Here is a 288,358-nt window from a genome sequence, read left to right on the forward strand (position 1 = left end):
AGATTGATTTTCTCAGACTGAATATGTTCTGACAGGTCAATGGTGCTTGAATGTAATCATTGGGCTTTAATGCATAAGCCCAATAGTGAAAAATAATTAACCTGCCAAAGGTTTTACTACCAAAAACAATATACATGTTCCAGAGAACCAGGCCATTAGTGGGTTTTTTTTCCCCCAGTATCATTGTTTGTGCTGAAATTAATTAATCAAAATTAATTGATCAAAGAGGCAGGTAATTATTGTATGCTAAGTTATTGTGTTCTATTGTTAGTGCATCTAGATTTAACTAGGTTCACAAGGTTAATAAATATGACTATTACTATAAGCAGATCAGTGAAGTGTACTCGTTTGGCAAAGAACTGGTGGTGAAAAGTGTTGAAGTACAATTTGTTTGGGTAAAAAAATTCAGCAATAACCATTGATGGAAATGTGTACTGAGACTGTGTACATAACACACATTTTGCTGAGAACTAGTGTTTTTATTTTTATGTTTCTTTGTAACTTGTTCAGGTCATGATTCTACCAACAATTGGTTGTGTTCAGTGTTGTTGAAATTGAGGCTGACATGTAAATATTTTGGTAATGACTCTTCCATTTATAGCTGTTCTCAAACACAGTCAAGGCTGTGCATGTAAGGCACATTTAGCTGATAATAGTGTTTTTTGTTGACAGAATGATACTTTAACCACAGGAAGAGACTGTGACAGTGATATTCCTTAAGGTGTGTGTACCTTATAGCAATGTTTTAATTCCACATTCCTCTTTCTTGATTTTATTTAAAACAGTAATGTTTATGCTTTTAAAGATTGCTTATTTAACTGTGTTGCTCTCTTTTCCAACTATTTTATTTATTTTAGGTTTTTTTTGTTTGGTGGTGTTTTGTTTTGAACAACTTTAGTTTTTGTGTCAGCTGTGGGAGGATATTCATTGCTGTTTGTTATCAGACAAAATAAATGTTTACATGTAAATGTTTTGGTAGTGATTCTTGCATTTATAGCTGTTCTTAAAAAATGTTTTTGTTTTAAGTGTTTGATTTGAGTTAATGCAACTTAAATTATTTAAGGCAATCGGTTTCCTTAAATGAAATGAATTGCTACTGTTTGATAGGAAGTTCGTACAACTGTAGCCTAGTTTTTTAACCTTAATAGTTGAAAATGAGTTAGTTCAACTTGATTTTATGGAGTTGTGTAAAAACAATGAATTTAAGTTAGTGTAGTGCAAGTCTGTTAAGTCAGACATACTTAATTTGAATGAGGTAGTACAACTGTTAAACGAGTCCAGAATACTTAAATAAAGTGACGTTAAAACTGTGAACAGAGTTAGTACAAGTCACTTAATTTACTCAATTCTATATTACAATGATTATGTCCGTTGTTCCCACTCATGTTAGAAATTTTTTTAGGCTCAAATAGTTTGAGTTATTAAACTTAAATGGTTTAAGGCAATCAGTTTCCTCAAACCATTTGAGTTTACTTAACTCATCAGGTTTTACAGTGCACTGTGAAGCCTGTTAAAAGCACTCTGGTCATAGGAGACTCGATTGTCCGACACGTGAAATAAGCTACTCAGTTAGGGGCGCCAGCAGTTACAGTTAGATGTTTAGCGGGAGCCAGAGCCCTGGACAATAGTGGCAACCTTAGATTAGCGGATAAGAGATATTCAAGGATAGTTATTCATGTAGGGGCCAATGATATTCGTCTGCCTCAGTCTGAGGTAACTAAGGATAATATTAAAGAGGTGATTAAACAGGCCCAGACGATGTTCGATGCCGTAATCTGCTCTGGCCCCATCCCAATGCGGCGTGGCGCTGAAGCCTACAGCAGGCTTACGGCATTAAACTGCTGGATGTCCAAGTGGAGTTCCGAAAATCAAGTGGGCTTTATAGACAATTGGTTACGTTTTGAGGGCTAGCCTGGTCTTATAGGTAGGGATGGTGTCCACCCCACGCGGGAGGGTGCTGCCTTACTTTCGTGCAGCATAGCACCTTTTAGTTAGTCGGCAGAGTAGTGTAAACTGCTGCTGACAGTCCAGAGCCGGTACCAGGCCGCAGACAGACAGGCTAAACCGACCGTCTGCAATCCGCCTTGAGGCGTCACCCAAGATTAACCTTATTGAGACTGTGTCTTTGCCCCGAATTAAAACTAAATTTAATCACAGAAAACCTCAAATCAGTCCGCTTAAATAACCTTATCAACATATATCCATGTTCTGATGATACACTAACACCTTAGATCTAAAACTTGGACTACTTAATATAAGATCATTAAACTCTAAAGCAGTCGTCGTAAATGAAATTATAAGTGACCATAAATTTGACTTTTTTTGTCTTACTGAAACATGGGTTAGACCAGATGAATATTTAGCTTTAAATGAAGCCACGCCTGTAGGCTATAATTATGCACATAGGCCGAGACTATCAGGCAAGGGAGGTGGTGTATAATATAATATACCAAAATACTCTCGATATTAGTCAGAAACAATGCAACACTTTTAATTCCTTTGAGGTTCTTTCTATTCACGTTACAAATCTGGTCACAAAAAAGGCGTTCTCATTATTTAACATTTACAGGCCACCAGGGCCATACTCTGAATTTATAAAAGAATTTAGTGACTTCGCTGCAAACCTGGCTGTGTGCAACGATAAAGTAATAATTGTAGGGGATTTTAATATTCACTTTGAGAATGTAGATGACCCATTAAAAAGGGCATTTACCTCAATCCTAGACTCTTTGGTTTTACCCAAAATGTAGCAGGGCCTACACACTACTGTAGTCATACGTTAGATTTAGTTTTGATGCTAGGTCTTAACATAGACAAGCTTAATATCCTACCGCAAACCACAGCGATCTCCGACCATTACTTAATTTCATATGAGCTACGATTTAGCCATAATATATATACGTCCCCTCGTTATTCAACAAAGCGCATAATAAAACCTTCTACCGCCCTACAATTTATAGAAAATCTCCCAGAGTTATCAACCCCAGTCTCCACTCCATCAGATCCAATGGAACTAGATTTACTAACCGATTATTTAGAAAATACCTTACGATCCACTTTAGAAAATGTGGCCCCACTTAAAATAAAAAGAATAAGGCAGAAAAAGCTCGTCCCGTGGTACAACGATAAAACCCGGACCTTAAAACAAACAGCTCGGAAATTAGAGCGGAAATGGCGTCATACCAAACTAGAAGTGTTCCACACTGCCTGGAAGGACAGCCTTATAGAGTATAGAAACGCTCTCACAGAAGCTCGCTCAGCATATCTGGCCTCGCTGATCGAGAATAATAAGTATAATCCTAGAATACTGTTTAATGTGATTTCCCAAATCACACAAAATCAGGCAGGTACTGAACCAGAAATTCCAGCAACTCTCACTAGTGAAGTTTTTATGGACTTCTTTAATAATAAAATTGATAATATTAGACAATAAATTCAACCCACAGTATCAAATTCAAATCCAGCTTGGCTGTCATCTGACTTGGCTGATATAGAACAAAACTCAGCTGTAGAAAAGTGCCTGGAGCTCGATGCAATTCCATCAAAATTACTCAAAGAAGTACTGCCAGTCATTATAAACCCTACCTCAACTATTGTAAACTCGTCCCTTAGTCTGGGCAATGTTCCCAAAGCTTTTAAACTAGCAGTTATCAAACCCCTGATCAAGAAACCAAATCTTGATGTCACCGTTTTGTCTAATTACAGGCCTGTTTCTAACTTACGGTTTATATCAAAGATCTTAGAAAAAGCTGTGGCCCAACAACTTAGTTCATATCTACATAAGAACCATATATATGAAAAATTCCAATCTGGATTCAGGCCACACCACAGCACTGAGACGGCTCTAGTTAAAATAACTAATGATCTTCTTGCCTCTGATAAAGGCTACATATCTCTCTTAGTGCTACTTGACCTTAGCACGGCTTTTGACACAATAGACCACAATATTCTCTTAGAAAGGTTAGAAAACATGGTTGGAGTCACAGGGACGGCCCTATCATGGTTCAGATCTTACCTATCAGAACGTTATCAGTTTGTTAGGGTAAACAATTTATCTTCCAATTATTCAAAAGTGAGATTTGGAATTCCGCAGGGGTCTATATTAGGACCATTACTATTTACACTATACATGTTACCGTTAGGCACAGTTATAAGTAACCATGGCGTAAACTTTCATTGTTATGCAGACAATACTCAACTGTACATATCAGCCAAACCTGATGACCAATACAGGTTATAGAAAATGGACTGTGTAAAAGACGTGAAAGGCTGGATGTCACGCAACTTCTTCCTATTAAACAGTAACAAAACAGAGGTTCTCCTTCTGGGTCCAAAATTAGCAAGAAGTAAATTACCAGATTTAATCTTAAATCTCACCGACTTTCCAGCCACACCTGGATCAGCAGCAAAAAATCTTGGCGTTATAATAGATTCAGATTTATCATTCAATCAACACATAGGCAGCATCACTAGGACAGCTTTTCTACATCTTCGCAACATTACCAAGTTCAGAAATGCCCTGTCCCTGCGTGATGCAGAAACACTAGTACACGCCTTTATTACTTCTAGGCTAGACTACTGTAACGCACTACTGTCAGGATGCACGAGCAGGAGTTTAAACAAACTATAAACTCCAACTATTACAAATCACCGCAGCCAGGGTCCTCACTAAAGCTAGATAATTTGAGCATATTAGTCCAGTGCTATCATCACTTCATTGGCTACCTATTAAATTCCGTATTGATTATAATATCCTTTTATTGACTTATAAAGCCCTACATGGTCTTGCTCCTGAGTACCTGCAAGACCTTATTTCTCATTATGAGCCATCACGACTACTCAGATCACAGAGTGCTGGCTTATTAATAGTCCCCAGAATTCAGAAGGTTTCAGCTGGGGGAAGAGCTTTTTCTTATAAAGCCCCCAAACTCTGGAATTATCTTCCAGAAACTGTTCGGGACTCACACACACAGTCTCAATCTTTAAGACTAGGCTGAAAACTCACTTGTTCAGTTCAGCTTTTGGTAGCTAATGTTCCCCCTTAGATAAAGGCAGCAGATCCAGGGGTCCATGGACACAGGGAATTATAGTAAACTGAGACGCTGGTGCTGTCGTCCTGCTGCGGTCACTCAAGTTTGTGGACGGTGGAGCGGAGGGATGCCAAACTGTTTCAGAGTGCTGCCGTGTCTGTGTTTCCTTCTGGTTCTCTCCTTTTAGTTAAGCGGTCATAGTCAGATCTGCCGGAGTCATTAGCCACACTCTGTAAAGGTTTACATTCCCTGTTTATGTACAAACAGATAGAATAAAACTAATTCCATGTCCCTGCTTTTCTTTCTTTCTTTCCTCACATGCAGCAAACCTAACGGTGATAACTGAGCATTGTGAGTTGAGCAAGTAAAACTTAGAAAACGTCTTGGTGAGTACCAGTTTTTTGATCAACATGGCTGAATACGGTAGAAAAAGATTTAGAGAAGGAATTGGATAACAAATTTGGAGTAGAGACTTTCCCTACCATGAGGGAAGACAGTAAATCAGTCTGTACAATGTTGATCAATCACTGGATTCCCCAACACGGGTTTCCCAAAAGAATTCACTCAGATAATGGTAGTAACGCTTTGGCATGGGTAGAACAAGTACTAGGCCTATAGCTTCTTAACGGTAAGATATGTGTACATTAGTCACTGCGTGGAAATTGGCTTTGAGAAAGTCGGATTTGGCTTGATAAAATTTGGCGGACACCCTGGGCCCAGGGAATTTGGTAGATAAAGTTAATAAAGAAAAGTGAATGGCTGCAAAAGCATGCTATAGTAATGTATGAATGAGTCGACTTTAAGGAAAATGCTGAGCTCGTTTTGTGTGTTTTGTAAAGTTTTCGTTCTTTGAGAAAAAAAAGAAAAGAGAAAGGGGGGTTGGTCTCCCTCTCTCTCTCCCTCTCTGTGCGTTGTGTGTGTCTCAGCTCATTGTGTGTGTATGTGTGTGTGTACACGAAGCTGGACTTCGTCTGTGTGTCAGCCCCTCCTTTTCTGAGTAAGACGTGTGTGCGCAGATTTGGGTCTGTGTGTGTGTCTGAGCGCCACCCCTCCCTCTTCTCTTTCTGTGGGTGAAGCGCTTATGTTCTCTGACCTGCTGTGCGTCTATAGAGTAACTTTATGAGAGTTGGGGATGGACAAGGAATGACATTTCCTTTATATAGTTAAAACTTAAGGAGCCTTTGTAGGGGACTTTGCTGAAAAGAAAAAAAAATTTATGAGCCTCTTTTATGGAGGACAATTAAAGGTAAACCCACAAACCCACAAGACCCACAAAGGACTTTGCTACTTTAAGGGAAACATGTTATACTGAAGATAGTAAATAATGTATATTAAAATTTGAATACTATTAATGTGAGGAGGAAAAGTCATATGGATGAGGAGTTCTATGTTTTGTTTCACCTTTATATGGTTATAAACAACAATGAGTCTTCTCTGGGAGACAAAAGAGGACTTTTGATTATATAGTGGACATCTAAGAGTTAAGTAAAATCTATGAACCTCTTTTCAGAGACGTTGATAAATATATATATATATATAAATATAAACCTCTCCATGGATCACCACCTTATCGTGGTGGAGAGGTTTGTGTGCTTGAAGGACCCTAGGAGCTATGTTGTCTGGAGCAAAGCTCCTGGTAGGGTCTCCCATGGCAAACTGGTCCTAGGTGACAGGCCAGACAAAGTGTGATCCATAACCACCCCTATGAGGACAACAAAGCAGGACTTGTGTACCCTGCCCGGATCAGGGTTACCGGGGCCCCACCCTGGAGCCAGGCCTGGGGGAGGGGCTCGCTAGCGAGCGTCTGGTGGCCGGGCATTCACTCATGGTGCCCGGCCGGGCCCAGCCCGAAGGAGCTACATGAGTCCCCCCTCCCATCGACCCACCACCGATGGGAGGGGCAGTAGTAGGGGTGCGGTGCATTGTGGATCGGGCAGTGTCCGAAGGCGTGGGCCTTGGTGTTCTGATCCTCGGTTGCTGAAACTGGCTTTTGGAACTTGGAACGTTACCTCACTGGCGGGGAAGGAGCCTGAGTTGGTGCGCGAGGTCGAGAGATACCGGCTAGATATAGTCGGGCTCACCTCAACACACAGCTTGGGCTCTGGGTCCAATCTCCTTGAGAGGGGCTGGACTTTTTTCTTTTCTGGAGTTGCCCATGGTGAGAGGCGGCGGGCAGGTGTGGGCTTTCTCATAGCCCCTCGACTCGGCGCCTGTATGTTGGGGTTTTCCCCGGTGGACGAGAGGGTAGCTTCCCTACGCCTTCGGGTTGGGGAACGGGTCCTGACTGTTGTCTGTGCTTATGCACCGAACAGCAGTTCAGAATACCCAGCCTTCATAGAGTCCTTGGAAGGGGTGCTTGAAAGTGCTCCTCCTGGAGACTCGATTGTCCTACTGGGGGACTTCAACGCTCACGTGGGCAACGACAGTAAGACCTGGAGGGGTGTGATTGGGAGGAATGGCCTCTCTGATCTGAACCCGAGTGGTGTTCAGTTTTTGGACTTCTGTGCAAACCACAGTTTGTCCATAACGAACACCATGTTTGAACACAAGGATGTCCATAAGTGCACATGGCACCAGGACACCCTAGGCCGCAGTTCAATGATTGACTTTGTAGTCGTGTCAGCGGACTTGCGGCCATGTGTACTGGACACTCGGGTAAAGAGAGGAGCTGAGCTGTCAACTGATCACCACCTGGTGGTGAGTTGGATCAGGTGGTGGGGGAAGATGCCAGTCAGACCAGGCAAACCCAAACGTATAGTGAGGGTTTGCTGGGAACGTCTGGCAGAAGAACCTGTCAGATTGATCTTCAACTCACACCTCTGTCAGAACTTTGACCAGATATCGGGGGAGGTGGGGGACATTGACTCAGAATGGGCCATGTTCCGCTCCTCCATTGTTGAAGCGGCTGACTGTAGCTGTGGTCGCAAGGTAGTTGGTGCCTGTCGGGGCGGTAATCCTCGAACCCGGTGGTGGACACCCCAGGTGAGAGATGCCATCAAGCTGAAGAAGGAGTCCTACCAGACATGGTTGGCCTGTAGGACACCAGAGGCAGCTGGCAGGTATCGACAGGCCAAGCGATCTGCGGCTTCAGTCGTTGCCAAGGCAAAAACCCGGGTGTGGGAAGAGTTCGGTGAGGCCTTGGAAAGTGACTTTAAGTCGGCTCCGAAAAGATTCTGGCAAACCGTCAGGTGACTCAGAAAGGGAAAGCAGTGTGCCACTAGCACTGTATATAGTGGAGATGGTGTGCTGCTGACTTCGACTGAAGACGTCATTGGGCGGTGGAAGGAATACTTTGAGGACCTTCTCAATCCCACCAACACGTTCTCCAGTGAGGAGGCAGAGTCTGGGGACACGGGAATAGGCTTGTCCATTACTGAGGCCTAAGTCGCTAAGGTAGTTAAAAAGCTCCTTGGCGGCAGGGCTGCAGGGGTGGATGAGATCCGTCCCGAGTTCCTCAAGGCTCTGGATGTTGTGGGGCTGTCTTGGCTGACACGCCTTTTCAACATTGCGTGGACATCAGGGGTGGTGCCACTTGATTGGCAGACTGGGGTGGTGGTGCCTCTTTTTAAAAAGGGGGACCGGAGGGTGTGTTCCAACTACAGGGGAATCACACTCCTCAGCCTCCCTGGTAATGTCTATGCAAGGGTACTGGAGAAGAGAGTCCGGCTTATAGTCGAACCTCGGATTCAGGAGGAGCAGTGCGGGTTCCGCCCTGGTCGTGGAACACTGGACCAACTCTTTACCCTCTCCAGGATTCTTGAGGGTTCATGGGAGTTTGCCCAACCAGTCCACATGTGCTTTGTGGATTTGGAGAAGGCATTCGACTGTGTTCCCCGGGGTATTCTGTGGGAGGTGCTTCGGGAGTACGGGGTACATGGCTCTTTGCTACGAGCCATTCAGGCCCTGTACAAACAAAGCAGGAGCTTGGTTCGCATGGCCGGCAGTAAGTCAGACTTTTTCCCAGTGAGAGTTGGACTCCGTCAGGGCTGCCCTTTGTCACCGATTCTATTCATAATTTTTATGGATAGAATTTCTAGGCGCAGTCAGGGGATGGAGGGTGTCCGGTTTGGTGACCTCAGGGTCACATCGCTGCTGTTTGCAGATATGGTTTTTTTTTCGGATTTGGTACCTCCAAATCCGAGGCCATGGTTCTCACGCGGGAAAGGGTGGAGAGCCCTCTCTGGGTCGGGGATGAGCTCTTGCCTCAAGTGGAGGAGTTTAAGTATCTCGGGGTCTTGTTCACGAGTGATGGTACAAGGGAGCGGGAGATTGACAGGCGGATTGGTGCTGGGTCAGCAGTGATGCGGGCTCTTTACCGGTCTGTTGTGGTAAAGAAAGAGCTGAGCCATAAGGCAAGGCTCTCGATTCACTGGTCGATCTACGTTCCCACCCTCACCTATGGTCATGAGCTTTGGGTAATGACCGAAAGAACGAGATCGCGAATACAAGCGGCTGAAATGAGTTTCCTCCGCAGGGTGGCTGGACTCTCCCTTAGAGATAGGGTGAGAAGTTCGGTCATCCGGGAGGGACTCGGAGTAGAGCCGCTGCTTCTTCACATCGAGAGGAGCCAGTTGAGGTGGTTCGGGCATCTTGTTAGGATGCCTCCTGGACGCCTCCCTCGGGAGGTGTCACAGGCAAGTCCACCGGGGAGGAGACCCCGGGGAAGACCCAGGACACGCTGGCATGACTATATCGCCCAGCTGGCCTGGGAGCGCCTCGGAATCCCTCCCAGGGAGCTAGTGGAAGTGGCTGGGGAAAGGGAGGTCTGGGCTTCATTGCTCAGGATGCTGCCCCCGCGACCCGAACCCCGGAGAAGCGGAAGATGATGGATGGATGGATGGATGGATGGATATAAATATAAATATAAATGAGATGAGCTCCCAAGAAAGGACAGAATAGTTGGGGAAGTAAATAACCAGTGTGCTGACAGATAAGTGTATACATTTGTGCATTGTTAAAAGAATGGATTGGGATTAACACTTTTGTTTGAGTGAGCAGGAGAGAGCCAGATGACTGTGGGCAGAGAACCAGTGCATTACATAACCTGAGCTCGATTGAAGACATCTGTGGGTGACTAAGAGGCTACTGTTTTCTGCAGTTTGAGGTCGAATGTAGAGAACATTGAGAGATATATTTCCAACAAATGCACATCCTGATAATATTCTGATTGAGCCACTGGGACTGGAAGAAAACCCAAGAGCTTATGTGTCAAGAGCCCTTCAAGTGTGGACAGATTATATAGCCCACTAGGTGGGGCTTTACAGGAAAAAGGAGCAAGACCAGAAAGAACAGTCAGGTTCAGCTCTACCTATCTCAGCTATCATTGATACCTCCAGATGTTGCATGCTATGATGAAGCACATGGGTTAGCTCATGTTCCAAGAGGGGAAGTTAGAAGTAAAATCACAAAGGCGTGATCTCATAGGCAGGTGCACAATCTGTTGGAAAAATAATGTTCAGAAGGGTATGATAGTTCCTCCTGGTCACATTCCGACTCCAAGGGGTCCTTTGCATGAGTTGTTGTGGATTTTTGTTGACATGATAAAACCAGTTGAAGGGAAAAGATATTTATTAGTGGTAGTAGACAGATTTTCGCATTGATCTGAGGCAAGTCTGACTAAGTGTAAAGACGCTTTATCGGTACCTAAATTTTTGTGTAAAGAAGTCATAGGTAGATGGGGACTTCCAGATTGGATCTCCTCAGATAATGGGAGTTTGTGGATAAGACAGTAAGACTGATTTTGCAAAAATTGGGGATTAGACAACGTCTTGGAGCAGTTTACCATCCATAAAGTCAAGGGATTTGTGAAAAAATGAATGCTAGTTTGAAAAATCGCATTGCCAAAATTTGTCAGCAGACAGGTTTAAATTGGGTAGCAGCACTCTCATTAACATTAATGATGAAGACGAGCATGAGGTGGAAGAAGGTGAACTGGTGGAGGAATATTCTTTTTGAATATTTAACCATTTTATATTCATTCTTAGTGGATCTCGCATTCTCTTATGGAGTTGTGATTCGCATATGATGTGTCTGTTGTTTTTGCCAAAGATACTCGCTATTGTTTTCTTTCCCTTTTAGAAAGAAAGGGGGGGAGTTTGAGTGTTTGGAAATCGGGATGTGTTGAAGGGGTGCACACCTTCTCGTATGGACGATAAACATGGACAGAGAAACTCTGAACAAGAAGGTCTACACTCAACACCATCAACACAACTTGGGGAGTCGACATATGGAAGAGTTTCAGTCTGATACATTGATGTGTTTATATGTCTTTGCTTAGTATGTGAATTAATGTTGAGTGAGTACGTTGGGACCTCAGATGTGTTTTTTCTTTTCACGAATTAGGGAAATGGGTTTTTAGGTTTGTTATCGGGTCCGATAGGTCGACTAGCCCGCTAACGAACATTATTTTAATTTGTTTATTTTTTGGGTTCCATATGTATTTGCTTAAGTCAATTTCATACATGTTAAATTTTTTCTTTTAACGTTGGACTGGAGTTCCATAAAGGAGGTTGCTTGCGGCAGGAGAACCGTGAGAGAATTTTTCCTGTCTAAATTGTTTGATGGAAATTTCAGGAAGGTTGGCTGCCTGACAGGTTTTTTCGCTCTCACACTCCAGACAATGTGCAGTTGTTAAGAAAATGTAATGTGTTATATGTGTAAACGCACTTATGTTCATCTTTTGTTTTTCTAGGCTCTGTATAGCCGCGAAGGGGGAATATGAGGTGTATAGACGATCAACTATGAACAAAGACCATTGTATTAGTAGATATGGGGGAATAGAATTAGACTACACCCTAGGCAGCTCCACAGCATGGACATTTGATTTGTGTGACATCAACTGCGCAGGTCAGAATTCCTCATACGAAGGTTACGACGAGTATAAGTTAGCTGATCAAATAGCCGCAAGATTCGAAAATATTCCTATTATCTCGGCCCTCTTCCCCGTCACCCCCAACAAAAATGTAGACCGCATCAATTACGTTAATTACCAGGTCATGCGCCTCGCCAATTTAACTAAGGTAGCCGTTGAGGGCCTCAGCGCACAGCTCTCAGCCACGTCTCTGATGAGTATACAAAACAGAACGGCCCTAGACACGCTTTTGGTGGAAAAAGGGGGTGTCTGTCACGTTTGGCGATATGTGTTGTACATTCATCCCCAATAACACCGCCCTGGATGGATCAGTCACTAAAGCCTTAGAAGGCCTCAAGGCTCTCTCCAAAGAAATGCATGACAACTTCATCACGTGATGGTTAGATAAGGTGTTTGGCAAATGGAAAGCTGTGTTTATTTTGCTATGCACGTCGATCGAAGTATTTTTGGCCTTCCTCATTACATGCGGCTGTTGTTGTGTTCCCTGCATTAGGACGTTGGCAGAGAGATTCATCACCTCAATGTTTCACAAACAGGAACTAAAGGGGGCTATTATAATGCCTCTACTGGGAAAAGGACACGATAGTGAGGACGAAGGCGACGACAACGAGCAGCAGATATTACGCTTAACCTGGGGGGCACGGAATACGTGTGAGGATTGACCATTCAGGGGAAAGGTCAAAAGGGGGAATTGTGGATTTTTACATCTTTAGTAGAATACTTTTGAGCATTAATATTTGTAGTAGTATACATTTAAGCATTAATGTTTGTAGTAGCATACTTTTAAGCATTAATATCAGAATGCATTAACTCACACTTAGCATTAAAGAGTTATGACATTCGCATGGCAGGGCAGGCTACAACAGGCAGTATGTGACAAACATGCAGAGATGTACGCAACAGGAAACCGGCCAAGGCCACAAACTGAAGTAGGTCTGCGCTTAACCGTTAAAATGTGAGGTTTTCGTTAGAACATGAGGTTTTCACATCCATATATGGTAAACCATATGTCCATTGCACCCATTAAACAGGAACATGTACACATTTAGGTTTAGCTTATACGCGCACACATATTCAGCTTCAGGGTATAAAAGGAGTCAGAACACATTGGGAGGTCAGAGCTTACTTGGGAGATACATGATGCATGTTCTCTGTTTGTAACCTCTCCAGAATTCTGTAATAAAACTTCGTTTGTTTCACTTCAGTCTGATGTACTTGTCTCATTTTTTTTTGCATCAACGAACACGCAGGACTGGTTTCGTCCACACTTTCCAAGTACACAATCACCCATATGCCCGGCTGGACACTGAAGGATAGCTTACTGCTGAGCCCTCCTGCTACCAACTTCAGACCAGCTGCCCATGCCCCAGCTGCCACCACCTGCCTTGGATGAGCTGCCCACCCTACGCTGATGTTCTCATAGACTGCTAGCTATTCCTACTACCAATACTACTGCTATTAATATTAGTAATATAATCACTTGTAGGTAGTTTGACCAGAGGAGGATGGGTCCCCCCTGGTGAGCCTGGTTCCTCCCAAGGTTTCTTCCTCAGTTCTGAGGGAGTTTTTCCTTGCCACTGTTGCCCCTGGCTTGACCACCAGGGGGTTTCTGTACATTCTTACAGTCCTGTTGAAATGCTGTCTTTTCCGAAATTCTGTAAAGCTGCTTTGTGACAACATCCATTGTAAAAAGCGCTACACAAATAAATTTGATTTGATTTGATGAGTGGAGGAGCAGTGTACTGGTCCCCATTTTTAAGAACAAGGGTGATGTGCAGAGCTGCAGTAACTACAGAGGTATAAAGTTGATGAGCCACACCATGAAGGTATGGGAAAGAGCTGTTGAAGCAAGGCTAAGGCGAGAGGTTCAGATCAGTGAGCAGCAGTTTGGTTTCATGCCCAAAAATAGTACCACAGATGCAATTTTTGCATTGAGAGTGTTGGTAGAGAAGTACAGAGAAGGTCAGAAGGACCTACATTGTGTCCTAGTGGATCTAGAGAAGGCATATGATAGGGTGCCAAGAGAGGAACTGTGGTACTGTATGAGGAAATCAGGTGTAGCTGAAAAGTATGTTAGGGTGGTGCAGGACATGTATGAGGATAGTGAGACAGTGGTGAGGTGTGCAGTTGGAGTGAAAAATGGTTTCAAGTTGAAGGTAAGGTTACATCAGGGATCAGCTTTGAGCCCCTTCTTCTTTGCAATGGTGATGGAAAGGTTGACCGATAAGTTAAGGCAGGAGGCTCCATGGAACATGATGTTTGCAGATGACATTGTAATCTGTGTTGAGAGTAGAGAGCAGGTAAAAGAGAATCTGGAGAGGTGGAGATTTGCACTGGAGAGGAGAGGAATGAAGGTTAGTAGAGACAAGACGGAATACATGTTTGTGAATGAGAGGGAGGCAGGTGGAAAGGTGAAGATGCAAGGAGTAGAGGTCGTAAAGGTGGATGACTTCAAATATCTTGGGTCAACCATCCAGAGCAATGGACAGTGTAGAAAAGAGGTGAGGAAGAGGGTGCAGGAGGCTCAGCTGGAGGTGGCGAAGATGAAGATGCTGAGATTTTCGTTGGGAGTGACAAGGATGGACAAGATTAGAAATGAGCAGATCAGATGGACAGTGAAGGTGGAGCAGTTTGGAGATAAAGCCAGAGAGGCCAGGTTGAGATGGTTTGGACATGTGTTGAGGAGGAATAGTGGATATATTGGGCAAATAATGTTGGAGATGGAGCTGCCGGGCAGAAGGAGAAGAGGTAGACCTCAGAGAAGGTTTATGGATGTAGTGAAGGTGGACATGGAGATGGTTGGTGTAAAAGTAGAGGAGGCAGTGGATAGGGCAAGATGGAGGCAGATGATCCGCTGTCACGACCCCTAAAGGGAGCACCCGAAAGAAGAAGTAGACAGGCTAAACATTAAATTTAAAAATAATCTGGTATCATGTTTAGTTGTTGAGGCTTCTGTGTAAATTTCTGATTTTAAAAATATTGTAGCGTATTCAAAATGTTCTGCATGTTATTTTTAAAGTGTTGTGCTGCATTTATTTGGTTATTTTATGAGGACTTTTATTGTGAAGGCAGGGCTGGCTCGTTGGTTGTGTTCTGTTAGAACTGCGTTGATCTAATGCTGATGGCAGCTGAAGCAAGATATAGAGGCTTAGAGTAAAATTATAAAAAAAAAAAAAATTTTAAAAAAACTGTACGGCACGGCCGTGGCCGACTACAGACAAATATGCACAATTTGATGCTTTGATTTTCTGAATTTGTAGAGTCATCCTTTGCATTCCACCTTTTCACAAAATCATATGTGATTCAAATCCAGAGTTATGAGGTTATGAAGAGGGGTTGAGACACACATCATCTGCCTCCCACCGTGTGGAACTGGTGGATACCTGTGTCCGTCCACATGCTGTGTGAAACTGACTAATGGCTGACCAAGACTGTTCTTAGTCTTATCCATATAAAGCATGCGTTCAGATGACTCTGATTAATTTGAACTGCTAATCAGAGGCATTTGCACAGACCTATGGAGTGCATGCAGACAAAGTTGACACTGTCTTTACAGCAAAAGGACAGCATGTCACAAAATGTTAAAAGTCTAAAATTTTCAGAGATTTTCGAATCTAATCTGATATTGGTGGTGTGTGTGTATATATATATATATATATATGTGTGTGTGTGTGTATGTGTGTATGTGTGTGTGTGTGTGTGTGTGTTTACCCAACTCTTCAACCATTGCACTCAACTCCCTAACTACGTTGCCAGAATTTCTATCATTTTGGTCAAGCTTAGGCGTAGAGGAGCACTGAGGTTGCCCATCAGCGATGTATGTGTCTGCCATTTCAATAACAACCGAATTTTGTGCTGAACAACCCTTTGTGTCCACAAAGTGTACTGCACCCTTGGTTCTCCCCCCAACCAAAATAGAGCTCTCCCAACAATACTCCATCATAGCTACCAAAAAACTAATGAAACATGCAAAACATTCAAAATGCTGTTTGCTACGCATGAAAATAATAACTAAGGCATATTTGAAGTAAAAAATGCCAAAAACAAAAGAAAAAAACTTCTGATTATATATGTAAAGTTTCAAACATAAAATAACAATGATGCATAATTCACGAAAAACCAGTCCAAAACTACTACGTCAGACAAAAATGAAAAACTGAAGAGAGGTTACTGAGTCCTGATTACTGCAAACTTGAATGGGTTACTTGAAATAAAATCCTACGGCGCTGTGACGTCAACGATCCAGAAGAGATTCACGGCAGAACTGATCGAAACGATGAAGTTGAAGGAAGGAGTCACGGCACCATTGTAACTTCCTAATTTGTGGCCCCCTTGTAACCTTCGGGACACAAACCCCTTGTAACCCCCTGGTTGCAGGTCCTTTAGTAAATCACGCTCCACGACAAGTTGGTTCTGGGCTTTTACTGGAGTTCATCTGCTGGAGCCTGTTTGAGTATAGTCAGAGGGAATTCAGCAGCTAGTCAGTATCGTACTTCTCCAATCTTACAGCACATCCCTTCAGTGGCAGAACCGAACTGAACTTACAGCAACTGCAATATACATCTTTACAACATTGACTCAGCTTTTCAGTATCAAACAGCTCAGCTCATTTGATTGTACAACAAAAACATTAAAAACAAAAGAATACAATTTGAAATATTACATGAAACAAAAGAAAATAAAATGTGTATACCTGTTTGAGTATAGTCAGAGGGAATTCAGCAGCTAGTCAGTATCGTACTTCTCCAATCTTACAGCTATAAGGCACCAAAGAAATCGCATCAGTTCGCTATAGCATTCAGACCACATGGTGTACAGAGCTAGCATAACTAGCTGCGACTGAAAACCGGTTACAACTCGTGCTTAGCGACTTTCTCCTACGATGCAACAAAGCAACACTGACAGAAACTAAAATGTACATACTGTGTTAATTCAACGCACCAATTCTTTTCCTGAAAGTACAACAGTAAAACTCATAGTACTTAAACAGAGAGGAGAAGACGTCTGAACCTACCACATCCCTTCAGTGGCAGAACCGAACTGAACCGGATACGGTAGGGCGCTGCTTTATAAGGTATGCAATACTCCCTCCAACCAGCCAGTGTCGCTGTTTACTCATAGAACCATATATTCTGTTGTATTTCCTTTTTAGAACAAATTTTGGCGAATTCTACTAAAATAAGTCTACTTAAAATAAAGTTATTTATTATTCTGTTATATATATATCAGAATCAGACTCCCTCCCATCGACCCACCACCGATTACATTTTACTTTTTTACTTTCTGTAGAGAGACACCTGAGCCTCACTACAAGCATTTCAATGCATAAATGTCCTGACATGTTGTGCAAATGACAAATAAACTTGAAACTTCTGTGAATTGTGGGGGCATTATAAAGCTGTCCATTAATTACCTGGAGACTTAACTAAACTACTATTAACCAAACCCTAACACTAACCTTAACTTTAGCTCAACCATAAAACATACCTTCATTTTAATATTTAATAATTTACATTGTCAAGACCAGCTTGTGGCATAAACCTGGTATACATACAAACACACAAGTACACGCACACATTACACAGAAAAATAAAACAAATCAAGCATGATATACTGGTAAAACTGCGGCTAACAAAAGTATGGTAGTCAAAATCTGTCTCAAAACTCCACAAAATGCTCTTAACCTTGAATGGAAGCTACTGGATCAAGATTTTGCTGTTCTTTGTACTTTTGGGGCATTTCTATTGATCCATTTATCATTTACATTTATTGCAGTCATTATTTCACTGAACTAACAAAACAGCGAACAATTTTTGAATGTACATGCTTTGAAAGTGTTTAAAAATAAATAATATTCTTGCTGTAACAAGTAATGAAACAGAAAGCAATGGTGCTGATGCAGCATTCCTTTATGTGCAACCACTTGGTGCATTTGAATCATAATCATTTTTAGTTTTACTTCCTTTTGGCTTTATTACACTCTGGCCTTTAACAGCGACAGCAGACCTGAGGAATCTGTTTGGCCTCAGCAGGTCAGTGATTGAACACGGATTCCTCAGAAGATAAGCTGTTGTTTTCTAAACCTCTTCCAGCGAATTGAAGGTCACAATAGTCCAGTTTTCCAGGGAACCAACCAAACCTGTTTTACTGCTCCTTCATTCTCATCTTCACTTTCTGTGGAAAGAATAGGGAAATGTTTTGCTTAGAAACTTTACAGAAAAGTAGGCGTGCTTGAAGTCTTTATTACTTTACTACCTTACAATTAAAATTGTGAATGAAGAAATCATACACAGCTCAAAGGCTTGAGCCACTGATTTCATTTTATAAAACCAATTTCCTTAAAAATACGTGTATGAAATGATTCTATGTCGCAGTTTTAAACAGGTTGTATGAAGCTGTAAAAATGAAGGTGTGCTGGAAGATAAATGGAGCTGCAACAAAAAAAATGAATCAGCAAAACATTTCATTTAACCAGAGGTGCTCAAACTTTTGTGTATGACTGCACAGCTGCACTGCAAATCATTATTTCATGTGGTAACTTGTAAATGAACTACTTTTATGCAACCTAAATAAATACTTTAAAGGAATAATTCTTTTAATCAATGTAGTTTTAAGTTGAATGAACTAGTTTAATTGCTTGTTACTACATGAAGTTATTTTTAGGTCAATATGACGAGCGATTTATTTACAGTGTGACAATTTTCAGTCTTACTAGACAACAAAACAGTAAACCTACCCTTTTCTGAGAGGTGTGAATGATTTCCGTTTTCAATGTGCAAAAACAGTCTCAGCATTTATTCACATTAATGCATGTTGTACATATATTTTCCAGTGTAAGTAAAGCCAAAAACCACTGACACCCTGATTTTAACCTTAATCTCTGAGAGATACATGAAAGAACTCTACGATGTGTGATATGAAAGATACGGAAACTGAATCCTGTTTGTACCTCCCACTGTAGCATTATGCCAACTGAAAGTATTTGTTCTGCTGGAATTCAAAGGGCAATCAAACTGTTCCTCCCCCTCAATCCATAAATGCCGTGTGCCTCTGCCTTCATACCCAGACTCAGCAGACTGAGGGGAACACACACAGACTCTCCACTCCAACATGAGGACCTTCATCCTGACTACCATCATCTTCTTTATCATAACTGTGAGTAAACAAGGTGTTTAAATCATAGTCATCTGTAAATAAAGAAGTATTTTATTTTGATCTGCTAAATGACTTCAGACGAGTTTGATAACAGGATACTAACACAGGTCGTTTTGTTTCCTGAGCTGATTAAGACTACAAACAAAGTGTTTTCCATTTAGTAGTCATTAATAATAACAATGAATATGGCATTAATCTCGAACTGTTGTTTTGTTATGGTTTTAATGAAGGCATACTGCAAAAAAGAGTGAAGTCACCAAATCTACATTCTAATGGCTTTTAAGGATTCTTTAGCAAAGATAATGGCTCTACATAGAACCATGAACACTCAAAGAAGCATAGTGAATACTGATATACTGATGGATACTGATGGATAATGTGATGTATATGGGTCTATATAGAACCTCTTTGACCAAGAAGACTGCAGACAAGTGCTATAATGGATGTCTTATTAAACTGTACTACATATAATAATATCAAACTATTTATAATACAATAATACAGTACAAAACACTTTATTCAGTACCTTCATTCAAATATTATATTTATTTAGTCATATACAGAATGTGTGTTATGTACTGATGTTTTTTTTGCAGGAGGTGTGGACAGCAGATGCTTCCTCCTCAGTGGAGAGACCCCGTAAAAAACGAGCCTGGATAGTTGATTTTGGACCTATGAGCTTTAACCTGGAGGAGGAGCATGATGGGGTGTTCCCGCACACACTGGGACAGGTAGGGGACCTTTATCTAATCACAGTTGAGACTTTTTCAGTCTAATAATAAGTGATTTTGAAGTTAACCCCTTTAAATCTCAGGCTTATTACATACTAAGGCTTATTATTCAGTAACTACAAGGACATCAGTGCAAACTGACTGAGCCGTTCTTGGATTATAGAAGTGTGTAATAAAACATCTAGTAAGAATAAAATGCAAGGAGCTCATTCATAGGGATGCAAAAAGAGGCCTTGGATCTAAGGGACCTAGAAACTTTAAAAAGATGGCTCTGTAGTAAAGAAAATGGTTCTGTATAGAGCAAAGAATGATGGTATCTTTGCATGATGGTGAAATGGTTCTTCACGTCAATGAAGTATGTGTTGTATAAGGTTCTATATACACTCACCAGACACTTCAAATTCTTGTTAACACAAAAAGCTAATGAGCCAATCACATGGCCACAACGCATTTAGGCATGTAGAGGTGGTCAAGAAAACTTGTTGAAGTGCAAACCGAGCATCAGAATGGGGATGAAAGATGATTTAAGGGACTTTGAACGTGACATGGTTGTTGGTGCCAGACGGGCTGGTCTGAGTATTTCAGAAACTGCTGATCTACTGGGATTTTACATCTCTAGGGTTTATAGAGAATGGTCAGAAAAAGAGAAAATATCCAATGAGTGGCAGTTGTGTGGACGAAAATGCCTTGTTGATGTGAGAGGTCAGAGGAGAATGGTCAGACTGGTTCGAGATGATAGAAAGGCAACAGTAACTCAAATAACCAACCAAAATTTCTGAGGAATGTTTCCAACACCTTGTTGAAAGTTAGCCCTGAAAAATTAAGGCAGTTCTGAAGGCAAAAAGGGATCCAACCTTTTACTAGCATAGTGTACCTAATAAAGTGGCCGGTGAGTGTAGAGCCTTTTTAAAAAAGTGTTCTCAATAGTTCTAAAAAGGTTCCTCTACAGGGAGATTCACTTGAAAGAGGCCCTGAATATTCTGCTGTAACTCCCGTTAGGATGAAGCAATCTGAACCAAAAAAATACGCTACATACCTTGACAAAGGTGTATTTGCATTACATGCAATGCTGGAAGTGATCTCTGTTTCCTGCCAGACTCATATCAACATGACATGTTCATATGTTGCTGAATGTATCAGCAAACATTAGACAGTTTAAACATAGTGACAGCTGTCTGGCACCTACCTCAATGTTTTTTTTAAGCACAGGCCTTATTAAGGTGAGCGTCTTAAATTTAAGCTTAAGAAATAATGCAGAATCCAAAATATTTATTTTTTACTTGTCATAGTGCTTTGATTTAAACTCTAAATAAAAATAAAATAAATATGTGATACATTTAAGATATTTAGAACTGTTGGCTGAGGACATTTAGCTTTTTCATTTGCCAGCGATTACACTGAAACTCTGCATCACTTGAGGGTTAAAAGTATTTCATTAAATGAAACCTGTGATTATTTATAGGTGTGAGGCCCATGTGTTCTGCAGTTAGCGTGTTGTGTAGTTATTGTTGTTGTTATTTTAAGTCAGTTTGCCTCAGTGGAGAATCACCTTCCTGTGCAGTCAAGAAATTTACTACAGCTAGCATCACTTTTCTTCCATACTCTTGTTTTCATCAGCTAAGTGTGGAGAAGGATTTACTTGCTGGATGCTTCCTCTCCGGACCCGGCGTTGATGAGGAGCCAATGGACCTTTTTCAACTTGACCAGAACCGTGCAGTTATTGAGGTCAATGAAAAAGTGGACTATGAGAAAAACAAGAATTTCACGGTAATTTTTTAAAGTTAAGTTAAATATGATTCATAGCTCTGGAAGATCTTGCTTTGTTGACAGAGATAATTGGCTATGAATGAGATGAGTAGTCAGATAATTTGTATTTTTAAAGCATTATTATTATTATTATTATTATTTTAAATCTCAAATTACACTATGATAAATGCAAGTTGGTATTGAAAAGTATTTTTTAAACTTGTTTATACATTTATAAACAATGTACAAAAATCAGCATTGTTGTTGAAACAAATAAAAGTATTCTTCATTATTGCAATTTTAATTTTTTTTACATAATTAAAAAAATGTGTGGATGTTTCATGGGAAAATGCCTGGTAAATCTGTAAAATGTTTAAGAGACAAGATTGACAATACAATATAACATTTAAAATTGTCAAAAGTTCAGAAAAATCAGAATTTATCATTTTTGTTAAGCAAATCTCTACCATTACATCAGACAAATTATAACCTGCTGTGTCTGTTTGCAGCTCAGACTGGGATGCATTAGCTCTGAAAATGTGCACACAAGATTAGAAGTGGAAGTCCAGGTTCTGGATGTTAACGACAATGCCCCTGTTTTTGATAAAGCGAGCTACGAAACCAACGTCAAAGAATCAACACCACAAGGTCAGACATGCAGCTTTAGCTTTGGCCTAAGAAACTTTCCTATATGTTTATATCTTCGATCTGAGAGGTCACTGTCATAATTAGACCTTGAAATGAAACCTGGATAAAAGAAGTAAAAAATGTTTTTTATTGTTACTGTAATTTAAATTAACTGCTGTCACAAAATGTGCACATTTTATGTATATTATGTATATTAAAACTCTTTGGATATGATATCAGCTGTATATTTGCACGTTTACAGGCACAGATTTGGTGAAGGTGCAAGCGCTGGATCTGGACGACAGCAGTACAGGAAATGGACTCTTCACTTTCACAATCCTTTCTGTTTCTCCAGAAACCACAAATCTTGAATTCTTCATTAAACAACAGAGCCAAACTGGATGGATCTCATTCAGAGGATGTCTGGACTACGAGGTAGCTGATTTCAGTTTTACATTGTCTTTCTACAGCAGCAGCTCCTTACATTCTTTATTCCCAGATGCTGACTACAGTACTTGTGTCTGCATATTTGCTGTATTACAATGTTGAGAATCATTTGAATGAAAATGTTAGAAAATCAAGAAAACTAGCAAAATCAGACAAACATGTAAGAATGTAAGTTAGACTAAAATTGTGCTGAGTTTGTTTGTCTGTTACTTTGGTGGTAGCTTTGGATTTCAAATTTTTAGATTTCAGATTTTGATTTTATGGAGAATTAATTTAACTTCTTGTATTATTTCAATGAAGGAGGCCCAGAAGTATACAATAGTAGTGGAAGCAAAGGATCATGGAGAACCTGTGCAGCAGTCCAGCACGGCAACAGTTACAGTCAACATAATCGACAGCAACGACCACAAACCGGAACTGTCTGTCAAAATGGTGAGTAGACTACAAACTTATTATAACCTTTTTGTGTCTGTTGGGCATCATTTATTTAATTGTCTTTACATTTTGCTACGACTGTTTTATTACTGTGATGGACTTTGAGCTGCATTTGCACGCATGGCCTTTATTTTGATCTGCTGAATTGTTTTGCGATGATGGATGGCAGGGCAGTGGAATGGTGAAGGAAAGAGAGACCGGAGTGGTCGTTTACATGCTGGAGGTAAAAGATGGAGACCACCAAGGGTCTGCAGGCTGGAGAGCTAAATACACTCTTCATGGAGAAAAAGCAAAGAACTTTAAGATCGAGACTGATCTGAAAACTAATGATGGGATCGTATCTGTAGTAGCAGTAAGAGCACATTTATTCTAAGTTTTGTTGAATTTCTAAGTGAAAATAAGTTTCATACAAAGTGTGAAGGTTCTATACCTACTGAATGTTTTTCATAGAGCCATAATCTAAACTGAGAACTACATTTACTCCACCTACATACATTCACTGGCCACTTTATTAGTAAAAGATTGGACCCCCTTTTGCCTTCAGAACTGCCTTAATTATTCATGGCTTACTTTCAACAAGGTGTTGGAAACATTCCTCAGAGATTTTGGTTGGTTATTTGAGTCTCACATCAACAAGGCATTTTCGTCCACACAACTGCCCCTCACTGGATATTTTCTCTTTTTCGGACCATTCTCTATAAACCCTAGAGTTGGTTGTGCGTGAAAATCCTATTAGATCATCAGTTTCTGAAATATTCAGACCAGCCCGTCTGGCACCAACAACCATGCCACCGTACCTAATAAAGTGGCTGGTGAGTGTATGTTAAATAAGAAGTACATTGAAGGTAACCTTACAATATTGATGAGCCAATGAGTCAATATAGAAATCATCGATTTAAAAAATTTGATTGCAAAAACATATCAAACGCTCAAAATGAAAATTCATTCATTTATCATCTAACCCACTTATCCTTCTGGGTCATGATGGTTAATACATGTATATATACAGTGGGTTGCAAAAGTATTCATACCCCTTGAACTTTTCCATATTTTGTCACATTACAACCACAAACATAAATATATTTCACTGGAATTTAATGTGAAAGACCAACACAAAGTGGTATACAATTGTGAAGTGGAAAGAAAATTATACATGAATCAAAACATTTTTTACAAATAAAAAACTAATAAGTGCGACGTGCAAAAGTATTCAGCCCCCCTGAGTCAATACTTTGTGGAGCCACCTTTTGCTGCAATTACAGCTGCAAGTCTTTTAGGGTATGTCTCCACCAGCTTTGCACATCTAGTGACTGAAATTCTTGCCCATTCCTCCTTGCAAAACAGCTCAAGCTCAGTCAGATTGGATGGAGAGCGTTTGTGAACAGCAGTTTTGAGATCTTGCCACAAATTCTCAATTGGGTTTAGGTCTGGACTCTGACTGGGCCATTCTAACACATGAATATTCTTTTTTTTAAACCACTCCATTGTAGCTCTGGCTTTATGTTTAGGGTCGTTGTCCTGCTGGAAGGTGAACCTCCGCCCCAGTCTCAAATCTTTTGCTGACTCCAACAGGTTTTCTTCCAAGATTGCCCTGTATTTGGCTCCATCCATCTTCCCATCAACTTTGACCAACTTCCCGGTCCCTGCTGAAGAGAAGCACCCCCAGAGCATGATGCTGCCACCACCATATTTGACAGTGGGGATGGTGTTTTCAGAGTGATGTGCAGTGTTATTTCTCCGCCACGCATAGCGTTTTGCATTGTGGCCAAAAAGTTCTATTTTGGTCTCGTCTGACCAAAGCACCTTCTTCCACATGTTTGCTGTGTCCTCAACATGGCTTCTGGCAAACTGCAAACGGGACTTCTTATGGTTTTCTTTTAACAATGGCTTTCTCCTTGCCACTCTTCCATAAAGACCACATTTGTGTAGTGCACGACTAATTGTTGTCCTGTGGACAGTTTCCCCCACCTGAGCTGTGGCTCTCTGCATTTCATCCAGAGTCACCATGGGCCTCTTGGCTGCCTCTCTGATCAGTGATCTCCTTGTTCGGCCTGTAAGTTTAGGTGGACGGCCTTGTCTTGGCAGGTTTACTGTGGTGCCATACTCTTTCCATTTCCGGATGATGGATTGAACAGTGCTCCGTGAGATGTTCAAAGCTTGGGAAATCTTTTTATAACCTAAGCCTGCTTTAAACTTCTCCAAAACCATATTCCTAACCTGTCTGGTGTGTTCTTTGGACTTCATGATGCTGTTTGCTCCCCAATATTCTCTTAACCAACATCTGAGGCCGTCACGGAGCAGCTGTATTTGTACTGAGATTAGATTACACACAGGTGGACCCTTTTGAGTCATTAGCAGTCATCAGGCAACTTCTGAATGCAATTGGTTGCACTCAGGGAAAAGGGGGCTGAATACTTTTGCACGTCGCACTTATTAGTTTTTTATTTGTAAAAAATGTTTTGATTCATGTATAATTTTCTTTCCACTTCACAATTGTATACCACTTTGTGTTGGTCTTTCACATTAAATTCCAGTGAAATATATTTATGTTTGTGGTTGTAATGTGACAAAATATGGAAAAGTTCAAGGGGTATGAATACTTTTGCAACCCACTGTAACTCACTACACTTAATTGTACATTTATGTGCCCATATTTTATTCCAAGTAATTGTGGCTCATTTGTTTTGGTTCATTCTTCAAAAAGTATCCCCAGTGTACAGCACCTCTAATTCCAAATTATGTAAAAAAGAAAAATTGGAAAAAATGAAATTATCTTTTGATATAAGAGTAATGTTATGCCGAATGTAATGGCTACTCTTTCTTCTGTAGCCATTGGACTTTGAGGAGAGCCCTGAGCTGACACTGTCTGTCAGTGTAGAGAATGAGGAGCCACTCTTCTCCTGTAAAGTAAAGCATCGGCAGAGTAGCGGCCTGTGGGATGTGGATTATTTCAGAGACGTCTCCAGCTCTGCTCCGCTGAGCTTTCCCATCACTATCACAGTGGAGGACACTAATGACCCTCCAGAGCTGACACACGCTGTAGAACATGTGACCATCATGGAGAACACCACAGCTGGACAGATCCTGTGGACATTTACAGCAATGGACCAGGATAGCAGCTCACCTGCAGACTTCAGGTAAAAGATCAAAAATGAAAAAAAAAATCAAATGTATTTGTATAGCACTTTTTACAACGGCTGTTGTCACAAAGCAGCTTTATAGAATTTCGGAAAAGACAAAGTTTTAACAGGACTGTAAGAATGTACAGAAACCCCCCCTGTGGGCAAGCCAGGGGCAACAGTGGCAAGGAAAAACTCCCTCAGATCTGAGGAAGAAACCTTGGGAGGAACCAGGCTCACCAGGGGGGACCCATCCTCCTCTGGTCAAACTACCTACAAGTGATTATACTACCAATATTAATAGCAGTAATATTGGTATTAGGAATAACTAGGAGTCTATGAGAACATCAATGTAGGATGGGCAGCTAGTCCAAGGCAGGTGGTGGCAGCTGGGGCATGGGCAGCTGGTCTGAAGTGGGTAGCTGGAGGGCTCGGCAGTCGGTCGTCCTTCAGTGTCCAGCCGGATATATGGGTGATTGTATACTCGGAAAGAAAGCAGGGAGATGGAATTAGTTTTATTCTATCCGTTTGTACATAAACAGGGGATGTAAACATTTACAGAGTGTGGCTAACGACTCCGGCAGATCTGACTATGACCGCTTAACTAAAAGGAGAGAACCAGAAGGACACACAGACACGGCAGCACTCTGAATCAGTTTGGCATCCCTCCACACCATCGTCCACAAACTTGAGTGACCGCAGCGGGACAACAGCACCAGCGTCTCAGTTTACTATAATTCCCTGTGTCCATGGACCCCTGGATCTGCTGCCTTTATATAAGGGGGAACATTAGCTACCAAAAGCTAAAGTGAACAAGTGAGTTTTCAGCCTAGTCTTATAGATTGAGACTGTGTCTGAGACCCGAACAGTTTCTGGAAGATCATTCCAGAGTTTGGGGGCTTTATAAGAAAAAGCTCTTCCCCCAGCTGAAACCTTCTGAATTCTGGGGACTATTAATAAGCCAGCACTCTGTGATCTGAGTGGTCGTGATGGCTCATAATGAGAAATAAGGTCTTGCAGGTATTCAGGAGGAAGATCATGTAGGGCTTTATACGTCAATAAAAGGATTTTATAATCAATACAGAATTTAATAGGCAGCCAATGAAGTGATGATAGCACTGGACTAATATGATCAGATTTTCTAGTTTTAGTGAGGACCCTGGCTGCAGCATTTTGGACTAGTTGGAGTTTGTTTAAACTCCTGCTCGTGCATCCTGACAGTAGCGCGTTACAGTAGTCTAGCCTAGACGTAATAAAGGCGTGTACTAGTGTTCCCGCATCACGCAGGGATAGGGCATTTCTTATCTTGGCAATGTTGCGAAGATGTAGAAAAGCTGTCATAGTGATGCTGCCTATGTGTTGATCTAATAAATCTGAATCTATTATAACGCCAAGATTTTTTGCTGCTGAGCCAGGTGTGGCTGGAAAGTCGGCGAGATTTAAGATTAAATCTGATAATTTACTTCTTGCTAATTTTGGACCCAGAAGGAGAACCTCTGTTTTGTTACTGTTTAATAGGAGGAAGTTGCGTGACATCCAGCCTTTCACGTCTTTTACACAGTCCTCCATTTTCTATAACTTGTATTGGTCATCAGGTTTGGCTGATATGTACAGTTGAGTATCGTCTGCATAACAATGAAAGTTTACGCCATGGTTACTTATAACTGTGCCTAACGGTAACATGTATAGTGTAAATAGTAATGGTCCTAATATAGACCCCTGCGGAATTCCAAATCTCACTTTTGAATAATTGGAAGATAAATTGTTTACCCTAACAAACTGATAACGTTCTGATAGGTAAGATCTGAACCATGATAGGGCCGTCCCTGTGACTCCAATCATGTTTTCTAACATTTCTAAGAGAATATTGTGGTCTATTGTATTGAAAGCCACGCTAAGGTCAAGCAGCACTAAGAGAGATACATAGCCTTGATCAGAGGCAAGAAGAAGATCATTAGTTATCTTAACTAGAGCCGTCTCAGTGCTGTGGTGTGGCCTGAATCTAGATTGGAATTTTTCATTTTTATAGTTCTTGTGTAGATATGAACTAAGTTGTTGGTCCACAGCTTTTTCTAAGATCTTTGATATAAACGGTAAGTTAGAAACAGGCCTGTAATTAGACAAAACGGCGACATCAAGATTTGGTTTCTTGATCAGGGGTTTGATAACTGCTAGTTTAAAAGCTTTGGGTACATGGCCCAGACCAAGGGACGAGTTTACAATAGTTAAAATAGGGTTTATAATGACTGGCAGTACTTCTTTGAGTAATTTTGATGGAATTGCATTGAGTGTGCAGGTTGAGCAATTTGCAGAAGAGATAATCTTCTCTAGCTCTAGCTGTGGGAGTGGGTAAAAGGTTTCCAGGCTCTTTTCTACAGCTGTGTTTTGTTCTATATCGGCCAAGTCAGATAACAGCCAAGCTGGATTTGAATTTGATACTGTGGGTTGAATTTGTTGTCTAATATTTTCAATTTTATTATTAAAGAAGTCCATAAAAACTTCATTAGTAAGAGTTACTTGAATTTCTGGTTCAGTACCTGCCTGATTTTTTTTTTTTGTGATTTGGGAAATCACACTAAACAGTATTCTAGGATTATACTTATTTCTCTCTATCAGCGAGGCCAGATATGCTGAGCGAGCTTCTGTGAGAGCATTTCTATACTCTATAAGGCTGTCCTTCCAGGCAGTGTGGAACACTTCCAGTTTGGTTTGACGCCATTTCTACTCTAATTTCCGTGCTGTTTGTTTTAAGGTCCGGGTTTTATTGTTGTACCACGGGCGAGCTTTTTCTGCCTTATTCTTTTTATTTAAAGTGGGGCCACATTTTTTTTAAAGTGGATCGTAAGGTATTTTCTAAATAATCGGTTAGTAAATCTAGTTCCATTGAGTCTGATGGAGTGGGGACTGGGGTTAATATCTCTGGAAGATTTTCTATAAATTGTACGGCAGTAGAAGGTTTTATTGTGCGCTTTGTTGAATAACGAGGGGACGTATATATATTATGGCTAAGGGACTGCTGAGGTTTGCGGTAGGATATTAAGCTTGTCTATGTTAAGACCTAGCGTCTATGACTACAGTAGTGTGTAGGCCCTGTTACATTTACATTTAAAACCAACAGAGTCTAGGACTGAGGTAAACGCCCTTTTTAATGGGTCATCTACATTCTCAAAGTGAATATTAAAATCCCCTACAATTATTACTTTATTGTTGCACACAGCCAGGTTTGCAGCGAAGTCACTAAATTCTTTTATAAATTCAGAGTATGGCCCTGGTGGTCTGTAAATGTTAAATAATGAAAACGTCTTCTTTTTTGTGACTGGATTTGTAACATGAATAGAGAGGACCTCAAAGGAAGTAAAAGTGTCGCATTGTTTCTGACTAATATCGAGAGTATTTTGGTATATTATACAGACTCCACCTCCCTTGCCTGATAATCTTGGCCTATGTGCATAATTATAGCCTACAGGCGTGGCTTCATTTAAAGCTAAATATTCATCTGGTCTACGTTGCAGTAAGACAAAAAAAGTCAAATTTATGATTGCTTGTAATTTCATTTACGACGACTGCTTTAGAGTTTAATGATCTTATATTAAGTAGTCCAAGTTTTAGATCTAAGGTGTTAGTGCTATCATCAGAACATGGATATATGTTGATTAGGTTATTTAAACGGACTGATTGAGTTTTCCTATGATTAAATTTAGTTTTAATTCGGGGCAAAGATACAGTCTCAATAAAGCTGATCTTGGGTGACGCCTCAAGGCGGATCGCAGACGATCGGTTTAGCCTGTCTGTCTGTGGCCTGGTACCGGCTCTGGACTGTCAGCAGCGGTTTACACTACTCTGCCGACTAACTAAGAGACTATGTGCTATGCTGCACGAAAGTAAGGCAGCACCCTCCCGTGTGGGGTGGACACCATCCCTACCTATAAGACCAGGCCTGCCCTCAAAACATAACCAATTGTCTATAAAGCCCACTTGATTTATAAAACTGTCTATAAAACACCACTTGGACATCCAGCAGTTTAACGCCGTGAGCCTGCTGTAGGCTTCAGCGCCACGCTGCATTGGGATGGGGCCAGAGCAGATTCCGGCATCGGACATCGTCTGGGCCTGTTTAATTACCTCTCTAATATTAGCCTTAGTTACCTCAGACTGCCGCAGACGGATATCATTGGCCCCTACATGAATGACTATCCTTGAATATCTCTTATCAGCTAATCTAAGATTGCCACTAATGCCCGGCACTCTGGCTCCCAATAAGCATCTAACTGTAACCACTGGCGCCCCTAAAGGAGTAGCTAACTTCACGTGTCGAACAATCGAGTCTCCTATGACCAGAGTGCTTTTAACAGGCTTCAAAGTGGGTGCTTCACTGAGCGGGGCAAACCTGTTTGACACATGAATCGGAGGAACGTGATGTTCCGGTGAGCTAGCTTTGGCCTCAGCGTTAGCATTAGCCTTAGCTTTCCGGCTAGACCACCGAGTCGTCACCCATTCGCCCCACTGTGAGGTTATCTGACGCCGGAGTCGAGGGGGTGCTAACTCTCCCTAGGGTACCCGGAGCTGCTAACGCTGCCTCTGGCTGCCTATCCCTTAATAATCCCCAGATACGCACTTCTAACTGGTCGACCTTCTCCACCAAACAGCTAACTAACTGGCACAAACACTATCGCTATCGCTAGAGGCGGAAAAGGGCATTAAGCTAAACATGCCACACTCTGCGCAGACGACGCAACCAGCAGAAGCCATGATATTTCAGCCACTTACCGCTTTTTGTCGATTTACAAGCTGATAGCACAAAAAACTTTACTCAGTCGCTCGCAGTGACGCGCTGAAAAGATAAATTCTCAAAAGTGATAGTTCAGCAAAGCATCAAGTTTATACAGTTCTCAAACAGCCAGAACGTAGTTGACATCTGGAGTTTGCCACTTTAGTTTCAGGCCTAGAGCTAAAAGCTTATTACCTAATTATAGCTAACCACAAATTAGCATGGTGTTAACTGCAGGCCTAAATCATCACAAACCAGCCTCAAACCATGTGATGTTCAGTATCTCTATTAGACTTGATAACATGGTTTCTGACAGTGTGTGACTCACTATTATATATAAACATGAACTAAAGTACATTAGCATAAAGCTAAAAACAGTAGCTTCCATAGTGAAGCCTGAATTTTGTCCATGTTAATAATTAATAATTTTTTGGCTTCAGTCTGATGATTAACCAAAATGTGTTCTTCTAGGCACACAGATTACACACTATATATTATTATTGTCATTATATTAATATTGTCATATGGAGTCGGTCCCCCTTTGCAGCTATAACAGCTTCCACTCTTCTAGGAAGCTTTCTGTAAGATTTTGGAGTGTGTCTGTGGGAATGTTTTCCCATTAACCAGAAGAGCATTTGTGAAGTCAGAGACTGATGGCCTCACTCACAATCTCTGTTCTAGTTCATCCCAAAGGTGTTTGATTGGGTTGAGGTCAGGGCTCTGTGAGGGCCAGTCAAACTCATCCAGTCATGCCTTTATGAAGCCTGCTTTTTGCACTGGGGCTCAGTCATGCTGGAACAAAAAAGGTTCTTTTGTTCTATAAACTATTCCCACAAAGTTGGAAGCATAAACTTGTCCAGCATATCTTGGTCTCCTGAAGCATCAAGTTTTCCCTTCACTGGGCCTAAAAAGCGTAGACCAGCCCCTGAAAAACAACTCCATAGCATTATCCCAACTCCATCAAACTGCAACAACGCAGTCAGACCAAACCCAAGCTCATCCATCAGAGTGCCAGTGTGATCGGTCAATCCACAGAATACATTTCCACTGCCACAGAGCCTAGTGGCGGCAGGATTACACGACTCCGTCCAATGCTTGGCATTGTGCTTGACTTTGTGGCTGAGTTGCTGTGGTTCCGAAATGCTTCCACATTTCAGTAATGCAACTCACAGTTGGTTGTGGAATATCTAGGAGGGAAAAAAATTTCACAAACTGACTTGGCATCCTATTATAGTCCAATGTTCATATTCTGTAAGTTCTTTAGAGCAACCCATTCTTTCACAAATGTGTGTAAAGACAGACTGCATGGCTAGGGGCTTGATTTTATACACATGTGCAATGAGACTGAATGAAACACCTGAATTCAGTGATTAAAAGATGTGTCCCAGTACATTTATTGTCCACATATTATATGTCTAAAACAAGAGCTTCGGTGTGGTTATCTAAGTTTCAAGCAAGAGGTGAGGCTTTGTTTGGCCAGGAATCCATTTTTTTGTTTTCTTTGCCTCTAAGTTACCCTCAATAGTCTCTGAAGGCTTTCCTTTAGTAAGTGAAGCACGAATTGACTTCCGTCTCGGATTTCTTGGCCTTTTCAGTTCAGCATAAATCAGCAATGTACACTACACTACATATTACACACCTGCTAAAACAATTTTTACAAGGAAGTGATTTAATCTCTCTCTCTCTCTCTCTCTCTCTCTCTCTCTCTCTCTCTCTCTCTCTCTCTCTCTCGCTCTAGATTCCTTAAAGGAGAAGATGTAGATAACTGGGTGACTGTGGACTCAGAGACCGGCCAAGTGTCTACAGTAAAAGTTCTGGATAGAGAATCACCTTTTGTCAAAGACAGCGTTTACAGTGTCACTATGTATGTGGTCGACAAAGGTAAGACGTTCCATAGCTCTAATGTTTTCAGTATTCATGTTTCAATACAGGATTTCTTGTTTTTATATAAGAATTGCCTTTTAGATTTGAGTTTTATTGACTTTACTCTGTACACTCTCCTTATGGCCACAAAAAGCATTTTAAATAAAGCATATTATTGTTTTTTATTACCAAACTTAATCTACTGTTCAAAAGTTAGAAATCACATTTTTGTATATTCAATAATGATTTAAAAATGCAGTTTTAAGTAGTGTAAACAAACCATCACCTGGTATTCTTATTTTTCATTCAAATTTTTAAAGAGGTTTTTAAGTACTAAACAATAAATTGTAATTGCTTAATTCTGGGTTTATTAGAACCTCATTCTGAACATTGTTTATTAAAACCTCAATATTGATGATCTTTTTCACAGAAGAGTCTTCTACAGCTCTGTTCATCATTGTACAAGTTCTTAATCTAAATTTATTTTAGTTTTTACACCCTCCTACTAATGTTTTAAAACATGTAAAGTTGGAACACAGGCTGAAGTTTCCATTACTAAACAAGCCAATCACATTTCACTCCTGTTCACTGATCTCCAGGTGAACCTCCAATGACGGGCACAGGAACACTGGTTATCCACCTGCTTGACCAGAATGATAATCTGCCTGTACTGGAGATGAACACGCTCAGTATGTGTTTATCTGACACGATCACGGACATCACCGCTGTGGATCTAGACTTGCCTCCATTCAGCAGCCCCTTCAATTACGAACTCCTTGGGGATGTGAAGGAGAAATGGAGGATTGAACCCAGCTTTGGTAAATATTGCAGAAACACAGGCTTTATTTCTTCCAGATGTAAAAATGACTGTGTGTATTGTTACCCCCATTGGCCACATTATTAGAAACACCTATCTTGTGCTTCCATTCACTAGCCACTTTATTAGAAATATCCGCTTTGTACTCTTCCACACACTGGCCACCTTATTAGAAACACCTACGCTGTTCTTCCACTTTGAGGCCACTTTATTAGAAATACCTACCTCATAGATCCACTGTACAGGTGTACAGTTGCTGACTGTAGTCTGTCTGTTTCTCTGTACAGGTACGACTGTGTCTCTGGTGAAAGACAGCAGTGTGCATTCAGGTCATTATGAGCTCCGTGTGAAGATTGCAGATTCTCAGGGGAAATTCTCAGTCCAGGATCTGACCGTCAGTGTTAATAACTGCTCTATAGCATACAGTGGCCGAACTGGAAAAGGACCTACAGTGCGTCTTGGTGCCCCCGCCATCGCAATCATCCTGATCTCTGTGTTGCTGGGTAAGAGAATGCACTATCATTCAGGCATCTATCTATCTGTCTGTCTATCTGTCTGTCTGTCTGTCTAGCTGTCTGTCTACCTGTCTAGCCGTCTATCTATCTACTATTGCATTTAGCTGTATATGATTTGTGTAGTTCTTTATGTTGCTGTGGTAACTGTGCAATTTCTTTATCTAACTGACTGTATCTCTCCTCAGATCAGTACAGTGTCATCTTGCGAATACTGAAGCTGTTCTTAAATATTGAAGCTTTTTAAGATTTTTAATGCATTCATGTGTAATAAGTTCCTGCTGAGATGTTTGAAGACTAAGTGCCCCCTCCCCTATGTGTGTGTTTGAATAACAGGCATCCTGCTAGTGATGTTCTCATTGTTCTTCTGCGCACATAAGAAAGACAAACTCCTGATGATGGAAATACAGGATGTTGAAAGTTCTCTGATTCCTTATAATATTGAAGCTCCAGGAACCGATGCTAGCGACTCACTGCAAAAATGGGTATGAAGCCATGTTTTTAATTTATATTATTAGTATTCAGTACCTGAATTACTTATATAAGTAATTTAAATGTTTGTTATTAATCATAATCATATTTTTGTTCATTTCTATGCCATAGTATTACACATTGTATTGCAAACTCAATTTTTTCTCACATTATTTCCAAGATCTGGACTCAAACTCTTGAACTGAAACTACAAAAATATCTCCAAACTCAAACTTTGGAATGTCTCCCGTCTTGGCACTGACATTCCATTTCCATGTAACATATCCAGTGTCTGCAGTCCATCTTCAAACTATCCCCAGAATTTGGATTCAAAGTCCAAAACAGCTCTAATATCTGGACTCAAACTCCAAAACAGCTCTAGCATCTGAACTCAAGATCACAAATAGCTCCAGCTTATGACCTCAAGCTCTAAAACAGCTCTGGCATCTGGACTCAAACTCCTAAACATCTCCAGAACCTGCAACCAAACTCCAAAACAGCTTCACCATCTGGACTCCAAAATATCTCAAGGATCTGGATTCTATTTTCAGGACTAGTCAGTATCTAGACCTAATAATAATCTAGATCTAATAAAGTGACTAACCTGCAAAACAAGTGAAGGTCAAAACACATTGACTATGAAGACTAACAGCAACAACTGTGAAAGACAAAAACAGTGATGAGATGATCTTATTAGGTCGCAGCCATGGTTGCAAGCCTGAGATCTCTCACCACTCAACTGAAGAAGAATTTATATGTAGTAAATTACTTCACACACACACACACACACACACACACACACACACACACGTGTATATATATATATATATATATATATATATATATATATAAAATAGAAGTAAATTAATTTAAAGTCTTATGTGTTGCCTTGTGTTTTTGTAAATATGTCTAGTGGATGTAATTGCTTGTAATTTATTATATACATACTGTCCAGTGTTTTTACCCAAATATCTTCTCATGGCTTAATAAAGTACATCGATCTATATCTATATGCCTGTGTTTATGACTGTAGGTACAATCTAACATATTTATTTTTTTGCTAAATAACTATAAAATTATTTGAGCATGAATAGTTTTTATACAGTTCAACACATCTTTTCTTTGTTTTTCAGTTTTGACATATTTTGAAAATGCCTGTTGTTCTTTACTTCATGTTTAAATTTCATGATGAATGGACTAAAAGAAATGGAACAAAGTTATTTGGAAACATTCTGGTTACTTACATTAAGAGTAAAGTTTTTTTTCCTTCTCCTATAAAGTTACCGTTTTGGAGATATGAGGTTTTGTTCCTACATCAACTAATTCTATGCTGTTTGAACCATGCAAGCTACATCAAAATATACTGATTTAAATACATATGATGAGTGAAAAAAATATTTTACTACAAACTACAAAGTTGAGAACCTTTTTGTAAATGGTTCTATATAGCACCAAAAGTGTTCTTCTATTGTTGCACGCTCCGCATTGTCACAATAGCAGAACCCTTTTGGGTGCTATATAGAACCTTTTTACAAAACCTTTTACAAAACCCAAAATCATCTACAGCACATTCTTAAGAGCCCTTTCATGATGCAAAGAGCCTCTAATGATGTAAATGGTGTTTTGAGTGTTCATGGTGCTACATGGAACCATTTCCTTTACTAAAGAACACTTGAAGCACCATCTTGTTCAAGAGTGTACACTTTTTGTATGTTGTTTTTTTTTTTTTTAGTATGGTGAAAGTGTTCTTCAGATTGATGGAGAATGTGTTTTATATGTTTATGTAGAACATTTTAAACTGGTTGTTTGCAGCACAGAAAAGGGTTCTTTATCATTACAAGCTTAAAAGAACCCCTTTTGGTGCTTTATAGAACCATATAGAACACATTCTACATTAACCTGAAGAACCATTTCACCAAGCAAAGAATCACTTAAGCATAAAATGGTTTTATATAGAACTCATGGTTCTAAATAGAAAATGTATAAAAAAATTGTTGGAAGAACCAACTTTTTAAAAAGTTTTTTAAAGCTTAAATATTTGGAGGTTCTGTTAAAGCTGCAATATGTTCATTTTACTAAAACTAAAAGAAGTAGTGTCACCGAGTTTTTCACATTTGTGAACTCACAAATACTTATTAATGTCACACACATAGGCTCAAAAAGAAGGTTTGAATACTTTTCAATCATCAGATTCATCCGCTTGAGAAAGAGACAGAAACAGACAACCCACATTACAAAATGTTCTTCTGTACATTGTGCGCAATTACACATTTCCACCAGAGAGGTCTCCAAATCCCTCCAAATCTTACACAGTGCAGCTTTAACACACTTCTCAATGGAATGAGTGTAGAGTTGTGGGTTGACTTGATTTGGACTTGAGCCACGAATTCAATTGATTTGATTTGACGAAGTAAAAAAAGATATGCAACTTGAATTTGACTTGACCACCAAAGACTCAGACAAGATGGCTTTAGATGAAATGCAAAACGCGACAATGATGACCTTCATACTGTTGAGTGCTTTAAAACTTTTTTGCAGAAAGAATGGGAGAAATACACGTCATCACTTGGTGTCCCGAAACAGTCCCTAAACATCATTTACGTTTTGTGAAAAGGGTTTAAAAAGTGATAAATGCTTTACTGCCCCAACTGTTTTTGAAATATGTTGCAAGAAATAAACTTGAAATGTGTTTATTTTAAATACACAAATAAATTAATGAGGTAAAACATCATATAATGTGCTCTTGTATTGCTTTCAATATAATACAGGTCACATTACACATTACTTTTTTGGATTTTGGGGTTATAGTTGACAAATTAAAAGTGTGAAATCTTAGAGCTATAAAGGGTGAGGTTGTGGGGTGCTTCTACTTGTTTTAACACACCTGAACTCATTCAGCTCATGCAGTTTGCTTGAATCAAAGCTGCAAAGATGAATAAGGAAGTGATAGCATGGATAACAAAACCCACAGCATTAACAGACACACACTGTTACTACTTTATGAACTTTATGTCTGCACTTTAGCTTGAGTGGTTGCGTTGAGTCACTGAGGGCTGAATCCAGCGTGCAAGAGCCAGTAGTAGGCCTTCAAAACTTCTGGAGGAATTTCCTGCTTCACCTGAAAACCTTTGTTGGGGTAATCCCGGATCCGCTCAACAGCACCTACACAACACATAAGAAAAGTGCAATCACATCATTTAAATTACTAAATGAATAATTATAGTGTTATTTGTCATTTAATAGCTTAAATCAAGCAGAATTACACAACTGCCAAATGGATATGGATCCTTAGGCTGCTTCATAGCATCTACTTCTGAAATCAAAACTACAATCTAGTAACTATGTATTAAATCATGCAGTACCTAGCATATTGCTGATTAGCTGCTTCATGGTGCCCACAGCAGGGTTGGGATATGAACTCATGTCTATAAGTGGTGAGGTGATGATGCAGTGTGTGTCCTCCAAGGGTCCGGGCCACTGCTGAAGGAAAGTGGCCTCAACTCTCCTCTCCATAAAGGGCTGCTGCACCAGGATCAGCCTCTTCACTGCAGATCATAATACAAACAAGATCAACAACAAAAGTGCATACCTTTCAATTCTGGACATAAAACATTTTCCCAAGAACATTTTGAACAGCACAAAAATAAATTCTGATCCTTCACCACCCTCTAGTGGAGGAATAATACATGAGCATCTTAAAACTGGAGAGATCTGAAGGAGCGTTAGGTTGGTCTGATTGGAGATCACTGTTGGTGGAGTTTGGGTTTGTGTGACTGGAGATCAGGATTTGTGGAAGATTTGGTTGCTCTGCTTGGAGGTAAGTACTGGTAGAGGTCTGGGTTTGTCTGATAGGAAATATTGACAAGTATTGTATTGACAAGGGTTGAGGTGGTTTAGTTATACTGGAGATCAGTATTGGTGGAAGGTTGGTTGGTCTGATTTGAGATCAGTATTGGTGGAATGCATGGTTGGTATGATCGTAAGTCAGTAACATTGGAAGTTGTCTTGGTATGTCTGTTGATGGCGGGTTAAGTATTGATGAAGGCTGGTCTGACTGGAGATCTGTACTGGGTTGGGTTGGTCTAACTGCAGATCAGCACTGGTGTTTGGGTTGGAATGGACATCAGTATTGGGATGGCTACTTCTGAATGGAGGTTAGTGTTGGGTTGGGTTGGTCTGAATGGAGATCAGTATTGGTGGAGGTTGGGTTGGTCTGAATGGAGATCAGTATTGGTGGAGGTTAGATTGGTCTGAACGGAGATCAGTATTAGTGGAGGTTGGGTTGGTCTGACTGGAGATCAGTATTGTTGGAGGTTGAGTTGGTCTGAATGGAGATCAGTATTGGTGGAGGTTGGATTGGTCTGACTAGAGATCAGTATTGGTGGAGGTTGGGTTGGTCTGACTGGAGATCAGTATTAGTGGAGGTAAGGTTGGTCTGACTGGAGATCAGTATTAGTGGAGGTTAGGTTGGTCTGACTGGAGATCAGTATTAGTGGAGGTTAGGTTGGTCTGACTGGAGATCAGTATTGTTGGAGGTTAGATTGGTCTGAACGGAGATCAGTATTAGTGGAGGTTGGGTTGGTCTGACTAGAGATCAGTATTGGTGGAGGTTGGGTTGGTCTGACTGGAGATCAGTATTAGTGGAGGTTAGGTTGGTCTGACTGGAGATCCGTATTGTTGGAGGTTGAGTTGGTCTGAACGGAGACCAGTATTGGCGGAGGTTAGATTGGTCTGAACGGAGATCAGTATTAGTGGAGGTTGGGTTGGTCTGAATGGAGACCAGTATTGGCGGAGGTTAGATTGGTCTGAACGGAGATCAGTATTAGTGGAGGTTGGGTTGGTCTGACTAGAGATCAGTATTGGTGGAGGTTGGGTTGGTCTGACTGGAGATCAGTATTAGTGGAGGTTAGGTTGGTCTGACTGGAGATCCGTATTGTTGGAGGTTGAGTTGGTCTGAACGGAGACCAGTATTGGCGGAGGTTAGATTGGTCTGAACGGAGATCAGTATTAGTGGAGGTTGGGTTGGTCTGACTAGAGATCAGTATTGGTGGAGGTTGGGTTGGTCTGACTGGAGATTGGTATTGGTGGCGGTTGGGTTGGTCTGAATGGAGATCAGCGTTGGTGGAGGTTGGATTGGTCTGACTGGAGATCAGTATTGTTGGAGGTTGAGTTGGTCTGAATGGAGATCAGTATTGGTGGAGGTTGGATTGGTCTGACTAGAGATCAGTATTGGTGGAGGTTGGGTTGGTCTGACTGGAGATCAGTATTAGTGGAGGTTAGGTTGGTCTGACTGGAGATCAGTATTGTTGGAGGTAAGGTTGGTCTGACTAGAGATCAGTATTGGCGGAGGTCAGATTGGTCTGAATGGAGATCAGCGTTGGTGGAGGTTGGATTGGTCTGAATGGAGATCAGTATTGGTGGGTTTCATTACTGTGGATATACCTGGTATTCCGTTTTCTCTGAGAGTTTGATAGGAAAAGTGTATGTTTTCCCCCGTGTTCGTAGCTGCTGTCTCTAGCAGGATCCTGTCCTCAGGGACCCCCATGGCCAAAGCTACATCCCGAAACACCTCAGCCTCTGGGCGGGTCCACACACCTAAAACAAGTCAGAATCAGTATTAAAGTAGCACTTTGTTTGAAACAGTGTTTAAGTTGGTTTTCATCAAGTCTTTTACACAGGACTCATCCTCTGCTTTCTACAATAACATTGCTGGAAAATGTTTTGTAGATTTTTTCTAGATTGTAGATTTAATAGATCATTTCTAGATTTATGACCTGGAGGTGAGCTGGATTTTAGTCTTCAAAGGTGAGCAAGCACATCAGCATTTCTAAAAAATGTTATTGTGCATAGATGCTGTGTGTTCAGTGTGTACTGTATTGTTTGAGATGAAGGAAGCTGCAGTTATCCATTTTATCTCAACCCTTTAAAGTAAAATTAGTCTGAACCTTTAAAGTGAAGTTTTATACACATTTCTGACTTTATGAATGTCTTGGAAAGTGAATTCATAAGTGCTTGTATGGCAGTTGAGAGATCAAGATCCTTTAGTGATCTGTTTAATTTGAACTGTATTACAAGCCAATAAAAGAGAAAATCAGTGAATGTAAGAACTCAACCTGTTTTCTGTTCTTTCCTATTAACTACTGCACTCCACTAAAGCTACTTTCATTGACTGGGACTGACCTGTGGTTTGTTTTCCCAGGTAACCAGTGAAGAGCAGGTAAGGGGCCCACCCATCCAGGAAAAGCTGAGCTGACCTCTCTGCCACCCGCAGGTCATGGCAGCCCAAACCGATGATCACATCACTCTGCAAACATTCAGAGTCTGCTCAGAAAACAAAAAGCAAGATTTTGCCAAAAAAAAAAAATCATAAAACATTAACTTGTTAGCTACCTAATGTAGCTAACAATTAGGTAGGTACATTTTGCCCCACCAATTGGTAGCTTGGAATAATCCCAAATTGGTAAGTAATCTATAATACACTTGATTGTTATGTATTAGACATATTATGATTATAGCTATTAATAGTTATACATAAACATGGACAAAGACATGGCCAAAATTCAGTTACCATTCATCCAAAATTAGTTTGGTGTGAAATGCCACTTTCTAGAGAAATTTACCAAATCAAAATTGTTCACGATTGTAGTAGCAGAAACCAGATGTTTTTATGTCTGCACTACAAATTTCACCATTTGATCTACCATCCAAAATGACCAATGAACTTACATGTCTTATACGTTTTTGTATGTCATGTTAATAATAGTAAAATAGTCCTAAATTTGGGGAAAAAAATATGTTTTGGGGGTGTTATTTTTTCCTTACAATGTCATGGATATACCTCTCTGTCCTGCACACCTTTTGTTGTTTGGGTCGGTGGTGTTGCATTGCACAGTGCCAATAAAACTTAGAGCTTATGTGAGTAATGTTTTTCAGGAGCTGTGATCAATCACAGTTGCACCTGGCCAGGTAATTATACAGAATGGTGGTGTGGTTCTATGGCACTTTGGAACCAGGCCTTATAGAAGTCCACCACATACTCTGCCATCTTCAAAAACAGGCAAAAACTGTGAAAGATGAAACTGTAAAAAATAAACTGTAAAAAAGCTGCTGCTGGCATTAGCCATTTAAACAGCTGCAGCTACAGGCTAGTAACAACAAAAGCACATTAGCTAGCTTGATCTCTTTAACAGTTCAAAAGTTTATACTACAAATATGTTTTACGCTAAAACTTTATAACAAAACTCACAAAACAATGTCTCAGGCAGCAAGCAACACACTGATAACCATTTGGTGTAATAATGGAACACAGCTTTAAGAGCCATTAAATGCTTCACATAGATGCATTTCACACTGAACCACTCTGAATGATTTTGTTCACATCTAAACCACTGAATGATTAAGCCATTTTGCAAAATCAGTGCAGTTTCCCTTTAAGCTAAGCAGCATAATTTTGTCCACACTATAACTGGTGGAGTATTACCTCCCATCTTTTTTTAGCCTTGTAGCTCCAGTGTAAAACTGAAGAAGCAGACCCCAGAAACCAAACATTCTGTGGATGCTACACCCTGTTAAGTCAGCTCATAAAGAGCTCAGTAACTGCCCGATAAGTACAAAACAGGGTTCGTCATGAGACCTACAGCCTGAAAGAGATGATCTGGCGCTGTAAAGAGAAATGAAATCACTACTTTTTCTAACGGCCGCCGGAGACACAGGTAATCCCACAGAACTCGGGCTCTCTTTTCAGTCTCATCGTCCATTGCTTTCACATGATGGCCTGTGCCCCAGAAGAAAAAATAAGGCTGAACTGTAGAACAGAAACAATTATTCAACATTATCCATAATGTCCACAACAAAAAAAACAATATTCCATAACATTATAAAATATTTCCATTGACAATTCTTTGTTTACATTTGCAAAGTGTCGTCCAACAACCTAACCTGAAGAGGTCAGCAGTTCTTTTACACAGGGCATATTTTATGTTTTCTATTTTTCTAAAATACATCAAATTTATCAAATAAGTGTCTCTGTAGAGGACATTAACTTATTTACACTAAAAAAAATCAACATAATTAGACTGGGGTGCCAAAACTTTAGCATATGACTGTATATTAGCCGGCTAACCACATACAACTGGTTAATTAGGCTTAAAATATGTTATTGATAATGTTGACAGTAAAAAAAAAATATTGTGAATTATTTTTTGTTTATATATTCAAACTGAAAACTCTTTACTGTCTGAATTACCTTCAAATTTCACAATGAGTGGACCAACAGAAACACTTCACAATTAACTGGGAAAAAAAAATCAACTCACATTACAAATTAGGAATGTTATTTTTTTTTCTTCTCCTGTAAATTCTTTCCACTCACTCTGTATATACACTGCTCAAAAAAACAAAGGGAACACTTAAAAAACACAATATAACTCCAAGTAAATCAAACTGTCCACTTAGGAAGCAACACTGATTGACAATCAATTTCACAGCTGTTGTGCAAATGGAATAGACAACAGGGGGAAATTATTGGCAATTAGCAAGACACACTCAATAAAGGAGTGGTTCTGCAGGTGGGCACCACAGATCACTTCTCAGTACCTTTCTGCTTTCTGGCTGATGTTTTGGTCACTTTTGAATGTTGGTAGTGCTTTCACACTCATGGTAGCATGAGACGGACTCTACAACCCACACAAGTGGCTCAGGTAGTGCAGCTCATCCAGGATGGCACATCAATGAGAGCTGTGGCAAGAAGGTTTGCTGTGTCTGTCAGCGTAGTGTCCAGAGGCTGGAGGCGCTACCAGGAGACAGGCCAGTACACCAGGAGATGTGGAGGAGGCCGTAGGAGGGCAACAACCCAGCAGCAGGACCGCTACCTCCACCTTTGTGCAAGGAGGAACAGGAGGAGCACTGCCAGAGCCCTGCAAAATGACCTCCAGCAGGCCACAAATTTGCATGTGTCTGCACAAATGGTTAGAAACCGACTCCATGAGGATGGTATGAGGGCCCAACATCCACAGATGGGGGTTGTGCTCACAGCCCAACACCGTGCAGGATGCTTGGCATTTGCCAGAGAACACCAGGATTGACAAATTCACCACTGGCGCCCTGTGCTCTTCACAGATGAAAGCAGGTTCACACTGAGCACATGTGACAGACGTGACAGAGTCTGGAGATGCTGTGGAGAGCGATCTGCTGCCTGCAACATCCTTCAGCATGACCGGTTTGGCAGTGGGTCAGTAACAGTATGGGGTGGCATTTCTTTGGAGGGCCGCACAGCCCTCCATGTGCTCGCCAGAGGTAGCCTGACTGCCATTAGGTACCGAGATGAGATCCTCAGACCCCTTGTGAGACCATATGCTGGTGCGGTTGGCTCTGGATTCCTCCTAATGCAGGACAATGCTAGACCTCATGTGGCTGGAGTGTGTCAGCAGTTCCTGCAAGATGAAAGCATAGAAGCTATGGACTGGCCCGCCCGTTCCCCAGCGGGACATCATGTCTCGCTCCATCCACCAACGCCACGTTGCACCACAGACTGTCCAGGAGTTGGCGGATGCTTTAGTCCAGGTCTGGGAGGAGATCTCTCAGACCATCCGCCACCTCATCAGGAGCATGCCCAGGCGTTTAGGGAGGTCATACAGGTACATGGAGGCCACACACACAATACTGAGCCTCATTCTGACTTGTTTTAAGGACATTACATCAAAGTTGAATCAGCCTGTAGTGTGTTTTTCCACTTTAATTTTGTGTGACTCCAAATCCAGGCCTCCATTGGTTAATAAATTTGATTTCCATTGATGATTTTTTTCTGTGATTTTGTTGTCAGCACATTTAACTTTGTACAGAACAAAGTATTCAATGAGAATATTTCATTCATTCAGATCTAGGATGTGTTATTTGAGTGTTCCCTTTATTTTTTTGAGCAGGGTATTATATTTATATTTGCAATATCTATATTTTGTTTACCATGCTACCTATTGTAACTGTCAATTGTTGGTTACTTTCTTGCACACATTGCATTTCATTGACTCTGTACCTGAACTCTGCACAATGGCAATAAATTTAAACTTAATCTACACTCTTCTAATCTAATCTAAACCCAATTAGCATGAAGACTTGGCCCGAGCTTGGCTGAGACTCATCAATGGGCGGAGAATAGGTGACAGCAACAGAAGAGCTCACAAATGGGCCGATCCCCATATGTACTGATGCGGCCAAGGTGTGCATTCTTAGGCTTGGCACAGTTGTGGGTTACATTGAGCAGCTGGCAAAAGGAGCTCAGGCTGATTCCATGTGTGCTGATATGGCCCCAGTGTTACTTTTAGATTAGGGCTGAATCTGGAGAGTCATCAAAAAGAGCTTGGGACAATTCCCATATGTGCTCATATGGCCCAGGCATCCACTATAAGTTCATGCAAACCATGGACAAATCTTAAATGTCGTTCTGCTGCCTGAGTAGCACTCTGTGTAGGTCTTGAAACAACAGCTCCTGAAACAAAACAGGACATAACATGTCTGACAAAGAGCCAGTATTTTACCAGTTTGGAGATACAAGGCTTTGTTCCTGCAGTGAGGATACTGAAGTCTGACTCAACCTTCCAGGGATTACCCTTGAACAGCAGCAAAAAAAACATGAGACTGGTCAGACAGTAGCTTTCCCTCCAGGCTAGTGTTCTGACAAACGAAGCTCCTCCCTGAGGACGTGGTTTGCACTGTAAGTGATTTGTCAGAAAAAAAAAAAACATTGTTCCCCTTGCAAACATCCCAAAGCTCATGATGTCACACTACTTATATTTATCAACTGAATATTTTACAACCCCAATTCCAATGAGGTTGTGTAAAACATAAATAAAAACAGAATACGATGATTTGCAAATCCTTTTCAACCTGTATTCAATGGAATACACTACAATCACAAGATATTTAATGTTCAAATGGATAAACTTATTGTTTTTTGCAAATATTCACACATTTTGAATTTGATGCCTGCAACACGTTCCAAAGAAGTTGGGACAGTGGCAACAAAAGACTGAGCAAGTTGAGGAATGCTCAGAAAACACCTGTTTGGAACATTCCACAGGTGAAAAGGTTAATTGGAAACAGGTGAGAGTCATGATTGGGTATAAAGGGAGCATCCCTGAAAGGCTCAGTCAATCACAAGCAAGGATTGGCTCAGGAACACTTCAGAAAACCATTGTCAGCGAACACAGTTCGTCTCTCCATCTACAAGTGGTCCGAGCTCATCTGAGATGGACTGACGCAAAGTGGAAAAGTGTCCTGTGGTCTGATGAGTCCACATTTCAAATTGTTTTTGGAAATCATGGACGTTGTGTCCATGGCTGAACCCCGTTCCCCAGAAGAACATCGTCCAGAGCATCCCACCACCAGCTTGCCTTCTTCCTACAGAGCATCCTGGTTCCATTTCTTCCCCAGGAAAACGACACACACGTTCCCAGCTGTCCACATGATGGAAAAGGTATTTGATGGACTAAGTGGGTGATTGGGCTCAGATCTTCACAGCAGCCCTTTCTAAAACATCAAGTGTAGGTAAACAGTTGGTTCTATATCCCAGACCCAGACATGTCCAGACATGTGTGGTAGACCATTGTCTGCGCAAAATGACACTGACGTGGTAGTGGGATTTTTAAACACTGTGTACACTTCCTGGCCACTTTACCAGAAACCCTTTCCTGGCAGCTCCACCACACTGGTGTACAGACACTCTGCAGATGCAAATCTTGTCTTAGCCTTTACTGACTTATAAAGCCCTACATGGTCTTGCTCCTGAATACCTGCAAGACCTTATTTCTCATTATGAGCCATCACGACCACTCAGATCCCAGAGCGCTGGCTTATTAATAGTTCCTAGAATTCAGAAGGTTTCAGCTGGGGGAAGAGCTTTTTCTTATAAAGCCCCCAAACTCTGGAATGATCTTCCAGAAACTGTTCGGGACTCAGACACAGTCTCAATCTTTAAGACTAGGCTGAAAACACACTTGTTCAGTTTAGCTTTTGGTAGGTAATGTTCCCCCCTAGATAAAGGCAGCAGATCCAGGGGTCCATGGACACAGGGAATTATAGTAAACTGAGACGCTGGTGCTGTCGTCCCGCTGCTCGCACGCGGTCACTCAAGTTTGTGGACGGTGGAGTGGAGGGATGCCGAACTGTTTCAGAGTGCTGCCGTGTCTGTGTGTCCTTCCGGTTCTCTCCTTTTAGTTAAGCTGTCATAGTCAGATCTGCCGGAGTCGTTAGCCACACTCTGTAAATGTTTACATCCCCTGTTTATGTACAAACGGATAGAACAAAACTAATCCCATTTACCTGCTTTTTTTCCGAGTATACAACTGCCCACATGTCCGGCTGGACACTGAAGGACGACTGACTGCCGAGCCCCCCTGCTACCCACTTCAGACCAGCTGCCCACGCCTACCACCAACCACCTTGGATGAGCTGCCCACCCTACCCTGATGTTCTCATAGACTCCTAGATATTCCTAATATCAATATTACTGCTGTTAATATTAGTAGTATAATCACTTGTAGGTAGTTTGACCAGAGGAGGATGGGTCCCCCCTGGTGAGCCTGGTTCCTCCCAAGGTTTCTTCCTCAGTTCTGAGGGAGTTTTTCCTTGCCACTGTTGCCCCTGGCTTGCCCACTGGGGGGTTTCTGTACATTCTGTACATTCTTTCAGTCCTGTGGAAACTTTGTCTTTTCTGAAATCCTGTAAAGCTGCTTTGTGACAACATCCGTTGTAAAAAGCGCTATACAAATAAATTTGATTTGATTTGATTTGACTCCAGTCCTTCATCACTGGTCAGTTTCTGACCACATAGCTGCTCCTGGTTGGCTATTTGTAAACAGTGGAGAATGGTACAACTACAATCATGTGAACACAAACTGACCCATGATGAGTGAAGCTTTATGGGTGGGCTGATAAACCACAGCAGGTGAGCTACAGTCTGTAAACGTACCGTACATAGTGATGTTTTCAATATACTGGCCAAGGAATGTACTTACAAGACAGATGGACAATACAGTGTAGAAAATCACCACAAAACCGAATGACTCCCAACTTCCTTTGAGGAGCAGAGGCTAAAACCCAGCACAGTTTCTTTCTTATTTATCATCTTCAGCTACAATCGCAGGATGCAGCCTTCAGAAAACAGCTCCCAAAAGCTCTTACAGACCACAAGCAGCTCACATACTGAAGAGGTCCCATTTAGCTCTGGAATTAAAGTGATGCACCAGCTGATCATTAAATCTGTTTCTACACCCTTCTTTTCTGCTTCACTCTCTGTGTTTATGTGTATGAAATATCAGTTTATGGTCACTCACCGCTCATCTGACCTGCTGACCCCTCCCCTGCGCAAATCTGGAAATCCAGTCAGCAAACAACACAGTAAACACTCATTCAGCATTACAGCAGGGACTAAGCCACAGCAAAGCCACACAGTGCCCCCTGCTGGACCATTATAAACAAGCATGACACTGCAAGTGTTTTCATTTGAATGCATGTTGTCAGTCCATTGCAATGAAAATGCATTTAGTACATTACCAGTAGCCGTTTAGGGGGAGAAATGAGAAACAAACAAAAAACTCCATAAGGTCACTGTGAAGCAGTTATTTTTCTGCATCATCCCAAAAATGTGCTTACACTTTTGCATGCATGGACTGCATGCGCTTATTTGGCACCAAATTTGGCACCAAAATGCAAATTTGGCACCAAATGCAAAAATGCACTGCTTTCAAAAGCGTTGATAACTAGTAGTAGTTTGGCGATGGGGAACAAGAAAAGCAAAATCAAATGCTTTTATAGCATCATATAGGCACTGTGAAGCCACTCTTTTTAAAAATATCTGGTAAAAATGTTGCATTGATGCAACTTTTGTATGCACAGCCTAAAAACATAACTAACAAATTAAACTGCATTCAAATGCATTGAACAATTATTACAATTAAGCAATGACAAAATTACAAATATCCCAATAAATTCAAAATATGGCTTCATGAGGGTTCTGTGAGCCAATCATGGATTTCCAAAAATCTGTATATTGCAAACCATTTTCACCATTTCAATGCTAAACTATGTCAAATTAAGCAAATAAACACTAACTGTGCATTAAAATGCACAGAAGTATGTTCTCTGTAAAGAAAGTGTTAACTTGTCATTTGACTAGGGGTGCCTAAACTTTTGCATTCAACTGTATATTCACATATTATTCCCCAGCAGAGCTGTTAGCAAGAACACTTCAGTTTAAAGTGAGCCTGACTGATATCAGTTACCTGGTAATATCGGCCGATACTGCGGCCGAAAGCCACCGTGTTAGTGATATCTGCAAAATACTGCAGAGAATGCACATAAATATCAACTTGTCACTGCATATTTTAATAAAAAAAGACAAGTCATTTTGCTATGTTTATATATAAATAAATTTAATAAATATACTGAATAAATAATAGCAATTAATAGTTGCAGAAATATCAAGTCAAGAATTTACAGTCCTGCTCAATACATTTCCACCTCCAAAATATTGGAGGCCATTAGTCCATTAGAGAAACAGATATTCTGTCAATAAACCAGCAGCATGTGATCACAGGGTGTTTGTTTTATTCCAAGTAGGATGTTTTTGGACAAGCAAGCAGCTTCTCTGATTGACTGACACTTGAGAGACTGAAGACTTTTTTTTTTTTTAATCAAGTCTGTTTGAGGCAAGTGTTGTCATAATAGTATCACTCAATTCTCCATATGTCCTTAAGCAGTTACCACCTCAAAAGCTTCTCTCCAGACTCGGCATTGCTCTCCAGATGGCCGTCGTACAGCTCTCGAAGATGCAGTATCAGTTCCTCCGTGTTGTTGCCTGTAAGGGCAGATACAGGAATGACCCGTTGACTCACATGACCTCTGAGGGCCTCCAGGTTCTCTTGGGTTCCAGTCAAGTCCATCTTATTGGCCACAATAACTCTGGGTCTCTGGGACAGTCCTGGTTCGTACTGGTCCAGCTCGTACTGCAGGTGCTGAAGCTGTTCCCACGGCGATGGAGAGGACATGTCCAACACGAACAGGAGAAAACGACAGCGTTCGATGTGGCGGAGGAAAGAGATGCCAAGGCCGCGGTTCAGGTGAGCGCCTCGGATCAACCCAGGGATATCAGCCACTGCAGAAGAGATAAAAAAAAAATAGAAAATGGTCAACAGGATTCAAGGCTCCACCAAATCAACCAAAAAAACATGTGGGTCTGCAATTAATAAATAAATAAATAAAATTAATGAATAACATTAGTGCAGTCAATGCCTGTTGCTTTTTATTACATTTTTGGGTATTATTAAATAGGGAATTCTATTTTCTTTTGTTTAAAATTTCTGAATAAGGTCTATTTGACAAAAATAGTTTAAAAAGCAGTATTCCGAATACAAAGAAGCATTCAGAGCTTAGATATTTACAAAGACAATGGTATGATCTGTTTAAACCCAAAACATTAATACAGATACTTATAAACTAAATTTAAACAAAATCATAATCTTAATCATCACTTATAGGGTACTTTCTAATGGGAGGAGTCTGTCTCAAAGCCTAATCCCTAAAATTACACTTGTGAAAACTTTCATTTTTGTATTTTTTCATTTTTTAAGTATCTTTTTGATTTATTTTACAGTGAAGTTGACAGATTTTAATTTATCATTTGTTAAATCCTTAAGTAAAAATGTGTCTGCATTTTAGAGCAGGAAGTGAAACTCCATCCCTGCCCCTCTTGGCCACATGGTGAGCAGTTAGTCCCACTGTGCTGTGTCTCAAAGTCTGAAAATCAGTGTGGAACATTAAGAACTGTCACTCCCGAAACACTTTTTTGTAATAAGTAAACTTTTTTTTGTCTTTTCATGAAAAATATGATGATTTTATGTGCGAACAGCTGTTCAAAGCTGTGTTTGGTTGTCATGTACTGGCAGAGTTTTTGAGTCTGAGTAGCGTTATGACTGCTGCGATAGCATCAAAATGGAATGTTCAGTCATTAGTTTTAATAAGATAAACATAATTAAGGTAAAGAGTCACAAAAGGATTTTAGTCTAAAGTCCAAGCGAGTTTAAAGTCCCAAATGTGTTTCAGCTCTAACTTTGACCTAGTTCAGTTGAGTCATCCACATGCTTTTTTGATTCCATACCTGCTAGCTGCTCATGGTCCCTGTACTTAATGATGCCGATGTGCGGATTCAGGGTGGTGAAAGGATACGCTGCCACAGCAGGCTTGGCGTTAGAGATCGCCCTTAGCAACGATGACTTCCCTGCATTGGGAAAACCAACCTGGAAACACACGGTGAGAAATATATTTGAAATGGAGACAAAAATCAAGCTTTAAATGCTGCTTCTGTTTTAAGTTATGTGTTGCATTTAGTCCATGTTTACTGGTAACAGTATGTCTAGTTAGCACCATGCTAATGGGTAGATTACATTGGAGAATCCTCAGGACCTTCTAGATCTTCAGAGAAGGCCTAATGATTTCTAGAAACATGTTGGCAACTTTCAATTCATTTTTATTTAATAGAATGATCAGGCTTGTTTGGTTGGAAACAAGAGGGTTAAAATCGTCAAACCACCAGATAATTATCCAGCGAGGATTCTTTTCTCTGTGGTATCTAGGGAAATACAGCTAAGCGAGTTCTCCCATAGGTTAAAACTTCAGGAGTTGGGCTGAAGGTCTTAAACTACCAATGTAACATGAAAATGGTGAAGGAATCAATGAGTCATGCTTTAGATTTAAAATGAGACCAAGTAGGTGAGAAATAACATCACTCTAGGCCTTTTGGAGGTTCTAGACACATGCGTGACTGTACAGACAATCTGTAGCCTAAGCAGGTTTGGGTTAGTTGTTTGAAATGGAAAACAGCAGCAGAAGCTCTCTGCCAGGATTCTTTACTAAAAGAGTGACTTTAAACTGATACATACAAGCTCAGATATATAGTAATGTCTGTTAAAACATCAGATAAAACATATGGAATGTCCTCAAATGCCTGTTTAGTCTACAACAGCAAACAAAGGTCTATGTGCAGCAGCATTAACATACTACTAGAAATCTCATAAAAAAAGCTAGCAGAAATTAGTTTTATCATTTTTCCTCGATTTCTCACATTCAAGTTGACAATTATGGCCCAAAGTGAAGGCAAACGTTCAAACGTAAGCTAGTTGTAACGTAAGTGTTTACTAAAGTCAGGTTTATGCATTACTAAATCAGAACAAGCTGCAAAACCAATGTAATTTTAACATTAAGCTTAGAAGTTACTAAATATTTAGACCCCCTCAGCAGGTGTAAGTGCTGGGGAAACCATCAGAAACCACATAGAAAACACAAAGTTAAAAACTTTAAAAATGTGCCTTTTTTTGGTCAACTAATCTAAAAACTCTAAACACTGTATGCTTTGATTGTGGGAGCTAAACACCCACAGCTCCAGCTCAGTGAGACTCAGCAGCTGCACAAACATCTAAACTGAGGCTGCTGTTGTGTCAGTCAGCCAGAAATGGCATTTAAAAAGCTGCATATTGGGTTTTCTCAGGGAAATATAACAGAATAAACAGACAGCAGCTATAAATAATTTTTTTTATTCAGTTTAACACACATCGTTCTCTTCTATGCTGGATTTTTTTTTTCTTCCACTGAAGTCATGTTTTCATGACAGATTTACTGACTGGTGGTGAACATGTAATCTTCATGTTAAGGCAACATATGCATTAGTTGTTACTAGTTAATACATGACTTGCTGATGTATAGTGCAACCAAATCTGAGATAGTTTCAAAGTAACTAGTGTAACTGAGAACTCGGTAAAGACTTTATGCCCAAACTTAAGTCTAAACAAACCTGGTGCAACCCAGTCAAGGTTTTTTGTTCCAGTACAAAACTTAAAAGCCAATCTAAATATGTCTTGGCTGATCAGTGATACTTAGGATAAAGATGGGGTGGCTGGGCAAATCACATTTTTCACTCAACTCTTCCATTAAGAATATATTAGCCTAAGACAGCAACCACTGCAACAGGCAAGTACCACCAAATACAAGGCCTTGTGAGCACAAAGGCAGATCATTTGTGCATTTGCATATTTTCTGTTAGTCATAAAACCCAGACACTAATGTTCTGAATTGTGATTTTTGATTTGCTTGCTCACCAGTCCAGCGTGTGCCATGGTCCTCAGCTCTAGCTGCAGAACTCTCTCCTCTCCTTTCTCTCCTGGAGTGGCCATCATTGGGGCTCTGTTTTCATTGGACAGAAAAAATCGGTTTCCTTTTCCTCCTCCGCCACCGTGCACAGCCACATACTCCTGACCATGCAGTGCCAGGTCAGCCAGTATCCGTCCCAGCTCCTTTACCACAGTGCCCACAGGCACCTATACACACATACAGGCCCATTAAACACACTGAGACATAAATATTTAACAATATAATAAAGAGAGCTGGCAAACAAACAGACAGACAGACAGATTAACAGATAGTAAATCCACAGTTTATATTAGTGTAAAGGTACACAGACAAGTGAAGTTCTTAGATATAAATCTACTGTATAGGCTGTACTTCTTATCTAACAATATGAATGTGAAAAAAACTCTATATTTACTGTGATAAAGCTCTGTATTCCTTACGGTGATAAAGCTCTGTATACCGTACTGTGATAAAGCTCTGTATACCGTACTGTGATAAAGCTTTGTATACCTTACTTTGATAAAGCTTTGTATTCCTTACTGTGATAAAGCTCTGTATTCTCTAATGTGATAAAGCTCTGTATTCTCTAATGTGATAAAGCTCTGTATTCTCTAATGTGATAAAGCTCTGTATTCCTTACTGTGATAAAGTCTGTATTCTAAAATTAACTCACTGATAAGTACGTGGGGCTGGCATTGCGTCCGTAGCAGTTCTTACTCCTCCCCGACTCGCCATTCTGTCCACGATACGAGGCTGAGACATGCGAGAGTGATTTCACCTGCCGGTCCACTGCAGATGGAAACATTCATTTACAGCTCAACTCCGAATCAGTGCAATTCCTGCACAAGTCTTCTGTGGTTTTATTGAAGGTGCATTAAGGGGCTTATTTTTGATTCACTGATAAGGCGCATGTTATTGGCTCAGTGACAGTCACATGACTCACTACAACTCCGCAACTCAACGATAACTTTTTACTCTACATTTTCAGAAACACAAGTCTGTAGCCTGCTGGCCAGACACTCCAAAAAAAAAAAAAGGCTCACGTAGGGCTGCTGTGATTCAGCATTTTGGATATTCATAGTCAATTCTGATGTCCAGTTTTATGCACCAAGATAAGCAAGCAACTTTGGTTTACCAATGTCATGTCATGCACAATGTATTCATATTTTTACATAATGTAATGCATATTATACAATTTCATGCAAACGTTAGGTAACCCTAGGACATTTTCATGTTTTGTTGACTTTCTAAGAGAAAACGTTAACATATCCTCTAGAGCAATGGTCACCAACCCTGGTCCTGCAGAGCCTGGTTCCAACCACAATCTGCCACACTTGCTCCAGCTAACTGACTTCTTCAGAAGTTCTTGATTTGCTGGATCAGAAACATTAAAGGGGAATTCCACCAATGTTCTAAATATCTAAATAATTCAGTCTGTGAGATATAAATAGTCATTCCGAGTGGTTTGACATGGTTTGTAGAGAAATTTACAGATTCTGATTTCTTTACAGTGGTGGTGAAAGGAATCAGGGGTCGGCATGACTAATACTGACACATAATTAATACCATGAAATGACTAACACAAATACAGCAATTTTATTTACTATTCAGAACCTACATGCCTTTTCTGAGTTTTGTGTGTAATGGTGAAAATGGTAAAACAGTCATAAATCTGAAAAACTAAGTTTTATTTGGGAACTATTTTGCCTTATAACACCCTACATATACCCCTTCATTATGAATTCAAACAAATGGCTGAAAATAAGATTTTGCGTTGAAACTTTATCACAAAACCATCGTAGAATGTCTCAGACATCAGGAGCACATACCTAACCATTTCACGTAATAACTTTCTGTGACAGAGCTTTTAGAGGTGGACGTCTGGTTCCAATCACCACCCCTTGAAAAGTTCTAACTCAGTACGTTTCTTGAAAATGGGGCATTTCACACCAAACCACTCTGAATAACTTTACATCTCAGCCCATCTCAGTAGAGTTTTTAAAAAATCAGCAGAGTTCCTGTTTAAGGTTACATAATGTGTCGTGTTAGATGCAGGCTGGAACTGAACTTTGCAGGAAAGGAGATTTTCAAGAGGAAGGTTGGTGTCCACTGCTCTACAAGGAACATACTTCTGCACATTTTAATGCATAATTACTGAGTATTTGCTGAATTTCATGATTACATAAGAAAAGTGGCCAATGCAAAAATGATGTTAGCATAACACTGTACCTTTAATGTTGCATTACACAATAAAAGATAAGACATCGATTAATCGCTTTGCATTGTTCTAATGGGTACTAAGCACAGTGTTTACACTGAAGTGGTATGAGCTCTACCTTTAATGATGATGTCACCTCCGTTCCCGCCATTCCCCCCATCCGGACCACCCCACTCTTTCCGTGGCTCACTGTGGAAGCTGCAGGCTCCATCACCACCTGAACCCGCCTCTAACTTCACCCTACGATGGTCTACAAAGTAGCGCGTCTAAAGGGGAGAAGAAACAAGAAAAAGTTACAGAAGAGCAATCATTACAACACGTTATGAGCGATCTGATAAGATTTCCCAGTATTAACATTTCCTATGATTTGCATAACTGTTAGGAGTACAATAAGATGTATACAATACAGCCTTACTGAAAAATCTGTCAGAAGAATAACCTTGTGGCTCATATGAACATTATAAATCATTATGGAGTGCTTTTTAAATGAAACAATTGAAGTCATATTGCCCCCTACACTTCCTGTAGGGTATTACAATCTGTGAGAATAGTTGTCTAACATTGCATAGTTGTCATCAAGCTAAGCTGGTTTTTATATGGCAAAAATTAACGGTATTTTTCAAAAACTGCCCATCACACCCAGTGGTAAGCAAAAGTTTAACTGCTATATCTTTTTGTCTGGACAACTAAAGGCTCAAGTAGTCTGTGGGCCACTTACCAGCTTCTTCTCTGAGAGCTCTTTCTTCTTTGGACTTCCTCTCTGTTTTCCACACACCTTGCAGCTTACAGAGAAGTCTCTAAGGATGTCTCTGCCTCTTCCATACCTGTCCAGGTGTCTCACATTTATAAGTGCTCTAACTGGCCAAAAGGTGAGAGACCGAGTGAACGTCAGAACCTTCACTGCAGCCGTCATCCCCCCAACAGAATCTGAGTGTAGACAGACATCTTATGTTTCACTGTGGCATACCATAACTAATATGGGTCTGAAATATATAGTTCCCATCGGAAAGGGTTTCTTTTACTGGAGAACACGTGTTTGGTTCCTGTGCTCCAGAAAGAGAGAAAGCAGACACACAGCACTTAACACACCTACAGTACATGTTGGCAGCTATTAATATTTTCATTATACCCACATATGATGTCATTATTCCAAATTAACGGTGCAAATAAGAAAATGTGCCGTGCACTAGTTTCCTGTAGGACATTCCATTTGGAAACCATCAAATGCATCTTGGCTCAGTCTCAGAACGCCTGTTAGACCATTAGAATCCTTTACACTGTGATATCTACGATGGCGTTTTAGGGCCACTGTTAGCAAACAGGAAAACAGTAGACTCTGAGAATTAAATCGTAACATATTTTGAGAATAAAGTCATAATCTTTCGAGAATAAAGCCGAACGGTATTATATTTCGAGAATGAACGACATTAAAGTGGCATTAATACCAGGAAAGGTCGCAATATTGTTACCCAAGGCTTTGCGAAGAGAAGGCAGCACCTCCTCAGGCTAAATGAGGTGTTGAGTTGGTGGAGGTACACTTTCACACTTTCACCCATAAATAAACACTCCGTCTCCCTGTCACTCCTGCACATCAGCACCAGCCTGTGATTAGTGTAAGACACAGCTGAAACGGCTGAGCAGGAAAATGTTTATCTAGAATAAAGAGCCAAACGGACTCGGACGAAACTGTCTGCACGCCTATCGGGGGCTACATCTCCGCACCATTCAAAGACGACATGAAGTTTCACAGACAGTGAGAATGATAATCAGAATGATCGATCTACAGAGACACAGGATAGTGTGCAACTCCGGCGCCAATACAGATCCCAGCGCGTTATGGAAGCCCCCTACAGTTAGCCCACACAATCCTGCAAATATTACGACTTTATTCTCGAACTCTCCTTTTTATTTTTATCAACAGTGGCCGTAAAACGCCCCCGTAGATATCGTCCCATCAGGAAATACGTAAAATACCATTACTGACTGCTGGACACCACCAGCAACCAAAAGAAACGTGCAAAGGCTTCTGTGGCTTTTTTTCCAGCAGAGAGGAAGTTTTAAAATACTCCTAAATATTTTAACCTACTTACTTTACTGTTTTATTTTCGTGAGCAAAGCTCTATATTACAGTCACAAGGCTAAAGCTGGATTCTTGTTCGCCAAATGTTTTTTTTTCCAACTGTCAGTTCCACCTTAAATGTGGAAAGTTGCATTCTGGCTATTTTGAAGGCTTTAAGTGCAGCAACTGCGGCACCATTTAAGGTGGAACGGAAAAACGCTTCGTGAGACAAACAGCTCAACCAGAAAGCTAATGCTACCTCTAATTAGCAAAATAACAGCCGGTTTCTCAGTGATGATTTCCTTATATCACAGCGGATACTGGGGGTAAGTGTGCTTATTTAGCAAATCGACCTAATTAAACACATTTCTGATAGATTAATATTAAATACAATCAGAATAATCACCTTCCAAGCAGTAGCAGAGAAAGTCAGCGTGGAGGATGTTAACATCTACGGCAGCCGCAGAGGCTCAGTCTGTGTATCTCTATGAGACCCACTCTACTGTGTGTGTGTGTGTGTGTGTGTGTGTGTGTGTGTGTGTGTGTTTGCTTTTGTATTGCTATATTTGTGAGGACTTTATAAGCCCATGTCCTCAGATGATAGGAGTACATTAAATTTTTGTGAGGACATTTTGCTGGTTTTTCACCACAAATCCTTTTTTTATTTGAGAGCTGAGAGAGCAGGAAATGCTTTGGATACTGAGGTTAAGGTTAGGGTCATGTGTGAGTGTGTGTGTGTGTGTGTGTGTGTGTGTGTGTGTGTGTGTGATCACCATCAGATACTGCTGTTGCTGTTTGTTTGTATGTGTGCTTCCAGGAAACCCAAGGCAATGTGTGGGGAACTCATGTTGTTACAATGGGTTGAACAAGGGATGCTGCTGAGTTCAACAAAGACCCATTTAACCAGACAAGACATGATCAAGAAGAAGTGATGAACACCTGGATGTCCTTTGTTGGAGCATTCGTACATGTTGTCACCAAGATATAAAGGACTAAAATGTTGTAAAAAGCAGTTAAGATGATAGATCTAACTCGTGTCTGCTGACAGAGCATGGAGAGGACAAGCAATTTCTCAAGATACATGCCTGAGAAAGATCATCTGCTACACAATGGTTCTACAGTGAATGTTAGCACATATGCAGTTCGGGACATCGGGGTACCAGTGTATAACCAGACATCACCATTATTAGGGGGAACATCCTAAAACACTGTGAGAATTTTTATCAGTACAATTAATAGCAATTCCCAAAAAAGAAACATCTCTATAGAAGAAGCAAAAAGAGACTATATGTATGACACAAGTCACACAGAGTTATAACACTGTGAAACAAGGCTGGTTTGGATTACAGACAATAGCAAGAGTTAATAGTAAGAGACTTAATTTGGTCAAATACTTATAGTGGCCCATAAAGTTTGTATATGCTGTTGTTGTATTCGTGCCCCCAAAAGCATTACCCAAGTTACTCCAGAGAGCATTATGTTCTGTAGAAATGCTGAACCCATATTTTATGTTTTATATTTTATATATCGCTGTTGTCGGAAGAAAAGCTCGTATCTCCGAAATGAAAACTTTTTTAATGGAAGTCAATTGAACCAGAGTTTTTTTCAAATCATTTTGGGCTGTTTATTTTGGTCCTTTCTTCATGAAATTTACATACAATATAAAGGTCAAGAGGCTTTTTCAAATTGAGGTCTGTGGATCTGTCAAGTACAGCAACACATCATCAACAAATAAAGATATATCTTCCATCACAAAAGTCACACCTGATATATCAATATTTGTTGTAACAGATTCAGCTGAAGGTTCTATTACTAATGTATATAATAACGGCTAAAGTGGGCAGCTTTGATGACAACCTCTGCCAACTGAGAACCTGACAGACAAAACCCTTTGCATTAATAGAGGCCATGATTAGAATATAAAACCTTAATGAATTTGATAAAACTGGGGCCTAAATTTTGTTTCTCCAAAATCACAAATACAAACTTCCACTCCACTCTGTCAAATGCCTTTTTTTTGGCGTCTAATGATAAAATAACTGCTGGAACTTTAGTCCTATTTAAATGATCACTAATGTTTAAAATATGCTGTATATTGTCAAATCTTTTAACAAATCCAATCTGGTGTGACTTAATTATACAAGGAAGTGCAGATACCAAAATCAGCACTAAGTAAGCTAATTGGACGGTATGATAAACATTCTAATGGGTCTTTACCTTTCTATTAAAACTAAATGATGCCAATTTTCATGACTACAGGATTGTGTTATATTCCAAATTTCACATCATTCTATGTTGAAGCACCAAAGAAGACCAGTAGCACAATGAGCTGCTTCTTGTTTTGGTGTTGCCGGCAGTCCGACTCTGACACAGAAAGTAGGGCAAATGAAGAACAACTGAGGAGAGATGGAGGCAAAATCAAGAGGAAGAAAAAGTGGATAGTAAGAAAAAGGAAGGGACAACAGAAAAAAGAAAAGACAGTGGAATGTAGAAAAAGCAGAAGAAAGTCAAACAGTCCAACAGCCAGCAGTGGGAGAGGAGGACAGTGATGTTCCACACCTCCCAGCAGATCTTGTGTCTGGCAACTTGGAGAAAATCTCTGCTGTGATACCGGAGAAGATGGGAACTCCTCTACATGAGGACTTCCAATCCACTGAAGACATTCCTGAAAACAGCAATGATCTAAGGAAAAATGTTCTGGATCAGATTGAGGCTGAAGCAGAGGCCGAAGCCATTAAGCCAGTAAAGTGCCCTGACTTGGATGAGGAGGAGGCAGATAACAACCAACCTCTGGGTAAGTAATGGAAGTTAATATCTGCCAAAATTAAAAAAAAACAAACCTACTGATAATAATGTTAAGATGAATTAGTCCAGCACTGACCACCAAACGTCCACATGAACGTTCAATTTTCATTATCAATAAAAATAATTTCACAACTAGTAACAATACATTTCATTAATCAACTCTTGAAAGTGTAAAATATTAATCAAATGTTACTGAAAACTTTGTTCTTATTACAGAAAAAATGGAAAATCAGATGATGAGCACTAAGGCAGAAGTCCAGTTGAAGAACTGATGGAAGCTTTACTGCAGGATGTTGTTTCACACAGCACACCTCTGAGTGAGTAAAGAACATTAATAACTGCCATGATGAAAATGACACAGCTGGAGAACTGACAGTATCTATTTATGTGGAAACAGAGAATGAAGAACTGAAGAGCGTGGCTGCTGAAGCCGAGGCCGAGGTCATCCTGGAGCTGATGTACATTTACCTGGATGAAACAGAGGAAATGGTGGAGAAACATCTGGGTAAGTACAGGAACTGAACAGATGGAATGATGATAACACAGCTGAAGAACTGCTGATGAAAATGCAGAGTGATTGTGCTGCTTAAGGAATTTGTGGTTCCTAAAGAGTTGCCAGGAGGTTGCGATAGTATTTTATATGGTTGCTAGGGTGCTGATAGGTAGTTGTTGTGGAATTCCAGGTGGTTGCTCAGGTGTTGCTAAAAGATTGCTATGGTACCACAGGTGGTTGATATGGATTGCTAGGCATTTTGTATGGTATCCCAGTAGATTGCTAAGCAGTTCCTATGATATCCTAAGTTGTTGCTAGAGTGTTGCTAGGTGGTTGCTATGGCATTACAGGTGTTTGCAAGTGTGTTCCTAGAAGGTTGCTATGGCATTACAGGTGGGTGCTAAGCTGTTGGAAAGTGGTTGCTGTGATATCTAAGGTGGTGTCTATGGTATCCCATGTGATTGCTATGTTGTTGCTAGGTGGCTGCTATAGTATCCCAGGTGGTTGCTAGAGTGTTGGTAAGAGGTTTCTATGGTGTTACAGGTGGTTGCTAGGGTGTTCCTAGGAGGTTGCTATTGCATTACAGGTGGTTGCTAAGCTGTTGCAAGGTGGTTGTTCCGGAATCACAGGTGGTGTCTATGTTATCCCATGTGATTGCTAGAGTGTTGCAATGTGTTTGTTATGGTATCCCAGTTGGTTGCTAAGCAGCTGCTATGGTATCACAGGTAGTTGCTAATATGTTGCTAGGCAGTGGCCATGATGTCTGAGTTGCTTGGAAACGTGTTCTTAGGTGGTTGCTATAGTATTGCAGATGGTTGCTTGGGTGTTCCTAGGAGGTCGGTATGGTGTCATAGGTGGTTGCTAAGCACTGTGCAATCATTAAAAAGTATTCTACACACATTTAAATGGAAAACAATACAAGATAACATCATGATAACACTGATAGAGCAGATGCTACTATTAATGTTACTGAAAGATGTTGCAGCAAACAGCACAGCTCTGAATGAGTTTGGAATATTAATAACTGATATCATGAAAATGACGGCAGGTAAACTAATGGCACTGATTCATGTGAAAACAGAAAATGAGAAACTGAAGATGATGGCTGCTAAGGCCGAAGCAACTGATCAGCTCATGAACATTTACCTGGATAACACTGAGGACACCATGGAGAAACATCTGGGTACGTACAGGAACTGAGCTGATGGCATGATGATAATACGGCGGAAGAACTGCTGATATTCTATTAATCTAAAGGCAGGGATTCAACTTAATAAGAAAACCAGAGGTCATTAAAGAGCTAATGCACACTGACCTTCAGGAGACAGAGACCAAAAATCTGGGTGAAAAACATAATAATACATTAAGAAGCAAAAACCCACACAGGCTGCAGTTCACTTTGTTTCTTCACTGCTACTGTTGGGTGAGCTAATCTTCATTCTTGACATTTCAGAAATTCTCAACATATCAACACTTGATCGGCTGTAACACTGGTGAAAAAAAGCATTAAATAATACACAATTAACAAAATGACTATTACAGATTAATACAGAAAAATACACTGAATAATAAATGCATCATACAACCCCAATTCCAATGAAGTTGGGACGTTGAGTAAAACATAAATAAAAACAGAATACGATGATTTGCAAACCCTTTTCAGCCTATATTCAATTGAATACACAACAAAGACAAGATATTTAATGTTCAAACGGATAAACTTTATTGTTTTTTGCAAATATCCACTCATTTTGAATTTGATGCCTGCAACATGTTCCAAAGAAGTTGGGGCAGGGGCAACAAAAGACTGGGAAAGTTTAGTAATGCTCAAAAAACACCTGATTGGGACATTCCACAGGTGAACAGGTTAATTGGAAACAGGTGAGAGTCATGATTGGGTATAAAGGGAGCATCCCTGAAAGGCTCAGTCGTTCACAAGCAAGGATGGAGTGAGGTTCACCACTTTGTGAACAACTGCATTAGCAAATAGTCCAACAGTTTAAGAACAACGTTTCTCAATGCTCAGTTGCAAGGAATTTAAGGATTTCATCATCTACAGTCCATAATATCATCAAAAGATACAGAGAATATGAAGAAATCTCTGCAAGTAAGCGGCAAGGCAGAAAACCAACATTGAATGCCTGTGAAAAGGATTTGCAAATCATCGTATTCTGTTTTTATTTATGTTTTACACAACGTTGCAACTTCATTCGAATTGGGGTTGTAAAACTATTCACATGAAGTTCAAGAATTGTCTATTATAGAACATCATCTGCTCATTCACAGATTCGTTCACTTTACCTGTACTGTTGACAGGTAATAACAGCTTTTGCTAAAGTTTAATTAAGAATTCATAGAAAAATATGTTCCTGTTTCTTTGGATCAGATTGTGAAGTAATGAGCACTGCAGATACTGAGGCTGAAGCCTCTAGACTCAACATGCAGACTGATTTGGATGAAACAGGCACACCTACTGACCAACCTCTGGGTGAGTAGTGCAAATGAACAGGAAGAAAATAACAGTTTTCATGAAGAAAATAACAGTTAAACTGTTTAAAAATATAAAAACAGGATTTATTATAATAATTTCAGCGCTGCTCCTCCTGCCATCTTCAGCCTTCACCAGATAATACTACATAATATTTCATACATAATACCAGTTATCAAATGACAAAACGACATTGTTCCATTTTTGGAAGTGCAAATGCTGAAACTATTTAATGTTAAAACAAAAGCCGTGTCATAAAGGTGGATGCTGAACCTCTGACTGAAGGTCCAACACAAATAACCAACTTTAGAACCACTAGCTTTGAGCCACTGGGTGAGTCAGAATCAAAGAAATAGAAATCCCTACTGTGGTAAAATGTTGTTGATTTCTATAATTGTTCGTATTTATTCATGTTAAAGCAGGAGATGAGATGTTTGAGGTGGTGGCCACAGAAGCTGAAGCAGAGGTCATTAAAGATCTAGTGCACAGTGACCTTCAGGACACAGAGATTGAAAATCTGGATGAGAAACGTTTACTGTGACAAGCTAACAATCATAGAGATATCACTTTAACGTGATGAATTCTTTTAATTAACCTTTTTTAGATAGGGCTGTTCATATGTTTGGCCTGATGAAAAAACATCAAAGAAAGAAAGGCCTGTTCTCTCTTCACAACCTGTAGATTCATTCACTCCTTCATTACTTACTTCATTAATACTCATGACTACAGAACTAATGAATCATCTGTAATGTTAAATCAAATGTTTACAGAACTTTCTTTTACTTTAACTTTAAATCAATGAACTCTGTAGATACAGAGGCTGAAGCCTTCAAACAACAACTGCAGATTCATGGAGACAAGGCAGACATCACTGAGCAGCCTCTGGGTAAGTAATGGAAAAGACCACTAGATATCACGAAGAAATATTCGAGTATCAGCACTCCTCCCCAGAACATCACCTTCAAATTTCACCAACAAAAAGTACATACATAATGCCAAATATCTCCTCGTTTGTTTATTTTTACAAATCAAAATGACTAATTCATGATTTAATGAAAATTATGATTATACTATTGGAAATGAATGTAATAGTATTGAGAAGTAATACAACCCCAATTCCAATGAAGTTGGGACGTTGTGTAAAACATAAATAAAAACAGAATACGATGATTTGCAAATCCTTTTATATATAAAAATAATTAATATAGAAAATTGTGCTCCTGTGTCTTTGAAGTGAGATGTGATGAGATGAGCACTGCAGATACTGAGGCTGAAGCCTCTAGACTCAACATGCAGACTCACTTGGACGAAACAGGCAAACCTACAGACCAATCTCTGGGTGAGTAGTGAAAATGAACAGTAGCTTTCATGAAGAAAATAACAGTTAAATTGTTTAAAAATATAAAAACAGCATTTATTATAATAATCTCAGCGCTGCGCCTCCAACCACCATCTTCAGGCTTCATCAGATAATACTACAAAATATTGCAAAAATACTACCAGATATCAAAGAATTGTAATGAATGCTCCTTTCTTCTGCGTGAAAAGATGTGGAAAAGAAGTCTGATGCTGAAAGAGAGTGGATGTTTGATTATCAACTCATTAAAAGTTGGGCAGATTTCATGGAGGAGACTGAACAAACCATCAACCAGGCTGGTGAGTAAAATGTAGCAATGACACTGATCTGATACTGAATATCTGTAATTGTAATTAAACAAACATTTTAACAACTTTAATCATCTCAATATTATTACAAAGTCTTTGCTCCAAGTAAGATTATTGGAGTTTTGTTGCTGATTCCTGTGATTTTTTTTCTACTAGCTGAAATAGAAGCATTGAAGGACAACTGTGGACACAACAAGTATATGGAAAGACAAGAACACAGTCAGAGAATTTAGGAACCTGTGAAAGAGCACCTGAAACTGATCCTCATCAGCAGAGGAGGGCACAGAGAAAGGAGAATAGGAGAGATACTCGCCATTGGACAGTAGAGCATCTTCAGAAGATGCTACAAGCTCCTCTTGAGGGAAAGAGTGCTCCACAGAAAGACAGCAGAAAGAACAGAGAACAACCCTATGGAAGGAGAACACAGTCAGGAAACGCAGGAACCTGTGCAAGAGCACCTGAAATTGATCCTCATCAGCAGAGGAGGCCACAGAGAAAGGAGAATAGGAGAGAGACATGCCATTGGAGAGTAGAACACCTTCAGAAGTCTCTACAAGCCCCTTGAGGAGAAGAGTGCTCCACAGAGAGACAGCACAAAGAACAGAGAGTGTCTCAGATTAGGAACAGCAGATATCAGGCAGAAGAACCATCCTAGACCAGCAGACGATCATAGAGACAGAGGAACCCATTCAGTCGGATGCAGAAATGGTGAGTATGACTGGAGAGGAGCTGCCCAGTGCTGGCAGAAAGAGTCCAGATCCAGAGGAGGGACACTCCACAAACTCCTTCACACAATGGAGGTTGTGTGAGTGGAAGAAGAATGAGAGGATATCCCGCTCAGTCTGCTCCTGCACGCACTGAGAGAAACGAACAGACCATGAGAATACCACACTGGTGGCAGCATGATGACCGCTCTGGAGAACCTGATGAAAGAGAGACTGGAGCAAGACACTGGAATAAGAAATTGCGAAATGCAAACAGACAGTGGAAGAGTGAGAGAAGAACCAATGCTGACCAGTTGACCAGTGAAGAAAATCTTTAGAGCAGCCTGAGAAACATCGCCAAAAACACAAACCATTAAAAACAGCACATCCTAAAGTCACGAAACATTCACTGCTGGAGGAGACATTAATTATAAGTCTACAGAGCTGATACACACTACTAACTCTACTTTTATGCTACAGCTAATCAAATATATCTCTTAAGCAGCTGTCCCACCAGAGAGAAATAAGCACACCACCATTTTTAAACCCTAAAACCAATAAAAGACTTGCCTCTTTCATTAGTCAGGGCTTTGTTTTTCTAATACAGTTTTAAGCCAAAATAGTGCATACAAACCACAGTTACAATACACAGAGTACGTAATGGATGAGGAAAAGCAGGTGGAAACTATGAGAACTACTTTCCCACTCTGAGCTTCACTCTGGGATCCTCTACATTCCTGTGTTTGCTGATTAAGTAGGGTAATATGACAATGTTGTCATAGTAAATTAAGCCACATTATGTTGTGGTTGCTATTATGTAGTGGGTAACACCTCTGCTTTCTACACTGTAGACTGGGTTCAATTCCTGCCCCGGTGAGCACCCTACACTGCAACAATAAGAGTCATTGGGAAGGATCACTGTTGGTCTGGTGGTAGAACAAGCAGGGGGCAATTTATTTTAGTAATGTAGTGAATAATGATATGAACATTTACAACATCTCACCTAGCCTCTATTTCCAAATTGTTGGACTTTTGAAGTTATGCAATAATACATATGAGCTAAGATGAATGATGTAGACTAACTGGGGTAGTAGGTTCTTTTAATTTGTCTGTATAATTTAATTTTAATTCAAGAGTTTTGAGAATCATCATGAAGGGAGAATATTGGGTCTGGTAAAACAGAAATTGAAATATAATTATGCATCAGGCCAGTCAAGAATTACATATAAGATTTATATATAGTCCTACAAGGGTCAGTAACTTAAGAATAATTACCTTTACAATAGGGACATGGGTAAATCTAAGAGAAGAGCTTCAAGCAGAACTGTTGAGATCAGGTCACAGGGGTCAAACTCAAAGTGAAGACTCCCATTACCCCTTTATACAACTAGCGTCCATCACTACTCTTAGAGTTGCAGGACCCTAATTGGGAAGGGACAGATGTAGCCGTTTACAGTTTATGAAGAAAATGTTCACTATGATTATTTAACTCATTTGTATGACCGCCTGTCTTGCAATGGATGTGCAAACTCTCCAGGGACTGTGCAAACTGTCCGCCCAAAGACTGCTGGCTTAGGCCCCAGAACCCCCCTGCAACCCAGAAGGGTAAGGGGTTTAGAAAATGTGTGTGTCAATAAAGGAGTGGTTCTCCAAAGGTGGGGACCACAGACCACTTCTCAGTACCGATGCTTTCTGGCTGATGTTTTGGTCACTTTTGAATGTTGGTGGTGCTTTCACACTCGTGGTAGCATGAGACGGACTCTACAACCCACACAAGTGGCTCAGGTAGTGCAGCTCATCCAGGATGGCACATCAATGCGAGCTGTGGCTAGAAGGTTTGCTGTGTCTGTCAGCATAGTGTCCAGAGGCTGGAGGCGCTACCAGGGGACAGGCCAGTACACCAGGAGACGTGGAGGAGGCCGTAGGAGGGCAACAACCCAGCAGCAGGACCGCTACCTTCGCCTTTGTCCAAGGAGGAACAGGAGGAGCACTGCCAGAGCCCTGCAAAATGACCTCCAGCAGGCCACAAATGTGCATGTGTCTGCACAAACAGTTAGAAACCGACTCCATGAGGATGGTATGAAGGCCCGACGTCCACAGATGGGGGTTGTGCTCACAGCCCAACACTGTGCAGGATGCTTGGCATTTGCCAGAAAACACCAGGATTGGCAAATTTGCCACTGGCACCCTGTGCTCTTCGCAGATGAAAGCAGGTTGCCTGCAACATCCTTCAGCATGACCGGTTTGGCAGTGGGTCAGTAATGGTGTGGGGTGGCATTTCTTTGGAGGACCGCACAGCCCTCCATGTGCTCGCCAGGGGTAGCCTGACTGCCATTAGGTACTGAGATGAGATCCTCAGACCCCTTGTGAGGCCATATGCTGGTGCGGTTGGCCCTGGGTTCCTCCTAATGCAGGACAATGCTAGACCTCATGTGGCTGGAGTGTGTCAGCAGTTCCTGCAAGATGAAGGCATTGAAGCTATGGACTGGCCCGCCCGTTCCCCAGAACTGAATCCAATTGAGCACATCTGGGACATCCTGTCTCGCTCCATCCACCAACGCCATGTTGCACCACAGACTGTCCAGGAGTTGGTGGATGCTTTAGTCCAGGTCTGGGAGGAGATCCCTCAGGAGACCATCTGCCACCTCATCAGGAGCATGCCCAGGCATTGTAGGGAGGTCATACAGGCACATGGAGGCCACACACAATACTGAGCCTCATTTTGACTTGTTTAAGGACATTACATCAAAGTTGGATCAGCCTGGATCGTGTGTTTTTTCCACTTTAATTTTGTGTGTGACTCCAAAATCCAGGCCTCCATTGGTTAATAAATTTGATTTCCATTGATGATTTTTGTGTGATTTTGTTGTCAGCACATTCAACTTCATACAGAACAAAGTATTCAATGAGAATATTTCATATCCTCCAGCTCATTAGCACACATATGCACACATTTGCACTTTACATACACATATACTTGTTTGTGTATTATTTTCTTATAGTTTTATATTTTATATTCTTACATTTTTCTATTGCATATCCATTTACTATGGTATTAGCATTTCACTGCAGGTTATACTGTGTATGACTGTGTGTGTGTGTGTGACCAATAATACTTCTGATCTGATTTGCTTAAAATGTTGTGTTTTTTCCTAATATGTTAAACTTAGCAAAGTTTAGCAAAAGTGTGTTCAAATACCTGCAGGAAAATGCAATATATATTTTTGTTCCATGTCGAGAATGTGTGTTTTTTTGCTTAGAAAATTAACAAAAAACACACACACACACACACACACACACACACACACACACACACACACACACACACATATATATATATATATATATATACACATTTCTTTTAGTCCATTCATAATTAAATTTACAAACAATGTAACAGAAATGGCAAATGTCAAAAACTGAAAAATGACAAATATGGAGATCCAAGGTTTTGTTCTGAAAACAGTGATTTATAAATGAAACATAAAGCAGGACTCTAACACCAATCTAATTCACCTTCAGGTTGTATTTTTATTATTATTATTATTATTATTATTATTATTATTATTTTTCCTATTAAACATTAACAAAAAAGGGACCATATATTACAACCAATGGAGAACATTTCAGTCACAAAAGTAACATTCAATTCAATTTGATCTGATAATCAAAATTGTCATTAGGCCATAAAAACAGTGATAACTATGTTATGTTCTATTGAGTGTAGAGACAAATCAAAGTAAAGAAATATTTGAACTCTAAACTGGACCCACATCAAAGAAATGAGCAGTTAGTGGGGCAATAGCTGATTGATATGATTTAGCTGTCTGACAGCCAGATATAGTAATGCTCTTTCAACACCGTATTTAATAATAAGTGGTTTGTGTAGTTTATCCCCTTAGGGGTGAATCTACGGTTAAGATTCTGCTTTAAAAATGGCAAAATTGAAATTGTTATTACAGGCTATAGAAATAACAAAAAAGCTACAGCACTAACGCTACTCCTAATATTATTCTGATTGACTTAAATAAAAAGGACCACATACAGATAATAAACGAAAAGGGCCAGAACTTATAGAAACAACCTAAAATCTGACCTTTTCATCTCCGTCCACCTGTCCACCCTCAAAATGAGACAAAAACAGTAAAACGTATCACAGCACACTGACGACACCCTGACTGTTAGAAAAGCCTACATTCATAAAGGCAAATTAAAAGCGTTACACTGGAAAAGGACATTTTTCATTCAAAATATTTACACATTATGAAAGGTACAGATTGTATGCTTTGGCTATCATCAGATCTGGATCCAAAATGTAATCTTATATGTGGCTCAAATTTTGCAAGCAAGTAAAACAAAAACAAAAAAACAAACAAACATAAAATCGATAAAATAAATGTATTTCAAGTGGTCAGTCACATACTCTGACATGCAATAAAAAGCATGTCATATGAGGTCATGCTAGATAATATGACATAATATCATTTGTCACATAATCATTCATCCATTCATTCAAAAAAGGCTAATAAAGTGCAAAATAAATCAAAACTGCTCGTTCTCAAATGATGACAGTAACAAAAGTATAACAAAATTTGACATACAAACAGAGAGAATACCTCTCACTCGTTCTGTTGTAGGCTACGCTAACACACCGAGTGGATATTTTCATATAAAATATGAATAATGCAGAACAGCATCAGTGCAGACACGCAAGTACATACAAAGCACATATACATGACTGTGATATGCAGTAATTAAAGCAGTATGTTAATGTATATTAGCTTCCACAGTTCTTCACAGTTTGTGCACAGGCAGACAGTAACATAAAGATACAGCGCATTAATGCAACTAAATTCAGCTTTGGGTGGGGCAGGAAAAATATAGGCGATATTAATGCAGGCTGATAGATCGTCTGTATCTGTATAACACTATTAATGCACACAAAAATATATTGATTTGTGTTTAGTTTTTTGTAGTATTGATAAATAACTGCTGTGTATATAATTTGCTGAGTGCAGTAAAACACCATTCATACATAAAAATGCAAACTAAAAAGCATTTTCTGTCTGTAAATGTAGCTTCTGTATTGGTTCTAATATTCTGTAAGGTGTTAAGTGATAATCCGAAATGGTCCACACTCTGTCAGGACTGTAAGACATTCTTTTAACATCGTGGAAGCCTGGATTCACTCATTAACCTCATAAATGCTAACTTATTAACTTCATGAAGTTAATAAACTTTCTGCATAATTAGATGGTTAAGATGTAAACAAAGGCATTGAGAGTGGTTTGGTGTGAAACACTCCGTTTTGGAGAAAGTCAGAAATGTTCACAGTGGTAGGAACCAGACGTCCACCTCTAAAAGCTCCCTTACAGACAGTTATTACATGAAACGGTTATGAATACACTGCCTGGTGACTGAGGCATTATTTTATGATAGTTTAAAAATGATTTTGGCCTTAGATTCCATTGATGGTAGATGGATCCATAATATGTAGGGCATTGTGAGGCAAAATAGACCCCAAAGAAAATGTATTTAGATTTTCCACTATTTTACCATCATCAACATTCCATATAAAACACAGAAGACAAGTGTAGGTTCACTGGTGGTTTTACTGTATTTGTGTTGTAGTCATGGCGACCCCTTGTTCCTATCACCACCACTGTCAAGAAATCTGAACCATTTCACACCAAACCACTCTGAATCACTCTGTTTACATCTGAAACATTAAGCAGAAAATTTTGGAAAGGCAGTGGAATTCCTCCTGGAGGCAAGGGATAGCTTTATTAATGCTAATTTCGTAACCTTATTAATGTATGATTTCATTAACTCCATAAATATTAACATAAACATTACTTGATACTGTGATATATTTGGGAAACATTGTAATATTTAATTTCATCAACACCATCCAGCACTAACAGGAATAAAGCATAACAGACAGGTTGAAAAATAAAATAAAATAAAAAAACAGCTAATATGAATGCTTCCTTAACCCCTTTACATATAAAACAAACAAAAACAAAACAAAAATATATATGTATATATCTATAAAACTCCTGGCTCAAGCTGAATTACACCAGGTAGGTTAATCCGCTCGTCTTTTTCTCTCCACTAAAAGGAAAATCACAGTTGACGCACTAAATATGAAAATATGAACAGGATTATATTTCTGTTTGTTTTGTTTCTGTTAAGTCAGCATATCTAATTTTGTTTCTGTACAGAGATACCAGTTCTAAAGTCCTCTGAGAAATGAAAAGGAGGTAGGTGAAATAAAGTAGTGAGAATATTAACAGTTAAAGAGACAGGAAAGTGGATTCCAATATCATTCTGCAGCAGACAGAGCTGAGCTCCTTTAAGCTGACTGCAGCAGGTCTAGCTCTACTCTTCAGCATCACTACGTTGGGATGTACACAGTGTAATCCTGCTTGATCAACAGCACTGCCATCCCCAGAGCTGCATGTCCTTATTGCTGGTAATTCCCATACTGACCCTGCAGGGAAAATAGTTCAAAGAAAAGAAGATAATGAGTACAAAAATCTTTGTACATCACGCTGTTGCCAAGATACAACACCTCATTGCTAGCTGTTAGCACTAGCATCTTTCTTACAGTCTTTTAATGAGACAAAAGTGCATATACACTGCCTTAAAAAAGTGAATCTCAGGCAGCATTTTACATTAACATCAATTCGGGCCAGATGGTGAAATTTCTGCTCTGCTAGATCTGCCCCAGCCAACTGTAAGTGAACTTAAAAAACGTATCTTTCCTCGCTTTTTTGAAAAACAGGAGTTTGAAATGATTTGTAAATATTGGAAACTTTTCACACTCTAGTCCATACAGTCTATACACAGAAACTAAACTGCTAAAACAGCCTGTTTTGAATTCATTGTTCATGCAGCAACTAATTCACATGTATACTGAAAAACGTTATCACCTGTCTGTAAAGTATTTTGAGCTCCCACCAGTATCAAACCACTCTTTAAATAAAGATATTACTATATCCATTAAGGATATAAAGACAGCATAGCTCTGAGTTCTTTTTGAATAAGTCCAGCCAATCAGAACACAGCTTGTTTACATATTTCAGTTTTAAAGTCACAGTAACAAAGTAGCCTGTTTAATTCTACGTGATAAACAGGCTGGGTCATATAGAAATGAATTATGACTGTGTTTGGTACATGAGTGGACACTCATGGGAAAAACTAAAATCTAAGAAAAATGTCGGATATGAGGATGTGATGTTTGCAGCAGAGGATCTTTGAGAGTTCAGTAGTGTGTGTTGCATGTGTGGTGTACCTGTTCGTAGGTGTAGGGTCTCTGTGGCTGACCCCCAGGTGCTGACTGTGCGGAGCGATATGAAGAATACTGCTGACCTTGACCCTGCTGGTACTGAGAGTACTGAGAGGGGCCACCTTGACCTGGACCTAATTACACAAACGGACTGGTCATCAGGGACGTAGCATGGCTTTTTAAATTGTGAGTGACTCACATCTCAAATTTTATTTGTATTTGGGTCCATATGCAAGCTCAAATCAGATTTTTAAAAACATAAGGCTAAAAAGGATTTTTGACCAATTCATCATTAAATGTAGTCGGATTTTTGAACAAAACGATAGAAATCTAAGATTAGGAGTAAACGTATTATGTAGTCATTCATTCACAGTATAAGTATATGCAATTTCACTACCTTAGCTCAATCAGAAGTTATGTGACATTTTTCTCAACATATTAGATTTTTTGTCGGTGGACATGAATGAGTTTAGCACATCAAATCAATATTTGTGTTATTTTATATAAAACATAATAAAACATTATACAATAAAGATTGCACAGAAATATAAAAAAAAGCAATACACTTGAATGTGTACATCATTACCATAACCCTGTGGCTGTCCGCTATAGCCCGGTTGTGAGGGATACTGTTGTTGGCTGAAGGTTTGCTGTTGTCCTGAACTCTGCTGATACTGTGGCTGCTGCTGGCTGTACTGAGGGTTTCCTACAACACAACAACACAATTAAACACATCAACAATCCTTCTTGGACATATCTGCTGGTCCTGATACATAAACATGTACATGTATTGTAGAATTTGGGACTAGGTTTAACTGAATTATCATTAAAGAGGGATGTGATATTTATATCTGTATAGTTCTGCAGTCATGGGTCTCATCACAATACCTTGCAGCATGGGATTAATTTTCAGTGGCAGGCATGGGAGAGGCCGGGTACCCAGGCCACTGCAGGAGGGAGCGGGACTAAACACCCATAGAGGGAAATTCCCCAAATGTATACAATACAAAATAACAGTAAAACGGTTTAAATGAATGAAGTCATTCTAAAGAGCTGTGAAGCATGTAAACAAGCCCCAGATACCAAAAATAACTGCATTGTGGTTTAATTTCTGCTTTGTGTTTACTAGGAAAAAATGGACTTTGGTCAAGTTACTTCACAGTGAGTCTGATGACCATAATTGCTGTTATTTCAGCAGAGAATAATGTATATCTGTGTCAGATATTGGATATCAGTTCGTCCTGACAGGACTGCTTGGGCGAGAGCAGGACAAAACGTTTCGGTTGTGGGTGGAATAGGACAAATGATTCTGATTTTCTGTGGGAGTGGGATGAAATCATGAGGAAGTGGGTGGGCACAGGACTGAAAAAACAGCGTAGAGTTACACATGCAGTGAAATTAATAAGCCACAGATTTTTTTAGTCACCTAAATATTATATCATTGATCAATATTATTGTTCATCCCTGATATAATCATTATAGTAAGCATTATCTTACATAGTGGCTTAGTTCAAACAGGATGGTTGTAATCAAACTGATTTTTATCAAGATAACAGATGCAGGAGTTTTTCAAGGGTTCTTTATTAAACACAGTGGTTCTGTACAGAACCATGAACTCAATAAAATTATAAAATGATCAAATGATTCTGTGCATGGTTAAATCTTCAGATTGATAGAGAATGTGTTGTATATGGTTCTGTACGGCACCAAAAAGAGTTCTGCTGTGAGAAACTGTACTAACGGTTTCTCATGTCAGCGAGTATGCAGGTTTCCTTAATAGAAACTGTTCATCAAAATAATAATAAGCATTATAACTGTAATAACTCACAGTATTTTTACTTTTGATACTAAAGTACATTTAAAGTGCAAGTGATTATGTACTGACATACTCAAGTAGAAAAAGAGATCTTTCATATACACTTTATATATTATATACTTCATATACACTTTGTATATTAAGCGGACGTCTTCCTTTGAAGTATAGTACTCATCAAGTACTCCTTTAAAAATACATTATTCATTTCTCGTGCATGTGTTCTAAAGAAATTGAGAGTTAAAAGGGCCTTTATGTCAGTACCATGGAATTTACTTTATAAAACATTGTTATGTTACCTTGAAATTGCTGACATTGGCTATTTATGAAGACTCAAGTACTGCTATATAAATACATCATTCAAAGTTTACAAAGGCCCAATCTGGGCAGCGTTTAAATAAAGAGTTACTCTTTAGTTGAACTGCCTTTATGTCAATACATGTCATGACTTTATTAAACATCTTGTGTTGTCTTGCAATTAATGGCATAAGTCTTTTATAAATAATTAAGCATTGTGTTATAGATACATTACTCAGTGCCTTATGCATGTCTCTATGTAGAGTTACCCTTTAGTTTAAGGCCCTTATGTCAATGTTATTTACTTTATAAAAGATCTTACACTGCCTTGAAATTACTGGTACAGCTTGCTTAAGTATTGCTTTGTAAAGACATTCAGTGCTTACGCATGTGTCATGATGTCTCTTTATAGGTAGCCTTTAAATAAGTTGCATTCTCTATTCATTTACATTTTCCCTTGCATAAATTTTGTGATATAAGCAATTCTTAAATACTGAAGAACTGTTTCTTAAGCTGCATTATGTAAGATTTGGATGCCTGGTCGAAATGTGTAAGTACATGCAACATGTGGAAGAACACTTTGTAGTGTGGGTTGTGCTTCTTCCCTGAGTGGATGAATCTGTTGATTGAAAGAAAATTCAAGGAGAAATCGGCCAAAACTTGGTGAAGGATGTGCCTTCTGAGGATGTGAGTAAATTATTTACTATTGTCATCATATCCTCATCAGTATATTGTTGATTTTGAGACTATTTGACAGCTAAACATCAACCTTTTTTCTGCCTGCTTGCATAAATACAGATGGTGTGGTCTGAGAATCTTTTACAGTGCAGCTTCAATGCTTATGTTATGAAGTCCTTATGTAGATTTGTGTATTTTGGTACCCACCACCTTCATAATAGTGCTGTGAGGATTCTTCAAATGATCTCTCGTAGCCCTGCTCTCCGTAGGATGACTGCTGATAGGAGTACTCTCCATGACCTACAGGGGGCACAATATCAGCTCAAACACAAACAAAACACTGTGCACATACCCTCCGCCAGGGCACAACACAATCCAGACCCCAACACTGAATGGCAAAGACCAGGCAATGCTCCCCCCACACCCACACCAACACGCCTCAACCTACCACACCTAACTCCATACCAAAGAAAGATGGCAAAAAACGGAAAAGGAAAGATAGATCTGAAATTTCGGCACACCAAAAAAGGGTTCACAATCAAAGAGGAGGAAGAGCTGTTCTGAGATCAGCCTCAGTGCCTTCACGAGAAGAGGTAGAGGGGGTAGATAAGGAAAAATAGATAGTGACAGATGTAACAAGGGAGGAAAGTACAGGTTGAAAGCGTCTTCGCGAAAGAGGAGAGGCTTGGAATTGGACTTTAGTCGCTGAGGTGCAAAATGTAAAAGAGAAGCACATGAAAAGCAGGAGGGGAGAGGAACAGAAAGGGGTTCTCCCAGCGACTCCGGACAAAACTGAGGCAGAGGAAGAAGGGGGAGGAGATGTTCCAGGGTTGGAGGAGGTGGATGAGTGTGTACTTTGGTGCGTGTGGGTGTGTGTGTGAGGGTTGAGCGTCCGTGTGATTACCATCGGGGTAATACTGCTGGTTTATGGGCTCGCTGGAGCTGGCAGTGTGTCCGTACTGCTCTCCGTAGAACTCCTCTTGGCCCATGTACTGCGGGGCAGATCCTGAAAGACAGGGTGACACCAGGGTTGGTTAACCCTTAAATTTATACCTCGGGCCACTCGTGACCCTTAACCTCACCCCCCTTTACCTCTTTACCTCTTTACCCTGTCCATTTTTTTTTTGGTCCCCACCTCCCTAATATTCCTCAACCTACACTGCTGTGCAAAAGTCAGAGACTTTGACTTTATTTTAATTTCTTTTCCAGTCAAAAAGGCCCTGAAGTCCAAGATATTCACTTTTCAATGCTGGGAAAAAGGCAGAAAACACTCTTTTTTACTTTTATTACAGCTTCCATTCTTTTCAGAAGACTCACTTTCAGCTTCTCATAGAAATCTGCAGACACACCTCCAAAGTCTTAGAAGTTGGTTGATCATTTTCTGAAGTAATCAAACACATTCAGTTATGTTGAGGTCTGGACTCTGGGGTGGTCAGTCCATTGTCCAGCTTCTTTGTTTGATGTGTCCGTCTCCTTTTCTCAGTTAAGCTTCTTGACAGCTACACATCCTTTCAGATCCATAGCGCTGAGTTTTCTTCTCACAGTGGAAGGATTAACAAAAATACATCTTAAGGAATTAATAACTTGTGCTTAAAGGCCGTTTTGACAGGAAATTCAATAAATGAAGGGTGGTCTCTGATTTTTGCAGAGAGCTGCATTTATGTCAAACTATTTACCAATGTATAATTATGTTTTTCTTTATTATGTGCACATATTATCAGTGGTTCTTCTGCTACAGCACCCTTAGCAATCAATAAAATATATGGGTAAATCCACCTCAAAGTACCAGATTTTGGAAAACACATTGAATATTTTCAGGAAATAATGCCAATGTTTCCAACTGATATCATGCAAAAATAATGGCTTGTGTCCATATTGTTGCCTGAGATATAGCTTTACACAGTGGCCAAGGCTAAATTGATGCTAAATGCATGAAATCTTCAGATTCTTTGATTTAAAGTATGTTTAATCTTAGCAAAAAAGAAGATCCTATGGCATGCTTTACATTTTATGACCTACTGAAAATCTGGAAAAAAATGGCCCTCAATATCTCTAAATCTCTGATGTTTCGGTATTTCTTATTTATGTAACATTACTCTTTTTCCAATTAGGTGTGTTATATTTAGTCAAACTATACTTATAGTCAAATACACTGACAGTAGATATGAAAGTATTTAATATCTAAATAATCCATTAACCCATTTTCAAGTAAATTCTGTAATGCCCTGTTCTACTATTAGTTCAACATACTACTGTTGGAAATATCTACACTATATTTGGTAAAATTATTAACTGCAATACTCTTTTCAATTATATAAAGTATTACTTTAAGTTTAATATCTAACTGGCAAAATAGTATCATGATATGAGTAATAATAGCAGTATCAAATATCTGATGTACTTCAGTGCGTAGATCTGATACAATGCACGAAAACAATTAGATTAACTTCAAACATCCATCTCTACGTCTTCTGTTTTAGTACATTTAAATATACCATAAACCAAAGAACAATCCCTGAAAATCTGGAATAAATAGTTCAAAAGTTGAATTTTGTTTCCATAGAATTACATTTTCAGGCAAAAATTCACTTTTTTACCGGTTTTATAATGTAATTAAGGCACAAGCCTACAATTTTGTTCAATGTGACATTATTTCCTGAAATTTTCAAAAAAAAAATTTCTCCTGAAATGCTGTTGTTTGAAACATCAAAAAAATCACAAAAGAATTTTTGTAAGATTTTTTTTCCTGTAAAAAAAAAATGTACAGGTTTGCTAATTGTTTAATATAAACTAGTGCCTGACACAGTCAAGCTGTTATGAATGCCGTTTTGTTATTTGAAAATGCTAGATAAATAACAAATATAACTAAATTAAAATATAACAAATATTGTCATTTCTGATATGATAATTTATTAATGAAATATTCTGAGTTTTACGCTATCATGACAAAGTGTCTGTCTGTTTGTGTTAAACATAAATGCCACATCACTAAAAAACCCAAAATTTTAACACTGTGTTGCAGATATACCCGTGAATTTAAGGGTTAATCAGCCAATCAGCCAAGAGGCTGATTATAGGGCTCTGGAGGGGGTCATAAAGGGGACTTGGCAATGTTTGGACTACTTAGGAGAGAGAGGAGAAAGGAGAGAGGGGATCTGTAAGATGGAATAAAATCTACAGCTTTTTGAGGGTTTAGCATGACTAATGCCATCATGAGGGAATAATGCACGATCAATAAAAAGATGGTCAGGTCTGCTCATAATTAGTAAGATCTGTGACAAATAAAATGGTCCCTCACATGGAATCTGCAAAGCAAATCATTAAAAACCCTAAATTTTAAAAAATAAGAGGGTCAAAAAAAAAAGGAAATTCCATGGGGATGATGTGGAAAAAGGGAATTTGCAGAATAAACTGAGTGCAAGTGGGAAGGGGATACAAATGAATTAAGGAGAATTCCAACATGGCCAAAAAAGGGAAAGGACATTTTTAGTGCTGGTGTGCAGAAACTCCAGATATCACAACTTCCTTCAAAAACTTAGCAAAACTCAATAAAAACACCAAACGTAATTAAACCAAAACACAACATCGCAATACTCCAAAAGTGATGTAATATCGAAATGTAATCTCATGATATTTATTTTTTTCAACATCTGAAAAGTACAACTGATTCTTTTAACCTTTTTATGTCACACTAAATCCAGTCAAACAGGATTACTCGATGCTCTCTTCGCACTAAAACATGCAGTTGGTCATCATTCTAAAAGTACTAGAAAATACACTTTTGACATAATTGGATTTTGACAATTTATCACAACACCTTTTAATATCGTCATATTGGCTACTGTCAATGATCAAAACTAGTTTAGGTGCAGCCTATCAGAGTAATGTGGGCGGGGCTTACGCTATGCACACCCCCACACTCAATTTCTCCCAAATTTAGTCATATCTAATTCCACCCACTAGTTAGGACTCCCCATTGCACGATACTACCAGTGCTAGGAGGGTGAAGGCTAGCACAGGCTTCCTCACAGGAGTCCGTAACACCATTGGACAGCTGAACGTGTTTGGAGGATAGCGTTAACCACCAGTTCTGTTATGTCAGCTAACAGACACCTGTGCTGGCTAGCATTATGCTGGGTGATGGGGAAGACAGGGGTGCTATCTTACCCCCACAGGGAGACCAAGGTATCACCAGGGATCGAACTCGTGATTTCCAGATGCTTGGAAAATTAGTAACTGCTTGTGGAAGTGTACAAGCAACAAATAAGCTGCAAATGTGCCACAGAGAAACATGTCATACAGTCTTAATTAAAAAATGTACGCACACAATCTAACTGCATTTTTCCAAGGCAATTGTTTGGGCTTTTCAGTCTGGATCACAGCCACAGCATTTCAGCTTCAGTTTTATTTTGGCTTTGACTTGTAGACACTCTGTAGCACAAGGAGCTATCCATCCATCCATCCATCCATCCATTATCTTCCGCTTGTCCGGGGTTCGGGTCGCGGGGGCAGCATCCTGAGCAATGAAGCCCAGACCTCCCTTTCCCCAGCCGCTTCCACCAGCTCTCCAAGGGGGATTCCGAGGCGCTCCCAGGCCAGCTGGGCGATATAGTCGCGCCAGCGTGTCCTGGGTCTTCCCCGGGGTCTCCTCCCAGGTGGACTCGCCTGTGACACCTCCCGAGGGAGGCGTCCAGGAGGCATCCTAACCAGATGCCCGAACCACCTCAGCTGGCTCCTCTCGACGTGAAGAAGCAGCGGCTCTACTCCGAGTCCCCCCCGGATGACTGAACTTCTCACCCTATCTCTAAGGGAGAGTCCAGACACCCTGCGGAGGAAACTCATTTCGGCCGCTTGTATTCGCGATCTTATTCTTTCGGTCATTACCCAAAGCTCATGACCATAGGTGAGGGTGGGAACGTAGATCGACCGGTAAATCGAGAGCCTTGCCTTATGGCTCAGCTCTTTCTTTACCACAACAGACTGGTAAAGAGCCCGCATCACTGCTGACCCAGCACCAATCCGCCTGTCAATCTCGCGCTCCCTTGTACCATCACTCGTGAACAAGACCCCGAGATACTTGAACTCCTCCACTTGAGGCAAGAGCCTATCCCCAACCCAGAGAGGGCTCTCCACCCTTTTCCGCCTGAGAACCATGGTCTCGGATTTAGAGGTACTGATTCTCATCCCAGCCGCTTCACACTCGGCTGCAAACCGATCCAGCGAAAGCTAAAGTTCGCGGCCTGATGTCCCCAATAGGACCACATCATCTGCAAACAGCAGTGATGTGACCCTGAGGTCACCAAACCGGACACCCTCCATCCCTTGACTGCGCCTAGAAATTCTATCCATAAAAATTATGAATAGAATCGGTGACAAAGGGCAGCCCTGACGGAGTCCAACTCTCACTGGGAACGAGTCTGACTTACTGCCGGCTATGCGAACCAAACTCCAGCTTTGTTTGTACAGGGCCTGAATGGCTCGTAGCAAAGAGCCATGTACCCCGTACTCCCGAAGCACCTCCCACAGAATACCCCGGGGAACACAGTCGAATGCCTTCTCCAGATCCACAAAGCACATGTGGACTGGTTGGGCAAACTCCCATGAACCCTCCAGAATCCTGGAGAGGGTGAAGAGTTGGTCCAGTGTTCCACGACCAGGGCGGAACCCGCACTGTTCCTCCTGGATCCGAGGTTCGACTATAAGCCGGACTCTCTTCTCCAGTACCCCTGCATAGACCTTGCCAGAGAGGCTGAGGAGTGTGATTCCCCTGTAGTTGGAACACACCCTCCGGTCCCCTTTTTTAAAAAGAGGCACCACCACCCCAGTCTGCCAATCCAGTGGCACCGCCCCCGATGCCCACGCAATGTTGAAAAGGCGTGTCAGCCAAGACAGCCCCACAACATCCAGAGCCTTGAGGAACTCAGGGCGGATCTCATCCACCCCTGGAGCCTTGCCACCAAGGAGCTTCTTAACTACCTTAGCGACTTCGGCCTCAGTAATGGACAAGCCTATTCCCATGTCCCCAGACTCAGCCTCCTCACTGGAGAACGTGTCGGTGGGATTGAGAAGGTCCTCAAAGTATTCCTTCCACCGCCCAATGACGTCTTCAGTCGAAGTCAGCAGCACACCATCTCCACTATATACAGTGCTAGTGGCACACTGCTTTCCCCTTCTGAGTCGCCTGACGGTTTGCCAGAATCTTTTCGGAGCCAACTTAAAGTCAGTTTCCAAGGCCTCACCAAACTCCTCCCATACACGGGTTTTTGCCTTGGCAACAACTGAAGCCGCAGATCGCTTGGCCTGTCGATACCTGCCAGCTGCCTCTGGTGTCCCACAGGCCAACCATGCCCGGTAGGACTCCTTCTTCAGCTTGACGGCATCTCTCACCTGGGGTGTCCACCATCGGGTTCGAGGATTACCGCCCCGACAGGCACCAACTACCTTACGGCCACAGCTACAGTCAGCCGCTTCAGCAATGGAGGAAAGGAACATGGCCCATTCTGAGTCAATGTCCCCCACCTCCCCCGATATCTGGTCAAAGTTCTGACGGAGGTGTGAGTTGAAGATCAATCTGACAGGTTCTTCTGCTAGACGTTCCCAGCAAACCCTCACTATGCGTTTGGGCTTGCCTGGTCTGACCGGCATCTTCCCCCACCACCTGATCCAACTCACCACCAGGTGGTGATCAGTTGACAGCTCAGCTCCTCTCTTTACCCGAGTGTCCAAAACACATGGCCGCAAGTCCGATGACACGACTACAAAGTCAATCATTGAACTGCGGCCTAGGGTGTCCTGGTGCCATGTGCACTTATGGACATCCTTGTGTTCAAACATGGTGTTCGTGATGGACAAACTGTGGTTTGCGCAGAAGTCCAAAAACTGAACACCACTCGGGTTCAGATCAGAGAGGCCATTCCTCCCAATCACACCCCTCCAGGTCTCACTGTCATTGCCCACGTGAGCGTTGAAGTCCCCCAGTAGGACAATAGAGTCTCCAGGAGGAGCACTTTCAAGCACCCTTCCCAAGGACTCTAAGAAGGCTGGGTACTCTGAACTGCTGTTCGGTGCATAAGCACAGACAACAGTCAGGACCCGTTCCCCAACCCGAAGGCGTAGGGAAGCTACCCTCTCGTCCACCGGAGAAAACCCCAACATACAGGCACCGAGTCGAGGGGCTATGAGAAAGCCCACACCTGCCCGCCGCCTCTCACCATGGGCAACTCCAGAAAAGAATAAAGTCCAGCCCCTCTCAAGGAGATTGGACTCAGAGCCCAAGCTGTGTGTTGAGGTGAGCCCGACTATATCTAGCCGGTATCTCTCAACCTCGCGCACCAACTCAGGCTCCTTCCCCGCCAGTGAGGTAACGTTCCAAGTTCCAAAAGCCAGTTTCAGCAATCGAGGATCAGAACGCCAAGGCCCACGCCTTCGGACACTGCCCGATCCACAACGCACCGAACCCCTACTACTGCCCCTCCCATTGGTGGTGGGTCGATGGGAGGGGGGACTCATGTAACTCCTTCGGGCTGGGCCCGGCCGGGCACCATGAGTAAATGCCTGGCCACCAGACGCTCGCTGGCGAGCCCCTCCCCCAGGCCTGGCTCCAGGGTGGGGCCCCGGTAACCTTGTTCCGGGCAGGGTACACAAGTCCTGTTTTTGTGTCTTCATAGGGGTTATTATGGATCACACTTTGTCTGACATGTCACCTAGGACCAGTTTGCCATGGGAGACCCTACCAGGAGCTTTTGCTCCAGACAACATAGCTCCTAAGATCATTCAAGCACGCAAACCCCTCCACCACAAGGAGCTAATGATATAATATTGTCAAATATTGATTTCTGTTTTCTCAACATTCAAGTGTTTACTTTTGGCCAGTTTCTGGTTTCTGTGATGGGTCTGTAAGTTGTTCTGCTGTGTTATGGGGTTGTGAGGGTTGTGGGGTTTCTCTACTGCAGTGTTGCAGATTATGAAGGCTAAACCTGAGCAGGTGCAGAAGGAGACCACAGCTCAACATAGACAGGAGAGGACAAGAATGGCTTATAAATTGTAATAGTGACATTTTTGGGTTGTTTATTTTGTTACAGGGTGGCACAGCAGACACTAAAAGAGATCTACTGGAAAACTCTTATCCAAACCAAGCAGAATTAAATTTCAGTAGAATCGATTTTTAACTTCAGAATCAGAAATGGTGGTACTGTATATTTATCATTACACCCCCACAAACAGGATCTACTTCATTTGCTTCTGTTGCACCAGAAGAACAAAGAGTCTGTCACACCAGAGGGTTAGAAGACTAAAACACAATGCTTTAATGTCACTGTCTGTTCGTTGTTTACCAAGCTATCCTCTGCCTTCTGAGCACAGTTTAGACCTGCAGTAGAAAACTGATCATGGAGATATTCACAGACAACTGCACAAAAGCCTCCACCATCCACCAACACAGAGTGCTCTCCCAAACCCTGTATTCAGTCATGTGCTGACACAGCGAGAACGCAGAGATTTATGAGCTCCTGGACGAGCAGCGACAGCCGTGATTAATTTCTCCGCTCGTCTCCTTCAAGCAACCAGCAGTCAGTCACGTGACTATCTCGTCCTAGAACACTGTCACACTCCACTAATAGCATACGGTCACGTGACCGTCTGGTCCAACAACAACCTGCTAGATGACAGTTCAGCAGGATTTCTCAGTTAACCAGAAAACCTAAGCCTAAAGTCAAGCCTGTCTAAAAGGAGCAGAGGTCAAGAATAGGCCTGGATGATAGGGCAAGGTATTACCAAATGTTGTTGTTGATGTTACATATCAAAATGCTGAGAACAATCTCAGCTCTCTCTGTAATGAGGTCAGTTTGACCTGTAGCACTAAGTACAGAGATAACTGGGCCCAAAACCTGAAAAAGTAAAAGCGGAAATTCTTAATATTGCTTGTGAAAACAGCTTTGCTCATGCGGACGAATAGTTTTGGTGCTTGTAATGTGTTTAGTCCTAGATTTAGTCCTAGATTCATGCAATTAGTGGAATGTATGAATAATACAGCAGACAAATGTTTGGAATTCCTGGAATTCTTGCTCCTTTAAAAAGAGTGTGGTGCTTTTCAATAGTCAAGAGAGAGAAGTAAAGAAGCTGCCTGTTAGTTTTGTCTGCTATACACTGTATTGCTAAGTTTAACAGCTCTACAGCTTCTACTCATTTTGCTTTACATTAAGTGCATTTTGAACAAAATAAATGCTGAGATGCTTTGGAACATCAACTTGCTTCAGTGTGACTCGCTGCAGTAAAACAACCGAGCTAAAGTGACTGGATATTAAGGCTGTGTGATATTGACATAAAATGTGATGTTTGATAAAGCTGTTGGATATCACGATGACGATATGACAGGCACTGCATTACTATTCATATAGAGCATCTCTGACTGTATGTGACAACTAAGCAATAGAAGACAAGAGGGAATGTGTTATTGCAAAATAACATCATGGCCGTACAACATATACAACAGTTAAATAAAGTAAGAAATTAATTAATTAATATGTTTTAATGTCAGCAGTTCCTTCCGCCAAATTATAGTTCCTTAATAAGCAGCTTGTTGGGACGTCACAGGACAGTTCCCAAAACTGTCATCACCGCTGAGCAAGCTTTTTTATTTTTTATTGCGTCAGTTTTATGGCTCAGTCCAATTGGGTCAGACTCTGAAGATGAGACTACGTGTTTGGCAAATGGTATTCAGTTCATTTCTGGCTGATTCCAGGTTGTTTAGGTTTTCTTTTATCACAGCTGCTGACTGAAAAGCTGCTCAGTGGTGATGACAGTTTGGGAATTTAGTGTAGTCTCATCTTCAGAGTCTGACCAAATCGGCTGTCGGTCAAATGTGATCTGAAAAGTATCCATTTTCTGTTTGTACACAAAGTAAGAAGTAAAAAACTTTTACAAGGCTTGAGTGTGTCCTACAGTTATCAAACCCATTGAAATAACAGCCCGGTTAGCCAATCTGCTTGCGTGGCCAAAACTTATTGTTGTATAAAAACACACATTACCATAACAGCTTTCGATAATGGCTATAGAAACATCACATATTTATATTTATTTATAGAAACAATATATATTTCATTCAATTTTTCGAATATAGCCATACTGAACATATTATCCTACAGCACCTAGCTCTAGACATGGAACCTTCAGAAGTAAGGAAAAGTCCTCTGACCTCTGTCTATGGCAAGGAAACAGGATATGAAAAAGGTAATAAAAATGCAGTATTTTCCATACAGCTTAAGCGTCCTGGTGAGTAAAATTATGAAAATTCTAAAAATATGTTGGTAACACTTTTTTGAATGGTCCTTTGTAGATCATTAATAAACTCTTAACAGATTATCAGTACCACATCAACAACATATCAGTGAAGTTGCAGTAGTGAAGCCTCTGAATACACTGAAGTAAATATCTTGTAGATGTTTTGAAACATTACCTAATCCTGGCCCTAATCCAAACGTCATCCTTAAACCTAATCCTAACCCTCTCCCTGGACCAATTAAGTTACAATTAAGTTAAGTGACCCTTATTAGTCCCACAACAAGGAAACTTCACCTCTGCAATCTAACCCATCCATGTAGTGAAACGCCACATACACACTAGTGAACACACACACTAGGGGGCAGTGAGCACACTTGCACGGAGCGGCACCCAGGGAGTCAGGGGTTAGATGCCTTGCTCAAGGGCACTTGTACTGTTGGCTCAGGGGATCGAACCAGTGACCTTCCGGTTGCAAGGCTCGTTTCCTAACCTCCAGCCCACGACTGCCCCTAAGCCAAGCCCTAACCTTAACCTCAACCCAGAACCTAATCCTAACCCTCATACATTTTTGCTATGTTACTGAGAGTGTTGAGTGTTTGTTTCTAAAGGACCACTCAGAATAAAGTGTCACAAATATCTTTTCTAAAGACATCTATAGCTCAAATCCAGAGTGACTCTGCTGATACAACAGAATATAAACCACGTGGGCATGACTTCAGTAACGACTTGCAAGTGGCCAGTAGGGATGAATCTACACCAGAAGGAGCTCATGAATACAGTAACCTCTGCTAAAACAACAGGTGAAGTACTTTTTAAATGATGTTGGGTTACTCAGTATTATATTATTTTAATGTAAAAAACATATGCACTTAAAATATAAAGAACTATGTCTATGAAACTAGGTCTATGAAACATATGTACTTGGGTGATGTAACCAATAAGAAAATATCATGCTAGTCATTTTTAGATATCGTCCAGGCCTAGTCAGGAACACTGCTACTGGACAAAGCTCACTGTGTTCTGAACTATTATACAGTTTATCCAAAGTAGACTGGCCCTCCTCTTAATAAACTGGGCTGAGATATCCACACCAACAAGCTTTACATTAAAATACTGCTCTATATAGGACCTCACCATTGTGTCCATAGTCTATACAAAATGCCACTTTTGATCAAGTTTACACAATTTCCCTCAGTCAATAAGCCAAACACTGCTCCTTTCTTTACACACTGATCAAGTATATTCAACAAAATGTAGATATTTGTAGATAATAACATGCCAATAGTTCTTTACAGAGCAGAGTTTAGTTCACAAAAACAACCACTTTTAAACAATTCTCATGAAACATAACACGCTCACACATAATTTTGAGGTAGCCCACCACATTTGGCCCATCAGCTACAATTTGGGTAATTTTGGGAAAATTGTAAATGACCATGTATTTCTCAGCGCGATACAGAACCACCTGCTCCAGCACTAACACATCCAGCAGCCAGCACCAAACCACACCAAACAGAACGAGAGGAAGGACGCTCCACTTACCTTGCTGAGAGGGACGATAGCTTCCAATGGGCCTCTGTGGCATCATGCTGTTGCCTTGGTTTCCCTGACCCATCATGCCCATGGACTGCTGGCCTTGGTAGTGCTGACCCCCAGCCTGGGACGAAGAATAGTGGGGTCCTGCACCTTGCTGATGCATCATAGAGACTGAGAAGAACCAGGAGGGGGTGACACCACATATATTACCATAAGAACAACAACTTTATCACAAAGAAATGAGAAAAAATCCTCCAGGAAAGATTGTGAAGGTCAAGGAGAAGCCGTTCAGAAGCTGCATCAGGAAAGCTGGGAGGGGGTCTGTCAGGGAAACGGAAAAACTTGTTGTGGAAAAAAGAGCAAAAGCCAAGCTTGGGTAAGTGCTCGCACAACGAGGAAACGCTCACAGTTGGGGGAACAAAAGGGGCAGCATATCAGGGAGGAAGGTTAAAGGTCAGGGAAGCCTGTTAGAAGAGGAGGGTAAATAATTAAACAGCGGAGGAAAAGGCGGACTCCCAGTGATGAACTGAATGTGTTTGTTTTTAGCTGCCTTATTTTCAAGGACAATTGCTATAAAGCAACACTCAAAAAATCTGTATTCTGCACACACTAAGGACAAAAACACTGAGAACATTACTTCAGTTCTTGTGCACGTTCTGGGTCACACTGATGTTCTACTTGCATCATTCAACGTGGAAGCATATCTTCACACTGTTCACTTCCATAACATTCAGTCTAATGAGGATTAAAGCAACCAAACACTGGAAGATTTCTTTTTTCACACTTTTACACTCCTAAGCAATGCACACAAGTACTGTCTGCAACACTGTTTGTTTCAGTGTATCATCACTGTAGTGAAGAACAAACTAAACACTGTAGTAACAAAAGTTTGGAATGGGAATGGAATGGAACAGGGACAGGAATAGAATAGGAAAGGGAATGTGAATGTGAATATAAATGGTATGAAATAGGGATGGGCATGGAATAGGAATGATATGGGGATGAATTGGAATGGAATGGGAACAGAATTAAATGAATCTAAACAGAATAGAATGAGAATGGGAACGGAACAGTAACAGGAATAGGAAAGTAAAGGAGCAGAACAGAATGGATCGCAATAGGAATGGAAAAGCAATGGGAACAGGAACTTGAATGGAAATGAAAAGGAAAATAGAATGGAACAGCGATGGGCATGGAATAAGAATCACATTGGAATGAAATGAAATGGAACGGAATGGGAACAAAATGAAATGAAATGAAATGGTACAGAATGGCAATGGAATGAAATGAAATAGAATGGGAACAAAATTAAATGAAATGAAATGGTACAGAATGGGAATGGAATTAAATGAAATGGAATGGAATGGGAACAAAATGAAATTAAATTAAATGGTACAGAATGGGAATGGAATGAAATGAAATAGAATGGGAACAAAATGAAATGAAATTAAATGGTACAGAATGGGAATGGAAAGAAATAAAAATGTAATTAGAATGGGCTTTGAACGGCAACAGGAATGATATGAGAATGGAATGGAAATGAATGGAAAGAAATTAAATGGAATGGAATTCTATGATACATAGCTGCCCATTAGTACCAATGTATGCAAAATTTTCACACAGCAAGGAAAAAAAAATGGAAAAGTTTTCCTGTTTCCTGGTCATCTGGGGACAAGAAAGAGGTCAGTGACCTTTAGAATCCTGACATCCTTGAAACACCAAAGAAAAATGGTCTTTACCCCTTTTTAGCAACTGAGCTACTTTAGCCCTGTAGGTTGTATCTAAATGAGTCCTTTATTTACTATGAAAAAAAATAGTAAAAATGAAATATGAGCCATACTAAAAGAAAAACACTCGTGTAACAACGATATCTTTATTTATTTTACCAATGATGCTAGGCGCTAGCTAGGCAAGTCTAGCTAACCGTTAATGGGTAAGATAGTCAGAATGTGCCCACTACTAATCCATTAGGGATTATGTTTTAAGGTAAAACTGCACTCTGAATGTAATGAATGAGTTCATTATACTCATAAATGTAATTAACGTCTTTAATTATGTCGGTATGTTCTAGTAAGGCCAGTCTTGCTAATCATAATCAGATAAGCTAGTCACAGTAATCTACAGTATGCATTCAGGATCCCTGAGCCTAATTCAGACCACGAATGTGATCAATGGGTTAAATTATGTAGCTAACTAGGCTAGTTTTGCTATCTTAGATTTGGGTCAGCTAATTATACTATGCCCACTACAATGTACATTCAAGATTCAACATACCACATGAATGTGAACTTAATGGGTTAAAAGTACATTGCTATCTTAAACAATCTTACCAAAATGGTTCTTCAAAGGTTCTTTAGTAAAGGGACTGGTTCTATTTAGAACCATGAGTTCTATATGGAACCTCTTCATGCTTAAATAGTTTTTTTGCACTGTGAAATGGTTCTTTAGACTGATGGAGAACATATTGTTCCGCCATATATGGTTATACACAGAACCTATTTAAAAACTGCTCTATACAGCAGTAATAAGGGTTCTTATATTGTTACAATGTCAAGCTTGTATACCATAGAAAAGCCTCTTTTGGTGTTATATGGAACCACATTCAACACATTCTCCATCAATCTGAAGAACCATTTCACCATGCAAAGAATCGTTTAAGCATGCAAGTGGTTTTATATAGAACTTATGGTTCTAAATAGAACCTTTCCTTTTTACAAAAGGAAAAAAACCCTTGAAGAAACATCTTTTTGAAGAGGGTAGCTAGGCTAGTTTTGCTAGCCAAAATTGGGTCATCTAGCCTAGTCATAGTACAGGAACTACATTGTACATTCAGGTTTAACTATATATAAATGTATGTAACATTCATAGTTCTAGATATTTCTGTTTCTAGCTTAGTGTTCTAGGTACATTACTATGTGTTGGTTATGCTATTCCTGCTAACCATGATCAGGTCAAACAGTCAGTACCCCCACTACTTCAGAATAAATTAAACCACTGGTCTCATTTCACCCAATTCCTACGTCTCTGTTAGATTAGACTGGAGGGCGAGCGCTCTGGAGGGCTCACCTTGGTTTGACTGCATGTTGAGGTTGGCGCGGGAGGAGGACGGGTAGCCCCCCTGCCCCTGGAGAGGCGTGGTGCCCTGAGAGGAGGGCACAGAGTGGCTGTAGCCAGGCCCAGAGCCATGGCTGCTGGAGGGCAGGCTCATGGAGGCGGAGGGCCCGGGGCCGGACTGCTGCTGCATGGGGGCGTGGCTGGGGCCTGACAACACACACTCACAGTCAAACTGCATAGTCAAGATAAAAAAGGCACGACGTGTGCACACAACGCCACACATTCAGTTCATCAGTAGACCATAACGTTAAAGAAACAAAGACACGGGATGGGTGGAGAGCTTAGTGTGGCCAAAAATCTCATTTATACAGTTTTCCCATTATGGCCAATGTCACTGACCAGCCAGAACTTGATTTTGCGTCATTGGTTAATCACTGGCACTACAAGGATAATGTAGCTAACAAGTAGAGAAAGTAAACGGAAGCTTATATCTTAACAATTAGCATCATGTTAGCTGCAACCCTACACCTTCACATATTTACCTCAAACTGTGTTGAGTTGTTAAGACATCTCAAACAGACTTGCTTATTTATATTGCTGTGCGCTAGCTAGGGTAGTTCTGCTAGCCTGAATTTGGATCAGCTATAGTCTATATCTTTATATTGTGCTTCATTTAGGATTACATTTGAAGTGAAATTACATTAAATGTAAAGTTAATGGGTTAAAAGTACACTCAAAAGTGAAGGTTCTTCAAGGGTTCTGTAGGAAGAAAAAATATTCTATAAAGAGCCATGGACATTCAAAGAACCAGCTGCACAATTACAAGGTTATTTACATCATCAAGGGGTTCTTCAGATTGATGGGAAATGTGTTGGTTCTAAGCAAAACCTTTTTGTAAAGGGTTCTGTACCGCACCAAAAAGGGTTTTTCTATTGTTATAGGCTTGACATCAGACTTGTTACAACTGAAGAACTCTTTTTGGTGCTATATAGAACTCTCTTCAAAAAGATTCCATTAAGAACCATATACAGCACATTCTCCATCAATCTCAAGAACCATTTCACCACGCAAAGACCCTTTTAAATCAAGCAATGGTTTTTTTGAGGGTTCACAGCTCTGCACAGAATCATTTTCTTCACTAAAGAACCCTTGACAAACCATCATTTTAGGCATGTATTTATAAAGCTAGTTAAGTGTTTTTAATGACCACTCTATGTTCTAGGTAGGTTTTCTATGTCAAGCTGATTATGGTAAAATTGGGGCAAATTCCATCCATCCATTTTCTAAGCCGCTTCTCCGTCAGGGTCGCGGGGGTGCTGGAGCCCATCCTAGCGGTCATCGGGCGGAAGGCGGGATACACCCTGGACAGGTCGCCAGTCCATCGCAGGATTGGGGCAAATTTGAAAACTAAATAATCCCTGTTTCTGTTCCAGCATGACTGAGCCTGACTGCACAAAGCAAGCTCCATAAAGGCATGACTGGGTGAGTTTGGTGTGGAAGAACTTGACTGGACCTCACAGAGTCCTGACCTCAACCCTATCAAACACCTTTGGGATGAACTAGAATTGACATTGTGAGCTAGGCCCTCTAGTCCAACATCAGTGTCTGATCATACAAATGCTCTTCTAGTTGAACGGACAAAAATTCCCATAGACAAACTCCAACATCTTGTAGAAAGCTTCCCAGAAGACTGGAAGCTGTTAGAGCTGCAAAGAGGGACCAACTATATATTAATGCCTGTTAAGAATTGGACCCACAAAAACTCCTGTAGGTGTAATGTGAAGGTGTCTCAACACTTTTGTCTATATAGTGTATATCACTATATAGAGAATTAAAACAACTGTGTTTAGCTATGCTAATGAACTTCATTCCACCTTTATAGGTAACAGTGAGTCATACAATGTCAGGAACAATATAATAAAGTCTATCAGAGATCATTTAATATCCTGATGCCATGATTTACGCAACCAGTTAGCAATATGCACTGGTGTGGGAATTATGGGCTGATGCTAATAGCCGCTATTTTTCATGTACACATCTGCAGATGCTGACATATAAACATTTAGAAAATGTAGAAATCAAGGTTCAACTTCAATTAGAATTACAGAGAAATGCTGCATTTATTACTGCATGGCTATGAATGCAGTAAATTAATGAAATGCAGATATTTTAGTACAGTAACCTAAACATTTTTTCTTCCAGAGTTCACAAAGACACCAGTCAACTGAATATCAGTTAAACCTAACTGGTTGGGTATAAGCTTGATAGCTACATTAGCCTCGTAGTTTCAGTGCTAAAAATAAAGAAGTAAACTTCAGACACCAAACATGTCTGGCCTGACTGACTACACCTGGAGGGGAAACTGTGTAAATTAGATTTTTTTGCCAAGCTTTTCTTTTAAGATGGACAGTAAGTGAGCTGACAGTGACCATGGCGAGAGATGGAGAGTTCTGAGGGACGTACAGGCAGGCAACGGAAAAGAGTGGCAGTCGAACAGGCAGGCAGTTAGACAGAAAGACAGACAGATAGATAAGACAGACAGACAGACAGACAGACTCATGCAGGGCTGTAGAGGCTGACCATTGCTGAGCTGGCTCTGCATCAGTGAGGTAGGGGGCAGACCTGAGCCCATGCTGTCATTCAGATTACTCTGAGAGTGAAGAGACTGACCACCACTCGGAACGATCCCACCCGGACCCATACTCATACTGGCGTTAGGAGGCTGAGAGAGAGAGAGAGAGAGAGGGAGAGAGAGGGAGAGAGAGATAGAGAAGAGAGACAAAACAGAGTCAGAAAAATTACATTTAAAATTAATTAAAATGATTTGAATACTTTTTACGTTCACAGCTGAGCCAAATGTTAGACCAAGAGGTACAAAAATAAATCAAAAAAGGAAAAGAAAGACAGAAGGAGGAATTAAAACAAACAAAGAAAAGAAAGAAAAAACAAAGCAGAAAGGAAGGAAGAGCAAAAAAAGAAAGGAACAAAAAAGAACAAATGCAAAAAAAAGGAATGGATCATAACAGACAGACAAAAAACAAACCAAGAAAATAGAAAAAAAAGAAAGAATAATAAATAACAAGACAGAAAAGAGTAAAATAAAAATATAAAATAATAAATACCACAATAACAAGGAAACAATGAACATAGTAACAGACAAAGATCTAAGTAAATAACAAAGAAACTACATTAAAAGACTGAAAAAAGAAGGGAAAAAATAGTCAAAAGAAAAAATGAATAAGCTAAAATAACCGAATATGAAAGAAAGAAGAGAAAGTTAGAAAAGCAGAAAGTAAAAAACAAAAACAATAACAATAAATGATAAAAGCAATAAACAAAAAAGAACAAACAAAAGAAAGAACGGAAGAAACAAATGACAAAATGTACAAAAAAGGGAAACAAAACAAGCAAAAAAAATTCAAAGAAAGCCGCGTGTCTTCAGCAGCCTGTGCTGCCTCAGGTGAGCAGTGGGCGGAGCTTACGGCAGGTAGAAGGGACTGCATGTTCTGATTGGAGTCCGCTATCGTAGCCAGATACACCAGGTTTCTGTGTAAGATCTGCTGATACCTGAACAAACACAGCAGAACACAATAAACCCACAGCACTGGTTTACATACTGACAGTGTTTCTGCTCTGTGACATCACCGTGACGTACTGTGTGCACTCGGCCGTCTTCCCTTTACTCTGATAGTCCATAATGCACTGGATCAGGTGGTGGTTCTCATCCAGCATCTAGTACAGGAACACAGACTTGATTAGCAGGACAGTCTCTTTCAGCTAAACCTTTAACTTCTGTCAGCTGTACATGCTTAAAAAAGGTGGTTCTTCAAGGGTTCTTTAGTAAAGAAAATGGTTCTATAGAGAGCTATGAACACTCAAAGAACCCTTTGCATGGTGAAAGGGTTCATTACATGGATGGAGAGTGTGTTGTATATGGTGCTAGATAGTTCTTCTATTGTTACAGGCTTACAGCTCACATTAGAACAACACTTTTGGGTGCTAAACAGAACCTGTTTCGAAAAGGTTATATACAGAACCATCCATAGCAAATAAACCACACAAATAAACAAATGGAAAAAAATTAAAACATACAGAAAGAAAGAATGAACTAACTACACGAACCAAATAAGAGAGAAAGAAAGAAAGAAAGAAAGAAAGAAAGAAAGAAAGAAAGAAAGAAAGAAAGAAAGAAAGAAAGACAAACAACAAGACAGAAAAGAAGAAAATAAAAAAAGGAATAATAAACACCAAAACAATGGCAGAAATGGAGGAAAGAAAGGGTTCTTCAAGGACTCTTTGGTAAAGAAAATGGTTCTATATAGAACCATGAACAATCAAATAACCCTCTGCATGATTAAAAAGTTCTTTGCATGGTGGAAGTGTTCTTCAGATGGATGAAGTGTGTGTTGTATATGGTTCTAGATAGTCCTTTTATTGATACAGGCTTGACATTGTCACATCCTTTTGGGTGCTATATAGAACGCTTTTCAAAAAGGTTCTACATAGAACCATCTATAGCAGTTCTCCATACATCTGAAAAACCCTTCTATCATGCCAAGAACGCTTTAATCATCCAAAGGGTCCTTTGAGTGTTCATGGTTGTATATGGAACCATTTTCTTTTCTAAAGAACCCTTGAAGAACCATCTTTTTTTAGGACTACAGTGCTTCTGCACTCAAAGCCTTGAGCGGGACTTTCTTCTGGGTTCTATTTTCATCAGAAATCACTCTGTGATAAAAATAGATCACTCCCAGCTCAGCTGACCTGTAGTGACGTTCCACTAGTTTGTGTTTCAGTGAAGTGGGTTTTTTTACTCAGAGTAAACATCGTGCTTTACAGTCAGCAGTTAAAGAGGCCGCAACCCTTAAACAGCTGCTAACAATGACTGGACACCAGTAGCCACCAGTCAGTATGAAGTCTGTTAGTTAACGCTAACTGGTGACTATTCACTTCCATTCATTGTCAGCAGCAGCATTAGCATTACTGACTCATGCCTTTAAGTTAGACAAGAACAAACAGTGTAAACACCATCAACCACCAGCGAACCTACACATGTTTATATGGAATGCTGATGATGGGAAAATAGTGGAAAATCTGAAATAATACATTTTCTTCTGGGACTATTTTTGCCTGACAGCGCCCTGCCTATTATGTATCCCTCCACCATGAATGGATCATAAGACTAAAATGGTCTCAAAACTATCATAAAACAATGTCTCAGACATCAGGCAGTGTATTTATAACCATTTCACTTAATTACTTTCTGTGAGGGAGCTTTTAGAGGTGGATGTCTGGTTCCTATCACCACCACTGTGTGCGATTCTGACTCTAGAACAGAGCATTTCACACCAAACCACTCTGAATGACTCTGTTCACATTTTAGCCACTAAAAATGGGAGGAAAATCCCTTTAAACTTCACAGCAATGTTACTGTGTTCCTTCTAATAATGTTTAATATCATAACTACAACTGCATTTATTTATGGAAATCATGGGCTGCCCCGTGTCTTACTCTACGCACACGATACACTACCTACAGTGCTGTGAACAAGTATTTGCCCCTCACCCGATTTCTTCTACTTTTGCTAATTTATCACATTTAAATGTTTCAGATCATCCAACTAATTTTAATAGAAGATAAAGACAACACAAGGAAGCATAAAATGCATCTTTTAAATGATCATTTCATTTATTGATGAAAAAGATTTATTCAAAAACTATACCATCCATGTGAAAAAGTAATTGCCCCCCCCCCCAAACCATCATTAAATTATTACATTTCACACTTAAATAAATCATATAAATCATATATCTGGTCAGTCAAATACTGTATCCCGTTACTGTTGTTCGGATTGCTACCTTAGTCACTGCTAAGCTCAAATACGCTAAACTATCTGCTATATTTGTCATAGTATGTTAAATCCTGCTTTGCACAATCTACATATCCTCAGTACCGTGTACGGCCTGTGTTTTTGTACTTATTGTCAGTCTTTCATATTTATTGCACTGAATTGTCTGCTCTGTGTACATTGTATTGTTTTGCACTTGTGTTCCCATGTTGCATCATGGCCCTGGAGGACTGGTGTTCTGTTTCACTGTGTACTTATATATACCTGAAACGACAATAAAGCCTCTTGAACTTGAACCTGAAGACCTCATACCTGGTTGTGCCACCTTTGTCAGTAACAACTGCAGTCAAATGTTTGCTATAACTTGAGTCTTGAGTCTCTGGGTGTGGCCACTGAATCTTAACCAAATAGTCAATTAAATTCGGTTAACTGGTTGATTTATTAGCTAAGGGGGCAATTATTTTTTCACACATGCCCAAGTAGGGCTGAACAGAAATGATTTCCTTCAATAAATGCAATAAAAGCAATTTTTATTTGCTTATGTTATTATTATTATTATTACTATTATTATTATTATTATTATTAGTCTAATATTAGAAGTAGGTTGATGATCTGAACACACACACACACATAAATATATCACCAACATCACATCAAAAATTTGCTAAAGCACACAAAAAGCCTTTTTGGCATAATCTTAGCTAATCCCTCAATCAGCATTTCAATAAGTATGCATTTAAATACATCAACAATCAAAGAGTGCAGTGACAAATGGCTTCACAACTGCAGTAACGCATGAAGCACATGACAGCTCGATCAGCACACGCAGAAAGGCCACTGATTAATACAAAATCAATGGCTAGACCACTGAGGATGGACACACTGCAAAAAAGTGCCCCTGTTTTGTTTGCATCAGTGTGGATGGAACAGTTGCCACCATCATCATCATCACCATCATCATCATCATCATCATCACCATCACCATCACCATCACCATCATCATCTCACTCCTGCACTTTCCCACCATCAGCACCAGCATCCCTCCTCCAGCACCTCCAAGCCTACCTTCTGGATGGTTTGCTGGGTCACCTCCCCTTTCCCCCTCGGCCGTGTGGACGAAAATGTGACCGACATCTCCTTTTATACCGCAGAAATATAAATATACATGCACGAGAATGAATTTATTCCCGATATATATTATCTTTTCACGCTCTTGTCACACAGTAGACTGCTCGGGACTCTCCTTGTGCTAAACGGAAAAAATAGGGGGAGGCACTGTGTGTTTTTTACAATAAATACACAACGACAAGAAACACTACATGTTCAAAAAGCGCGGGAGACAGTAAAAGAGATCGATACATGACTTTAGGAACAGGTGGTGTTTGTGCCAGGTGAGTGGGTGCTGAATTTGCCCCCGGGGTAAATAAAACAAACACCTGCTTTTGGTACAGTCCACTCAACGCGTATTCACTGCACTCTGCGCATGCGCCAAAGGCAAGCCAGCCGGGCTGCGTCCCAAATATCAGTCACGTTTTCCCTACTTTTGGAAAAATGCCGACACTTAATCACTACTTAGGGCGAATAATTCTCGTATATGTCCGTCTTCTGGAGAAGTAATGACACTTATTCATTACTTAGGGCGAATAGTTCTCATATATTACCTACTTTTGGAGAAATAACGACACTTAATCACTACTTAGGGCGAATAATTCTCGTATATGCCCTTCTTCTGGAGAAGTAACGACACTTATTCACTACTTAGGGTGATAGTTCTCATATATTCCCTACTTTTGGAGAAATAACGACACTTATTGACTAATTTGGACAAATACTTGTCACATATTCTCTACTTTTAGAGAAATAATGTTATTTATTTCCTACTTAGGATGAATAATTCTCATGTATTCCCTAAATTGGAGCAATAATTCTGCCTATTTTACTTCAGAAACGTCTATTGTGTTCCCTACGCTCTTAGAATATGACTCTTTAAAGGTTCTTTGGTCCATAACATGGTTCCATACAGAATCATGAACATTCAAAGAACTCATGATTAAGGGTTCTTTCTGTCATAAAATAGTTCTTCAGTCTGATGAAGAAAGTGCTGTAGATGGTTCTATATAGAACCTTTTTGAAAAGCTTGTAATATAACGATAGCCTTTTAAAAAAGGTTCTACATAGAACCGTAACCAACATATTTCCCTATCAGTCTGAATAACGATTTTACCATTTAAATAACCATTTAAGCATGAAATGGTTCTATATAGAACTCATGGTTCTAAACAGAACCGTTTCTTTTACTGATGAACCCCTGAAGGGCCATATTTTTAAGTGTGTTATACTATTTACACCGTAGATAAACTACGTTTGGTCAACGACGCTCACTTTAGAGATCCAATGTTCACTTGTTCCCTATTCCCTTGTTAGGAAAAGAGAAAATAAATAGGGACTAGCCAACTAGCCAAAACGTTTATTTGGACATTAAACTGAAAGAAGTAATATTAATCTATTAATATAATGTCACATAATTTATATATGCTATTAATTTATCCTCACTTTTAAATAAGAAACAGGTATTTGTCACTATTTTTTGTGAGTTTATATAAGTTACCAGTGTACAGACATCTTGTAAGCATAAGCAGTTGACCCTCGTTTTGACGAGTGTTTCATCCAATCACAGCGCAAGAGGTGGGGTTTGCCTGCAGTTGCGTCTAGGTGCCGGAGGGGGGCGCTGAAAAATTTGCTGTTTCATTCAGTCAAATCAGTTTCACTTTTGCTTCTTGCAGTGGACAGTAAACGGTCCTCAGCACTTAAACAGCAACAGCAAATAAACAAAATACATCCTAAAGTCAACAAATCAGAGGAACCAGAGGACAGCAGCAGAGCGGAGAATGAGCTACGACAGAGCCATCACCGTCTTCTCTCCGGACGGACACCTGTTCCAGGTGGAATATGCGCAGGAGGCTGTGAAGAAAGGCTCCACTGCAGTGAGTAGCAAAGAGCCAACAAAGCCGTTTTCCCCCAAAACACGCAGTGATATTACAGCTCCAGTGTTCAGTAAGGATGTGAAAAAATGAATCAGTCTGAAGGTGGAGATTCAGCTGAACTGCAGCTGAATCGATTCTTATTGATGATTGATTGCATCCACCATAACAGTCAGGTTTTGTTTGTGTGGTGAACTGCTTTTCCTGCTTTTAACTTATTTTTATTCCGAATTGTACCAAAATAACCAAATCGAATCATTGCAGTTTGACACACTGAATCATCTCTTCAAGAATCGTCCAATATGATATCTGCTCATATGAAAAATATATGTGGTGTTTTAAAATATATGTGCTTATTACATTTAACTGTGCCATGTTTTCAATATTTAAATGTGTGCCAATACGTGCACATACACTGTATGGTCAAAAGTATATGGACACCCCTCCTATTTATTGAGTTCAGGTGTTTCAGCTACACCCATTGCTAACAGGTGTGTAAAATCAAGCACATAGCCATGCAGTCTCCATAGACAAACACTGGCAATAGAATTGGTTATACTGAAGAGCTCAGTGACTTTAAACATGACACTATCATGGGATGCCACCTTTACTACAAGTAAACTTTTTGCCCAGCTAGAGCTGCCCCAGTCAACTGTAAATGCTATGATTGTGGAGTGGAAGCAACTAGGAGCAACAACTACTTAGCCATGAAGAGCTAGACCACGCAAACTCACAGAGCAGGGCTACCAAGTGCTGAAGCACTTACACGTAGGATGTAAAAATCCTCTTTTGCATCACTCAGTACAGAGTTTTAAACTGTCTCTGGAAGCAACGTTAGCAAACTGCATTTGGGAGCTTCATGAAATGAGTTTCCATGGTTGAGTAGCTGCACACAAGCCTAGGTGCAGTGCCAGCTGGAGTGGTGTGAAGCCTGCTGCCACTGGACTCTGGAACAGTGGAAACATCTTCGCTGCAGTGATGAATCACGCTTCACTACTTGGCTGTCTGATGGATTAATCTGGGTTTGGTAAATACCAGAAGAACACTACCTACAGGAATCCATAGTACAGTAAAGTTTGGTGGAGAAGGGATAATGAGCTGGAGCTATTTTTCAGGGTTTGTGTCCCTTAGTTCCAGCAAAGGGTGATCTTAATGTTACCACGCACAAAGACATTTTAGACAATGAAATACATTCAGCTTTGTGTCAGTTTGAGGAAGAGCCTTTCCGGTTCCAGGATGAATGAGCCCCTCTGCACAAAGTGAACCCCATAAAGACATGGATTGATAAGTTTGGTGTGGAGGAAATCCAGTGGCCTGCACAGAGCCCTGGCCACAACCCCACTGAACACCTTTGGGATGATCTACAATGGAGATTGTGACCCAGTCCCTCTCGTCTAACATCAGTGCCTGACCTCACAAATGCTCTTTTAACTGAATGGACGCAAATTCCCACAGACACACTCCAAAAACTTGTGGAAAACCTCCCAGAAGAGTGGAAGCTGTTACAGCTTCAACTCCACATTAATGCATGTGGTTTTGGAATGGGATGTTCATCAAGCTCATATAGGTATGATGGTCATTTGTCCACATACTTTTGGCTATAAGGTGTATTTACAGAAATATATGGAAATATATTTTCTTTGCCGATGGGTAATCCAGTGGAGTCATGAGTTCAGAGTTTTATGCTTAGTAAATGCTTAGAAGCTGATTGGTTCTCTGACTGACCTACAGGTTGGAGTCAGAGGCAAAAACATTGTTGTCCTCGGGGTTGAGAAGAAATCTGCAGCCATGCTTCAAGATGACAGGACTGTGAGGAAGATCTGCTCTCTGGATGATAATGTTTTCATGGCATTTGCAGGTAGGCAGTCTATTTTGAACCTCCTCTTACAGATAATGGCATACAGTAGAATAGATCAGGCCTCTATAACTGACCTTCAGGGACACTTCATATAGCTTATATTGTTCTGTCCACATGTTACTGCCATATACCATCACTGGCCACTTTATTAGAAACACCTACCTTGCACTTCCACTCACAGGCCACTTTATTAGGAACACCTTCGTCATAGGTCGACTGTATGTTTAGAAGATGCTGGTATAAAGAGTTGTTTTTCTGATGAACAGGTTTGACCGCAGATGCAAGGATACTTATAAACAGAGCGAGGGTGGAGTGTCAGAGCCACAGGCTGACAGTGGAGGATCCTGTAACAATTGAATACATCACACGCTATATAGCAAGCATGAAACAGGTAACATCATCATTAAGGCAGGTACATACCATGGTAATTGTATGGCAGATTGAATATTCAATTTTTTAAAAATTCGGTTGAAAGTTAAAGTGATTCGTACATCATTTTTAAATTTAGTAATAAGTTTTATTTCCCTTCTTGTGCTTGTATATCTTTTCTGCTTGTTTTGTCTGTGTTCTTTCATAGTGAAGTACTTTGAGTTGCATTTTATCCCACTGTGGTTGCCGAACGCGTTGGTACATCAAATTAGGTGTCTCTTTTTACATTACATTACATTACATTTAGCAGACGCTTTTATCAAAAGCGACTTACAAATAATGAGGTACATAGAACAAACATAGTCAGGCCTTAAAGGAGGCCAAGGGGTAATAGCGGGGTAGAGAAGGGAAGGAGGGCAAGTAGGAGATGAGGTTGGTAGTGTTTAGATTGCAAGAGGCGATTAGAGTAAGTGTTCCCTGAAGAGCTCTGTCTTCAGGAGTTTCTTAAAAATAGCGAGGACGCCCCTGCTCTGACAGTGGAAGGTAGCTTGTTCCACCATTGGGGAATCAAGTATGAGAACAGTCTCGATTGCTTTGTGTGAATGTTTGGCAAAACTAAGCGACGTTCATTGGAGGATCGCAGCGGCCGGGCGGTGCTGTAAGCCTTTAGGAGCGAGTGCAGGTAGGAAGGAGCCTGCTCTGTTAACACCTTGTAGGCAATCGTAAGAGTTTTAAATTTGATACAAGCAGCAACCGGTATTAGTATCTTGCTGAATATGAATATGAATATGCTGAATCTGTGGAGTTACCCTTTCTATTCCATCTCATCACGAGATCATCAGTGACTCACATCTAGAGTTAAGAGGCTATAAAGAGGGGCTGAGATCGTCTGCCTCTCACCGTGTGGAACTGGTAGATTTGTGTGTCTGTCAATATTTTGTGTGAAACTGACCAATGGACACTCAAGAAATCACTAAGGACTGACCTTCACGCTGGAAACCCTTCATTCTTCATTCAGTCCAAATAGGAAACACATGTGAAATGGCGTGCAGAGAATTTACAGCTGCTGAAGTTGCTGCAGATGTTTTGGAAAGTAGTGATGAAGATAACATTTATCTACTATTTTATTCATACATTCCACAACATTTGTAGTCCTAAGACATTATAAACCCATTTGAAGCACCAAAACAATTTGTTCATATGAGTAAAGTTAATTTCACAGGCGATAATAAGCCTTTTAAAACTGGATTACTTCAGCTCTAGAGTTAAATTATCTCTTTACTTTTCTGAACATTTTGATGGAAAACTGCGTTTTTTTGAATGGTCTGTTTTGCCTCACAGTGCCCTGCATATTATGCATCCCTCCACCATGAATGGATTTTAAGGTCAACATCTCAAAACTATCATAAAACAGAGTCTCAGACATCAGGCAGTGAATTCATAACCATTTCATGTAGTAATTTTCTGTGAGGAGCTTTTAGAGGTGGACGCCTGGTTCCTATCACCACCACTGTGAACAATTATGACTTCATAAGTTTTTCTAGAATGGAGCATTTCACACCAAACCACTCAGAATAACTCCATTTAAATCTTAACCAGGTATTTTTGCAGGAATCTATGTATAATGAAATCAGTCTCATATAAACTGGGTAAGATTAACTGTCTGTCCTCGTTACTGAGATAAGTCTAAGTCCTGTATATTTTGTGTAGCGTTATACACAGAGTAATGGACGAAGGCCTTTTGGGATTTCCACCCTGATTGTGGGATTTGACTTTGATGGTACGCCCAACCTCTACCAAACTGACCCTTCTGGAACATACCATGCCTGGAAGGTAGGGGAGTTACTTTTATTTATCAAAAACCTCTATCGTAGCTGCTCTTAAACACCTTTTTTTTTTAATTAAAGTTCCCCACCTTAGTCCAAAAGAAGTTGATCAACAGAGACTTTTGGTGTCTCAAGTTTACTTCTTTAGTATTAGCACTTGAGCTATGAGGCTAATGTAGCTAACAAGAACAAAAGCTTATAGTTCATCAAATAGCATGGTGCTACCTTCATGACTAAATCATCAGACATTTGCCTCAGACCATATGGATATGTTCAGTATCTCTAACAGACTTGATTATGTGGTTTCTGAAACTGTATAATACACTTATCTATAAACATGGACTAGAGTACATTACCATAAAGCTAATAACAGTAGCAGCATCCTGAAGCCTGAATTTTGTGCATGTACCTGTTTTGTCCAAACATGCTTTAGCTGACAGGGTAAAACACAAATTGTGTGTCTGTGATTCTCCAAATTATTCATTATACTTTTAAAAGGCAACCGTAAGAATATTAACTACATTAAGTCTTTCAAAAGAAGTTTCTTTGAATTATTAATCTGCTAAACTATGTTGTATGCAGGCTAATGCCATCGGGAGATCAGCGAAAACAGTCCGTGAATTCCTGGAGAAGCATTATAAAGAAGAGGAGATGGAATCTGATGAACTGGTCATAAAATTGGCTGTCCGAGCACTTCTAGAGGTACAAATGGAGAATGTGTAGAGAGAACTTTTGATAATGTCTACACGGTATGTCACACTTGAGGGCACTCCTGAGCATCTCCAAAATGAATGGGTTCTTATGGAGCTTTTGTGCCATAGTTTACAAGCTGTCCATGTAAAGCATACCAACCAGCACTCAGTAGCAGTAATGCAGACTAATCAGCGCTCAGTAGAGTAGCACTCCAAAATCTTTGCTACAACAGTAGTTTTTGGCATAATAGAGGAAATATTAAGGCACTCTGGTACACATACAAACTACCAATTAGCAATACATTACCCACAGTGCTCTCTTTTTGCCTGTTTACAGTTCATGCTGTTACTGTACTGTGGCAATTAACACCACTGCCCTTGACACAATTACATCCTGTTCAACTTAATTTTACAATAATGTGTGCACTTTAACCAAATTGCATTTATTCTTGATAGCCATGCTTGAGCCATCAAATGTATAAAAAGACTTCTTTAAAATGTACTTGACTAATTGATGCATGGTTATTGATGGGGTAAATGTTTCTAAACAGCATTTAACAGATGCCCTCATTCATCGCAACATGGTGTATAAATATACACTGCTCAAAAAAATAAAGGGAACACTCAAATAACACATCCTAGATCTGAATGAATTAAATATTCTCATTGAATACTTTGGTCTGTACAAAGTTTAATGTGCTGACAACAAAATCACAGAAAAAAATCATCAATGGAAATCAAATTTATTAACCAATGGAGGCCTGGATTTGGAGTCACACACAAAATTAAAGTGGAAAAACACACTACAGGCTGATCCACCTTTGATGTAATGTCCTTAAAACAAGTCAAAATGAGGCTCAGTATTGTGTGTGGCCTCCACGTGCCTGTATGACCTCCCTACAACGCCTGTGCATGCTCCTGATGAGGTGGCAGATGGTCTCCTGAGGCATCTCCTCCCAGACCTGTACTAAAGCATCCGCCAAATCCTGGACAGTCTGTGGTGCAATGTGGCGTTGGTGGATGGAGCAAGACATGATGTCCCAGATGTGCTCAATCTGATTCAGGTCTGGGGAACGGGCGGGCCAGTCCATAGCTTCAATGCCTTCATCTTGCAGGAACTGCTGACACACTCCAGCCACATGAGGTCTAGCATTGTCCTGCATTAGGAGGAACCCAGGGCCATCCGCACCAGCATAATGGCAGTCAGGCTACCTCTGGCAAGCACATGAAGGGCTGTGCGGCCCTCCAAAGAAATGCCAGTCCACACCATTACTGACCCACTGCCAAACCAGTCATGCAGAGGGATGTTGCAGGCAGCAGATCGACATTCCTGGTGTTCTCTGGCAAATTCCAAGCATCCTGCACGGTGTTGGGCTGTGAGCACAACCCCCATCTGTGGACGTCGGGCCCTCAAACCATCCTCATGGAGTCGGTTTCTAACCATTTGTGCAGACACATGCACATTTGTGGCCTGCTGGAGGTCATTTTGCAGGGCTCTGGCAGTGCTCCTCCTGTTCCTCCTTGCACAAAGGTAGAGGTAGCGGTCCTGCTGCTGGGTTGTTGCCCTCCTACGGCCTCCTCCACGTCTCCTGGTAGCACCTCCAGCCGCTGACAGACACAGCAAACCTTCTTGCCCCAGCTCGCATTGATGTGCCATCCTGGATGAGCTGCACTACCTGAGCCATTTGTGTGGGTTGTAGAGTCCGTCTCATGCTACCATGAGTGTGAAAGCACCACCAACATTCAAAAGTGACCAAAACAGCCAGAAAGGTACTGAGAAGTGGTCTGTGGTCCCCACCTGCAGAACCACTCCTTTATTGAGTGTGTTTTGCTAATTGCCAATAATTTCCACCTGTTCCATTTACACAACAGCTGTGAAATTGATTGTCAATCATTGTTGCTTCCTAAGTGGACAGTTTGATTTCACAAAAGTTTGATTTAGAGTTATTGTTTCCTTTACTTTTTTGAGCAGTGTATATACATACATACACACACACACACACACACAGTTCCTGTATTGCACTGCAGTCAGGTGGTTATCACCTAAAGATGTGAGCTCACCTCAGTGATGCTTTCATTATTTTTTTTACAGGTGGTGCAGACTGGAGGGAAAAATATTGAACTTGCCACAATGAAGCGTGGTGAAACCATGAAGGTTTGTTTGACTTTGGTTGCATAAGGAAGTCCTCTACTCCCTTGTCAAACTCATCTGTTATCAAAATAAATTGAACAAACCATAGTCTTTTCAGGGGGTTTACACATCTTTAAAAGGCCACAAATGCAGCATCTTACAGAAACTAGTTATTCACAGTGGTGGCAAGGTGAACTAGACATGCCTATTCCCATAATAAAAATGGTAGTGATTAATGAATGACTAATGAATTCTCCTCCCAAAGCGAAGATTAACCTTGTGTATGCTGATAGATTTTGGAGCCAGCTGAAGTAGAAGATATCGTCTCAATCATCGAGAGAGAAAAGGAGGAAGCAGACAAGAAAAAGAAAGCAGCAACATCCACCACCACATCCTAAACAAACCAGAAGAATCTTCCAGAACAGCAGTAAAGGGACCAGCTTCAGGCATGCAAGGATTAACACAAGAAATGCACTCAACTTTATCAGCCGTTTTCCATTTTATTAACAATGGTTCTTTTGTACAAAGTCCCCAGTTAATTCTTAAACAAAAGGAAAACCATCATGGAAAAACAAAAAAGCATTTGTTTTAAACCATTGTTTTGGGGAACACATGCCAAAAGGCTGACATTAGTCAGTCTATTTACATTCAGCAAATCCAGCAATATTTACATCAGAAGGCATAAATAAAGTGTCAATTAAACATCAAGTTAGTGCATTTCAATCTCTGTGCAATCCATTCATATTAAACATGTTCACATTAACCAGTGACATAGCAGCAGTAACACACTAGATACAGCAATAATCTGGAGAGAAACGGGGGGGGGGCAAAATCTTAATAGAACACACTTTAGTGTTGCTCCTGAAAAAAAAAAAAAAAAAAAAAAAAAAACAGATTCAAGCATTTTCTTTAAATACTATAGTTGAATGGTAGCAGAACTCAAAGATCATTAGAAAAGTAAATTGGGAAAGAGGAAAAAGTTATTCCCCAAAAAAAAACAAAAAAAAACAAAACAAAAAACACACAAACAAAACACCACATGGTGGAAAACTGGAGATTCACATCTGAAAGAGAAAGTAAAATACTTGAAGTCTTTGACCCATCAGTGCATCAACTGGTCAGAAAATCCACCATCCAAAAACACTTTCAGATCTTTAATGTAAATGCAGTTCTGTTCACTGACATTTAAATGACTCCAATTTGATCAGATTTGACTAGGTAGTGAATCAGTCTGCACATAAATTGGGCATCTGTTTATATACAATTAAGCCCTGAAAGGACCCACAGGCACATCTTTAATCAAAAGGCTGTTTGGTAAATACATCAGTTGAATAAAAAATTTGCATAGGTCAGCTGGGGAGTGGGGTCCCAATTATTCCTAGTTTTATCCAATTAATTTGACAGACTATTGACAGGTCCTATGTAGATGACAACTCATCTCAGGGAGCAGTAATGCAGCATCTAAATACACCAAATTAAATGTACTCTTGATACATTACTTACACCAAGGTGTGTTAATGTTACATGAAGTAGACTTACTAATCCTTAATCACCCTTGCAGAATTCTCTTTGAAGTTCTTTAATGCTTCAATATGAATTGTGCTTTAAAATACTCACTTGCTCACAGCCTGCCACTTCCCACAGCCTGCGAAGCAGGAAAACGCTGGTTCATCCCTCTGCCCCGTCGTCCGCGGAAGCCACCACGGAAACCACGGCCCCTCAAGAACCGGCCTGGAACTCCAAAAGTCTCCACATTCAGCTTGCGCTCTTCTGCCCAGGTTGTACGTCTGGAGAAAACCCAAGTCATCAAAAAAAAAAAAAAAAAAAAAAAAAAAAAAAAAAAAAAAAAAAAAAAAAAAAAAGCCTCTGACTTCATATTTCTGCTGTATTTTTAATCTATACAACATACTGTTAACAATGGACAGGCTCTGTTCAGGCATCAAAATGGCTTAATTAATGGCAAAATTAGCTTGATGCTACACCAAACACTTGGCATAGTGCTGGGCAGTGTATCAGTACACCATTTTACTGATTAGTGGTATATTTGATCAGGACCCTTTAATTTTGTGCACTTTCCTCATAGTATGCAGTCCCTGACCATTTACATTCAACTTGCTTAAATTCCATAAAAATAAGGAAACTAAACACACCTGACAGGATAATACTGTGACAAAGTAAACAAGAACCATTTTAACTAAATTTAGTTTACTGTGAGTAAATTGAAATCTGCCCCCTGCAGGCCATTTGTACCAGGTTTAATATTGACTACAGGGAACAGATCAAATGTATTGAGCAAGTGTTTCATAATTTCAGAGCTCATGTTTTGACCATTCCATATGCTCATGTGTAAGCATCTATCAATTTGAAAAGTGGCTTTGCGATTTAGAATCTTTAGCAGTTCAATGTAACATGACTGACAGCATGAGGGAGAAGTTCAGGAAAGTCCCTAACTTCTGCAGCACTTATTTTCCATGATTTTCATGACTGTACAAACCTTGTAGATAAGCAAGTCATGTAGTGTGAGAGACCACAAGCCCATTAAAGACTACTGAATACTTCCATAGTTAGAGGCAAGCAAGTGATTTATACATGTAAATTGTATGTTACATGTTAGTGTACAAGCCTTCAATACTTGTTAGCTACATTAGCATCACAGCAAACAAACAGCAAACCAGACACCAACTAGGTCCATGACCTACATATGGGGCAGGGAAAATACATTTGGCCAAACTATCATTGTGGTGTGAAGCAGTCATTGACTGCCTTGTGTGCAGTTGCAGGACACTGACCAGTTGCAAGCACTCTTTCTGGAGACTAATAGTGAACTGAGACCAACACCATCCAGTAGTATCCTCCTTACAAGTATGCCTGTAGTGGGTCATTTCAGAGATGGTTGTACTTCCCTGCTCTTACAAGTGAATTTTAATGTAGTGTGTTCTTGGGCACTTTGCACAGGAAGGAATTCAACCTATCGCATGTGTTTGTGACCGCTTAACTCTGGTTGTGAAATGCGTATTAGCTTGTTGGTAGATCAGTTTTGAATCCATACACTCCTAAGAAGGATGGACAAAGGTTCTTCAGGGGTTCCTAAGTAAAGGAAGTTTTATTTAAAACCAACTTCCACATAGAACTTTAATAGTTTTTGGTGAAACTTCAGATTAATGCTGAAGCCCTCAAATCACATAGTAACAGCAGAGCTGGTCTTGTGTTCAGTACTGTGGCTCAGCAGCTAGAACCTTCTCATACCTTGCCTGGAGCTCCGAGGAGATATTGTCAAAGAAGCTCTTTGCCTTATTGTAGAAACACTTCGGCCCAAACACCTCCTCCACTGCTCCCTCGCTGCTCTGGGTCTCCACTCCAGAGTCCACCTTCTCCTCTTTAGAATCTGTAGCACAATGAAGGGGTAAGAGCAGGACTGTTTGGCAAAGTATAGTGTAGGCCATGTGTGCATGATAGGGTACAATTTGTATTTTATACAAGCCAAAATACCTAGCTGAAAACCTCAAGGCACACCAATAGTTTTATTCATTCAAGTACAACATGAAAAATTAATGTGCCAACAAAAATAAATACTTGGCTTTTGATTGTGGTCAGAAAGTCACATTGATTTGGGTTCTGTGCTTGTGCACAGTCAGTTATCACCCAGATACTGTGCCTGAAAACTCTTAAGATGCAAACATCTGTCCCACATTGGCTGTGTTTACATGCAAAGATTTTTGCCAACCCGATTGAATACAATCGTATTACAGACTCCGACTGAGGTGTTTATGCTCACTCTGCTCAATGATCTGATAAATCTTCGTTTACATGCCCACTACAAGTAATCCGATGCAGAATGACGTTACCATGACAGCGAACATCACGTGAGGTCCCTTCGGTGTGCTTGTGTTTTTTTTAATGGCTTTAAACTGATGTCAGTCACACGCACATAAAGGAAGATGTGCTCTGAGACACAAGCTGGACGTCCGACCCACCGCTGTCTTTTAAAGCTCAGAGTATAAACCTCGTCTCCTCTGCAGACCAGATTCTGCTCCGCCACGTTGAACGGTATAAACCTTTCGCTGTGCCGCGCCGCGTATGCGCAGAACGTTCTTACACCTCCCGATTGGAGTGGAATCTGATTCAGTCGTTTACATGGATATGTTCTTCTATTTAACGGATTAGAGGTTTACCCACCTCGTTCAATCGGATAATTGTATTCCTCAATCGGATTAGTCTATTCCGTTTGAGGTGTTTACAAGGACGTATTCTATTCCGATTGAGCTATTAGTGGGATTAACAGATCTGGCTGCATGTAAATGTGGCTATTGAGACAAACCTCAACGGGATGAGTAACTACATTTCAGGGAAGTATACTGGCCACCACAGCCAACCCTTTAAAACCACATATGCCACACTAAACATTTAAGATCGCTAAGGAGTCAAATTTCTAACAAGTACTACAGTATTAGCATCCATCCATTTTCCAAGCCAATTCTCCGTCAGGGTCACGCAGGGGGTGCTGGAGCCTATCAAAGTAGTCATCGGGCGGAAGGCAGGATACACCCTGGACAGGTAGCCAGTCCATCGCAGGGCAGACAGACAGTCACTCACACCCAGGGGCAATTTAGCATATCCAATTGGCCTGACCACATGTCTGGACTATGGGAGGAAACCTGAGAACCCATAGGAAACCCACACAGACATGGGGAGAACATGCAGACTCCACACAGAGGACCACGGTCACCTGGCCAGGGAACCGAACCCAGGCCCTCCTCGATGAGAGGCGACAGCGCTACCCACCGTGCCACCCAGTATTAGCATCCACCTGCCAATAATACTGTATATCTGACTAGCATGGACAATAATTGGCCAGGACAAGATTAATTTAGCAAAAGTCAGTTCTCAAAACATGGTCAAGTGAAGGAAAAACCCTGATAGAACTTCAAGCCTGCAGTGAGATTGGCGGTGGCAGTAAATCAGTGTAGAGAGTAAAATTGTGAAGGGTGTTCATGAGGACCGTTTAATGTCCGACTTGCATCCTGATCATCTGGAGGGTGGGCTGTTCATTTCATTCCTAAAGCTAAAGACATTTTGGATTAAACTATCAAATTTGACATCAAATTAAGCTAAGCTTCATCTGGGTAACTATTTGCTGCATCAGTCAAAGGTTATTCACATAGCACTTTAAATACCAGGTGTGGTCACAAAGCAGCTTTACAGGGAAAAAACCCAGGTCCAAGCCCCCATGAGTGACCATGGCAACAAAAACTTAGCAAAAGGAAAAAAGAGGAACCAAGAGTCAAAACGGGACCTTTACGGGTGCACACAATTGTCTGTTCCAGTGAAGCTTACGAAGTCAGACTTGTTCACAGTGGTGGTGACAGGAAGCAGACGTCCACTTCTAAAAGCTCCCTCAAAGTTATTACATGAAATAATGGTTCCCACCACCACTAAAGAAACCTGAATCATTTCACACCAAACTTTCATGACAACTATGCATAATTTTACACAGTGGAATTTCCCTTCGAATCACTAAACTTACTGCAGATCCAGTGCAATCAAAGCCACTATATATGACCCATAAACATCTGCATTACCAACCCTTGACACTCAGGTTGTCTTGAAGCTCCTTTGCGAGGTCGTCCTTGTTGAACTGGGCGTTGGCCGTTTCAAAATCGAAGTCCGACTCAAACTGGAGGGTCGTGGGCTTCGCTGTGCCCACAATGATTTGACCACGGTTGCGATTCCTGGACCTGCGACTGGCTGCACAGAAATGGAAGGCACTTGTATAAAAAAAAAAAATTTATAAATAAATTTATCCAAATACATAATGAATAAGGGGAATACCTTGTCTCCTCCTCTGCGGTGGCCTGTTCTTTTCATTATCTTGCCTTTGTCCTTGTACATCACCCTGCTGAGCTGTCGCAACATCTAGAGGGCATAATTGGTCACAGATGCTTTACAGTCCAGAAGGTACACAAAAGAACAGCACAAGCAGCACCAATACCACACGGCAAAGTCTGTTTTACACAGGAGTCACAAGGCTTGCATAGCAAAGTAGTAACGGAAATTAACACCCATAATAGACAGCCGTCACATTTGCCTCCAACTGCTATAAGACATTAAAAGTGCATTAAATGGGTTTCCACTTTCAGTGATGCACTGATCAACTTTATTTTACAGCAAAACTGGTGGATTTTTGGAACTTTAGCCTTTATTGTTAAATAATAAAGTGCAGACTAAATGAACACTAGCACAGTTCAGTTCTTTATCACCCAAACTTCAGTCTTCAATGGACTGAACTGCCATTTAAATTGGCAATTTTAATTCAGTTGCTTATTTAATGCATGATGCAAAGAAAGCTGTGTGGAAAGTAAGAGGCCTTGCCTGCCTCACATTCACCTCTAAACTGCAGCACAGAGCAGCCAAAATAACTGGCTGATTGCAGCATTTTGAGCAAATCTGCCCATTTCAATGCATTCCTAGTAGGACATTAAAAATGGCATGCACATTTGACAAAATGCTATAAATGACCACTGTCTTAAAAAGAGGGGATAAATCAACCTAGTGAAGTAGGGTTTTCAAGTGTTCTTTAGTAATGAACAAACCCTTTGTATGAATATACAGAACAGTTACAGAACTATAAAAGCCACTCTTTAGTAAAGAACCATCTTTAAGAGTACATCTCTTGTGGCTCAAGTGCAAAACTAAAGAAAAGACAGCAACACCTGTCCATGTAAGGTAAGAGGTGTAACTTTCACATATCAGCTGTATAGGCAGAGATGATCTTACTCCCAGATCCACCACTACGCCGTGTCTGAGGGCTCCACCTGCCGGCTCTCTGTGGTCTGCCACCGTCCCGTCCCTGCTGCGCTGCAGGCACACTTTTCTTCGGGGCCGCTTTCTCCACAGGAACTGTCTGGACGGCCTGCTCAACCATCGGGCCTCTTCTTACAGGGCCATGCAGACCCGCACCTGGATTCAGAGGTAGCACACAGGACCAGTTAACATTCATTACCAACAAGCTGCGCCACCTACTTAAATGAGGAATTTCTAACCATCTCTTTCAGAAGTAACTTGCTAGGATATAAAAGTCGGTGGTTTGGTGCCAAGCGCTCTGTTCTAGAGAAACCTACCGAGTCAGACTTGTTCACAGTGGTGGTGACAGGAACCAGGGGCCGTGTTACGGAAACTGTCTTAAGAGCTGACCGGCAAGTTTTTCACAAATCCGTGTTACAGAAGCAAATATTAATTTAAGATCATCTTCAAGTTAGGAAACCTTAACTTCCTAGAGTGAAGTTGACGACTGTCATAGCAGGTTACCTAGCAACCGATTACACGCGCATATCTGAAGCGTCAAGTTAGTTAGCCAGACAGCTAACGTTAGCTAACCTAGTTACCGTTACTAATGTTAAAGCTCAATAAAACTAAAGCGCGGCGTTTCGTCCCGTTTATCAGAGCGTCGCCGCCGAAAATCGGTCTCCCAAAAGCTCTGGCCGAGCACGCTAACGTTATTCTTCCTAATAAACAGACATGTTCAGCTCCGTCGCCTCATTCGCAGTAATTTTATCTGACGAGTTCAACAACATTGCCGTCGTGTTAAGAGGTGGTGATCGTGTCTGGGGGAAGTTAAGGCGCTCTGGAGTTTGTCTTGGTTAAGGAAACATTTAGCATAATTAAGCAGTTTGTGCTTTCTGTAATACTTCTCATCTGGAATTAAGATTATAGACTTAAGAACTGTTCTGTAATGGCTTCCGTCCTAACTCAAGTCTTGACTAAAGCTGCCATGACAAGACAGCAGATAAGATAGGACCTCAGATTTAAGAGTTTTCTGTAACACAGCCAAGCATCCATCTCTAGAAGTAGCCTCAGAAAGTTTACATGAAGTGGTAATGAATGCAGTGATTTTAAGATAACTGCTAAAGAACGACCATTCAGTTTGTTCTCGTTTTTCCATTTTGCTTGGTCCCCAATTTGATTGTTGGTTGTGGTAGTGTTGAAGCGGGTCGTGAAGTAAGGAGGCTCAAGTTAGTGGAGAATCCTGCGGAGGGAAAACTTTAATGCTTCAAGAAAAGCATTAAAAGCATTAAAAGCTGAGTACAATGTTGCATGGGGGTAAAAAATAATTTAAAAGCTACCAAAAGTGATTATTGTACATGGTTCCATGTAGTGGCACCAAAGAGTTCTGTTACTGTTATAAGCTTCAAATCCTGACAAAAGAACCCTTTCTGGTGCTGTAAGCATTCGACTACTCAAAGCATATACAAACTTAATACAAATATACAAAATTAATCTTAAACATTTCACCAAAAGGGCTCTTCTTGAACCATCTTCGAGTCAAAGAAATGAAAAAGTAAAGACTGATGAAGTGGCATTTTGTGAAACTCCACTACAAGTGAGCCACATGGAAAATACTGAGCAGAAAGCCAGAGGGCGCCATCAAACCAACAGTTGCCCACCGTCTTAAATATCTGAAGATGCAGACTTTCATGTCAAAAGTTCACCAAATTTGAATGGACAGTTTCAATTTAGTCAGCTTAGAAGCTTGGGATGCAAATCTTAAACATCTCATAGAAATCATAGCAATCATAGAAAAATTGCTGGTAAATGCTAGAGTGACTGGGCCTTTACACAGGACACAGACTGAACTCTTTGCCAAGCCACCATTTTCCATCTAAAGACAAAGGCTTTGCTTAGACAAATCCCACTATTATCCAATCTGATTCAAGCTAGATTTGTGGATTTCATGCAGCTTCTGACTCCAGCCCAACATTTAGTCATCTAATGTGTAATATGGAAATGCATCGAGAACTACATATGATATGCCCTGCTGAGGGAACACAGCCCAAGCGTGGGCTGCACCAACAAGAATTAAATCAAACTTGCTTTAATCAAGGTGGTGTTATTTTAAAAGTCATGTTGCACCACTTAATTTATACATTAAATCTCCAATTAAAGCCTCAACTTGCTACAACTTTCTAAACAAATTTCTAAACTAGTTTGGAGCAGCACGACGGACAGAGCTCGATTTAGTCTAAACTTGAACGGAAATTCAGAGTTGGTTTTTTTTAAACCTTTGAACAATTCAGTCATCGAGTTGTTAAACAGTCAGCATGGTTTGGTGTGAAATGGTTCAGATCACTACAGTGATGGTCACAGGAACCAGGGGTCACCATGACGAGAGACATTTTATTTACTATACAAAACCACCAGTGAACCTACACGACTATCTTCAACATTCCATAAAAAAAGCGCACATGTTGACTATCAAGTGGTGGAGTTCCCCTTATAAGATTAATCCTTATTGGTGCATCAAAAACCAAACAGAACTGGCCAGTGACCCGCTTTAACCGTTTCCTCACCCAGGCCTAGAGCAGTCGCATACTGCTGGTTGAGCAGAGAGCTGGCAGCAAGCTGGCTATAAGAAGGCATCACGGTTCTGTAGGGACTGTATCCTCCAGGAGGACCGTACGACATGGATGAGCTGCCCACTGAAGACTGGGTGGGAGAAAGGTGGTTATAAGCATTGAGATTAACAGCACAGACAGTCATTCGCACTACATTATAGGTCAAACCTGAACAATCGCAGGATCCTGAGGCAAACCATGGTGCAGCTTTGGAGGCTCACATACAGTGATGTCTTTAATGTCACTTCCTCTGAAGATTATGTAGTCAAAGACTTCATCCCTCGGTGGCACAGGCCGGTCAGTAGGTCGCCCCTCAGTTCCAAAGGACCTCACTGGCCAGAAATAAACCAAAACATGTTTAGTTATGGTCATCAGTTTGGTTTGGTGTGAATGCAGCCCATGTTTGATGTCTGAAGTCTGCTTTTGGACAAGAACTAAGCTGCAGAAAAAGTACCCATTTTGTGAGATCACAAAACCAAGCACATGCACTTCCACCTAGCTGTTTTCATGCTTAAAAAAAGACTAAGGCAGGGCTCTCCAGGACCAGAGCTACTTTTCAGTCTAGTTGCAACCACAATCTGCTCCACCTGCTCCAGCTAATCAACTTGTTCAGAAGCTCCTGGTTGGCTGGATCGGTGTCAGGTAAGGAGGGGCAGCGTTTTAGATGCAGGTTGGAACTAAACTCTGCAGGCTAGTAGATCTCCAGGAGGAAGCAGAGTGAGAGGCCTCGTTATTGGCTCCAAAGTCTTAGTAAATTGAATTTTACACTTAAAATAGGATGGTTCTTAAAGGGCACTTTAGTAAAGACAACAGATCTATAAAGAATCATGAACTTGAACCATATGAATGATTAAAAGGCTCATTCTTTGCATGGTGGAAGAGCTCTTCAGATTGACAGAAACGTGCTGTAGATGGGTCTGTACAGAACTTCTATAGCACCAAAAAGGCTTCTGCTATTGCTACAAGCCAAAGAACCCTTGTTACTATATAAAACCATTTTTGCTAAGAGTGTACACTCATGGCTCTTCAAGGGTTCTTTAGTGAAGACAATATTATAAAACCATTTGAAAGCTTGAAAGGCTTCTGAAATGACTTTAGATGGTTCTAGACAGCACCAGAAGGGTTACTGTTAAAAGCTTTACATCATAATAGAACACATTTGGTGCTATATAAAACCACATACAAGACCAGTTTGAAGAACCATTTCACCATGCAAAGAACCTTTTAAAACAGCTCTATATATACACACACACACACACACACACACACACACACACAGTTCTTTAGAGATGGAATTGTTCTGTTTAGAAACATGTCTACCCTTTAGAAGTTATGAGTCATGGGCTCATTAGTAAAGAAGATGGTTCTACAGAGAACCACAGACATCTAAAGAACCCTTTTGCACAAATAAAGCATGGAGTTTTATGGTTCTATACAGAACCTCTGTGAAAAGCATTCTATGTAGCAATAAAACAGTTCCATTGTTACAAGTCTGACATAACAATATAAGAGTACTTCTGCCACTATACAGAACCCTTCCCAAGAAGGTTCTATATAGAACCATGTACAGCATATTCAATTTACACCATCACCCACTTGTTAACCATGCAAGAAGTTCTTTGAGTGCTCACTTTTTGCATCATTAAAAAGGTTCTTCAGATTGGTGGAAAGTGTGCTGTAGAATGTTCTTATATCATAAGGTCAAACCTGTAACAAAAGAAGAACCCTTTGGTGCTATACAGAACCTTTTCAAAAAGATGCTACCGAACCAGCCACAGCAGATTCTCCAGTCTGAAGAACCCTTGAAGTGCCAGAGAAGTTAGAGAGTAGATGTGATGGTTCTAAACAGAACCATCGCGTTTAAGACTGCAGCGTGTATTCGTGGAGAAAAGAGGGGAAAAGCTCTCAGACGCTCTTACCTTTCGCTAAGGCCACAGTGGAGTTGTCTGTGTCGATAGTGTACAATATTCCCTCATAGCGAATCTGCGCCTTTGAGATGAGGCTGATTTTACTGCCGATGTACGGCGTGCCGGAGCTCATTCTGACTTCAGTGACTCGAACGCAGTTTACCAACGATAAAACCCGCCCAAACGGAGCTTTAACATTCCCTAAACTTCCTAAACTCGCAAGCTAATCTCACATTTTCACCCATACGAGGCCTGTTAAAAGCTCTGCAGAAGCGTGTGGTGGACGCCAGATCATTTATAGGGGACCACCTGGGAGGCCAGGCCACGCCCCCTTCAGGTGCCCACAGCTGCGGCGCATTCTCGCCACCAATCGCAAGGCTGTCTGTTTCAGTGCCATTCATTCATTTATTTATTTATTTATTTATTTGTAGCAGTGAACTTTATTTGCACCTTTAATACATTCACCGTGCAGATTATAGTCCTTCAGTGTGAAAAATCAGCAAAGAAACGAAAAGAGAAGTAAATGAGTAAAATCAACAAATAAATAAGTTGGAACAAATAAAAACAGTGAGGAAGAAACAATAATAAAAAATAGCAACTAATATAATATTGATTAGTTTTTATAGTTATATAAATATTATATTTATTATAATTGCATTTACCCAATAATTAAAATCACCATGAAGTGAAACAAGCAATATTTCGTGGAAAGTAATGTGCCCGTACACAAGTAAAGACAACGATTTATGTATATATTTTTAACAATTTTTTTAGTTTTTGTGTTTTCTTTAAGGACATTTTAATTGTATTAAAGTATAAAAGTATAAAATATTATATATGCATTTACAGCTTTTAGCAGACGCTCTTATCCAGAGCAACTTACAAGAAGTGCTTTGTCAATCTAGAGAAAGTATCTTTGCTAGTTACCAATAGCTTAGAGAAAAAGACAGTCCTGAGCTCAGATACTGCTAGAAACAAAATATCACTGCAGACACCGAGAGAAAAAGGAAGAGAACGCAGAACTCTGTGCCATTCAATGCAATATAATTACAATAAAATACAATACACTACAATACACAGTGCAAAACAATAAAATATATATAAGTGCAGCTTATAATTCAGTGCTCATTTAAGTGCTGTGTAAAGAGATGAGTCTTCAGTCTATGTTTGAAGACAGCAAGAGACTCTGCTGTTCGGACAGGGATGCCAGTACAGAGAACGTTCTCGACGCTTGTCTTCCACACGCCTTGAAGGATGGCGGGTCAAGCCGAGCTGTACTCGAAGCTCGAAGGGCTCGTGGTACAGTTCGAGATTTCACAATTGCCATCAAGTAGGTAGGGGCTGGTCCATTTTTGGCTTTGTAGGCAAGCATTAGGGTTTTAAATCTGATGCGTGCAGCTACAGGAAGCCAGTGAAGGGAGCGCAGCAATGGGGTGACGTGGCTGAACTTGGGCAGATTGAAGATGAGCCATGCTGAATGAGTGAATGAATTCTGAATGAGTTGCAGAGGCTTGATGGTCTGCATGGGAAGACCAGCCAAGAGTGAGTTGCAGTAGTCAAGCCTTGAGATGACAAGAGACTGCACTAGCACCTGGGCGGCCTCTTGGGTGAGGAAGGGTCGGATCATTTGGATGTTGTACAGGAGAAATCTGCATGACCGAGTCAGGTTGACGATATGAGTTGAGAACTATAACTGGCCATCCAGACTCACACCAAGACTTCTTGCCTCTACAGATGGAACAATCAGGGAGTTCTCGAATGAGATGGCAAGATCATGATGAGGACCTGTAGTTGCAGGGATGAATATCAGCTCAATCTTGCTGGGATTGAGCTTCAGGTGGTGAGCTGCCATCCATGTAGAGCTGTCAGACAGGCATGCCGAGATGCGACTGGAAACCTGAGTGTCAGAGGGTGAGAAAGAAAACATTAGTTGAGTGTCATCAGCATAACAGTGATAAGAGAAGCCATGAGAAGATATTATATCACCAAGAGAGCTAGTGTAAAGAGAAAAGAGAAGAGGACCCAGGACCGAGCCTTGTGGGACACCAGTGGAGAGCCTGCATGGAGAGGATGTGAATATATATATGTGTGTGTGTGTGTGTGTGTGTGTGTGTGTGTGTGTGTGTGTGTGTGTGTGTATACACATATGTTGATAGGAATATGTTGGGCACTACCTCGGCTGAATCTTACTGCTCACCATGTGGCCATGGGGGACAAGGATGCAACGCCACTTCCTTCTCTAAAATGCAGGGGCGTGGGCGTAAAATAAGGCCCCGCCTACAGACTAAAAATCTTTGTTACGACTGTGACATGAACAAGTTTTAAATTATAAATTAAACTCATGATGAAACTGAATCTTCCCTGACACTCTAATACAATTAAAATCTTTTTAAAGAAAACACAAAAACTACAAAAATTGTAAAAAAAAGAAAAGAAAACCAAACGAGACTGCTGGGATAGACTCCAGCATCCCCCCCACGACCCTGACGGAGAAGCGGCTTAGTAAATGGATGGATGGATGGATGGATGGAAAAACAAACAAAAGAAAAAAAAAATGTAATATTAATCAGTGTAAATTTAAGGGTCAGGGTTTGGGGCAGACATCTCCCAATAGAAAGTATCCTATAAATGATGATTTTGAATATTCTATATATTGCTGTTTCACAGGTGAGGATAAAACTTTATTTAAGTGCATCATCTTATTCTTAGATGTCTCTTGATACATATTACTTTCCTAATAATAACAGCTTCTTTAAGTGTCCTTAGTAATTTAGTGTGATCATGTTCAGTTAGTTGTGACATTAGTTGGTTAGTAACATTAATGTTAGTTGACTTCTTGTGAACATAGAAGGCTAGGCTAGCTAGCAAACTTTATCTAGCAGTGACTATATTTACTATAATGAGGTACAGACCTGAATAGAATACATTACACAAAACATTTTCTGAGAAAAAAGATCTAAAAGAGTACATTAATAAACAAGAAAAACAACCATTTATTGGAAACAGGGCCCTGTTTAGCACCACACAAACTAGCCTGCCTTTAGCACATATATTTCTCATGAAGACTGCTTCATGGAGGCGTTGTTCTGACAAACTAGACTTGGGTAATGTATTTTAAATACTATAACATTGGAATTTGGACAGCTGAAAAAAATATTTTAAGAGTTTTGGAGATCATTGTTAGCCTATATGTTTAGAATGGCATTGTCTGCTGGGGAGGTGGCATTACAGAAGCAGACAGGAAGAAACTGGACAAGCTTATCAGGAAGGCTAGTTCTGTCCTGGGCTGTGCGCTGAACCCAGTGGGGGAGGTGGCGGAGAGGAGGATGTTGGCCAAGCTTGCATCCATGATGGACAACCCCTCTCACCCACTACAGGAGGCAGTTGCAGCACTGGGCAGCTCCTTCAGTGACAGGATTCTCCACCTGCGATGCGTAAAAGAGAGATACTGCACCTTTCTCCCCACTGCTGTTCAGCTCTACAACCAAAACCTCCCCAAGCAGAGACTCAGACACTCTCCGTCATAAACACACTTCACACATCACTCTATCACAAACACACCACATAAACCTATATCTTATCCTACCTCTAATTAATGTGCAATATCTGCTGCTGATAGATTGGTACAAGTGCAATACATACGCAAGTTCTGTGCAATATTTATAATTTCTTTGCAATATCCTGTCATTACCTGCTCAGAAATGTGCAATATCCATACAACTGCATGTGTAAACTGTAAACTATTTTTATTTTTTTATATTTTTCTGCTAACAGATGCCTTGTTTATTTATTTATTTATATAGTATATCTTATATTTTGTATTTTGTATGATGCACATCTTTGTCTACTTACTGCTCTTTGTCTGCTTACTGTGTATTCTGCTGTAACAATGCAAATTTCCCCCAGTGGGATAATAAAAGTCTATTTGATCTTATCTTAGAAATAAAGCTTCTGTGCAGGTATGTTTTTCGTCCATCAAGATACAAACAATATAAATGTTCCCTTAAAGTTACAACAGTGGTTTTACTGTCGGTTGTGAACCTTAAATGAGTTTTTTCAGGTGAAAAGTACATATTTGTACTTTTTCAGAGCCTAATGTTTTAAAACAGAACAATAAAATAAAAAGCCTGCAGACGAGACAGGGTGTGTAGATCATATTACAGTTATTTTCCCTGATTCATGGTATCAAAACATCTCCTTGAGGGTACTGCTCCAGTGCCAGTTTAGAATAGTTTTTCTTTCTGAAAGTGTATTTTTTAGATGCATAAACAAAGCAGTAACATTACTTTGCAAGGAAAACTGTGTTCAGCCCACAATTCCTCATTTGCACTATTGTGCAACAACTGTTTAAAAAAAATCACATGATTTTGGGTAAAGGCTGAGAATTTTGTTTAAAAAAATAACATGAAATAATGTTATATGATATTATAATGATAATATATGTGCAATAATTTGAACATTTCTTATTCTTCTGTCTGCTTCTTTTTTCATTATTTGCATTATTTATTGTATAATTGAAATAACTTATATTTTGCCAGTGACTTTTAGTTGATCATTTATTCAAAACCAGCTGCCTTTACTTTAACTTCACACCCGTTTTCAGAAAAGCCCCGCCCTGCTGTCTTGGGATTGGCTAGAAGAGTCCCGCCCTCTGCGCTGAGATTGGCTTATTGTAAAACGGCTATTAGGAAACACTAAACTAATAATGATAGTCTATTTTAACATATTACAAGGAAAATATGATCAAATCATTCGTAAAAAGAAGAAGAAGACGAGGAAAATCATTCTCCCTCACTGTGATGTACAACGATTTTAACGGTCGTCCAAGTCATTTAAATATCGAGGCGACCAATGAGAAGATTGGCAGCGTTCCCGCGTCAGCGCCGCACCGACCAATCAGAGTAGGCGTTGCGATGGGAGCGTAGGGGAGGAGAGCGATAGTAGAAAGATGGCGGCGGGCCCCGAGTTGTTGGACGATGTTTTCTTCAACGCCGAGGTGGATGAGAAGACTGTAAGCGACGTCGTGGGCTCATTGGAGTCCCAGCTCATCGGCGCTGGACCCGGTAAGCTCGCCGGCAGGCTTCAGACTGCTGGCGGGCACATCGGAGGCTCAGCCGGGGGTAATAGTGGAGAAATTCGCGACAACAACAACATGGGACTGGGGCAGGAGAACCAGAGAGCAGGTGAGTTTTGTTGTTGTTTGGTGTTTGTTGTTTGTTCCTGTTTGTTTCCGTCTCTCACCTGGTCAAAGACTTTGAGCTTCCAAAAGTACTGCAGAGAGACACTTTTAAAAATGTATGGCCAGGTTTTTAGTTAAATATAGATACTGTTAGCGCTGTATGGAAAACCGTTTCCGCTACTGGAGAGAAATATGTAACCTAGACATTTAGTAAGTCATAAGAATAAGAAAGTTTTGAAAAATTATGATTAAGCGTCTCATAATTTTGGCTTGCCATCTCATAATAATAAGATTGTATCTCATAATTATGACTTAATATCTCATAATAAGTGAGAAAGTTTCCCATAATTAGAACTTAATGCCTCATATGAATTAGTACTTACTGTCTCATAGTAATGGGAATTTATGTCAATTATGATAAAATAAGTCATAATTATGATAAAATAAGTCATAATTATGACACATTAAGTAACTTCTGTTAGATAACATGTCATAGACATTTTCATATACTAAGTTATAATTATGAGAATACTATGTTGTAAGAAAGTACCTCATAATTATAATATTTTATGTCACGATTATAGGATACTAAGTCATATTATGGCCTAGTAAGTTGTAATTATGAGATACTAAGACATTATGAGAAAGTAATTCAAAATTGAGATGGTAAGTCACTTACACAGTAATTGTGTGTTATAAATACAAAAAAATTAAATAATAATTCTCAGTATTTTGACTTACTAAATGGCGCTATATATATATATATATATGTATGTATGTATGTATGTATGTATGTATAGAGCCATTTAGTGTTGTCGTCGTTGTACACACACCCCTCCACCCCCCACCGGTGATGGAAACAGGCTTCCATTCCTTAGCGCTAGTAATGTTATAGAAACAATTAATTCCTACCAAAATGTTAGTGTGTAAACTGCTGCTTTTAATGTTTTTTATTCAGTATTTTGCACTAAATTCAATTAAACAGAACCAAGTTTCTCTTAGTTTTGCTCTATTTGTATTTAAACCTGCTATTAGTCAGTGTTCTTCAAGTACTGATGTTGTCCACATATGTTCAGAAAAGTATATTGTATTGTATCCTGACATATTTTATCATGATAAATAAATATTGCCATATTGTCCAGCCCCAGTGTCTATATCTATACAACATGCATAAGTAAGGGCACTGACTTTATATTGTCTTTGTTGTTTGTTTATGCTATATAACAGGGGCAAGAATGCCAGCAGGTTCCATTAATGATGCCAGAGTGCCACCTAAAGGTATGGATGCTAGAGCAGCTACGCCAGGAAACCTCAAACCTGGACTTGGAGCCACTTCAGCAGCATCCATAGCAAACCACATGTTGGGCAGTGGCCAGAGAGGGACGTCTGCAGTTACATCTTTGAATGGAAGTAATGTGTTGGTGAACTCGCACGGTTCAGTTGGTGTTGGACCTTTCTCTAGCGCATCATCAGCACCGTCGCCAGTCTCCGGTATTGTGTCAACTGGAACAGTGGTGAATAATGGACCTGGTTGCATGCCCAAAGGACAGACCACGCCCTCGGGCACAGTCATTCAGACCTCTTTGATGAATACTGCCACTGTGATTTCGGCGCAAACTTCCTGCCTGTCTGCAGGACCCACTGTTGCACTTGTGAGGCCGCCTATGCAAACCCAAGTTACGGTTACGGCACCGAATGGCACTGGCAGCTTGGCGTTAAGCGCTGGAGTAAACGCTGTGCACCTGCCCACATCACATACACCAGGATCGTTAAGTTTAAGCTCAGCAGGCCAGGTTAACAAAGCAGACTCGACTAAAACTCTTATTCAGACGGTGGCTCAAACTCCTGTATCAGTTGCACAGCCTATTAGAGGCCCCGTAATGCAAAGCGGGAGCAGGACTCCGGTGCCAGCAGCTGTTGGAGCCAATCCTGGCGGGATTCGGGCCATAGCACCACAGGTTTTAGCACCAAGAGTACCGCAGCCCCAACAAAGTCAGCCTAGTGTACACAATATCCAGCTCCCACCAGGTAATCCATGCACATCACTCACTAATCCAGGAAACACCTTAACTCTGAAATCTGATCTGTTTAATCTCCATGACAACTTCAGTACAGAATTTAGGACAGTAGCTATTACAGAATAGGTTTTTTACTTCATAATCTTGTCATTAAGAAAAGTGTCACACAAACATCCTAACTAGACTAAACTCCCTAAATACTGTCCTAACTTTAGGATAAACCCAGCAGTGTCCTAACTTCTATTTAAATGTCATAGCTTAGTTCACCACTAGCATAATGATGCTACATTTATTTATACTGTAAAATGCTTTCACTGTGAGATGTTTTCTGCAGACTCAATCTCTACCATCCCTCTTATTACCTTCGTGTGTTAATATTGATGATAAAATATTACAGTGATGTTGGTGAATAATGAGGAGACAGACATCTGAAGTGTGTCTGTTTATTAGGTGGAATAACATTAGCACGCTTGGCTAAAGTGTTTGGGAAATGGAGACTGAAACTGGAGAGCAGCAATGCACTGATAAACAGCAGGGGGTGCTTTCAGAGTATTCACTACTTAGTTTATCACACTTCATTTATGCCAATATTAGTGCCAGTCCTGGGGAATAATGGCAGAGACCATGCATGTTATCTTCCTGTTGGAATATTGGCACTCAACAGCACTTAATTTTTTAAACCAACTTTTGGGTCGAGGAAGTTTTAACAAGTACTTTTAACAATGGTTTCAATCAGTCAATCAATAAACCTTTATTTAAACTTTGAGCAACTCTTATTTACAGTCTATCTGAGCTTTATGCAAAAAACAACAAGTAAATATAAATTTATGTTAGTAAAAGTAGAGCAAAGAAAATAAGACCCTAAAACCTTTTATTAAAACAGTACATAAAACAAATATAAATGTACTAACTTTATAACAAATTGATTTGTTAATTAATTTGTTAACTATTATGTATATTAGTAATAATGACTAATAAAACAGCTAAGAGAAAAAATGTGTTAGGAAACAATACACAGATCATAATTGTATTAATAAAATACAAAAAAAAATCACAGAAATGACAAACTAAAAAATGTAAATAATAAGAACAATGAACTAAAAAAGTCAAAGAAAATAAAACAAGGATAAAACTGGAGCCTATCCCAGCAGTCATCGGGCGGAAGGCAGGATACAGCCTGGACAGGTCGCCAGTCCATCGCAGGGCCTAAACCAGACCACTTTTTCATAATTTGAGTATGAAACTGACCCAAATGGAACAAAACTTCTGTCTGAAACTGACCCAAAGTGGAGAACGCAACCTGGCAGGAAAGAGCTGGTTACTGTGAAGTGACATTAATGGCGTTAAAGTGGAGATTAAACAAATATAAAATTATATAATAATCAGTTTATTAAATTAAGTTCAAATTAAATGTGTTCATCTACTTGGTGCTTTTGAACAGCATTTCAAGCATGGTTTAGACTGGATGAACTTCTGTACTGCTCTGTTAGGGCTGAACGGTTTGGGGAAAATACCTAGGCTCAATCCTATTTCTTATTTTTATCCTTACCCCTTGTTTTGGAGTGTAACCCTCCCCTTTCAAACTGAGTTACAAGGGGTAGTGGCTGAAATCTTCCCCCTATGAAATGGGACAACCCTTCAAGAACCGGATGCGTCATTAGTTGTCGTCAGTGACTTTTACGTAAACGGAAGAGGCGAGGTTTTCCATCCATTTCCAATATGCCGCCTCCAGCTGTGGTGATTTCACTTGTGTGTCATATGACAGGACAGGTAAATTATATTTAAAAGGGCCGGGAAAAAAAATCAGGACATGTTTTCCTGCTGTGTCTCCATACTATAGCAATAATGGTATATCACACTGACATTTGCCATTTATCCGGAGACTGAAAAGCATGGGCGCTCGTGATTCATTCACAACTTCAGTTTTATGCATCAAACAATCAAACAAGTCACTGAATAAAAAAAAAAGAGCACTACAGAAAGAAAACTACATCACTTCATTAACAGCTACTAACGCTGCTCTGTAGGAGACCCTGCCAGCCTGCAGTGACAGCACAGGGGAAAGTTCAGCTACTCACTGCTTAAATACATTTAGGGCCTTATACGCCTTCAAAGAGACGGGGACAATTATTTATTATCGCCACCAAGAATTCTTCGGTGATGGGAAGCTGAACTTAGCTTTTTAGTTGCCAGCTTCATGATCGATTTCCCGTTCCACCTTAAATGGTGCAGCAACCTTGGGTACCAGAACGTAACTGCTGCACCATTTAAGGTGGAACGGGAAATGACCATAAAACGCTATTACAATGGTTCTCTTACAATGAAACGTCTTTTTAACATAGAAAATAGTCGCATTTATGTGTCTCTTTGGTCGCTTGTGCAGCCATCTTGCCGATGGTTCGCAGGGCGTTCTGGGAATTTTCTCATAACACTCCGTTTGAAGGGCCATTTAGCCCTAACACTTCACCCTGCTCCTCCATCTCAACAACAATCGGGACATCCCTACCTCTAGATGTGAACGCGCAAAACAGAGGGGTAGGGCTAAGTGTTAGGGGCAAGGGGTGAAATGGGATTGGGCCCTAATTGTGATTTTTCTGGTTAATCATGCAACCGTACTGTTAGTTGCAGTTATTTTCTATAAATTGAGGTTCCGATCGTGTTTTTCTTTTATTTATGTATTTATTTATTTATTTTTATAATCACATAACCAGAATATCCACATTTTCTGGCTTGAGGCTTGACTCAGCTGTTGGTATCAAAACAGATTCTGATACAAGAACTCTTTTCACTTTAATATTATTATTATTGTTGTTGGTACTGTATTTAAGTTTAAAGTGTTTAATCTTCCAGCCACTAAGCATATCTGTAATGGAGCCTGCAGTTGAACTGCTGGCGTGGGACCCTCTGCGCTTTTACACCTGATGCACCACACTCTGTAATGCAGGGGTGCCGAATCCTGGACCTGGAGATGTACTACCCTGCAGAGTTTAGCTCCAACCCTAGTCCAACGCACCTGAACCAGGTAATGAGGGCCTTCAGGGGCATTTGACTGTATGACGGAGGTGCGTTGGATCTGAACTCTCATGGCTGTTAGATCTCCAGGACCAGCACTAAGGACCCCTGCTGTAGTGCACGTAGTGATGACACTCGGTTGTACAGTTCAGGTATAGCTGTTTCTTAAATGTATTTTCTGAATGTGAAATTAATGGTTGGTAATCAAGTATAAAGAAGTTGAGCAGCTTCTCTGTAATCCTTTTAATCTTTGGGTTGTCTGCTGGAAGTTTGTCGTGTTTCTGGAGAGCATCAGCAAGAGTCGCTGCTTAGTGGTGTCTTCATGTCTGTTAGCTAGCATAAACTTCTGGTACTCTTTCACATGAAACCTCTGCAGGTGATTAGACTGGCTGTATTGTACGATGCAGTGGTACTTCCACCCCTTAGCACGCTGGTTTACACACATTACAAGGAGCGTAGGTCTTGCTTTTCTGCTTTTCTGCATTTCCAAACTAAAACCTCTCAGAACAAATGACATTTAGTCAAACCACTAGCTAACGCTATTTGCTCATTCAGTTCCAGACTGGAATTACCTTGGGTTTGTGGTAAAATATGGAATGGAATCTGGATTGGCGACGTCTCATGTTACGTTGTTACTTTACTGCGGGTTCAAGATCCAGTGCCAGCTGTGGACTGGAATCCACATCGGAAGTGGATTCGCCCTGCCCATCTGATATCCAATGAGTGATTGACATCAATATCAGAACCGATACTGATATAGGATCGAATCAGCCCAATCTGTACTCTGTAATGTAGTGTGTCAGAAATCCAGTAACCTGTGGTTCTGATGTCATAACACATGGAGATTTGCCTGCCTCTGACTGGTCTCTACATTGAACTCTACAGGTGGTATACAACGGTGTTATTGTGTTAATTTTCCCCTCATAAAACTTAAGACAATGTTTTTGATATTGTAGACTATAATTTGAAGAAAATGCAGCTCTTCTGATTTGGAAATTAGCAGTGCTCTTTTTTGGTGCTGATATAGTGAGATTTAAAACCTAAAGCTCTCTTTCTACACAGAGAACTTATAACACAAACATATTTTTGGCCAAACAGATTTTGGCTGCACTAAAAACTCTAATGAATCAAACCACTCTACATCCAGTTGTCTCTCAGACGTGGGCCTTGTGGTCCTTAGTGCGTGATTTCATCAAAAAATGATTGAGGGTAGTGAAAGTGAAGTCGGGAGTAAAACTAAAACAGGAGGAAGTGCAGGTCAGATCTCTTAAAAGTGAGCGGCGGTTGTGAGAACCTAATTAAGGGTGAGTGAGTTGACAGTATTTTATTGTTATTGTATATTATAAATTATGTCACAGTATGCTTTTCTGAGCATATTGTGCATATTGTCAGTATTTGAATGACGCTGAGTAACTATGTTTAATTACTAAATGAGCATAATTGAGCTGTGACTCTGACTGTGCTCTGAGAGCTCAGCTCATCACCGTTACTGCAGATACAGCCCTACAGGTGGATAAACACCAACAAAACAGACCAGAATGACCAGAAAAAAGGTATGTAGATGCTTTAGATGCATCTCCAGAAAACCTATTGGGAAGAAGATTAGCTAGACTGGTGGATCTGTATAACCTGCACATTTCCAGAGTTCAGAGCACTCCAGTGTGTGATATTTTATAAAAACTAATAAATATGGCTACCCAAACTGCCTAAACTATTCAATAATGAACTCGCACACACAACACTGAATTTAGCTTCTCATTTAAATTTTCTGTTCCACCTTAAATGGTCCTGCAGTTCCACTGAGGCACCCTAAAAAACAGAATGAGTTTTGAAAGTTGGCGATTTTGAAGCCAAAATCAGCTTAAATCAGTAAATGCATTTCTTTACCTCAGTAAATGTATCAGTTTACCTCTTGTCAGTTTACCTCGGTTAATGTATTAATTTACCTCAACACTTGTAATTTACCTCAGTAAATATATTAATCTACCTTAATGCATGCATGTTTCTCTTTATAAATGTATTGATTTTACCTCAATAAATGTTTGTTTACCTCAATCCACTTATATACCTCAGTAAATGCATCACTTTACCTCAACATATGTACTAATTTAACTCAATACTTAAATCGGAGACCACCCCACAAATCACACTTTCATGTGATTTCACAAACTCAGAAGGCTAGATGAGTGCTTATATTAAAGGGGAGTGCAGACTCTTATATTATCTAAGAAGAGCTGTGAATGGTCTTCTGCCCTGATGAAGGCAGAGATATGGACCTTATAAATTCTATTATGTTTTGTGTTTTACTGCATTACAGTAAAGCAAGTTTTCTGTGCCAGAGCTATTAACAGATTTTAGTTTCAGCTCAGTAGGAGCTGTACTGAGCACTGTTTTTCACAGCATAATATAGTTTGATTTAAAAGAGCATTTTTATTAATGAATTAATATAACCAAATTAATTCAATGTAGTATTACCATTAAATTATTTACATTTAAATTTCATTCATTAATCAGATATTAATATTGAAGTTATTTTTATTAATATTTGATTAAAATATTGAGCATTTTAATTAATATAATTTTCTGAATAAAATAATTTTAAATTGAGTAGTAATAAATATGTGTGTGTGTTAGTATATAAATGGTTCACATTCAAGCCTTGCACGTTTGCAATCTTTTAGCCTGTTAGCTAGTAAAGAAAATGCAAAAATGCGTTTTTTTTTTTTTTTTTTTTAAATATAACAAAAAGCAGGGTCTTACTTCATCAGTACACTCAGAATCAAAGATTAATCCATTAACAGCAGAAGAGTTTTCTTGCCGGGGTGCAGTAATACATTGTGATACAGAGTTCAGTTGTTGTGAGGCTGTCATAAGCATGGTACATTGTGGAATTTAGAACTGCTTCAAATGCGGTTCAGCCAATCAGATTCAGGACTGGAACTATCCATTTAATAAAATGTATTATATGTCTTTACTATATAATGTGTCTGTGTTACAATCTGAGGTGTGTGTGTTTGTGTTCATAGGGATGGTTCTGGTGCGCAGTGAGAGTGGTCAGTTGTTGATGATCCATCAGCAGACATTGGCCCAGATGCAGGCCCAGTCTCAGGGTGCCATGGCAACAAGACCCACAACCCCCACCAGCACTCCACCTGTCCACATTACCTCTGTACAGGTAACAGCAGTAATCATTCAATCTGTTATTCTGTGTCTGTCTGTCCTCTATTTTTAGGACTGTAATGATATACATTTTCTGGTTGGATACCGTTTTCGATTTCAAAGTTGGGGTTCAGTTTTATTTATTTTTTTTATATTTTGCATGTTAGTAATGATTTTTCGGATGAATAAAAATAGTTCATTTCCATATCTTCACCTTATATCTCCAAATTGGTAACTTTACAGGAGATGGAAAGAACGATTTAATGGAAGTTCATGTAAAAAGACTTTTCATTATGAAATTGTAACGCAATGGAAAGAGTCACTTGTTTCAAATAATGCAAAAACACTAGAATAATGAGAACGGTGGAGAAACAATTTTTTTCCTAGACACTTCTTCAAAGGTTCTTTACTTACGAAAATGGTTATATATTGAACCATGAAAACTCAAAGAACCCTTTACCTGATTGAAAAGTTCTTTTCATCTTGAAATGGTTCTTTAGTTTGATGGAGAATGCTCTATATAGCACCAAATTGTTGTTGTTATAAGCTCTCTCACTCACACACACACACACACACACACACACACACACAGTGTCTCACAAAAGTGAGTACATCCCTCACATTACTGCAAATATTTTATTATATCTTTTTATGGGATAACACCATAGAAATGAAACTTGGATGTAACTTAGTGGTCAGTGTACCGCTTGTGCAGCAGTATAGATTTACTGTCCTCTGAAAATAACTCAACACACAGCCTTTAATGTCTAAATAGCTGGCAACACAAGTGAGTACACCTCACAGTGAATGTGTCGAAATTGTGCTCAAAGTGTCAATAATTTGTGTGACCACCATCATTATCTAGCACTGCCTTAACCCTCTTGGGCATGGAATTCAGCAGAGCTGCACAGGTTGCTACTGGAATCCTCTTCCACTCCTCCCTGATGACATCACAGAGCTGGAATCCTCTTCCCTGATGACATCCGCTTGAGGATGCCCCACAGGTGCTCAATTGGGTTTAGGTCTGGAGACATACTTGGCCAGTCCCTCACCTTTACCTTCAAAAAGGCAGTTGTCATCTTGGAAGTGTGTTTGGGATTGTTATTGTGTTGGAAAACTGCCATGCACATTTTCTGAAGGGAACTTCTTCAGAATGTCACAGTACATGTTGGAATTCATGTTTCCTTCAATGAACCGCAGTTCCCCATTGCCAGCAGCACTCATGCAGCCCCAGACTATGATGCTACCACCACCATGCTTGACTGTAGGCAAGAGACAGTTGTTTTGGTACTCCTCACCAGGGCACCACACACATGCTGACAGTGTCTTGTCAGACCACAGGACATGGGTCCAGTTCTTGGACTGCTTGTCTTGAGCAACCTGTTTGGAGGCTTTCTTGTGCATCAGCTTCAGAAGAGGCTTCCTTCTGGGATGATGGCCATGCAGACCGAGCTGATGCATTGTGCGACATATGGTCTGAGCACTGACAGGCTGACCTCCCATTTCCTCAACCTCTGCAGCAATGCTGCCAGCACTTGGGCGTCAGTTTTTTTTTTTTTTTTTTTTTTAAGCCAACCTCTGGATATGACTTGAACATGTGGACTAAACTTCTTTGGTTGACCATGGAGAGGCCTGTTCAGAGTGGAACCTGTCCTGGAAAAAACTTCTGTATGTCCTTGGCCACTGTGCTATTTCAATAGCGTGCTAGCTCAATTTCAGGGGGTTAGCAGTCTTCTTGTAGCCTAGGCCATCTTTGTGGAGAGCAACAATTCTATTTCTCAAATCCTCAGAGAGTTATTTGCCATGAGGTTCCATATTGAATATCCAGTGGCCAGAGGGAATTGTACCCAAAATACCAAATTTAACAGCCTTGCTCCCCATTCACACCTGGAACCTTGTAACTCCAACGAGTCACATGACACCAGGGAGGGATACCGGCACAATTGGGCACAATTTGGACACGTTCACTGTGAGGTGTACCCACTTGTGTTGCCAGCTATTTAGACATTAAAGGCTGTGTGTTGAGTTATTTTCAGAGGACAGTAAATCTATACTGCTACACAAGCTGTACACTGACCACCAAGTTATATCCAAGTTTCATTTCTATAGTGTTATCCCATGAAAAGATATACTAAAATATTTGAGCACTTTTATGAGGGTGTGTGTCTGTGTCTGTGCATAATATATAAAACCCCAATTCCAATGAAGTTGGGACATTGTGTAAAACAAATAAAAACAGAATATGATTTGCAAATCCTTTTCAACCTATATTCACTTGAATACCCTGCAAAGAAAAGATATTTAATGTTCAAATGGATAGACTTTATTGGTTTTTGCAAATATTCACTCATTTTGAATTTGATGCCTGCAACATGTTCCAAAGAAGTTGGAATAAATAAATAAATAAAGCATCCCTGAAAGTCTCAGTCGTTCACAAGCAAGGATGGGACGAGGTTCACCACTTTGTGAACAACTGCGTGAGCAAATAGTCAAACAGTTTAAGAACGACTTTTCTCAATGCGCAGTTGCAAGGAATTTAGGAATGTCATCATCTACAGTCCATAATATCATCAAATGATTCAGAGAATCTGGAGAAATCTCTGCAAGTAAGCGACAAGGCAAAAAGCCAACATTGAATGCCCGTGACCTTGGATACCTCAGGCGGCACTGCATTAAAACCAACATCATTCTGTAATGGATATTACCACATGGGCTCAGGAACACTTCAGAAAACCACTGTCAGTGAACACAGTTCGTCGCTCCATCTACAAGTGCAAGTTAAAACTCTGCCATGCAAAGCGAGAGCCATATATCAACAACACCCAGAAACGCCGCCGGCCTCTCTGGGCCCGAGCTCATCTGAGACTGACGCAAAGTGGAAAAGTGTCTTGTGGTCTGACGAGTCCACATTTCAAATTGCTTTTGGCAATCATGGACATTGTGTCCTCTGAGCCAAAGAGGAAAAGGACTGTCCGGATTGTTATCGGTGCAAAGTTCAAAAGCCAGCATCTCTGATGGTGTGGGGGTGTGTTAGTGCCCATGGCATGGGTAACTTGCACATCTGTGAAGGCACCATTAATGCTGAAAGGTACATGCAGGTTTTGGAGCAACATATGCCAAACAATAAAGTTGACCTGTTTGAACATTAAATATCTTGTCTTTGTAGTGTATTCAGTGGAGTATAGGTTGAAAAGGATTTGCAAATCATCATATTCTGTTTTTATTTATGTTTTACACAACATTCCGACTTCATTGGAATTGGGGGTGTGTGAGAGAGAGAGAGAGAGAGAGAGAGAGAGAGAGAGATATAATCGCTCACACACACACTATAAATAAATAATGTGTGTGTATATGTATGTGTCTTATTTTTTTGGGAGGGGGTGGGAAACAATTCGGCTTACTTCGTTTTAAGCTCTTTCTTTTTTTTCCCTCTAGGCCCCTGGGACCTCTTTAATAACACGGCAGGTGGCCCCCACTACTATAATCAAACAGGCCTCTCCTGTTCCTGCGCCTGTTCAGCCCACCACTGCACTCCAGAGACCCCCGCTGCTGCAGGTCTGTCACTCTCTGTCTCTACTGCAGCCCAGGGCTTCCCTGTATTTTACGCTTGCAGACACGCCTTTTGGCTCATCTGCTCATTAACTTATCAGGTCTTTTATGACCCATCAAGACCGTAACTGAGAGTTATTTTGCTGCATAAATAGTTTAAAAAAAAAAGGACAAAATTAGACAGGATTCAAACTTTGAGGTGGCTAACACTGTTTGTAGCTGTGTGAAGTACTACAGTCTATTTTTGTAGGTGAAGGTGAGTCATACAGTGTCAAACCACATAATCGAGTCTGTTAAAGATACTGAACACACAGTATGCGGCATGCAAATTGCTGATTACATGACTTGGCTAATTTATCCTGCTACATTCAGTGCAAAGCTAAAAAAGGAAATTAATTTAAAATGTCTAGGTTAAGGGGGGAAATTCTGTTTGTTTTTCTTTAGCTTTTGTTTGCTCCCTTGTATTTTATAGAATAATATAATGTTGGGAGGCACAACGGCACCCCCTGTTGGCACACCACCACCAGGGCAGGTAGGGGTGGCCCCAACCCAAAGAGTGACCACTGTTGGACCCACACCAGCCCCTGCCACCACGGTGAGACAGGAGGTTTTCTGTGAGCTTTTTAATTCTGTATGCCATTATAACCAGCCTGAACAGTTTAGATTCAGCCCTAATCTAAAAAGCCTGTTTGTCCGACCATCTACAGTGCAGTAAAGAAGTATTTAACCCTCACTCGATTTCATCTATTTTTGCTAATTTGTCACACTTAAATGTTTCAAAGTAGATTTAATAGAAGATAAAGACAACACGAGGAAACACAAAATGCAGCTTGTAAATTATCTTTTTGTTTGTTGAAGATAAAGATTTATCCAAAACCTGTATCACTCATGTATAAAAGTAAATGTCCCACTAAACCCAGTAACTGGTTGAGCCACACTTGGCAGCAACAGCTGCAATCAAATGTTTGCGATAACTTGTGATGAGTATTTTACATTGCTGTGGTGGAATTTTGGCCCAGTCTTCTCTGCAGTATTACTTAAATTTGGCTATATTGGAGGGGTTTCAAGCATGAACAGCCTGTTCAAGGTCTTGCCACAGCATCTCAGTGGAATTCAAGTCAGGACTTTGACTCGGCCACTCCAAAACCTTAATTTTGTTTCTTTTGAGCCATTCAGTGGTGGACTTGCTTGTGTGCTTCAGATTGTTCTGCTGCATAACCCAACTGCACCTCAGCTTTAGGTCACAGACTGACAGGCCAACATTGTGACAGGCCAACTGCTTCACATTGTCAGGTTCTGTTTTAGTGATGTTTAGACTCAGCAGTGATCATGTCTGGGTGTGGCAGTGAAACTGAACCCAGAAGTCAGCTGAATTTGGTTAACTGGTTGATTTAGTAGCTCAGTAGGGCTTCCTTCAATACATGAAATTAGCATTGTAAAACATTTTGTGTTTATTTGGGTTTTAAAGTTCTTTACATTAAAAGTAGTTTTATGATCGGAAACATTTAAGTGTGACAAATATGTAAAAATAGAAATTGGGCAGGGGCAAAAACGTCACAGCAAAGTTCTTGGATTTAATGAAATTATTATTTTCCCAACAAGTACTGATATGGAAAAATAATTAGGGTTAAATCTGTGTGCTTTGGAAATGCAATTGGTCCTCACCAAAGGTGTAAAGTTCAGGATAAGAAAGGGAAAGAAAACAGCAGTAAATTTGTCCAGGCAAAATACTGGGGAGAAATGTTACTCTCTGGACCTGTGTTACCCATAGTGTAGACATGAGTCTTGTTTACTGTGGATTGAAAGAATGCCCAACACTTCTTCATGCTTGTTTATATGCACAAGAAACATCCTAAACTAGTTGGGACACGTATGTTTTGAAATAGGGCTCGAAATAAACTCTGTGGGGTGATTGATCTCTGCCTTCTCCCACTGTTAGTGCTTTCACTAATGTTGATTTCTCTCACTTCTTTTTGCTTTTGCACATCCCTTCACAGGAAACATTAGAAAATGTGAAAAAGTGTAAGAACTTCTTGTCCACGTTGATAAAGTTGGCATCCAGTGGGAAACAGTCTTCAGAAACGGCGGCTAATGTGAAGGAGCTGGTCAAAAATCTCCTGGTATGTGTTTCCATTGCAACCTGCTGTCCATCACACATTAAAGGCACATTGCATAGTGTATCTGAAGATTTGGAAAAATAAGTTAAAAATATTGTTAATGTTTAAAGACAATATCTTGCACATTTGAGGTGCTATAAATGCATTATTTTTGGCTGACACAAGTACACTGACTAAACACTTCAGTTGCCGCACCCCACCGCCGTTCTCTGTAATGTGTGGAGTACAAACAAGTAGGACTCGTAAAATAGTTTTGAATGTGTTTGAACATTTATTTAGTTAAAGCTAGCAATTTTGTGACTGATTTGGTGCTTGGTTTGTGCTTGTGCTTGGTTTTCTAGTGATAACAGGAAAAAAATATTTTTTAAATACTTTAAAAAAGTGGGAATATATAAATATATATTTAAATGTTTGCATTGTATTATTAAAAATATTATAAAACTGGAAAGACATTTGACAATTAAGTTATGCGATATTTATTGCAAATTTTTGAAATATATTTTTTACTGAATCTTTTCTTGTTCCTTTAAAACTTCAAATTATAAATAAAAGATCCAAAAATAGCTTGCTGGATATTTTTTTAAGTGGTTGTGTGTTGGCAACCTTTTATTTCCTAGATGGTAACTATCGAATAGCAGAATAAAAATTTCTGAAAGCTACATTGTGTTGTGTTTTTTTTTTTTTTTTTTTTTTAACAGTTTAAATAAATAGCACTGAGTCAGAAGAATAGAAACATGTTAAAATATGATGGGCATGCACTGCTCTGAGTCCTGATAGCCTCAAATAATCAGTTAAGTTAGAGGCGTGGGGTCGAGAGTTTTTCATATCATGTCGCACGTCTTTAAGAAAAAACATCACACACAGACTCTGAAAGAAGGTCTGGCTTGATGTTTCGGCCCCAGATGATCTCAGTTAACATTATACTGATGAAAATATGATGGCAATAGTAAATATTTCACTCAGATCCTCAGAAGACTCATCTTTCACCAAGTCTAGAACTTATCAGATTACTCTGCTTGGGGAAAGCACAACCGACGCATGCAATTACACATTTCCACCAGTGAGGTCTCCAAATCCCCAAATCTTACACAGTGCAGCTTTGTTATTTTGTTGTAACAAGACTTACAGTTGCAAGTGATTTAGGAACATTTATATTGGTTAATTCATTATGAAATGTTTACAGCTGTTCATAAAAGCCATATTTAGCTATACTAATGAGAAATCCACACTTTCTCTCTTTTCATTTGTGTCCTCAATTAAGGCACTTGTTTTGTAGTAGCAAAGTGTAAAGTAATATACATACATGCTTACAAACTCGTTAGTCCTGTTGAAATATGAAATGGTTTGTACATTTTGTATCATCTTTTTTCCATTCTGTTGAAATGTAATGAATAATCAAGTAGTGATTTCTCATGTTCGCATAGTGGCACCTTGATGTGACCGAGACACAATCTCAGCTTCAATTTTCAGGACTGTAACACTAATGATTGTGTTTTTGCAGGAGGGAAAACTTGAAGCAGAAGATTTCACCAGCAGACTGTACAAAGAGTTAAACTCCTCACCTCAACCCTACCTCGTGCCTTTCCTTAAGGTAAGACTTAGTGGATCAGTGGCCTGTGCATCTGAGCTGGGCTCTAGCTCGGCGTAATTTGGCTCGAGTTCAGCATGTGGTGCGAGTCCTTGCTCGGGGGAAGGCCACTAATGTCGGCTAAGCAGCTTGTGGCTTTTCCCCTAAATGCTAATTTGTCTTATCAGGTGTCGTGAGTTGCCTGAACAAATGTGTGATTAGGCCTAGTCTTTTTAAGAACATGCTGTATTGCTGTTTGATGTTTTGCCTGTGTTTCTTAGCTAATTATATTACAACTGCTATCAAGTTTGAGTTCTGTATGTGCTGATAAACAGAGAAATTGGAGGGAAAAATTAAAACAATTTCTGCACAGCACATCAGTAATTCCTCACAAATGCCTGTTTGACGCAAACATGCAATGCTTTGTTGTAGTAGTAGTAGTAGTAGTAGTAGTAGTAGTAGTAGTAGTAGTAGTAGTAGTAGTAGTAGTAGTAGTAGTAGTAGACTATTTTAAAAGGGGAAAACTTCATATATTTTTTTTCCCTTGCAGAAGTTGTACTTTTATATACTGAAAACAGTCATCATTCAATCCCGCTTGATTGTTTCCCAGCCCCTCTTTATCCCTCAGAATTAAACACTGTGACTGTTTTTGTTACTGTGCCTTTAAGACAGTCCTAGTGTCATTAGTGCTGAAATTAAGTCATCCATGTTGAAACAAAACCTGGCACCTTCAAAACAATAAGAAGAAAAAAAAAAAGCTTAACTTTTAATGCAAGTTAATCCAGCAGCCTTTTTCTCAAGATCATTTGTATTGTTCCATTCATTAAAAAAATGATAATCAATCTCTCTCTCTCTCTCTCTCTCTCTCTCTCTCTCTCTCTCTCTCTCTCTCTCTCTCTCTCTCTCTCTCTCTCACTCACATACACACACAGAGGAGTCTTCCTGCTCTGCGTCAGATGACTCCAGACTCAGTAGCATTTATCCAGCAGAGTCAGCTCCAGCAGCCTTCAGCACCAACTTCCTCCACTGCCCTAACCGCCGCCGTGCTGGGGGGATCCTCGACCGTGCGTCCCACATCCCTGCCCACAACGCCCTCTGCAGCTATCGCCAAGACCAGCTCCACCGCTTCAATTACCTCCGCTACCACCCCCACCACCACCTCACCCCACCAGCCTGTCATCAGCCTGTCACAAAACGCACCAAGCAAACCCAACCTGGTAACCCACATAGACTCCTTCTGAGTAACTTACTATTTATTAGTATCACAGCTGAGTGAACTGAAAGAGAAACAAATTGCTTTGCTGTACTGTAATGTAACCATAGCATTAGCTAGTTTTTATATTTGAAGTGTTACATTACATGACTCTTGCCTCGATTTTAGCCCAGATTGTTAGTCTGGCCGAGTTTGTGCTAGTTGGCTCTAGTCTGTAGGTTTTTGGTCAATCAGAGTCGACAGTTGGAGCAAGAATCGAGTGGTGTGTGAGCGGTGAGACTCACATTTTTGGCCACCACATTGCATTTCAGACTGGTTGGAGTTATCTAGTCATGTACACTGGTCAGTGACTCAATCTGGATGGATTCGAGGAATAGCCAATGACAACTTAGAGTGCGAAAGAATAAAATACAGCAAGTAAACAAAGAAAAATGGTGAAAGCTTTTTAATGAGCTCATTTTAAGGCACAAGCACAATCAAATTTATGGACATTTAAAACTAAGAAATACCACACTGATCACATTTTTAAATTCATTAGCCTCACTTAAACATGTTTACCTGCTGCTTCTTTACTGTGTCAGTGCAACCCGTAGAGAAAACAGTAAAGGCAGCTCAATGTTTGTTTATTTGGGGCACTTAGTAATGCAAGTTCCATTCGGTTCAGCAACGGTTTAAAAGAGGGAATAGTATGTGATCCCTAATCATTTCATGTGTGTGATACCCAATATTTCAGTTGCCCAAATCTCCAAAAACCAAATCTGATTGACTGATCTATGTGAGATGCCCAGTCTTTTATAATAAAATTAAGACTTTAAAAGTCATGTAGTGTAAAGATTTTGGACATACAAGAAATTACAGATATGATTATCACATTTTTTTTTTTTTTTTTTAGTAAGTTTTTTTAAATGGGCCTTGCATTTGACATTTGCTGTTCTTTTTGAAAATTCATTTAGAAACTAAATTTTTTGTTCTGTATGTTTATTTTTTGCATTATGATGAAACGGCCTAACTTAAAGAGCAATATTGCCTCCCTTCTCCACAATACTTCGGGGTTCTGAAATAATGGCTGTGGCTCACTGTGACGTGATCATGGGCAAGTGATTTTATGGAAAGATGCTACCCAAACACCTGTAACATTTAGCTAGGTTAGCTAGTATTACTGGGTTCTAGCATAATGGCTAACAGTTACAGTGAAGTAAGTGAACTTTCTGAAATGAGCTCACCCTTTTATAAATCACTCATTCAGCCAAACATGTTTGAGCCAGTTTGCAAAATTTCTATGGTGACTAAGAGACAAACAGATAACCTGTTATCAGACAAATGATGCAAGCTGGTTAAAATGTGGTACTTAAACAGTAGTGATATTTCCAGTAGCAGAGTATAAATAAGCTAAAGCTTGCCAGCTGCAAAAAGTATTGAATGTTAGTGAAAAGTTATTTAAGTTAGACATGATCATCATTCCAAGCAGACCCACTGTGCCAGAAGCTGACAAGCTATCTGAATATATGCAGGGACAGCTTCAGATTTGAGTACAAGAGCTTTAGCAAACTCCATTTGAAAAGTACAGTGAAGTATTCCTTCACTAAATGTTCTGCACATGTCCTGCTGGGTGAAGTCATGTTTCCCTCATCATAACATAAATTTATGCTAAAAGTACACTAGAAGACTCTGAAAAGACTGAAGTTTGACACCCTCTCACATCTAAAGACAATGTCACAGCGCGTGATTCTGCAAAGACTGCAGGTCTTTGAGATTATTGAGATTATTTCCCCATAATGCACCTGGTGGAAATTTACAAGCAGAGAAACTCTTGTCCTTCTCTGCTCTGTGTTGGTAAAGATGGAAAGACACGCTGACTGGGCCTGTAAAAATCTGGGGCTCAGCTCAGTTCACTGTAGAATTGAACAGATTATCACCCAGAATTTTTAATTAACCTTAAATTAAGGATTAACAAATAAAGATTTACTCATCAACAAAACATGGAGCATCTCAGCTTTGTTGATTGGGTGTTATGAACTAAACTATAAAAAACAAAAAGGATAAACTACTAACAGAAAGCAAAAAGGTGGGGGGGCATTGATGCTTCTTCAGTTGTGCCATTCTTAAGTCCTCTGCTCATTTCCTTCCATTAATGTTTCGTTCAGTGAACTTCAAATATTAAAACAGACAGTTTGCATGTTAGGTTAATACAAGTATTGTTTTAAAGTGGAGCAGATTTGCCTTTTACAGAGATTTCAGGCTCTCATTTATGCATTTTCTCATTTTCTCACTTGCGTTCTCTGTCTATATATATATTGCACAACGCGCATATGCTTGCACTCTTGCTCTCTCATGCACCTCTTGCACATCACTATTTGAGCCAAGACTTAAAACTTACAATAATATTCAACACAGTTGATTTTATTGCACTGTCAACATGTAAAAAAGACTGAAAGATGACCATCCTGACCACTTCACACTAAATGATTGAACATTGTCTGCGAAAGTGAGGTCACTTAGTCATTTGATGTAAGGCTGACATTAGCCACCCTGTCTTATTTTGTGAAAGAAAGGCATGTTTTTGGTGCCTGGCACCCTGAAACGATACACTTTCATGTGACATTACTATGTGGCTGTTTTTTAAACATTTTAGGGACTACAGATGATTCGCTGTTTTTTAAAGCAGGGTCACTTGTTAACGCTGACATCCTGTGAGTTAACCCTAAACACTATCCTGAGATTACTCTTCTGTACAGCATAAACCATCAAAAGAACACACTATTAGCTATTTTTTCAGTAATTTTGTTGCCATTGCTCTTTTAAAAAAAGTGTTTGGCTTGCAGGTTTTATCAAGTCCAATTTGTGTGCATGAATTAAAACATTAAAACAGAATATATATGTATTTATCTGTGTGTTTTTTAGATTGTCCAGCCACCACAACAGCAGCTGGGGACGCTGGTGAGAGGGCCACAGGTGAACCTGGCCCAGACGCCTATGGTCACGCTGAGACCAGGTCAGGCGCGGGTGCTCTCTCCTCAGACTGTAGTCAAAACACAGACGCTTCCCTCAGGTGAGTGTGGATACAGCATTGAGCATCTGAGGTTAATACCATCTATATGCGGAACGCTCTACACTCTTCCTCATTCTTTTACTAGTTGTCTTTGTATAAATTTGAATTTGTCACAAAGATGTAACTGGATGTAAGTAGTAAGGGACTAAAGGAAAAAGAGAAAGAGAAGAGATTTAAAATTCAGATTCAGATTCCTTTATTGATCCCAGGGGGAAATTGCAGTTGTTACAGTTGCAGCCATTTATGTAAAAATAAACACTTTACTAATAATTTAAGACAATATAGAGAATTTACAGTATGTACACCAGATTTAAGTACTTAAGAATATAGTAAGGTGGCGGTGATTGTGATAGTAATATGAAACATCAGGTATAAAGCAGTTACAATTATTTAAATTATTTAAATTAAGTTGGTGTCCCTCTGAGTTATTGCACACACAATTGTTATTATTGCACATATGAACAATTTCATATTGAGTTCTGTGAATCACACACCGAGGGAGGAGTTATAGAGTTTGATGGCCACAGGTAAGAATGACTTCCTGTGGCGCTCTGTGGTGCATTTTGGTAGAGTGAGTCTTGAACTGAATGAGCTCTTGTGTCTCATCATCGTGTCGTAGAGTGGGTGGGAGCCATTGTCCATAATGGCCTGCAGTTTAGACAGCGTCCTCCTCTCCGACACTGCCATCAGCGAGTCCAGCTCCACACCCACAACATCACCAGCCTTGCGGATCAATTTGTTGAGTCTGTTGGTGTCTGCCACCCTCAGGCTGAATCCCCAGCATGCAACAGCATAGAGGATAGCACTCGCCACCACAGACTCATAGAAGATCCTGAGCATAGTCCGGCAGATGTTGAAGGACCTCAGGCGCCTCAGAAAATAGAGACGACTTTGGCCCTTCCTGTAGAGGGCGTCAGTGTTCTTAGCCCAGTCCAGTTTATTGTCAATATACACACCCAGGTATTTGTAATCCTCCACAGTGTCCACACTGACCCCGCTGATGGACACAGGGGTCACCGATGCCTTGTCCCTCCTCAGGTCCACCACCAGTTCCTTTGTCTTTGTCACATTGAGCTGCAGGTGGTTCTGCTCGCACCATGCGTCAAAGTCCTTCACCGTCACTCTGTACTCATCCTCTTCATCCTTGCTGATACATCCAACTATTGCAGAGTCATCAGAAAACTTCTGAAGGTGGCAAGTCTCTGTGCAGTAGCTGAAGTCCGTGGTGTTGAGGGTGAAGAGGAAGTGAGAGAAGACAGTACCTTGTGGGACTCCAGTGTTGCTGACCACTCTGTCCGACACACAGTGCAGCAGGCGTACGTACTGTGGTCTGCCAGTCAGGTAGTCAACAATCCAGGACACAAGGGGGGCATCTACCTGCATCACTGTGAGCTTATCACCCAGAAGAGCGAGCCAGACGGTGTTAAATGCGCTGGAGAAGTCAAAAAACATGACCCTCACAGAGCTGGCTGGCTTATCCAGGTGAGCATAAACTCTGTTGAGCAGGTAGATGATGGCGTCTTCAACTCCCAGGCGGGGCTGATAGGCAAACTGGAGGGGATCTAGAAAAGGCTGGACTATGGGATGGAGCTGATCCAAGACGAGCCTCTCCATGGTCTTCATGACATGAGACGTCAGTGCCACTGGGCTGTAGTCCTTGGCGTCACTGGGTCGTGGCGTCTTTGGGACAGGAACAATGCAGGATGTCTTCCACATCATGGGGACCCTCTGGAGACTCAGGCTCAAGTTGAAGACATGTTGAAGTACAAAGTTGGGTGGCACAGGCTTTAAGCACCCTGGGTGGAACCCCATCAGGGCCTGCAGCCTTGTTTGTGTGGAGTCTCTTCAGTTGTCTTCTCACCTGGTCAGCAGTGAGACACAATGTAGAGGTGGTGGGAGGGGGAGGGATGGAGGTGTGAGATGGGCTGTCATAAGAGGGGGGCAGGCTATCAGGAGGGAGAGGGGAGATGAGTGGTATGGTCTGCTGAGGACTGGCAGCAGAGGAGTCAGGCTGGGGGGGAACAGAGCCTGGCATGTCAAATCTGTTAAAGAACAGATTTAGCTTGTTGGCCCCGTCCACGCTGCCCTCTACTCCTCTGTTGTTGCTAGACCTGAAGCTGGTGATAGTCCTCATTCCATTCCAGACCTCCCTCATGTTGTTCTGCTGGAGTTTTCACTCCAGCTTCCTCCTATATTTGTCCTTCGCCTCCTTGATAGCTGTCCTCAGTTCCCTCTGGATCGTTCTCACCTCCACCCTGTCTCCCGCTGTGAAGGCCCTCTTCTTCTTGTTGAGGAGAGCCTTAATGTCCTTTGTTACCCACGGCTTGTTGTTTGGGTAACATTTAACAGTCCTGGTTGGGACAGTGGAGTCCACACAGAAGTTAATGTAGTCTGTAATACACTCTGTGAGCCCGTCGATGTCCTCTCCGTGCGGCTCACAGAGTGCAGACCAATCAGAAGCCTCAAAGCAATCCTGCAGTGCCTCGTAAGTCTCCCCAGACCATCTACTCACTGTCCGCTTGGTCACAGGCTGACTCTTCACCAGCGGCACATAACAGGAGCTGAGGTGAACCAAGTTGTGGTCTGACCTACCCAGAGGGGGAAGGGGGGAGCACCTGTATGCGTCCTTAACATTAGCATACAGCAGGTCCAGTGTTCTTTCCTCTCTGGGACAGTCCACATACTGAGTGAAGTGTAGTAGTGCCTTGGCCATAGCGACATGGTTAAAGTCACCTGATATGGCGATAAAGGCACTCGGGTGTTGCGTTTGGAGACGTGCTGTAGTTGAATAAATGACCTCACTTGCCGACGTCGGGTTGGCAGAGGGGGTAATGTAGAGAGTCACGATGATGGCATGTGAATACTAGCGTGGTAAATAATATGGCCTGAATCCGACGGCCAACAGCTCAATATCCGGGCAACAGGTACGTTCCTTGACGGTAATGTGACCAGGGTTACACAAGCGGTTATTGACTAGCACAGCGAGCCCACCTCCTTTGCGCTTACCGCTCTCGGTGCAGCCCCTGTCGGCCCGAACAGTCTGGAAGCCATCGATGGAAACATGGTCATCCGGGATGTCCTGGTGTAGCCATGTCTCCGAATAGCACATTAGACTACACTCCCGGTACTCCCTCTGACTCCTGGCTAATGCTGTCAGCTCGTCCATCTTATTAGCCAGCGACCTCACGTGATGCGACTTATATCCCTTCTTCTCCATAAGCCTCCACCGTCTCTCCCTCGCTTTCCCCGTGCGCTGGTTAATTCCCCCTCTGCATCCCCTGTGCATCCGTCTCCAAAGCTCTTCGGGGACCAAAGCATCCTTCCTGGTCGCCATGCCGACCGGCTGGTCCCGGGTGTAAACAAAGCGGCCATGCTGCATTGCCGCGGCGTACATGGGGAGTGAGTCAAATTAGCACTTTCATGGCGAAAAAACAGACCAAAACACACTCTACTCGCATGTTTCGAGAGGGCACAGCTTCCCTAAATTGCCTCGTCAAAATAAATAAACTATTAAAAAGGTAAAGAAAAGTTACGAGCAAAAACAAAAGAACATGAATGGGAGCTACTGTAACAGGCAGCATGCATGTTCGCGCATGCACACTACAATTACTAAACTAAAAAAACGTCTATGTTTACGTGATTGACATCACACTGGTAGCTTTCTCATACACTATATGCACAAATGTATTGGGACACCTGCAGATTACACCTACAGGACCTTTTAGGAAACCCATTCTAAATCCATAGGTATTAATGTGGAGTTGGTTCCCCTTTGCAGATATATCAGCTTCCACTCTTCATGGAAGCTTTCTACAAGATTTTTTGTGTGTCTGGGGAATTTCTGCCCATTCGACCAGAAGATCATTTATGAGGTCAGATGTTGGACATGAGGCCTAGCTCACAATCTCTGTTCTAGTTCATCCCAAAGGTGCTCAATTGGGTTGAGGTCAGGGCTCTGTCAGGGCCAGATTTCCTTTCACTGGAACTAAGGGGTCTAGACCAACCCTTGGATTACCCAATAGCATTATCCTTCATTCACCACACTTTACAGCTGGCAGAGTGCAGTCAGGCAGGTAATGCTGTCCTGGCATTCGCCAAACCCAGACTGGTCCAGTGATGGCATACTTTACTGCAGGAAATCTGGTGCTGTATGTGTAGATAAAGTTGTCTTGGAAAAATATGAAGGAGATGATGACAAGAAGGGTGTGAAGGTGCAGATTAAATATTTAATACAGTAGCCTGTTTAAGAACCAGTCATAGACATATACATTGATATATGTTGTATAAACCATGGTTCCAATTTTAAACAGAACTGTGAGAATAGCATTTTCTGGTGAGAATCTGAACTTGTGCATGGCAAATGCAATGTAAAGGGCACAACGAGACACAGTTCAGCAACATTAATGACACATTTTCATCAAACTAATCAAGCCAATCTCAAATACCAGATAATCCCTGTTATGTATGCTCCACAATGTTGATGCTTTTCTGCTCACAGAGATGTTCTTCATTGCTCTGTACTCAGTAGTAACTGTAACTAATATACAATAATTCACAATGCATTGTTATGGAAAAATATTTTTGTGATGTTCATTTTCTGATGTTTGTATAAACATGGTAACTGGAAGATATCTGAATAGTAGTGATGGCTAAAATGAAGCTTTCTGCACATTTAATGACACCTGGTGGTTAAAAACATGAACAGCAACTTTAAATATACTCTGCTAAACCTTTATCTCCTACACACTTAAAGATGGTTCTTCAGTAAAGAGAATGGTTCTATGTAGCCTTGCATGCTTAAGGTATTCTTCAAATTGATTGAGTGTGCTCTAGATGGTTCTATGTAAAGCCTTTTTGGAAAGGGTTATTCTATTTTTTACAAGCTTCATATTGTTACAGTAGCAGAACCCTTTTGGGAGCTATATACAGCTCTTTTCAAAAAGATTCTATATGAACCATCTATGGCACTTTCTTAATCAATCTATTCCATGATTCTATGGAACTATTCCATGGTGAACAGAACCCTTTTTTACAAGTGTAGTGATTTTCTATAATTTGTTTCTAAAGCACTATAGGTAAGTAATAAACATGATGCATTAACATGACGCCTACAGTGGTGCTTGAAAATTTCTGAACCCTTTAGAATTTTATATATTTCTGCATAAATATGACCTAAAACATCAGATTTTCACACAAGTCCTAAAAGTAGATAAAGAGAACCCAGTTAAACAAATGACACAAAAATATTATACTTGGTCATTTGTTTATTGAGGAAAATGATCCAATATTACATATTTGTGAGTGGCAAAAGTATGTGAACCTGTAGGATTAGCAGTTAATTTGAAGGTGAAATTAGAGTCAGGTGTTTTCAGTCAATTGGATGACAATCAGGTACGAGTGGGCACCCTGTTCTATTTAAAGACCAGGGATCTATCAAAGTCTGCTCTTCACAACACGTTTATGGAAGTGTATCATGGCCCGAACAAACGAGATTTCTGAGGGCCTCAGAAAAAGAGCTGTTGATCATCAGGCTGGGATTTATAAAACCATCTCTAAAGAGTTTGGACTCCACCAAGCCACAGTCAGACAGATTGTGCACAAATGGAGGAAATTCAAGTCCATTGTTTCCCTCCCCAGCTGTGGTCGACCAACAAAGATCACTCCAAGAGCAAGGCGTGTGATATTTGGCAAGGTCACAAAGGCCCCCAGGGTAACTTCTAGGCAACTGAAGGCCTCTCTTACATTGGCTGATGTTAATGTTCATGAGTCCACCATCAGGAGAACACTGAACAACATTGGCTGTGTTTACATGCAAAGATTTTTGCCAATCCGTTTGAATATAATCGGATTACAGATTCAGACTAAGGTGTTTATGCTCGCTCTGCTCAACAATCTGATAAATCTTCGTTTACATGCTCTCTACAAGTAATCTGATACAGAATGACGCGCATGCGTGGAGCAGCGCTTAGAGGAAACATTACCATGACAGTGAACATCACGTGAGGTCCAGTCGGCATGCTTGTGTTTTTAATGGCTTTAAACTGATGTCAGGCTCAGAAAAACGTCCTTCACATGCACTTATAAAGGAAGACAACGTGCTCTGAGACACAAGCTGGACGTCCAGCCCACCACAGTCTTTTAAAGCTCGGAGCATAAACTTCGTCTCCTCTGCAGACCAGATTCTGCTCTGCCTCATTGAACGGTATAAACCTTTCGCTATGACACGATGCGCATGCACAGAACGTTCTTACACCTTCCGGTTGGAGTGTAATCGGATTCAGGCGTTTACATGGATAATATTCTTCTATTTAACGGATTCTTTAGAGGTTTACTCACCTCGTTCAATAGGATAGAAATTGTATTTCGAATGGCCTCAATCAGATTAGTCTATTTCGATTGAGGTGTTTACATGGACGTATTCTATTCCGATTGAGCTATTAGTCAGATTATTAACGGATTATCAGGCTGCATGTAAACGTGGCAAATGCTGTGCATGGCAGGGTTGCAAGGAGAAAGCCAGTGCTCTCCAAAAAGAATATTGCTGCTCATGTACAGTTTGCTAAAGATCACGTAGACAAGCCAAAAGACTACTGGAAGAATGTTTTGTGGACAGATGAGAGCAAAATAGAACATTTTGTTTTAAATGAAAAGCGTTATGTTTGGAGAAAAGAAAACACTGCATTTCTGCATAAGAACCTTATCCCATCTGTGAAACATGGTGGTGGTAGTATCATGATTTGGGCCTGTTTTGCTGCATCTTGGCCAGGACGACCTGCCATCATTGATGGAACAGTAAATTCTGAATTATATAAGAGAATTCTAAAGGAAAATGTCAGGACATCTGTCCATGAACTGAATCTCAAGACAAGGTGGGTCATGCAGCAAGACAACGGGGGAGGGGGGGGGGGTCACACCAGATACTGAAAGCAAAGGTTCACATACTTTTTCCACTCACAAATATGTAATATTGGATCACTTTCCTCAATAAACAAATGACAATGTATAATATTTTCGTGTCATTTGTTTAACTGGGTTCTGTGAAATCAACTTTTAGGCCTTTTTTTTTTTTTTTTTTTTTTTTTTTGGGAAATGTTAGTTACTGAACTGGTGAGTTCATGTTGCCACATAATTGAATTCCGGTGCTGCATAGAACATTGTCACCTTGTGGTCATGACCTGGAATAACATGGCAATAATGAAAAGTTTTCCTTGCAAACTTGCCCTGCTTATATCCCAGCTGGTTTGGTCCAGAGCTGGAGGAGTTCCTCTTTGAGTCTTTATTCTCACTGTTTCTTCTCTGTGCTGCTCTCGGACAGCTTTTTTGCTTCATGGGAGCCACATTTATGACTAAAGCTGCTTTAACGCAGTGACTGTTTGGAAAAAGTGATGCACAATTAAAACTGTGTTTTCTGTCTCGCTCTCAGGCTCTATGGTGAAGACTGCGGTGTCTGTGGGGAATAAATTATTATCTGTATCTGGGCCTCAGTCTCTACCCTCTGCAGTCCAGAAGACAAAACTGAAAGATGCAGGAAGCGGCTCCTTCAGGTTAGTGCAGCTACACTACAGTCTGCCACTTCAGTGTAGAGCTGGGCAGTTTTGAGAACTTACTGTGATGAATAATTTAACTGAATATTTTGATAATGATGGATCTTGTGATTCAATAGAAGAAAATGAAACGCCTGGTATTACTCAACAAGTGATTTTAATACAGTATGGCTGCAAAGAATATTTCACAGTTCGATAAATTGGGTAAATAAAATATATTCAAAAAACGGAAATGCAATTAGAATGACGTTCGCCAATAGAACAGATTAGCAGTGCATCTGAAGAGGTGTGCGCTCGAGTATATAGGCTGGTGGTGTGTGTGTGTGTGTGTGTGTGTGTGTGGTTGGGTTTTTTTTTTTTTTTTTTTTTTTTTTTGATGGGCTTAAAAAGCTTGGTCAACTTTTCCTCAGAGTTGAGCTGACCAGAAAGCTGCTTTCAGTTTTTAAGACTTCTTTTGTCAGCGATTCATTCAAACTCAGCAACCTGGATAGGTTGCCAGATTGAACAGAATCCCCCATAGAATAGCATTTTGTGCTACCTGCTATGATAACAAATGTTTCATTTATGTCCACTTTATATTTCATTCATAATAATATAAAACCAATAATAATAAGCAATAACTAATGTTTCATTTTGGTTTTAAACATTAAAGCGAAACACACAGCTTGTACCTCTTGTAGAATATTAAAATATTTGAGAATATTCAATTTTGAAGATTATTGAAAATGCATACCCTCAGCCTTAGTCAGTGGTTACTGGCCTGCAGCCCTATAATACAGTCTGAAAAACGGTTTCACCATCCAAAGAACCATTTCAGCATGGAGAACTCTAATTCTACATAAAACACTCACACAAGTGTGTGTTTCAGTGTTTAATCAGGAATTTGTTTTAGACCTGAACACACCTGATATAACTGGAACATTCATGTTAAAACAAACAAACAAACAAATAAAATAAATAAAGGTTCTTCACATGTTCTTAAACCATATTCTTGAACCACGAATAGAACCATATATAACACATTCTCCCTCAATCTGAAGAACAGTTTCACCATGCAAAGAACCATTTTAAGAATGCAAATCTTTATTTGATTGTTCATGGTCCTATATAGAACCAATGTCCTTAGAAAAGAGCCATCTTTTATTAGGAGTGTTCATTTTAGGGGTATTTTTCAAAGTGAATAAGGGGCAACAAAAATGAAGTGTTGTCCATTTGTATCATACAATGCATACATATAATACTATTTTCCCCTCTACTGTAACATGTCAGTCACCTATCACATTTCCTTTGCTAATAGTTGAAGGTAATGGCACAAAATAACAGTAAAAACCTTAAATCAGGTTTAAAATTGCAGGGTTTAAATTTGAAGACTAATGTCTTCAGATGCTTGCATATTGAATAAGTGTTTTTACAGAGACTTTTCTTGACAATTATATCCTAATTGATTTGAGGGCCTCCAGCATGAGCTCTGCTTAATCATTTTTAATGTCTGGTTTACTGAGACACCCCGAGGCTGGTTTTTGTTAAAGCGACATTTTGGCGTCTTTTAAATATCTGAAAGTTTTAAATCTTTGCACTCATGCCCCATTTAACATCCACTGTAAGCCCCCTGGCAGGAATCGCTGGTGTAGAAAATTACTAATAAAACCTCAGTCATCCAAATGCCGCCATCTTCATGTTGACATGGCTGTAACTGATTTTATATATACACTTGGGTCTAATCCTTTTTCTTATTTTTATCCCTGCAGCTTGTTTTTGAGTGTTACCTTGCCCCTTTTAACACAGTTACAGGGTAGTGGTGAAAATGAGACCCTCAAATAAAAAAGAACATCACTTAATCAACAGGCTTCTAGTGGTGCTCTGTAGGTCACCCTACCAGTCTGTAGTGATGGCAGAGGGTAATGTTCAACCCTAGAAAGAGGAGGGTAAAGTTCTACAACCACGCTACTGGGCTTTAGTTACATTTAGGGAATCCTATGCTTCCAAAGGGTCATTGTCAGCCACCACTAATTCTTCAGTGATATGAAGCTAAAGTTAGCTATTCGCAAGCTTGTTGTTCAGATTTTCTTGTTCCACCTTAAATGGTTTTAAGGTAGAATGGGAAATTTGTCTAGCTAGCTACCGAGACATTAAGAAAAGGACCATAATATATTGAAATGTATTATGGTTTTTTTTTTCCCCTGATAACAATCCAATTGGAAAGCCATGTAGCCCTAACACTTTTCCCTGTAACCTCAGGATGCCTACAGATGCCCTGAAAGCAACTTTCCCATGGTGAAATGCAGCTCATTGCTGTACAGAGAATAAGTAACTGGAAACAAGCCTGATTCTATTTTTTTTATGTTTGTTTCATATTTTGTTTGTTTATAGGGATGATGACGACATCAATGATGTGGCCTCCATGGCTGGAGTTAACCTGTCTGAAGAAAGTGATCGCATTCTGGCGACTAACTCTGAGCTGGTGGGGGTGGTGACTCGCTCATGTAAAGACGAACCTTTCCTCTATACTGGCTCATTGCAGCGCAGGATACTGGAAATAGGTGAGGCTTCATTCGTGACGAAGACATCTGTATTTATTTTTAGTGGTGATCAGCAGGTTTATTTGCCTGTTTATTATCTGAGTTTATCAGACATTATAGGGTGCTCCTTTGCAGAGCTTTTGTGCATAATTGTAGTTTGTAAATCTTTAATCATTATAATTTTTACAAAACAATGTGTTAATTTTCTCTACACAGAATGGCATAAATGTTTCAACACAGCTTTTGTATGTTTGGGTGCTTTTCAACTCAAAATTCTTTACTCAGCCAATGAGCTGTTGGGCTCGCCAACCAGTCAGCACTCAGTAACTGTAATGCCAGCCAGTCTGCACTCAGTGGCTGTAACACTAACCAGTCAACGCACAGTACATCATTAAAACCAGTAACTGTTTCATTTATAATGACGGATGTGATGAAGAAAAGGAACAAGAAGTGTCTCTGTGTTGTCTTTCCTACTCTACTCACCTGATGATTCTTCCACTCCAGGTAAAAAATACGGCATCACAGAGGTGGGCAGTGATGTCATCAGCATTGTTTCTCATGCTGCTCAACAGAGGCTGCAGAACCTTCTAGAAAAAGTGACTCAGGTGGCTCAGCAGAAGAACGTCCCGTACAAGGTGCTTCACGATTGAGTGTGTCTGTAGAGTTCATCACCTAAACACAGTGACTCTGACTTTGAAACATGATGCAGCCAAGCTAAATGCAATCTTACAATCTGCATTTAAAGTGGAAACGTATGGCAACAGTCAAAATGACTCAAATCTTGATGGATTTCAGTGTTTTTTTTTTTGTTTTTTTTTCCTTCTTGCAGGAAGATGAGCGGCACGAGCAGATCAGTGATGTTCGAGCTCAGTTGAAATTCTTCGACCAGTTGGATCAGATGGAGAAGCAGAAAAAAGAAGAACAAGAGAGAGAGATTCTGATGAAAGCTGCAAAGGTTAGCAAGCATATACAGTTACTGTCATTAAATGCTAGCGCTATATTCATCCCAAACTGTTGTAGAATATATGTTACGGTTTGGGATGTGCAGTCCTATACAGCACGTGGTATGTGTGAAAATTGCCGAACACAATGGAGAACCTAGTCACACAAGTGCAAGTTCCACCAAGAAATCTCAAACTATAATCATTTAGCAGGTTAGCAGCAACAGACAACTTGTAGAGAAGAGGATTTCCACTCTGTAATGTATTCCAGGTTTCTCAAACACTATAGGGTGCTCCTGAGCGAGTCCAAAATGAAATCAGTTTAGATGGAGCATTTCAGCAAAATCATAGTTTATAAATGCTTTCTTTTGTTGACAGTCACGATCGAGACAAGAAGACCCAGAGCAGTTACGGCTGAAACAAAAAGCCAAAGAGGTACGAGCAGAAATGATATGTAAAATTATGTGGGAAATAATGTCCTTTTCTCTGGTCTGAGCTCAGTGCGAGTCCTGTTTTTTGTTTGTTGTAGATGCAACAGCAGGAATTAGCTCAGATGAGGCAGAGGGATGCAAACCTGACAGCACTGGCTGCTATCGGCCCCAGAAAGAAACGGAAAATGGACACTTCAGCCGGCGGATCAGGACCAGAGGTATTGCCATCTAGGGGCTGGATGATGAGGCCAAAAATCTTATAATTAACAGTTAACAGCATTTTTTTACATGTTGTTTTAATTTTGAATAGAATTAAATGATTGAAAATGAATTCTTTCTACTTTTTTACTAGGCCTTTTTTACTGCCCAGAATTTCAATGCAAAGTAGAAAACTCGACAGAGATTGTTGTAGACGGTTCTGTATAGAACCCTTTCTGAAAAGGGTTATGTATAGCAGGGTACCACTATTGTTACAAGCCAAAGAACCTCTTTTTGCATAGGTAGTGTAGTATGTGCTGTTGTGAGTGAACGGCTAGATCATTTCAAGGGTTCTTTAGTAAAGAAAATTGTTCTGTGTAGAACCATTAACACTCAAAAAACCTATTGCATGATTAAAGGGTTCTTCACGTTGATAATGTGTTTGATATGGTTTTCTATAAAACCTTTTCTTGAAAGGTTGTAAATGGCACCAAAATGGTTCCACTATTGTAACACATTATTGTGACTTGACACTTTTTGTTGCTGTATAGAACCCTTTTCAGTAAGGTTCTCTAGAACATCTACTGCACATTGTCCATCAATCTGAAGAGCTATTTCAGTGCGCAAAGGACCTTTTTAAGCATGCAAATCGTTCTTTGAGTGTTCATGGTTCTAAATAGATCCACTATCCTTAGTAAAGAACTCTAGGGTACTTTTAAGGATACAATATATTTTTTTTTTTTTTTTTTTTTTTTTTTTAAATAAATAAATGAGTGAAGAGCAACAATAAAACAAAAAAGAAATATGTTGTAAATTGGTATCATAATACATAATCCCCCTCCCCTGGAGAATGTGCTGTAGATAGTTCTATATAGAACCTTTTTATAAAGCATTCTAAATAGCACCAAAAAGAGTTATGCAATTGTTACAAGCCAAAGACCCTTTTTGGTACTTTATAGAACACTTTTTGCTAAGATTGTAGCATAGTGGCAAGTTTAATCAAATCAAATTTATTTGTATAGCACTTTTTACAACTAATGTTGTCGAAAAGCAGCTTCGCAGAATTCCAGAAAAGACAAAGTTTTGACATGAATGTAAAAAACCCCTCAGAGCTGAGGAAGAAACCTTGGGAGGAACCAAGGCTCACAAGGGGGGACCCATCCTCCTCTGGTCAAACTACTTGCAAAGTTATTATACTACTAATATTAATAGCAGTAGTATTAGTATTAGTATTAGTAATAGCTAGGAGTCCATGAGAAACTTCAGTGTAGGTGGGCAGCTAGTCCATGGCAAGTGGCAGTAGCTGGGCAGCTGGTCTGAAGCGGTTAGCAGGAGAGCTCGAACAGTCAGTCGTCCAACAGTGTCCAGCCGGACCGGTGGGCGGTCGTTTACTCGATAAAAGGTAGCAAGATGGAATTAGTTTTGTTGTGTTTGAGTGTATGTAAAACAGATTGTAAACATTTCCAGAGTGTGGCTAATGACACACATCTGACTATGACAGCTTAACTAAAAGGAGAAAACTAGAAGGACATAGACACGAGAGCACTCAAACAGTTCGGCATCCCTCCGCTCCACCGTCTACAAACCTGAGTGACCGCGTACGAACAGCGGAACGACAGCACCAGCATCTCTGTTTGCTATAATTCCCTGTGTCTATGGACCCCTGGATCTGCTGCTTTTATCTAAGGGGGAACATTAGCTACCAAAAGCTAAACTGAACAAGTGAGTTTTCAACCTAGATTAGAAGATTGAACAGATTTGAAGTCCTGAGCATTTTCTGGAAGATCATTCCAGAGTTTGGGGGCTTTATAAGAAAAAGCTCTTCCCCCAGCTGAAGCCTTCTGAATTCTGGGAACTATTCAAAAGCCAGCACTCTGTGATCTGAGTAATCATGGTGGCTCGTAATAGGAAATAAGGTCTTGCAGGTACTCAGGAGCGAGCCCATGTAGGGCTTTATAAGTCAATAAAAGAATTTTGTAATAAATACGGAATTTAACAGGCCACCAGTGAAGTGATGATAAAATTTTCTAGTTTTATTGAGGACCCTGGCTGCACCATTTTGAACTGGTTGAAGTTTGCTTAAATTCCTGCTAGTGCATCCTGACAGTAGTGTGTTACAGTAGCCTAGCCTTAAAGTAATAAAAGCATATACAGAAACACTAGTACCATGCAGAGATAAGGCGTTTCTTATCTTGGCAATGTTGCGAAGATGTAGAAAAGCTGTCCTAGTGATACTGTCTGTGTTGATCGAATGATAAATCTGAATCAATTATGACACCAAGATTTTTTTGCTGCTGAGCCAGGCGTAACTGGAAAGTCAGCGAGATGTAAAATTAAATGTGATAATTTATTTCTTGCCACTTTTGGACCCAGAAGGAGAACCTCTGTTTTGTTACTGTTTAGTATGAGGAAGTTACACAACATGCAGCCTTTTACGTAATTTATACAGTCCTCTATTTTCTTTAATCTCTATTTGTCATGGCTGATATGTCTGTGTAACAATGAAAGTTAATGCCATGGTTACTTATAATTGCCTAACGGTAACATGTATAGTGTAAATAATAAAATAGAGCCTTGCAGATTTCCAAATCTTACATTTGAATAATTGGAAGATAAATCGTTTACCTTTACGAACTGATAACGTTCTGTTAAGTAAGATTTAAACCACTATAGGTCTGTCCCTGTGATTCCAACCATGTTTTCTAACCTTTCTAGAATATTATTGTGGTCTATCGTATTGAAAGCTGTCCCGAGGTCAAGTACCATTAACAGGGATGCATAGCCTTGATCAGAGGCAAGAAGATCATTTATTGTCTTACATAGAGCTGTCTCAGTGCTGTGATGTGGCCCTAATCCAGATTGGAATTTTTTATATATGTGGTTCTTATGTAGATATGAACTACAGTGGTTCCCGAAAGTTTGTGAACCCTTTAGAATTTTCTATATTTCTGCATAAATATGACCTAAAACATCATCAGATTTTCACACAAGTCATAAAAGTAGATAAAGAGAACCCAGTTAAACAAATGACACACAAATATTATACTTGGTCATTTGTATATTGAGGAAAATTATCCAATATTGCATATTTGTGAGTGGCAAAAATATGTGAACCTTTGCTTTTAGTGATCTGGTGTGACCCCCCCGTGCAGCAATAACTGCAACTAAACATTTCCGGTAACTGTTGATCAGTCCTGCACGCCAGCTTGGAGGAATTTTAGCGATACTTTTTTTAATCCCACAAACGGGGAAATTCCACCTCCGCATTTGACCCATCCGTGAAGTGAAACACCACATACACACTAGTGAATACACACACACTAGGGGGCAGTGAGCACACTTGCCCAGACCAGTGGGCAGCCCTATCCACGCACCCGAGGAGCAATTGGGGGTTAGGTGTCTTGCTCAAGGACACCTCAGTCATGGACTGTCAGTGCTGGGGATCGAACCAGCAACCTTCTGGTCACAGGGCCAGCTCCCTAACCTCCAGCCCATGTTGGTGGGTTTCCTCACATTAACTGCTCGCTTCAGGTCCTTCCACAACATTTCGTTGGGCTTAAGGTCAGGACTTTGACTTGGCCATTCCAAAACATTAACTTTATTCTTCTTTAACCATTCTTTGGTAGAACGACTTGTGTGCTTAGGGTCATTGTCTTGCTGCATGACCCATCTTCTCTTGAGATTCAGTTCATGGACCGATGTCCTGACATTTTCCTTTAAAATTCTGATATAATTCAGAATTTATTGTTCCGTCAGTGATGGCAAGCCATCCTGGCCCAGATGCAGCAAAACAGGCCCAAACCGTGATACTACCACCACCATGTTTCACAGATGGAATAAGGTTCTTATGCAGGAATGCAGTGTTTTCCGTTCTCCAAACATAACGCTTTTCATTTAAACCAAAAAGTTCTATTTTGGTCTCATCCGTCCACAAAACATTCTTCCAATAGCCTTCCAGCTTGTCCACGTGATCTTTAGAAAACTACAAATGAGCAGCAATGTTCTTTTTGGAGAATAGTGGCTTTCTCCTTGCAACCCTGCTATGCACAGCATTGTTGTTCAGTGTTCTCCTGATGGTGGACTCATTAACATTAGCCAGTGTGAGAGAGGCCTTCAGTTGCTTAGAAGTTACCTTGGGGTCCTTTGTGACCTCGCCGACTATTACACGCCTGGCTCTTGGAGTGATCTTTGTTGGTCGACCACTTTGACCACTTTGTTGGTCGAAACAAAGGATTTGAGTTTCCTCCATTTGTACACAATTTGTCTGACTGTGGACTCTTTAGAGACTCTTTAGACTCTTTAGAGATGGTTTTGACTCTTTAGAGATGGTTTTGTAACCTTTCCCAGTCTGATGATCAACTCTTTTTCTGAGGTCCTCAGAAAATCTCTTTTGTTCCATAAACATGTTTTGCGAAGAGCAGACTTTGATAGATCCCTGTTCTTTAAATAAAACAGGGATGTTATTTTTTTTATTTTTTATGATGTGGCTGTATTTCACAATATAAGACGACATGCTGACCTACAACGACTCCACCATTTCTCATGGTGCTGACAGCATCCCTAAAATCATTCCTTATACACGTGAAACTGGAGTTGTTCAGTAATCTTTAATAGATGTTTGATTATATGGTCCGTGACACTGTATGACTCAGTGCTGTCTTTTAATATAGACATGATATGTCCACTGTTCTGTGCTCGGTCAGACGTGTCTTGGCTGTTTGCCTACATTTGGGGTAATTTTTGGGAAAATTCAGATTCCATTCTCATTTTGTACTGATGGAAATCACCATTACAGTAAAGATGTGTTTCTAGCAATAAAGCTGCAGGTCCCTGGCAAAGTAATAAAAGCATTGGGTAAATGAGGGGTCCTAGTGATACGGATGCTTCAGTTCAGGTGTATTTCCTGAACTTGACTGAATTATTGCTGTAATTCTGCTTAGTGTTCCCTGTTGAAAGTCTAGCTTAATGTGTTTGCATCTCACTCAAAATGCAAAAATTTATTGGTCAAAAAAGGGTGAATTATATAAGGAAAACTGTTGTTTGGCCCAGTCCCATTTCTTTCTTAAAAGGGGTAGTGCTTGGAATCTTCCCCTCTGAAATGGGACAACCCTCAGATGAAGGACATCATTTTATAAGACACTACTAGTGGTCACTGGCACCCTGCCAGTCTGCAGTGATAGCAATGGATGGTAAAGTTCAGCAGCTCACTGCTGTGCTTTAGTTACTGTTAGGACTGGGCCTCTGGAAACCTCTTTTTGGAGGGCTATGTAGCCCTAGCACATCACCCTACCCTCCAACAAAAATCTCAACAAAAATCAGGACATCCTGCCCTTACATGTGAAAGCACAAAACGGAGGGCAAGAGATTTGTTTTTAAACACTTTATATGTTAGAAAATAATTGCTGAACACATCTGAAAAGCCTGAACTGTGCAGTATGAAATTGTGAAGTTAGACTGTTAAACTAATTAGCGTTTTTGTGCTCAGGTTTTTTTTGGGCAGGACTGAAATTTTGATATGGACTAGAGTCATATTTAGCATGACCTCTCCCTATCATGAACAGTAAAAAGCGAGAGCGCATTAGCATCAGTGCATTACTGTGCCTGGCTTGGTTATGCTAGTCAGCAATACCTGTTGCTAACTTGCATAAATGAGAGAGAGAAATGATAATTCTGTTGCAGACTATGAGGAACGAGGTTGATTCTGAGACAGCTTATTGTCCTTTGGTTCCAAATTGGACTCTTGTCTTTGATGCTAACAGATATTTAACATTAGTACAAGCTGATGTTTGCTTCTTATTTACCAACTTCTTGTTTGAATTTTTCTATTCCACTTTAATTTGTGCAGCAGTTGTATTCCACCCAATATGAAGAGCAATGAAGCTTCCAATTCAAATTTTTCTGTTTCACCTTAAATAGTGTAGCTGTTGATGAATATGAAATTGAAGTCAGTGTCTCATTCAAATTTTCCCACCTAGTTACAGCAGTTACATTCTGGTGAATATGAAGCTTAAATTAGTTTCCTATTTGAATTTTCATGTTCCGTCATAAATAGTGCTGCTGTTATATTCTGTCAAATATGAAGCTCAAGTCAGCATCCATTCTCATTTCCCATTCCACCTTAAGTGGGGTAGCAGTATCGTTCTGATGAATATACATCTTAAATCAATTTCCTATTCTGATTTTTCCAATTCCCCTTAAATAGTTAATAATCTGTTACATTCTGGAAGTCAGCATCCATTTTCACTTTCCTGCTTAAATAATTTTGTTGTTACATTCTGGAAAATACAAAGTCAAAATAGAGGTTTTTTTTTTTTTTTTTTTTCCATTCCACCTTAAATGGTGCAGTTGTTACATTCTGGCAATTTTGAAGTTTAAATCACCCTTCTATATAAATTTTTCTGTTCCACCTTAAATAGCGTAGCTGTCATATTGTCATGAATATGAAGCTGAAGTAAGCATCCTGTTGTGTTTTTCTTGTTGGTGCAGCAGTTACATTCTGGCCAACATGAAGAGACTGCACCTTTCTGGCAAGAGGGTGTGTCCTTCAACAGACACGCCCCACACTTTCAGTGTAGAGAATGCTGCTTATTTTTCATGATTTTGAAATCTGATTTTAGGTTTTTTTTTTTTTTGGCTACTTTATGTTTAATAGCATATTTTTAAGCTCACAACACATTTATTGCTGCTTTACACACAATCTAACATGCTGTCTTACCTTGTTGCTCTCTCTTGTCTTTCTCTCTCTGCAGGGTGTCAGCTCTGTTTCTGCTGGTTCGGTGGCAGCGGGCTCCGGAGGATCGCGGCAGTTTCCCCGGCAGCGCATCACTCGAGTCAACCTCAGGGACCTGCTCTTCTGCCTGGAGAACGAACGAGAAACCAGCCACTCTCACCTGCTTTATAAGGCTTTCCTCAAATAACACATGCACTCCACACACATCAGTCTTTCCCAGCTTCTCTCCTGGAGCCCTCGCGCCCAGCAGAGCTCGGTGTTCTCTCTACTTTCCCAGCTCAAACAGGGAAAAAACAGAACCATGTAGTGCAGGAGCGGCTCCAGTAGCAGAGCCTGGAAACACTGCGCTACACACATTGAAGGAAAACTCCAGGATCTTCCACCCGGTTTTATAAAAGACGGCAAATCCAGCACTTTTCATTGAACTTTAAAAAAAGAGAACAGAATCCACTCAGATTTACTTGGATTAGAAGCCAGATCCTATGAATAAATTTAAAACTTCACACACCTTTAAAAAGATGGTTCTTAAAAGGTTTTTTATAAGGAGAATGATTCTATATAGATCCATGAACACTCAACAGAACCCTTTACATGACTAATGGTTCCTTGCATGGTGAAATTGTTCTTCAGATTGATAGTGTGTGTTATATATATGTAGCTATATAGAACCTTTTTTCAAAAGGATTCTATATAGCACCAAAAAGGATTCTGCTATTGTTACAGGCTTGACATTATAACAATGAAAGGTTCTTTATAGAGCCATCCACTGCATATTCTCCAACAATCTGAAAAGCAATTTAATGACGCAAATAACTCTAATCATGCAGGGTTTTTTTTTTTAGTATTCATGGTTCCATATAGAACCATTTTCTTGACTAAAGAACCAGAGTGTACTTAAACAAGATGATTCTTCAAGGGTTCTGTGGTAAACAGTAGTTTTGTTTATAACCCTTTGTTCTGTATAGAAGTTTGCATGCTTAAATCGTTCCTTGATTAATTTGATTGGAGAACGTGTTGTGTATTGTTCTGTGTTGAACTTTTTGAAAATGGTTCTATACAGCACCAAAAAGGGTTCTGTAATGGTTACGTCAAGCTTGTAACAACAGAAGAACCCTTTTTGGTGCTATATAGAACAACATACAACAAATCTGATTTCACCATGCGAAGAACCATTTAAAGCATGCAAATGGATCTATATAAAAACGGGGTTCTATGCTGAGCCATTTCTTTACCTGAAGAACCATCTTTATTGAGTTTTAAGTCAAGCAGTTTTCTGTTCTTTTCTAACTTCAGAGAAATGTTGAAATTGCTGTCTATGGCAATGGATCATACATTACAGCTACACTCCTAAAGATGGTTCATCAAGGGTTTTTTAGTGAAGAAAATGGTCCTGTAAAGAACCGTGAACACTCTAAGAACCATTTGCATGATTAAAGGGTTCTTTCCATCATAAAAATGTTCTGTATAGCACCCAAAAGTCATCTTCTTTTGTTTTGATGTTAGGCTTGTTACAATAGCAGAACCATTTTGGGTGTTTATAGAAGCCTTTTTGTAAAAAGGTTCTACATGGAACCACTTACAGCACATTCTCCATCAATCTAAAGAACCATTTAAGAATGCAGAGGGTTCTTTAAGCATTCATGGATCTTTATAGAATCATTTTGTTTACTACAGAGCCATCTTTTTCCAGAGTGTAGAGCAAAAAGACATCAAGTTGGTAAAACTCTGGAATTTTCCTTTAACAAACAGGATACGGAACTTAAGAAGCCTTTTCTCTGGGACATCACCCGTTCACTGACGTCACATCTTTCCACCAGCACTCCTCAGAGGAAAGACGACAGGACTCTTCGGCATTTTTTTACTTGAAGGCGCTTCGTACAGAGCTTTTAGTGAAGGAAGATGGATATGTGCACACAAACCAGGTTCTTATTGTCGTTTTAATCAAATGTGAAGAGTTTCTCCAACTTCTCTACAGACTCTTTCTCCGTCTGCACAGTTTTCCTAGAACCAATGTCAGCCCCTGAGGCCAAAAGCAACAAAGACCTCCAGCTGTCCATTCTAACTGCTTTCTTTTCTAAACTTTCGATCCAGTTTGGACATGTTTTTAATATAGATCTTCAGAAAAGTGAAGCTGTTCAGCAGCGAGTTAAAGCCTGTTTTTAAACTTTGGAAACCCTGACTGTGTCCAACCCGCACTGCTTTTCCAACTTTTCCATTTTAAAACGTTTCGTTACTCACTGCGAGCATTTTATGGTAATTTTACAGGAGTTCCAAATGGACTAAAACTCTTTTTGTACAGTTCTTTTCTATTATTAAAAAAAAAGAAAAAACGTTCTTTTAACAAGAATGTGTTTTTTTTTTTTTTTTTTTTGTTTTTTTTTTTAATTTGCTAAGTTGCCTTCTTGCCAAAATAAGCCATATAACCATAATTATGTCTGAAGGCTGAGCAATTAATCAAGCAATTACCTTCAACTCCTGTCTGATGTAGCATCAGTCTTCGTTATCATCGTTAATCTAATCTTCCAGTCTGTTTCTCTTGCAGATCTTCAGTTTCATTTAGTAATGCATCAGGATGATACTTTAACTTTATATTATTGTTGTTCTCATTATTAAATTTAAAGGATTATTTATGTTTTTTGTGCACATACAGATGCAAAAGGATACCCAATGTGTGTATATATGTACGTAATCAATGTGGGTTTGGAAAATTAGTCTGTTTTTGAATGTTTTAACAAAGATGAAGAAACGAGGAAGACTTAAGTCCTATAAATATGTGACCTAAGATTATTTTTATTTTATTTTTTTTGAAAGAAATAACGAGTTTGCTTTCGAATGCACTTTTCCCCCAGCTGAATCTCCCAGTTAAATCTGTGACGCTGGACTGCTTCCACCCAACTGCAGCTCAGCTTTTGCTAATTCTGACTATTTATCTGAAGACGAGGCCTAGTTTGTACCTATTTTTTAAAGTGCACCTATTAATTTGTTCTTGATCTATTTTCAGACTGTATGAAAGGATAAAGAGAACTTTTATGATTGTACATACTGTTGGATTTTTTTTGTCCCATCTCTAAGAAGCTGGTTCGGATGAGCTGTTTATGGCACATAATGTTATCACCCGCTCAGTGTTTTTTTTTTTTCTTTTCTTTATAGATGATTATTGTAAGGGGCACAGGCTGGCCTCATTTTCAGCTTCCCACATTGAGAAGAAGTAGCAGGTAGCCTGATCTATAAGTATCAATATATTGTACATTTTGCACAGTCACTTGTTAATATGTAAATATTTGACTTCAAATGTTTTTAATTGCTATTGTTTTATAGAGGATTGAAAGAGATTAATCTCCTTCATTAAAAAATGATAATGTGATCACTCTTTGTTTGTTTTCAGTCTTAATTAACCATTTAGCTGATGTCCTTTTCATTTCCTTCAGTCAGGGTGTTCCCAGAGCTGGCCCGAGCACAGATCTCAGACTTTTCCCAAATCAAAGCATATGGCATATAAAAGGGCAGTTTTGTAAATGTGAGTCAGAAAAAACAGAAAATCTCAATTTGACTCTGAATACACACAAGTTTTATAGTTTATAATCATAAACATTCAGAGCTAAGTAATAACTACACATGTTTAAATCATTTTAAACCAATCAGAACAGACAAAGTTCACTTGGTGGATGTGGACATGTTGAGTTACTGCTCCCTGCTCGCCACTAGAGGGTACTGTTGCTTCATGAATGTTTATATGCTGCTTGCACGCATTAGTTACTTTTAATTATAAAAATTTAATTTTAAACTTCACTCTTCATAATGAAGCTGCGTGTCTAATTCAGTGTAATTCATATGGTTCTACTTCAGAATTTGAAGACTTTCTGCCATATATTAAGGATGTCTAACAGTGATCATGTACACTGTGTAACAGTGTACATTGCACCTTACCAAGTACATACATTTTTATTTACATGACATTTTTTAAACTAGCAGGACTGGGCTGGAGTAGAAAAACATCATAAGCAGATAGTTCAATGATCTCCATTAAATTATTATTATTGCTATAATAATAATTATTTATTATTATTATTTATTACAATTTCTGCATGAGTAAATGGTTAAGATATGAATAAAGTCATTCAGAGTGGTTTGGTGTGAAATGATCTTTTTTGGAGAATTGTTCACAGTGGTGGTGACAGGAACCAGACGTCCACCTCTGAAAGCTCCCTCACAGTAAGTTATTACATGAACTGGTTAGGAATACACTGCCTAATGACAGAGACATTGTTTTGTGAGTTTTGAGAAGATTTTGGCCTTAAAATCCATTCATGGTGGAGGGATATATAATATGCAGGGTGTTGTGAGGCAAAATATTCCCCAAAGAAAACATTTCAGATTTGTCACTATTTTTCCATCATCAACATTCCATATAAAACTTAGAAGGCATGTGTGGTTTTGGCTAGCAAATGGCTACATGTGTGTTGTACTCATGGTGACCCCTGGTCTCCATCACCACCACTGTAAAGAAATCGGAACCATTTCACACCACTCTGGATCAATTGAATTACATCTCACACACGGAATTATGGAGAAAGTCTCTTTTAATATTATCAATGTACATGGGTAAGGATGAGTTAGGAAGAGAATCCTGGAAGGCTTGGAGTTCAGTGTGATGGTTGCTCTTAAACACCAACTAAGCCTTTGTAAAGGCCGATCGATTGCCTGATTGAGTTAGTTGTGTTTGAGCGTGAGGATGGGGATGGGAGGTACCACCTAACTTTGTTCCTATACAGAGAAATACAAAAGTGAATATTCCAGTGTGGATATCTGGAGTCTGTATAGTTTTCTGGTGCACATATAAAGTGTGAAATTCAATGTAGAGTGTGAAAAAATTCTAAACATCACTGAAAATATATGAAAATCTTTGCGTTGTGTGCATCAACTTGACTTATTGTCATTCCATTAAAAAAGGAAGTAACCTAATGTTGCATGTATTGCTCTAAACCGTGCCTGAGTTGATGCTCTTATTCTGCACTTGCACTTTTTTCCAGCATCATATTAGTTCCATTAAAAACAGATGACATAATTTAGTATATATTTATTAAAAATATATAATTTAGAATTGTTAGTACTGAAAATAACCACAATGTGGCTCTATCACTGCCCTACATGCTAAATGTTCATCAAAATTCTTTTCCTTATTTGGGGATTTTACAGACTCATTCTGGCAGTTAGCTAACTTTGGCTTGAGCAGAATTCACTCAGAGTTCTCCTAATCCTGCCAGCCGCCCCTCCTTTATAAAAGTACTTTATAATTTGTGAAGTCTTCTGCCTCATCACACAGCGGTGAGAACATGGCTGGTGTCCTGTAATGCCTTTGCACAAATTACCTTCCGAATTACCTTTAATGTATTTTATGGAAGTACACCTAATATACTTTTCTTGAAAAGTATGGTGAACTGTGGTGTCCCCCAGGGTTCAATTCTTGGGCCACTGGTATTTCATTTATACATGTTGCCTCTTGGCCAAATACAAGACTGTGGAATATCTTACCACAGCTATGCAGATGATACTTGGATCTATTTGGCCCTCTCCCCAAACAGCCATGATCCCCTTGACTCACTTTGGAAGTGCCTTGAGCTCAGCACTAACTGGATGGGACAAAATGTTCTACAGTTGAATAAAGATAAGACAGATTATTTTATTCAGGAATAGCAATGAGAGGCAAAGACCAGCTCCATGTCTGGATTCAAGAGCCCTAAAATCTAAAGAACTAGTACATAACCTCGGTTTACTAATGGACTCTCGGTGACCGAGCTGTTATTAATTCAGATTTTTATCACCCTAAAAACATCAACAAGACGTTCTGGCTAAACCAGACCTGGAGAAACTCATCCACACCTTTACTTCCAGCAGGATTGATCATTGTAATGGCTTCCTAACTGGACTCCCTAAAAAGGCAATCATACCCCTTCAGCTGGTTCAGAATACAGCTGCCAGAGTCTCACTGGGAGTAAAAGAAAGAATCCCCCCCAATTCTTAAATCTCTATACTGGACACCAGTTTCTGTTCCAGAACGATTTTACTGGAAGTAATTTTGGAGTATGTAAACTAGTCCATTCATCATGAAGTTTCACACAATGTATTGCGCAGCGAATTTTCTCAAAATGCAACAAAAAAGGAGATGCCCTTTTTTTGTGTGTGGACAACAACAAAACAGATGCAGATGTAAACAAACATTTGAATAACCTTATTTTTTAAGTTTTTTAAGTGTATGCAAACCTTTTTAATGGGGTTTTGTGATGTCACAAAAAACAATGGATTTATAAATGCTGCTTAAATAAGACACAGTATATGACAGCCAATCAGAAGAGGTCATTTTCGTATACAGTGTGCAAAAGTTTGGGCACCCACTGTCAAATTATGCATTTTGTTGTTTTATATTGTTGATATTTGTAGTTGTTATTTTTAAGTGTGAATATGTAAACACATCTTCTACAGAAACACACTTCTGCACAAATACTTTTTATTTACTGAATTTAATGCAAAAATAATAGAAAAACAAGGCCTGTGCAAAAGTATTGGCAAATTTTATACTTCTTTCCACTTTGTTAAAAATTAATAATGATAGTTCTATATAGCACCAAAAAGAGTTCCACTATTGTTACAAGCCAAAAAACTCTTTTTGGTACTATGTAGAACCCAGTAACAAAGACAGGAGAGCAGTAACAAAAGCACCATGTTCAGTTTAACCCAATAACAGGGTTTTATTACACTCCTATACCTAAGAAAAGCTTAAATGTTTTGGATTTGCAAGTCCTTGTAGTCACTGAATAATAGTCCTAGTATGTAATAAGCCTGATATTATGCTGTAAGTAGAACTCAAAACAAAATATAAGAAAAATAGGACACAGGCCCTTTAACTTATTAACTGCTGCGTGTATATAATCGGAGAGCAGCAGCTTCTTCTGAAACAGCTTCTTCTGAGTTAAAAGAGGACGGTTTGATAATTTGATTACTCGCTTGGATCAAAGTTTGGCTTCTTAATAAGAAGTTTAATAACTGGCACTTTAAAGTTTTTATATACGGAGCCAAGACTGAGAGAGAAGTTAATTATATTTAATAAAGTGCCAATTTTTATGCAAGTAGCCCTGTGAGGACTTCCATCACACTGAGTGTGCTTATACACTGCTTGCCAAAAGTTTGGTGACACCAAGCTTTTCAAAGTGCTCTAATACAAACGAGCATGTTTTCCTTGCAATAAATTAACATAGTAAACAGAAAGTGGTTTAGATATTGCTATTGAATGTGTATTTGGAAATTATGCCCATCTGTGAGGTCAGGCACTGATATTGGATGAGAGGGCCTGGCTCACAATCGACATTCCAGTTCATCCCAAAGGGGTTCTGTAGGGTTGAGGTGTAGAGCTCTGTGCAGACCACTGGAGCTCCACACCAAACTGGTCAAACCTTGTCTTTATTGATATCCCTTTGTGAACAAGGGCTCAGTCAAACTGGTACAGGAAAGGGTCTTCCCTAAACTGCTGACACAGAGCTGGAAGTATGTAATTGTGTCAAATGTCTGTGTATGCTGTAGCATAAACTAAGGGGCCCAAACCAAAAAGTTCCCCAGCTCATTATCCCTCCTCCACCAAACTTTACTGTTGGCACTATGCATTCCAGTAGGTACCGTTCTCCTGGCATCTGCCAAACCCAGATTCATCCATCAGACTGTCAGATAGTGAAGTGTGATTAATCACTCCAGAGAACACGTTTCCACTGTTCCAGAGTTCAGTGGCAGGGCCCTTACGCTTAGCACTGCATGTAGTGATCTTAGGCTTGCATGCAACTGCTCAGCCTTGGAAACCCATTTCATGAAGCTCCTGACACACAGTTGTTGTGCTGATGTTGCTTCCTGGGACAGTTTAGAACTCTGTAGTGAGTGATATAAAAGGATAGGCGATTTTACACACTACATGCTTTTTTATGCATTTTTGATCAACAAGTGCCAATATTCCTTGTTTTAATTGCCCCATCTCATGTTTTTGGAATGTTATGGGAATGTCAATTTAGGTTGCAGGTTATAAATCACTGCTCTCTGTTTTTATCTGCATTTCACATATGTACCCAGCTGGGTTTGTACTTTTTATTCACATAAAAAGGAAGAAATGGTGGAGGACTCTTTTTCTGGGTTATTTTTTGGTCATTTTTCTGGGTCATATAGGGTTTATTGACTTTGGACCCACTAGAATAGCCTTAGCCCTCCATTTACACATGCGCCCTTGAGCAAGGCACCTAACCCACGACTGTTCCCTGGGCACCGTGGATAGGGCAAGTATGCTCAGTGCCCTGAATGTGTCTTTACTAGTGTTTCTTAATTCTTAATCTTTTTAATCTTGATCTTAATTAATACTACCTGTACCAGCTCTGACTCCCACCTCCTCTTTTCTCATCCCCTGCTTTCGTTTCCTCTACAAGCTCCAATATCATAATAACGATTAACAGGCGATGTACTGTGCGGCTGCTGTGAGTGGTTTGGACTGGCACATCACTGCTGCAGTGAGTGGATTAAGCAGGTAACCTCTCATGGCCGATTAATGGCACCAGTGTGCTAATGGCCTGCTATCTGTCATCCAGACCCTGCAGGGAGTCACTAGCAGAGACGTGATGGCTCTACCAATGCCATTGCTACTGCGGAGGAGGAGAAGAAAACAGGAGGAGAAAGCAGGAGTGAGAGAGGAAGTGATGTGCTGCGCTACAGGCCAGAGATTATACTAATATAATGTATGAAAATGTTATCTGATGCTTAGTCTCACAAACCAGACTGGAGGGTTTTGTTCATGACAGAGTCATTAGCATTAGCACCAGCACCACTGAATTCCATGGGATAAGTTCTTTGGTGCATGTAGGAATGTATAACATAAGCCATAAGTACATGTGACCAGTAATACATGTGACCATCACATTAGAAACTCAGAGAAATAATGTGTTGTTAAGGCTGACTATTGGCACCGCATTCAACTCAGTCATGGCAACGGCCAAGCTTGAGCTTTAGGCAAACCCTTTAAAAACAAAGCATCTCTGAAAGAAGTATTAGTATAATAAAAAAGGAAAAAAAGCAGAGAAAATGAAGGTGATTTTGAAGGGACGTCTACAGAGACATATGCTTTTTGGACGTCAGGGGAATTTAGAGGAGTTATTTAATACCGTACTTGATTACTTTTTTCAAATATCTATACTTTGGTTAAGTATATCAATTTTTTGAGACCTTAACTTACACACCATTACACTACACAGAAAAACTTTTTGCAAGATTATGTAACATAAATAAATAGAATTCGATCTTGCTTTATAAAATCTATCCAGTCATAGCCCACCTTTCACTAAATCCTGCTCTAAATGCTGATTGTAGGAACTGTAACTACCCAGATGAAAAAAAATGTCTCTTAAGCTTCTCAAAGAAATAAAGCAGATCTCAATATTATATTAACCAAGGATCATTGCTTTCAGAATTTTTGTAAACCCCTTCAGGATAAAAAAACAAGATTGATATCAACATTTCACTGTAAGGAGTTCTGATAATGAATGAGAAAAGCATGAGTTCTCATTCAGCACTGACAGACTGCTGACAGTTCTCTGATCTAGAACAGAGCTGTATAAGAAAACTATGAGATCTTACACTTTTCTTCAGGAAATATTATCCAAGCTGGGCTGAGATGAATTAAACACGAAAGAGTTAATCCATATGTGTGACAGTGTTTTGATCAGAGTGAGAAAATCTGTAGGTTATTTTTCAAGAGGCAAATTTCAGACACAGGAGAAATTGGCTTCAGTCTTGCTCTGATTTCTATGTGGACTTAACATCATCTAGGAGAAGAACATGAGATAAAAAGGAGATCTCATTTCGGATATTTATTTCTCCTGGGTAGGCTCTGGCACCTCTGCCATGTTTTCAGTAATAATGCGAAACAATAATTAATGCAAAGTATTTTCATTTAAAGCAATGAGCCACAAGAGCTTACACTACAATGATTTTAATCAAGGTAAGGGGTGTTATTAGGCACATGGAGTAAAATAAAATCACTGTAATGCTCGCCTTAAGTGGCGAATCTTTTTTTAAAAAATAGCAGATGGCATAAAATACATAACTGTGCAATACACAATTTAAAGTACTGGTAATAATAATCGTGCTAAACAATTATTATTATATAATTCTTTTAGGACTTGGTGTGGAGTGGTTGCGCTGGCTCAGACAGGAAATAAAACACCAGTCTGTCACACAGAGGTCAACAGTGTTACCATTACCCATTTTTCAGTTTTTGACATAATTTGAAAATGCCTGTTGCCCTTTACACTGTGGGTAAATTTCTTGAAGAATGGACTAAAAGACACGGCCCAAAATGACTTGGAAAAACATCTGGTTCTACTGACTTGCATGTAATGTAAAATGTTTTTTTCCTTTTCCTGTAAAGTTACCATTTTGGAGATATGAGATTTTCTGTGATATAACTGCGATATATAGATGTAAATAACAAGTAATGGAACATTATACAAATTACCATCATCTACACAATCACGTGACCTTCTTAAGTGGTTTCTGACACTGAAAATTGATTCTGAAACTTCTCCATCTCAGTGCTAACCAGCATTAGCATGCTGCATACAGACATTTGCTGACGTTTGGGCACCATCGTCAAATTCCATGTTGTTGTTTTCTAAGTGAAGTTGAAACAGAGAACCCAGACATGCACATTTTAATGCATGATTACTGTTTATTTGCTTAATACAAATTACAGGTAGACAATAATGTATAAAATGTGGCCTGTGCAAAAGTTACAGCACATTTTAAATTCTTGAACATGTGAGTGAAGCAGAGAAGCCTGAAACAGAAAAGTTGTTCATTTCAGCAATTTATTAAACTCACTCGCCAACACACACATTCTTTTAAACAGAGCAACAGCATTGGGAGCGTGTCCCACAGCAAAACAGCACACCGACCCCATAGTCTTAGCCATGAAACACCATAACAGTGGCTAGACTGCAACCCGGGAGCATTCTGGTGAACATGAATGCTCCCCCCACTAATTACCAGCACCTGCCGCTATAGGCACGACGCCACATTGCCCTCCCTTAAAGAGCTAACCATCCCGGTTGCTCATCTTTATGAGCCCACTAAGTCACAAAGTCCTCGAGGCGGCGTGGCCGGCCTCGCTTCCTTTTGGGCCCCCCCTAGCACGCACATCATAAGCATGTTTCTGCCACTCACTGGCTCCTTTCTGGTTCTCTCTTGCCAGTTGGTGGGCCGCCTCCATCCGTTGTAGTAGATCCCTCACGTACTCAGGTGCACTGATACAGTCCTGCTGCTCCCTAGGTGGCACACCAAACACCAATTTGACGGGTGTTCTTAACTCACGGCCAAGCATGAGCAGGGCTGGTGTAAATCCACTAGACTCCTGAGCTGTGGTACGACATGCTCACAACACCAGCGGCAAGACCGACAGATCGTGTGCTAGCGGTGCCGGAAGCGTGATCATCACGCTCGCCACTGCAAAGAGGTAGAGCCAGCGGGAAATGATGAAGGGCCGGCCAGTGAGGGGTGGTCTGGCCCCATTGGGAATTACCCTCGTCGATGAAGTGCCATTTTGAGTGATTCCAATTTGCCATGCTCGGATTCCGGTACATGGTACATCTAGAAGAACTTGGAGTGCCTCTCCTTCCAGCGCCAAACTTAGTTGTAGCGCCATCGCATTGCCACGTTGAGTTGTGCCTCATAGCATTCCCACGGCACGCTACCATCGAAACGTGGGAGCAGTGCTACTGTGGACACGCTGTCATTCCGCACACATGGGCGGCACCGCAGCTCACTAAGCATCAGCAGCCAGGCAGGCAAAACGCTCGGTATCCAGCCCCATGAGAGTACCTCACAACTGTGCTTCCTCTTCTTCCAAGGCTTGCTCCACTTCATCCAGGGCTCACTGTCGTTTCTTGACCAGACAAAACTTTCGATCCCACTTCTGACACCCATGTGGTGAAGCTGAGAAGCCCGAAACAGAAAAGTTGCTCATTTTGGTGATTTATTAAACTCACTCGCCAATACACACATTCTTTTAAACAGACCAACAGCATTGGGAGCATATTCCACAGCAAAACAGCTCTCCGACCCCATAGTCTTAGCCACAAAACACCATAACAGTGGCTAGACTGCAACCCAGGGGCATTCTGGTGAACATGAATGCTCCGCCCCCTAATTACCAGCACCAGCCGCTATAGGCACGACGCCACAATATTCAACAAATAAATAGAAATTGTGCATTAAAAGTTTGTAAAAGATGTGTTAACTTCAAAGTCACTTAATAATTTGACTAGAGGTGCTGAGACATTGCATGTGACTCTAAATGAGGCAAATGGTGCACAAATGAATACTTTGGCCCATTTTGCTATACTGGATCTGTCAGATTAGCAGCTAGCTTGTGAGTGTGGATAAAAGATTCAGTCATACAGGTTCAGAAACCACATAATCAAGTATATTAGTGATACTTAAATCCACAGGGTTTGAAGTGGGGCCTAGTTTAGCCTTTTGCCCTGATTCAACTTGAGAAAGTCTGGCTTATTAGATGATAGTCCAGTCAGTGCTGCAACATCTTGGAAAAACAATGATCCTCTGAAACACTCAGACTGAAGACAGAGTTGGAAAGTTCTGATGTAGAATATAAACAATCACCTACAGATGAAACCAATCTGCTGAAAAGTGAGCAGTTAAGACTCTTCACTGCCTGCTGCTTACAATGCTTATACATCTCCAAACTCCAGGAGTGGTGGAGGTGGATAAGATGTCTTTGAGAGATTCTAAAAATCCAGTAACCTGCACCAACCCCAGGAAGCTAACTGGCATTAACATGCTACTTAGTGGAGGCAGATGATGCACAGATGAAAAATGTGCCTCTGGCCCACTTTGCCATTACCCGATCTGTCTGATTAGCGGTTAGCTCTTGCGTGATGGCATGTTATCAGTGAAGACACAGCCAGATGGAGAGATCTGAGTGAGACCAAAGTTATGAACATGACATGGCAAGAAAAAAATGGTGACCTGACTTGAGAGACAACAATACTAGTCCAAAAAATAAGCTGAGATCAATGCAGTTTCATCTAAAGTAAAAAAAAAGGCAGGAGTCAGTTACCCACAAAGTATGTGCAAGCAGAGTAAGGTCCAGGGTCATTTTAGTTGACTAAAACCATGAATAATATGATTGAATATTAATTATTATTGAGGATTATTAATTAAAGACTGAATAAAAATTAACGTTAAAAATACTCAATACTGAATGTAAATCTACAAAGCAGAGAAACAGCTTTTTTAGGTAGGTGATATACCACTATTCTTTACAAGATGAATACGAGTTCTATACAAATCATGGAATGCACCTCTATCAACTTTTGCACCGTCACACAGACATGTAATGAAAGTAAACTACATCAACCTTTAGTTCTGTTATTTAAGGTGTACCCCAGGGTTTAGTAGAGGGACTCATTTTAATCTTTATTTATACATCCTTTGCAAAATAATGGATCAGTATTTTTGACATTATTTTGTTGCTGTGCTAATGACAGACTCATTTTGAGCCAAAGCAGCTTGTATTGATATTTGGCATCTTGATATACATGAGTAGATACTGTTTCTTAATTAATTAATTTAATATATAGAGTTACATATTATTTAATATATAAAGTTATTTAATTTTACCATCTTGGAAATCTTGAAAAATTCTGCCAAAGCTCATTCAGATCAGCATGGTGATACTGAAACACTCATTATTTCCACAGTGTTGTTTGTGACATTCAGCTAAATAGCCCAAAAACGAATGTCATGTTGTCTAAAAAGTATCCAGTTATGCAAAAAACACAGCTGATTAGTAGGAAATAGACTAAATAGGCTGAACTAATGATTAATGACATTTGTTTGGCATGCATAAATGTTGCTGTTAGTGCTGCCAGTTTAAATGCAGGTTGCTGCTGTTCTGGATTCCACTGATGTAGCAATGCCTTTTTCTCTGGGATTTAAAGAGATGTTTGAAGTAATCTAGTCATTTTAAGAGAGTGTCAAGGTGCTTTATAGCTCATCAGTGCACAAGAGCTTCTGTTTTACAACGGAAATGTCTGACATGCTTGCAAAGTGTTCTTAAGTTCCTTTGATAGGATTGTTTCGCATGTTTCTATGCAATGCCCCAGTGTATCACAGCTTTACTTTACTTGCAAGGATCCAACATATTATAGACCTTGTAAAGTTATTTAGGGAAAAAGAAGGAAAGTCTCACTCGTAGCTCATTAAAACACCAACTATCAATTTATACCACATTTGTGTTCATAAGTAATGAAAGAGATGTGTACAGTCTTGTGCTGTGTAAAGAAAATACATTGTCCTTTGGCATTTCTCTATTTTTTCATTAAAACATGGAAAATGTTGAGAAAGAATGCAAAAACAATGTAAATGTAATTCATTATGTAACTGACTGTCAATAATAACACTAGACAAAGTTTATGCAGGATACTCAAAAACCACCAGTGAACCTACATGTGTCTTCTGAGTTTATATGGAATGTTGATGATGGGAAAAACCAAAATAATATGTTTTCTTTGGTGACTATTTTGCCTCACAACACCTTGCATTTTATGTATCCCTCCACCATGAATGGATTTTAAGGCCAAAATCTTCTGAAACCTATCGTAAAACAATGTCTCAGACATCAGTCACTGTATTTATAACCATTTCATGTAAGAAGTCTGGTTCCTATCACCACTACTGTGAACAATTCTGACTGTGTTTCTCTAGAACAGAGCATTTCACACCAAACCACTTTAAATGACTCTTTACATATTAACTGCTAAATTATGCCAAGATTTTGCTAGAATTACTCTTTTCTGGACATTGTAATGCATAGCATACATACGACTTCTGCCTATTGACCCAACTTTGAGGACACTTCACGGTAGACCGTTAATGTTCACTTTGTGGTACAGGGGGTGTAAGAGGCTGGCTGATATTGCAGGACAGAAGTGGACAGAAAGTCCATCTCTCACAGCTCATGACGGCCTCCTGCTGAAAGGCTCCAGCTTAGTGATGCAGCTCCGTGCAACAACATCACAGAAAAAGACACCACACATACAGTGGGGTCAGGGGAATGAGGGACCAATGCTGAAACTATGTGGTGACCAAGGCAAAGCTGGTTAGTCAAAACTTCTGCAAAAGCTCCAGAGCCATCTGAGCCTTATGGCATGAAAATGATTCATTCCAAGGACACAATGAAGTTTGCAAGTCAATTTAGGTAAGTCTGAGTCAATTCTTAAGTATTTAGAAGTGAACTACTGACGTTATCAATGCTTACAGGGCTCTACAGTGCAAGAAAATCACTTCTTTTGTGATAAATGTGAGTACAAATGAGTTGTGTGTGTACATTGTGTGGCCTCAAATGCAAATATATTTCAGAACAAGAAAAGTAATCATAACATAAACACAAACAATCAAGTCTAGAGATACTGAATGTCTCATGGTTTGAGACAAACGCATCATGATTTGGGCCTTTAGTTGTCACCATGCTAATTTGTATATGTTAAGGTAGTGATGTAGGAGATAGGATTGTCCAGAAAATGATTTGCTGAACCAAGTAGAGCAGAGATGTTCATGGTGAAACAAAAGAACAAAGAAAAATAGGACCAAAAAAAACCCCCCACAAACTAAAACTGACATCACAGCAACAAACAGTTGTACAGGCAATGCAAGACAAGACAAAGCAAAGACAGGGGTACAAGTACACTGAGAACACTAAAAACCTTGGACTAATGAAATGGCAGGGCTTTAGACAACACACAGGTGAGACAGATAATAAGGAGGCAGGACAGAGGAGGAGACAGAAACCAAAACAACAACAAAAGCACATGGCTACAAACTGGTGAAAGACTACACCCTTAAAAAGGATGGTTATTAAGTATAAAGGGTTCCTAGCATCATAAAAACACCCAAAAGGGTTCTTCTATTGATACAATGTCAAGCTTGAAACAATTTTCTCCATCAACCTAAAGAAACCTTGAATCATGCAAGGGTTCTTTGAGCATTCATGATTCTTTATAGAACCATGTTCTTCGCTAAAAAAACCCTGAAGAGTTGTTTTAAAGAGTGTAGGTAAGAGCAGGAACAGAATAGAGCGAAGCAGATGAAGAAACCATGACTTAACTTCCATTACTTATTAGATGATATACTTACATTCCCAGGGCCCTTTATCATTAATGTGTCATGTTCTCCATGTCTTGTATGTATGTGCCACTTAAAGCACAGTTTACATTCCAAAGTTTGAGCAGCTAGCTGAGTAACTCACTAAAGCTAGCCAAGCTAAACTATCAAAGCTTAACCAGCTCGTGAGAAGTCATTAAGAAATGGCAGCTACTGGAAACTGTGAAAGTCAGGGAAAGATCTGGAAGATCCTCCTAGAGGTTTCAGTTTCATATTCACCAGCATCACATTAGCTAATAAGATGTTGTGATGCCTGACTGCTGGGCTCAACATCCAGAAGGAGTTTAAGCTCACTGTTCACATCATTGGTTTCATTAAACTTTGCTTTTAGGCTGTTAACTTTTCTTTGACACAGCAGCCTTGCTGTTCGATGACCATGGAGCAGCTTGGATAAGTGTCTTCTATAAACATCACCCCAAATGTTTGAGGTCTTAGTAGCAAAAATTTCCTCAATGTGCTTTTTGTTGTTCACACAGCCATACAGATAACACATCTACGTCACATATGAAGAAAAATTGGATTGGATTTGGACCATTTTTACCTGCTGTATGAACAAAGCCAGATGCAACTGCTCGTATGCTGGTCAGAAAGGCAAAGAAAAACCCCCATAGGACTGCCACGTACCTACAGGAATGTTTAGTTGACATACAAGTGGTTTACTTGCACAAACATGATCTACACAAGGAGGAAATATTACCTGCAACCTCCTTACAGAATCCAAAATCTATTGCTTTTTTAAAGACTACTGTTGTGCACTGATGTGGCAAAAATGGCCATAATTTACTAAAGACCTGTTTGGAGGGAAAAAAAGGAGTAGCACGTGATGAAAGGAACACCTTGTCAGTTGTTATGGTTGTGTGGCAGCCAGTGGCCCAGGAAACATTACACAGGTAGATAGAAGAATGGATTCTAAATATCAGCCAATAATAGACAATCAGTCAAGAAACTGAAGCTGAAAAGAGATTGGCTTCTAGGACAATGATAATGATCCAACATGAAATACCAAGAAATGCACGCTGAAACTTTAATAAATGGCCTCCATTGCTTCCTGACTAGAACATCAATGAAAATCTGTGCATAGATTGCATGCTGTTCAATATCACACAACTAGAAGTGTTTTGCAAGGGAGGGGGTGTGGGGGGGATGAGTGGCAGGACTGGACATGTTTCATTTGCCAAAATATTTAAGAGATCATTTCTCAGTATGGTGAATAACTAAGTAAACAATCATGATAAAACCAATTCTGAGAACTCATCACTCATCATTGATCTGTGGAGAATAATCTGGAGAGGAAAAAAGCATGTCGCAGATGTAGTTCACCTATTTATTTCCTTTTTTTCCCCTGAATCGAGGGGTAAAAGCTGATCACTGTGTCCCCTGGCCCTCAAAACAGCGTCCGCTCGTCTCCTGCCGCGATTGAACAAATTAGCCGTGAACAGCTGTTACCTGTTAAAATGACCCGCTTCAATTTTACTGCCGTGGACAAAAGGTCTGCTAGCATCTGCACTTCACAGCTGTCAGGCATTCAGAGCGGCGCTCTCAATACATCATGACAAACATAATTACCCACACATCTCTTTTTATTACGAACTCGGCGCACAGTGGATTCCTCACCAGTTCCTCACCACTTTTGCCTTTGGCAAAGTCGTTTACACCCATAAAAGCATAAGGTTACCTTCCAAGATGAAGGCCAAACACTGCTTCTGTGATTATCCAGCCAGCGTTAGTGTTGCAGTGATAATGAACAGAATACAATTCAACAGAATGTAAAACTGAGATAAACAAAAGGCAGACAGAATCACACACAGCTGACAACCACATACCAGCAAATGCAATGTTTCTAAATGCTTAAGTCTTAATAATACAGGCTATACTTGATGATATAAGCATTTGTAAATGTCTGTAGGACAAATCTGTGTTATATAACATTACATATATACATATACATGCATATACACATCTCTATAAATACACACACACACACACACACACATATACACACACACACACACACACACACACACACACACACACACACACACCGAACTAGCAATTCTAGTTTTAGTCCATGTTACACCTGCTCAAGAACCATGATTAGCAATTAACAGTCTTGGTCATAGGGCAAGATGGAGGCGGATGATCTGCTGTGGCGACCCCTAAAGGGAGCAGCCGAAAGAAGAAGAAGAAGTCTTGGTCATTTTATGGCACTCGAACTAGGCTACAACTTGCCACACACACAAACAACACACACACTCTCACACTAATGTCTATATCTATACAGATTGATGTGTAGAATCAAACAAACTTTTGCTTTTCTCTGCTGAGCGTGAAAATATGAGCATAAACACTTCATTGCAGCTGACATAAATGCTAATAGCATTACCTTCCTTACTAGCTTAAGCCAGCTCTCTACAAATAAATAATTAATTAAAACAACAATCAAACATGAACATACCATCCTAGTCAATATTCTGGTGCTAATGTTGGTGATGTAATAGCACTAAGCAAATTTAACTTTAGCTGGAAAAGTAAAGAATTTGCTAAACTGTTAGCTTCAGCTGCAATCACACTACCAAGTGATTGGTGGGATTGGTGTAGCTACTTTAATGTAGATCTACAAAGAATGCATCATTTTATAAACTATGTCACTTTTTCAGCGGCCCATCTGTGACATATGGTATATGATGATAGCAGCGTTTCTCTAGAACTGGAGCTGCCTGGGGGTGTGTTTACCTATGATTTGCTGACATGGTTTACAAAGTTATTTGGTTAGTACCCAATTTTGGGAGTCAGTTGGACTCCGCTACAGTCTATTACAGTAAATTTACCATGATCAAAATACATGAAACTGGAACCCCCCCCCCCCTTTTATTTCACATATAAAACTATTGGATATTTTAATGTTGTAATGATGTATTGACCGTTGAACCGGAAATGTGCTCAGATTTTATTTCAGAAATCTGGTCACTACATCACACTAAATGTATAGACTAAATTCTATTCCTGTTTTGTCCAAAATAGATAAATTAATGGTTAAGAATCGTTTAGGGAGGGGTATTATTTTCAACATACATAACCTTTTAATGGGTGAATCCTTAGAATCATTGATAGAGAGATTGGAGGCATGGAGAAGGGACCTACAGGAGGACATCTCCGTTGAGGATTAGGAGAAGGCATATAATAGAGCTCACTCACAAACAATAAACTCGTGTCTTAAATTAATACAATATAATTGGCTACTACGTATATATGTAGCTCCTAGGGTCCTTCAAGCACACAAACCTCTCCACCACGATAAGGTGGTGATCCATGGAGAGGCTTTTGCTCCAGACAACATAGCTCCTGGCAAACCGTCAGGCGACTCAGAAGGGGAAAGCAGTGTGCCACTAGCACTGTATATAGTGGAGATGGTGTGCTGCTGACTTCGACTGAAGACGTCATTGGGCGGTGGAAGGAATACTTTGAGGACCTTCTCAATCCCACCGACACGTTCTCCAGTGAGGAGGCAGAGTCTGGGGACACGGGAATAGGCTTGTCCATTACTGAGGCCGAAGTCGCTAAGGTAGTTAAAAAGCTCCTTGGCGGCAGGGCTGCAGGGGTGGATGAGATCCGTCCCGAGTTCCTCAAGGCTCTGGATGTTGTGGGGCTGTCTTGGCTGACACGCCTTTTCAACATTGCGTGGACATCGGGGGTGGTGCCACTTGATTGGCAGACTGGGGTGGTGGTGCCTCTTTTTAAAAAGGGGGACCGGAGGGTGTGTTCCAATTACAGGGGAATCACACTCCTCAGCCTCCCTGTTAAGGTCTATGCAAGGGTACTGGAGAAGAGAGTCCGGCTTATAGTCGAACCTCGGATCCAGGAGGAGCAGTGCGGGTTCCGCCCTGGTCGTGGAACACTGGACCAACTCTTTACCCTCTCCAGGATTCTCGAGGGTTCATGGGAGTTTGCCCAACCAGTCCACATGTGCTTTGTGGATTTGGAGAAGGCATTCGACTGTGTTCCCCGGGGTATTCTGTGGGAGGTGCTTCGGGAGTACGGGGTACATGGCTCTTTGCTACGAGCCATTCAGGCCCTGTACAAACAAAGCAGGAGCTTGGTTCGCATGGCCGGCAGTAAGTCAGACTTTTTCCCAGTGAGAGTTGGACTCCGTCAGGGCTGCCCTTTGTCACCGATTCTATTCATAATTTTTATGGATAGAATTTCTAGGCGCAGTCAGGGGATGGAGGGTGTCCGGTTTGGTGACCTCAGGGTCACATCGCTGCTGTTCGCAGATGATGTGGTCCTATTGGGGACATCAGGCCGTGAACTTCAGCTTTCACTGGATCGGTTTGCAGCCGAGTGTGAAGCGGCCGGGATGAGGATCAGTACCTCCAAATCCGAGGCCATGGTTCTCACGCGGGAAAGGGTGGAGAGCCCTCTCTGGGTCGGGGATGAGCTCTTGCCTCAAGTGGAGGAGTTTAAGTATCTCGGGGTCTTGTTCACGAGTGATGGTACAAGGGAGCGGGAGATTGACAGGCGGATTGGTGCTGGGTCAGCAGTGATGCGGGCTCTTTACCGGTCTCTTGTGGTAAAGAAAGAGCTGAGCCATGAGGCAAGGCTCTCGATTTACTGGTCGATCTATGTTCCCACCTCACCTATGGTCATGAGCTTTGGGCAATGACCGAAAGAACGAGATCGCGAATACAAGCGGCTGAAATGAGTTTCCTCCGCAGGGTGGCTGGACTCTCCCTTAGAGATAGGGTGAGAAGTTCGGTCATCCGAGAGGGACTCGGAGTAGAGCCGCTGCTTCTTCACGTCGAGAGGAGCCAGTTGAGGTGGTTCGGGCATCTTGTTAGGATGCCTCCTGGACGCCTCCCTTGGGAGGTGTCACAGGCAAGTCCACCGGGGAGGAGACCCCGGGGAAGACCCAGGACACACTGGCGTGACTATATCGCCCAGCTGGCCTGGGAGCGCCTCGGAATCCCTCCCAGGGAGCTAGTGGAAGTGGCTGGGGAAAGGGAGGTCTGGGCTTCATTGCTCAGGATGCTGCCCCCGTGACCCGAACCCCGGAGAAGCGGAAGATGATGGATGGATGGATGGATGGATGGATGGATGGTATATATGTATATAATCCAAAAAGGCTCAATACATACAACAGTACTATACCTGATGTGTGTATCAAGTGTGGTAAAGAAAAAGGGGCACTCTTTCACTGTCTGTGGCAGTGTGCCCACATAAGACTGTACTGGGAAGTAGTGAGGGACTGTATTCAGGACATCCTGTATATACAGACACCATTGGACCCAAAGCTCTTCCTGTTGGGTTTATATCCAATGAATTACAAAATCAGAAAAAGACATCAACAGTTTCTAGAAATTGGGATATTGTTAGCTAAAAGAGTTATTGCTGTATCATGGAAAAGAACAAGTGTGCCAGGTATTGATAAATGGTTAGGTGAATTATCTACAACTTTGCCCTTACAAATTTTTTTTATGCTATCAAAGGTAAATATTCATCCTTTTATAGTATTTGGGGTCCATTCATCGACTCTCTAGAGAATACAGATTTAACTCAAATGTTGTAAGATCATAAGACCACATAAGTAACCCTCTGCAACTTTCCCCCATCCAATGCTCAGAAGTAATGCAAGTAAACAATGATTTGATAACTTTAGTACTCTTACAATACTTATATACTTACAAAACTTATATACTATACACATCTATACACATACATATATATGCATATAAACATATACACACATACATACATACACACATACATACATACATGTAATTTTAAAAAATGTAGATAAGTTGAGGGTATTGTATACAGACACCTAACTAATTGTGCTTCCATCAGGTTCAATTCTCCATAATTAGACGTTTTAATTAGACGAAATTCAACTGTACTGTCTGCATTCGCTTCTTTTTTGATTGGTTACCTTGTGAAAAGTGAAGTTGAGCATTTTCCAACCAGATCTGCTGCTGTATGATATAATGAGGTTTATGATATAATGAGGTATAATGAGCACACTATGATTTTGGAGAATGACTGTCGATATTTGAACTCAACCGCAAAACAGACACACCCCTCCCTTCAGTGCTCCTTCAGAAGCTCTGCCCCTCAAATTCATGGATGTGTATTACCAATCCTGGGCTAGCAAACTTGTTTTATTAGATTTTTGTGTCCATGAAGTTAAATTTAAATTTTCCTGTTCAAACATTTCAACATTTATGACATTTTCGCCGTGGAAGCGCATTTTGAACTAACTCAGTAGGATTCTCTGTATATGCAAATGAGTTCTGATTAGCTGTATCTCAGTCAGAAGGCAGTCCAGGTTGAAAGTGAACAGGACTAAACTGCTTAATAGACAGATACATGTAAATGATTTTTTTTGTGAGATCACAAAACCATTAAATTTTAGGGTCTATATGTGGACCAACATGCCTTTGTGTTTACATACCGGTTTATTACACAGAAGTGAGGGATATTTAGTTTTGTAGTGATATGGGTGCTTTAAGATAAACGACTGATTTCTGGAAGACAACAGTAAAAGAAGTCCCACATTACACTCTGCCTCTGTGAATGTGATGCCAATTACGGAGGAGGAGGGTACAGCAGGAGAGAGAGAGAGAGAGAGAGAGAGAGAGAGAGAAAGCTAGAGAGAGAGGGTGAATGTATGAACGCATCAGCATAACTGCTCTCTGCTTCCTCCATGTGATGCTGATGTGAGACGACCCCCGGCCTCCGCTGAGCTCCAAAACACACAGAGCCAGTGGGGATCAGGCTTTTGTTTTCGGGGAATGGCTTTGCGCAGGAGGGTGAAGCACTTCTCCACATAATAAACAAAAAGCCAGGGCCGCATCACTATTGATTTTATAGCCTAGATCTGTGTGGAGCCACGGTAGAGGGACTATATGCAAGAAAAATAAATAAATAAACAAGCAAACAGGCGTTTGGCCTCTGAGTGAACCAGAGAGAGAGAGAGAGAGAGAGAGAGAGAAATAAAGAGGATGGAGAGAGAGAGAGAGAGACAAAGAGAAATAAAGAGGATGGAGAGAGAGAAATAAAGGAGCGAGGGTAGAGAGAGCGAGACAAAGAGAAATAAAGAGGATGGAGAGAGAGAAATAAAGGAGCGAGGGTAGAGAGAGCGAGACAAAGAGAAATAAAGAGGATGGGGGAAAGAGAGACAAAGAGAAATAAAGAGGATGGAGAGAGAAATAAAGGAGCGAGGGGATAGCGAGAGAGAAAGAGAAAGAGAAATAAAGAGGATGGATTTTTACATTCATGTTAAAACTCTGTATTTACAGGAATTCTGTGAAGCTGCTTTGTGACATCATCAGTTGTAAAAAGCACTATACAAACAAATTGGACTTGACTTGACTTGGAGAGAGAGATAAAGGGAGTAGACAGAGAGAGAGAGAGAGAGAGAGAGAGAGAGAGAGAGAGAGAGAAGGACAGGCACATATAGAGAGCAAGAAAAGAAAGAAAAAAAGAGTATGGAAGAGAATGGAAGAAAAGAAAGAAAGCAGGAGGGACAGAGAAAAAAGTAGAGAAAGGAGAGAGAAATGGACAGAAAGAAAGAAAGAAAAAGAAAAGCAGATAGGAGAGTGAAGGATTGAGAGAAGGGGAAAGGGGGGAGAAAGAAGACAGAAAGCAAGTGAAAGAAAGAGGACAGAAAGAGAAAGGACGAGAGCATAGGATGGGCAAGGGAGAGAGAGAAGAGAGAGACATTACAAAGCAAGAAAATTATACTGATAGAGAGAGAGAAAATGAGAGAGAGAATGAGAGAGAGAGTGCACAGAGAGGGGAGAGATAGAGGAGAGAGTTAGAGGGAGAGAATAAGGGGGGGAAGGTAAAAAGGGAGCGAGAGAGAGAGAGAGAGAGAGAGAGAGAGAGAGAGAGAGAGAAAACAGGGTTCAAACAGTCAGAGAGCATCGCCTTGTTTATGTATTGAACAGCTCTGTCACTTTACCCACAGTGCAAATCAATAGCAGCTTCCACAATCAGGCAAATCAGTTTAAATGGGTAACGAATGACAATTGAAACTAAGTCTCAGTGTGATTCGATAAGCCTGATGAAATCTGATATGTTCTCCTGGGCTTCTGTCTGAAGCTGGAAGAGCCGCGGTGCTCAAACTGCACCACAGGCAGCCGTGTAAAAATATCATGAGCTCTCAGCATTTTCAATGTAAAGACAGGAATGTAAGGAATGCTGTACCGTTTCGTCACCTACCAGCTACCTCTGCCTCTCAGAGTCTTGGGGTTGTTAATGCTGACTGTCTGATTTCCACAAAGTGAACACATTTAATCAGCTTCATCACCAAAGTCCAGTGAGAGCAAGTATCTGCAAGTTCATATACACACACACATATTTATACATATAGTGTATTTAGTGTATGATTGTACACAAAATTATCATAAATGTGCATCATATACAGCCAGTAAGTGTATTGATGAGTGTATATATCATTCATACAGTTACTGAATATATATCATGTACATCATACATAAGCAGTGGTGGACAGTAATGAAGTAAATGTAATTAGTTACTATACTAAGTACTTTTTTGTGTATCTGTACTTTACTGAAGTATTTCCATTTTGGGTGACTTTTTACTTTCACTCCACTACATTTCAAAGTCAAATATCTTCCTTTTTACTCCACTATATTATAGAAATCTGTTGTCTTTTTGGTTTACGTGTGTATAAAAACGTAACATCGAAACAAAATAAGCACGAAGCAAGAACATCAATCTGGGCACAGCAGCACTTTGTTTTAAACTTGTTTTGACCTTTTAGTCATACTGACCCAGTGCAAGCACATGGTTCAACGACAGTGCAGCAGCATCAAATTTAGGGAGAGTCTATTCAGCATAAATGATGTAACTAACCTAACTTTGTGTAAATAGACCACAATATAGAAATATGTACACATATGCAGTCGTGTCTTTTCTCTGTATTTATACAAACACCATTTCATTTTATAGTAAATTTGTTTTTGCTAGTTTATGTTTATGAACTCAAACCTACAGATGCAGTATAGTAAAGGAAAACCCGTTTGGGAACCCGTGTTTAAAGCAGGTTTTTACTGAATGCAAATGCGCAACTAAGTTGTAAATCTTAAATTGAAACTTTACTTGTTTGTAAAAAGTTATTTCAAAGCCACTCGGTTCTACCTGATGGAAATTGTTTTGCCTCAGTGTTTTGTGCTGAGCGTCAGACTAATTAATGACATTCTATAAAAAGATTGGTTTACAAAGAGTGACACTAGACTATTTTCACTTAAAATGAGTTCATAAAGCGAGTCTTCTTACAAAAATGATAACAGGACATTAGAGCCATAATTAGTTAGTATCTTTTAGTACTTTTACTTTCGATACTTAAGTACACAAGGCAAATACTCAAGTGGAGGTCTAAAGGGAGGAACTTCTACTTTTAATGGAGTAATATTTTACCATGGGTATCTGTACTTTAAGTCAAGTACATGATTTGTGTATATAAGTCAAGAAGTGCTTATATCCTATAGTCAATGAGTGTGTCACATACATCAAATATATAAAGTGTATACTGCATATCTTCATATATCTTTATATATCTTCAATATAGTATGTAGTACTATAGTACATATGACTGACTGTCATACATACAGTCAGTGAGAATATATAACATACTGTATATACAGTTAATATATAACATACTGTATATACAGTTAATATATAACATACTGTATATACAGTCTGCTGAAGGTGCTGGACGTATCACTTTAAAAGATATTTGGAAGCTTTATTTGAATGAAAGCGGTACAGTCAGAGCAACACAGTGTGCTGCAGCTGGGATTCTGCCTGCACTGCTGATTTATCATGTTTATCACTTTGATAGCTCTAGTAATAACTAAGTAACAATATTAATTACATTTACAGTACTAAGTTTATATTCTATGTAGACAGATTCAAGTCTGACATTTTCAAAGTATGGCATAAATCTTTCCACAAAACGAGCAACATCAAATTCAACTCAAAATATCTCCTCTTTTACTTACAGACAATAATGTGATTTAGACTAAATGAATCTGTGCACAGCTTCTCCAATTGATTCAATAAACTACGATTCAGAAATAATTCAGCAAAATGTAAGGAGAGATAAATATTTACAAGGGGTAGCTGTAGTGGTTATATATGTATACACACACACACACACACACACACACACACACACACACACACACACACACACACATTATATATATAACACACATGCTGTGGAATCTGTGCAAATTTTGGACATCCCTGTCAAATTCCATGCTGCTGATTTTGAGTGAATATAAGTTAACCCATCCCCTACGGGGGGCTAAACTGAAATATGGCATTTTTCTGCACAATACAAGCACCTAAAGTGTATTTACTTGTAAAAAAATAAATAAACAAATAAGCAAAAAAAAATTCTTTATTTTTGTTATATTCAGCAAATAAACAGTAACTGTAAATGTAACAGTAACTATGCAGAAGTGTGTCTCTGTAGAGGATATGTTCACTTATTTATACTTAAAAAATGTAATATTGTAAAGTGCACATTATGTATATACATTTACATACATATTGTATGTGCTTAACATCCTGGTATCACAAAAGCTAGAAAACTGAGTGATTCACAACCATCTGGAGGCGGAAATATGGGGAAAGTGTTTGAGATGTAAGTCCAGAAGAGCCGCCAGCACCAGTGGGCAGCAGGAGATTTTATTTCATCCTCCACGGCCGAAATCTAATTGTGCCGCCCCCCTCCGCTCCGTTTCTCTACTTATAGTTGAGTTTGGGAGCTAAGTGATCTAATCTGAGTCGGTCAGCAGAATTTGGCTGGTCATTTCTGTGGAAAGTGTGTAAACACTGACGTTATTACAAAAATAACTGAAGGAGTGATGCTGCTCTGAGGCTCGTCAGCACTGAGGCGTTATACAATAGACAATTATTTATTTATTTATTTATTTTTAAAATGTGAGTATATCAGTAGAACCCATGTTTGTTGTTCACAAGACTTCTTTCTTTGCTAATGTGCCCAACTTTAAGATTTTTTTTATATTATCATGCTTGTTGTATAAACTCATGTTATTGTAAAGGTTTGGAAAAAAGGGTTAAAATCTTGAAACAGAAAAATTATCCAATCAAAGTCTAAGCAAATACAGCCAAGTGATCTCCCTCATCACTGAATGGTATGCATCACTCTAGTCCTTTTGGAGGTTCTAGATATGTCACTGGCCGTGAATACAACCCCAATTCCAATGAAGTTGGGACGTTGTGTAAAACATAAATAAAAACAGAATACGATGATTTGCAAATTATTTCAACCTATATTCAATTGAATACACTACAAAGACAAGATATTTAATGTTCAAACTTTATTGTTTTTTTCAAATATTCACTCATTTTGAAATTGATACCTGCAACATGTTCCAAAGAAGTTGGGACAGGGGCATGTTTACCACTGTGTTACATCACCTTTCATTTTAACAACACTCAATAAGCGTTTGGGAACTGAGGACACTAATTGTTGAAGCTTTGTAGGTGGAATTCTTTCTCATTCTTGCTTGCTGTAGAACTTCAGGTGCTCAACAGTCCGGGGTCTCCATTGTGGTATTTTGCGCTTCATAATGCACCACACATTTTCAATGGGAGACAGGTCTGGACTGCAGGCAGGTCAGTCTAGTACCCGCACTCTTTTACTATGAAGCCACGCTGTTGTAACATGTGCAGAATGTGGCTTGGCATTCTCTTGCTGAAATAAGCAGGGACGTCCCTGAAAAAGACGCTGCTTGGATGGCAGCATATGTTGCTCCAAAACCTGTATGTACCTTTCAGCATTAATGGTGCCTTCACAGATGTGTAAGTTACCCATGCCATGGGCACTAACACACCCCCAAACCATCAGAGATGCTGGCTTTTGAACTTTGCGCTGATAACAATACAGACAGTCCTTTTTGTCTTTGGCCCGGAGGACACGACGTCCATGATTTCCAAAAACAATTTGAAACGTGGACTCGTCAGACCACAGGACACTTTTGCACTTTGTGTCAGTCCATCTCAGATAAACTGGACAGGTCCTTCAGTGACAGGGATCTTCACCCAAGTTTGTGAAGTAGTGCTATCACAGGTCCTTCCTTCTTGCTCCTGTTAGACTGTGCAACCACTAAGAAATTCCCTGTTTGTGGGACTAATAAAAAATGACCTTATCTTATGAGATGAGAAGAGAAGATTCAGCCATGAAACTGAACGTTTCAACAAGAGAATGAGTCCAAACATATAGCCAAAATAACTCAAGACTGGTTTGTAAAAGAAGGTGAACGTGCTTGCATGGTCTAGCCCAGGGGTTGGCAAACTAAATGTTAAGAAGAGACATTTTATCCTTTCAACAATAATCAGCCCACCTTGGCAGCCACAACATTTTATGTCTATTTTATTGAAGCAATTCTTTACCATTTTGGCTGTAAATATGTCTCTGTTTGAGCTAATGTACTAGTATAGACTAAAAATATAAATGAAAACACAGGCTTACTTTTCTCTGCTTTAAGCTTTAGCTCAGCTATAGCCACTTTTCTCGCATCTCTGTCAGGAAACTTTCCTGCAACAGTAGAATAGTTTCTTTTAAAATGTCTGTTCAGGTTTTTGTGAGGCTGAAGTCACTTTTCATTCACTGGCGTCTTGTTAGAATTTTTCCATTCCACCTTAAATTGTGCAGCAGTTATATTCTGGCACCCCTGGCACCATTTAAGGTGAAATGGAAAAATTTGAATGTGACGTCAGCCTCATGACTTTGTAGTGTTTGATAGTGTATTATTGCAGAGTAACTGTATCAGGAAACCAGTTGGAGTGATCTATAATTGCAAATAAGTCCATTCGTCTCCAAATGATTAATGTTCATCTTATATTTTCTTAAAACATTTCCTGATTAGCTCTTGGTTGTGACAATGAGATATTGTCTTTGTTGCTATGATGACAAACAGTCTGCATGGAGGTTTTCAGGGTTAAAGGGTGAATTAGCAGTTGTACATTAACTCCAGAGATTAAAACCATTTATTGTTAAAACTGTGTTTGAATGATTTACTTTTACCTAGAAATCTAATTCTGCTGTGGATCCGCAACAGGGCAGTAAAAGAGCCGTATGTGGCTCTGGAGCTGCATGTTGCCCAAACCTGATCCAATGTCCTAACTTGAATCCCACTGAAAATTTATGGAGTGATTCTGAAATTGTGATTCCTCCAGAGGGACCCTCGTAACCTTGGTGAAGCTATTTGTAACAGCTTTTTTAAGCTTTTGAAGACTTTATAAGTGCAAAGTCAAAAGACATTGTGTAGAGACATGCCCTGTAACTGCATTAAATAATGAAAATAAAATCTGAAAACTTGTTTCCCTTCATTGTATGTGCTCAAGCATATGCTTCTCTGAGTATACGCTCTAATATCTGTGTGTATATGTCAGTGGCCCTCATTTTGTGCCACTCGGCACCTCACTGGGCTAAAAGTGATGGATTTCCTCTATGGCGCTGTGCAGTAATGAGGCTTCCTTTCTCTCTCTCTTTCTCTCTCGCTCTCTCTCTGAGCCTCGGTACATGCTTGGCCCCTGCCGGCCCTGATGGATGGAGCAGAAGCTCCAGCAGTGTGATGAGAGCGCAGGGCTGATCGAGTTGATCAGCGGGACAGAGCCGTAATGAAGTAAATTCACTCTGCATCTGAACCCCGAGGCTGTTCTTCTCCTCCGCTCTCTACGTCTGACTGTCTGAAGCTTCTTTTCTTTTTCTTCTGGGTGTGAGAAAAAAACAAATGCTTACTGCACTTTGTTGTACATGCATAGCAAAACTTTCTCTAGTTAGTGCCTCACTCTTGAAACCAAAGACAGGCTTGTGCTGATAACTTATCTCACAGATTAATAATCGTTCTGTGGGCAATCAAATGTACCCAGTTTCCTGGGCTAGACAAATTTGGTGTCTGAAGTTTGCTTTCTTCCTCTCTGGGTCTGGGATAAGCTCTTGCCTCAAGTGGAGGAGTTTAAGTATCTCGGGATCTTGTTCACGAGTGATGGTACAAGGGAGCGGGAGATTGACAGGCGGATTGGTGCTGGGTCAGCAGCGATGCGGGCTCTTTACCTGTCAGTTATGGTAAAGAAAGAGCTGAGCCACAAGGCAAAGCTCTCGATTTACCGGTCGATCTACGTTCCTACCCTCACCTATGGTCATGAGCTTTGGGTAATGACCGAAAGAATAAGATCACGAATACAAGCGGCTGAAATGAGTTTCCTCCGCAGGGTGTCTGGACTCTCCCTTAGAGATAGGGTGAGAAGTTCGGTCATCCGGGAGGGACTCGGAGTAGAGCTGCTGCTTCTTCACGTCGAGAGGAGCCAGCTGAGGTGGTTCGGTCATCTGGTTAGGATGCCTCCTGGACACCTCCCTTGGGAGGTGTCACAGGCAAGGCCACCTGGGAGGAGACCCCGGGGAAGACCCAGGACACGCTGGCGTGACTATATTGCCCAGGTGGTCTGGGAGCACCTCGGAATTCCCCCCGGAGAGTTAGTGGAAGTGGCTGGGGAAAGGGAGGTCTGGGCCTCACTGCTTAAGATGCTGCCCCCGCGACCCGATCCCTGGAGAAGCGGAAGATGATGGATGGATGGAGTTTGCTTTCTTGGTTTTATATTGTAGTAAGTAATGTACGCTAATGTACCATTTAATTGGCATGGTGCTAACTGCCCAAATTAGGAAATGGCAACAGTAGAATGTGCAGGAAAATAAAGCTCTGCTTATCATTTTAACACAGTTTTAGCAATAAATGATCTTAATGTTAATGTATAACTGCTAATTCACCCTTTAACACTGAAATACAGTCTCGCCTAGCTAGTAGCTAATTAAACATAGACATAAAGGTTTACAACCCCAATTCCAATGAAGTTGGGATGTTGTGTAAAATGTAAATAAAAATAGAATACGATGATTTGCAAATCCTTTTCAACATATATTCAACTGAATACACTACAAAGACAAGATATTTAATGTTCAAACAGATAAACTTTATTGTTTTTTGCCAATATTTACTCATTTTGAAATTGATGCCTGCAACACATTCCAAAGAAGTTGGGACAGGGGCATGTTTACCACTGTGTTATATCACCTTTCCTTTTAACAACACTCAATAAGCGTTTGGGAACTGAGGACACTAATTGTTGAAGCTTTGTAGGTGGAATTCTTTCTCATTCTTGCTTGATGTACAACTTGCTTGATGTACCACGCTGTTATAACACGTGCAGAATGTGGCTTGGCATTGTCTTGCTGAAATAAGCAGGGACGTCCCTGAAAAAGACGTTGCTTGGATGGCAGCATACGTTGCTCCAACACCTGTATGTACCTTTCAGCATTAATGGTGCCTTCACAGATGTGCAAGTTACCCATGCCATGGGCACTAACACACCCCCACACCATCAGAGATGCTGGCTTTTGAACTTTGTGCTGATAGCAGTCCGGACAGTCCTTTTCCTTTTTGGCCTGGAGGACACGACGTCCATGATTTCCAAAAACAATTTGAAATGTGGACTCGTCAGACCACTGGACACTTTTCCACTTTGCGTCAGTCCATCTCAGATGAGCTTGGGCCCAGAGAAGCCGGCAGTGTTTCTGGGTGGTGTTGATATCTGACTTTCGCTTTGCATGGCAGAGTTTTAACTTGCACTTGTAGATGGAGCGACGAACTGTGTTCACTGACAATGGTTTTCTGAAGTGTTCCTGAGCCCATGTGGTAATATCCATTACAGAATGATGTCCGTTTTTTAATGCAGTGCCGCCTGAGGGATCGAATGTCACGGGCATTCAATGTTAGTTTTCTGCCTTGCTGCTTACTTGCAGAGATTTCTCCAGATTCTCTGAATCTTTTGATGATATTATGGACTGTAGATGATGAAATCCCTAAATTCCTTGCAATTGCACATTGAGAAACGTTCTTAAACTGTTGGACTATTTGCTCACTCAGCTGTTCACAATGTGGTGAACCTCGCCCCATCCTTACTTGTGAATGACTGAGTCTTTCAGGAATTCTGCCTTTATACCCAATCATGACACTCACCTGTTTCCAATTAACCTGTTCACCTGTGGAATGTTCCAAACAGGTGTTTTTTGAGCATTCCTCAACTTTCCCAGTCTTTTGTTGCCCCTGTCCCAACGTCTTTGGAACGTGATGCAGGCATTAAATTCAAAATGAGTGAATATTTGCAAAAAACATTAAAGTTTATCTGTTTGAACATTAAATATCTTGTCTTTGTAGTGTATTCAATTGAATATAGGTTGAAAAGGATTTGCAAATCATTGTATTCTGTTTTTATTTATGTTTTACACAACGTCCCAACTTCATTGGAATTGGGGTTGTAAGTGGACATCAATGATTTGGAGACGAAAGGACTTATTTGCATGTAAATCACTAAAATTTAACATTTTAATCACTCAGTTTTCCTGATACATTTAATCTGCAACAACAAACTAAGAGTTGCGAGGCTGAAATCACATTTCATACGCCAGTTTTTAGTTCGATTTTTCACTGGTGAATAAGAAGCTGACTTTAGCTTTGTACCGAGTCAAATGTTGAGAGACATTTTACAAGGAAAAATTCCACTTTTGTGGAAAAGTTTCCTTCCATAGATTCCTGCGCGAAAAGCAGGTATAGCTAAGCTAAAGCTTAAAGCAGAGCCAAGTCTGTGTTTTTCATTCATACCATATTTTTTGCCTACACTAGTTCATTAGCACATACTTAGACATATTTACAGCCGAGACAGAATGTTGCGTCTGTCAAGGTGGTTTGATTTTTCTGAAAGGACAAAATGGCTCTTCTTAACATTTGGGCTGCCGAGCGCTGGCCTACATTATCACACATTTTCCACAAGCCTGACATGAAAAGAGGATCTCATATGGAAGTGAGATGGGAGCAATATGTCACGCTACTAATGCTATTCAATATGTTGAAGGGACCAATGAAATGGGGGCTTTCTAGGTGACAGACAGCAGTTCAGAAATCTTTCTTCAGGCATACCTACAGTACAATGGAAATTGGCCTGCTGATAGGGGAAATTAGTGACTATAAAGTTTATATGTTCAAATGCCAGGAGTAAGCATGTATTCCTGGATGTGGAGGGCATGATTAAAGGGTTCTTTGCATCATGAAAGGGTTCTTCAGATTGATGGGAAATGTGCATGAACTTGCAGTTCTATATAGAACTGTTTAACAAAAAGGCACCCAAAGGGTTCTTATATTGTTACAAGCTTGACATTGTTACATTAAAATAATGTTTGCTATATAGGCCCTTTTCCAAATAATTCTATACAGGGTCACCTACAGCACAACCCCTTTGTGATGCAAATGAAAAGGGTTCTTTGAGTGTTCATTACAGAATCAATCATTTTCTTTACTAAAGGTCCCTTAAAGAACTTAAACATTTTTTTTTAAGTGTTGAACCATATACAACACATCTCCATCAATCTGAAGAACCCCTTCACGATGCAAATGCAAAGGGTTCTTTGAGTGTTCATGGTTCTTTATATAACCTTATCTTTACTAAAGAACCCTTAATGAACCAACTTTTTTAAGAGTGATGAACCATATGCAGTATATCTCCATCAATCTAAAGAACTCTTTCATGATGCAAAGAACATTTTAATCATGTCTAGGGTTCTCTGAGTGTTCATGGTTCCATAAAGAAGCATTTGCTTCCAAAAGGACATTCGTTCTTTTTTCAGTGCACCAATCATGATGATGTTTGCTGGTCCACTACATTTTGGCAAAGGGGATTAAAACTGGGTACATATTTTGCTGCTGATTTGCCGCATTGATTCTTAGTAAAGCCAACAAACTCTCATTCTCATTCATCATAATCAAACAATTATTTATCATTTTTGGCAAAATTAAATGCTCATATTGATCAGCAGTGCAATAAGTGTTCAAATATTTAGTGAAACAGATCAACCATTTAATACTTCTGCAACTTCTTAAATCTAAAGTGACAAGAAAACATGACTGAAATTTTGACCAGGATCTGGATTGTCATTTGTTTAGTACTGTTTGAGAGCCATTATCAGCTTCCGAAGTGTATAAAACATATTAAACGATAACTTCGTCATCAAAGGGACAAACAGGATCCTGAGGTCATTTCCTCTTTTACAGGTGTGTTACGACACACTTTAGGGTCAGGCCATGAAAGAATGGTGTGGTGGGAAATGTATGCTTCATGAAGGTGTGCATAGTGTTTAAGAATGAAACAAACAAACAAAAAAACACCAAATGTTTCTTAATAGCGAACTTAAAGTGTATTATTCAACTGTACAGTGCAATCAATAGTTTGTCGTCGGGTCTGGGCAAAACAATCAATAAAACCTTCACTAACTCCAAGATAGATGCTTTCCTGTAACTCCCTGACTGACACATAACACAGACAAAACAGCCAAGCCCAACACCTGAGGATTTCTCAAGAGTTGAGAGACATTTGACAGACCCATCTTTGGGCATAACGTATTTAGCTGACTGAGAAATCCTGCTTTGTGAATTATCCTCCTGCTTAAGCTATTTACAAAATATAGGGAACCTATATAGAAGACATACAACAAGCTAGCAGGTTTAGATGAGCTAAATTGAGGCTAAAGCATTCAAAAGGCCAAACATTTAATAATATAATAATCAAATAATCACATAGGCAAACAAACAAGCGAATGAGCAAAAGCTGTTGGTGGAGCCAAGGAGGCCTCTTTTGTTTTTCCTGCCTGACAGCATCATAACCAGAGCTTGACTGGGGTATGGACTGGAGTATGGACTGGAGTATGGACTGGAGTATGGGCTGGAGTGAGTGGCGATGAGTTGAAAACACAGTCTGGAGTATGGAGGATGCACCTGGGAAGACCAAACAGATGCACAGACAGAACAGCAACAAAATATGGAGCAGAGTGTAACAGGTGCTACTCTGTGATTCTATTTTCATCTGAATAGCTCATGTCTTATTTCTCTCCTGAGACAATCACAGGCCAAATAACCTCCTGCTTTTCACTGAGCTCAGCGCAAGTCTGAACATTTCTGTATACACATCTCTGTTATTTTCCAGGCAGATGTTGCATCATGTTGGAAAATAATTTTCTTGACCACTACTACTTGCTGTATTTAGTCCCAGAGCGCAGGGATCCCTAGATAGTCAGTTTTGCTCAAACTTTCTGTGATGCCAGTTGGGTTGACTGCAAGAAATAGTACCTTGGCAAGTGAAATGATCTTAAAACTAGTTAATATATCTAATATTTGTCATTTCAAAATTGAGTGAGCTTATTTTAAAACTTATTTCTAGACATTTTTACTTGTTTTAAGAAAATTTAGCAAGTCAAATGATCTCATTATAATGGCAGATAATGTTTCAAGTTATCTGATAATATAGTGAGTAAATTTGACTTAAAGCAAGTGAAAACATCTAAAAAGACATTAAAGCCCACACCAGTCTTGTTGACTAGATTTAAGATAATTTCACTTGCCAAAGTAAAATTTTTTTGCAGTGTTGAGGGGAAATAATTTGGACTGGCTGGAGGGTTGGTTTAAGAAACACTAGACAAGTTTACACACGTCTAATAATGCGTTAACAATTTGACTAATAACTCAAACAGAATAGAATATGTCTGTGTATAGACCTCATTTGGAGTCAACTAGTCCGATTGAGGCCATTCAGAATACAATATCTATCCTAATGAATGAGGTAAGTAATCCTGTATATAACTATGTAAATGCCTTTATCAGTTTACATTCCCAATTGGAAAGTGTAAGTATGTTCTACGTGTACATTTGCATCATAGTGAAAGTTTATAACAGTCATATGTGTCTCAGAACATGACTCCTTCCTCTCTGCCTTCTTTAATAAGTACAGTTTTAAGAAGTACGTTTTCCTGAGTCTGACATTATTTTAAAATAATTAAAAATACAAGCACTGCTCACTGCTGCTCATCTCACTCATTGACTCATTGTCATGCTCATTGTCATGGTAACATCTACACTAAGCGGTTCTCTATGCATGCATGTAATTTTGGATTGCTTATATTGAGCATGTAAACGGAACGTTTCTTGTAAACACAGCCAGTGTCCCAGTGAACTTATCTATATCAAAGACTTTCTCGGTTGTGAAACAATAGCTACTTTGGAAGGATCTCTCAAGCAGTTTCTTGGTAGAACCCAAGAGCGATTATAACTGCAGCTGGTATCAACTTTTAGTTGGTTCACTTGAAAATACAAGAGACGTGTAAAAATTTCAGCACAGATATCCCACTAATGAAATAATCCAATCTGAACAGAGCCTACGGAAGTTAAATCAGTAAAGAAAGAACATATAAGGTAACATAATTTCGCATTAAAGCATTAAAGCATATATAGTGCATCCAAGAGTTTTTAGCACTGTGGTAAAGATGAGACAGAAGATCTTTATCAGTTTGATCTTGCACTGAACATATAAGACCAATCTAAGCACTGAGTGAACTTCTTCAAAGAAACAGAACAGGATGCATTTTCTGTGGCATTCCCGGAAATAATTTTCCTAGACGTTTTCCATGTAGTATATAAACCTGACAGAAATCTGCAAGCTCCACAGTTTTTCTGTACTAAACTCTGAATGGCCAACTGAGAATCAGCCTTATCTCACAACATGGGTAACTCTGCAAGCTCATTTTTAACAAGGTGTCTCATTAGCGTGACAAGACATAGGAAATGGGGGCACTTATAGCTTTAACTTTAGACCAGTGGACAGTTTTCTGTAGTAACTCTCTGCAGAACCCATTGGGCTACAGGGCTCATCACTTGAGTGAAGAGAAGGAATATGTTATGCTTTATGTAAACTAAATTTTCCATTTTGCTCCAGCAAATCAAATAATCAAATATTCTTGGTGTCATCAGACAAACTTCATGTCTCTGAAATGGTAAGTTCATAGAAGAAGTAAAGAAGTTCAACTTTTAGAACATTGCAATCTATAAATAATTGAACACTTTGCTTTTCAAAATGATCTTGGTCCATTAGTCAGGAAATGATCACAAACATTTTATAAAGGGAAGCTGGTAAAAATCACAACACAAGTGTTTTGGCCCCCAAAAAATAAAAGTGTAACATTATATGTTTTGCAATGACCATCACCTTCACCAATTAAACAGTATCCTAATTCAACCACAAGAGCTCACCTTTTGAGTCTTGGTTCTTCTCAGTGGTTGTTCCTCATTGTCTTAGAAAGGTTTTCTTTTTGAGTCATAGTTCCACAGTGGATCTTCTTCTGAGTCTGGGTTCTTCTTTGTGGTTGTTTCTCATGGTTTTAGGCCATTTTTTCTCATGAGTGGTTCCTGCCTGTGGTTCTTGGTTCTTCTTCATGCTCTTAGAGTGCTTTTCCACATGAGTTTCGATTCTTCTCAGTATTTTTTCCTCAAAGTCCTAGATATCTTTTCTTTTAATGCATGTGTCCATAGTGAATCTTCTTCCATCTGCGGGAGTTTCTTCTTTTGAGCCTTGGTTCCTTTTGGTGGTTGTTTCTCATGTTTTTAAGCAAACTTTTTCTCATGAGTCTTGGTTCCTTTCAGTCACTCACATTGGTTCTTCTTCATGATGCTAGAGTATAGTTGTTCCTAAACCTTATGGAGTTTTACATTTGAGTATTGGTTCTTCTCAGTAGGTATTCTACTTAGTCCTAGATGGGCTTTCCTTTTGAGTCATGATGCCACAGTGGTTTCACATCTTTTAAGATCTTAAGATAAGTAAGTTTTGCTTTTTAATCTTGGTTCCTTTTAGTGATTCTTCTTCATGCTCTTATCAAGTTCCTCCCTTTGAGACTTGTTCCTCTTTGTGGTTCTTCCTTATGCTCTTACAGAATTTCTGGGTTCTTCTCAGTTGTTTTTCATGTTCTTAATGAGTTTGTCTTTCTGAGTTATAGTTCCTCACTGGTTCTTCTTCAGTCTTAGAGAGTTTCTCCTTTTGAGTCATGGTTCCACAGTGAATCTTCTTCAGTCTTAGGGAGTTTGTCCTTTTGATTCTTGGTTCCTCTCAGTAGTTCGTGATCTAAGGAGGTTCTGAGGGGATGGACCTGCATTTGTAGGAAGATGCTTTTGGACAATTACTGTTGGAGAAAGAGCCAAACAAATTAAACTGAACTGACCAGAAGTCCCACTCAATTTGGAGTCAAAGTTATAGTGAGTTCTGTTCGAGACGTGGCTCTGTGGATGTGGGTTTGTACTCAGATAATCTTGTAGCACTTCTTTTTTGTACATTTCCCAAAGTACAGCTGAAAGTCTTCTGAGTATTGTAGCTCTCTGCAGACTCATGCAAGCTTCCATTGATGAGCTGCCCACTGAGCAGGTTTCAGTACAGTTTCCTTAGTTTTTCTCCACTGGGGATCCACATAAAATCACTGGTCAAGGCAATTACCTATTCAAATCCTTTTTCATGCAGATCAATAATGGAATGCTGCCAGTATGTTATTGTCTATTGGGCCTGTAATTGCAGAAACTATTCACAAAATTATATACTAGCTGGTTTTATCTGGATTAAAAGGGAAATGCACAGTCATATCTCTGCAGTGAAATGGATTATGTGAAAGAAGCATTGTCTGCAGTCTTTGATTCAGTCGTTATTTCAAAAGGAAAGCACCGAAATATGCATGATTGTATTGTTCTGCAATGTGCAGCAAGGCTCAAGTTGCAGAATGCTTTTGTAAATGTAAGGACTTTTAACATTTATTCATGTATTGTGCACCTTGTGCAAAAACTCCAATTTGTACCGCCACTAAATGGCCACTTTATTAGAAACACCTGCCTTTTACTTTCACCCACTGGCCACTTTATTGGACACATCTACCTTTTACTTCCACTGGCCATTTTATTAGAAACACTTGTATGTCCATTCACTGGCTACTTAATTAGAAACACCTTGTTTGTCCACCCACTGCCATTTTTTTAAAAACACCCACTGTGTACTTCCACTGACTGGCCACTTTATTGGAAACACTTAGTATGTCCACTCACTGTCATTTTATTAGATACCCAAAGTGCATCCATGGATGAGCAACACTCTCTGACTGTACAGCACAAAGGTGAATACGGTGGGATTTCTAATAAAGTGACCAGGGCAGTGTTTAGTTGACTGTTTAAAGAAGAGACAACATGAGCAGCAGTAAAAGGAGGGGAGCTTTATTTATATAACACAAAGCCGCCGGCGTGGTGACCAGCATAGCTTCTATATACACTGTTACTCTGCAAGGCTGCGTACATACGGAACTGCTTTTGGAAACCAAGATTGCAGTGGCACTAGAAACACACGTTTAAAACAAGAATAATTATTTTTCCCTTTTTTTTCGTTTGCTTTTTCTCCTTTTTTTGGTACAAAAATGGTACAAACAACAATACAAAATATTTGTGCTGTCGACAGTTTACAAAAAAGTCATTTTAACTTCATAACTGTGCAATGATTGTGTTCTTTTGTTTTTTTTTTGTTTTTAGTTAGTTATTTCATATATACTTTTTCATCCTTCATTATTGTGAGTATTATAATACACTCCAGAATGTTTTCTGGAAAAAAAGAAAGAAGAAGAACAACCACGATCATGCGGGTCGCTTCGATTCTTAAAATCTTCAGTATGATACTCGATAGATAATCGTTTTTGTCCATTAGAAAAAAGACACATGCAAAAAAAGCTCCAATTTTGCCTAATCTGTTCAGCTCCAAGCAATTACTACATTATGTACACACACGGTGAGTAGCATCAGGGTGTCTCTAGATAAACTGCTCGTTGTCTCTCTCAGTATGGATGGTTTCCCTCTTTTGAAGTGTTCTCTTTAGTATTCTCCACACCACACGCCTCCCTGTAATCGCGCAGGATTTGTGGCACCTTCTGAAGTGAAGTTTGCCCTACTTATCAAAGGCCAGCGCATGTGGATCCTGAAGGATTCAGATCAACCACAAATCACAATCAGTTCTGACTGTTGTACATATAAACTGACAGACATGCTAATGAACAGCAGCAAAAACAAATCAGTAACAATTTATTTTGGTGGTCCCCTGGCGGTGCTTAGATCCTACCCTTGCCTTGTGGTTGCTAGCTTTGTATGGCAGCCTTGTGTAGATGTTAGCTTTGTCTTGTGAATGTAGGCCATGTGTTGTAGGTGCTAACCTTGTCTAATACATGCTAAGCTTATGTTGGGGTGTTAAGCTTGTTTTGGGGTTGCTAATCTTAATTTGTGGTTGCTTACCCTGTATTATAGATGCAAAATTTGTTTTATGGTCGCTAACCTGGTTTTGTTGTTGCTAGCCTTGTATATTAGATGCTAATCATTTCTTTCAGGTGTTAATCTAAAAGACATAATCATTATATTATAGATGCTACTATTGTTTTGTGGATGCTAACTTTATTATGTAGGCTGCTAACACTGTTTTGTAGGTGCTAATCATGTCTTGTGGATGCTAAACTTGTTAGTTGCTAATCTTGTATTATGAAAGTCAACCTTGTCATGTTGGGCCGAACCTTGTGATGAAGATATTAATGTTGTGTTGTATTTAGGCTACTAACATTGTCTTGTGATTGCTAACGTTGTCATGTGGGTGCTAGTTGTATCTTGTGGTTGCTAGCTTCGTATTGTCGATGCTAGCCTTTTCTTGTGCATAATAACCTTGTCTTCTCAATGCTTGTAGATACTAACTTTGCCTTGTGGATGCTAACCTTATCTTGTAGAACCTAGCCTTGCAGGTACTAATCTTTTATTGTATTAACATTATGCTGTGGGTACTAATTTTGCCTGGTAGATGCTAGTCTTGTCTTGCAAGTATTAATCTTGTGTTTTGTTGTAGGGACTGAGCTTGCATTGCTATCTTGCTGTAAGTTTTAACCTCATCTTGTAAATGCTAGCTTTCTCTTTTAGATACTGTCATTCTCTTGTGGTGGCTAGTCTGTCTTGCAGATGTTAGCCTTATCTTGTAGGAACTTTGTGTTGCACACACAAATCTTTTGATGTATTTAGACGACTAATATAGTCTTGTAGATGCTAGTCTTGTGTTGTAGGGTTTGACTTTGTGTTGCAGTGGCTGATCTTGTGTTGTAGGTATTAACCTCATCTTGTAGTAGCTATGTCTTGTTGTGGCTAACATTTTTTTAGCAAATATTAGCCGTTCCTTATCGATACTAACCCTGATAATTTTCTTTTTAACTATAGATTTACCTTCACATGTGCAGATTTCAACCTGTCCAGACAGAATAGAAATCAAAAGTTGTTGTCATTCATTGTGTAGCTATGTGATGCTAAACAAAATAATAAGTGTAGGACCTCTGAGGGCTAATACTGACACTAATAACTGAACCTGACCAGAGAAAGCAGAGAGAACCATCAAAATAAACCATGACTGAAAATTCCGAACTCGCTGTTTGTGGTTGAAGCCAAAAAAAGGAGAGGAGTGATTTTCTTACATATCGTCGCTGAACAAAACTTTGCAGTAATTGTTCATAAAAAGGAAAAAAATTGGTTGATGTATTGAGATTTTATTTCAAGTATTTTTGGACCAGATTTATTGATCCATTTACCATGAAATGTTCACACAACATAAAGGGGCAGCTGTTGTTTTCAAATGCAAAAAATAAAAGGGGAAAATGACAGTTTAGGCAGCGACGATATGCTGTGTTTGTGCTCTTCTGTTTGATTCTCTGCTGAATCGAGAGAGAGCAGCTGTGGTCAGGATACGAAAAGTTTCCTTTTTGATTTGAGTTCGTTCACCGGGACACGCTCAGCTTTTAAATGTGCGTCGCTTGCGCAGCTCAGAGGCTCTGAGAGAGATATATGTATTTATTCATGAAGGGATGCGGCAGGTGCACTAACTTCTCCTCCTGTCGGTTCCCTTTCAGCCGCTGGCAGCTGTGAGCTCCACGCATGTGGAGGAAATTCGGAAGAGAACAAAATCAAACGGCTATGCTTAGCACCAACAAAGCGTTTCCCATATGCAAACAAAAAGTGTGTGTGTGTGTGTGAACGTGAGGGGGTGTAATCGTGCGCAATAACCGTGTGTTCAGCTGTAAACTGCGATTATGTGGTATGGCCATAGGCTTGCAATAGGCTTCCTCTGAGTTTACAATGAAATCAATGGCTTTTTGCTCGCTTTGAAGCCTGATTTTTCTCAGAAGAAAAAAGGGAAAAAAACACAAAAGCTAAAATTAAACCTTAAAACTTATCAAAGAATTGGGAACAAAATGTAAAAAATGCTTAAAATAAGTCTTAAAAAAGCATATATACAACATTTGGATAGCATCCATGATACATGTAAAGCTGAAGCATCAGCATAGGCATAGACTTAGAATACAAGTGAATACAAGCAATGGTGAAAACAATAAAGCTGCGACCGGAATTTCTATATTGCCTGCACAGTGTCTGCACAGGATTTTCAGCAATGACACTTTTTATATTAAAAGGGCTTTTTGTTCTTTTAACTAGTACAAATCTGCTCTCAGATGCCTTTTTTTGATGGTCTCTTCTACTTTTTTGACACAGTAAATCCACAGATATTTCAAAAAATTTTCCACAATTCAGCATAACGTCATTCAGAGTGGTGTGGTGTGAAATGGTTCAGATTCATTTACAGTGGGTGGTGATAGGGACCAGGGGTTGATGACTACAACAAAAATACAAACATTTTATTTACTGTCTAAACCCACCATTGAACCTACACGTGTCTTCTGAGTTTTATATGGAATGTTAAAGATAGTAAAATAGAGGAAAATCTGAAAATAATACAATTTCTTTGGGGACTATTTGCCTCACAGTGCCATGCATGTATCCCTCCACCATTACTTTTTAAAACTATTGTAAAACAAAAAATGTGTCTCAGACATTAGGCAGCATATTCATAACCATTTCATGTAATAACTTTCAGTGAGGGAGCTTTTAGAGGTGGATATCTGGTTCCTATCACCACCACTGTAAACAATTCTGACTTTGTCCAGACTAAGGCATTTTGCACCAAACCACTCTGAATTATTCCTGAATGATAAGCTTTGCTGCTGCATGCCGTAGAGGCACTAGGCAATCACAGCCTCAACATGCTTGCAGGAGAAACATCAGTTCTTTCTAAAGCAACCCAAAAGCTGCTTTAGCATGACATAACAGTTATCTTATAAAGATGCAACAATTTATACAGCATTTGTTCATACTATATAATATAGTGAGGCCATTATTAAAGAGATGCACAATGATATCAGAATTGTATCAGTATTGGCAGATAATTGTTGGACCACCTTCCACATTTGACTGTTATGTTGATGACATTTCTTGTACTCCAGAAGAGTGGAACATTTAAGTGACTCTGGACTACTGCATATTTTATTCATTTTGCTGCATTTAATAGTGTGAATTTCTGAATTTCTCAGTGCTGCTGTTGTGTTTAATTTGATATGTAAACAAAATGTGCAGGAAATTTGTAAAATCATTGAAGATCCTTTATATTTAAGGGCAGACAAAGCTGGCGTCCTCTACAAGAGCTGGATATTCAGCCTCAGGAAACGGAAGCCTAATCAAAAATCTGACCAACATTCAATTCTTTCCTAGAACATGTTCAAACTTCTATGTTCCAGCAGATCAGAAATGATCTCTCCAGCCTTTTCTCCAGTTTCACTGTCTGAAATCAAGCCATTCTCAACAAAAATAGAAAAGGTTATGGTAACACTTTACAGGCTTGTCTGGTTCTTGGGGTATATACAGATATGTGCATGGAAAATATTAGATCAGTAACACTCCAGAATTCCCATATCAGTGCATCTCAACATATTAAGGCAGGGATTTTCAAATCCAGACCTTGAATTGAGTTCCTGGTCCTGGATTTCATAAAAACTAGAGGTGAACTGTTGATTATAACTGACCACTTTGTGTCAAAATCCAAGATTGGAAATTGGATTGAAGGACCAAATTTTAAAAGATCTATAGTAAAGTATATTATATATACTTGTTGTAGGATATTAGTTTTGTAGTATACTTATACAGTTTATTATCACTGTCATAACAGAGCCTCATTTCTCTGAAAATAAATATGAAATTTACAGGAGATGTGATAACATTTTACCAACTTTGTGGCTGTTTTTGTTGATCTATTCATCACAAAATGTGTGGTCAACATTTAGAGCAGCTAAAGCTTAGAAAGGGTGTTTCAGAGTTCAGAGGTTTTTATATAACAGTGAGGAAGGGCTGAGCGATTGATCTCTTTTAAATCAAAATTGCAATTTGAGAATTTTAATTATGTCCTCTATTGTTGGACATTGTCAATTTTATGCGGGGAAATTTAACCTGATATCGAAGACCAGTGAGAGTCATCAGTGGAGCCTAATGCCTGAAAAAGTGGAACTGCTGCTCTTCTTGAGCACAAAAAAGGCCTGAAGCTTAAAATAATCCCATGTACAGTAATTTGCAAATATTGGTCAGACAAATTGCAATTAGATATTTTCCCAAATCGTTCAGCCCAACAGTGAGAATGTAATATAGTATAATTACAGTATATTTCATCAGGATTCTTCAAGACTAGTGAATTTCAGTATGAACTGTTTTCTTAGTTTACCATCCAGGAACAAACTGCCCCATAATGCATTGCAACTGGCAAAACATCTCATATACTATATATCTCTGGCTCTCGCAGTTGCTGCACACCTTACACTACAGGACTCCAGGAGTTACATCACTTTGTTTTCTTTTTGTTCTACGCCAGTTCAGGTGTAGTGGAACTTTTGCTTTCTTGTATATCTGAAAACATGTTTTGCTGCTGTGAAATTAAGTTGTTTGAATAATTAATCGCATGCTGTGGTGGCAAAAAACATGAAAAAGAAAAACAGATAAGAAGCAGCTGTAGGGTGTACGTTGCATAATTTGCTGAAAGTAATGGAGTCTGGCCTCATTTGGCAATGCTACTGCTAATTTCTATTAGTCCAAGATGTTTTCTCCAATAAATGCAGTTACATTTCAGGAAAAAGAACCCCACGCTCTGGGAATGCTTTCATTAGTGTTCCTGTTGAAATAACACTAGCAGTTTTGAAGCAGTTAAACATCTAACCCTTCAACATGCATGTTTTCTTTCACTTTCACAACCTACATACTTGCATACTATTACTCAAGTTGAGGGGACAATTTGAGAAATTTTCCATCACGGCATCACTCATTTAAAGGTCTTGTGCTTGATGAAGGTATTTTTAGGGAACCTACATGTATTCAGAATTTCCTCATTATAATGTGTCTTCTGTACAGAACTTTCATTTTCTTTACAGTTGTCTCCCCTAAAAAACGTAAAAAGGAAGTGCTCAAACGATTCAGGCATGAAAATAAGTGCCAGAAAGGGTTCTTTGGAGCAACACCAGAGAAGAACCATTTTGAGTCCAATACAGAAACCTTTTTTGTAAATTAAATAGAGTGTGAGGAACATTTCTAAAGTTTAAAGAACCCCCACATATTGTAAGGGTTCTATACCAATTGAGGCAAAGCAAGAACCACTGAGGAATAAGGGTGGACAAGGCTTGCACCTTCTTCAAAAGCTGGAAATTCAGCATCAGGAACTAATCAAACATCTAACCAACATTCAGTTCTTTCCTAGATTGTGGTTCAACAGGTCATAAATGTTCTCACCAGCTGTCTCTCTACTTTGTCTGTCTGTTTGAAATCAAGCAAATATCAACAAAAATGAAAAAAAAAAAAGAAATTCAGCAGCACTTTACTGTAGGGTAGTGTTCATAAAGCTACATAAACCCATCAGGACAACTTAAACATATATAAACATTTATAAAAGCTTATTCCCAAAGGTGACTACTATCATAAAAGCTGTGATGTCAGGGTCAATCACAAATGTGTCATTTCTTCTTGGGTGAAGAGTATAGCACATAATAACAACTGACTTTTGAATGTGGACATGCCTCCTAATTGACGAATTTGGGTGTTTCAGCCACACCCATTGCTAACATGTCTAAAATCAAGCTCATATTTATGCAGTTTCCATAGACAAACGCTGAATGGGTCATACTGATGAGCTCAGTAACTTTAAACGTGGCTCTGTCATAGAATGCCACCTTTGCCACATGTCAGTTTTTGAAATGTCCTCCCTGCTGGATCTGCCTCGGCCAACCGCAAGTGCTATTATTGTGAAATTGAAGCATCCAGGAGCAACAACAGCTCAGTCCTGAAGCTGTAGACCATGCAAACTCAAGCTCAAAGCTGCCAAGCTGAAGTGCATAATGTGTAAAAAATCACCTATGCAATGTTGCATCACTCACTGCCGAGTTCCAAACTGCCTCTGGAAGCAACATCAGCTCAAGAACTGTGCATTGGGAGCTTCATGAAATGAGTTTCCATGGCTGAGCAGCTGCACCCTAGGCCTGAGATCATTATTCGCAATACCAAGCATCCGCTAGAGTGATGTAAAGCACATGCCACTGGACTCTTGAGCAGGGTAAATGTGTTCTCTAGAGTGATGAATAATGCTTCTCTATCTGGCAATGTGATTGATGAATCTGCATTTTAATGGATGCCAGGAGAACGTTACCTATTGGAATGTATAATGCCAACAGTAAATTTTGGTGGAGGAGGGATAATGGGCTGGGGCTATTTTTCAGGGTTTTGGGTCCCTTAGCTACAGTGAAGGATGATGTTAAATGCTACAGCACACAAAGACATTGTACACAATTATAATCTTCCAGCTTTGTGTGGAGGAACTCCAGTGGCCTGCACAGAGCCGTAACCTCGACCCCACTGAACAACTTTAGGATGAACTGGAACATCAATTGTGACCAAGGCCCTCTTGTCATGTGCTTTTTTGACTGAATGAACACCAATTCCCACAGACAAACTCCAAGAGTGGAGGCTGAAGTAGTCAGCCTTTCCAGAGGCTTTAAACTTTAGGACAAAAGACACCTATTGGAATAAGTGTTTATAAATGTAAATAACAAAATTATCTATGTCAGTCATCATGAAGGGCTTCTGTAGAAGTCATGTAGCCTTATGAACACTGCCCTACAGCAAAGTGTTACCAAAATTACAATTACAAAACAAAAGTAGATTTGCAAATCGATTCGAATAACATGTTAGCAACAGATCTTCTGATTTCATGCTAAATCTGGTTCATCAGTCTGGTTGGAGTACACTCTGCTAGCTCTTGATTTTGACCAAATTTTGTTTAGTGCCTGATACAGTAGCCTTCCTACCCCAACCTCTGGAAGTGGTTTCTTAAACACTAGCAAGACACCGTGCAATCTACAAGAATAGCAACGTATTACATCTCCACTCCTCCTTTTCAAAGAACATAGTCTAGTCTATTTGTGAGCATTGATGTCAGGGGAAGGTCTGGGCAGAAGACCAATCCTGAGTTTGTGAAAAATCCAAAAACTACGCACCACTAAAGGCACTTCTTAAACAACAATAACAACGACGACAGCGACGACGATGACAGAGCTTCTCTTCTCTCAAATAATTCAAGTTCTGAGAAAGAAAAATAATGGCTTCTTCGGACTCGTTTTTAGAGTAGAATGCCTACCTTTTTTTCTCTCTTCTTCATTTTTTCCACTTTATAACATCAAGTAAACTGCGGCACAACTTTTGCCGTCTGCAGCAGCTTACGTGTTGAACTGGGGTTGAAGGGGAGACTGCCATTAGCGGCTAAATCGCTCTCTCTCTCCATGCTAGCAGAAAGCTTTCGCCCTGCAGACTCGGTTACCTCAACCAAAAAACCAAACCAAAAAAACAAAAGGATTCCTTTCAAGAAAATAACGAGGAGTACAAAGAGTGAACATAAACTTAACTATAAAACAATACAAGAAAAAAAAAAAACAAAAGGAACTCAAGAAAGTGATAAAAACGTATAATCAAAGGAAAAAGCATTCTGTTTGAAGACAGTCAGAGGGAGAGGAAGGTCTACAAAGCTGTCTCTCTGTACAGGTCTCTCTCTCTCTGGAGCTGGGCAGGCGATTGGTTGTTGTAGTTGTTGGTGGTGTACTTGGTGTGGATTGTGTATTTCAGATCGAGTTTTAAAGGTTCTAGTCATCGTTGCCACCCCCGTACATGTCGGCGAGTTTCTTGAAGCGCGGACCCCAGTCGTTGAGGTAGTCGTAGTCCTGCTCTCCGCTGCTGGACGAGTTGAGAGAGCTGACCGATCCGGCCGTGGATCCGCTGCCTTCGTAATCGAACACCAGTAGAGAGTCATAAGGAGGCGCTGTCGGGTCATTATCTGCCGCCCGAAGTCCCTGTGAAGGTTGGACAGATTAAGAGAAACATGAATAAACTAGCCACAAATAAAGTGTCACTTAGTAGCTTAAGTCTTTTTGGTTACAGTACATGACTTCTAGCCCAATTACAGGCATGATTCACTGTCTGATTCATCTGTCTGAGTCCGTGCTGGCATTTTAGGAAAAATGGAAAAGTATGCTTCCTACCTCTCAAACTATGAGTACGCTATGTGTCCAAAGGTATCCAGACAACCCTCCTACTGAGGGAATTCAGCTACTTAAAGATCACACATTGCTAAAACAACTTGTGTCATATCCATAGAGAAATGTTGAACCAACTGAATGGGACGCTTTGGAGCAGCTGCACATGAGCATAAGATCATGATTTCCAATGCCAAATGTGGGCTAGAGGGGTGTAAAGCCCCCAGTATTGGGCTGTGGGGCAGTGGAATTGCATTCTCTACAGTGATGGAGCTCCATTCTTTGGAATGAGTTGAAGTGATCCAGAACTAATCATCCAATACCAGCACCAGACTTGGTTGAATACAATCAAATCCTTACAGCAATGTTCTAACATCTAGTGTAAAGCCTTCTCAGAAGAGTAGAGACTGTGACTGTAGCAAAGTAGAACAACCCACAGTAACCCAACCACCTGCCCACTGGATCCCATCCCATCGGCATTGTTTCAGTCTCTATCTGAGGACCTACTGCCCTTCATCACGTTTCTCATCAACAAATCCTTGGCATCAGGTGAAGTTCCATCAACTTTCAAGACTGCAAGAGAACTCCCCATCTTGAAGAAACCCATGCTTAACAGCTCTGATGTCAACAACTACAGACCGGTATCACTTCTTTCTTTCCTTTCAAAAATTCTTGAACGTGCAGTCTATAATCAACTTTCTTTCTCACACAGAACCAGCTGCAAGACCCCAAAAAGTCTGGCTTCAAACCAGCACACTCTACAGAAACTGCCCTCATCACAGTGACCGAGAACCTCCAATCTGCAAGATCAGCCAAATTGTCATCTGTCCTGATCATCCTTGATCTCTCTGCAGCTTTTGACACAGTCAACCATACGATCCTTCTGGACATCCTCAACAACCTCGGAATCACTGGTTATGTGCGGAAGTGGTTCAAGTCCTATCTGGAGGATCGCTGTTATCAGGTAACATGGAGAGGGTTCACATCCTCTCCATGCAGGCTCTCCACTGGTGTCCCCCAAGGCTCGGTCCTGGGTCCTCTTCTCTTTTCTCTTTACACTAGCTCTCTTGGTGATGTAATATCTTCTCATGGCTTCTCTTATCACTGTTATGCTGATGACACTCAACTAATGTTTTCTTTCTCTCCCTCTGACACACAGGTTTCCAGTCGCATCTCTGCATGCCTGTCTGACATCTCTACATGGATGGCAGCTCACCACCTGAAGCTCAATACCAGCAAGACTGAGCTGATATTCATCCCTGCAACTACAGGTCCTCATCATGATCTTGCCATCTCATTCAAGAACTCCCTGATTGTTCCATCTGTAGAGACAAGAAGTCTTGGTGTGAGTCTGGATGGCCAGTTATAGTTTTCAACTCACATTGTGAACCTAACTCGGTCATGCAGGTATCTCCTGTACAACATCTGAAGGATCCGACCCTTCCTCACCCGAGAGGCTGCCTAGTGCAGTCTCTTGTTATCTCAAGGCTTGACTACTGCAACTCACTCTTGGCTGGTCTTCCCATGCAGACCATCAAGCCTCTGCAACTCATCCAGAATGCGGCAGCACGACTCGTCTTTAATCTACCCAAGTTCAGCCACATCACCCCACTGCTGCGCTCCCTTCACTGGCTTCCTGTAGCTGCACGCATCAAATTTAAAACTCTAATGCTTGCCTACAAAGCCAAAAATGGACCAGCCCCTACCTAATTGATGGCAATGGTGAAATCTCAAACTGTACCACGAGCCTTTCGAGCTTCGAGTACAGCTCGGCTTGACCCGCCATCCTTCAAGGTGCACAGAAGACAAGCGTCGAGAATGTTCTCTGTACTGGCACCCAGATGGTGGAATGAACTCCCTCTGGCTGTCCGAACAGCAGAGTCTCTTGCTGTCTTCAAACGTAGACTGAAGACTCATCTCTTTACACAGCACTTAAATGAGCACTGAATTATAAGCTGCACTTATTTTTATTGTACTTCACTGTGTATTGTAGTTTATTGTATTGTATTGTTTGTTATTGTATTGCATTGAATGGCACAGATTTCTGCGTTCAACTCTGTTTCTTTTTCTCTTGGTGTCTGCAATGACATTTTGTTTCTAGCAGTATCTGAGCTCAGGACTGTCTTTTTCTCTAAGCTATTGATAACTAGCAAAGATACTTTCTCTAGATTGACAAAGCACTTCTTGTAAGTCACTCTGGATAAGAGCGTCTGCTAAATGCTGTAAATGTAAATGTAATACCCTTCATTTCAGAAGAGCCATTTTCTTAAGGTAAACTATTGATGCGTTCCAAAAAAGCCACTTTCCTGTGCTGCTTTTCTGCGGTACCAGTAAGGGCAGTAAATACTGACTGAGATGCATTTTAGCATGCAGGTTAAATGTTAACATAGATAAGCTGGCTTAAACCAGAGAAAATAAACATCTTGAGTTTCTGTTCAGAAACGTGGTAAGCTGACTTTCTTTTCACTGAGATTTGGTAGTTCTTGCTGTGTTTGGCAGTTCTTGGTATGGTGTGATCGTTCTTGGTACAGTTTGGTAGTTCTTGTTAAGATGTGATAGTTCTTGCCTTTAGTCTAGCATTATTGTAGTTTATACTTCTCATGAGCCTCCAGGAGTCAGTAAGTACAACTGACAGAGTTGCATTAGGCTCTTTTTGTTGCTGATGTCAATTCAGGTGGAATTTAGACTTCCTTTACATTTTAAAAATGTGTTTTACTGCTGTGAAATTATGGCAGTTGGATAATTAACTGCACACTGTGGCTGCAAAAAACATAACCGAACAAAAAAAAAAAAATTAAAAGCAGCTGCAGGTGCATGCCGCACTGAAAATTCAATAAAGGATGATGGTGAAAAGTTGTAGAAGTCAAACTTCATTTTAGAAACTGCCTTAGACATTTAAGTGATACTTTTTTAATCCCACAAACAGGGAAATTCCACCTCCACATTTAACCCATCCGTGCAGCGAAACACCACATACACACTAGTCAATACAGGGGGCAGTGAGCACACTTGCCCAGAGTGGTGGGCAGCCCTATCCATGGTGCCCAGGGAGCAATTGGGGGTTAGGTGCCAAGGACACCTCAGTCATGGACTGTCGGAACTGGGGATCGAACCGGCAACCTTCCGGTTACAGGGCCAGTTCCCTAACATCCAGCCCACAACTGCCCCCTTTTTGGGCAAAAAATATGCTATATTAAAAGTTTATTTAGAGGAAAACAATACCACAAATGTAAATATGGTGCCAGTATTAGTGATACACCACTTTGTGAATAAAGCCACCACTTTTAAGCCAAAAGAGTTTCAATTCAAGTTTCTAACTTAAAATCATCAGGGGTTATTTCTTTATTAAGTCAGTGAGAAAAGATGGTAAGGTGTCCCCAAACTTTTGACATGCAGTGAACCGTAGGGCGGCGCTGTTGGGTCATTATTTGGCACCTAAAGTTCCTGTGAGGACAGACAGATAAGGAAGAAACTTCTGAACAGACAAACAAACAGCCTCCACATGACCACTGCAGCCTGAACACATGGAGGAGCTGAAATAAATGTCACAGAAGATCCTGGCACAAGTGGGACCAGCTGTAAGGCTTGGGATTCTTGACCATGGCTCTGTTGCCTCCAATAGACAATCAGCCTTACTGCTCGCACAGTAACTGTCTGAATTCAAGTAGATTAAATCAGTTTGCTGTTTGTTCTTTGTTTATGTAAAATACCTGGAACACAGATGCAGCTGTTGGCGAACATAAAGCGACTGGTTCTGTGCCATTTGTTGTACTTTCAGTTGAAGACAGAAGAAAAACATCTTTTGAAAAGATTTCTGACTCTGTTTTGTTGGAATACGTACCAAGGTTAACCTCAACTCCCTCATACTTTACTGAGTTCAAAAGTTTGTATTTCTGTGTAGTGTTAATTAGTGTATACAGTGTAGATCGTAAAATGTAAACTAGACACTAGAGATATGTTGAGATGCTTTACCTCAACCTTTTTAGTTTTTGCTGTGGTTTGGTTAGTTCTTGATGTAGTTTGATTGTTCTTGATGTGCTTTGGTAATTCCTGTTATGGTGTGATAGTTCTTAGTGTGGTTTGCTAGTTCTTGTTTTGGTGTGAAAGTTCTTAGTGTGGTTTGCTAGTTCTTGTTTTGGTGTGATTGTTCTTAGTGTGGTTTGCTAGTTCTTGTTTTGGTGTGATAGTTCTTAGTGTGGTTTGCTAGTTCTTGTTTTGGTGTGATAGTTCTTAGTGTGGTTTGATAGTTATTGATGTGGTTTATTAGTTCTTGCTGTGGTGTGACAGTGTCACAGTGATTCTAAATGTCTAACTGTGTACTTAAACTTTTAAACAGTGATTTGAAAAAATTCTCAATGGTGCTTCAAAAATTGAGTGCTAATTTGAAAATTTTGAATGGTGTTTCTAAACTTTTGAATGGTGATTCCACAATTTTAAATAGTGATTCCAAACATTTTCATGGTGATTCTAAACTTTTGAATGGTGATTCCACCCATTTGAATGGTAATTTGAAACTTTAAATGGTGATTCTAAACTTTTAAATGGTAATTTTTGAATTTCTGATAAACTTTTAAATGGTGATTTTAAACGTTATAGTGAGTCACAAAATTCTGAATGGTGATTCTAAAATTTTGTATGATGATCCTAAAAATTTGAATTATGAACTGAAAAATTTAAGTGGTGATTCTAAACTTTTGAATGGTGAGATCAACTGTCTTAATGGTGAATCTAATTTTTAAATAGTAGTATAGCTTAGAACACGCAACATCACAAATGAAAATGCTTCATTCACATACCTCATTGATGAAGTCTCCGATGTCCCCAGGATGGGGTACCACTGGCCGGAGTGGGTACTGGGACTCCGGGACCACTGGCCTCTCGTCCACTCGCCGGACCCCCCGGGGGCTTGGTCATGATGTGCTCCAAAGAGTCAGGCTGCTGCAGCTGACTCAGATCATAGTCCTGCAGATTAGACCACAACATATACTAAAGATACGCCTGCCATCCACACAGCGTCCACAACACAGACCAGAATAATATGTCCACTAGGACCAGCTCTACACTGAGCTCCTCTGTGTGGAATAAACCCCAGGCTGCTCATTTTCAGGCTCTGTTATCAACAAAGAGAGTGAACAAGGTTTTTCTGGAGTAAACTAAATAGCGATGAACTTGCCGGTTGGGGATTTCAGGGAGAAGGAGAAGTCTGAGTCAGTCTTATCCATGGAGTTTATTCCAGTCCAAGCAGGATAAAGTATATGTGCAATAAAATTAACTATATAAAACCATCATTTATTACATTTCCAGTCAACATGGCCATTAAAAACATAAATTTTTGTGAAGTATGTATTTTATAGAAATCACACAGAAACTTCAACAACTAATTCTATTATCAGCTGTTTATGTGTTGAGTGTGTCACTCTACCTTTATTACAGCTTCCATTCTTTGCAGGGATCTGCAGACACACCTCCAAAGTTCAGTCTTAGAAGTTGCTTTAATCATTTTCTCAAGTCATCAAACACATTCAGTGATGTTGAGGTCTGGTGGTGGTCAGGGATGGGGGGGAGTAGCTAAGTAGCGCGTTACTTTTTGTAGTTAGCTAAAAATTTTAGTAGTTAATTGCTGTAGCCACCACAGTTGTATGAACTATGGTTAATAACTGTAGTGCCTACAAATTTTTGTGTATCTGTAGCAAACAGTTTTGCTACAATTTCACTACATGCACACAAAATGAACCACACAAAATGAATCCACGCGAAATGAAACACAGAAGGCTGGTGCCGACCAGACAGCTTGAGCAAACAGCCATGTGCTCGCCCCATGCGCTGATCACCTCTAACTAGTAGACTTAACTCAGGGATCGCAACCGAAATGTTTAAGAAGAACCGTTTTGTCCTTTCAGCAAGATCTAACCACCTTGGGAGCCTCAACATTTTATTCCTGTTTTACATCTTGGCTATAAGTATAATCTCAGTATATGCTGATATACAATCTAAAAATATAAATGCAAACTCAGACTCACTTTGCTGTGCTTTAAACTTTAGCTTAGCTGTAGTCACTTTCTCACTTCTGGGAAACTTCTCCGCGAGTTCCTTGTAAATGTCTCTCAGTGTTTGACTTTTATGAGGTCGAAGTCACTTCTCATCCCCCAGCTTCTCGTTCGAATTGTCTCGTTCCACCTTAAATGGTGCCTGAGGTGCCAAATTGTCCTGCTGCGCCATTTAAGGTGGAATGGGACAATTCGAGTGAGAAGCAGGAGAAAGAGAAGCTGACTAAAGTTTCACGTGTTGCTGCAGATTAAACATACCAGGAAACCAGAGTGATTTATAAATGTAAATAAGTCCATTTATCTCCAAATGATCGATATTCATCTTCTTTCTCTTTGCCGTTTTGTTCTCTGCGTTGCTGTGTGTCCAGCAGTCTGTGCATCAGTCTTCAGTGTTAAAGGTTGGTGAATTAGCAGTCATACATTAACTCCAGTATTTAAAACAATTTATTGTGAAAACTGTGTTACAACTGTGTGTTATAACAATTTTACAGCAAAGGAGATTCATTGTGCTATTTTACCTAGAAATCTAGTTCTGCTGTGGAGCTGCAGCAGCAGTGGAAAGATTATTCAGGCCTGATTCTCACCCCCAAACTGAGTCAGAGTCAATGATAAGGATTTTGAGGCTAAAGAGTTGCTGAAGTTTAATAAAGACTATGAATGTGAATTTCTGTACATACATCAGGCATAACATTATGACATCCTTGTTTTTACACTCATTGTCCATTTTACCAGCTCCACTTACTACATAGGTGCACTTTGTAGTTCTACAGTTACAGACTGTAGTCCATCTGTTTCTTTGCATACTTTGTTGCCCCCTTTTACCCTGTTCTACAGTGGTCAGGAACCCCATGGACCCTCACAGAGCAGGTACTTTTTGGGTGGTGGATCACTCTCAGTACTGTAGTAACACTGATGTGGTGGTGGTGGCGTTAGTGTGTGTTATGCTGGTATGAGTGGATCAGACACAGCAGGAAATTCTAGGGTTTGTATGCGGTTATTTCTGCAGATTTTTGCAGGAAAAACCTGAAATGATTGACTTTGCATTTAGTCTTAATTTTTGTTGGATATCACGCCTTATGGTGTGTACGTTTTTTTTCTGGCACAGGATTAAATGCATTGTCTTATTCACACTATCAGTTGGGCTTGTTTCATGTGACAGGTGAAGATTCACAAACGTTCTGACAATTGTGCTTTGAAAGTAGCTAAAGAGTAGCCACTACTCTTCCTGGAAGAGTGGCTAAATTGTAGCTGCTACAAATTTTGGGAAAGTAGCTACAAAGTAGCTAACTACAAATTTTTCAGTAGCTATCCCAACCCTGGTGGAGGTCAGTCCATTGTTCCACCAACAGCTTCTTTGATTTCTACCTTTTCTGTCTGTTTATAATAACAGGACCCTAAACATAGCAATCATTATACAGTAGTTTGTTCATACTTATAGAATTGCTACTTGTGCATTAATAAGTGGTGCAATTTGAATTCTCACTTGTTTACAGAGTGACATTCAAATGCTTTTTGTAAATGTATTCTATTTAGTGTAAGAAGTAGTGTGATACATCGTTTTTGAATGCATTATAAAGTAACACATTTATAGTAGGGGCTATTAATTGTTATTGTTTAAAAGTATGTATTAACACTTAGTAATGATAAGCCAAGCATTAAGAGAGCTTATGTTTCACAAAGTAATGTGACTTTAAATAACATAGTGTTGCTGTTGGAACAAAATCTCATCTCAATTTTTGTCATAATGGGAAAATTCCTGTTGCCCCGTTACATTGTGTTTAAATCTCATGATGAATGGACCTAAACAAATGGCTTAAAAATACTTTGAAAACATTTTGGTGTTATTGACTTACATTAACTGTAAAGCACACTTTTTCTTTCTCCTACAAAGTTATCATTTTGGACATATGAGATTTTGTTCTGACAGCAGGGCATAGACAATTCATTCATAGTTTTTTTTATGCAACTAAGCAAATGCAAAAGCAGTTTTGGAGTTATCAGTATCAAATAACTAAATCATTATTAACAATGTATAATTAATGATTAGCTTTTGACAGATACTGATTACTAATATATCCTAAAGTAAATGTTTAATAATTTAAACGGTACCATTTGTCAATATATATGTAACTATAAGTATTTACATTCATTAACAAATTATTAGATAACTATTAAGTTTCTGTTTATTAGGGCTTGTTATTTTAAAGTTTTGTATCTAATTCATTTTCTTCTTGACAGCTACACTTACTTTCAGACCCATAGCATTGAGTTGTCTTCTCACAGTGGAAGAATGGACAGAAACACCTGTGGATGTTTTCAGATCTGAAGCAGCTTGATTTTCTCTTCTCTCTCAAAGATGAAGTGCTGTTTATCTGAAGGGGCAGTTTTGTTGCCTACCAGGTCATCCAGGTGGTTGTTAGGAGCCCTGTTTTCATTGCAGCTTTTAAACATTTTTTGATATCCCGTTTTTATAACTCCTGTTTTTTCCTTTGACTTCTTCATTCCGTATACAAGTGGATTATCTTATATCTAATCTCCTCAGAGATATCTTCTCAAAAATAATGTGTACTTAATGGCCGTTTTGACTGGAAGTCATTTCAAGTCTCTGAATGGTAGTGCATATCTCTAGAATCTGAGCTCCATTCACCTGGTCCTCCTCTCCTCCTCCCTCCTCGTCGTATTTCAGGATGTTGTCTCTGACATCATCTTCAGGATCGATTAGCAGCTGTTTGGTCTGTCTCTCTTTCTCTCTCCTCTTCATCCACACCACAAACAGCAGAACCATGCCTGCAGCACGCAAACACATACATGGCCAATGTGAAAACCTCAATTAACTGAAATGCACAACTGTGTATGCTGTAATAAATAAAGTTTCTATGCAGGTACATTTTTCATTCATAAAACAATGTACAAACAATGTAAATATTTCCTTAAAGGTACAACAGTGGTTTTAAGGTCTAATTGTGCACCTCAGATAATTTTTTTTCAGGTGAAAAGTACGTATTTGTATCTTTTCAGAGCCTAATGTGTTAAAACAGAACAATAAAATAAATAGTCTGGAGAAAAGACAGGGTGTGTGGAGTCAGTATGACTTAGAAAATATAATTTCAATGGATTATTTTACAATTATGTTCCCTGACTAAAGGTACTGAGATGTATCCTTGAGGGTTTCACCCCAGTGATAAGAGGAGCACTGCCCCAGTGAAAGTTTAGTACCTATGTTTCTGAATGTATGGATGGTTTTGTTTGATTCTTATAAGTGTCATGTACAAACTCATTTTTTTTGGCAGACTATTGCTAAAAGAAACTCTTAACTCTTAAGAAATCACTTAAATCTCATCTTTTCAAATCTGATTTTACTGATCACTGATTTTCTACAACCTTCTTAAATGCTCCTCACTTTAGATAATGTCATCTGACATCTTCCTTTACTGTTTGCTCTGATTACAGATGTTTTTTTATTCTTACCATTTCTGACTTGTTTTGCTTTGTAACTCTATAAATAACATTATTCTATTATTAAATCCCAGAAAACACAGACACAACATTCTCTTACGTTCTCTAACACGAAAACTGAGCTGATGTGCAGTACATGGATGTGGTTGTTGGGAGTTTCTACAATGTTCTTCTCCACTCATTCATATTCAACCATTCATACAGGCTTGTCAGAATATGGTAAAATTAAATTCTTAGAGAATGGTGGTTTTGCGAAACAATGAGGTGTTCCCTGAGGAATGTTGGTGTTTCTTGAATGTTGGTGTTCGCATTTGTTAGAGAGTGATGGTGTTTGGTTGAGAATGAAGACATGGTGGTTGCTGGAGACTGTTGGTGTTTGGAGGATAATGAAGGTGTTTTGCAGTGGATTTCAGTGTTTGTTGGAGAATAATGGCATTTTTGGAGGAGGGTGGCATTTGGTGTTGATGTTTGGTAGAGAATGAGGATGTTTTGCGGAGAATAATGATTTTTTTGGAGAACAATGGTATTCGGTTGTGAATGATTTTTTAAAGAGAGATAGTGTTTGTTGGAGAATGTAATTGTTTGATAATTGGTATGTGTAGTTGAGAATTATGATGTTTGCTGGAGAATGTTGGTGTTTGGAGGACTGATGCTATTTGTTTAAGAGAGATGGTGTTTGCTGGAGAGTGAGGGTGTTTCAAGGATGATGAAGGTGTTTCGCTGTGAATGTCAGTGTTTTTTAAAGAGTGCTGGCATTTTTGGGGGGATTTGGTGGAGAGGTTGTTGTTTGGTAGACTGATGGCCTTTGGTAAACAGAGATTGTGTTTGTTGGACAATGTTAGTGCTTGAGAATAAAGGTGTCTGAGCAAGAATTATAGTGTTGGAGAAAGAAGGTTTTTGGTTGAGAATGTTGCTGTTTGGTGGAAAATAATCTTTTTTTGGAGGATGCTGCTGGATTGATGGTGTCTGGTGGAGAATATGGATATTTGGTTGATCATGATTGTGTTTGGTTAAGAATGGTTGTGTTTGGTGGAGAGTAATGTTAATCATTTTGGCCCAATATTATCCAATGGAAGAATATAAATAAGGAATAAAATAGGTCCTACTACTGAACCCTAAGGAACACCTAAAATAAAAGAGCTGAATGTACAATGGTCTTTATTTACATGTCTTTGTTACAGTGCAATCATATAATGGTAAACTACCCTTTGTATAGAGAACTCAATTATACATAAACATACAGTGTTTCGGAGAAGCTTGTCAAGCATTGCAAAACAAAAAGTGGCACTGCGTCCCAAAAATACCAAAGCAAACAAAAAACAACCTTACATAAATTTCAAATTATAATAACATATCTACTCTTTAAACTATGGATGTGTATGGACTGAAAGTTTTAAAACTGGGCATGTAGTGGAGAATGATGAATGTTGGAACAAACCCAAATGCTGGGTTCATGTGCTGTATCTGTGTGTGGTTGTGAGGAGTCTCTAGAACATTCTTCCTGCTGGTTATTTGACTTTTGAGAGAAGTTTTTAGCCAGAGGCCGACATTAGGAAGACAGATTTTTCTCAAAGATCTTTTCTTGGTGAGGTCAAATTTTGCTTTCGTTATATATCACAAAATATACTGTACATCCACGAACTCAGAACCAGAGTTGATAACAAGTCCCCACAAGCCATGCCTGCGAAGACGCACATCTACACATCCACTCTCCGATGCAGAAAATCTTCCCTTACAAGACAACAATGTGTTCTTGCTCATGCTAGGTAAATGTTTTATAGATATGACTGGGCGAGCAACTGGCCATCTCCAAAGAGTAGGCTTCTCTTCACTGCCTGCAAAAGCTTTTAATATTACATGGCATGAACCGAAGCACGTCCAGCCTGTGCTTTGTTTGGAAGAGCACATTTTTAGCCAGAAGGCTAAAAATGAATGTGAAGGTGAGAATAAGGTAATAAGAACTGAAAGTGAGAACAAACCCTGGCTATGGTTATTTAAACTATAAGCAGAAGAATTAGCCGCAGGTCAAGTAAGGTCCGGAATTAGGGTAGATGTGTCAGGGCATGGATACAAAGAAATGAAGAAATTCCTTTTTCTCTCTTCAGGTCATACTTCGGTTATGGCCAGGAAGCACTGATCCATGCCTTAGGCCTCTGGCTTTGTGGTTAGAGGCAGTCTAGTCTGGGGAAAATACACGTTGTGTTTGAAGTGGGGTGATGTGTGTGTATGAAAGAGCTGGGGTTGAATTTAGACTTCTCATAGGTGCCCTAAAGTTTCAAAACTTGGTATAATGGCACCTTTCTCTTCCAGTCCATTTTAAAGCCACAGGTTTGCAAGTATAGGTCATATACCAAAACCTAAATAATACCTAAAGGTCTCAGGGAACACAATGTAAAATCAATACAATCTTTCAATAAAAACTTCAATAACAATGATACTGCATTGCAAGCTGGGCTGTATGAAAAAGTCTGTCTGTGTTCAGCAGCACTCAAATAGGCTTAAATTAACAGGTCAAAGCGTTCATACATGCTGCACTAGCCACAGAGCACTGAAAGTGAAATAGAAAACATAATTAAAATGTTAAAAATACAAATTCTTCAACTGTCTTATTAGACAAAAACATTTCATTGTCACATTTCCCGGTAGATTTACGAGACCTGAAATGATTTCCAATCACAGAAAGCTGCAAAATTATGCTTGTTTACAAATGATATATTTATTGAGCAAAATGTTTGATCCATTTACTTATCCATTTGGTAAAAGGATGTCTGTAGACCACTCTGCAGTGTAAGAACTGTATGTGTGAAAGACCAACAAGTGTGAGCCAACACCTTACCTTTCACTACCTTTCACTATCAACATTACACCATTACTGCATGTCAGTACCAGGGGTTCTCAACCATTTCCACCCCTAGGCCCACCTGTTTAGAAGTTTGAAGCATAGCAGCGCAAAGGAAAACTAAAGTCTAACCTCTTGAATGTAAATGACCAAATCGTAAGGTAATTTATTCAGTAACTGCATGATATAAATATAAATTATTCTATTAATTTATTTTAAAAGCTCCTCTCAAATGAAAGATGTGTTTTAAGATCACACATATTGCTATACGCTCACAAATCTAAAAAAAGATTGTAGACAGAGTATGTCACTGTAGCAACGGCATCTGTTTATAGTTTACAGCCCAGATTTGTGGAAAAATGGGTCGACTTTCAGTAGAAAAAGATTGTGAGTTCAGCTTCTTCTATTTAAAATGACATTACCCAGCTATTTGAATGGAAATAAGTCAGTTACAGCTCTAATATGACATCCACTTTTTGAATGTAGCTTATGAAATATGAAAGTTACGAAGAATACGACAAAGTGCGTTTTGGAACCACCTGTGGTCTCAAGGAGTTGAAGAGGCTAAAATAAAATGTTCTGTGCTGACATTGAAACCTGAGAATCAGGGCCTGTAAAAGATCAGATCGCCCATTTTGGTTCAGTCCCAGAATTCACATTACATTATAATTTGTATATTTACACAGATGTTAAAAAAAGGAGTAAAAAGCTAAAAGAATAGAAATGTACAAGGTGGATATGGACAGTGATTTGGAGCTGCAGTACACTGCGTTTTATTGGAAAATATTACACTGTATTTGCTCTCGAGATTTATCTTTGCCTCTTTAGAATCGGCTTATCAATTTGAGTTTAACCACTCACGTTACTGAAGCTCAGACAAAAATAAGCTCCGATCTGTGAGGCAAAATCAAACATGGATTTTCACTATTATTTTATTTTACAGCAGCTCATGCTGCAGAAATGAGAGCAAATAAGGGTCTGTAAAGAGGAAGACATTAGAACAGTCAGATTATGTTGCCCAGGGTTTGTTTAGAAGCAAACCGAGACCTGAATACGAGTGAAATGTCTGGTAGGTCCGCAACAAACAAAGCAGGTGTAAAAGCACCCTGAGAAGCTTCTCTACCGGCCCAGACGTTGAGAAACCTTGGTCTACACTACAAAACAGACAGATCTGCAGTATTTTGTCAAAATGTTCTGACACCTGAGGCAGACAATCCAGCAATGGCACCATCTAGGGGGTGTCAAGGGGGGGCCAAAGCTACCCTGATACAATTGTGAGGCCCCCCAGTGAGTTACTTATGCATAATATGATGCATAATATGCTTCTATTCTATGATATCCTTGTGTATGTTTTATACTTTTTTTGTACTCATTTATTTTTTCTGTATACATTTTTAACATTGTATACTGTATACAGTCACATTTTTTTCATTACCATTACCTATGGTAGTATTGATCACCTGTTAATCACTCTTTCTCTGTTTCTCTGTTTTCTCATTCTATTTTCTGCCTATTTCACACATTAACACTATCTTATCATTCCACAGTGATGAACGCAGTGTATGCAGCCACACTTGCTGTAGTCTTTAGGTACTAACTACACACTTAACAGTGTCATGACAGCTCAATTAGAACGGACTCTGAATTCCAGCCCCTGAAACCAGCAGCAACAAAGACAGAATCCTCAGAAACACAGTGACTTACTGAGCAGTATAATGATACAGATGAGGATGGCTATAATGGCTCCAGTTCCCAGTCCAGCAGCTGCCACAGCGCCAACAGCAGTGCAGTCTCCATGTTCATCACACGGACAGACCTTCACCTTAATGATGGAGCGGTTGGACAGAGGAGGGTTCCCTGAGTCTGACACAGAAATGGGTACCTCATACACCCCTGACTCCAGGAACTGGATCCTCAGACTCAGCCGGGCATAGTCTCCTGTAAGCAGAGGGATAGTTTAGGTTTAGATGTGGGATTGTAGATTAACATTTGGGATATTAAAGGATTTGCAAATTAGGGGTTTGATTTGGGGATGTTTGATTGGGTGTGCAGAATTGGGAATTTGGCATTTAGTGTTTGGGTTTAGGAACTGGAGATTGGGTGTATGGCTTTGGGGATTGGATGTTTGGGCATGGGGATTTGGGACTGGGTGTTTGGTTTTGGAGATTGGGGGTTGGGTATTTGGGTATGGGGATTTGTGACTGGGTATTTGGATTTGAAGATTTGGGACTGGGTGTTTGGATTTGGGGTTTTGGGATTTTTAGGTTTTGGTTTGGGTGTTTGATTTTGGGATGTTGTTTATGGTTTTGGGGTTAAGTGTTTGGTTTGGGAATTTGAGGTGTTTGGGGTTGTGTGTTTGGTTTGGGGGTTGGTGTCTGGGTTTAGCGATGGGGTTGTTAATTTGACGATTTGGGATCAGGAGTTTGACTTGAGTATTTTGTAGTATTTCAGGTTCAGTGTTTGATCTGGGGATTTGGGGTTGGGTATTTGGGATTGAGGATTTGGGGGTTGGGTGTTTGATTTGAGGATTTGGGGGTTGGGTGTTTGATTTGGGGATTTGGGGTTGGGTGTTTGATTTGAGGATTTGGGATTGGATGTTTGAGAAGTATTTGAGGTTCAGTGTTTGGGTTTAGGGATTTGGGTGTCTGATTTGGGGTGGGATGCTTAATTTGAGGATTTGGGGTGGGGTATTTAGGTTTAGCGATTTGGGGTTGGGTGCTTGGGGTTGGGCGCTTTGAGTGTGTGAGTTTGAGGATTTGGGTTGGGTGTTTGACTCTGGAGATTTGTGGTTAGGAGTTTGGGGTCAGGTGTTTGGGTTTAGGGATTAAGGTCTGATGTTTGGGTTTGGGGTTCAGACAGAATTTCTGATCTGATTAAACTTCCTCACCATTAAGACGGGACACTGTCCAGTTCCTGCGGATGGCGGAGGGGTGCATGGGCAGCTCAAAGACGAAGGGGCCAACGTTTGGGTCAGTGTCAGCGTCTGCTGCAGTGATGTTGATGGAGTTAGCGTTTGCTCTCTCACAAATCTGAGCCTCACGTGGCACTAAAGATGGAGCATTATCATTCACATCGATCAGATAAATCTGCAGTGTACCCGTACTGCTGGCTGGAGGAGAGCCTGAGAGAGAGAGAGAGGGAGAGAGAGAGATCACATTTTTAATAGGTGCTTTATTAAATCAAATCATTTTACATAGAGACTGGAATCCAGCTGAATATGTAATCAAAAGATTATTGAAATGAGGAGTGAGGAGAATGAGAGAAGAAAAAGATGAGAAGGAGAGAAGGAGAAAAAAGAAGAGGGAAAGAAAAGAGAGAGAAGATAATGAAAAAGATGAGAAAGAGAAGAGAAAGGTAGTGAAAGAGAAAAGAGAGAGAAAGAAAGACAGGAAGGAGAGAGTGAAAGAAAAGAGAGAAGAGAAAGAAATAGAGAATAACAAAAAGAAGAAAGAGTGAGAAAAGAGCGAAAGAGAAGAGAAAGAAAGAAGTAGAGAATAAAAGAGAGAGAAGAAAGGGGAGAGACAGGAGAAAGAAAGAGTGAGAGAAGAGAGAAAGCGAAGAAATATGGAGAGGAGAGAAGGAACAATGAAATAGAAAAGAAAGAAATAGAGAATAAAAGAGAGAGAAGAAAGAGGAGAGAGAAAGAAGTGAAAGTGTGAGAGAGACAGAAGAGAGAAGGTGCAACACAAGAGGAGAGAGTGAGAGTGAAAGAATGTGAGAGAGAAGAGAGATAGACAGATCAGCAGAAGAATGAAGGACGGAGTAGCTGTAAATGAAAGCAGCTACTTAGGCTTTTTACTAATTAACCTTGTGTTTGACTCACTCAACATGTGATGAAAGTGTAAATACAGTGAGAGAGTGTAACAAGTCCTGCTAATAGAAAGTTAAAACGCTGAAGATCACCGTAGCTCTTCTGACATTTAATTTATGTCTGTGACCTAATCATTACTGGAGGAAAAGGGCTAAAATCACTTTTCTATTAGTGCCACTTTGTAGAGAAATTGGCCTTTTATGCTGATGTAAGACCAGCGCTCCCAACTCTCATCCTTATTTAGCTGCTGCAGGAAAAAGAAAATGACAAATGAAAAGTCAGATTAGCTTCTAAAGCTCTAAACGTCTTACAGTCTTTAAAGAAAGAGTTCAACCAAAAATCTCATTTACAAAATCCCGCCCCCTCAATACAAACATGGCCCATCAGCCGAGTCATATCTGGTGTCTGAAGTTTGCTTCTTTATTTTTGTACTGGAGCTATGAGGCTAATGTAGCTAATGGCCCAGAAGAAAATGTAATATATGGCAATGATATCAGATATATATAGATACAGGAAATATACAGATTTTCATTATATCCAACTTTCCAATATATACACATATATGTTGAAACTGGCCATTTTCACGTATAATTCAGTCATATGTCACCATATATAACACGCATTTGACCAAAGCATTAAGCCTGTATAGACTTATAAAAAGCTTTTGTTTCAGTCATATATTACACATATGATCCAAATTTTATGTATATAAGTGTTCACCCACTTATATATTTATATATCACACACACACAGAAACTCTATTGTTCTAGATATGTTATAATGTGTTATGTGTTAAAATGTGGTATGATGTTTTTTGCGCTCCACAGGTAAAAATGTCATCTTGCTCATTTTGTCCCATGACCAGTAAACAATTATATAAAGAATAGAAATATAAGATGGCATTTTAGAAATATAAGACTACAATTTATATAAAAGATACCCTATCAAATGAACATGTATGCATTTTAGAAATACAAGACATTATTTTAAAATACAAGTTACCCTTTTGGAAATATAAGATCCCATTTTAAAAATATGTTACCATTTTAAAATATAAGGTACCATTTTAGAGATAGAAGATACCAGTCACACGTTGTTCAGATGGTCCCTTATGGATGCTCTACAGATATATAAATCACTAACAAACTTTCTGGTGATTATTCAGTTGATTGTCAACAACAGCATGATTACGGTTATGGTTGGGGTTAGGAGTAGGTGTAGGTTTTGCCTTGAGGCTAAGGTTAGGGTCAGGAATGGATTTAATAAAATCTTTCATACTGAAATTGAAGTTACATGTAATATATTTTCAGTTGAATGTTACTTAAAAACAGACAGCATTTACAAAGCATCTACAGTGGACCATCCAAATAAAGTGTTACCAAGATACAAATTAAGAATGCTGTTTAGAAATACAGGTACTACATCAACCAGGTAGTAACTCACAATATTTTATTTCTTCTTGTGAACACATGATTTGCACTAACCACATACCAACACGACCACATACCAACAAGCACATCATCCAGAAATAGAGTATTTTCTAGCAGTTTGTGCCGTTGCTGCTGTAGTTTCACAGCCACTCTACACTGCACAGATAACACATCTCCTGATTAAGATTAGGAGTGATTTAATCAGATTGGTGTGAAGAGAAACACATTCAGCAATCTGATACAGAAATAGAGCATATAATCCTCAGAGAGACAGAAACTTTATCATAAACAGTAGAAGATGGACCAACCTATGATTTATGAGGTGGATTAGATTTCAGAACTTATTCCAAGCATGTATTTACAGTGAAAATCAGCTGATACTCAACCACACATTGATAGTGGACATTACTCAATTCTACTCACATATTTATGGAGAAAATTAGCTCCAATGAATCCAATTGTAATCAGATATTTAGAGATGTGGTCTGATTCCATTCATGTATTCAGAGTGGAAATCAGATTCTTCTGATTTTTTTATTTATTCTGTGATTGTTGCCGGTATATTGACTTATTAACAAACTGATAAACAAACTTGTTACAAAACATATTACCAAAAAATAGAGCTCTCTCTCTTCCTTCCATCTCTCCATCCTGCATATTCTCTCTTTCCGTTTCCATGTCTTTCTTTGTCTCTTTTCATTTACCTCTCCATCCCACTCTTTCTCTCACTGTTTCTCTTTCTATTCTTAGCCTCTCTCTCTCTCTTTCTTCTCTTTTCCTCTTCCTTTCCTTCCTTGTCTCTCCTTTATGTTTCTCTCTCTCTCCCTCTCTCTCAATCTCTTTCTCTTCTTAGTTTCTCTCTTTCTTCCTATCCCCTTCTTTCTCTGTCTTCCGTCCCTCTGTCTTCTCTCTCTTCTCTTGCATCTTGTCTTTTTTTCCCTTCCCCCTCCCTCTCTCATTCTCTCACTCTCTCCCTTTCCCTCCCATATGTCTCTGTACTTCTCTCTCCCTTTCCTTCTTTCTTTTTCTTTCTTTCCCCTCTCCTTCTCTCTCTCCCTTTCTTTCCTGTCTCTACTTGTCTTACTTCTTTCCTTCTCTCTCTATCGCTCTACCTTTCCTTCCTGCTTCTCTCTCTTTCTCCCTTTCATCTCTCCTTCTCCCTCCCTCCCTTTCCTTTCTGTATCCCCTTCTATTACTCTGTCCCTTTCCTTCCCATCTCTCACTTTTTTCTTTGTCTCTCTCTACTTTTCTCTCTCTCCCTTCTCTCTCGTCCTTTTCTTTCCTTCTCTCTCTCCTTCATTTTCCTTCCTGTCCCTCTCCTTCTCTTTTTCTGTCCCCTTCCCTTCTCTCTCTCTCTCTCTTTCTCTCTCTCTCTCTTTCTTTCTCTCTCTGAGCAGATAGCAGTGTTTTGGGATTTTAAGTGTGTTTTGGGGTTTTAAGTGAAATGGAAAGTGAACAGTGAGTGGATGGACAGACAGATGTAGACGGAGGAGTGCAGAGGACCTATTTTTGGTGATTTTGGGGATTAGGCTGGTGATGGAGAGGAGGATGATGAGGAAAGCCTTCATCACTCTATTCCCCCCAGCACCTATTACCATAATCCCCTCATACATACACACACAAAACACACACACACACATACACACACACAAACACAAACATACACACACACACACACACACACACACACACACACACACACACACACACACACACATTCTCTTTCTGAGAGCTCCTCAGAGTCTGTTACAGCCAAAGCAGCCTTTAAATACAAGTTCTTCATTTTTCAGTGTCAGAAAAATGACAGAGAAAAATATTACACACCTAACTCTAATATCCAGAGGTGCTGCCACACCTCCAAAAGTGGTGGTGCAAAAAAAAAAAAAAAGTGACGAAATGCAGTTAGGCCACTGACTAAAACTGCCTGTCATGTCGTGCTAATGACGTCTTTATCAATCTATTCAGAGGTGGGTTACTAGTTTACAGCATTTACTCAATTACATATGGAAAGATTTTTACTTTCTTATTTATTATTTTTATTTTTACTAAAGTGAGTAAAGGAGTCATTTTACTCCATTCCATTTTAGCCATTCATATTTATGTACTAATTCCTTTTAGTGTTTCATTTCAGTTACTTTTGAAGGTGACGATACTTGTACTGCCTTGTGATTGGTTACATCTTTGACTTTGGAGCTTTGTGTTTTAGATCAAAAGAATCCCAAAAAGATTCACAGTCTTCAGCCTTAGATAGCAGTATTTGTTTCATTTTCAAAAAGACCCACCACAGCTTGTTTTTTTGTGATACAGTACACACTTGGGTGTTTATTTTTCAGATGTTTTGTAGAGATATAAGTGCTCTGTTACTCACGCATTCACCACTATGAAACAGAGAAACACAAAATAGAGACACTGATTGTCTTTGTGAATACCATTTTACATTAACCTGTCAGGTTGCTGATGCTTGCCCAAAGATATGCTCCACGATGCATAATGACATGCATATCATGGTTTTATTGACTGCCTCTTGGTATTTACAGCAGCTTGCAATGCAGAAATTATTTGAGCATTTGTAAAGGAGCAATATGTTAAAGTAACAGGTTGTGTACAGTGTACATGTGAGTACAGTGAAAATGTACAGTGGAAAAAAATGTGCTCTGGTGGTGAATTCTGTCGTGACTTAGCGCAGTTAAGTTGTTTGTTGTGGACACCAATATGGGAGGAGTGTTTACATAACCAAATTAAACTGCAAATTAAATTTCATATTCTGAAATGAAGATTCTGATTGACTCTGAGTTTTACTCTGTCTGTTTGTGCTGATCAGTGCTTAATGCAGTTTAGAGAAAGTGGAAGTTTTTATATGAATTCTGAACACAGAAAATAGTGGGGTGTCACCACAGTACTTTGTGCTTGGCCAAATGCCCACTCCAGTGACCCTGCTAATGTCAGCTGTTTGAGTGCTCAGTGTGTCATTCTTAACCTTTATTACAGCTTTAAGTGCTGTTTATCTGATGGGGACCTGTCTAACAGGTCTTCCAGGTGGTTGTTAGGGGTCTCATTTCCTCTGTAGCTTTTAATAATTTCTTTGAACTGCTGTTTTGGAAAGTTATTCAGAATGATGGTTCTTAAAGCGTTCTTTAGTAAAGACAATGCTTCAATATATAGAAACATGAACACTCAAGGAGCCATTTGTATGCTTAAATGGTTTTTTGCATTAACAAGTTGGAGTTTGATTTCAGCACTCTCCCAGAAAGGTATCCAGTGAGAATGTGTCCCACAGTGGGTGATGTTTACGATGTCTATGAGTTGGAGGCTGATTCTGAATTTGTAATGGTGCTGCTAATAATGCACAGGTCAAACAAGGACAGAAGACCTCTCTCTTGCTCTCTATGCCTATCTTTCTCTATCTCTCTCTGCTCTCTGCCTATCTCTCTCTATCGCTCTCCTCTCTCTGTCTTTCCCCCTGCCTCTCTCTCTTCAGTTTCTCCCTTTTACTGGTCTGGCTAGCCCTCTTTCTCTTTCTCTCTGCTTCTCACTTCTTTCTCTATCTTTCTCTCTTCTCTGTCTACACCCTTTCTCTCTTTTCTCTCACATCTTTCTCACTTTTTCTTTCTCTTGTCTCTTTTCTGTGGCTACCTATTTCTTTCTCTCTCTCTCTCTTTCTCTCCCTCCTCTTTAGTGAAAACCTTTATTGAATAAAATCATCAGTCAGAGCTCATATTGATGTTTGTAAGTGTTTTTGTTGTGGTAAAAGTGGAGCCTGAGGAGTGAAAAAAGGAGATGTGGTGTATCTGAGACAGAGAGAGACAGACAGAGAAAGAGAGACAGACAAAGGGAGATAGAGAGTGAGAGAGAAGGAGAGAGAGAGAGAGATATAATGCAAGACAGAGGGAGTCCCTGAAGTGCACCAGTTTTAATGGCATTGTCCTTTAATCCTCACTTCCACACCTCCATCAAAAAGGAGTAGAGTGGCTGAAGAAAGAGAGAGAGAGAAAGAGAGAGAAAGAAAGAGAGAGGAGAGGCTGCACATCATGGCCGCTGCAGATGTCAGTCACAGCTGTGAGTTTAGGTGTTTAGGTAAACAGTGGAGCTGGCCGGAGCCGATAAGACTCAGAAAGAGAGAGAGAGAGAGAGAGAGAGAGAGAGAGAGAGAGAGAAAGAGAAAGAGAGAGAGAGAGAGAGAGAGAGAGAGAGAGAGAGAGAGAGAAAGAGAGAGAAAGAGAGAGAGAGAGAGAGAGAGAGAGAGATAGAGAGAGAGAGAGAGAGAGAGAGCTAGAGATAGAGAGAGAGAAAGAGAGAGATAGAGAGAGAGAGAGAGAGAGCTTTTTCCTCTTTGTTTCCTGCAGCACTCTTCAGGGAAGCTCACCCAGAAGAGGCTCTATAGTGAGAATATTCGGAAACTCACCGTTGTCTGCGGCCAGAAATGTGGCTTCATAGATGTTCTTCTTAACGTAAATAGACTCGCGGTCCAGAACAGCAGTGGTGGTGATTTGGCCATTAGAAGAGTTGATGGAAAGCCAGTTAGCAGGGTCAGCTAGCTTAGCATACCTGAGGATAGAGTAAGTAAATAAATAAATAAACACAGTGTCCCCAAAATATATTTAGATGCATTAAACATTTGTGAACTTTTATAAAGGTTTTTAGTTGTTTATAATGAAGTGGTCAGTAAGTAGAAGTACAAGGTGGGTGTTTTTAATAGTGTGGTCAAAGAGTGGAAGTACAAGGGGAGTGTTTCTGATAAAGTGGCCAGTAAGTAGAAATACAAGGTAGGCATTTCTAATAAAGTGGCCAGTGGCTCTTCACTTCCCCTACGCAAGTCACATTTTTTTTCGAATTGAGACAGAGTCTGTACCTCCGGTACAGAGTGTGATGGATTTTAACAGCCCTCACTCCATCCATTCTTCCTCTTTCTCCTTAAACATCCTTTACTCTTTTGACAGAATAAAGCTGTCCTCTTTCTCCCTCAGCTCAGCTCCTCTATCATTAAAACTGGATTAACAGCCGCTGATGATAAAACTCCATTACAAAAGTCTAATCCCCATCCACTGGACCCTTCAGACCCTTAAACAACCTTTTAATTAAACTCCCCAAACAGCACTTAATGTAGATATTATAAAACTTGTGAGAAGTGTATTAAACTCAATAATAGCCCTTCAGCTTGTGCCAATTTCAGCTCTGCGTGATGGAGGATACTCTATTTTTTCCTCTCTCTGCATATTAAACACCAAAACGGCCAGATTAACGGCCGCTCCACGACATTCTGGCTGCAGATTTTGATCTCTATTGCTCTTCTGAAGCAACACTTTCGCTAATTAATTTGCTGCTGTATGTGAGATTTGTGAGCTGCTGCTATTTAAAGAGACCAGCTATATTTAACACAGCAGCGACCAAATAGAGATAAGAAGTGTTTTCTTTCCTTTTTAACACCTTAAATAAGCTCTCGGGCCATATTTAGTGGCACACGTACAGACAAGCTGGTAGCTAATGGTGCAGCAACGGCGTTGTTTATGTTGTAATGTCTGTAACAACAAACCATCAAGAGATGTAGTGGCACCAGGTTCACAAGGAGAAGATTGGCTATGAAGCTAATGTAGCTAACAAGCAATGGAAGCCTATACCCACCAACTGGCTTCATGCAAAATGGCCACTTGACCCTCAAACCATGTGAAATTGTTAAAATGCCACTCCAACTAAATTTAAAAACACTTTAGCCTTTGCTTCTGTTGTAAACATGTTTCCCAGAGGCTTCTCTAGAGCAGGGTTCTCAAAGCCAAATTAGCTGGGATTACCAGGTGATCTCCATTGGGGGGCCAGTTAAAGAATGAGGAAAAAGACTTCAGTTTAACTACCCAAGAAATACCCTCATTTCAGCACAAATTCATGAATTGTTTATTAGCATTCCTCTGTCACCACAAACCATAACTTCTAATAATAAAACACTGTTTTTTATAGCAATAAAAATAATAACAATTACTATAAAATGGCTGTATTAGCTGCTACAGCTACAACACTTGCATAACACAACAAAGTCTTTAACGCAACACCATTTCTGTTTAAATAACATTTTGCTACATTTTGCTGGGGCTGAACTCAAGTCAAGTCTGCATTTTCAGTGGATTTGTTTGATAATTCCATTCAGTTCTTCACTGTGGTGCACTGTGTCTCCTGCTGAGTTTTGAATGAATTCACAAAGGCATATTTAACTAATCACTCTAAATTACAATAATAGCTAAGTCAATGTGCAGCAAGAAGTTTGCATTTGAATGGTTCCTCTTACATAAGGGCTTTCCATAACCTCAGCCCCTTGAGGCAGCGAGAGACTGAGTCAATATAAAAACAGTTGTATGAAGTGAATGAACACATTCTCATGTCTGCACATTTTAACACATAATTGCAGTTTATTACTGAATTTAACATATTGGAGAAAACAAGACATAAAACATCAAAAGTGCCAAAACCTTTGCACTGGCCACATTTTATACTTTATTTTTCCCCAATATGTCAAATTCGACAAATAAACAGTAACAGTGCATTAAAATGTGCTGAAGTGTGTTTTCTGTACAGGATGTGTTCTTAATTAAACTTAATCGGACTTTTGGACTGTACTTTGACTACTCCTTTTTTGTTCCCTTGGCTGCTAGCTAGACGAATAAATCGTTTAACCTTTCATCTGCGAGCGTCTGGGTTTCAGTCACTTCGTAACACTGCTAGGATGCCAAATATCCCATCTGTATGTGTTAGTCTATGGCTGTGCTAACAGTGAGGTTTTCTGGGGGGGCGGAGAGGGTTATATCACATTGGCATAATACATGCTGGGTATTGTAGTGAGAGAACATTGATAGACGATAAACATAAAAAAGGATACAAAAACGTAAACACTGTAAATGCTACGCGATGCAGAAAACTGTATACCACATCAAGTAACAACTGAAACTGTAAACTTATGCTGGATTACCACGTTTAGTAACTTCATATAAACTGATAATGTGGTTTCTGACACTGTATGATTTGTTGTTGTTTTTAAACATGGACCAAGGGACATTAGCATTAAGCTAAAAACAGTAGCAGCCTGAATGTTGTCCCTGCTTTAGTTCACATTCAATGATAACAGTGTATCATATATACAGTCAAGTCTATATGAGATTAACTTATGACTTGACATTGTTTGAGGAAGATGTGTAATGATTTAGGCACGCAGATGCTAATCGGAGAGGTTTAACTATGTTAGCCTCGTAGCTCCTGTGCTCAAACTAAAGTAGCAAACTTCAGACATCAAATATGTCGAATACACTTAAGGCCAGAGGAAAAGAGCTCTTCCTTTAAGGCAGCGGCACAGGGACACAGATTAGAGGGCTGTTTTTTTTAAGCCTTAAATAAGCTCTTGGGTCGTATTTAGTGACACATTTAGAGACAAGCTGCTAGCAAACGGTGCAGCGATGACACTGTTTGTGTCATAATGTCAGTTTCTGGGACAGTAAAGTATCAAAGACATGCAGCGTAGAGACACAGAGGACAGGCAGCGTGAGTGTTAAGGACAGCAATGCTGAAATGCTAATTAGAGTGCGGTTTGTGTTTATGCCTTCCAAGTCTTTCGGGCTGTCTTGAGGTGAAATTCTGCACCATAGTGAGACTGAGCAGAGAAAAAAAAAGAAGGCGTTGAAGAAAGTGTGAGGGAAAAACAGACGAGAACGAAGGAGAAAACCCATCTCTTTCCTGCCTGAAGCATGGGCCCACATTAATTACTCTCTGATAACAAATATTTGGAGTTAATTGCCAAGATGAAGGTGGTGAACGCTTCAGAAGAGGATGCACTTTATCATCCGCCATGTTAGAGTGAAGCAGAGGCAGCGTACACAGTAGCATTCAAAAGGTTGTGCACTACTGATTGAATGTCTATATGAATGGCAGTTGTTGATGTTTTCAAAAGGTCTCAGTATATATGTATATATGCACATAAATATATACATATATATGTACATGATCATGCTGTCAGAACAAAATTGCTTCCAAAATTATAACTAAACAGGAGAATTTGACTGCAACAAACAACTTACTTGGCAGTAGAATAATCTATCAATTATTGAAACAAATAATCAATTATTCAGATGACAAATCACTAAATAAGTCAAATGTAGTTATCAGATTTTAAATTTAGATTGAGATTGTTTTATGCATTTGCTAACTAACAATGAAGACAAAGATGAAAAACATTTTAAAATGAACTGCTGTAATTAACTTTTCTGCCAAACTCCAATATCTCTTACATATCAAAATTTAAAACCAAGGATGTGAAAAGCAGCAGCAATAAAATACAAGGATAGTAATACAGAATATTGTATACCACATCAAGTAACAACTGAAACTGTAGGCTTATGCTGGTTTACCACGCTTAGTACCTTCATATAATCTGATAATGTGGTTTCTGACACTGTATGATTTGCTGTTGTTTTTAAACATGGACCAAGGGACATTAGCATTAAGCTAAAAACAGTAGCAGCTCACATTTAGTCCACATTTAAAGACAACAATGTATCATACATACAGTCAAGTCTATATGGGATTAGCTAATGACTCGACATTGTTTGAGGAAGGTGTATGATAACTACAGACAATGATGTACAAAGTAGCAGCAATAAAATAACAGTAATGTCCTTATATGTCTGTAAATTTAATCTGTAATCAAGTAAATAAAAACTCAATTTTAAAATTAAAATGTTAAATTTAAACAGTGCAGTGTGCTCTGTGTATTCTGCTGTCTGTCTACACACTGCTGCAACTAAATTCTACAATCACAGGTCTTTACTGAAACAGAGGAAAGTCAGTATCTCTCTGTGCTCCTGTAAGAGACTCGCTCCCCTCTAAGAGCAGATATTCCCTGCTGGAGAGAAGATGGAGCGGACTGGAAAGTGGCGAATGTTTATGGCAAACTTGCTCTTTATGAACAGTTAGATTTAAACAAATTTGTGTGATTGTCTCATTTCAAAGAAAACTGTTTGCAACTGAAATTGAAATGGGTCTCCTGTGTTCGCCATATTTGAATGCGCCGGTGGACTCAATGTTAAGGAAACAATGCAATGTTTAAAACTGTAAATGTTATTAGGAAAGTGAACAGAGTCGTTGTGAATAATACTTGCTTTTAATATTAAGACAGCTTTTAAAATTAACATTAGCTAGCTAGCACAGCTAACTGCCAACTGAGATGAATTTACCTCACCCAGTTAACCGACGTGTTTTCAGATGCTCCACTAAGCTAAGGTCGGCTTTAGAAATAGAACATCTTTTTATATGAGCTGAGTGTGAAATGCACTCACTCTTTTGAGGTTTTTGTTCTTGAGACTGACTGCACTTTTGTTAACTCTCCTGTGAGCGGCAATGTCAAAACATTCCTTGTGAGAAAGAGAAGGATGCATAATGACATCACAAAATAATTGACTATTAAATTAATTTAAAAATAAATAACATTATCAAAAAAAAAAAAAGCTGGTCAGGTTGCTCCATCTGACCAAAAATACACTCAAAAATAATCAAAAGATCACACAATACAGCAACATTTCTTGTGTTTTCTTACATTTTTCCTGCATTTTCATTAGTACTCAAACACTGGATCTCTTTTTCTCTTTTGGCCACTGGTCTTCACTATTGAACTAAAATGTGAAAATCGTAAAAACAGTAGTAGTAAAACTAGTACCATATGAGTAAAAAACAGGTGAAGGCGAAGCCTGGGGGGCTGCAGAATGGTGGGATTTAATTTGCCACTGGGCAGCTCATTATGTTCAGGTAGTATATTGCAGGGTTTACCTGCCTGTCTCCCAGATTGCCTCTTTTACTCACCAGTCCCAATCAGGAGCCTCAAACGGCCTTGTGGAGAAGCCTGAAGTCCACAAATAATCAACCGTTTTCCCTGCATCAGCTTCTCCGCTAACAAGGAGCACTACAGCAGGAGCAGGAACAGAGTTTGGGCAACAGACACGTGCTTGAACCACGACGTTGTCATTTTTCAGGCTCTTTTTTTAAAGGAATACAACCCTCTTCAAGTTGATTTATTTTTTGTGTGGCTTCTGGGAGAACAACTGGTGAACTTTCTCTTTAATAGTGTGTTTATAAAGCACCTCCATCTCTTCAGGAAATGCTTCTGAAATTCATAAATTAAGTTTGCAATGAAGGAAATTCTGTGACAGGAAATGAAATAAAAAGGAGCCACTTTTGCTTTCACAGCAAATAACAAAGACAAAGTGATGAGACCAGAAGAGGACAAGAACACAGACACATGAGAGATGCACGTTGGATGGTCACATACCGTGGTGCTTGAAAGTTTGTGAACCCTTTAGAATTTTTTAGATTTCTATATAAATTTTACCTAAAACTTCATCAGGTTTTCAGATAAGTCCTAATAAAAGATAAAAAAGAATCATTTTAAACAAATGAGAGAAATAATCCATCCATCCATTTTCTAAGCTGCTGGAGCCTATCCCAGCAGTCATCAGGCGGAAAGCAGGATACACCCTGGACAGGTTGCCAGTCCATCACAGGGCAGACAGACAGACATAATAGACCTGGTAATTTATGAATTGACGGAAATTATCCAATAAAGGGTTTGCAAACTTCAAGCACCACTGTAACGTTGTGAGGATGAGGGAGTCACAGGCGAATGCAGATAGAAAATAAGTGTGTTTTTTAGTGACACGTTAAAGTACAGCAATTGACAAAAGAGCAAAACAGAATCGTAGTCACAGTCCAGGCTAGAGTCAAAAAGGTACAAATCCAAAAGACAGAGGCAGAGGTACCGAACATAGGGGCAAGACAAAAAACAAAAGTCATCAAACCAGTACAGAAGTCTTAAGCACATGAAAGCTAAACGGCACACAAATAAATGCTCAGTAAGGTTCTGCGGAACAATACTTCACATGGGGGCTGGGGAAGGTCTGAGCTTAAATAACCCAACCTAAGAGTCCCTTAATTACTAATGCAGGTGTGAGTCCTTAATAATCAGGAGACTGAGATCTCCAGCAGGAGTGAGGTGGGGAGTAGGATGTCATGTGAGACTCCAAGGGATTCTGGGATGTGGAGTCCCTGTCTTGCGTGGCTGGCGTAGAGTGCGTGACAAACTTTCAAAAGTTTTTTTTTATTTTTTATTTATTTATTTTTAAATGTATTTTTAGATGTTTTATTCAATATTTTAAGAATTCTGTGAACAATAACTTATTTAAATATTAAATCAACAATTTATTGTAATTTTCTACAAACCTAATTCCAAAAAAGTTGGGACGCTGTGTAAAATATCAATAAATGTATATAAAAACAGAAAGCAATGATTTGCAGATCTCATAGACCAGTATTTCATTCACAATACAACATACAATACATATCAGATGTTGAAAGTGAGACATTTTACTATTTTATGAAAGACATGATGGCAGCAACTCATCTCACATGACTGGCTATAAAAAGAACATTTTAGAGAGTCTCTTAGAAGCTAAGATGGGCAGAGGTTCACCAATCTGCAAAAAACTGCGTCTAAAACTTGTGGAACAATTTCCTCAATGTAAAATTGTGAAGACTTTGGACATCCCACCATCTACAGTACATTATATCATCAAAAGATTTAGAGAATCTGGAGAAATCCCTGTATGCAAGGAACAATGTTGACGGTCAGTGTTGGATCTTCACTCCCTCAGGCAGCACTGTATTTAAAACAGGTTACGCTTCTCTACTAGAAATCACTGCATCAAGAAGACTTACAGAAAACACGGTTTGTGAACACAGTTCACTGTGCCAATCCACAAATCCAAGTTATAGCTGTATCACGCAAAGAAGAAGCCATATATCAACATAATCCAGAAACGCTGCCAACTTCTCTGGGCCAAATCTCAATAAAAATGGACTGAGGAAAATGAGAAACTGTTCTGTGGACAGAATAATTTAAAATTCTTATTGGAAACAATGGACACTGTGTCCCGCAGACTCAAAAGGAGTGGGACCATCCAGCTTATCAGTGCACAGTTCCAAAGCCTGCATCTCTGATAGTATGGCGTTGCATTAGTGCCTATGGCTTGAGCAGCTTACATACCTGGAAAGGCACTATCAATGCTGAGCAGTATATAGAGGTTTTTGAACAACATATGCTCCCATCCAAAAAATATCTCTTTCAGGGATATTTCAGCAAGAACAATGCTAAACCACACACATCCATCACAACAGCAAGGCTTTGCAGAAGACGAGTCCGGGTGCTGAATTGGCTGTCTGAAGTCAAGACATTTCATCAATAGAAAACATTTGGAAATAAAATGAAAAATCCAGCAAAAAATGAAAAAATGAAAAGACCCAGGAGTGATGAGCAGCTAGAATCCTACATCAGACAAGAATAGGACAACATTCCTCTCCCAAAACTCCAGCAATTGGTTTCCTCACTTCTCAGACATTTATAGACTGCTGTTAAAAGAAGAGGAGATGCTACACAATGGTAGACATGGCCCTGTCCCAACTTTTTTGAGATGTGTTGCTGCCATCAAGTTCTAAATGAGTTGCAATTTTTCATGAAATGGTAACATCTGATATGTATTCTATGTTCTATTGTGAATAAAATATGAGTCTATGACATTTCTAAATCACTGCATTCGGTTACATTTATTTACATTTTACAAAGTGTCACAACTTTTTTGGAATTGGGGTTGTATTTACATTAAATTCTTTTTTCTTAATTTTGAACTATGCTGTTGAATTATGATGCATAATTTTAATATCACTTATTTCTCAATGTTGTACAGCTTTTTCAGTCACTTCAGGATCTTTTACAGCTCTAGTCATCATTCCAGACACATTTAACAGTGTCCTACTGATCATCTGAAACCTGTAAAGTTATTAAGGATAAATAATTTTATATACTTTAATATACACCTGCAACTAAATTTCTTTCTTTTTCATATTGTTGAAAACATTGATTCAGTCACATTTCAGTCAAATGTGGTCAACAACTTTTGACGGTCACAATTAACATCAAGCCATTCCATTCCATCACTGCTTGGATGAGACTTGTTAAGAAATAGAGAACAAGTTGTCATAATTTTTCCACCATTCATTAACCAGAAACTCCTTTTATTTTATTTTGTTTATTTTCACTGATAAATCCAGAAATAAATGAGCAATTAAATATTCATGTCATATGACTCTCATGTGTATAACATTGTACCCCCAAAGCTATGTTGTTGTTGGCTGAAACACTGAAATAATCTGCTTTAAATAAAAGCATGTAGATAAGGGGGGAGAGAGAGAGTGAGAGGGAGAAAGAAGGAGGGAGGGAGAGAGATAAATGGCCCAGCTGGTGATTCCAGCATCTTTCTAAATTATAATGTACACCTAATTTACTCTCATTAGTAGTGAAATTAGCTGGTAAATTTGTTTAGAACACATCTCCTTAGAGAGAGAGAGAGGAAAACCCACCATGAACGAGGAAGAGAGAGCAGGAAAGAAGGGATGAGAAGCAGACTTTTCTGCTTCTAAGTTTTGGCGTTTTATGATTTAGCAGTGCACTTCCTCATGCACCCTTTTTCCTCTTTTTTTGTCTCTGTAAATTCTGTCTCTTTTTAACTCAGAGTTTTGGTTGGAGTATTCTGACTGGTTCCTGCAGAGGGCACTGTACTATTCACTGTACACTATTCACTTCATCACAACAGTATTTATTACTATTACTTTTCCTATTGTTAATTAATAATATTATTAGTAGTCCTAGTTCCTTCCTCATAGTATGATGAGGTTGGCTCGCTTGGATTTACAACCAATCAAATCCAACCCAAATCAAATTACACATTTTTGATACTGTTATTAATAGTTATTTAGCTTGTGCTTCTGCTATCAACCCAACTAAACCGAAGCCCAATCAAACCAAATTAATCCCAACCTAACCCAGACCAAATAAATTCCATCTAATCCAACCGGCCCAAACCCATCCAATCCAAACCCAACCAACCCTAACTCAAACCCATCCCCAACTAAGCCCAAACTCAACCCAATTCTAATCAAAACCCAACCCAAGCTTAACCCAATTCCAACTCAATCCTAAGTCAAACCTATCCCACACTCAAACCCAACCCATATCCAACCAAAACCTAAGTCAAACCCAACCCAAACCCAACCCAATCCTAACCCAAACCCAAACCCAACCCCAACCCAAAGCTAAATCAAACCCATCCCAAACTCAACCTAAACCTCAAACTCAAACTTAACTTTATCATTTCTCAACCCGAAGCTAACCCAAACCTAACCCAAATCTAATCCAAACCCAACCCAAAACTAACCTAAATCTAATGCAAATTCAATCCACACCTAACACAAATTCAACCCAAACCTAACCTAAATGCAACCCAAACCAAATACAACCCAGATTTAACCCAAACATAACCCAAACTCAGCTCAAACCCAACACAAACTAAACCAAACTCAACCAAAGTGAAAACTTTAACCAAACTGTAACAATTCAAACAGAGCAAACCTACCAGAACCAGACCAAATCGAACCTGACCCCAAACAAAACCAAACTAACCAAATCAGTCTGAATCAATCTGAACTGAACCAAAGTGATTCCTGTCTCTGCAAAATGGCCTATATGAGTTATAGATATATGCTGCTGGTTGCCAATAGGAAATAGGTGTGCTCCTTTATACTTGATATTAACCATTGTATCGGGTGTGGGTATCTTATTTCATATCTAACTCTTTCTCTTGTTTATTCAGGTATATTCACTTGTTTGCTTTATTTCCTCTTTGGGTTAGTAAGTAAACTTTTATTTCTGGATTGTTTTGGGTTTTATAGCTCACCCCAGAGTTTTACTTTCTCTACATCAAAGAAATGCCTTTGTGTTTGACAACAAAAGAAAGAAAAAAAAATATCCTTTGCCACTATATGTGGGTTTTTATGTGTCGGTCTGATGGTTGGGCTGGTTATGTTTTATGTACAGCTTTATTTTTACTGCTAGACTCTTGAGGTCATGATAAAACACACTTGGACCTGTGTTACTGAGTCACTGGTCAGCACTGTTTTTACATCAACTGGCTTCTTGGACAAACAACAGTGCTTGCAGGTAAAATGATGCCAAACAGTGGCTCCTTATGAGTATTGACCATGTCAACACAGAGAGCAGCAGTACATTACATACATGGCTGTGGGCAAACATGTTTTAGAGTACCTTAGAGGCAAAAGGCAAAAACAAATGGACCCTTGCTCAGAACAGTTGAAAGTAAACAAATCATGTTCTACAGTTTCTCATTAGGTTGAATGAATAACTGACTCTAAATGTAGGTATTGTGATATAAACTGAGTCTGTTCTACAGTTTCTCATTAGGGTTAATGAATAACTGACTCTAAATGTAGGTATTGGTATTGTGATTACCGTATGCTCTGCTGCATGAAGGTATCAGGGTCTTTGGCTGCGAATGTGGTGATGATGGTCCCGGCTGGAACACCTTCTTCAAACCGCACCATTTTTGGGTTATCGGGGAAAACAGGTGCCTCGTTAATGTCTTTCACTGAGATGGTGACACCGGCAGTGTACTGAAGAGACGCTTGGACCCCCTCAGCCAACGGAGCCTGATTGGACACCACCACTGTCAGCATGAAGGCTCGATTCATCTCAAAATCTACTGGCTACAGAGACAGAGAGAGAGAGAAGGTTGACTTTTCTTGCCTCTTTATTGGACCTTCAGTAAAGGCAAGACAATTTTATTCATACAGTGCATATTCATACAAAAAAGGCAATTCAATGTACTTTACATAAATAACAGCAAAAATAAAGACAAAGTACTTAAGAGTGAAAAACAATACAAGATAAAAAATGTTAAATATAGCTAAAACAAAAGTATAAAGTACACAAAGTAGAATGAAAACATAACATGGATTTAAAGCAAAATCAAAGTTTTATTAAGAGTAAAGTGCATTAAGAATAGAGTGCAAATTAGACTTCAGTAGGGGGCTTATGGGAAGAGAAATGTAATTAACCTGGATTGCTAGTAAAATACACTGCAATCAATGGCACTGTCACATGAAATGATCTTAAAACTAGTCAATATATTTAACATTACTAATTACTAATAAGATTATGTAGCTCATTTCTAAACACTTTTCAATTGTTTTAGATCATTTTATTAAGTAGAATCATCTCACTATACTCGCAGATCATTTTGCTGGTTTGAAGCACATTTCTTAAAACAAGCAAAATGATCTGCCAGATATTTTTACTACATTAAATTACTGAAAACAAAAAAAATGTCTAGAAATAAGGTCATATCATATTGTAAGTTGAAAATACTTCATTATGATTTGAACATCATGAAAAGTCATTGTATACATTAAAAAAACTACTTTTTTGTCATGTTACTTCATGAAAATGACATCAAAACTACATGAAACTTCAGCGCTGTGCAAAAGTTAGTGACACCTCTACATTTATTTAAACAGTCAAAAAGCCATTAAGTACAAATTATTGATTTTTCATGGGATATTTCTGAGTAGATTAGCATACACGCTTCAAAAAGATGGTTTGTCAAGGGTTCTTTATTAAACACAATGGTTCTATATAGAACCTTGAACACTCAAAGAACCATTTCATGCATAAACGGTTATTTGCATGGTGAAGTAGATAGTTATAGCAGTAGTTATAGTACCTTTTTGAAAGGGGGTTCTATATAGCACCAAACAGCATTCTGCTATTGTTACAACCTTGTCATCATCACAATAGCAGAACCCTTTTTGGTCCTATATAGAACCATGTACAACACACTCTTCATCAATGTAAAGAACAATTTTGCAATGCAAAGAAGCCTTTAAGCATACAATACGTCCTTGGACAGTACCTAGTTCTATCCAGAACCATTGTCTGAAGAATTACTGAAGAACCCTTAAAGAACCATCTTTTTAAGAGTGTAAAGAAGAAGAATGTCAATTGGAAGGAGAATTTAATTGAAGAAAAAAAAACAGGGGTTTCCAAAACTGGGGTTAAAATCTACTATAACTTCTAATGTGACTCCTAACAACCACTTGGAAGACCTGGTAGACATCAAAACTGCCCCCATCAGATAAACAGCACTTAAAGCTTTCCTCTTTGAGAGGAGAAGTGAATCAGACCTGAAAACATCCACAGGTGTTTCTGTCCATCCTTCTGCTACTAGAGGACGACTCATCAAGAAGAACCTCATTGAGAAAAGGGATACATCAAACAAAGAAGCTGAACAATGGACTGACCACGCCAGAGTCTAGACCTCAACGTCACTGAATGTGTTTGATTACTTCCGAAAATTATGAACCAGCTTCTAAGACTGAACTTTAGAGGTGTGTCTGCAGATTCTTTGAGAAACTGAAAGTGAATCTCCAGAAAAAAATGAAAGCTGTAAAAAAGGTAAAGCAAATAAAGGTGATAAACAAATAACTTGTACTCAGTTTACTTCCACTTTGGCACAGTAGTGGTGCATAAATATTTAGACCTTTGTTTAAAAGTGTAGTAAAGTGATGGTGATAATTCTACACTTCAAGACTAAATTGGGCCAACATACATTTTCTTAACCATTGCCTTGACATGGTTACGTACTGGCGGTAAGACATTTAAGAAATTCACACAACAAAAGAAGTTGGATGAAATAAGTGGTTATTATAGATATGATCCTATGATTATCCCAAGTTTGCCAGGGCAAAAGTGCTCTGAGTGCAAATCGGAGGAAAAGAGAAATAGAGAGCAAGAAAGAGAAAGTCCTCAGAGGGGAAGTATATCATTACTGATAGAGCGAGTTGTTTCTTGATTGTGCCTGTGCCTGAGATTTCTGACAGCAACCAAGAAAATGATCTCTGCAGGGAATTCTGTGGAGAACACAGTCTTCACTCCAGCTTGCTGCAACACTTGGACCACAGTGGAATCATAATAGATGAACAGACACCATACTTCAACAAGCTGGTCATTTTATTCCAGCTAACAAAACAACCACAGAACTTTGTGACTAATCACAGCTACTTAATTACACTGTGATCCAGAGATCTAAGTATAACAGATATCAACATGACGGAGACCACCAGCACAGATACAGAGAGGAACCCACCAAATTACTGATGGTACTCATGTACCATACATACAGTACTGCGCAAAATTTTGTGAGAGAATTATATTTAAAGCTATTTAAAGCAACACTACGTATACTCTTAAAAAAAGATGTTCTTCAAGGGTCCTGTTTCCAGTTGGGTACTGATTCTTCAAAGCGATAGTTTATAATTATGCAAATTACTTTATCTTTAAAAATACTAAATCATTAAAAGCTATAAGAAAAGTACAAAATTCAGGCTTAAAGATGCTACAGCTGCTGTTTCTTGCCTTAGGCTAACATACTTCACTCCGTGTTTATACATAACAGTGTTTAACACAGTGTCAAAAAACACCATCAAGTCTATTAGATGTTACTGATCAACTCTACATGCTTTGAGGCAAATGTGTTACAGTTAGCACCATGTTTAGTGGTGGGGTAAAAGCTTACACTGCTTGTTAGTTTGTTAGCCTTTCGGTTCCAGTATTAAAACTTGAGCAAACTTAGAAGAAAAATAGAGATACTAAACATTTCTACTTGCTTTGAGGCAAATGTGTTCAGTTCCAGCATTAAAACTTTAGACACTGAACATATTCTGTGAAGGAGAAAATTGCGTTTTTCAAAGTTTCCTATGTGTGAAGTCCTGTTTTCTTCTTCATCCTGCCATGTTAAATAATGCAGAGCTCCAGCAGGACATCTGCATTGGCGGGCCGGATTAATCTCTGATGGGGGCCGCGCTCCTTCACCTGTAATTGCAGCTTGTATGCTGAGCAGTGTTGACAGTGTTTAAAAGATTCACGCTTTCTGCCACGGACCTATCTTGTGTTCTCTCGTCTAGAGGGGTCAGAGGTCACCGTTGCTGTGGTTACCTCGGGGAGAAGGTGGCAGTGAGGCATGAATGAAAGCGACAGCTCAGCGTCGGTTTAATGAAGACGAGTTCAGTCGAAAAACACAAGTGGCATCGTTCACCCAATAAGCCTAGATGCAAATGGAAAAGCTTGTCTGCGTGTGTGTGTGTGTGTGTGTTGGGGGGGGGTTACAGCATTGTTTTAATGACAGTATTTAAACAGTTTGTGTGTGTGTGTGTGTGTGTGTGTGTGTGTCTGTTGAAGAAGGGGCTAGCAGCTTATGTAAATGTTCCACAGTGAAGACCACTGCTCACTGGATGCATTATATACACCACTAAAAGGCCATACTAAAAAAAGAATACATTCATTTCATGAACACAGAAAAGCAAAACATTTGAACATTTAAACATTATATTTTTAAGAGCATTTAAACCCGAGTTATAGGAGTTTAAAACAGCGCCTCATGTACATTCATGACATCAGTGAGCATGAACAGCCAATGAGCTGCACCTCTCGCTAACCTCTCAGCATTCATTAGCAGTAATGCTGACCAATCAGCACTCAGTAGCAATAAAGCTAACCAATCAGCACTCAGTAGCATTAATGTTAGCATCCCGCTATACATATAATGCTGATAAGGAATAAAAATAAATGCCAGGTTGAAGTTCATTTTAAACTCTACTTGTATAAACTGAATGAAACACAGCATTTAATATCTCTCACCATGCTAGGCATCAGCAAGAAGCTTTGTGAGGAGTTATGTTCTTTAGCTTTAAGTGATACTTTTTTAATCCCACAAATGGGGAAATTCCACCTCTGCATTTAACCCATCTGTGAAGTGAAACACTACACACACACACACACAGCAGTGGGCAGCCCTATGCACAGTGCCTGGGAGCAATTAGGTGTTAGGTGTCTTGCTCGAGGACATCTCAGTCATGGACTGTCGGCCCTGGGGATCGAACTGGCAACCTTCTGGTCACAGAGCCAGTTCCCTAACCTCCAGCCCACGACTGCCCCCCTTATATATACCTGAATTAAGAAAACCTGGGTATGATCTTAGACTCTGAGCTCTGTTCTATCCTGCATGTAAACACAGTCACTAAAGAAGCTTTTTATCATGAGAGAAATATCACTAAAGTTTGGTCTTTTTTCTCTTGGAGCGACACAGAGAAACTTGTTGGGGCGTGTGTTCAGCAGAGTTGATCACTGTAACAATCCATCCTCTACAGCTCACATCACCCCTATTTACACACTGCACTGACTGCCTGGATCTTTTAGGAGATATTTTAAAGCTCTGCTGCTGCTTTTTAAAGGACCTTAAAGCTCCTGAATGTCTGTCTTCTTATGATATTAGGTCTGCAGATACTGACCTTCTGAAACACCTTCTGTAAAATACAGAAAATGTGGTGTTTATCTGTTTAATATGATCTGTGTCATTTTCTTATTTGATTTAAATTTAAAGTTCCTCAGACTGATGGAGAATGTGTTGTATATAGTTCAGCATATGACCACCTTTTTGAAAATGTATAAATTATACATAGCACCAAAATTGGGTCTTCTAATGTTACAAGCCTGACATTGTAACAACAGCAAAACCCATTTGAAAAATGTTCTACACAGAACCACACACCACACATTCTCCATCTAAAAACCACATCACCATGCAAAGAACCCTTGAAGCATGCACATGTTTTTTGAGTGTTTATGGTTATATAGAACCATTGTCTTTACTAAAGAACCATTGAGGAACTTTTTTATGAGCTGCTAGTTTAGCTAACTGAATGAATGTGTTGTGTGCAACTTTGTTTTTTTAACTGCTTTAACTGTTGTTACAATTGGCCTTTCCCAGTCCTTCTTGTGCTTTTGTTTTGCTTTTTTTGTTTTGATTCTTCCCTTTCCTGCCCCCTTGTTTCTTGACTCCACCCTTGATTGTTCTCACCTGTGTTATCCACCTATGTGCTGTTTACCCTTGTTGTTTCCTTGTATTTAAGTCCTGTGTTTTCCAATGTTAGTTTGCTGGTCTTTGTTTGGTCTTTGTATGGTATTGCTTGATGTTTGTTCTTCTGTTCTCCATTATATTTCCTAGTCTCTGTTATTGTTTAGTCTGTATTCCTTTTTGTTATGTCTATCCCTTGTTCTATCTGTGTTGGCTCTCTGACCCTGGACCTGCACATGCATCCGCTCCCCGGCGTTACAACTGTCAAGTTTCACAGAAATTACGCTGCGGGCAACTCATATTAGTTGCACGAAAGTCCTTTCTCACCTGAGGAAATATTTAAAAAAAATGGATAATTCAAATAACTGCTGGGATAGGCTCCAGCACTCCCCTGCGACCCTTACGGAGAAGCGGCTTAGAAAATGGATGGATGGATGGGGATGGATAATTCAACTAAATTAATCATCTGAGCTTTGAGTTCATTCTTACAACTTGTGCATATCTTCTTAAATTCTCCTTTAAAGGCTCTTCATGAAAGATATTTATGTGTTTCATATTTAAATGCTCTGTTATCTTCATCACTACTTTCCAAACCCGCTGCAGCAACTTCAGCAGCTCTCTGTATGCTATTTCACTCTGATGTGGACTGAATGGAAAATGAAGGGTTGCTGGTGTGATGGTCAGTCCTTAGTGATTTCCTCACTAAGTGTACATTGGTCAGTTTCACACAGAATGTAGACGGACACATGAATCCACCAGTTCCACAGGGTAAGAGGCAGATGTTCTCAGCTCCTTCATATCCTCATAACTCCAGATGTGAGTGAATCTTGTGATAAGATGGAATGGAAGAGCAACTCTACAGATTTAGGAAATGTTTGAACTGTATTTCTGAGCTGTATTATCTCAAAGCTACAGAAACAGATAAAGAAATAGAGAATTTGATACACAGGTGAGTTTACGGAGAGTGTTAACCAGTGACTTTGGACATTTCATACCAAACTTGTAGAAGAAAAAGTGCTTCTTCTACTTGTACATAATAGAAGCATGACCTTACTGCTTTGGTGGAAGAGCAGAGAAGGCTGACAGGAGTCAAATTCATGCAATCGCAGACCAGCACATGTTTTTACCTGTTGCTATAACTGCTGAAAGTCTCTAGTGTGCCAATTATGTCAAAATGAAGGAACAGTTATCTTTATCATTAAACTGTATTTTATGTATTTTATGTAAACACCTGGATGGGTGATCCAGTTTGCAAATGAGCTTGTTTTTGTGTGTGTGTTAGCGGTTCACCATTGATCAGTAGTGACAGAGAGCTGTTGCAAAAAGCACACCCACGCACACACACACACACACACACACACACACACACACACACACACACACACACACACACACACACACACACACTTTCTTACATGCTGGAGATGAAGCCGAATTGGAAGTGACAAGAATGATAGTGAGGAGGAGACGGGAGCTGCTTGATTGTCTGTGAGTCTGTAGCAGCTGTTGAGGAACACCAAAGCCTCCTCCACATGTACGGTACACTCGCTGCATCCTATTCATTTCAATAGGCAGCAGATTTCAGCACATTTCAACCTTATGCAAATTAGAGTGATCGCTGCTTTTCATTAAGCCAATCAGGCAAGAGCAGACTGGCATTCAAGTCACAAACATTAAACTTAAAACTTTCTTTGGTGGGAAAGACGGGAAATAGCAGCTGTCTTTCTCTGCTTTGAATCCATGATCTTTCAAACCCTTGTCCCAACAGCCATATGGTATAAAATATGGAAAGATTACATTTGAAATACATGTCAAATACGTTACAGTCCATGCCAGAATACATTCCAAACACTAAAATGTATTTCACAATATATTTCCATCTCATTTTATCTCATATTGCCTTGATTTTATTTGATTTGTTGCTGTAGTGATAACAAATGAAAGCTGGAATCTAAATGGCTGAGATTTCTGGCATCATCCCAAAGCTCTAAATAGTCTATAAAAGTAGAACAAATATTCCATTAGAAGTGCCCTCATTAGTGCAGTATGTGAAATACAGGGGTCTGCGGTTTGGGATGCCGCATTAGATCAGCCAGTGACATGCATTCAACAGCTGCTTGTTAGCTGCTCATTAAACACCTCCAAGAGGAAGTTTGATCGGTTTGTTGATTAAGGAGCATTTACTGAGGTAGATTAATGCATTTATTGAAGTGAATTAATAAATTTATTGAGGTAAATGAATACAATTATTGATGTAAGCTGATGTTGGCTTCGTATTTACCAACTTCTTTTTTGAAATTTATTCTACATTTAAGGCACTTCAGTGTGGCTGCAGCTGCTTTTAAGGAAGAACAAAAAATTTAAATGAGAAGCTCATGAATATGTAGCTGATTTGAGACTTATACATACGCCTACTCATTATACCTACAGAAACCTTTATGAATCAAATTCTAAATCTATAGGCATTAATATGGAGTTGGTCCCTCCTATGCAGCTCTAACAGCTTCCACTTTTCTGGAAGCTTTCTACAAGATTTTGGAATGTGTCTGTGGGAATGTCTGTTCATCCAGAAGAGCATTTGTGAGGTCAGACACTGATGTTGGACAAGAGGGCCTGGCTCATAATCTCCATTCCCAAAGGTGTTTAAATGGGTTGAGGTCAGGGCTCTGTGAGGGCCAGTCAAGTTCTTCCACACCAAATTCATCCAATCATGCCTTTATGGACATGGCTTTCTGTACTGGGGCTCAGACATGCTGGAACAGAAAACGTTCTTCCCCAAACTGTTCCCACAAAATTGGAAGCATAGTCCAAACTGTCCAAAATATCTTGGACAGCTGAAGCATTAAGATTTCACTTCGCTGGAACTAAGGAGTCTAGACAAACCCCTGAAAAATAACCCCATAGCATCATTCCTCCTCCACCAAACTTTACAGTTGGCACAGTGCAGTCAGGCAGGTTACATTCTCCCGGGATTCGCCAAACCCAGACTCGTCTATCAGATTGTCACATAGAAAAGTGTGATTTGTCACTCCACAGAATGCGTTTTCACTGCTCCAGAGTCTAGTGCCAGTGTGCTTTACTGATCTTCTTTCTGTAGTATTTCCTGGAGATGCATCTAAGGTCCACATATCGTTTAATCTTTTTTGTGGTCATTCTGGTGTATTTTTTTGTTTTTATCCACTTTCAGGGCTGTGTGTACAGTAAAGATGATGAGACATGTTCTAACAGAATACAGAATGGCAGGGGGCTTTGTTAATGACATAATCGATTATCGTAATCGAAGTTTAAATCGTACAGAGCTTTGAGATTATTGGCTAAGGTAGCTAGTTGCTGACCTGTGTGCATGATTGATGCAAATTAATCTGAAAATGACTTAAAAAGCATAAGTCTATATTTCATTTTTATTTCCATTATACATTACAACAAATAAACAACTGACTCATATATGTTTTATATAGTTCCTTCATTTCCATAAGAATTACCACATTACCCACCAGTGACAAACAGAGGGAAGAAGGAAGAAAAATGCATTTGCACTTGATCAGGTATATAAAAATGCATTGCCATTGTCAGCAGGGCACAATGACCATTTTGGAGATAAGTGTTGCCTTTCTACAGCAAAAGATCAAATTGTTAAAAGAGAAAAAATTGAATTAGAATGATGTTTTCCTTGCATTGTAGCTGTATTGAACATACACACGCACCTACAAAGACAAACTCTATTGTTCATTTTTGCCCTCTCCTTTGTTTTTTTATCATAGTTTTTGTGTTTTGATTCTTGCTACACACAACACTGGTTTTGTTCCTCTTCCAGTCCCCAGGGGGCATTGCCTTTCATTTGAGTGTGTGTTGATAAAGTCTCTGGGGTTTTGCTCTATGTTACACTGTGTTTGAGCACAGGGAGGATGAGAGGAAGGTGGAGAGGAGGACGAGGATCCGGTCGTGTAAAAATAATGAACGGAGGAGAGGAAAGCGAAAGGAAAATGCCGTTGGTAAAGGTTTAGAGCTCTGGGGAATCAGAACAATCGTTATTGCCATTTCAAAATGCTACTGTTAGAAACCGGCAGGAGTGTGTGTGTGTGTGTGTGTGTGTGTGTGTGTGGTCAGTGTTCTAATGATTATTTCACACTGCAGTGAATTCCTTCACACTCACTGTTCTCTTTATTAGAAACACAGAGCTTACACTTTCACTCAAATTGTAGAAACCTGTGAGTGAAAGCATAAGGTGTTCTTTGTGGTGTTCTTTAGAGTGTCAAGATTGAAGCTTTAGCATTGGTAGGAAAACAGTTTCTAGTTAGTGACAGTAGCGTTAACCAATAATGCCATTAGATCAGCCACAAGTTCTCTTTTGCACTTAAAATGACCATCTGGGTGTCAGAGAAAGATTGGTACTGATGGAGACGCATGTTCTCCCCGTGTCTGCGTGGGTTTCCTCCCACAGTCCAAAGACATGGTAAAGTGAATGTATGAATGAATGTGTATGTCTGTCTGTCTGCCCTGTGATTAACTGACAATCTGTCCAGGGTGTATTCTGCCTTCCGCCCGATGACAGCTGAGATAGGCTCCAGCTCCCCCACGACCCAGAAGGAGAAGCGGCTTAGAAAAATATTTCTTAATGTTTTCTGCCATCACTAACCCATTTTAAGAACTACTTAATTACATACACACTTAAAACGATGTTTCTTCAAGGCTTCTTTAATAAAGAAATTGGTTCTGTTTAGAACCATGAACAGTTTTGCATGATTGAATGGTTCTTTGCAAGGTAAAATTGATTGAGGATGTGTTCTACATGGTTCTACATAGAACTTTTTGGATAAGGTTTCTATATAGCACCAAAAAGGGTTACCTCATTGTAACAAGCTTGACATTGTAACTATAGCAGAACCTTTTTTGGTGTTATATAGTGTCCTTTACAAAAAGGTTCTATATAGAACTGTCTATAATACATTCATGAACCCTTGATGCAAAGAACCCTTTAATCATGCAAATGACTTTTTTGGTGCTGTCCACCATTTCTGGCAGCAGAGTATCAAAATTGGCCTTTTAGGTTTAAAAAAAAATCATTTTATTATTATTATTATTATTACGACATAATGAATGGCACAACCACAGGAGAAGGGAATCCAGTGCACTTTTAAAAACTTAAGCAACTTAACTAAAAATTCCAAATTTAAAAATCTCTGCTAAAGCCAAACTGCACAGGTCAGTGGTGTGCCCTTTCCAAAGAGCCTTGGATCGCACTGCTTGCCTTCTGGAAACCAAAGATATGGACACCAGAATGTCACAAATTTGTATCCAACTTAGGTGGCCTTGCCAAGACTTTGACCCATGGTGGAGGTCTGGAGAACCAGAAAAATTTAGAGAACCGTATTTTGACCAAAATAAGAGTAACCAACTTCAAACTTTACAGGATTATACGCCGTTTTGCCCTCTCTCCAACCACAACTGACTTCTTATTCTAGTCTTTGGGAAACTACAGAAAATGATCTTCAATGTCTGATCTTTGAAGCACTGTAGCTTATGTTGGATTGATGTTGTGACAGCCACTTTCCAGCAAGCCCTGGATCACATTGCTAATCTTAAAGAAATCACCAGGCTCTTCATCTGTGGACTTCTCTGAGGTCTCGGAGTCTAGTTGACATGCTTAAAGCACCATCAGCAAGTCAACTAGTCGACTAGTCTGCGCAGCCATTAGTATCCACTTTATTGACAAGCTCAAGAAAATTAGTCATTATTTTGACAATCATTTTATCACATAACTCATTTTAATATATTAAGTCATTAAGTCATTAAGTCTTACTTAACATCATTAAGTTATGTTAAGTAAGAGCATTTTGTAAAAAGTGGTCATACTGCAGCAGAAACCTGTTAGAAATGGCTTTCCATACAAAAAATTCTATAAGCACAACTGTTCATTTGTATAGAAGTCAGTCCTTAGTAGAACTGGTCACTAAACTGGCACAAACCATCTAATCAGTGTCTCTTTTAGTATTGACTCATAACACTAAAACATTAAAAACATGTTACAATGAACTAATAGTATGCACTCTTAAGGAAAATGAATCTTCACAGGTTCTTTGTTAAAGAAAAGGTTTCTATACAGAACCATAAACACAGAGAACTATTTACACGACTTGCATCATGAAAGAGTTCTTCAGATTGATGAAGAATGTGCTGTAGATGTTTAATATAGAACCTTCTAAATAGCACAGAAAAGGGTTCTTCTGTTGTTACAAGCTTGACATCACAACAATAGAGGGACCTATTTGGGTGCTATATACAATGATTTTCAAAATGTTTCTATACTGAACCATATACAGTACATTCTCCAACAATCTGAAGAACCATTTCATGGTGCAAAGAACATTTTCTGTACTAAAGAACTGTATTTTTAACCATATTTTTAAGAGAGTAAAATACTAAAGACAACATCAATTAATCAATTAATAATCAAAAGGTTGAGTCTATTGTAAAAACATTGCCAAGAACAGTTCAATAGTCTCCATATCTACACCAGCAAGGTGGAGCTTGAAGGTAGGAGTTTCTGATAAGGTGACTGGCATGAGTAGAAGAAACAGGAGGAGTTCACAAGCGAAGCTGTTTACCAGCGTGATTACAACAGTTGCCCGAAACAGCAATCCACACAAAACACTAATAAGCTCCACACGTTCATGGGCAGAAACTGCACGGCTCCAACACCAAAACCAATTTAAAACTTTCCGCTATGCTTTTCACACTCCGCCAAAAGAGGTGTTGCAGCGGCTCTGAGACTGTTTCACCTTTATTCCCAGGCTGAAGGGAAAGAGCAGATAAAGCTCTGCTTTCTAGACTGCGAGGCTGAATTGAGCAGGAAGTGATGGCGCTGCTGTGAAATATCCGTTTAAGTCAGGAAAAAAACATGATGGGTGAATAAAAAGCAACACGGCTGCAAACGAGAAATCAATATTCAATTTGTTGCTGTGGTCTTTAGCTATCTGTGAGCGGTGCTGTGTATGTGCGAGTTTGTGATGGCAATAAAGCAACTAAATAAAGAGAAATGGGACCATAAAGTGAAAGCAAACACACTAAAACAGCATTACAAGCACACTGACGCATACATGTATAGCAAGGAAGCTAACTAAATACATTTAGTGCATCAAAAATACACACACACACACACACACACACACACACACACGCACACACACATATATATATATATAAAACAAATGGTCTTTGTTCATATCAAAGTGCTTTTAAACAGGATGGACACAAACTATTATTTTTATCTTTAACAAGCTAATATATGGCAAACGTGTCCATTTGGAAGTTGCCCTGTAAAGCCTAAAATAATTTAAAAGTCAAAGCCATCGTTTTGGGAGATTTTCACACCATGTCATACATCTTTACATGATTAACATCACACACACATGCTAAAAAAGACGTTTCTTGGTAACAGACATGACAATTGATTGCAGAATTTAATCAAATACATTAAGATTTCCTAACTTGAGATAAGATGCTGTAAGATTCATAAATTAAGACTTTATTTGCTTTTGTAATCAGAATTTGTGAAATATTCTTTCTTGACCTGTCAAATATCAAGTTAGGACAAAAAGAGAGTATGTTTCTTTAATGCCTGAGATTAACCTGCTTGGGGAAGGGATACAAACCACAACTCACATTAGAAAAAGTTCATACTGTGTGAAATTGCACATTTCCAACAGAGTTGTCTCCAAATGCCCAAATGTTACGTAGTGCAGTTTTAAGGTGCACCAAAACAATAGAAGTCATATTGCGTCCTACACTTCCTGTGTAGTGTATTACAGTCTGTCAGAATGACTGTGTGGATCACATGAACATTATAGAGCATTTTTCTAAAAAAATATTTATTACCTTGACCACAGTGACCATGCCGTCATTAGTTTCTGGATTAGTCCGGATGGTGAAGTGTCGGCCATTGTCTCCACTCACTATTCGGTAAACAGCATTCCAGTTTGGTGTCCGAGGCTCGTCCTTATCCATCACTGTCAGATTAGCAACCACTACGTTTACACTGTTCTCCAGCACCTCTCCCGAAAACTACAGAAAGATAATACAATAAAATACAAAAAGAACATAAATTGTATATTATGTTTAAGATTTAAAATTATGATTGACCTTTTCAAAACATTATTAGGCTTCCTCACAAACACTGTAAAAGTCAATATGTATTCAGAATAAAGAAAGCAACCCACAGTACATTTCGAAATGGCACTTCAAAGTTTTTTTGATGCTGAAAAATTTATAATTTGTATTGACTGGAAATGAAAAAAGATTATGCAAAAGAGAAATAGTCGAATAAAGATTATATAAATAAAACCAACTAAAGTGGTTTGAAGATGTGCTCTGTCTCTCTCTCTCTCTGTCTCTCTCTCTCTGTCCCAACCTCTCTTTGTTTCTCATTCTCAAGAAAAAACACACACAAAAACATCTGCATTGTCCTGATAAGTGAGAGTGAGAAAAACAGACAGAGAAAGACAGAAACAGGGAGAGAGAATAAAATGTATTTATTCTCAACAATCCATCACAACACAACAGTCTTCACTCTGAACACAGTCAGCCACGATATATTTAATGTCTGATGTTCTTCTTTATCCATCCCCTCACCCCATCCTACCATCTCCATCCCCATCTCACTCTATCTACATCTGTACTTTCATCTCCATCCACATCACTCTATCATCATTTCCATCTCTGTCCCTCATCTATACCAATCTATCTGTCCCTCCATCTCCATCCCTCCATCTCCATTCCTTCATCTCTATCCCCAACCCTCTATAGCATTTCCATCTCCATCCCTCCATCTGTTCCTCCATCTGTTCCTCCATCTCTGTCCCTCATCTATACCAATATATCTCTGTTCCTCCATCTCCATTCCTCCATCTCCATCTGTCCATCTCTGTTCCTCCATCTCTGTCCCTACATCACCATCCCTCCATCTCTGTTCCTCCATTTCTATTCCTCCACCTCTCTCCCCAACCCTCTATAGCATTTCCATCTCCATCCCTCCATCTGTTCCTCCATCTCTGTCCCTCATCTATACCAATATATCTCTGTTCCTCCATCTCCATTCCTCCATCTCTGTTCCTCCATCTCCATCCATCCATCTCTGTTCCTCCATCTCTGTCCCTACATCACCATCCCTCCATCTCTGTTCCTCCATTTCCATTCCTCCTCCTCTGTCCCCAACCCTCTATAGCATTTCCATCTCCATCCCTTTATCTGTTACTCCATCTCTGTCCCTCATCTATACCAATCTATCTCTGCCCCTCCATCTCCATTCCCCCATCTCTGTTCCTCAATCTCCATCCCTCTCTGCCCCTACATCACCATCTCTCCATCTCTGTTCCTCCATTTCCATTCCTCCACCTCTGTCCCCAACCCTCTATAGCATTTTCATCCCAATCATTCCATCTCTGTCCCTCCATCTCCATTCCTCCATCTCTGTCCCTCCACTCTATCCCTCCATCTTCATTCATCCATCTCTGTCCCTCTACTCCATCCGTCCATCTCCATTCGTCCATCTCTGTCCCTCAATTTTTCTATTCTTCCAACACTGTCCCTATGTCTCCATCCCTCCATCTCTATGCTTTCATTACTGTCCCTCCATCTCTATTCTTTTATCTCCATCCCTCCATCTCTGTTCCTCCATCTCCATCCATCTATCTCTGTTCCTCCATGTTTGTCCCTCCATCTCCATTCATCCATCTCTGTCGCTCCACTCCATTTGTCCATCTCTGTCCCTCAATTTCCATTCTTCCAACACTGTCCCTCTATCTCTATCTCTCCATCTCCATGCTTTCATCTACATTCTTCCTTCATCTACTTCATCTTCAGCCCTCTTATCTCCATCCCTCTATTAATCACCATCCCTCTGTCTCCATCACCATCCTTTTATTTTATCTCCATCCATCTATCTGAATCACCATTTACATCTGCATGTCATCCCTCTATCTTCATCTCCATTCCTCTATCTCATTTCCTGTACCATTTGCATCTCGATCCTTCTATCACCACCTCTCTATCCATTTCCATTCTACAGTGTTCTATCTCCATCCTTCTACCTCCATGCTTTTTGTCTAATAAAACTGCAGTTTTTGAGGGAACAAGCATTTTCCCAGAGAGCAGCCTAATGTCCCCACAACGACTAAATGTTCCTGTTCCTTGTCCTGAGGGCATTTGGTCCCCACAAGGAGATAAATACATACAGACACACACTCTCTCAGCTGAAGCAGGTTTCTGTCATTTGCCTTTGGCCCACTAGACTAATTCTGTGTCCGGGTTGCCAGGTTAACTCTGACAGTTTGTGACAGCTCTGGGTCCAATAAGACAAGCCCAAAACAATTTACCTGAGAGTGACCCACAGCCTGCCTGTTAGAAAAGTTCAACAAGGCTGCCAGAGCTCTTTTAGCTTTAACTGTAATGGGCAACACAATACAAATTACAGCGGAAGGACAAAAAATAGCAGTGGATGGTAAACTGAAACTCTACACTTTGTTATGAAGTAGCCTATATACCGTTTAATTCAAACCTCTATCAAAAATAACAGAAATAAGCAGAAAAAACAAAGACACACACAATAATACAGTATTTACACACGGGGAAATAACATGTGCAGCACATTCTCAATGTATTTGTATAAATTTAGGGGGGGGGGTTGCATGAGCTGGTGTCATGGGCAGGGGGAGGGGGTTTGTGAGTACTTGTACTCATTGTGGTTTCTCAGTGTACCAAGGGGCAGGGGTTGTGAGTTTTGGGGTGATATTGCATGATCTGGCACTCATACTCACTGGTCTATGAGAGACTTTATGGGACTTTTATAGTGATTATTTACTGTATCTGGTGCTTGTACTCATTATGCACACAGTGAGTGCAGTGGATGCATGGTGGATTTTGCAGGGGTAATTTTGCTGTGGTTGGCAACCCTACTTACCCTTATCTTCATAAGTTCAGCTAGGTTTCTGTAGAGGTGATTTTGCTGTATTTGGCACCTATACTCAATATCTTCTGTGTGAGTCGAGAGGGGATTCTTTAAGGGGCTTTTTAGTGTATCTGTGGAATTTTGTAGGTTTGACTTTGGCTTCTGTATTCACTGATGTCTGAGTGAATTTTGGGGGTATTCAGTGAGGTTAGGAGGGGCTTTATAGTGGTAATTCTATGTGGGTGACTTTGCACGACCTTGGGCTCACAATCAACACATTTATAATGAGTTCAGAGTGGGGATTTTGGTTTGAGTTTAGGGGTGATTTTGCCTGACATGGCATCCATGCCAAAGCCCTTATAGGAAAGTCTGTTCATTTGGAGTCCATTCTGGCAATGCTGCTGGGCAGTTATTTCCATCCATACAAGACCAGACTTCCATCTCTTTGAATGTAAAGTAAAATTTTACTCAGACAGTAAAATTATTGTTTTGAAAACATATTTAAAATCACTGATAAAATCGTATAAAACCTCATAAATAGTTTGTTTGGCTCAGTAATGCACAACAAATACACTGCGCGTGTGCAGATCTCGACAACGAGGGGAGGCTCTTTTTTACTGAAGTGCAAACAGATGCCTTGTTTAGTGTTACGAGCTTTCCCATTCATACTTCAACCAGTGACCAACTGCTCCTTTATAAACTCTCTGTCCATACTCATAGCACTCATAGATTTTGTTGGAGGGGAGAGTTTGCTTTGAGAGTTTCTGTCATCCTTATTCAAATGCTTTTCAAATGAGTGAGTTCAGGAGGGATTTTGTAAGAGTGATTTTGGTTTATCTGGCACGGATGCTCATTATACTCTGGGTTCAGGGGGGATTTTGTAAGGGGTGAATTTTGGTGTATCAAGTACCCATACTTACTGTGCTCTGAGTGAGTATATGTGTGACTTCACAGTGGTGATTTTGGTGTATCTGGCACCCATAAACACTGTGCTCTTAGTTAGCATAGGTGGAATTTGTATAAGTAAGGAGGGGGGTGATCCAGTGATCCAGTGCATGATCCAGTGACATCAGTGAGGGCTGGGGATAGCATGGGGGGGTTTACAGAAGGTTTTTTGTACAGTTGAGTTTGCTGAATCTGGTACTAGTACTCATTGCAGAAGAGGAACTGTATATTTAGGATTGAAATTGGTGCATCTGGCACCCTTACTCACTGTCTGGTACCAGGTGCCTGTACTCACTATATTCTGAACGCTTAGAGGTGTGATTTCATAGGATTGAATTGGGTGTATTTGGCATCTTTACTAACTGTGCTCTTAGTGTAAATGAGATTTAGTACGAGTGAATTTGACATATCTGGCGCCTGTACTCACCATGCTTGTAGAATAGGTGGGATTTCAAGGAGTGAATATGGTGGATCTGGTACCCATACTCCCTGAGCTCTGAATGAGTATAGGTGTGATTACATAGAGGTGAATATAGTGTATCTGCCACCCATACTCACTGTGCTCAGACTGAGTGCAGGGGTGACTTTATAGAGATGTTTTTAGTGCATCTGGGGCCCATACTCACCGTGCTCTGAGTGAATTCAGGTGGATTGTCGTTAACGTCTGTGATGGAGATGATGGCTGTGGCTGTGCTGGACAGACCAAAGTTCAGGTTCCCCTCCATATCTGTGGCCTCCACAATCACCGTATACTGAGAGACTCTCTGAAGGAAACAGAAGCAGACAGCCGAACAGATGTACGATCAGCTCTGAGCTGCCAAGGTCTTTTTTATAATGACTGATCGTGATAATACCACTTTACTGCTGAGACAACACAATGTAATGTATTTGTTTATGCTTACATTTAATCTATATGTTTACACCTCTCTCTTTGCTCCCACCACTCACAATGACATATTTTATTTACCTCAATGTTTTACAGGTCTGCAGGTGTGTGTGTGAGTGTGTGTGTGTGTTTATTCTGCTGCTGTAGCGCACCTGTCTGTAACATCACTCACTTTAATAGGTGAGACAGCAGTTACAAAAAGAGAAAAATACTGCACTGAAAGTGCTAGGCAGAGTAAATGGACATCAGTTATCTGGCTGGTCTGAAGAACAGCTAGAAACATCTCGCTGTATGAAGGAGGAGAGGGAGAGAGACATCAGTGTACTTCAAATTACATAATAACTAAACAGGCTTCTACAAATATACTTAAAAAGAACACCATTAGAGTCTCTAGAGATTTGTTATTTTGCTGTATTTAAATTTATTACAAAATTACAGTTATGCAATCCACTACATTTACATTTAACTTACATAAATAAAAACATACATTCACCCTTTTGACTTTTTTAAGACTCTAATAAGTTTTCAACATAATAAAAGGATATAATAAAATATCTACGTACTCTTCTACTTTGTATGGATTGAAACTTTATCTGCACTTTTTCAATGAGCTGCAATTGAGAAATAATTAATATACAATTAACACATACTTTTCTTATATTCAGTGATTGCTACAACTGCAACTGTGCACACACACACACAAAAGTGAGTACACTCCTAACATTTCTGCAAATATTTTGTTATCTTTTCATAGGACAACACTATAGAAGTGAAAATTAAACTTAACGTAGTCAGTGTAGAGCTTTGTGTAATTGTATGTTTAAAAGCTAACACCCTGGATTGTAAGTACATGTTTTTTCTTTTCAATTGTACGAAGTAACCCTCCTGCACCTTTGATGTTATTTGTTACTAATTTTAAAATGGAAAAAAAAGATTATAAAATATTCTATAGGGAACCATTTTCAATGCTGAATAGCCCTTGATGAACCATCTTTTTGCGACTGTAGAGTTAATAAGCCCATGACTCTGTGCATTTAGTCTATTCTAAAAAAATACAGCTTACTTTAAACAGAACTGCTTTAGTTTTTAATGTACTTTGAATCATTCTTCCAACAAATGATATGCATTCTAGTTATGCATCTATCAATGCCACTAAAACACTAATGTGACTCAAATCTCCAATACACACTTGAAGAAAGTGGCTGTTACGGGTTCTTTGGTAGAGAAAATGAACACCCAATACCCTTTCTTATGATTGAGGGGTCCTTTTGCATCATGTAAGGGTTCTTTGTGTTGATGGGGAATGTGGTTTATGTGGTTCTTTGTGTGTGTGTGGGGGGGTTGGTGCTGTGTGGAACCCTTTCCAAAACCATTCCAGAACCATGTACATGCATGTGATGCACCGGAACCCTGTAATCACGCAAAGCATTCATTAAGTGTTCACAGTTCTATATCAAACCATTTTCTTTACAAAAGAGCTCTTGAAGAACCAAAAAAAGAAAACTGTATTTGATGAGCAGTTTGAAGAGTTCTCGTGCTCGGCAGAGTCCTAATTAACCACTACATGGCCTGACTTGAGTCAAACTGAATTTGCTATCACTCTAACATGAGAGCAAATTCATTTACTTACTTTTAAACCATTTGAAAATGCCAGCTGTGCTTTACATTTGGTGAATAACCAATGGACCAACAGGAATGTCCAAAATAATTTTCTAATAAAGGTTTTGTTCAGTAATTCACTGTGCTATGTTAGCTATGTTTTGAAGCACAAAAAACATCTAAAATTTTTTGTTTTGGAAATGAAGGCATACATAGCTATCAATTTATTTCATTTTTGTGTTTAAAGTTAAATGAACTGGTGTAATATTAAAAGTGGGGTTTTTTTGCATCTTTTTTACATTTAAAACAAATCATGCATAAACATCAAAACTAATTTATAATTGGCATAGAAGCAAATGTCAAGTATTAAAATCTTTAAGATTAGGAAAAACATACATTTAGGAGGGTCCAAACTTTAGACTGGTACAATGTATCTGCCTGTTTTGTATGTTGTAATGTAAAAGCTGTTTTCACACATAAAAACAGCATATGTATCTATCTGCTTTCTCCCTGGCATCTCCACCTGTACAAAATATCCTTCAGGTCTTCCAGGTATGAATCATCGTTAAAAAAAAAAAAGAAAACACTGTTAGTTTGGAGGTCCTTTTTTATGGAGGCTGAGGTTCTTTCCACCATGAATAATACAGAATAGTAGACATATATGTGTGGGGATGTATTGGGGGCATTTACCTTCGTTGGCGTATTTTGTTCTGCAGTGGACCAAATGAGTGTAGTCAATATGAGAGTGTAATTATGTTTGTGTGGGTGTATATATGCAAAATTCTTTTACATTTCATCATAAATGGCCCTTTCCTACAACAGAGGCCCTAGAACAGAGCCATGAGGAACACCACAGTTAACTTTATTTACCTTATTTACAAGGCTTTGGATTCTCTAATTACATTATGTTACAGGGTGGGGACAACTTTGTTAGCAGCTATGGCATAGCGGAGCAAAACAATTGCTCACATATTTTTCTAATTTGACACTTTGAACTATCCATAGTTTGACATTAAATCCTTGCTGCTTGCACTCTGTAGCATCACTGTAGACAGTTCTCTTGATCAAATGAGCAGCTCATTTTAAATGGCCAGATGTTCCAAGTTAATTCCAGCTACTGTCTTTATGAATGTATATATCACTGAAAATCATCTGGTCTAAAGTTAACAAAACATAGCGCTGATGTTACAACATCAGCAATATCAGTACAATGACACATCAGTGCATCAGTAATATAGTATTGGAAGGCACCTTCAGCAGACGATACTAGACAGTGCCCAAGGAACAACAATGGATAACCTAACCAGACATAATGTAGCAGTACGAGAGCGAGAGGCTACAATCACAGAGGAAATAAGCCACTGACTGTATAATGACTGCACTCATTGCCTATATGTATAATATAAATTATATGTACACTCATGCAGTGTCACGCATCCCTCTGACTTATTTGAGGACTCCATTCCCCAGGATACACAAGGGACTCACGTGACCTATGACTCTGCTAAATGCTCCTATCAGCGCTCACAATCCCCGGAATACTAACACGCAACACCTGTACCATGTCCTATTTAGATAGTATATAAGCCTGAGTTTGAATATGTTTGTTGCAAAGTATTGTTTCCTGGTAAACTTCTGAGCGATTGTTTATGATTGTCTTCTCGTGTATTGTTGACCTTTGCTTTTCTAGTACAATTCTCGATTCTCTGTCTTTGCCCTTTTGCTACGATGCCTGTCTGGTTGGATGTGTGTTTTGACTTTTTGGACTGTATTACAACTTTGATTCTGGATTTTCCTCCACTTGAGATTAAATCTTTTTTTTGGTATCTGCATGCGTCTGAATTCTGCTTGCGCGTAACATGCAGACACGGTTGCTCACTGGATGTTGTGGATGAAAACTGGAAACTGCATTTACTCAGTTTATACTTAGTTCTGCCTTCACACAATGGAAATAATCTTACTGAATTGTTAATAATAAATACATTTTTATGAAACTTATTTTGTCCACTTGCATAATTATCTCAACATCATTTGGTTTTGGTCTGGTCTCCATCTTGTCTTGGTCTTGACGTCATTTGGACTCAGTCACAACATTATCTCGGACTTGAAAGTGGTCCCATTTCGGACTTGACATAACTGGCTTAGTCATGTCTTGTCTCAATCAGAACATCATTTGGACTCCATATTGTCTCCATCTCAACATCATTTGCTCTCACTCTCATCTAAAACAACTGGACTCGATTTTGTCCCAGTCTCAGCTTAATGTAGATTTATAAATTGTTCTTTCTTATTTTATTTGTATATTCTGAAAAAAAAAGTAATCTGGCCTCAGTGTATGAGGGCAGTCTATTAGGGCAAACGTAAAACCACACAATATGATTATATGCATAATAATTTTAATTGTTTGACATCCCTGTCTCAAATGACTTGATACCTCGCAATGGTTATTTCGAGAGAAAAAAAACATGACCAACAAAAGTAAGACTGGCTGTAAGTTGCTGGTCTTTCATGCTGGCAAACAAACAAAACTCTCCAACAATAAGAAGTGCAGACTGTGAAGTGTGAGTTTTGTTCCAGCGGGACACACTGATTCTGACTCATGCAGAACACTCTCAGGTAGAAGACAGTGTGTTTGATTCAGGACTGATCCATGTGTCCTGCGGCTCCAGGTGGGTGGACAGACTCAGGCTGCTGTGATAGTGGGTGGACAGAGTCGCGCACCTGCACACAGAGTGTGAGTGTAATAGCAGAGGAACATCCTGTCACACTGATGCTGTTGTAAGTGTGACCTAATGGGCAGAGAGGTGATGAATAATACATCAGGTGACGATATATGTCAGTGCATGTGTGTGTTTCTCAACTCTGTTACAGCCAATTCACACTGGATGTGTTTCTGAGGAATTTTTAATTCGTCCGTGTAACAGAAGAGATCCATTTCTATTATGATCAGCATTTAAATCCACATCAGTTGCGGCAGACGTGCATCTTAAGCCCATCGCTCCAAAAAATAATATCTTTTCAAATGAAATTATCTTAATTCTATATATGTAATATTCCTTATTTTGAGATGGCTGTGCTCTTATTATAAGATAATCTATCTTATTTCTTGACATTTTTATCTGTTTTAAGTAAAATGATCTCACTATATGGGCAGGTAGTTTTACTGCCTTCATTTTTCATTTAACTTTTACTGGCACATTTCTTAAAACAAGCAAAATGATCTGCCAATATAGTAAGATAAATTTACTTAATAAAATCACTTAAAATGTAAAAAAGTAAAATAAGTTAAATTATCTTAAAAGCTTCCAACAATCTCAACTATAAAAAAAAAAGATTGACCAGATTTGAGATCATTTCACTTGACAAGATTTTTTTTGCAGTGATCAAAACACAAATCCTTTTTTTTTTAATTGTACAGGAGTGAAACATAAATTCCAGTATATTCAACAATAAAGGAAACCATATGTGTCTTTTATACACTGAAACACAGTAACACACAGAAGAAAAATGTCCAACATAACCAACAAGTTATTTGAAAATGATGTCATGTCAGTGCGTTTCTGTGCAGATGAAGGAAGGAAGTGATTTTCTATGTAGGAATCACTATCACAGGCTCTCAGAGTGAATTAAAGCAATACTGCAAAAGAAGAACTGGCCAAAGTTCATCCACAGCAAAGTGAAGAACTGACTTTCAGTTGCTGCTAAAGGTGGCAAAACCAGTAAAGTAAGTAAAAATACAGTGGTGCTTGAAAGTTTGTGAACCCTTTAGAAATTTCTGCATAAATTTGTCCTAAAATTTAATCAGATTTTCAGACCTAACAGTATATAAACAAATGAAACAAACATAGACTGGTTCATTTATTTTTTGAGGAAAATATCTAATATTAAACATCTATGAGTGGCAAAAGTATGTGAACCTTTGCTTTCAGTATCTGCTGCGACCCCCTTTGTGCAGCCACAACTGCCACTAAACATTTCCGGTAACAGTTGATTAATCCTGCACATTGGCTTGGTGGAGTTTTAGCCCATTCCTCTATACAAAACAGCTTCAACTCTGTTATATTGGTGGGTTTCCTCACATCAACTGCTTACTTCAGGTCATTCCACAAAATTTATATAGGATTAAGATCAGGACATTCCAAAACATTAACTTAATTCCTCTTTAACCATTCTTTGGTAGAACTTGTGTGCTGCATGACACACATTCTCTGTGTTGAGTTTCTGCTCACAGACTGATGTCCTGACATTTTCCTTTAGAATTTGCTGGTATAATTCAAGGCTCATTGTTCCATAAATGATGGCAAGCCATCCTGGCCCAGATGCAGTAAAACAGGTACATACTATGATAGCACCACACCACGTTTCACAGATGGGATAAAGTTTTAATGCTAAAATGCAGTGTTTCCTTTCTGCAAATATAACGGTTCTCGTTTAAACAAAAAAAAAACTATTTTGGACTCATTTGTCCACAAAGCATTGTTCCAATAGCCTTCTGGCTTGTTCATGTGATCTTTAGTAAACTGCAGATGGGCAGAAATGTTCTTTTTGGACAGCAGCAGCTTTCTCCTTGTTTTTTAACCTTTTCCAGCCTGATGAGCATCACAAACTCTTCTTTGTTCGTGCCCTGATACACTTCACCTCACTACAAATGTGTTGTGAAGATCCGACTTTGATAGTTCTTTAAATAGAACAAGGTGGTCACTCATACCTGAATGCCATCCCACTGATTGAAAACAACTGAATTTCACCTTCAAATTATCTGCATACCTTTGCCAAATACAGATATGTCATGTTAGATTTGTCCTCAATAAATAAATGGCCAAGTCTAATATTTTTGTCTTATTTGTATAATTTGGTTCTCTTTATCTATTACTAAGACTTCTAAAGAAATATACATTTTAAAGGGCTTCTGCAACATTTAGTGTGACAAATACGTGGTAATGGAGGAAATCAGGACTGCATATACTGAAGCTGTGGCATATATTCATAATAATTCATAAATATGTTTTATGATTAGTACTAAGTGGTCTAAAAGTGTGTGTACCTCTCTGTCCAGTCCGGCTGCCACGGTAACGATGTCTCCGGTCTCTCTGTTGATGGTAAACATGTTTGGTATGGGGCTGTGGGGGGTCTGCTGAAGGATCCGGTAATACACCATACCATTAGAGGTGGTGATGTCATCAGCATCATGAGCCGTTACAGTCATCACTGTGGTACCTGCGAAAAAAGAGTCAAGTTAGTACACATGGATAAAACAACCAATCACACCTATCTTTATACTTTCACTCACTGGCCACTTTATAAAATCCACACAATTCAGTGCTTTTAATAATATAAAACAAATGTTAACATACAGTACTGTGCAAAACTCAGAGACAGTCAAAACAGCTATTATGTGCAAGTTAAAAAAAATAATGAAAAGTTACAGAGAAAATGAGACTCCTAACAACCACTTGGAAGACCTGGTAGACACCAAAACTGTCCCCATAAGATAAACAGCACTTAAAGCTTTAATCTTTGAGAGAGAGGAGAAAATCAAGCTGCTTCAAATCTGAAAACATCCACAGGTGTTTCTGTCCATCCTTCCACTGTGAGAAGATGCTGTGGGTCTAAATGGATGTGTAGCTGCCAAGAAGAACCTCACTAAGAAAAGGAGATGGACACATCAAACAAAGGAGCTGAACAATGGACTGACCACCGCAGAGTCCAGACCGCAACATCACAATGTGTTTAATTACTTCAGAAAATGATCAACCAACTTCTAAGACTGAACTTTGGAGGCGCGTCTGCAGATTTTCTAGTTTGTTTCTGCCCCTGAAAATGAATAACTTGTACTTAATGGCTGTACTTTTGGACAATATTGCCTGTGTTGGTTGTTCCTGTTCTTTCTCCTCTCTACCATCAAACACAGTTGTAGAGTCTCCTTTAGCTTTTGTGTCTGAAGTGCAAGGCATTCATCATCTATAAATCTAGTCCCTCTCTCTCTCTCTCTCTCTCTCTCTCTCTCTCTCTGTAATTATCAGGTCAGTCTCTGTCAGCTCTCTGACAGCTCCCCCCACACACATATAATTGTTACACCAACTTCCATTTCAAACTTCATTAAACCACAAAGAGAGAGGGAGAGAGAGAGAGAGAGAGAGAGAGAGAGAGTAGAGACAGAAAGCAAGAAAGAGTGTGAGACAAGAGAAAGTAAGTCAAAGAGAGGAGAGTGAGATGAAGGGAGAGAGAGAGAAAGACTACCAATTTTTCTTGGTGAGGGCAGCACAGCATCTATTGCTGCAAAATATATGGTGACATGTCACCGCCTGAGGGAGAGTAAGAAACACTTTTTTATTATTTAATATATGTTGTCTTATTTTGTATTTCCTTTATTTATTTTAATATTGTTGCTGTAATTTCAATATGACTATTATCTTTACTACTAGTGTTAATTTTACTTTTGTTTTTTATTTCTACAAAGTATGTTTTGCTTGAGTTGAATTTTAAATGCTTTGGCAACATTGTACTCAGAGCAGTCATGCCAATGAAGCTATTTTGAATTGAATTGAAAGAGAGAGTAGAGTCTAGAGAGAGATAGAGGAAAGAAAGAAGAGAGAAAGAGGAAGCAGAGAGAAAAAAAAACAGAAAGTAGAGAGAGAAAAGAGAAGAGAGTGTAGGAGAAAGAAGAGATGGAAGACAGAGAGAGGGAGAGAGAAGAAAAAGAGAAGTGAAAGCTATAATATAGAACAGAAAGCTCAGATGGGTAAATATAGAGTGAGAGAGAAGACAAAAAAAAGTGTTTGAGAGAGTGTGAGAGAGGAGAGAGAAGATAAAGAGAGAGTAGAAAGAAAGTGAGAGAGAAAAAGAGAAAGAGTGCAGAGAACAGAGAGTAGAGAGAGAGAAAGAACGAAAAAAGAGAGAATGTGGTGGGGGGGCATAACCTCAGATGGCTAAATGTAGCTGCGATTCCTGCCTCTGCCAGTAGGGGTCACTGCAAACTATAGCACAGAATTTAGCTGCATTATTGCAAACAGCTAATACACACACACACACACACACACAGTCACACACAGGCACACCAGAAGTATTGCAAAATCCTTTCTTGAAGTGTTTTTCCATTTGCAGAGAGATTGTTGCAGGTTTTGCAAAAATCCTCCTCTTCCAGAACTCTCCTGACAAATAAAACAAACAATGGAGCACAAATTGTTGTCAGTCCACACAGCGAGCAGAACCTGTTGGATATGCACTTAAAACCTTATATCCAATTATCTGTGGTGGGTAAAAATAAGCCTGGTCATTATCCAGCTGATGGGACGGAAAACACAATACACCAGAGGACAGAAGCGGAAAAAGAAAGAAATTGTATCCATCCGTCCATTCCTCCTTTTTCTGCAGCATCCTGTTATTTCATCATCTCTGATGCAAGAACCGGTGCCACGGTGGGCATCATTATCCCCCTGAGAAACTCTCTCTCACACACACACTCACACACACACACACACACACACATACACACCTTTACTGTTCAAACCCACTTAAAACCAGCCAAGAAACAGCTTCATTTATTTACATACAGAAAGAAAATATTAAAGAACGAAAGAACGAAAGAAAGAAGCATAAAAAAAGAGAGAAAAGGTCATTGGGCTTCATTCATCAACCGTTCTTAGAGAACATTTGCTCTTAAACCCACTTAAGCAGTTTTCTGTAAAGTTAATTTCAGAGATATGAGGTAAACTACTTGATATTACTGTTGACTATGACTGCAGCAATATTGATAGAAAATATAACAGATCAGAAGTACAGAGCTGATCTTCTCACCTGGTTTGGATCCCTCCATGACAGAACCATTGTAAACCTGGTTCTTAAACTCGGGCCTGTTGTCGTTCATGTCAATGACAAAGATGTAGAGATCCACTGGCTGCTCCACCTGATTGCCGTTCATATCCACAGCGTGAGCACGCAGCTGAGCACAAACACAACACAAGACAACACAACACAGATTCATCAGACATCTCAGCTTCATAACACAGAAAACAACACCATATGAATTTTTGCCATAATTAGAAAATGCTTGCTGCGCTTTACATTATGTGTAAAATTCAAGATGAACAAAAGAAACCTAAGTTACTGATATATATATATATATATATTTGAGACGTTGTGTAAAACATAAATAAAAACAGAATACGATGATTTGCAAATCCTTTTCAACCTATATTCAGTTGAATACACTACAAAGACAAGATATTTAATGTTCAAATGGATAAACTTTATTGTTTTTTGATGCCTGCAACATGTTCCAGAGAGGTTGGGACAGGGGCAACAAAAGACTGGGAAAGTTGAGGAATGCTCAAAAAACACCTGTTTGGAACATTCCACAGGTGAACAGGTTAATAGGAAACAGGTGAGTGTCATGATTGGGTATAAAGGGAGCATCCCTCAAGGCTCAGTCAATCACAAGCAAAGACGGGGTGAGGTTCACCACTTTGTGAGCAACGGCGTCAGTAAATAGTCCAACAGTTTAAGAACAACGTTTCTCAACATGCAATTGCTAGGAATTTAGGAATTTCATCATCTACAGTCCAGACCTGTCTCCCATTGAAAATGTGTGGCTCATTATGAAGCGCAAAATACGACAATGGAGACCCCGGACTGTTGAGCAACTGAGGTTGTTCATCAAACAAGAATGGGAAAGAATTCCACCTACAAAGCTTCAACAATTAGTGTCCCAATTCCCAAACACTTATTGAATGTTGTTAAAAGGAAAGGTGATGTAACACAGTGGTAAACATGCCCCTGTCCCAACTTCTTTAGAATGTGTTGCATCAAATTCAAAATGAGTGAATATTTGCAAAAAACAATAAAGTTTATCCATTTGAACATTTAATATCTTGTCTTTGTAGTGTATTCAATTGAATATAGGTTGACAAAGATTTGCAAATCATCATATTCTGATATTATTTATGTTTTACACAACGTCCCAACTTCATTGGAATTGGGGTATATACTGATTCCTTTGACTTACATTAAAAGTGAAGTATGGTTTTTCTTGTACTGTAAAGTTACTAGTTAGGAGATGGTCTCACATCTGTGATGTGCTTCTATTGTTACAAGCTTGTCACACAATAGCAGAGCATTTTTGGTGCTATATACAACCCATTTTCAAAAAGAAGAATGAAGAATGATTCCACTGTGTAGAGAACCTTTAATTAAGCACAGCTTGTTTAACCAACTGTTACAACTAAGACCCCCAAAGTAAACAACGAACAACAGTGGTGATCAGTAACTAAGTAAATGTAATTCGTTACTGTACTTAAGTACTTTTTTTCGTGTATCTGTACTTTACTGAAGTTTTTCCATTTTTGGTGACTTTTTACTTTCACTCCACCACATTTTTAAAGCAAATATCTTACTTTTTACTTCACTACATTACAATAAATTTATTGTTCCTTTTGGTTTATGTGTGTATAAAAATGTAACCTGTCAAAATTAAAGAGACGCAAAGCAAGAACCCCAATCAGGGCACAGCGCACACTTTGTTTTGAGCTTGTTTTGACCTGTTGGACACACTGACCCAGTGCAAGCTTTTATTTAACCAAGACTTTTTTTTTTAACTTAAATTTGTAACTTAAACTTGTAATGAAGTTGCAAATAAATCTTAAATCTGAAACTTTGCTTGTCAACAAAAAGTTATTTCAGAGCCACTTGGTTCTACCTAATGGAAATTGCTTGCCTTCATTTTTTGTTCTTATGATGATTTTAATAGACATCAGCATCAGACTAATTAATGACATTCTATTAAAAGATTTACTATTAAAAGGTTTACCAAGAGTAACACTAGAGTATTTTCATCTAAAGTTAGTTGATAAAGCAAGAGTCTTGTTACAAAAATGATAATAGGACAGTACTTTTGATACTTAAGTACTTTTACTCAAGTGGAGGTCTAAAGGGAGGAACTTCTACTTTTACTGGAGTAATATTTTACCTTGAGTATCTCTACTTTAACTCAAGTACATGATTTGTCTACTTCGTCCACCACTGGTAAACAATCAATGGACTACACATTCATTGTGTACGATCACAGCTATCAGTTATTTTGTATGTTTTGGTCTATTACAGATCCTGAACAACTCTACACAGTTTGAGACGTGTGTAGCAATGATTTAGGTATGTAGTTGGCACCATACTAATTGTGGTATAAGCTTCCATTACTTGTTAGCTACATTAGCGTCACAGCTTCAGTGTTAAAACTAATGAAGCAAACTTCAGACACCAAGCATGTTTTGGCTGATCGACTACGTTTGGGCAAAGAGGGAGAAAACTGAGGGAATTTCATTCTCCCTCTCTTTCTGTCACCCAGACAGACGTACCCAAACAGCTCCAGCTACACAAACTCTGAGCTTATCACAAACATTTTCTCAGGTGAGCTGAATAAAATGAGAGACAGATGCAGTCGCCTTATCTTCAAAAAATTCATGACAGCCAGAGAAAATATAAACATCAGAGCAGACTACACACACACACACACACACACACACACCACTCTCAAACATGCCCAGCTCAGCTGATAAGCTGACCACAGTTTTAAACCTTAAGGCATTACTTACAGCTTAAATCCTGCATAATGTAAGCAGCTACTTATGAATAATTCTGGATTTCTGGTTTGTTTTGATAGTTGTGAATTACATACATTCAGTGGCCACTTTATTAGAAACATCCACCTTGTGCTTACACTCACCGGCCACTTCATTAGAAACAGCCACCTTATACTTTCGTTCACTGGCCTCTTTATTAGAAACAGCCACTTTTACTTACGGACCACTTTATTAGAAACAACAACCTTGTACTTTCATTCAGGGGCTGCTTTATTAGAAACACCCATCTTGTACTTATACTCACTGGCCACTTTACTAGAAACAGTCAGTTTTTCCTATGGACCACTTTAACAGAAACAATCAACTTATACTTCCACTCACTGGCCACCTTGTAATTTTACTCTCTGGCCACTTTAAAAGAAATACCCACCTTGTACTTCTTTGCACTGGTCACTTTATAAAAACACCAACCTTGTATTTCCACTCACTGAGCACTGAACACCTAAGTTGTACTTCGACTCACTGGCAAAGTAAAGTATATAATTAATTTCTGAATGACCAGTTTTCAGGCTCTCTTTATCCCATAGCATTAAAACCTTATACAACAGACCAGGTTGAAACACTCCTTGTAACTTCAGTTTAAATGGCCAGAGCTACACTGCTGTAGGCTGAATCGATGGATATGTATGAATGAATTGTTTTTTATGGTGTCACAAAAACAAAGCTAACTGAGGTTAAGGTAGCTGAGTTTCTGTATACGGACTGGGGAGTAAACAATATGCTTGGAATATTTTAATGTTTACATGTTATATCAAACTATTTTATTTAAAACAAAAGCTTTCTTTTTTTGGGCATTTTGATACTTACTGAAGATTAATGCAGTCTGATGATTTGGTTTATTTAATTCCATCATAAATGTCCTTCATAAATAGAACTGTCTTTGTTTCTTCAAAATGCTTACAAAGGATGCTTTAGGAAATGAAATCAGTGTATTTTTCTGTATCAGACCTTTTGAAGGTTCTGGACTTACAAAATAAAAAAATAAGCAATAATTAATAAAACACTTCATTTTATTCTTGTTTGCAACAACACGGCAGAATTCTGACATCATGTTCATGCTGAAATCAATATTCCGGACTGAGCCATCGTCTAATTTTTTTTGTTTCTCATTTTCTCTCCCCTCTAATGTGACGTTCTGTTGGTGAAGTGAAATGTTTTGACAAAGCGAGGCTGAAAGTGAATCAGTCACGCTGGCAAAGGGGCCCCGGCTGATAAATGTTTACCTTCAGCTATTTACAAAACCGCAAAACGGATGAAGATAACATGGATCGCAGTAAAAACGACAGCGTTCTCAGAGAGGAATGTTTCATATCAATGACATGAATGATGTATTTATTCATACAGTCGGGTTTGGAGTGGGTTTCCAGGAAAAATCATCAAAGCGTCCACTTGAAATCTTCAATAACAGTGGGGCAGAGAAAGTTCAGGATGGTTTGAATGTAGAACAAAGAGTTTATTCAGAGTGAGGTGGGTTTAATCTGATTTACTGGACTGTAGGAACATCTAGAATTTCCTTGGCTCATGTCATGATATTTAAACTAAGAACAGAATCAGGAAAAAGAGAACGGAGATGGTCTAGAACCTCTAACAGTGCGTAAACACACACATACCTGCATAAAAGCAAATATACAAACATACAGTTAATGTGGGTAAAATTTGATTAATTCTCAAAGAAATAATTAAGTGCATAACAACTTCACTGCAATGAATTTGACAGCGTGCAATAATGTATGAAAATGTAAAACAGTATAACTGATTTCAGTGATCGAGACATGAGTCAGCGACCCAGCGTGGTGAGTGCCTTGTGACTTGTCTCAAACTAGCCTTAACTGGCTCACAACTCAACTCAAAGTAATTTTAACTGACTCTACTCTACTTAAACTAGTCAGGCTTATCTTAACTTGGTCAAAACTCAACTTAAGCTTGTCTTAACTGACTTACTACTCTACTCAAACTAGTCTTAACAGACTTGCAACTCGACTCAAACTAGTCTTAACAGGCTTGCACCTAGACTTAAACTAGTCTCAACTGACCTGCAACTCTACTTAAACTACTCTTATCTTTCTCGCAACTCGACTCACACTAGTCTTATTTGACCTACAACTTGACTCAAACTAGTCTTAACTGACTCACAACTTTACTCAAGCTCATCCTAACTGAATTAAAACCTGACTCAAACAAGTCTTAACTGATTTGCAACTTGACTCAGGCTCATCTTAACTTGCTCAAAACTTGACTTAAGCTTGTCTTAACTGACTTACTACCCTTCTCAAATTCGTCGTAACAGAACTGCAAGTTGACTCAAACTAGTCTTAACAGACCTGCAACTTGACTCAATCTAGTCTCAACTGACTTGTAACTCAACTCAACCTAATCCTAACTGACTCACGACTCAAACTAGTCAAAATCATTGTCAACTGACTCACGACTCGACTCAAACTAGTTTTAACTGACTCACAACTCAACTTGGCCACACTATTAACTGAATTGCGACTCATATTGGAATCAGTCTTAACTAAAAAGGCAACTCGACTCACAACTCAGACTTGTCCTTAACTGACTTGTGACAACTCAAACTCATCTTAACTGACTTGTGACTTAACATAAACTCCCCTTAACACAAATATGCAAAGTTGTCCAGCTGGTAAAAAGTGTCCTGGCCAGTGGCCACATCAAACTCTGCTGCTGCAGTGAAAAGTGCCCCACTTTGTGGCCCAGTGATGCCCAGTCAAACTCTGCTACCTTAATGAAAAGTGCGATGCCTTTTGGCCCAGTGAGGCCCAGTCAAACTCTTCCACTGTAGTGGAAAGTGCCCCAGTTTTTGACCAAGTCAAACTTTGTTACAACAGCAAAAGGGTCCAGTTTGAGACCCAATCAAACTCTGCTAACGCAGCAAAAAGTGTCCTGGTTCATGGCCTAGTCAAACTTTGCTAACACAGTGAAAAGTGTCCAGCTTTGTGGCCCAGTCAAACTGTGCTACCACAGTGAAAAGTGTCCCAGTGTGTGGCCCAGTTAATCTCTGCTACCACAGTGAAAATTGTCCTGGCTCATAGCCCAGTCAATCTTTGCTAATGCAGCAAAAAGTGTCCTGGGTTGTTGCCCAGTCAAACTTAGCTAAAGCACAGAAATGCATCCCAGTTCATGGACCAGTCAAACTCTGCTACTGCAGTGAAAAGAGTCCCACTTTGTGGCCCACTCTATCTCTGCTACCATGGAGAAAAGTATCCTGCTTCGTGGCCCAGTCAAACTCTGTTACCACAGTGAAAATTATCATGCCTCATGGCCCAGTCAAATCCTGCTACTGTGATGAAAAACTTCCTAGTTCACAGCTTGTGGCCTAGTCAAACTGCAGGAGATGGAAAAACTCCCCAGCCAGCAAGGAAAGTTCAAAACTAAACAAATTACAAACATACAAAGCAAACAAATAAAAATCTCCCCTAAATACGCACACCGTTCTTACACTGGACACACATCACACACCCTCTACTTCATTTCATCTGTGTATGTGCATGTGTATATGTGTGTGTGTGTGTGTGTGTGTGTGTGTGATTGTGGTTGATAGTGCAGACGTTTAGAGAATAGGGAGCCACTAAATGTCACTGTGACTGCAGGCTGTGCAGAGTTATTGAATCAATACTGATGCTTCCAGGGAGAGAGAGAGAGAGAGAGAGAGAGAGAGAGAGAGAGAGAGAGAGAGGCAGAGAAAAACAGATAGAGAAAGAGGAGCGAGAGAAAAAAGGGTTGGAAAAAGTTTACAGAGAGAATAGTTAAGAGAGGAGAGATAGAAAGAGAAGAGAAAGAGATTGAGAAAGACAGGTGAGATGGACAAGGAGGAGAGGAACAAAGAAGAGAGAAGTGGAAAAATTAGACAGAGAGAGAAAGAGAGAGTGAAACAAAGGAGAGAGAGAAAAAAGGAAAAAAGACAAAAGCGAGAGGAGAGAGAGTAGAGAGAGATAGATAGAGAAGAAAAACAGAAGAAAGAGAGGGTGGGTGGAAGTAAAGATAGAGAGAGAAATGAGATAAAGATTCCAGAGAAAGATAAGTTAATTATGACATTAATATCATTAAGTAACAAAGACAATAATCATACAGTTATATATAGTTATATAGGTCAGAATTCACATAATAAAGTCTATTAGAGATAACCTAATAACTTTACGTGTTTGAGGTGAGCATGTGATTATGCAGGTATGCAGTTAATGCTATGCTAAATGGTGGAATATAGGCTTCCAGTACTTGTTAGCCACATTAGCCTCACAGCTTCAATGTTTAGGGAAAACGTTTAATCACCAAACTATCACTTTAATGTGCCGTTGACCAGTGTTGGCAGGCAGCACTGAACAAAACCCATGTTTATGTTTATGTTCATGTATAGTCTCTCTGCTGTCTGTCAGTCCCTCTGTGGGGAAGTGATGTCGTGTTGATAGGCCTCATTACGGTGACACTGTTTATGCCTCCTGAACGTCGGTTCACGCATTAATTAGCATGGTGATGTGTTCATCCCATCGTTCCTCCTCTCTCTGATGTTGGAGTGTGTGCGTGGTAATTACGTGAAGTGCTGGATAGTTTCTGAAGAGCACTGCGTTGCGGTGCCTCTTTAACGATGACATCAGCTCAGTAAACAGACAGCGTGAAGGCTTCAAACGCTGAGATCAGTGCTAAACTGGCTTTTTCATTAGCTCAGACAGTCCTAGACAAACACACACCTCTCTGTCGACTATGCCACTTCTCTTTGCGCTCTGTTAGCGCTACTGTGGCGGCTAATTGACAGCGGGAGCGCTGGCGTTGTGTCTGCCAATGAGTCGCTGATCAATTTAACGAGTTAAAAGCGTCAAAATGGATAACAAGGAGTAAACTCGCCTTTCAACCCCCAACCTCTCCTGACAAAACCTCAGCGAGAAGCGTGGGAAGAAGCATGCAAGGAGCAGAAACTCAGCTAGCAGAAAACCCTTAACTCTCAGATGGTATTATTGACATTCTGCTGATGATAGCAGTGATTCATTAATGGTAATAATTATCTATTATGTTACTAACTACAATCTTATTTACTGCCAGGATTTCACAAAATGAAACACTAATTAAAATACTGCATTGATCATTTTATTGTGAAAACAACTCTTCTTAAAATATTTTATGTAATAACACATCACTGTGAGGTTAATGTTGAGCTGTGTCACACAGGATTATGGGATATGATCATAGTGGAGAGTTATAAGGCATAAACAGGAGTCCACGGTGCCAAGGACCTCTTTGACATCTCCCACCACCTATATAGCACTGCACTGGTCCCCCTTGCTGGACCTTGTGTGTGGTGGGCCCACGTGGTTCCCCCATGTTATCTTTTTGGCCTGAGCCAGGCTGGGTTACGTGGGCTGCCCAGCCACCAGGCACTCGTCAAGGAATACTGCCCCCAGGCCTGGTTCCAGGGGTCCCAGTATCCTTCTCCCAGGATACACGGTCTCGGTTGTCCCTTAGTCATGGAGGACTTGGAGGATGGAGGATCTAGTTAGTCTGGGTCTTCACTCTAGACCAGTTTGCCTTGGAACACCCTACCAGAAACACACTGATCCATATGACTTGCCCCGGGTAGAGGAGTTTAAGTATCTTGGGGTCTTGTTGACAAGTGATGAGAAAAAGGATGGTGAAATCGGCCACAGGCTGGGACAGACTGCAGCAGTTATGTGGTCACTGTACCAGACTTTAGTGGTGAAGAATGAGCTGAGCCATAAGACAAAGGTCTCTGTGTACCAGTCGGTCTACAGCCTAACCCTCACCTGTGGTCATGAGCTTTGGGTAATGACCGAAAGTATAAGATGATGAATACAAGAGGCAGAAATGAGCTTTCTTCACAGGGTGGGTTACATTCTACTGACAGGGTGAGGAGCTCAGTGATCTGGGAAGAGCTCAGAGTAGAGCTTCTCTTCCTCCACACTGAGAAGTGCCAGTTGTGATGGTTCAGGTGTCTGATCAAGATGCCTCCCGGCTGCCTCCCGGTGGGGGTTTACCCGGCAAGGCCTACTGAGATGAGGTCATCCTAAGACCCACTGGAGGGATTATATCTCCATGTTGGCCTGGGAGTGGCTCGGGGGCCCCCAAAATGAGCTGGTGGAAGTTGTGGGGTAATAGGATGGTCTGGGACTCTCTCCGTTCCTCAACTTCTTCAGTGAAACTATCTAGATTAGGTGGTTAAAGATGATGAATGAATGAATGAAAGAATGCATTTAAAAATGCTTACTTGAGATGAATGTATGTATGGTGCAAAGTATGGCCAATATATGTGTTATTATTATTTTAGTTTATGTACACAGTAGTAATTTTACTGTTATTTACATTTAATATGATTCAATAAATTCCTGCTGTAAAGTAATGCTGTAAAGTAGCCAGGAATTTATAATGACCTTTGTATAGTGTATATAATTCATTCTATAATTAATTATGTAAAACATTTAATAAATATTCTGACAGGTTTGATATTTTTACTTTGTTCCCATGTCAGAAAATGATGTGGCAAAGCAATGAATGTTTTTAATCAAATATCTGAATTAAATTCATAAAACAATCTTTGTTCTCTGCAAATGTATCAATTAGGTGAAACGGCAAACCTGAATCATTATCCATTTGCTGTTTCTGACAGTATATGATATATTGTTATCTACAAACATGGAAAAAGGTTTGTCACAAAATTAAAACTAGAAATAGCCTAATAAATTTTAGGTGAGGGGAAAATTTTGAATTTGAAATTTGAATAAAGACACAGCAGAACTTACATGGTATGAAGAACGCTCCTCTCGGTCCAGAGGTTTCGTGACATACATCTTGCCTTTCTCTGGGTCAATGCTGAACACTTCGTTGGGTGGCTGGTCTGCTCCAACGCCGGTGATGCTGTACCTGATGTTGATGGAGCGATCCTTATCCGAGCGGATCTACAAAGATGAGGAAAAGAGTTAGTTCTACAGATTACATACAAGAAGCGAAGCTTTAATGGGGCCTGGAATGTTGATTTAATCCTGGGTAGATAATGACACTGACTCAATCCACAACACCAAGATTAGAATGTCAACATCACTGTATTCTGGTCTGACCCAGACCAACTGTAAACTGAAAAAACAGTCAGAACTTGAATGTGTTTTGATAAAATTCAGTCTGAATCTGTCTGCAAACCAAAACAAGTCTGATTAAAGTCGATTCTAAACTGACAAAATTCTGTCTTAAACCAAATGTAGCCCAACAAATTTCTGTCTGAAACCAAATGTAGCCTGACAAAATTCTGACTGAACTTGAATATTTTGTCTGGATGTCTGATTGTAGCCCAATAAAAATCTGTCTGAATCGACTGTAGCCCAATAAAATTCTGTATGAATCGACTGTAGCCCAATAAAAATCTGTCTGAATCGACTGTAGCCCAATAAAATTCAGTCTGAATCAACCGTAGCCCAATAAAATTCAATCTAAATCAACCGTAGCCCAATAAAATTCAATCTGAATCTGACTGCAAACCAAAACAATTCTGTTTAAAGCCGAATCTAAACTGACAAAATTCTGTTTTAACCCAATTGTAGCCCAACAAAATTCTGTCTGAAACCAAATGTAGCCTGACAAAATTCTGCCTGAACTTGACTGTATACCTAGAATATTTTGTCTGAATGTCTGATTGTAGCCCAAAAAAATTCTGTCTGAACCCGACTGCAGCCCAGTAAAATGGTGTCTAAACCCAACTGTAAACCAGTAAAATTCTGTCTGAATGCAGCCGACAAAATTAAATTTTTTCGAAGCACCCAACTGTAACCTGACAAAAGTTCCTAGCTGCAAGCAACATATGTGACTCCAGTATGCTAAATCAAAATGATTGTATTGTGGACAAAAAAGCAAAGGAAAAAAAATAAGGTGGAAAAAGAAAAAAAAAAAAATAAAGAGAAACTTGAACACGAAATTTGAACCTGACCCAATCCTGACAAGAATTTGAGAAATATCAAATACAAACAGGTCCGTACAACCATTTTGCAATCACACTCCATCATTCATCACTCGCTCTCTGTCTCGCAGCTACAGATTTCATTAGCACTGTGGGGACATACACACTGCATTATGTTTTTCTACAATTGGACTACTTCAGACGAGAAATCCAATATATCCATCTCCGTTAGCCGGGGCAGTAAGCAAACATGCGAGCATCATTTTTCTTCTGTTTTGAGCTCCTGACAGCTGGAATCCCTGTTGCGGATGCTCATGCTGTAGTGGTATGTGTCCCTCAGATAAAAGACTCAGGCAGACGTTAAGAGCTTTGCATTATTGCAGTAATTAGGTGAGTGACAGCGGGCAAATTGAAATAGAAGAGTTACTAAGGAAACAGCCGCTGAGTCTTATTTTGGAAAGCAGCAAAACAAACAAGAGCATAACCTTCCATTCTGGCACTGACGTTAGAGCCAAAGCTACTGTAGAGTAAGAGAGTCACGCTGTAAATGTGCATCAACAATAAAGCAAAAACAAAGAATTTTAGAAAATGTATTCTGTAAACACACATATCTAGTCACTGGTGCACAGTTAAAGACTGTAGCTCATCTGTTCATACACAGTTTGTTATTCATCTTCTGTTCTTCATAAGTGGTCAGTTTCTGACCACATTGCTGCTCTTGAACCACACTCTACCCAGCAGTGACAGTGGTTACTGTAAATGAAAGAACAAGCTGGGTGTTTCTAATAAAGTGGCCAGTGAGTGGAAGTATAAGGTAGGTGTCTCAGAGGAAAGGAGAAGAGAGCGCGAGAGAGTAGAGCAAGAAGGGGAGAGAACTCGAAAGAAAAGAAAATAAGAAAGAGAGACTGACAGAGAGAGAGGGAGAGGGGGTGAGAGAGATATAGATAGAGAGAGAAAGAGAGAGAGAGAGAGAGAGAGAGAGAGAGAGAGGCTGGGTGTAATTGGGTTTCATTTCATGAAATCTTTCCACTTAGGCCCAAAATTGGGTCCAGCATGGACCTCTACTTTCACACCATTAGAAAAGAACTCACTGCTACTATTTCTGCACGAGAAAGAGTAAAGATAGAGACACACAGAGAAAGAAAGAGAGAGGGGTTACATTTTGAGAAGAAGTGGAAAGATGGGTATCAGACAGTGTGCCATTTTTGAGTAATGGTGACAGCAGCGAGAGAAGGGGTGGAGTGAATGAAATGAGAGAGAGAGAAGAAGGACAACGGGACAGCATGTGGGAGAGACAAAGAGAGGAAGAGAAGAAAAAAGATAGATATATAGAGAGATAGACAGATAAAGATATGAAGAAGAAAAAGAAGAAGAAGGAGAAGGCTGAGAAGGAGTGAACAAATAGAAGGAGAGTGTGAAAAGGTAGAAGAAGAGGGCAAAAAGAAAGAAAGAGAAGATGAGAGAAACAGGGAGAAAGAAGGAAGGATTGACAGAGAGTGAGAGAGTGAATAGAGAAAAGGAGAATGGGGGATGAGAGGTGAAAGAAAGAATGGTACAGAGATGAAAAAGAATAAGAAAAAACAAGAAAGGGAAAACCGAGAAGGAGACATAGAGAACAGAAACAGGAGAGAGAGAAGAAAGAGAGAAAGAGATGAAAGAGAAAACATTTAAGGAAAAAAGATCAATGAAAAAGAAAAAAGAAAGAAAAGAGGAGTGAGAGCGACAGATACACAGAGAGCGAGCACGAGAGAGAGAGAAAGAAAGGGAGAGAGCATACGTGTTGTATGTTGTTAAAGCTGTAAAAGTCTTCATCTCTGAGACAGTGTTGTGAAATGAAATCTTGGAATTTCTCCCAAAAACAAACTCATACAGACAGACTGGAATAAAGTAACTGTACTTAATTATGAAATTATGTCATTTAATTAATTTGAAGACATATAGAAAACCAGCAGTGAGAGCTGTGGGTCAGTGCCAGGTAAGTGTGTGATGCAGTGAAGTGTCACTGCAGTGTGAATATAAATAAATAAAGAGGGAACGATCGTGAACATCAGCAGTGGCCAGAGTAACACACATAATATTAAATCTAATCCAGACGCTTTATGGACTTTTATAGCTAATGATGATGTTGTAGAAGCACAACAGCAGTAATTTTGGAGACTGATGCTCTCAAATGGAGAAAGTGTGTCTTCCTCTCCATTTCTATTTCCTGAAAGATCATTTCGTCTCAATGTTTTTGGCAAATTTGTGAGAATCTTCAGGCGTAAACTTAATAAGCACGTCCTGAAGAGCTGCAGGCGGAATACAGAGCCATTACATACCCGGCTGGAAAACTGCCTCTCTCTCTCTCTCTCTCTCTCTCTCTCTCGCTCACTCTCTCTCTCTCTCTCTCTATATATATATATATATATATATACTGCTCAAAAAAATAAAGGGAACACTTAAACAACACAATACAACTCCAAGTAAATCAAACTTCTGTGAAGCAACACTGATTGACAATAAATTTCACATGCTGTTGTGTAAATGGAACAGACAACAGGTGGAAATTATTGGCAATTAGCAAGACACACTCAATAAAGGAGTGGTTCTGCAGGTGGGGACCACAGACCACTTCTCAGTACCTTTCTGCTTTCTGGCTGATGTTTTGGCCACTTTTGAATGTTGGTGGTACTTTCACACTCGTGGTAGCATGAGACGGACTCTACAACCCACACAAGTGGCTCAGGTAGTGCAGCTCATCCAGGATGGCACATCAATGCGAGCTGTGGCAAGGTTTGCTGTGTCTGTCAGCGTAGTGTCCAGAGGCTGGAGGCGCTACCAAGAGACAGGCCAGTACACCAGGAGACGTGGAGGAGGTCGTAGGATGGCAACAACCCAGCAGCAGGACCGCTACCTCTACCTTTGTGCAAGGAGGAACAGGAGGAGCACTGCCAGAGCCCTGCAAAATGACCTCCAGCAGGCCACAAATGTGCATGTGTCTGCACAAACGGTTAGAAACCGACTCCATGAGGATGGTATGAGGGCCCGATGTCCACAGATGGGGGTTGTGCTCACAGCCCAACACCGTGCAGGACGCTTGGCATTTGCCAGAGAATACCAGGATTGGTAAATTCACCACTGGCGCCCTGTGCACTTCACAGATGAAAGCAGGTTCACTCTGAGCACATGTGACAGACGTGACAGAGTCTGGAGACGCTGTGGAGAGCGATCTGCTGCCTGCAACATCCTTCAGCATGACCGGTTTGGCAGTGGGTCAGTAATGGTGTGGGGTGGCATTTCTTTGGAGGGCCGCACAGCCCTCCATGTGCTCGCCAGAGGTAGCCTGACTGCCATTAGGTACCGAGATGAGATCCTCAGACCCCTTTTGAGGCCATATGCTGGTGCAGTTGGCCCTGGGTTCCTTCTAATGCAGGACAATGCTAGACCTCATGTGGCTGGAGTGTGTCAGCAGTTCCTGCAAGATGAAGGCATTGAAGCTATGGACTGGCCCGCCCATTCCCCAGACCTGAATCCGATTGAGCACATCTGGGACATCATGTCTCGCACCATCCACCAACGCCACGTTGCACCACACACTGCCAGGAGTTGGCGGATGCTTTAGTTCAGATCTGGGAGGAGATCCCTCAGGAGACCATCTGCCACCTCATCAGGAGCATGCCCAGGCGTTGTAGGGAGGGCATACAGGCACGTGGAGGCCACACACAAAATACTGAGCCTCATTTTGACTTGTTTTAAAGACATTACATCAAAGTTGGATCAGCCTGTAGTGTGTTTTTCCACTTTAATTTTGTGTGTGACTCCAAATCCAGGCCTCCATTGGTTAATAAATTTGATTTCCAGTGATGATTTTTGTGATTTTGTTGTCAGCACATTCAACTTTGTACAGAACAAAGTATTCAATGAGAATATTTCATTCATTCAGACCTAGGATGTGTTATTTGAGTGTTCCCTTTATTTTTTGAGCAGTGTATATATATATATATATGAACTTAAAAAAGATGGTTCTTAAGATGGCAGTGGTTGTATCTGGAGTGCCTAAATAGTTCTTTGCCAGGTGAAATGGTACAGTTGAATCTTTTAGAAAATGGTTCTATGTAGCTCTGTCTATTTGGTGCTATACAGAACCATACACCTTATCCATCAGCCTGAAGAACCATTTCACCATGCAAATAGTTATTTCAGTGTTCATGGTTATACAGACCCATTACCTTCACTAAAGAACCTTGAAAAACTTTTCTTATCTAACCACCATTCATACCCATACATCTGTTTCCACCTAGAACCTTTTTGAAAATGGTTCTATATAGTATACAAGCCTCACATCATCACAATAGAAGTACTCTGTGTTTTGGTATGTAGAACCATATACACACATTCTCCATTAAATTATGTCTGTAGAGGGTCACGTCTTCTCACTTGAATTCAATTTCAAAATGAACACAGGAACACATAAACCACTGAATTTGTTCCAACTTTTGCACATGACTGTATATGTTAAAGTTTGAACTGTTACTATCATCCGTGTTTGTGTCTGCGGTGTCGCTCATCTCCGCTCTCTAAAAATAACCAACACGTCTGCTCTGTGTTTGTGTTTCTCCAGAGGAAACAAGAGATAAATTTCACATCCGCAGCAACAGATCATAACTGTAGGTATGGTAAATAAATAAATAAATAAATAAATGAAGAAATAATTTTGCACATCATGAAATAAAATATCCATCAAAGGAGACCCAGGAATGAACAGTTAGAATCCTATATCAGACAAGAATGGGACAACATTCCTCTCCCAAACTGTAGCAACTGGTTGCTTTACTTCCCAGATGTTTACAGACTGTTGTTAAAAGAAGAAGAGATGCTATACAATGGTAGACATGGCCCTGTCCCAACTTTTTGAGATGTGTTGCTGCCATCAAGTTCTAAATTCGTTACTATTTTTCATGAAATGGTAAAATGTCTCACTTTCAACATCTGATATGTGTTCTATGTTCTATTGTGAACAAAATATCTATGAGATGTGCAAATTATTGCATTCTGTTTTTATTTACATTTATTTACATTTTACACAGTCTCCCAACTTTTGGAAACCATGTGAAAAGCTCCTGACTTTAACTTTAACTGTTCTGCTTTGCTGACAGAATAAGAGCAGTTTCAGATAAATTAAAGATTTTTACTGGAGAAAAATCAACACAAATGTTTAGCAAGAAATTAGCTGCAGTCTGTGACTGAAAATTATGGCAAGAGCATTTAAATGTGTAAATCTACACTGAGGCTGAACTGAATTGTAGAGAGAGACAGAGACGGACTGCTGATCTTCACTGTAACTAATACAATCTAATGGTCTGTTCACTGAAATGTGCATGTTGGAAAAAAATAACAATAAACAAGACAAAGACACACACACACGCACACACACACACACACACACACACACACACACACACACACACACACACACACACACACACACACACACACAGTGAAATAAACAGATTACACTGCAGGAAAAACTGTAATGTTCTGTAATATTTGATAAATTGATTCAATCTGAAGAACGTTAATAAGAAAAACACTCAGACCTCATCTGTTCTTATTAGACAGAGAGCAAGAGGGAGACAGAGAAAGTTAAAGAGAGAGAGACAGAGAGAGGGAGAGAGAGAAAAGAGTAAGAGAGAGAGAGGAAAAAAGAGACAAAATGGGGGGAGAGTAGTAGAGAAGAGGGTAAGAAAGAGAGGAAAAGACAGAGATAAAGACAGGTAGAGAAAGAGAAATGGAGGGGAAGAGGGGAGAGAGGAAAAAAGGAGAGAAAGAGAGAGAAGAGGGGGAGAGAAAGAGGAAAACGAGAGAAAAGAGGGAGAGAGACAGAGAGAGAGGAAAAAAGAGAAAAATGGGAGTGGGGAAGACAGAGAGAGAGAGAAAGAAAGAAAGAGAGAGAAAGAGGAAGGAGGGGAGAGAGAGGGAGATATTCAGCATTTAAGCTCAAAAATGTGCTGGACATGTCCTAGTCGTCTCTAACTGTGTGGAGATGGTCAGTAATCTGTAACAGACAGATTGTGTTGTTCCTGACATACTGTATTTTTGTGTGCGACTAAAAGCTTTGAGAAGATGGTCACAGAATGTGTAGTTTCAGTAAATTCTCACCATTCCTAAGAAATAATGTATGGAGGTAATCGGCATGGTCAAAGTGCCTAGGCTTCCAGTGTAATCTCTGATAGCCATTTCCTCACTGACCCAGACCTAACATGTTTTCAATCTGAACGGCTGAGAAAGTTGTATTTATAACTCGTAGACTCAAGACTCTAGATGACACCCAAGTTTTTACCATATGTGATGTATGATGTGACCTTTGATTAGGGAAAAATGATAAACTGGCAGTGAATGTGATTAAATATACACTATATAATAATAATACTACTACTACTCCTAATAATGATAATAATAATAATACATTTTTATTCAGATGACTTTTTGTGCTCTATAGACTAATGTGATAAATTTAAGCAGTAATACAAGAAATTAGCGTTAAGAATTAATTTAGAATCATATAAGAAAATGACACAGAACAAATAAAAAAATACCATGAGATGTCATGAGAAATCATGTAGAGTTTTAATGAAGCACTGAGTTAAAGAACTGTGTTTTCAGATGTTTATTAAAACTGAGCTCTGAGTTTGATTGTCTAATAAATGCTACACTGAGCTCCACCATTTTCTGTATTATACAGAAGGTATTTGTAGAAGTCCAGTATCTGTAGCTCTAAAATCATGTGCCGGAACATAAACAGACAGACACTCTGTGATGTAAGTAGGTGCTAGGTCATTTAGAGCCTTAAAAACTAGTAGCAGAAACGGGAGTAATATGATCTCTCTTTTTTGTTAGGTTGTGTGAAGATGCATTTTGTATGAGTTGTAAATCAACTCTGCTTGTAACAAATGCATGAACAAGTTTCTTTGTGATGCTCTGAGACACAAAAGGCCTTACTTTAGCAATATTTCTGAAATAATAGAAAGCTACTTTAGTGACTGCATTTACACGTGGGATAAATCAGAGCTCAGAGTCTAAGTTTCCTACTTCAGGTTTGGTATGTGAAGCTAAAGAACCAAGTTCTTTCTCCACTGAGAAATATCTGACACACAGCTGGAACAGAAATGTATAACTGGGTCATCAGCACAGCTATGCATCACCTAGAGGTAGCATGTACAAAGAGAAAAGCAAAGGCCCTAAAACTGAACTTTGAGGAATCCCAAGAAATGACAAATCTTTTTGATGAATAATTTCCCATTGAAAGCTTGAACTGTCTATTAGCTAAATATGATTTAAACCATTCTAAAAGTGTGCCCAAGAGGCTGACACAGTATTCAAGATGTTGCATTAATGTACTGTGGTCAACGGTATCAAAAGAATTCTGTGCATCAGCGCTAAGCCTGTGGTCATTCACATGTTCTCTCAGTACTACGGTTAGAATGAAAGTCTAACTGAAACTCATATAACTTGTTTGATATTAGATATGCATTTAATTGTTTGAAAACAATTTTTCTAAGCCTTTACTTATAAAAAGTAATTTGTATGGAAGGATCTATGCTACTCTTTTTTAGCAGAGGCTTCACAAGGGCAGTTTAAAAAGCATCTGGACAAGCACCTGTTGACAGAAAACAATTTACAATGTGAACAACATCTTAAGGAATGAAGTAATAACAGGGTCAAGATCACATATGGACAAAAGTATTAAAACCCTCCTCCTAATTACTCAGTTTAGGTATTTCACATCAAACCACTCTGTATGACTCTTCTTACTTCTTAGCCACTAAATTATGCATACATTTTGTACATTAAATGGAATTTCCCTTTCAGTCTCCCTTTGTTTATCAATGAATACGTCTGCATTCTGCTGGTGTATAAATCTATACTGCAAAATATGGTATTTTAGTAGTGAAACAAACTTAAATGGAGTAAAATTATATGCACATAATTTTGGTGCATATTT

The 288,358-nt window shown here is 39.7% G+C and overlaps 10 protein-coding genes across 15 annotated transcripts in view; 5 read left to right on the forward strand and 5 right to left on the reverse strand.

Annotated features, from left to right (window-relative positions):
* Nucleotides 1–218, forward strand: part of LOC119263956 — a 1,735-nt gene extending 1,517 nt beyond the window's left edge. The window contains exon 4 of the mRNA XM_037540817.1: nucleotides 1–218. This exon is cut by the window's left edge and continues 308 nt beyond it. Within this exon, the coding sequence (XP_037396714.1) occupies nucleotides 1–7 (7 nt within the window). The 3' untranslated portion in view covers nucleotides 8–218.
* Nucleotides 219–18,970: 18,752 nt separating this feature from the next.
* LOC108442508 (cadherin-like protein 26) lies at nucleotides 18,971–35,394 on the forward strand. Its single transcript, XM_017722585.1, has 13 exons — nucleotides 18,971–19,056; nucleotides 19,653–19,787; nucleotides 21,405–21,554; nucleotides 22,043–22,181; nucleotides 22,423–22,595; nucleotides 22,908–23,039; nucleotides 23,212–23,394; nucleotides 25,872–26,179; nucleotides 32,668–32,810; nucleotides 33,392–33,610; nucleotides 33,897–34,112; nucleotides 34,458–34,606; nucleotides 34,774–35,394. The coding sequence occupies exons 1-13, from the start codon at nucleotides 19,012–19,014 to the stop codon at nucleotides 34,852–34,854; spliced, it is 2,073 nt and encodes a 690-aa protein (XP_017578074.1). The 5' UTR covers nucleotides 18,971–19,011; the 3' UTR covers nucleotides 34,855–35,394.
* A 1,463-nt stretch (nucleotides 35,395–36,857) lies between these two features.
* LOC108442509 (uncharacterized protein SCO4629-like) lies at nucleotides 36,858–48,002 on the reverse strand. 2 transcript variants are annotated; one of them, XM_017722586.2, is made up of 6 exons: nucleotides 47,921–48,002; nucleotides 42,278–42,396; nucleotides 40,773–40,896; nucleotides 40,035–40,187; nucleotides 37,955–38,137; nucleotides 36,858–37,754 (listed from the first exon to the last, which is right to left on the reverse strand). In XM_017722586.2, the coding sequence occupies exons 1-6, from the start codon at nucleotides 47,925–47,927 to the stop codon at nucleotides 37,636–37,638; spliced, it is 705 nt and encodes a 234-aa protein (XP_017578075.1). In that variant the 5' UTR covers nucleotides 47,928–48,002; the 3' UTR covers nucleotides 36,858–37,635. The 2 variants fall into 2 exon arrangements, with proteins under 2 accessions (XP_017578075.1, XP_037397547.1); XM_037541650.1 differs by lacking the exon at nucleotides 47,921–48,002 and adding an exon at nucleotides 43,188–43,195.
* A 1,188-nt stretch (nucleotides 48,003–49,190) lies between these two features.
* mtg2 (mitochondrial ribosome-associated GTPase 2) lies at nucleotides 49,191–57,531 on the reverse strand. Of its 2 annotated transcripts, none has more exons than XM_017722584.2 (7): nucleotides 55,952–57,368; nucleotides 55,703–55,842; nucleotides 55,103–55,250; nucleotides 53,440–53,555; nucleotides 52,736–52,954; nucleotides 50,743–50,881; nucleotides 49,191–49,740 (listed from the first exon to the last, which is right to left on the reverse strand). In XM_017722584.2, exons 1-7 carry the CDS (start codon nucleotides 56,127–56,129, stop codon nucleotides 49,346–49,348), a joined length of 1,335 nt encoding a protein of 444 aa, XP_017578073.2. In that variant the 5' UTR covers nucleotides 56,130–57,368; the 3' UTR covers nucleotides 49,191–49,345. The 2 variants fall into 2 exon arrangements, with proteins under 2 accessions (XP_017578073.2, XP_017578072.1); XM_017722583.2 differs by lacking the exon at nucleotides 55,952–57,368 and adding an exon at nucleotides 57,450–57,531 and having other exon boundaries at nucleotides 49,346–49,740; nucleotides 55,703–55,911.
* Nucleotides 57,532–60,281: 2,750 nt separating this feature from the next.
* On the forward strand, nucleotides 60,282–64,737 carry LOC119264101. The gene is made up of 7 exons (XM_037541642.1): nucleotides 60,282–60,353; nucleotides 61,423–61,524; nucleotides 62,728–62,829; nucleotides 63,641–63,715; nucleotides 64,064–64,168; nucleotides 64,378–64,485; nucleotides 64,651–64,737. The coding sequence occupies exons 1-7, from the start codon at nucleotides 60,305–60,307 to the stop codon at nucleotides 64,725–64,727; spliced, it is 618 nt and encodes a 205-aa protein (XP_037397539.1). The 5' UTR covers nucleotides 60,282–60,304; the 3' UTR covers nucleotides 64,728–64,737.
* A 4,840-nt stretch (nucleotides 64,738–69,577) lies between these two features.
* Nucleotides 69,578–97,235, reverse strand: LOC108442506 (SS18L1 subunit of BAF chromatin remodeling complex). 3 transcript variants are annotated; one of them, XM_017722580.2, is made up of 11 exons: nucleotides 97,059–97,235; nucleotides 93,801–93,877; nucleotides 93,628–93,712; nucleotides 92,726–92,867; nucleotides 90,158–90,352; nucleotides 87,098–87,262; nucleotides 76,182–76,283; nucleotides 75,485–75,577; nucleotides 73,076–73,195; nucleotides 72,496–72,623; nucleotides 69,578–71,691 (listed from the first exon to the last, which is right to left on the reverse strand). In XM_017722580.2, the coding sequence occupies exons 1-11, from the start codon at nucleotides 97,125–97,127 to the stop codon at nucleotides 71,665–71,667; spliced, it is 1,203 nt and encodes a 400-aa protein (XP_017578069.1). In that variant the 5' UTR covers nucleotides 97,128–97,235; the 3' UTR covers nucleotides 69,578–71,664. The 3 variants fall into 3 exon arrangements, with proteins under 3 accessions (XP_017578069.1, XP_017578071.1, XP_017578070.1); XM_017722582.2 differs by lacking the exon at nucleotides 90,158–90,352; XM_017722581.2 differs by lacking the exon at nucleotides 76,182–76,283.
* Nucleotides 97,236–98,747: 1,512 nt separating this feature from the next.
* Nucleotides 98,748–106,558, forward strand: LOC108442505 (proteasome 20S subunit alpha 7). The gene is made up of 7 exons (XM_017722579.2): nucleotides 98,748–98,977; nucleotides 100,706–100,832; nucleotides 101,099–101,223; nucleotides 102,912–103,034; nucleotides 103,610–103,729; nucleotides 105,812–105,874; nucleotides 106,144–106,558. The coding sequence occupies exons 1-7, from the start codon at nucleotides 98,882–98,884 to the stop codon at nucleotides 106,246–106,248; spliced, it is 759 nt and encodes a 252-aa protein (XP_017578068.1). The 5' UTR covers nucleotides 98,748–98,881; the 3' UTR covers nucleotides 106,249–106,558.
* A 219-nt stretch (nucleotides 106,559–106,777) lies between these two features.
* On the reverse strand, nucleotides 106,778–117,398 carry lsm14b (LSM family member 14B). Of its 2 annotated transcripts, XM_017722577.1 has the most exons (9): nucleotides 117,159–117,398; nucleotides 115,408–115,571; nucleotides 115,195–115,330; nucleotides 112,625–112,807; nucleotides 111,680–111,763; nucleotides 111,434–111,595; nucleotides 109,097–109,235; nucleotides 107,468–107,637; nucleotides 106,778–106,914 (listed from the first exon to the last, which is right to left on the reverse strand). In XM_017722577.1, exons 1-8 carry the CDS (start codon nucleotides 117,277–117,279, stop codon nucleotides 107,472–107,474), a joined length of 1,155 nt encoding a protein of 384 aa, XP_017578066.1. In that variant the 5' UTR covers nucleotides 117,280–117,398; the 3' UTR covers nucleotides 106,778–106,914; nucleotides 107,468–107,471. The 2 variants fall into 2 exon arrangements, with proteins under 2 accessions (XP_017578066.1, XP_017578067.1); XM_017722578.2 differs by lacking the exons at nucleotides 106,778–106,914; nucleotides 107,468–107,637 and adding an exon at nucleotides 108,407–108,937.
* Nucleotides 117,399–122,094: 4,696 nt separating this feature from the next.
* Nucleotides 122,095–160,967, forward strand: LOC108442503 (transcription initiation factor TFIID subunit 4). Its single transcript, XM_017722575.2, has 16 exons — nucleotides 122,095–122,329; nucleotides 123,553–124,353; nucleotides 130,382–130,530; nucleotides 133,950–134,069; nucleotides 134,536–134,658; nucleotides 136,061–136,183; nucleotides 137,682–137,771; nucleotides 138,680–138,964; nucleotides 141,862–142,009; nucleotides 149,433–149,553; nucleotides 151,924–152,093; nucleotides 152,577–152,707; nucleotides 152,902–153,027; nucleotides 153,392–153,448; nucleotides 153,543–153,662; nucleotides 160,392–160,967. Exons 1-16 carry the CDS (start codon nucleotides 122,095–122,097, stop codon nucleotides 160,557–160,559), a joined length of 2,967 nt encoding a protein of 988 aa, XP_017578064.1. The 3' UTR covers nucleotides 160,560–160,967.
* A 42,543-nt stretch (nucleotides 160,968–203,510) lies between these two features.
* The window catches only part of LOC108442511 (cadherin-4-like), a 530,226-nt gene continuing 445,378 nt past the window's right edge, over nucleotides 203,511–288,358 (reverse strand). Inside the window, 13 exon segments of the mRNA XM_037541381.1 lie at nucleotides 203,511–208,856; nucleotides 213,836–213,937; nucleotides 213,939–214,001; nucleotides 217,734–217,873; nucleotides 223,086–223,319; nucleotides 224,269–224,502; nucleotides 231,025–231,167; nucleotides 242,002–242,255; nucleotides 255,335–255,520; nucleotides 259,973–260,110; nucleotides 266,876–267,048; nucleotides 269,629–269,773; nucleotides 279,233–279,388. Coding sequence (XP_037397278.1) covers nucleotides 208,650–208,856; nucleotides 213,836–213,937; nucleotides 213,939–214,001; nucleotides 217,734–217,873; nucleotides 223,086–223,319; nucleotides 224,269–224,502; nucleotides 231,025–231,167; nucleotides 242,002–242,255; nucleotides 255,335–255,520; nucleotides 259,973–260,110; nucleotides 266,876–267,048; nucleotides 269,629–269,773; nucleotides 279,233–279,388 — 2,175 coding nt within the window. The 3' untranslated portion in view covers nucleotides 203,511–208,649.

This window comes from Pygocentrus nattereri, chromosome 9, assembly GCF_015220715.1.
Source record: "Pygocentrus nattereri isolate fPygNat1 chromosome 9, fPygNat1.pri, whole genome shotgun sequence".
NCBI classification, from domain to species: Eukaryota; Metazoa; Chordata; class Actinopteri; order Characiformes; family Serrasalmidae; genus Pygocentrus; species Pygocentrus nattereri.

Excerpts from the sequence above, each read along its gene's own strand:
- LOC108442508 (XM_017722585.1), top strand. The coding sequence starts at position 19,012 with ATGAGGACCTTCATCCTGACTACCATCATCTTCTTTATCATAACT. Across the intron at positions 22,182-22,422 it reads CAAAGAATCAACACCACAAG|GCACAGATTTGGTGAAGGTG; the intron begins GTCAGACATGCA and ends GCACGTTTACAG. Across the intron at positions 34,113-34,457 it reads CCTGATCTCTGTGTTGCTGG|GCATCCTGCTAGTGATGTTC; the intron begins GTAAGAGAATGC and ends TTTGAATAACAG.
- LOC108442509 (XM_017722586.2), bottom strand. Across the intron at positions 40,188-40,772 it reads CCTGGGAAAACAAACCACAG|GTGTGTGGACCCGCCCAGAG; the intron begins GTCAGTCCCAGT and ends GACTTGTTTTAG. Across the intron at positions 38,138-40,034 it reads CAGAGAAAACGGAATACCAG|TGAAGAGGCTGATCCTGGTG; the intron begins GTATATCCACAG and ends TATGATCTGCAG.
- mtg2 (XM_017722584.2), bottom strand. The coding sequence starts at position 56,129 with ATGACATCATATGTGGGTATAATGAAAATATTAATAGCTGCCAACATG. Across the intron at positions 55,843-55,951 it reads TCAGACCCATATTAGTTATG|TTAGAGCACTTATAAATGTG; the intron begins GTATGCCACAGT and ends CCTTTTGGCCAG. Across the intron at positions 53,556-55,102 it reads AGGTGACATCATCATTAAAG|TGGACCGGCAGGTGAAATCA; the intron begins GTAGAGCTCATA and ends TTCCATCTGCAG.
- LOC119264101 (XM_037541642.1), top strand. The coding sequence starts at position 60,305 with ATGTACATTTACCTGGATGAAACAGAGGAAATGGTGGAGAAACATCTG. Across the intron at positions 63,716-64,063 it reads CATCACTGAGCAGCCTCTGG|TGAGATGTGATGAGATGAGC; the intron begins GTAAGTAATGGA and ends GTGTCTTTGAAG. Across the intron at positions 64,169-64,377 it reads ACCTACAGACCAATCTCTGG|ATGTGGAAAAGAAGTCTGAT; the intron begins GTGAGTAGTGAA and ends CTGCGTGAAAAG.
- LOC108442506 (XM_017722580.2), bottom strand. The coding sequence starts at position 97,127 with ATGTCGGTCACATTTTCGTCCACACGGCCGAGGGGGAAAGGGGAGGTG. Across the intron at positions 93,878-97,058 it reads CCCAGCAAACCATCCAGAAG|ATGCTGGATGAGAACCACCA; the intron begins GTAGGCTTGGAG and ends TTCCTGTACTAG. Across the intron at positions 76,284-87,097 it reads CTATCGTCCCTCTCAGCAAG|GATCTGCCCCGCAGTACATG; the intron begins GTAAGTGGAGCG and ends CCTGTCTTTCAG.
- LOC108442505 (XM_017722579.2), top strand. The coding sequence starts at position 98,882 with ATGAGCTACGACAGAGCCATCACCGTCTTCTCTCCGGACGGACACCTG. Across the intron at positions 100,833-101,098 it reads TGTTTTCATGGCATTTGCAG|GTTTGACCGCAGATGCAAGG; the intron begins GTAGGCAGTCTA and ends TCTGATGAACAG. Across the intron at positions 103,035-103,609 it reads GAACATACCATGCCTGGAAG|GCTAATGCCATCGGGAGATC; the intron begins GTAGGGGAGTTA and ends TGTTGTATGCAG.
- lsm14b (XM_017722577.1), bottom strand. The coding sequence starts at position 117,279 with ATGAGCTCCGGCACGCCGTACATCGGCAGTAAAATCAGCCTCATCTCA. Across the intron at positions 111,596-111,679 it reads ACCGCAGAGGAGGAGACAAG|CCAGTCGCAGGTCCAGGAAT; the intron begins GTATTCCCCTTA and ends ATTTCTGTGCAG. Across the intron at positions 109,236-111,433 it reads AGACAACCTGAGTGTCAAGG|ATTCTAAAGAGGAGAAGGTG; the intron begins GTTGGTAATGCA and ends ATTGTGCTACAG.
- LOC108442503 (XM_017722575.2), top strand. The coding sequence starts at position 122,095 with ATGGCGGCGGGCCCCGAGTTGTTGGACGATGTTTTCTTCAACGCCGAG. Across the intron at positions 138,965-141,861 it reads CACCAAGCAAACCCAACCTG|ATTGTCCAGCCACCACAACA; the intron begins GTAACCCACATA and ends TGTGTTTTTTAG. Across the intron at positions 152,708-152,901 it reads AGAAGAACGTCCCGTACAAG|GAAGATGAGCGGCACGAGCA; the intron begins GTGCTTCACGAT and ends TCCTTCTTGCAG.